The sequence below is a fragment of the Miniopterus natalensis genome, chromosome 8 (assembly GCF_054644295.1).
Source record: "Miniopterus natalensis isolate mMinNat1 chromosome 8, mMinNat1.hap1, whole genome shotgun sequence".
Classification (NCBI taxonomy): Eukaryota; Metazoa; Chordata; class Mammalia; order Chiroptera; family Miniopteridae; genus Miniopterus; species Miniopterus natalensis.
The window spans coordinates 68,167,326-68,404,592 of NC_142088.1; the positions used below are offsets into that span (position 1 = coordinate 68,167,326).

A 237,267-nucleotide genomic window follows, 5' to 3' on the forward strand; every position below is an offset into this window, starting at 1 on the left:
TCTTCCCTTATGGCTACCTGGTTATCCAATGTCAATGTCATTTAGTTAGAGGGACACAATGCTTCCCTTAGAGGAAAAAAAAATTAAGCAGGCACTTTTATAAAATAAACCAAATTCACAAGAACAATATACATCAGCTTCTCCTATGGTTATAATGACACAACCAATTGGTCAAAGGCCTCTCGAGAAGGACAAGGAAAACTGTTCATGCTTTATTTAGAAATAGTAGAAATACACATTCTCAATTAATCACTTGTCAGTTACTTAAATGAGAATACAGCACCAACATTTGAAAATGCTAAATCTCTATGTGATTTATAAACAGTTATTGTCATCCAACAAAAATTTACTGAGTAACTCGAGAGTTTAATATAGCTGCAATACAGAGCAAAAGAAAAAGAACTACCTTGACCTGAAAGAGTTTTTTGTTAAACCCCGAAGAGGAGGTTAATAATGACATTTACCAACAAGTGCACAAAATAATTTTAAGAGGATATTTAAAGAGAGGGAGAAAGACTTCCTGGTAAGTTGAAGAATGGAAGGAAATAAAATTTTAATGGAGTCCTATAAGACTATGAGACAAATAATGTTTAGGGAAAAAGTTCTATGAAAGGTAAGGTTTTATACAAATATGTTGCATTCTGAGTGGAGAAATAGGGAACATAGAACAAAGAAGCCCATTTAATAGAAATAGAATGTATGAACTGGGGGTGAAGACAAAAAAATTTGATGATACCTAGAGGTAGCAAGGGCATGGAGAATGGGAATTTTCAAACACTTGAGTTCATTTTAGTAAACAATTTATGATATTGAATGAAGTTTAAATTCCTCAAGTCCTAGGGATCTACATTTCCACTTCTGGACCTATACAGTAAAGAGACTCACGTGCATGAGGAGACATGTACAAAAATATTCACTGCATTGTCTTATTTAAAAGCAAACGGGGAGACTAAAATGTCTAACAGAGAAACTGATTTTAAGAAAATCATAATTGTGGTGTATTCATATTGCACAATATAAAACAATTAAAATACATGAACTAAAGCTATATTAAAAAGATCCCCCCAAAAATGTTAGACTGTTTAGTGAAAAAGAAGAATGACCTCTATAATACAATGCAACTTATGTAAAAAATTAAAAACCACACAAGCATAATAGATAGAAAGGATAGACTCCTATTTCATGTTAGTAATTATCTCTAGAGAGGGCAAAGGAGGATTTTAGGTGAGATAAAAAGGGATTTCGATGATGGCTTTATTATTTTATTTCTTAAAAAAAATCTGTAGCAAATTTAAGAAACGGTTAGCATCTGCTAATTTGGAGTAGTAAGTACTGAATGTTTTTTATAATGGTCCTTTTCCTGGTCTTAATATTTTCATTAATGTCCTAAAAACAAACAATAGGAAAATAGCATCAAAGGGTGGCTATATTTGAAACTGAGAAGTTTAGTCTTGATCTCATGAGGGATGTGAAAGCCCAAATAAGAGAGAACTATTTTAAGAGAAGCCATGGAGAATTATTTTAGCTACAATACAGATAAACTGTTCTAGCAGGTAAAATGTTATTAGAGCTGTGATGGAAAATGACTAGAGTTTAACAAAGGATTAGAGGTGAAGGCTGAAAAGGAAAAAAGAGATTTCGTTCATTCTAATCTTTTGATTAGAAACTATGTGCTAAGCACTGCTCTAAGTGCTGATACAGTAGTGAATCCGGCAGACAGGATCCCAGTCCTCAAGGTGCTTACGTTCTACTGCAGACAAAGAAGATAATTACTGATTATGACATGTACTTTAAAACCAATAATATTAATAGCAAACTCTTAAATAGCTACTTATTATTCACAAAGCACTATTCCCAATGCTTTAATTGTATTAATTCATTTAATCTTCATAAATGGTCTTATTATCCCCATTTTACAAATGAGGAAACTGAGGTAGAGAAAGATTAGCAGTTTGCCCAAGATTACAAGAATGGTAATTGGTAGAGTTAGGATTTGAATTTAGGTAGTCTGGCTCCAGGACCTTGCTAATATTTATGCCACTACCTATATATACTGCCACTAAAAATGAAGAGGTTAATATAACAGAAAGTAACTAATTGGGGGAAGCTAACGACACAGGAGTGGTCAGGGATAAGGCTAGGGCTGTGATAGCTGGAGTAGTTATGACAGGACACAGTAAAGCTGTAGGTGGTGCTTACTACTCATTAACATAAGAAATATCTGAGGAGGAAAAAGAGGATTTGGTGCAGAACAATGTCTGTTTTGTACACAGGAATTTAAAGTGCGTTCAGGACATTCAGTTGGAGAAATCTGACAAGGAATTAGATGACTTGGAGCTAAGGAGAGAAGGCAGGATTGGTGCTATTTCTTTGGGTAGAATCACTATATAGATGGAAACTTTGAATTATCAACATAGATGAAGTTGCCCGTGAGTCACTGAGTATAAAAAGTGTCTTGGGATAGAATTTCTAGGGAACACCAAACCCTTAACAGATGAGGAGGGAGGTGGAGGACCAAAAAGATCTACTGAATTTGGCAACAAGGGTAGCAAGAGATGCGGAGCTGGGGCAAATACACAGGCCAGAGAGGAGCCAGTAGAGAACAGGGGGACAGGCAGGCCATTCAAGAGTGAAAAAGTGTGAGTATGAGAAGGAATATCTGAAGTGGAAAGAACTGAGAAAATGGGGACAGAAGCACAAGTGGAAGGATAAGCCTTTAAAATGTTTATTGTCACCCGGTCGGGTGTGGCTCAGCGGTTGAGCGTCGACCTAGGATCCAGGTGATCAGGGTTCAATTCCCGGTCAGGGCACACGCCCGGGTTGCAGGCTCAATCAATGACTCTCTCATCATTGATGTTTCTGTCTCTCTCTCTCCCTCTCCTTTCCTCTCTCTGAAATCAATAAAGATATATTAAAAAATAAAAATAAAAAAATGTTTATTGTCCTCAGAAACTAAAGGGAATGTGGCAGGAAACAGAGGAAATTCATATCTAATGTGCTCTTTTTATATTTTATTTTACCCAGAATATTATCTGCTAGAAGTGAGGAAGATGGGGTGGCTGTGGGGCTTGGGGAGAACAGTGGGTGGGGATAAACACTGGAGTGAGTCTCTAAGGGGAGGCTCATGACAGCTGACACCAACATCTTGTTTAGGAGAAGTCCATTGGGGGAGAAGTCTGTAGACTGTAAGACTGGAGGTCTCTGCAATTCTTTAACTGAGGTAGGTGCAATGGGAGTAATTTACCTATGACAGCTCAGGTACTACTTGGCCTTAGAACAGGCTGAATGTCCTTTCACAGCTATTTCCAGATTTGACTTTACATCACTATGTGGTACAGTGCTTAAAAAGCCTAATAACACCAAATCAAAATGTAAAAAGTTGGAAATTAGGAATGATAGCGTACTAAAATAACTCCACATATATCTTCATGTAGCAGAGGGCCTAGTTTGAGCCAAAGCAGAAGCTAAAGAAAGTGTTTTCATTAGACAACCAAAACTGGAGAAGTGGAAAGCACATAGCTCACGGTGTTCAGGCAATCAAGCTCAGCATAAAAGATTCTAGTCAATATGGTACCCTGAAGACTAATGATGTTGTAGCTCTAGGAGACAAAACCTTTGACAGGGATATGGGCAAATTTATGGCAAGTGCTAGCAAAAGTGGCAGTGGGCCAGAGAACAATGAAACTGGAAGAGCATGAAAGGGCTGTTCATAAGCTCACGGGAGAGACCTTGGAGAATCCTGGGATAACTTGGTGAGATTCTAAAGGTATTTAGATAATAGCAGATGAAGGCAAGAGACAATGAAATAAAGAAAGGGCCATTAATATAACTCTATACCTGAATGCTTTATTAAGTACCTCCTAATATAGTGCTAGTGAGGGTAAAATGAATTTTGCTTTAATTCTAAACCTACCTCAACAGACTACCTAAACATAGTCTCAAATTATACTGGGAGCTTCCCTACATATGTGTTAAATGCAAGATGAAAATAAATAAGACTGTAATAAGATCTCTTGGCCCATAATAAAATAACTTTTAAAGACTACATGGAAGAAATAAGGATGGTCTTACCATCTGACCATGCTTTGGGAAATAAAGAACATTCAAAGGTTTAGATTCCTGGAGACTGGGCACAGACAATGAGGAGAATTTAACATAATGGGCATGTAAGAAGAGAGAATATAGATTTTTGTTCCATAGTGAGTTTGAATTGATTATAATTAATTCTTTAAACAGTACATTATCTACTTAGAGATACTTTTGAGCTATGAAACTTGTTAGAGGGAACTGGTTAGGAGAAACACCTGTTTATTCTGTTGACCTTAGAGTTCTCTGTTATAATAACAATCAGAAAAATAAAATATTTCCCTAATGTAGAACACCAAAGACACTACCAATAGAAATAAAGAATTTGGCTGGCCTTTGTCCCTGGTTCCTGGTAGGTAGCTTCTAAATCCTTGGAATTTGAGAAGCGATGGGAATGTCTCTGTTATTGATGGTGGGCCTGATAGTTTATGCTATTTAGGTGGCTCCTGGTGGGCCCCTACACAGTTTATACTAATGAGATGATGCAGGATGGGGACTCACCACATCAGAAAGACTAACCATGTGATTAGAAAGTCGGGGCTTTAGCCAAGTGATATCGGCATGGCCTCTGGGAAGGGAAGCTGGGCAGAAGACTGGGTTCAACTGCATGGCCAATAAATTCAATCAGTCATGCCTAATGAAACCCCAACAAAAACTCTGAATGATGAAGCTTGGATGAGCTTCCCTGGACAGCAATATTCTGCATATTGTCACATGTCACTGTACTGAGAGGGTAACACACCCCAACTACACAGGGAAAGGACAAGGGAAGTTTTGCATTTGAGATTCTCCCAGACCTTGCCTTATGTGTCTCTCCTTTTGGCTTGTCCAATTTGTACATTATATTCTTTTTTTTTTCAATTACAGTTTACATTCAATATTATTTTGTATTAGTATCAGGTGTATAGCATAGAGGTTAGACAATCATATACTTCACAAAGTTTTCACCCTGCTATTTCTAGTACTCACCTGGCACATACATAGTTATTACAATATTATTGACTATATTTCCTATGCTGTACTTTACATCCCTGAGACTATTTTGTAACTACCAATTTGCACTTCTTAATCCCTTCATCTCTTTTACCCAGCCAGCCAACCCCCCACCCCTCTGGAAACCATCAGTCCGTTCTATGAGTCTGTTTCAATTTTGTTTATTTTGTTTTTTAGATTCCACATTTAAGTGAAATCATATGGTGTTTATCGTTCTCTATCTCACTTAGTAAAATATCATACATTCCGTTCTTTACTAATGTATTTTGTGCGTGCAAGGTTCATAGCATGGTATCTGTAGTCTATAGTTCATGAATAAAAATGAACGTCCTCATGAGCATTATCTCAGTTTCTTGACTCAGTCATTCCTAATGTTGACAATGAGAAGGCATATGCTTTACAGACTGTGGCAAGTGCTAGGCCACCTGATAAGAAACCTTCAGTCTTTACTGGCTTTTTAGCTAGATTCTGATGTGGTATTATCTTTACTTCTTCAAAATTCTATTTCACTTGATTTTCCCCCTCTGTACTACTAATATAATTAAATGAATTTATCTCTGTGTACTTTTTACCCATGACTAGCATTTCATTCTTATCACAAGATCACAATGAAAACCCTTGAAAGTATTAAGCTCTGTCATCAAATACTCTTAGAAGAACTCATGCTGGACTCCTGGCACACTTATCTAACTACCCAAAGGTTCTTTGATGGCTTAATGTGTTTCATCAACATGTGAAACTTCATATTCTTTAGCATTTGAATCAGTAGGTCTAACATGACCCATTTCCTTCTTGACAAAAACGTTCCCTTTGTACCATTTTACTTTAGGTTACAATTGATAGACATTCTGTTTCAGTACTACTAATGTGCCACCCTCTTGCTTCCTGAATTGTCAACTACATTCTAACAAAGGATCACAGCCCTCTTTTAAGAAAGCACCTAGAGATTATGTTCAGGAAAAACGGCTCAAAAATGTTTTATTTCTTCTTTCAGTCAGAGAGCATTTCGTGATCAGTAAAAATAGCTTAAAAACAGCTTGAGGTAGAAGAGATGTCTTTCAGTTGCTGTCACCAACCTTCAATTCATACTCTATGAAAGGATGTGTGCAAACACTTTTATAGCCTGAAGATGCTCCTGCAAGGCATAAGTGAACACCGCTGAGAACCTTATGATCTCTAGAAATTTACACTATACACTGTATTCGTAGAGTGAACAGACATAACTTCTCTTTAGAGCACCTAAGGTTTTGTCCAATTTAATTGGTTGTCAACTCCCTATTTCCTTGCACAAAATAAATTCAGATTCAAATATATTTCAGATTTAATTTCTAATGGCTTTCATTATTTCCTAATTATGTCCATCACATCAAATTGTTTAGCAGTTATTAATACTAATTTCTTTGGTTTTCTTTACAACTGCTTCATTGGAGCTCAATGGGGACATATAGTCTTCAACTTCTGTTGTAATTAATTTTCTACCTGTTAAAAGAAGTTGTGGTTTAGTTAGCACTTTGCAAATACTGGTACTGCTATCTCTCTTTGGTGATCTCGTATTGTTTAACATCTGATGTGCTTGGTAATCAGTTATTGTACACACACACACACACACACACATGTGTTTTACACTAACTTGCTCTGGTCAAGTGAGAAGCTGGGGCTGGGTTGAGAAATAACTGGGCTTTAGGCTTTCTCTAGTTCCTAAAGTACATCTATGGAACTCTAACGGCTTAGAAGAACTTAGTTTAAAACAATAAAAATCATTGTACTAACTTTATTGATATCATATATAAATCAGAATGAGGGTCAGTCGGCTTCGGAGGTGTAACAAAAGCTTTAGAGAGACAATAACTGGTTCTATTTTGCCCCTTCCCCCTGCCTCACACAATGAGGAGTCTAATTATATAGCAGAGAAGGGAACTACACAAGCATCAAAAGAATGTAGAAACGAGAAGTGCTACACAATTTCAGAGAAGGGAACTATAGGAAAATGACATTTGACTCACCTCTAAAAAGATTTTCACCTCACTCATCTTTTTTCGCTTCTTATACACATATAATTTAACCATAAATTTAATTTTCTTTCCTGATAGCTCTATGTTAGTTATCATAAAACCACAGTGCTAATAGAATATACTATGCCTTCATAAAATTGCTGTCTTAATCTGCTTTACCAAATAAAAACAATACAAAGACAGTTGCTAGGTTTGTGATTATGTAAACAGGTAAATGTAAGGTTTTGTTCTTCATACTTAAAGAGATACAAGATACAAAATCTTGAGAAAACATTTTTAAAATGTTAAAAATCTTTAAAAACACTCATGCCACATCTCTGTACTACTTTGCTACTATCTGTGAATTTATAATTATTTTGAAATAAAAAGTTAAAAATTAACGAACACATCCAAACATACATCCACTAAAATACATTTGGAAAACACAGAATGGTGTATAAAAAAGCCACACAGGTATTAAAAAAAAAATAAAAGTTTACCCACAAACACAATTATGAAGTGGGATATTGTCTTAAGTAAAAATTTAAAAACTGCTTAAAAAAACAACTGAAAAATTGATAGAAAAATCATTGAAGAGAAAACAAATTCCCTTTAACAATCTAAAATGTGTATCCTTGGAAGACAAAATATTTTAAATGATGACTTCAATATGTGATAATCTCAATCCACTTGTAAGGCCCAAAATATATGTTTCTAAAAATTAAAGAAATTTAGCAAAGAGTAAAATCTATTCAAAATATATTTATTTACCTAATAGCTAATTTTATAAAGGGCAAAGTTTAACATAAATTAAAATGCATTCAATAACTGCTATTAGTTAACCAAAAAAAATTTAAAGTGAAGTGCAGATTTGGTTCCAATGAAAACTGAAAACCTGTATCACAACAAAAATTTGGAGAGTGTATGTGAGTAAAGCTTGGACTGGGGAAAGACATGGGGGTAAATTAAAAAGGGAGCAGAATGCCAAGAGAGGGAAGGATGGAGGCAGAAAGATGGACAGAAAGAAGGGCAGTCAGGGAAACTGAGAGAGACACAAACAGGAACAGTGAGGTAGGAAGAAAGAGAGGCACAGAAGGATAAAAGGAGAGAGAGGAAGAAGGAAGGGGTGGAGAAACAGAAAGATAGGGAGAAAGGAAACTTCGAGAACCACAGGGAGGGGAAGAGGGAAAGATGGACTAACAGAAAAGGAGAGGAAGACAGAGACAGAGAGGGGAAAGAGACAGACACAGAAAGATACAGACAGACAGCTAGACAAGAGGAGGATACCAGGAAAAGGAGAGTCAGACATGCAGAAAAGGAAAGACAGACAGATACACACATACAGACCAGAGAAAGAGAGGGAGAGGCAAACACCGGGGAAGACACACGAAGACACTCGCACACACACACACACACACACACACGCGCGCGCGCGCGCGCGCACACGCGGGGTGAGGGGCTGCAGAGAGACACTAGCAGAAACCTAATGAGAAGAAATGAAAAAGAGGAAAGGTTATAAAGAAGAAAAAAGTGAAATGTGACAAAGGATGGATAACAACAGTTGTAGGCAAGAATGGAGAATATGTGCTATTTTATTTTATTTTTCTTTTGTAGTTCTCAACATAAAACTTAAATACCTGAAGCTTAAAAAAATGATGATGAAATTCTCCTGGCATTAGGCTGAAATAATGCATCTGATAAAAGACCCTAATTTTAATAATAGCTATTAATATTTTCATGATCCTAATTACTTACACAGTTGCAAATCAGAAAGAAACAAAAGAAAAAATTATATTCACCACTGATGAAAGGCCATTTAGTGATTTTCTTGTTATCTTGTTATGTATAAAAAAGTTATTTCTCAAGCTGAAAATAATTGTTTCATATGGGGAAGGGAGAGACTGAAAATATCACAGCAATTTCAAATTCTGTTAAAATTTTGGCTAATTCCAGGTAAAAAGCAAGGAAAACTTTCAAAAACCTTTCAAACAAGTCAGTTACACACTAATGGACATATTTTACTTATTCGGTATCACCTACATGGTGAGGTTCCAGTTTGAAGAATCACAAAATATCAAAATAAATGTAAAAGTTTTCAGGCAGTATGATTAGAAATCAGATAGTTCTAGAAAAATTACAGTTGATTAGCATTTGCTTTCTTTTGCAATGTGGTATTTGATTATGCTAAATACAGTAACGACAGATCTAGGTTTTGCTTATAAGCACTTTTAAAATTATTCTCCCTCTTTCCTCCCCAAAAAGGGTAAAAAAAATTAACATCAATTTTGAAAGTTAAGGTTCTTAGTTTCTTAATTCCCAGAAGAAGGCTCTCATCCACAACTGTATTAGTTCCACAATGAAATTTTTAACACTGAACAAGCCATACAGCATGTCTATTTTAAGATGGACTTGAAAGAGAAGTCATTTTTCCAACCGACAATTTGTTCTGCTATATGCAAATACTAACGAGCACACACATAAACCATTCTATAAGTACAAGGATTATCACAAATTTGGGGGGTAGGGGAAAAAAAACTTGTATTACAGCTGAGAAGTAAATGACTCCTGCTCCTCATTCTATCAACCTAAACAAATACACCTTTGCCAAAATAAACAAAAACCTTGGACATGGCAAGGATTTTACCACACGTCTCTAGCAAAAATTATGGTATTAAGTGAACATAAATAACTCTTCATATATTTTATTACCTTTTGTACACATTTAGTAAATGAATTAAGAGTCACATACCTTCATTGTATTGGTATCTGCTTCATCATAAAGAGTGAATAAAAACGTACTTTCCATAGTATCTGTAAACTGATGCTCTGCATTGCTCCTCCAGAGCTCACTGCACACACAGCCAGCTGATTAGTCAGGCATTGGGAGAGAACTGCTAGAGCAGTCTAAAGCACTTGCCGGGGACTCAGAGACAATAGAAAGTCAACAGCTGTATGTTGTGATGTCAGTAACACTCTAGCCAGTCACCGCCCAGAATATCTGAAATGCATCAGAAGCTATATTGAGCGCTTCATTAGCAATTCAGAAGCAATGATGCAAAAGCCCATGAAACTGTGAATATGCAAAGACTGTCAGGATTTTTGAGATTTCTCACTATTAAAATTTTGGTGCACACTGATACTTGACCTCAAACTGATGAAAAAGTTGAGAAAACGATATTTTCCTCCAATTCCCTAAGGAACAAGATGTATGGAATCTAGGCATGGATAATACATCAGATATTTAATAACTCTCTTTGACACTTTAATACCACTAACAAAAAGCTTTTAAAAAAAGCAAAGACCATCTGTCTACAAAAGCTGACATACCACGATAGTTTTGCATTTTCAAACTGAATTGTCACAAAGAAAGAAAATGCATTAAGAGCATAATTCACTATTTCTTAATTTGTTTTTGCTAAAATTAAAATAAGCTTGCTTATTCTGGCAGGAGCATTACTTCTTCATACCAACAGATGGAGACAGCAATAGAACTGTGAGGAGAGTCAATTCTGCCTGTGTCAGATGCTTGTCTATTATCAGCTCAAGTGGTGAACTTACAAGAAAAGGAAATCAACTGAAATGAAATTTTAAAAAACTCAATGTTCAATAATTCTGAGCATATAGACAAAATAAAATGAAGAAGAAAACAAACTGTCTGCGGGGCAGAACACCGAATAAGTAGATGTGTTTGTGTTGTTTTTTTAAAAGTTCTAAGCATTGATTTCTGTGATAGCTGGGTAAAGCACATGCCTGTTTCCCATTTTGTGAAACAAAGATCATACTTTCCATAAGTATATAGGAATGCTGTATAAGGAGCCTATTAGACAAGGCTCATACACTACCTTTACTATAACAAGAAGAAAGAAATGCCACTAACCAGAAATACTACTTTTCCTTTGTCACTAAATGGTTAAGTCTTACAGTTTATATAACCCTACAGATCAGCAGTACCCTATATACCGGCTTAAACAGCAAAATAAGACATTGACTTTATAACTGGAAAATGCCATTGCTTTTTCAAAACAGGCTCTATTTCAGCCCTGTAAATAGGTTTAAGTTAATAATAAGATATAAATCCACAAAAAATCTTCCCTGACTACTCAAACAACAAAGGTGGTAAGACAGCTAGTATCAGTGATTCTTGTCTGAGAGGTTTCATATTGATTTTCCCAAAGGCCTATTTTTCCAGTGTACAATCCTTTACCATTTCCTATACTTTTTGGTATCCAGATACATACTTGCAAGAAGTAATAATTAGTGCCAGCCTGAGCGCCCTAAAAACAAATATCCAAAACCCTGCCTTTTTCAGAAATGGTTCAACTTTTATCAAAGGGTACAAGCGATTTTTCTCTCAGATACATGATAATCATATAATCAAGGCAGCTTTCCTTAAAACTGTAATAAGACCTCTAGTTACAAAACAGATGGACAAAATAAAATGCAGAATGAAGGAATGCACTAGCATTGTGGCAAAAATTAAAATGAGTTATTTCTACCAGTCCGAAAGATCAGGATAAATTCACTTGTATACAGGGATGACAGTATTTCAAATGATTCTATTTTTCTTTGAGTTATAAAAATTGTCAGGCCTTATAAATTCAAGTAATTCTGAATTAGTGAAAACTCATAATTAAAATATTTTAAAATATAGTTATTATTACTGTCAAGTAGAAGCATCCCCTCTAATTCTGAAGAGAAAGGACTTAGCTGTTAATCATGAACTCCAATAATGAACTCTTAATTTAGGGACAACCTACAACTAGCTAGTAAGACACGGAGACATCAATATTATTTGGATACTACACCATTAATTACATAAGTTAGCTTTAAGTGTTCAATGCAAATAGAGAAACAGATTTAGAAAGGTTTCTTACGATGTCTTGGAACTGTGCTTAAAACATGCCACCAAGATCAGATAATAAGAAAAACTTTCAGAGAATAATCATCAAACAGAGAAATATGAATTAAACATTAATTTTGTGCTTGCATCTCAAACTTCATACTGTATTTCTTCGAATGCTCGGCAACTTCTGCAAAAAGAGAAGCACACTGACTATTAACACAGTGCTTAACTATAGTTATAAGGTAAAGAGATAGTTCCCAACTGAATTATAGGAACTGGGGCAACTATGGAAGTAATAACAGAAATTTAATTGTCTAAATCTAATTACTGACACTGCTGATAAACTTTTTAAATTTTTTGGTGCCTTAGCTCTTACATGACTTTTTAAGTACTCAGCCTTGCTCAGCCGGGAGTGGCTCAGCGGTTGAGCATCGACCTAGGATCCAGGCAATCGGGGTTCGATTCCCGGTCAGGGCACATGCTGGGGTTGTGGGCTCGATCCCCAGTAGGGGGCATGCAGGAGGCTGATCAATGACTCTCTCATCATTGATGTTTCTATCTCTCTCTCCCTCTCCTTTCCTCTCTCTGAAATCAATAAAGATATATTAAAAAAAGAAGAAAAAAAGAAAAACACTGGTCAGTTACTTTGCAGAATAATCATCAATTTAGGTTTGTTCTATCCTGATTATATTAAGACTATGCTTTTTTTAAAAAAAATCCTCACCTGAGGATATTTTTTCCATTGCTTTTCAGAAAGTGGAAGAGGGGGAGGAACGGAGAGAGATATAAAGAAAGAGAAACATTGACGTGAGAGAGACACAGCAATTGGTTGCCCCCCACAGGTGCCCAACTAGGGCCAGGGATCGAACCTGCTCCTGGCCAAAATTAAACCACGGACCCTTCAGTTTACGGGCCGATGCTCTAACCACTAGAACAGCTAGGGAAGACAATGCCTTTTTGGCAAGAATACTACCAAAGTAAAATTATGCCCTTCTCAGTGTACCGTATCTGGGTATCCACAATGTTGATATGTCTTACAACTGGTGATTTTTACTTTGATAACCTGGTTAAGGTGGTGCTTGCCATGTTTTTCCTATAGTTATTCTTTTCCCCTTTTATAGTTAATAAGTATCTTGTGGGAAGATATTTTATGACTTTGAAAATATCTTGTTTCTCATAATTTCACTAATTTTAGCATCCATTGATAATTCTTGTATGCAATAATTATTACAGTGCTGTCTGCCTAGTGGTGATTTTAATTTCCCTGTTCTATACTAATTGGAATTCCATTGTAAGAAAGTGCTGTCCCTACTCCCCACTTATTTATGTATTTATTTTTATGTATGAGTGTCTGGCTATACATTTTATTCTGTGGGTCATAATCCAATACTTTCATTTTTAAAATTACATTCTGGTACCACATGATGTTCCAGGTTCATCTTGTATTTTCCCTATCTCAGCCTCAAGAGGTTCCTTTGTCTGGAGAGTATTTAGGAAGATCTGGGTACTCGATGTGCTTGCTCACTGTGAGTAGGCTCTCACTGCTCTTGGCCCCTCTCAGGACAGAAGTGGGACATATACATTCACACATCTATATTTATTTCTCTATTTCTGAATCTGCATATATAAAAAATCATGGGCTCATATGGATATCTCCAACTCCAATAAAAGAAAACAGGGTTCATTCTAGCCTACTCCTTTCTTTATCTGTAACTGCTTATCTACAATATATTCAATTGTTCAATGTCAGTATACACGGAAGATTAGTTTCACAATTCCTAACTACTACCTCTGTGAGAAACACATTTATTATACAGAGTACAATATTTGTTCTTTTTGTCTTTAGCCTTAGAGTACATAACCAGAACACTGTTTTACAAAGTTACTTAGTTCCACCTCTTTTCCACTCAAGTTAGCATGACTATGTTATTCATCTGTAATACAGTTAGATTCATTTGTAAGTGTTTTTATTCCATTTTGGAATACTCCCCTCCATCCCAGACACACATCCAATCTGATTTTTATTTATTTTTGGAGGGTATGTGATAAGTTATCAGAGTTCTAAGAGTCAGAGTTTTACAAAAAAGTATAGTTGGAGAAGTGTTGCTCCCGCCATCGCCTATTATCTCATTCCCATTGTCTCCAATCTTTCTACCCCCTTTCTACCCATTCCCTGTAGGAAACCAGTTTATTTAGTTTCTGGTTTATTTTCCCTGTATTGCTCTTGCACAAATAAGCAGACACATGTGTACACATCTCCCTTCATACATGAAGAATAGCATGCTAGATACTCTTTGTACTTTATTCTTTTCGCTTAATTATACCATAACAGCTGAGATCTTCCTCAATCTTTCTTACAGCTGTATAGTACTCTGTTGTGTGGCTGTACCATAATTTATTCAGTCATTCTCCAGTATGGGCATTTCAATATTTTGCAATCACACTCTTAAAATGAATACATTTGTGATATGGAAGGAAGTCTTTAAGAGAAGATTCCTAAAAGTGGGATTGTTGGGTAGGAAGTGCATATGTAGATTTATTAGGTATTGCCAGTTGCCCTCAAGAAGAAGGGCAATGCCAGTTTGTATACTAAAGGGTGCCTACTTCCCAACGGTCTTGCAATAGAACGTGTTGTCATTCTTTTTAATTTTTACCAACCTGATAGATAAGAAATGTTATCACAATGTTGTTTTAAATTGTATTTTTCTAATTTGGGGGAGTATTTTTGTGATATTTAAGGGTCAAATTTAATTATTTGTGAGTTGCTCATTTATATCTTTTAGTCATTCTTCTATCATGTCTAACGTCCTCTGTCTCTCAATTTTTCTGTTCTTTAATTGTTGAGAGTGCTTTATAAATTAGGGCTATCAGCCTCTTGTCTATGGTATATGTGAAAATATTTTCTCCTAGTCTGTCAGCTGTCCTTTGACTTTCTCAAGAGATGTTTCTGCCATGCAAAATTTTCTTATTTTCATGTAGTCAAATTTACCAACCTTTTATGGATTCTGGGTTTTGAGTCATAGTGATAAAGTCCTTCCATACACCACGGTTAAAGAAGAAAAACCAATGTTTTCTTCTAGTACTTGTTCATTGTTCTTGTCTCTTTAACATTTGGATTCTTAATACATTTGGAGTTTATTTTTTAAAAATTTCTTTTTGGTAACAGCTTTATTTGATATGTAATTCATATACTATACATTTCAACCATATAAAGTATCCAATTCAATCATTTTAAATATAGTTATAGAGTTGTACAACCATCACCATAACCAATTTTAGAAGATTCACTTCATCCCAAAGAAAAACACTGCGCCTCTCAGCAGCCACTCCTCTTTACCCCAAACTCTCTCAACCCCTAGCAAATCTACTATTTGTTGCTATATTTTGCCTATTATATGTATTTTTATAAGTAGAATACAATATGTAGCCTGTTGTGGCTGCCATCTTTCACTTAGCATGTTGTTAGGTTTCTTCCATGTTGTAGTATGGATCAGTACTTTTTACTGAAATATAATATCCAGTGTAGGGCCCAGCCAGGCGTGGCTCAGTGGTTGAGCGTCGACCTAGGATCCAGGCGATCAGGGTTCGATTCTCGGTCAGGGCACTTGCCTGGGTTGCGGGCTGCAGCTGATCAATGACTCTCTCATCATTGATGTTTCTATCTCCCTCTCTCCCTCTCCATTCCTCTCTCTGAAATCAATAAAGATATATTAAAAAAAAAAAAAATCCAGTGTATGGATATACAACATTTGGCATATCCATTTATCAGCTGATAGACATTTGTGTTGTTCCCACTTTTTGGCTATTATGAATAATGCTATGAGCATCTGTGTATAGGTTTTAATGTTGAGTTTATTCTTATGCAAGATGTGGATCTAATTTTCTCTCTTTCCAAATGGCCACATAGATAACCTGGCAGCATTGACTAAAAAGTCCACCTCAGTGATTTGAAATACTACCTTTATTTTCTCCACCTGTACCTCGGTTTCTTTCTGGGCTTTCTATTCCACTGCTCTATTTCTTTATTCAGGTATCACTAAGACACTGTGTTAATTGTAGAAGTTTTATAGTACAGTTGTTCACTTTCCATTACTCGTGGTCAACTGTGGCCCAAAAAATATTTAAATAAACAATTCAGAAGATTTAAATCATGTGTTGTTCTGAGTAGTATGACAAAATCTCGAACTGTATAGTTCTGTCCTGCCCAGGAGGTGAATCATCCCCCTTTGTTCAGCACATCCACACTGTATGTAAAAGTACAGTAAGATATTTTGAGAGACCACATTCACATAACTTTGATTACAGTGTATTGTTATAATTGTTCTATATTAGCTATTGTTATTAATTTTATACTGTGCCTAATTTATAAATTAAACTTTATGATAAAGTATGTATGTACAGGAAAAAACATAGTATATATAAGGTTTGGTATTATCAGTGGTTTCAGTTATCCACCAGGTGTGTGTGTCTTGGAATGTATCCCCCACAGATAAGGGAGGACTACTATACATGTTTTAATGTTCGGGAGGGGTAGTTCCACTTGGCAGTTTTCTTTTTGTAGTTTCTTCCTGGCTATACTTGTATGTTCGTTTTTCCATTTAACTTAGTATCAATATATCTAACTTCATTAAAATTTCTTGCTATTTTCACTGGGACTGCATTAAATTTAGGAATCTAGGAGAGCTGGCATCTTTATAATGTCAAATTATCTTATTCAAGTCTACCTGTGTGACTTTCAAAACTTTAAAAAAATTATCCTTGTACAGGTTTTGCACATTTCTTTTTAAGTTTATCCTTAAGTATTTAATCTTTTTTGTTGCTGTTGTAAATGGGATTTTCACTACCATTATGGCTGCTAACTGGTAATTGTTTGTGTATATGAGGCTATTAATTTTTCTAAATTAACTTTATATCCTGCTACCTTACTGAATTTTTTTATTGTTTAAATTAGTTTTACCAGTGATCCGCTAGGGTTTTCTAGCAATACTATCATATAATCTACAAATAGAGATAGTTTTACTTCTTTACTCATTCTCATGCCTCTGATTTATTAAACTGTGTTGGCTGATACCTCCATTACAATGTTTAGTGTTAGTGGAGATAGTGAGAACTTGTCTTATTTTTGTATACTGTGGAAATACTTTCAGTTTTTCCCATTACATAAGCTTTCTGGCTTTAGGACTAAGATTTAGATTTTAAAAATTATTTTTAAAGCACATCCTGCAATTTCTATTTTCCTGAGTGTGTATGTGTGTGTATATTATTTTTATCATGAGTGGGTAACATTTTTTTGAAGGTTCTTTCAGTATCTATGGAGATAAATGGTTTTTCTTTCCAAATCTATTAGTATGGAATATGATATTAATGGGTATCCTAATACTGAATCATCTCTGCATTCCTGGAATAAATCTCAATGGTCGTGGCACATTACTTAATAATATCAATGATGTTATTTTACTTAGTATTTTTCTATCAGCATTTACAAAAGATATTTGTTTATGGTTATTTTGTGCTGTTCTTATCAGGTTTATGTATCAATACTAATTTGCTTCATATAAGGAATTAGGAATCTTTCTATAATTTTCAATGCTCTGGAATAATTTACAGAACAGTGGAACTATCTGGTCTTTGAAGGTTTGGTAGAATTCCTCTGTGAAACCATCTGGCTTTTTAGCTGATGCTTTTCAGTGGGGCAATTTCTTAATAATAGTTTTTATTTCTTCTATGGAAATTAGTCTGTTTAAATTTTCTAACTCGATTTTGACAATCTGCATTTCTCTAGGAAATTATTCATCTAAATTTTCAAATTAATTGCTGTGAGGTCTGGTATATAGTCTCTTGTGAATTTTAAAATTAAAGAATTAATTTTCAATGGTTATTTTTACTCACCCTTATCACGCATATTTTTGTGCTATTCCCCATGAACAGTTAGCTAGTAATTTGTCTGATAATTTTAAAAATTCAAAATATAGCTTAATTCAGTCTGTTTTTCTAATCTCTATCTACCTCATTAATTTCTAATCTTACCTTTATTATTTGCTTCCTTGTGCTCTCTTTAGGTTTACTTTGTTGATGTTTTACTAGATTTTGTTTTGAGCTGGATGTTTAATTAATTTATTTTCATTTTAACAGATAAATGTGTAGAAGGCCATGAATTTTCGTCTGAACACTATTTTTTGGGGATGTTTTACAGATTCCTATTTTAATGGTGCCCTCTTCTGTCAATATTGCAAAGTCCAGATATTTCAGCCAATTGTTTTGTTCTGGTGGAAGTTGGTTATGAATCCTGCAATTTTGTGGTTCTCTTTGTTTTGCTGGATTCCCAATTTCCTCCCTTTGCACTTTATTCTCTTTTTAACTATCCAACTGCCTAAGAGTGCTTCTTCTCCTTTCCTTATGTGCCTTTTTGTCTCCCCTAGAAGCCACGCATTTTGAAGGCTGCTGCTTCAAATTGTATGTATTTTTGAGTCCCTTTCCTGTAGTCCTCACTCTAACTTGGATCTTTTTTATTTATTGACTTTAGAGAGAGAGAGGAAAGGAGAGAGAAACATTGATTTGTGTTCCGCTTATTTATGCATTCACTGGTTGATTGCTGTATGTGCCCTGACCTAGGATCGAACTGGCAACCCTGGCATATTGGGACAATGCTCCAACCAGATGAGCAACATGGCCAGGGCTCTTTTTTTCTCCTTTTACAATTTTCAGAGTGGACGTTGTCATTCTGGTAAGTGTTTAGATCAAGCTTAGTTTCTCTGTTTTGCCCTCTGTTTTTTTTGGCCTGTGCTTGCCACAAAGTCTTATGGCAGGCCGGAATAGAATGAGAGTGTGAAAGGCCACACACTGGATTTGGTGGTGTTTTTCTAAGTTATTTTGAAGTCTTAAATTCTCTCAAATTATGCTATGTCTTCAAATTTTGTATAGATTGATTTATTTTTCTTATTCAATATTTCTTTTAAGAAAAATTGGGAGGGAGTAGTTAGATGGCCACCATTGTCTTCAATTATTTGTAAGCTCTCCTTAACATTTATTTTTGGTAATGGCTTTGAGATATAATTCACATACCATATAACTGCCCATTCAAAGTATAACATTCAATAACTTGTAGTATATTCCAAGTTGTGTAACTACCACCACAATCAATTTTAGAACATTTTCGTCACCTCACAAAGAAACTGTACAGTTTAGCTATTACCTTCTAATCCCTACACCCCCAAACCCAGCCCTAGACAATCACTAATCTACCATCTCCATAGATTTCCCTATTTCAAAAACATATAAATTGTTTTTCATTTGTCAACTGACAGACATTTGAGTTATTTTCACTTTTTGGCCATCATGAATATGCTGCTGTGAACATTCATGTACAAGTTTTCATTTCTATCAGCTATATATACCTAGGAGTGAAACTGCTGAATCAAAATGGCAACTCTGTACTTTCCTAAGTGGCTGTACAATTTTCTATTCCAACCAGCAGTGTAGGAGGGTTCCAGTTTCTCTACATCCCTGCCAAAATTTATTACCTGTCTTGTTGATTATAGCCATCCTAGTGGGTATGAAGTGGTATCTCACTGTGGTTTTGACTGCATTTCCCTTGATGACTAATGATGCCGAGTATTCTCCATGGTTTATTGACCATATGTATATCTTCTCTGGAGAACTGTCTATTCAGATCATTTGCCCATTTTAAAATTAGGTTATGTGTCTTTATTATTATAAAGAGTTGTAAGAGTTCTTTATATGTATTTTCTGTCTATAAGGCCTCATCAGGTAAATACAGAGTGGGGCAAAAGTAGGTTTACAGTTGTGAGTATACAAAAACAATTTATTCTTGTATTATTATTAATTATTATTTTCCATATGAAAAACTATAAACCTACTTTTGCTACTCCCTGTATTTGCAAATAATTTCTCCTTTTCTATGGGTTGTATTTTCATTTTCTTTATGTATCATTTGAGATACAACATTTGAAATTTGATGAATCAATTTATCTATATCTGACACATTCAAAAAACAATAGCCAACAAACATTTTATACTTCTCATTAACAACAACAACAAATCGTACTAACTTTAGAAATTCTGGTAGTATGGACAGAGTTAAAGAACAATGTAGGCCAGCCAATGTGGCTCAGTGCTTGAGTGTTGACCCATGAACCTGGAGGTCATGGTTTGATTCCTGGTCAGGGCATATGCCTGGGTTGCGGGCTCAATCCCCAGTAGAGGGTGTGCAGGAGGCAGCCGACTGGTGATTCTCTCTCATCATTGATGTTTCTATCTCTCCCTCCCTCTCCCTTCCTCTCTCTGAAATCAATAAAAACATAAAAAAAAAAAAAAAAGGAACAATGTATAAGGTTTTTTTTGGGCTCAAGAGAAGTGCGTCAAAGAATGCTAGTAAGGTGTATGTTGATTTTTCTGAGGGATACAAAGGCAGTTTTTGATAAAGTCATTGCCTAAATGAGTCTTCCTGAAAGAAATTTGGCCAAAAGGACACATATATCAAAAATAGTTTTGAAAATGAGACAACCAAGACAAATCAAAGACCAAAGCACCTGGAATAATGAAAATGCATATATAATATAATGCAAGAGCAAAAAGGCCTCTGGCCTTACTGGTGAGAAGCTTTTCAATACATATCTCTACAACAATGTCTGAAAATTACTTAATTTCTTTCTTCTTATACTTATTTGTACAACTTTGGAAGAACCAGATTCTGAAAAGGGAAACTGATTCTTATTCTTGCACTAGATGTGGTATGCACAATGCAATCAGTAAGCTTTTTTTTTTTAACTGCCCAAAAGTTTTCTGTCCATTTGGTGTTTTTCTGGTGTTGATCGTCACCTTCTTGGCTGATAATTAAGTTATACAAAATAGATTTTTGAGTGGCTGAAGGTAACCAATTATGATGCAGCCATCTAACCACTAACCACAAACAAATAAAAGATGATACTTTGCGAAGTGTACGGACCAAGGCAGTAATTGCTTACACATTCCTAAATTATAGAGATTTCATCACACGTGCAAGGTAACACTTTAAGAAATGCTTTAAGATCATACATGACATTTAAAACCTGGATCACTTAACTTCTACAGCAAATAACAAAGTTGAGAATTAATCCAGAATCAAACGATGAAACACAAGTTTAAGTGGTGGGAAATGAGGGTAATTTAGTTGCTAAATCTTAAAACTATACATCTCAAATACCCTATTCAATAAAAGAGCTATTGATCATCAATAGTTAGATCCAAATTTATCAACTGACGAACAGATTCTAATTCTTGAACAAAAACAACAGAAGGAACAAGAGCTTTGCTTACAAAGGGTTTACTATGTGGCAGATATATTCTAAGCATCCTCTATGAGGCAAGTATAGTATAAGTATCCTTATTTTATTTTATTTTTAATTACATTTATTGGAGTGACATTGGTTAATAAATTTATATAGGTTTCAAGTGTACAATGGAAAATAGTATGGAGGCTCCTCAAAAAATTAAGAATAGAGTTACTATATGACCCAGCAAGCCCTCTTCTGGATATCTATCCGAAAAATTTGAAAACATTTGCAAAGATGTATGCACCCCTATTTCAATGCAGCATTATTCACGGTGGCCAAGACATGAAAACAACCAAAGTGTCCTCTGATAGATGACTGGATAAATAAGTATCCTTATTTTAGAATTAGGAAAACTGAGGCATAGGTGAGGTAACTTGTCCAAGGTCACACAACTAGTGAGTGGTAAAGCAAGGAAGTGAAGGCTCTAGGGTCCATGTGCTTAATCACTTTGATAAATCACCTATTTCTCTGTGATTGTGTAATCTTTAAAACATTTCTACATTCTTAACTGGTTTCATTGACAAATGCTATTAACTATTCTTATTTGTTCCCCTCTGTAGCAGTATAGAAGAGGGCAAGTTTGGCCCATATATTCCAGAATATTAAGCCAGTGGAAATTAAAACACCAGCCTCCATGGTAAAATCTGTGGGACTTGGACTGGATAGGGGAGGATGAGAGAAAATAGATGATGCCCTAGTTTCTTTCTTGAGCAGCTGGGTGTACAGAGGTGGTTTGTTAAGATCAGGATTCCCTGGGTGGGGGCAGGAGAGCAGGAAGTCTTTCCTCCCTTTGCTGTCTGTCCCCATGCATGTTCTTTGGCTTTCAGGGCAGAGAAATCCCAGGACTGAATGTGTAGATGGCTCACCAATTTGAGCGGGTCTCCTATGCGCAACTTAGTAGCCAAGTGACAACTCCTTATCTCCTTCTTTTAACAGATTATCCATATTCCCTTTGAATAGGTTTCATTTAATGAAAAAGTAAATTAAAAAAGTACTGTTAAACTTATATCAACACTGAACTCCATTTCAAAGAGAAAACAGAAAAAGACAGAAAATAAACCCTTAAAGGAGACCAGTAGATGATTCTTGGGCATGATTTAACTCTACAATGAAAAGAAGCTGTTATGAATACCATGGCAGTTTAGACATTTAATTAAAAATTAAAACAGCTACACCCGGCAGGGCATGGCTCAGCGGTTGAGCGTTGACCTAGGATCCAGGTGATCGGGGTTCGATTCCTGGTCAGGGCACATGCCTGGGTTGTGGGCTGCAGCCGATCAATGATTCTCTCATCATTGATGTTTCTATCTCTCTCTCCCCCTCTCCTTTCCTCTCTCTGAAATCAATAAAGAGATATATATATATATATATATATAAATTGAAACATCTAACCTTTACTTTTTAAAAGGGAAGATATAATGTGCATCCTGATAAACTCTGGGACACTCTGCTCTGCCAGTGTGTATCAGCTTTACTACTCTTGGCAAGCAGATAGCCCCTAACCCGCTCCTGTGCAGTGGTTAAAAAACTACACTTTGGGGGTGAAAAGTAAAGCTTATGTGTTATGTGCACACACACGCACAATGTAATTATCCAGCTCTGGGAATAAATCAAGTTACTGTCTATAAAAATGACTCCAGAGTTTAACAGCATGCAAAGTACCTGGGTGTATAATCTCAAGGAGTGAGCACTAATTAATTATATTGGGCCCTAACTGGACCAAGTTTATAAAGAGAAGCAAGATGTATAGGCTATAGCAGGGATTACCAGACTATGGGCTACAGATTGTTAGGATGCCACTGAGTTACAGCAAGGGATTCATACATCCATCTATATGCCAAACAAATACTTTGGAAATTAAAAAGAAAATTTTAAATTTCTTTCATACCTAACCTTTCATACAAAGTCAGGTTTCATAGCTGAGAACCTGACCTTGAAGACAAGTACTAAAGACAGTAGTATCAATCCCAACAAGGGAAAAACCATCTTGCTCAGGCCTACTGATTTGACTGTTTCCTTCCCTAGGACAGATATATTCCTACCAGACCATCCAACCAACCAATTCACTTTAATCTGAACTTCTGCTAACCAAACAACCTTTTAATTGTAATCTGATTAGCCCATGGAGATTAACCAGAAGAGAATGCACTGGTAATGCTGACAGGAGCAGAACTCAACTCTCACAATAAATGAATAATTTGACATCCAGATTTATTCAGTCTCTGTAACTTCATTAACATACATAATCTGAGTATCTAATTTACTTTATGTGAGTCTACAAAAACAAGATTTCTGAGTTTTTAAAGCTTAGGCCCCAAACACTAAAGTTGTATAAATCTACCAACATAAATATTATGTGAGGTCTCCTGGCAGTACCACTCTTACCCCTAACTCCTTCCCTTTCTAATAAGGGAAATATGTAAAATATCAGTAGTTATATACATATCCTAGATCAGTAAAGCAACTGCCAAGTTTACAAAAAAGAAAGAACTCTAGTGTTCTATGAACAGCATGTACCTAGCTCAGGGAGAACAGTTATTCAGGAGAGCCTGTCAGATAAAAATAAGGTGCAAAAGTAATATCTGAATCACAAATTATTTAAGAAAGTTTTTAATTTTATTAAACTGGTAACAGATACTACACTTGATATTAGCCAAAAGGACCAGAAGCAATTCAATTTTATTATATGTATATCTACATTTAAGTTTCAAATATATCTTTTTATTGCATAAGGCAATAATTTAATTTATTCTTACAGTTGAAACTGCAAAGACTCTTCAGTTAGTTCTGTGTAGTGATTTCTACTAACGGAATTTAATAATTACTATTCAAGCCAATTACTCTGCAAATAAAGAAAAATGAACATCCCTGTGAAATATAGCCAAAGAATAAAGTTATTTCACAGAAAATAAATAGAAAATATTTGATTAAAGAAATGCAATTTTTAAAAAATAGCATTTTTAAAAAAATTTTTTTTTTTTTTTTTACTGGCAAGAAGATAGAACTGTGCCAAGTAATGGTAGGGCCCAGAAGGAAAGACATTCTCATACACTTTTGGGAGTGAAAAATGGTCCAAAATCTTTGAAGGTCAATTTAGCACTATGTATCATAAGCCTTATGATGAACAATATATCCTTTAATCCAGGGAGACCATGTAGAGTAATTTTATCCTAAAGAAAAAATTACAATGTATATCATAGAAAGCATTGTGTAAAAGACTGAAAAACTGTAAACACTGTAGGACTGGCTGAGTAAATGGAAATACACTCAAGTTGCAGATACTCATTTATTGGCAGCCAAGATGATGACATTTTAAGTAAAAGAAAAAACTGGACCACAAAACAGTATGTATTATTTGATTTTTTGTTAAAATAATAAGAATAATGAAAATAATAATAAAGAAATGACTTATTTAGTGATAATTATGTGCCAGGGAATGTGAATAAGTTTTAAAAGTCTGGAAGGATACATACCAAATGTTAACATTGGTTTTCTCTGGGTGACAGTAATTTATTAGTGGCTAGTTTTTATATTTTTGTTTATATTTTCTTGTCTTTATGAACATGTATTATGTATTTATAAAAATATCAACAAAAATCTATGTGCCAGCATCTATACTTGTGGGAAATGTGACTGAGACTTATCTTACTCTGTTCTCTTTTCTTTCTAAGCACAATACTTTGTACACAGTAAGTAAGCAACTGCTCATAGCTAACTTACTGCCTAGCAGTAGAGATACAAAATACACAGGCTAACACATAATAAAGAGCCAAACAGTAAGCATTAAAAATTACTTTAAGGTCTGTATTGTATAGCTAGCTTATTTTAAGTGATTGGTCTTTTCTCTCTGTATCAGGGTTATAGAGGCATTCATTCCACTGTGCTTTCGGTATTTTCTCCACACAGCCCCAGTTCATTTCAAAAATAGTAATGGCTAACATTTATTGAGTGGCGAAAGGTACCTGTTATGATTTTATATTAAAAACCTTACGAAAAATTTAAGCTGGCTAACAAAGAGCCAGCGTATACAATAAAATCACCCTTACCCAAAGGGAAGACATATGCTAACCATCAAAACAGCTAATACAGATACTTGACTGAGGATCAGATTTGGGTCTGAGTGTCATAGCAGCAAGGGCAAAGGAACACAAGATAGGCACGAGTTCTCATTCTAAGACAATGAGAAAATGACCAAATCCTTCAGAACAGAGAGACTTTTTCTCTCTTTAAAGGGTAATTCTTGTATTTGCTTTGGCACTACATAAACAAGAATTATATTATATGGCCCCTGTATAAGGATGACACACACATTTATGAATTATTCCCCATGGTAAAGGTTTCAGGGAGTCCAAGTATCATCTCATAGACTATTTGCTGTTGTAAGAGATAAATGAGGAAACCAGGTTGTTGTCAGCCAATTAATACAAGACATTTCTGCCAATGACTGCTAAAAGTGAATGACAGAGCCCTGGCCAGTGTGGCTCAGTTGGTTGGGAGTCATCCTGTGTACCAAAAAGGTTGCTGGTTTGATTCCTGGTCAGGGCAAGTGCCTGCACTGCAGGCTCGATCCCCAGTACCCCGTGCTGGGGGCAGCCAATCAATGCTCCACTCTCACATTGATGTTTCTCTTTTTTGCTCCCGTTCTTTCCTTTCTCTCTAAAAAAATCAATAAAATTTAAAAAAAAAAAGTGATAAAGAGGACGCCCATTTTTTGTCCAAACTAGGATGAGTAAGGGGGCCATGTTACTCTTACTAGGCAAAAGGTGTAAACTGGTACGTGTGGTCACCCTTGTTATCAACCTAATAACAAATGGTAAAGGTAGAAAGTAAACGAAAGAAATAGCTCCTTTATTTCCATCACAATGAAATGAACACTGGCCACGTATTTACTGAAGATGAAATAGGAAGTTCACTTTTCCTAAAGCTGAATTTGTCCCAGCCAGACAAGATTAGTTTACCAAACATACTTAGCTTTAAAAAGATACCTGCTAAAATTACAGGGCTAAGGCAGAGATGAAAATGTGAAAGCACCTAGCCACTTAAGGTCTTCATGAACCTGAAGGTATAAACAAATCTGAAATGGCAAGTTTTATAAAACTAAGTACATAATATTTTTTAAAAGTCTAGATATTGGTATGTGATCTCCAATTTTCTTCTTTTTCTAAAATATGTCGTTATTGATTTGAGAGAGGATGGGAGGAGGGTAGAGGTAGAGAGAGAGAGAGAGAGAGAGAGAAACATCAATGATGAGTCATTGATCGGTTGCGTCCTGAACGTCCCACCACTGGGGATCAAGCCTGCAACCAGGGCATGTGCCCTGACCAGGAATCGAACAACTGTGATCTCCTGGATCATACATAGGTCGACCCTCAATCACTGAGCCATACCGGCCAGGCTGATCTCCAATTTTCAACAAATCTAAAGACTGATAAATGTGATGTCAATCCTCTGCAGAATTACAGACTGGATATTAGAAGAAAAGCAACTTAAAAAAAGATATGATAGCTAATTACTAAGAACTAGCATGGGCAGAGTATATCATATAATACTAAAATTCCTATTTTTTGATAGGGTTATTATTATATTATTAATATACTACAGATTACATGCTATATAATTTCCAAAAAGTTATTGACCAAATATCCTAAGGAAGTTTTAGGCATGATGCTCAAACACACACTGGAAAATGCTGGCTAGAAGGATCAAATGTAAAGATAATATTCCCTTTTTGGAATAATTGCTTAAAACTCACAAACCTTAAAAACCTGATATCTTGCCCTGGCTGAGTAGCTCAGTTGCTTAGAACAGCATCCCAACATGCCAAGGTGGCGGGTTGGATTCTTGGTCAGGGCACATACAAGGATCAACCAATGCCTAAATGGGGGGAACAACAAATCGATGTTTCTCTCTCTCAAATCAGTAATTAAAAAAAAGAAATTTTCATAAAATTTATTAAAAAAAGAAGAAGAGAAAATAAAAAAACCCGATGTCTCAGTCTCTCCCAAAGCCTGGATGCCCATATGCCTTATTCCTACAAACAGCCATTAACCATCCTCTGTGAAGATATAAAAAGAAAACTTATGGTTCCTAAACTTTTAGTCTGGTCATCCTGATGACCATTGCTCTAGACTAACTTTGTCAATTTTCCCTTTAAAACGTGGTAGCCTTTGCCCAGTTGGTGTGGCTCAGTGGTTGAGCATCCGCCCAGGAACCAAGAGGTCACAGTTCAATTCAGGTCAGGGCACATGCCTGGTTACTGGCTCAATCCCCAATAGGGGGCAAGCAGGAGGCAGCTGATCAATGATATTTCTCTCTCACTGATGTTTCTACCTCTCTATTCCTCTCCCTTTCCCCTCTTTAAAAGTCAAGAAAAAAAATATTTAAAAAACAAACAAGCAAACAAAAAACTTGCTTGCCTTAAATTAACAGATGTGGTTGGACTGGTTTACAGTACCGTAGAAAGATACCCACATCAAACAAAAAGCCAAGTCTATAATTGGATTAATTTTTAATTGTCAGTTGACTGTTTCATACTGAGTTGACAGTCGTTTTCTCATGAACTGAGTCAAATTGTCTTACCACTTATAAAACTCATTTTTCTATACTTAAATGCAGTTTATTATATTCTAGTTTATATAACTTATTTTGAGTCTAATTTTTAAAAAAAATTTGTTTTTACTGATTTTTAGAGAAAGAGAGAAAGGGAGAGGAATAGAAACATCAATGAGAGAGAAACAACTGGCTGCTTCCTACATGCCCCCTCCTGGGGACTGAGCCTGCAACCTGGGTATGTGCCCTGACTGGGAATCGAACTGGTGACCTCCTGGTTCACAGGTTGATGCTCAACCACTGAGCTATACCTGCTGGGTTTGAGTCTAATTTTTAAAAGTCATTTAATATTTTATTGTTTTCTCCTAAATTAACAGACCAGGGGAGACCTAAAAACTATCTTAGGACAATAAAAGCTGCCATAAAGTATATACTTTTCCCAGAGGCAGAAGAACTAACAGATAAAATGGAATCAAGACTTGCTTCACTAAAAAGAAAAAAGTTTCTTACAGATAGAGTTGCCCAACAATGGAACAGGCCATTTCAGAGAATGTGGTATGAGACAGATACCTGACATCAGAAGCATTCCTCAGGATTCTGGTGGGGTAAGGGAGTCAGATGAGATCACTGTGTGCTAGTCAAGTTATGGTGTCATCATTAACAGCTACAATTCACTGTGTTAACACAGAGACTTGTGTCTTGCTTGCACCACACATTTGATACCAGAAAGGTGACTCCCTAGTATAGATGTTAGTAAACTAGGGCTTACGGTCTGTTTCTGTATGTCCCTTGAGCTATGAATGGCTTTTTCATTTTTAAAGATTTGTGGAAACAATACAAAACAACAAAAAAGAATATGTAACAGAAATGTAAAAGATACTTGCAATGCCTAAAATATTTACTATCTGCCTGTCTTGTGGTGACTCAGAGATTCAGGTTTCTTCCATCTTGTGACTGACTCCTTACTTCTTTCTCTAACTGGCTCTGCCAAATCAACACCTATCTTCCATGATAGTCTCTTCTGCTCACACTACAGAATGAGTCATTTGGCTTCACCTAACTGCAACAGGGCTGGGATGTGTATTGTTCCTGCTCAAGGAAGCAGATTACTGGCATGGGAACACACTGCACGTCTCCACAACTTGCATATTTTATTCTAACTCAAGGATTCTATGACTCTAAATATTTCAACTATAACTTTCATTTTTAGTATAAATCTTAATAAAAATGGTTTTATGTCTGAGTTAGAACTATGACAAAGAAACCTCAATATAATCTGCAGCATGTCTATATTAAAAATTCTTCAGTTTACATAGTCTTCAATTTTTAGTAGGCCTACAATGTTACTAATGAATCACAAAAACGTGAAATTTTAAACATTAAAATGATTTGGAACAGAAGAATTGATAGGTCTTGCAGAAAAATATGTACATATACTGATTCTGTAAATAAAGATAAAGTATGTTTTATGTCATCACTGCAGGGAAAACTTGGTAATTTGGTCATTTCAAAATCTCAACATTTCTCACTGAATTGAATTAGTAAGTTATGGAGCATTTGTGAGCTGAATTATACACGATGATAGTGAAATATTTATAGATTGTTCATTCATATCTACAGGGCATATAAAAGACAAAAATTAGAGTATTTCTTTTTCCTTTAATTTAGCAAGTGAATGTTTCATTATTTGGTAAAAGGACTTCACTTATATAAACATACCAAGCTTTAAAAAATGAGTTCATAGGTCAAAATAGGTTTAAAAAAACACCACCACATGTCAACATACCCACCCTATCCCAATCTGCCAGGTACAATAGGAAAATATATAAATATGATAAAAAAAAAAATCTTAAAAACTCACACCAAAGAGTAAATGACAGGAATAAAGGGAAATATATATTTCAGAATTTTGTTAGATAAGAAAAACTAAAAAACAATTTATTTTTTCTAAAAAACAATTTTAAGAATCTATATCTAACAAGCATATCACAAAAACTAGGATTGCCTGTTCATAAGATAATATTAATAATCAATTATCAATATCCAAAATGATGAAGGAAGTATGAGAAATTAAATGCGGATGAACTAAAATATATGATAGCCCGGCCGGGCGTGGCTCAATGGTTGAGCGTCAGCCTAGGATCCAGGCAATCCAGGTTCGATTCCCGGTCAGGGCATATGCCCAGGTTGCGGGCTCAATCAATGACTCTCTCATCACTGATGTTTCTCTCTCTCTCTCTCCCTCTCCTTTCCTCTCTCTGAAATCAATAAAGATATATGTAAAAAAAAATATATATATATAATCGATAGCTAGACTTCTAAACAAAGCTCACCAATATTACTATGAGAAAGCTACAGTTAGTTCCACATTTCAAAAAGATAAAGAGCTCTGTCAGGGCATACTTCGAATATTCATGGTAAGAGACAATGAACTACGAAACAATTGCCTAAAATATTAAATTGTAGATAGCAGACAGGCAGATTGTAGCTTGAGTGTAGAGAAATGCTAAGGGCTCAGGAGCTCTGCACTACTTAAGTAACTAATAATTGATAATGTAGCAATTAAGGTACTAAATTTACTTTTAGTCAAGGATTGATGGAAAAAAATTACAAAAGTCAAAGAAATCAGAAGAAATGCAAGATGAACCCAGTGATTTTTCTAACATCTCAAAACACTTCAGGGGACAAAATATTAATGTTCATTTCTGAACACCAGTGAAATCATGAATACCAGTGATAAAGGCATCTTAGTTTTAAGGTTTCATTAAACAATTTTAAAATGGAAGTAGATGAAAAAGTAGTAATCTTCATGTTTTGTTTAACTGTATTTTGACTTTCAGAGAAGAAAATCCTTAAAGTTCTGCCAAAGATGTCAATTAGTAAGGCCATGGGTATTACTAACAAATAACTTAAAAATATTTCAAAGTATTTTTAAAAACATGATTATGATTTTAAAGGTTTAAAAATACATTTAGCCATCTTAAAAATGGAAAACACTGACCAAATCACCATGAGGTATGTTCAGAGACCTTAGTTTGATAAAAATAAAATTTTCCCCATCTCTCTTGACAGCTAGTTCCAAAAGTTGACAAATACAACAAGAGTTGAAATGTTCTTCCCTAAATCTCCCCGAACTATCCCATTTTCTGTCCTCATCAATAATAATGTACACATTATCAATAAATATCCCAAGTGCTACAGCTCCAAAGACTGTCAATAAAAAATTTTCATTGTTGTCCTGGCTGGTTTTGGTCAGTGGTTAGAGTTGGCCCAAGGACCTAAGGGTGTCGGGTTCAATTTCTGCCCTGGTCATGTGCGGGAGGCAACCAATCCATGTGTCTCTCTCACCTTGATGTTTCTCTCCCCCTCCCTCCTTCCCTTCCACTCTAAAAAATCAATGGAAAAAATATCCTCGGGTGAGGATTAAAAAAAATATTTTTTTTCATTGTTGGATTACTCATTTTCTTAGCTCCCATTCCAAGGTAGTGAAATGATGATGACAATAAAGATGATAAATGACTAATCAACACTTGAGTGCCATATGCCAGGTGCTATAGTTTGATCTGAGTGTTTGGTCCCCCTAAAATTCATATGTAGAAATACTAATGCTGAATGTGATAGTGTTAGGAGGTAGGGCATTGGGAGGTACTTAGGTCCTGAGATCAAAATTCATGGAGCCCTCATGAATGGGATTAGTGCTCTTATAAAAGAAACCCCACAGAGCTCCCTGGTCCCTTCTACCATGTGAGGACACAACCAGAAGTTGGCAGTCTGCAGCCCAGAAGAGGGCCTTCGCCAGAACCCAAACATGCTCACTCCCTGATTTTGGACTTCCAGCTTCCAGAACTGTGAGCAATAAATTTCTGCTGTTCACAATCCACCCAGTCTTTGTTATTTTGTTACAGCAGCTCAAACTGAAAGACAATGGGTGCCGAACACATTTACATAACTTAAGTCATTTAATACTTAAAATAAGCCATTGAAATAGCTATATATTTATCTCCATTTTAGGGATGGAGGAAAAAGATGAGGAAGGTTCTGTAAACTGCCCAATGCCTTAAAGCTATCAAAAAGAGGGGGCAGAATATCATTCAACTGTATTTCAAGTTTAGAGAGCTGCACTGTCTAGTAAGGTAGCTATTTAATTAATAGTAAATAAAATTAAAAATTCATTTATTTAAATTAGCCACATATCTCAGTAGTCACATGTGGCTAGTGGTTACATGTTGGACAATGCATATAAGGAACAGTTCCATTACTGTACAAAGTTCTACTGGACAGTACTGATCTGTCTGCATTCTTAGCCAGTACCTAAGACTACCTTACTTGTATGTGAAAACTGATGTGTGCTTATAGAATTGGTATTACATTGAATCAATTAATCTATAATTCATTATTTTCAGCGTTTTATTGTTATTCCACCCCCCTCACTTAACTATACCTACCATACTGGGTCTCTTCAAATATGTACTTCTTTAGTACTGTGGACTCCATGCATCAATTTAAAGAATTATAAGTGAAATGTATTCTGAGATCTGATGTCGGATCTCATTTTGGACTTACATTCCTTTGCATATGGGTCTATGTGTTTTGTTCAATGAATACTGACTATGAATATCAGCTTCTGTTATTTCTGTCTAAGAGAAATTAATTGAATGCCCTGTTTCTCTACTTCTGGTAGTAGTATCAGTCCTCCATGGCCCTGCCTGACACTTGACTCAACTTCCACTTCCAGCCCCAGAGAACATGACCAGAAGTGAGAACAAGGCTTAGGCTTGTACTAGACTCCAATCTCCGATCACACTTGTGAACTTGTGACTTAAGCTGGGTCATTCATAAGAATGTGTCATCTTCCTTGCCAGTAGCTCATTCCTATTGGGATCAAGAGCCATAAGAACCAAGTAAGCCAGGACTTATAGCAACCATTTTTTCCTGGCAAGATGAATGAAGCTGTCTACAGATTACCTGCAGAGAGGAAATAAGAGATTATAGCTTTTGAGGCCTAGCTGTTCCTTAACTTCTGGACCTAGAATTCATGAGTCAGTATATTCCCGTTTTATTGAGTTAGTATGCTTTCGATTTCTATCGCTTACAACTTAAAGAACAGGAGGAGAGAGAATAAGGCACTAATAATATACTTATGTTGAAAAAGGGTAATCACTAAAATAAATATTATTGTATGTTAACTACCAAATTAGTAAAGGAAAGCAAAAAATAACAAAAACAAAAAATCAGAAGTAAACCAACAACAAAAAATACTATGCTAAGATAAATATATTGCTAATTACACTGTAGAATAAGTGGGGCAAAACAGGCACTTGTCCTGAACTCCCAGTTCTGGGTCTCTGAACTAGAGCCAAGTGGGAGTTTAAAAGTTATGGATGAAGATGCCCAGCCGGGCCTGGCTCAGCGGTTGAACGTCGACCTAGGATCCAGGTGATCAGGGTTCGATTCCCAGTCAGGGCACATGCCCGGGTTGTGGGCCCTATCCCCAGTCCGGGGGCATACAGGAGGCAGCTGGTCAATGACTCTCTCATCATTGATGTTTCTCTCTCTCTCTCCCTCTCCTTTCCTCTCTCTCTGAAATCAATAAAGATATATTAAAAAATAATAATAAAAAAAATAAAAGTTATGAAGAAAAAACAAACCAACCACAACCCTGTATGATCTTAGATTTTAGTGTCTTATGCTCCTAAACCTTTAAACAGGGGCACCTTTCCTACACGGGAAACAAACATTTCTATGGGGCTATAGCAACAGGATGTAGGTATATAGGTAACTGAAAATTGTAAGATCTATAAAATCCAAGGAGAGGAATTATAATAGTGTTTTCCCTCTTCATCTGACTTCTAATGAGTGTTGCTCCAAAATGATTATTTTGATTTATGTTTTATCAAAGTTAGTTGTTAATGAATCTGTCTCTGCAACTAAGAAGAACCTAAGTCTCTTAGTGATCTTTTTAAACCTAGTATTTAACAAAAAACCTGAAATACAGCATGATCAATCGTGTCTCTAACCACAAATAACTGTGATTTTATCATATGTTTTGTTTTTCAAAAACTGCTTTAGTTATCATTACCATACCATAGAATTCATCCCTTTAAAGTACCCAATGGCTTTTGGTATATTCATAAGAGTATGACCCGCACTATGATCAATTGCAGAACACTTTCAGTATCCCCAAGAAGCAATCCTAAACCCCTTAGCTGTCATCCCTCTAATTCTCCCCATACCCCAGGCAATGGCAACTACTAATTCGCTTTGTGTCTCTACAAATTTGCCTATTTTGGACATTTCACATATAGACCACACAATATGAGTTTTTATGTGTGTCTTTCTTTACTCAGCACATGTTCAAGGTCCATCTGTGTTGTACTATCAATCGGTATTTCATCCCTTTTTGTTGTCATATTATATTCCACTGCATGAATATACTACCTTTGGTCTCTCCATTCATCAACTGATTGGACACTTTGGTTGTTTCTACCTTTTCATTATTATAAATAACGCTATTATGAACATTAACTTACATGTTTTGGGTAGACTTACATTTTCGTTTTCTCTTGGTTATACTCCTAATGAGTGGAATTCCTGAGTCATATGGTTTAATCGTTTAAATGTTTAACTCTGAGGAACTGCAGGAGATTTTCCAAAGTGGCTGCGCCATTTTGTTATCACAGGTGGTATATGAGGATTCCAATTTCTCTACATCCTCAACAACACCTGTTATTATCTGACATTTTGATTATAGACATCACAATGGGTTTGAAGTGGTATCTCACTGTAGTTTTGATTTGCATTTTCTTGCTGGCTGAGGATGTCTATTTACTTTATAAGTTGACTCCTGAATGTGACAGCAGAATTATGTCATCACCACAGAGGAAGATGTATGTATATTTGCTAGGATATGGTGAACATAAACTACTTCATGTTTACATTAATTTGCAAGGGCTGCCACAACAAAATACTACAATTGGGTAGCCTGAACAACAGAAACTTACTGTCTCACAGTTGTGGAAGCCAGAAGGAAAAAATGAAGGTGCTGGCAAGGTTGGCTTCTTATGAAGTATAGGTACCAGGCGTCTCTCCTTGGCTTGTAAATGGCAGTATTCATGTTTATGTGGTAATTTTCCTATATAAGTATCTGTATCCACATTTCCCTTTTTATAAGGACAGTGGTTATATTGGATTAAGGGCTCATGCTACTCTAGTACGACTTCATCTTAACTAATTACACCTGCAATGAATGAACCCTATTTCCAAATGAGGTCACATCTGAGGTACTGGACGGTTCGACTTCAACATAAGAATTTGGTGAAGGGCAATTCAACACATAACAATATCTTTTAAATTCATGGTTTAAAAAAGGCGACATAGAGGAAAGGACACAGCTCTGTCTTAGATTCCCTTTTAAAACTAGATCTTGCTTTGTCCAAATGCCTTTTGCATGGACTATGATTCCTACTGGTGCTGTTATGAACATGTTCCAGCAATAACAGAAGCCTGAGATCTTTACTGGGATCACATGGTTTGGTTCAAACTGTTCCTGTCAATGCAATCAAAGAAAGCTAATAATAAGTGGAGGTTCTCTTAAAGAAAGAAATAGTCTCAAAAAAATCCCACAACAGTACCTCTATATTTCAGAAGCTTTCGGCCGTTCATAGGCTTTCAGCTTTTCCATTAGTGCCTTACTTTTCATAGTACCTTAGTAAATGTTAAGATTTTTTAAAAATACAAAAGCCTTTTACACAGCATTGTTATAAAGTTTTGAAGACTAGAAGTGAAAATGAAAAGGTTTTTTTAAAAAACACTGAACTTATCACAGATGTGCACATTAAAGTATTTATAAAATAGCCAACAGACACAGGCATCAGAATTTTGGTATCAGCATTCCTTAGATGCTTCTACTTTTAACTTTAAAAGTGTGAAAATTCAAATTAATGCCTTTTAAAAACAATTTCACTTACTAAGACGTATTCTAATTTAAACTTTAATTACTTTACAAAGTATCCAATATTTAGGCTCCTAGTTACATGTATAGCACATCTGAACACATTTTATTCATCATCAAATAATAATGGAATCTTATTTTTTTTTAAAAAGTATTGCCAAAAAAGTGAAGCCCAACAAAGCTATGGTAAAAACAAAAAACACCTACAACTCAAAAACAAAAACAAAACAGCCCCATTAAAAAATGGGCAAAGAATCTGAAGGGAAATTTCCCCAAAGATATACAAATGGGCAAACAAGCACATAAAAAGATGCTCAATATTATAAATCATGAGGGACATGTAAATAAAAACCACAAAGAGATACTACCTCCACACATATCAGGATACCTACTATTAAAAGAGCAGAAAATAACAAGTGTTGGTGCAAATGTGGAGAAACTGGAATCTCTGTGCACTGTTGGTGGGAATGCAAAATGGTGCAGGCATCATGGGAAACAGTACGGTGATTCTGCAAAACTTGAAAATGTTACCACTATATTGACCCAGCAATTCCACTTCTGGGTATATAACCAAAAGAAGTGAAAGCAGGGTCTCAGAGATGTTTGTCCATCTATGTTCAAAGCAGCGCTCCTCACAATAGGCAAAAGTTGGAAACAACCTAAACGCCCACCAACAGGCGAATAAACAAAATGTGGTATATACAAACAACAGAGTATTATTCAGCCTTTTAAAAAAAAGGACATTGTGACACATGCTAAAACAGAATAAACCTTAAGAACATTCTGCTAAGTGAAATTATCCAGTCACAAAAAAACATAAAATACTGTATGATTCCACTTAAGGGCCTTAGAGAAATCAGATTCATACAGATAGAAAGTAGAATGCTGGATTCTAGGAACGGGGAAAGAGGGTTATGGGGAGGAGTTATTGAATGGATATAAAGTTTCAGTTTTGCAAGATGAAAATAATTCTGGAGATTGGTTGCAGAGTGGTGTGAATGTACTCAACATTACTGAACTGTACACTTATAGACAGTTAACATAATAAATTTTATGTTATGTGTATTTTACCACAATAAAAATAGTTCTTTATCTTCTTTTAACACCACCCACATATCAGAAAAAGTATAGAAAGGAGAAATGAAGTTCAGAACACTGGCCTTAGTGTCCCATTTTGTTTCACAATAGGAGAGTAATGAGTTTACTGTGAAACAAAATGGGTGAAAGGTTCTTAATGAGGTAATCCTAATGTGGCTTCATAGAACAAAAGTATACCATAAGCTTTTTTTTTCAGATTGCTATTCTTTATTCTTAGTGATTACATTACCAGTTCCTTCTATGACAAAATTTAAAACAGGGCAATGTTAACTAATGCAGAGTTTTGAAAATCAAATCTCCTAACTAGGTAGAAACACGAGTTCTCCAAGCAGCCTTGAGACGTGCCTCAGTCCAGAGGGAAAAATGAGAGTATCAGGAAGAATAAGGGCAGTCCAGCATTCATGCAAAATGGACCTAATGTCAGTGACGAGGCTGGGATATGGCATCAACTGGGATATGGACATGAGGGTAATGGGATGTGAGTTATCAGTTCATTTTAAAAAGGGTATCTATCAGCTAACAGACTGTAATCATTTCTTACGGGAGTTGCACTTAAACCAAGGGAGAAGACTTTTATTCAAGACAACAATACGGCAGCATTTTAGCCTGAAGTTGAAAATACCTGAATTTATGAAAAGGAAGTTTCTTTTTCTAAATCTGTTACTAAATAGAATATTCTAGAGGTGTAACCTTGATCTCTACTTTATTCTGAACACAAGATATCTAATTACATTTCAATTTACATTTACTAAGGACAGCAGTGTAGAAGCTATTTTTATCAAGCTGACCAAGTCCTTGACCTCAGGTAAGTTTAAATATATATATATTTTAAATTGATTTTCAGAGAGAGAGGAAGGGGAGGGATAGAGATAGAAACATTGATGAGAGGGAAACACCCTCAGTCGGCTGCCTCCTGCACACCCCCTACTGGGGTTTGAGCCTGCAACCCGGGCATGTGCCCTGACCGGGAATGGAACTGGTGATCTCTTGGTTCCTGGGTGGGCGTTCAACCACTGATCCACACTGGCTGGGCTGACGTCAGGTAAGTTTAAAATGGAGCAGTGGAGGGGGACGGCAGGTTGTAGTAGAGGTAGGGTTGTACACATGTATGATGAACGATGCATAACACAAGGTACGGAGTAATAAGTTAATGAAAACGACACACATAAATATAGACCCACAGGAGAATATATGGGAGAGAGCACTTCTGAGGTATGTTTCAAAAAGAAATCAGGATTTAAAAACAGGTTATGAAAACATGTGGCATACATAATGGGAGGAGGCAAGGACTGGTAAACGGTTATTCCAATTAGAAGAAATATGAGCAAAGACTTGGTAGTGAGAAACTTCGTGAGGATTTTAGGGAATGTTCAGTTGTTTGATTTTAGGTAGGGTTAATTCTAAGGGTTAAGAAATGTTCCGGTAAGAATTAAGGCAGGATATTGCTCCCACTGCACCCTGTATTTATCTCAACATGTTTTTTTTTTAAACCAAATATATCAAGTGGATTTGTAATAACTTACTAGATCATCTCTCCTATTAGACTGAGCTCCTGCAGGGCAAAAGTCCAAATCAGTGATTTTTGTATTCCCCAAGCATGTAGCAGATACTCAACATGAGGTATGTTTCAAGAAGAAATCAGCGGTCGTGGATCAGTGGTCAAACCAATACCCCACCCCTCCAAATGGCATGGTATTATTTTATACAGTTACATGAGAAGCCTTCTTGGATGAGGGAATATTGAACCCAGACTTCAAGGTACTGCAAAGCAAGGCATGAGGAAATGTCAGAAAAGCATCTCAGGAAGAGAAAAGAGCCAGTGTGCACTCATTAGGATGGTCTTCTTCTGTCTTCACTCACATCATGATATACTTTCTCACAATTTCTCCTACCCTCTCCAGTCCAGCCACTCCTTATTCTTTTGAACTTCTCAAGCATTTATTATTTCAAGCCCTTCTTTTGGCATGTAATTATTTGCTCTCATTCTCTCAGTTAAATATGTACAAATGAAAAGTCACTAGCTCTTGAATTTTGGAGAGAAAAGGACCTATTCCACAAATATGGACAAGTTTTAATTATCCAATGTAAACCATCTTTCTATGGCTAATTCATGACAGTTTCCTTAAGTTAAATTAATAGGCCATTTCACTTCTCCACCCATATGCATAGAAGACAAAATATAATGGTGACTTGCCATAGTATCAATCTAAAAATTAGCATCTCTTCAAAATATATATTTTGAATACATGTAATTTATTGTATGTCAATTATACTTCAAACTCCAAAGAGTTTCAAATGAAATGTTATGGTGCAGGTAATTATATTTAAGACAGGTTGCTTGGCATTATAGCCATAAAAGAATTAGCTCGAGGTACTGACTAATGGAGCTACCATGAACCAACAGCTATGCTGGGACACAGGTAAGTTCCAACCTTTCTAGCCATTTCTTACTTCTTAATTATGTGCCATTGGTGCTAAAAGGTAATCAATCAAATGAGCAACTGTGAATGGCTCAGTACAAGACCCTCTATAAATAATTAGTGTATATTACTTACTTTATCCTGAGTCAAATGTGTTCACTCTCAAATTAGAGATAAAGTTATACAATTAACAAACAAAAAAATATCTTAAAGCCAAAATGGGCACAGATATCTTACCCAGTGCCTGACTTACAAATGAGCATTTATGCAAATACCGAATCCCACTGACCCCCAAATAAAAACCATTCTATCTTCCTTTTAATTTTAACATGGCCTCAGAATCTGAAAGTACTTTTTCCACCTCCCTCCTTCCTCATTAATTCTTGCTTCTAGTTTTCAGGTATGAAGAGCATCATGAAAACAGAGGTATGTATGTCTTTAGGGACAGAAGCAATTTAATTAGTAGCCATTTCTGTGATCTTAGTGTATCTTTCACAAACAAGAACATCAATTATACCTCATCTTAGTAACAGCATTTCTGTAAACATTTTCACTAACACCATGCAAACAAAGAAAAACATGACATGAGAAAAGATGAGTAAGTCCTTCATAAAATTAAAGAATAGGTGTTAGATACCAATAAAGTGCAAGTAGATATAAGCTGCATTTAACATTTAAGTCAATCCTCTAATTTCTCACCTATTTTATCAATGGGGTTTCCTTTTCTGTAGTAAGGTAAATGTACATGAAGGTGTGTAGCAGTTATACGCAGCTGTCAAAAAAGCCACAAAGTGACTTTCATATGCCACAAATACTTGCACACTAGACTAAAAAACATTTTTTTCTGCTTTAAATTTTAAAATCAGCATTCATTAAAAAGAAAATCAGCACTCACAAAAAGCTGTGGGATGTATACATTGGACATTATACTAGGATAAAATCTTTTGTGTAATGTAAAAGGGGAACCAGAAAATTTCATTTTTAATTTATCGTATGGATTTAACAAAATTTTAGAGCTGGAAAAGCCCTCCAGATCATGAATATATTTTAAACTCCGGTCTTTAAACTGCCATTCTAAAACTGTAAGAAGTAGAAATGACAACCTTTTTTAAAAAACAAGCAAAGTGCCACATAACAGAAGTGCATTCATAACAGGAAAAGTCATGTCTCTCTGGATCAAGGGTGATTCAGACAGGGTGTCCCCCCAAAATGGGACACTTTAACAGCTGATAGCTCAACTGATGTTTCTTTTCAGACTTAACCCACTGGAATTAATAATTATTCAAAGTGTGTATACAGTTTTTTGTGACACCCTGTATATCAAGTTAATGTCAGACTAACATATTCCTTAAAAACTACCTCTAAAATTCAATGACTTTATATGGCAAAATGCTAACTTCTAGGAAAGACACACTCTTAATTACACCTAATTAATATAAAAACCTAATTACCTAAAGTCCTACGTGGACTAGGAAAAACAGGTCAATTCTAAAGTTACAACAAAAAGGTTCAAAAATTTAAAAAGGGGGATGATTGAAATAATCTTACTACTAACACTTCATATTACTGAGAATAGCAAGAAATCAAGAGAGTTACAGCAACCCTGGCTGGTCTGCTCAGTGGCTACAGCATCGGCTGCAGATTGAAGGGTTCTGGGTTCAATTCTGACCAAGGGCATGTATCTCGGTTGCAGGCTCGGCCCCAGTTGGGGCTTGTGTGGGAGGCAACCAATCAATGCTTCTCTCTCACATCGAGGTTCCCCCCCCCCCCCACTCTCTCTGAAAAGCAATGGAAAAAATATCCTCAGGTGAGGATTTAGGGGAAAAAATAAAAGCACGACAGTATTCTCAGCAGTTATAACTTAATATTGTATTAACTGAAATTTAAGAACAAGAATGAAATAAAGACATGAACAAATGGATTTTGCAGCATACTGCATGTTAGGCATTGAAAACACATTCTCAAATTCTCTTGTGAGTCACACAGCTTTATAATAACTAAAAAACAAAAACAGCACACAGGTGGCCATCATCAAAACATAAAAAAAAAGAACTGCATATTTGCACAAAACATTATTCTGTAATAAAAATGAACTATTGATACATGCATAAATCTGAAATACATGTTGAGTTAAAAGAAGCCTTAATACATACAAGGTGGGGCAAAAGTAGGTTTACAGTTTTGAGTACGTGAAACACAGTCTATTCTTATATTACTTATTAATTATTGTATTACTTTCCATATGAACAACTGTAAGCCTACTTTTGCTCCACCCTATACTGCATGATTCTATTTACAGAAGTCCTAGCACAGGAAAATATAATATATGGTGAAAAAGAATCAGACTTTTTGATTGTTGTTTCTTAGGGTGATGGTAATGTCCTATATTTTGATAGACACATGGATTCTGGGGATGTATACAATTTGTCAAAAACTCACTGGTACATTTGTGATTTGTGCATTTTCTGTATGCCTATCTACTTATAAAAAAGTAATCAAATACTGAACCCTAGTCAATTATATGTATGCCAGAGTGTTTAAGAATGAAGTATAATAATCCTTGAAATTTATTTTGAAATGCATCAAAAATGGATTGATACGTAGATATAAGGATAAAGCAAACAGCACAAAATGTTAATCACAGAATTCAGTAATAGATCAAATTTTGTGTATGATTGGAAAATTTCAGTAGCAAATCTCACAAAAGCAGCCCAGATGCTAGAAGACACCAGTGATAGGTCTAAGTACAAGGGGAAAATGATTTTGAACTTAGCATTCTATTCCAGAGATTTTCAACTGGTATGCCGCAAAAAATTTTAAAACATGCAATACCTAACTATTTAGTCAGGAGCACTGACCTCTTTTCCCTTAGGCTGTAAAATAAAAAGACAACAGCCAACAGAACAGCTGTAAGGTGTGAATGCCCTGTCTCTAACCATAAACATATAGGTCATATAATAGAGTTGCACCTTATTGGTTATGTCGCATAGCGAGGTCGAGTCTGATTGGTTAATTCTTGGTACCAGAAATTCTTATATACAAGTAGAGGCACCTGATTTTTTAAAAAGTGACTTTGGAGCAAAAAGGGTAGGTAATTACTATTATTATTAGTTTTTTGTAAATCAATCAAAATTATACTTATTTTGTCAGAGAGGTAAAAAATGTATTTTTGGTGTGCCGCAGAATTTTAGCAATTAGTTTATGTGTACCATGAGACTGAAAAAAGCTGAAAATTGCTGTTGTATACTATGTCAGGTATGATGGCAGAATAGACTTCAGGCATATAAGGTTTCAAAAGGTTTACTTCCTAAGCAACCTTTCTTGGGAAAATACCTCAGGCTATTATCTACTGACAAGAGTATAAAAAGCAAGGAGGAAGTATCCACAGTATTCAGCAAACAGGTGATTCAACCTAGGAAAGCAATGAAGGGAAGTCCCAGAATGAGAGCAGGACACAAGAATCCAAATGAAAATCTTTGAGGGAAAGAGACCTCCATGAAACAGAGACTGAACAACTCTCAGGATATGTCAATGGTACATTATTGTTTGTCAATCAGAATAAAAGAAAATGAAAATCTCCAGGAAAAGTGAAAAAATTACAGGATATCCATGCTCTAACATGTAACAAAACAATGTGACATGATTTTGATAAATTGGTGAAAGCATAAAAAAGGCTCCATTTGACTTCTGGTGCTAAGAACATTCTAACTGTCTTCAAGAGAGTCATGAATCCTGGTAATAATACAGTAGATAAGGGAATGATAATCATCACAGATCCACTGTACTGTTTGATTTTTGTGTGTACGCACTGATTTTTTAAAAAAAGCTTTTCATAAATGCAGACTTTCCAAAAAGTTAATTTTAGAAATGTAGTAAGTGCCTCACTGGCTCAGTTTTCTATCCCAGTCCAAAAAATAAAAAAGGAAAAAAGTTTACAATCTTTTGAGTGTACTGAATAGTAAAGAATGTTTTTTCCTTCAAAAGACACAGAAGTTGGCAAAATTACTATAGTAAAATCACTGAAGTCTGAGCATCATGTCTCTCAAATCAACTTGTTATCCAAATGATCTAAAAATAGGTTTTTAAATTGTCCTTCAGAATATTTCTTTCCTGTGGGTCGTACCACCCTGAGTAAGAGAAAATCTAAAATCACAAAGATACCACTATGGCCTAGTTGTCTGGTTCTGTGACAAGATCTGATGTGCTTTGAGGAATAGATCTTGTTTCTCAGCCAGCAACAATATGGAATACAATTTGGCAAGCCCAAGGAAGGTGCTAAACACCCAGGAGGATATAAAGGGGGACAAGTACCTACTGAGGATATCTATAGGGTTACCCTTTCCTGCCTTTTAGGGCAACTGGCCAAATAGGAGCATCTTGGTCCTGAGCAGGTAAAGTCTCCCATCCCTACCCACACTTTGGCTTCAACTCTCTGGGGCACGAAGGTAGGAAAGATAGGTGTCACTGATGCACCTTTATAATATTTTAATTGTGTCTGGGACCAGTTGGATCTCCTCTTCTCTATGCCCTCCCTCCCCACATCAACTGTGTGTGTGTGTGTGTGTGTGTATGGTAAATGAAGACCCCAAAATAAGGCAATGTATCATAGAGACATCAAGTCCCTTAGGAATCCACCTCTGTCACTAGAATAGTTCAGGCAAAGGCAAAGGCAAAGGCTAAATTATCTGCCTGATTTCTCTCCCAAAAAGAGCTTGCTCAAAAAGCACAAGCAACTGAAAAATGAAGAATATAGATGATGGGCATCAGATTCTTTTTAGTTTATATGACAAGGGGTTGGAAAGTGAAAGGGCAGCAAGACCTAATAAAAGAAGAATGAAAATGCATTGGCATTTAGGGAAAAGGAGGCATATAAAATAAAAATGGAAACTGCATCTTGTACATGTTTGATGTAGGGGTATTTCCATTGTGCTCAGATACATGTGAACATGACTTAGTAAAAATAACACAAACGACAATATGAAATGTATGAATGGTATTTTGCAGAGGATATCTGTTTAAACAGACACTTCTTTTTTTTCAAAACCGTACAAGAACATATATATGTGTGTGTGCATATATATTTATACTTATATATTTTTATATATATAAAATGGGCATTTTTTTGTACTTGACTTTCTAATTTTTAAATAATTATATTCATAGAAAGTTGGGAAAAAAAATAGTACAGCAAGTCCTATGCACTCTTCATCCATTTTCCTACAATAACATTATATAAGTATAGTTTAATATCAAAACCAGGACTGACACTGATATCCACACAACCTTATTCAGATTTTATCAGTTTTAAACATACCCACTTGTGTGTTTCTATGCGATTTTATCACTTGTATAGATTTATGTAATCACCACCACAATTAAGATACAGAGCTGGTCCATTACCACAAAGATCTCTCATGCTACTGCTTTATAGTCATAACCATCCTGCTCCCCCCATGCCATCCTAATGCCCAGCAACCACTAATCTGTTCTCTAGTGCTATAATTTTGTCATTTGGAGAATGTTACATAAATGGAACCACATAGTTGTTAAAGATCCAGCCAAGATGCTGCATGGGGCAATGGCTTGTTCCTTTTTATTGCTGCATAGTATTCCAGGTTATGAATATAGCAGTTTGTTTAACCATTCACTCACTGAAGGGCATTCGGGTTGTTTCCAATAAAAATATACTTATTTTAAACATAGCAATTCTGGCCCGGCCGGGCGTGGCTCAGCGGTTGAGCGTTGACCTAGGATCCAGGCGATCGGGGTTCGATTCCCGGTCAGGGCACATGCCCGGGTTGTGGGCTCGATCAATGACTCTCTCATCATTAATGTTTCTATCTCTGTATCTCCCTCTCCTTTCCTCTCTCTGAAATCAATAAAGATATATTTAAAAAAACAAAACAAAAAACAAAAACAAAAAAAACATAGCAATTCTGTAATAAGCAAGCTTCTTTCACAAGAGGAATTTTAAAATGAGGTCCTTATGTTCAATTAAGCCATAGCTTCGCATACATATACAGAGATTTTTTTTCTTTCCACATTAAAATTAAATCCCACAGCTTCCCTCCCCAGTGCAACAAGGTAAATCTTCACTTAGTTAAACTTCAACCTCATACTAAAAGGTGATATTTTGTACCACTTATAAAATTTCTTTCATGTAGAAGAAAGGTTAGTAAAGTTAACTGTAAACTAACCCACAAAAATAATTTATATCTATAACTGATCAAACTAAAGTTGTGAGAAATCAAATTATAGTACTCGAAACTCTTAGACAAGACAGTATCAAATTACTGTCTTTCAAAAAGAAAGGTCAAGAATAAAAACAAATGTAGTTTATTTCCCATACTTAATTTCTTTTGGAGAGGAAGTAGTATCAGGGAGTTGTACATGAAAACATTAGTCAAGCAAGCTATAAAAACAATCATTTAAACATGCCTACGTGGTCTATTATTTTGAAATAAGGCTCAAAACCTTACAACCTGCCTACCAGTGAGCTTACAAGTAGAAAAATTTTAAAAAGTTACAAATCTATATTTCAGAAGGCACAGAAAGAACAACACTAATCATAAAGCATAGGCTTTCAAGTGGAAAAACAAGTTAATAGGCATGTGTGGAGAGTACGAAAGTAAGAAAAGGCAAAATACTAAAGGATAAAATCTGGGAATAAAAAAACAAATTGCTGGAAAATTAGGTGGAGAACTAGTTTTGAGCCCAGATTAAATAACTCATTTCTTATTTCAACCATCAGCCAATGACTAATTGGATTAAGTTCTGGAAAAGATACATATGCTCACACCCTATCAGGTACAAGCAAATTTAATCATAAAACAGTATCTTCATTGAGGAAGCAAAGTTAACATAAAATTTTGTTTATTGCATATATCTGTACTATAAGTAAACATCAGAATTCACAGAGATCAATTGGGAGATTATTTTACTTAAAAAAATTTATATTGAGTAGAAACTGACACACTCGTTTATCTTTAAGAGAACCATCTTAATTTAGTTATCTTAAGTTATAAAAAATAAGTTATCATCACTGTATGCAGGTGTCACTACAAACACAGAGTATTGATTCTGTGGTATGAGTTATAAGACCTATTTGAAAAGTTAACTGCCATTTGTAACCACACCTCTATGACACAGACTGCCTGATATTTATCATGAAAGTGTTAAGTGAAATTTTCTAATTCAAATAGCAACAATGTTTATTATTGTAACACTTTTAATAATGGAAAAAATAAAACTGTTACCAACTTTCAGTGCTTCTTTATTTTGAGGAATTAAACTTAACATTAACTCAAACGGGTACAATCAGCTATTCGAAAGGGCCAGTACAAGAAAATCTTTTATTACTTGGCAAGGAATGACAATGCATATCTTCTGCATAATATCTGAAAAAGCTTATTTCAATTTTATAAAAATTTTCTACTGCTGCTGTCATGTAAAGCTCTTGAAGAAGCATCCAATTGTACTGGGTTCAATAAGTTGGGAAGCCTGCCATAACATTATGTACCTCAGCTCACTATTCAGCATAAGGTGCAGCTGCCTTGAACCCTGGCCAGACATTACTGTCAGAAGACTTTGTAATAAAACTGTTTTCATGCTAACTTTAAATTTTGTCTATCTGTACAAACTCCAAGGACACTGTATGGGATAATCAATTTCCCACATATCTTTTTTTTTTTTTTAAATATATCTTTACTGATTTCAGTGAGAGAGATAGAAACATCAATGATGAGAGTCGTCACTGATCGGCTGCCTCACGCACGGCGCCGACTGGGGATCGAGCCTGCAACCTGGGCACTTGCCCTGACTGGGAATCGAACCGCGATCTCCTGGATCCTAGATCGATGCCCGGCAGCTGAGCCACGCCTGGCTGGGCCCCACATATCTTTAACTTTGAAAATGGCTAGCTGCAAATTGCACTTCATTTAAGTCACTGTATAAAATTCAGGTGGGGAACCTCCCGTGAGTGGGACGAAAATCATCTGGTCTGGCTCTGCCAAGACAACCACAGGCGGGACTAGAAATTCAATAAATCTAGCTTTTTTCATAGCTAATTTTTAAGTTGATAATTTTGTATGACCCTGGAATGATGTTATAAATATCCAAATGGCCCTTGGCAGAAAAAGGTCTCCCACCCCTAGAAATGAAAACCCCATAGTACTCCTCACTAACAGAACATGTTCTGAGGCTGCAACACCTGGTGTGTGCGAAGAAAAAACTTATTCTCTTAATATACAGTAAATAGCAATAGTTAATATTTAATCATACATACTATGTATTAGGCACAACGCTAGGGGCTTTACCTGCTTCATCTCTAAGCTTCACAACTCCATGAGTTAATAAGCATTATCATCCCCACTTCACAGATGAGGAAACTGAACTGAGGCTCACAGAAGGGTCCCACAGCTAACAGAATGCAAAAGCCTCCTATATTTTTATCAGTCCTTTCTGTACATAAAGTACATGAAATCTGAAAGCATCAATTGTATAATTTATCAATTAACCAACAAGATTTAGAAAATGCTAGGCCAGGCAATGTATGCTTTGGGTACTTTGTTGGGAACCGAGGGGACTTCCCTTTCAGGAACATCTAAATTACTTCCAGTTCCTAAATCTACGGATCTATGCCAAACGCTGTATCTAGGTGTATTAATTACAGAATATGGAAGATTAAGCCAGTATAATCTTCTTAGACCCTGAAGAAATTGTCTAACATTTGGTCAAAACTCAGGTCTTTCTTGAAAACCCGTTTATTTTGGTAACAAGCCTGAGAAGTGGGCCTAGAATTTTATCACTGATTCCATACATGTCTACAACAAGTTACAGAATCCATTATTTAAGGACATATTTTACCCAGGCAAAAAAGCAAGGAGTAAAAAGATGAGCACTCAATATGTAAGGAAGAAGCTATTTGGTCTCAGAGCCAAATACGCCAAATTTTGTTCAGTTGCTCTAATCATGCCAGTATCCTACTATATGAAACATTACAGAGATCTTACTGTTCCAAATATTATACACAGGCGGGCTTCCGGTTTGACTTGAACCATCTTTTCATTACTGATAAGTTCCTGTAGTCAATGACATTTAAGCTAAAAGCAAAGGGTTTTTTCAGGATTCCAACGAGGCAAACTATAACCTTGGAGAAAGACAGGTACACTTTTTTTTTTTTCCTTCTTTTCTTTTTCTGGACAATCTTATTAGAAAAAAATCACCTGCCATTTACTAAGCCTTTATCATTTTACAAAACACCTTCACCTTTTACTCAGTGGACTTGCTATCCCGGGACAATTATACGCGGGGCGTGATGGCCTCGACAATCTTAAGTTTTTTACATAAAAAAGCGAGCTCGGAGAGCAGAGGCACTCCCCTCTGCACCTAGGAAGCAAAGAGAGAGAACGACAAAAAACTTCCAACGCCCCGGGATTCCCGGGGCAGCCTAAGGCTCAACCATAACGTTAGTGTGTAACCCTGAACCCTGGAGTCCGCGGCACTGACAGTCATTCAACTTTCTTTCTAATTCTCCCATTGTGCTTTTCCTGGCACCACCGACAAGACGGACCTACGTTGCACCAACCGGCCGAAATGCCTTATTTTCTTTCTAAAAATCCTCGCGGTGCCAGGCCGGGGACCGCGGCCGCGGGGTGGGCCGAGGAGCCCGGGCAGCGGCGCCAGGCAGCGGCGAGCGGAACCACGCGCGGCACCCGCTCCCGGCAGGCCTGCTGCGGCGGGCGCCCGAGTCCCCGGGGCTGCAAGGGCAGCGGCAGCAGCCATGGCAGGGACGAGGGAACCTTTCCCCTGCCTCCTCCGCTAGGCCTCGAGGGGTTTGCTTTTCACATGGCCCCCGGGTGGGGGCGGTGGGCACCAGGTAGTGGCTGCAGCTGCACCCGCAGCAGCGGGCCGGGAGAGCCGGGCTCCCTCGGAAGCCGACCTCCCGGTGGGCTGGCAGCAAGCCCCTCAGCGGGCCCCGGCCGCGGCGCCGACGGCTCGGCGGGGAAGGCCACCTTCTCACACACCACATCTCTCCCCTGCCTCCCTTCTCCGTTAGCGCTACCGGTTGGCCGGCGGGGGAGGGGAGCGAGGCGCGTTATTCCCGGGGAGCCGGAGGGGGGAGGGGAGGGCATCTCTTACCCGCGTTACTGAGGAGGAGGAGGCGGTTGGAGCGCGGCGCGGCGGGGCGACGGCGGGCCTGGGTGGGTGCAAGTGAGAGTCTTACGAAAGGGAATTAACCCCATCACCAGCCCGGACACCGGCTCCAGCAGCAGCCGCGGCTGGCAGAATCCCGCCCCTTCCCACCACGCACTAGCCCCGCCTATTCGTTCTCTTTGAGGGGCAGTCGGCAAATCATAGGCTGTACATCCTCGGAGTGATATGAGGATCATCCAATCACGCCTAGACAAACGGCCTTCTCTCCACCCCTTTATCTCCTCCCGGGCCGCGGGAGAACCGTGCCAAATCTTCCTCCACCCTCAAGGGAAAAAGAACCAATCGGTGATTAGTAACCGCCCTTGAAGGACGCAAAGGGTAACCAATGGTAAAACTAAGAAGACAGCCATTTTGCCCACTTGAAAAAGAGCCACCTTTTCCCACGAGTTGGAGCCTGAAGTGGGGGAGTTCTGGGTGTTTTCACTGACCTGGAGATATTGGAAAGACAACCATTGTTTTCAAGGAGTATTTATTACGCTTAACAGGAGTAAAGGAAAATTTTCCTCCTCCATGTGGGGAGAAGAGAGAACTACAGCTTAAAGGTTTGGCTCCTCCTCTTAGCGGTAATGGGTTCTAAGCCGAACACCTGGTTTCTCCAGCCCAATTGGGGGAAGGCGGGGTGATTGCCCTTTCCGTCTGTAGTGGACTACATTTCCCAACATGCTTTGCTCCCGTTCAGGTCCCCTTTCTCCGTTTACTTCCCCAAGCAGCCTGACGGGAATTGTAGTTTTGGGGAGGGACCCATGCCGCCTCGTTGTCCAACGAAAAGGGATCAACTTTTGAATAATTTGGAGTTTTTGAGGAGGAGTTAGTTGTCTCGAGGCTGTGATGAATCCTTTTCGCCGCCGTAACAGAAGAGATGAGGGAGAGAAGAACAAGGTAGTCAGAGCAGAGCTTTCTCAGAACACGGTTGGTGTAGATTCCTGGTGTTTGAACTGTTACTTTCAGTTCGTCCCTTTGAAGTCACTTCCGCTTTTGGGCGGACACAAGCCAGACCTGTGGCGGGAGTTGGAAGATTCTTCAGCGAGTGCACCAGGTGTGGCCGTCTGGGAGTGGGGTGGCGGGCAAGTCGGTAGTTTCTTGCATGAGAGATAGGCAACTGAATGGAATTTAATTGCATTTTAAGAAAGAGTGGGTGAAATAGGATAGGGGTAGTTCCTAAATCCATAATGCTATTCTCCTCCCAGCCTTCAATCCCAGAGTCCCATTTTTTCTTGTTTTTTGACTTGCTCACTATTGGGTTGCACCTACATATTTGTCGTGGGTGCCTCCAGTGCCGTTAGCCGTCGTCGGTGAGCTTGTCTTCACGCCATCAGTTTGTCCAAACCGGCTCTGGAGTTCTAAGCTAGCTCCTCCCACTTTTACAAGTTCTGGAGGCTGGTTCCAAGGGAAAAAGCTAGGGAAGGGCTCTGGATTGATACTCAAAAACGGTGACTATGGAGTCAAGCATACAGCAAACAAGTGGCGACAGGTGCCAACTGTAACACAACGATGAATAAAGAAATTTAAGGACTTCAGAGCCCATAGCCGAAGTTTAGCACATTAGGCTCTGGTGTATGCCCCTCTCCAGATGCAAAATTGAGTATTTTTCGCTGTTTGACGTTCCCTTTGAGTTACCTTGGGAAACTCATTTAATGAAAGAAGATGCAGGAGTTATCAGAGCAGGCCTTTCCTCCGCTAGACTAATGGCTTTCATTCTTAAACCAACCTCTCTATCATTTTGAGTGAGACTTTCTTAGATAAATTCTAACTCAGTTGTCGCAGTTGTCTCACTGAGACTTACTTATATAATGTAAATATTTATTTAGTGCTTACACTTTCGTACTTTGGGGATAAAAGCAGTGCCAAAAAGACAGGCTCCTTCCTTGTCCTAAAGTAGTGAGGAAGACAGGCCAAAGAAAATTAGAGGTAATGTGACTCATTCTTTTTAAATCTCTTTCGAAATTAGGTCTTCATTACTCATGTTTTGTGCATTTATTCTGTCACCTCTTTTCATTCTACCTGTGGATTAAAGTAAGCATATTTTCTGTTGTTGTTTTTCTGACGCATTAAGAAGTCTTTGTCTAATACTCATGAGTGGTGCTTATGCACCAACTAGATTATAAATTTTATAGCTAATGCTTCTAGATACAGGGACATAACCATACCTTTCAGCCAAACAGTGTTGTTGGGTCCACCAGATAAAGCCTTGTCTCTTGTTTGTTTTTTATGTTTTAATTTATCTTTATTAAATTAAGTGGAAAGTATTACAAATCCCCCTCCCCACCAATTGATTTCCTCTCCCCACACCCTCTCCCCCTCCTTCTAGGCCTTTATCACACTTATTATCTCTGTCCATGGGTTATGCATATATGCATATAAGTTCTTAGGTTAATCTCTCCCCTCCCACCCACCACTGCCTTCCCTCTGAGATTCATCAGTCCCTTCCATGCTTCTGTCTCTGAATCTATTTTGTTCATTGCTTTATTTTGTTCATTAGATTCCACATATGAGTAAAGATTATGTGATACTTGTCTTTCTCTGACTGGCTTATTTCGCTTAGCATAATACTCTCTAGGTCCCACCATGCTGTCTCAAAGGGTAAGGGATCCCTCATTTTTACAGCTTCATAGTATTCCATGGTGTAAATGTCTGAGAAGATGCTTGATATGATTTTAATCTTGAACTTGTAGAGGCTTGTTTTGTGTCCTAACATGTGCTCTGTCTTTGAGAATGTCCCTTGTGCACCTGAAAAGAATGTATGCTGTGCAGGTTTGGGGTGAAATGCTCTGTAAATGTCAATTAAATCAACCTGATTTAGTGTATCATTTAGAGTCACTGTTTCCTTGCTGATTTTTTTGTCTGGAAGATCTATCCAGTAAAGTCAGTGGGTGTTAAAGTCCCCTACTATGATTGTATTACTGTCAATCTCTCCCTTGAAGTCCTGCAGAAGAATTTTTTTTCACCTGTATGAATCTTTTGTTCTGAGGTGGGTCTCTTGTAGACAGCATATATTTAGGTCATGTTTTCTTATCCATTCAGCTACCCTATGTCCTTTGATTGGAGAACTTAATCCATTTATATTTAAGGTTATTATTGATAGGTACTTACCTACTGCCATTTTATTTATTTATGCCTATGTTTCTCATTCTCTCTATTTCTGCTTCTAATTACAGCAGTCCCTTTATTTCTTGCAATGCTGGCTTGGTGGTGATAAACCCCTTTAGCCTTGTTTTGCCTGGGAAGCTCTTTATTTCACCATCTATTTTGAATGATTGCCTTGCTGGATTGAGTAATCTTGGTTTCACATCCTTGCCTTTCATTACCTTGAATACTTCATGCCATCCTCTCTTGCCTGTAGAGTTTCTGATGGGAAATCAGCTGGTAGCCTTATGGGAGCTCCTTTGTAGGCAACAGCTTGCTTTTTTTTTTTTTTTAAATATATCTTTATTGATTTCAGAGAAAGGAAGGGAGAGGGAGAGAGAGAGAGAGAGAAACATCAGTGATGAGAGAGCCATCATTGATCGGCTGCCTCCTGCATGCCCCCAATGGCGAATCAAGCCCCCAACCTGGGCATGTGCCCTGACTGGGAATTGAACCGCTATTGCCTAGATCCTAGGTCAATGCTCAACTGCTGAGCCATGCCTCGCTGGGCAACAGCTTGCTTTTCTCTTGCTGCCTTTAAGATTCTCTCTTTGTCTTGAATTTTTGGCATTTTAATTATGATGTGCCTGGGCGTGGGGCACTTTGGGTTCTTCTTTCTTGGGACTCTGTGCTGCCTGAACTTGTGTGACTTTTTCCTTGACCAGGTTAGGGAAGTTTTCTGCCATTATTTCTTCAAACGGGTTCTCTAACCCTAGCTTACTTTCTACATTTTCTGGCATCCCTATGATGTGAACATTGTTACATTTTATGTAGTTCCACAGCTCCCTTTAACTGTCCTGTTTTTTTAATTATTTTTTCTTTTTGGTTCCCTGCTTGAGGGTTTTTTTTCCTACCCTGTCTTCTAAGTTACTGATCCGATCCGCAGGTTTCCCTAACCTGCTGTTTGTTCCTTCCAATGTATTTTTTATTTCTACTATGTTCTTAATTTCCTTCATAGTTTCCATATCCCTCCTCATGCTGTTGAGCATCCTTATGGTCAGCATTCTCAACTCTATATCTGATAGATTGCTTATCTCCATTCCATGCATCTCTTCTTTTGGAGAATTCTCTTGTTCTTTCATTTGGGGCTTGTTGTTTTGTGTCCTCATTTTGGCTGCCTTTTGGGGCTTGTTTCTATGTATTAGGTAGATCTTCTAGGACTCCCAGTCTTTTGGATGGTGTCTGGTGTAGGCCAATGTAAGATGCTGTTTGTGACTGGCCTGGAGTAGCCTGTTTGAAGTTTTCCTCATGTCACAGCTTGTGGTTTCCTCTGCTGGGGCTGGGTGTGTTTGGACAGGACCAAGATGAGTGCCAAGGTCCGCTTTTCCAAGCCCTGGTTCCAGAAGCAAATCAGGCAAAGGCTCAAAGCACCCAGAGGCTGTTATTCAGTCTCTTAATGAGCCTCAGGCTGTAGAAACTGTACAGGGTGGGGCAAGCTGTTTTCAACTCGTGGGGCAGTCCCCCCTCCCCCTCCCCACAAGAGCTGCTTGGAAGGTAAATGTCTGTCTGAGAAACATATTTTCTGCTTTTTGGGGGAATGACTCAGCATAGGAATCCAGATGGCTGCCCTATGAGCTCTATCCTCAGAGCGAACAGTCCTGGATTCTCCTCACACAGCTCTAGTCCACTTTGCCCTCCCTCTGCTGGGTCCCAAGGTGAGTGGCTGCACATGAAACTGTGCATTGGCCCTTTAAGGTGGTCCCTGTATTTCCAGCCATCTCTCCCTGGCAGACAGAAACCCCGCTGCCTTTTACAGCCAGATGTTACGTGGGCACCTTTTTCAGTTCATGTGCTTTGGGCTGGGAAGCCCAGCTTGGGGTTTAAGCCCTGGAGTTTTCAGTGGGAATGCCCCATAGCTGAGATGTCCCTCCAGACCCTCAGCTGCTGCCTGTGGGAGCCCAGCCAGCCCTCTCACACTCTGCACTTTCTACCAGTCTCTATGTGGTCTCTCCTTTTCCTCCTTGGTTATGAGGGTGCTCCCCAGCTAGTCTTCAGTTGCGGTTGATTATGCAGGATGGTTTTTCTGTATTTTAGTTGTAATTCCAATTTGGTCCTAGGAGAGTGTCAGTGTAGCTTCCACTTAATGCACCACCATTTTGGAATCTCCTTTCTCTTGTTTTTTAATGCAGTTGGAATTTTTGGTATAATTTAGCAGTATAGACTTCTACAGATGCTTAGTTCTTGTTTTGTGAGCTCTTCCAGTGTAAATCAAGTTAATAAATGATAATGACAGCTATCGTTTCATTGAGAGCTTCCTCTGAGCCAGGAATGATGTTAAAGTGCTTTAAATACATTTCCCCTGCAATTCTGCAAGTATTGTTACTTTATGTTTTATAGTTGAAGAAATTGGGGCTCAGTGAGGTTCAGTAAGACCTTAAATCGTTGGTCAGTAAATTTTGGAGCCGAGATTCAAATCCAGATCTTTCTCATTCCTGAGCTCTTGACCACTGCTTATCCTGTCTCTCAAATATTTATTCATCTCCCAATATATGCCAGACACATAATGAGAGAAAGGTAAAATTCTACCCCAGGATTCTGGAACCAATAGTGGCAGTCACTTCCTCTTTTGAACTATCTTTTGCCCCTCATAAAATACATATTCATTGTATTTAAAAACACAGGAAAATATAAAAAAGAAAATAAAGGTAATCTGTAATCCTTTTACCCCGAGAGATCACTATTATATTTTAGCAAATATCCTTGCAGATATTTCCCTCTTATAGGTGCAGACATATAAATTTTGTAAATTTTTAAAAAACTTTATGTAAGAGTTTATTTGAGCCAAACTGACAACATATGGTAGGGAGCAAGAGATTTCAAATGCTCCCCTGGAAAATTTTTTGTTAACTGAGCAATAGGCTGTGGATATGACTGAATAAATATCTATATTATTATTTTTGGTAGCTATTTGGTATTTCAATGTATGTCTCTAACGTAATCAGTTCCTAAGTGGTGGATATTTACATTATTTTTTATAAACTTTTTTTTTATTGTGGTAAAAAACAAAGTTTACCAACTTAACCGTTTTTTAAATGTTGACACTATTACAGATGTCCCTCATTTTGTGTCTCCCTCCCCCACCCCATAATATATAGTACAATTGTGTTAAGTATATGCACCTGTAATACAACTGTTTTCTGGAACTTTTTCACCTTACGGAACTGAAAGGCTGTATTCATTGAACAACAGCTCCGCCTTTACCCTCCTACAGCTCCTGGCAATCTCTATTCTACTTTGTTTCTAAGAGTTTGACTACTTTAGATACCCCATATAAGTGGAATCATGCAGTATTTGTCCTTCTGTGACTGCCTATTTTACTTAGCATCATGTCCTCAAGGTTCATCCATGCTGTAGCGTATGACAGAATTTTTTTTTTAAGGCTGAATATTAGTCAAGTGTGTGTGTGTATATATGTGTATTACATTTTATTTATCTATTCATCTCCCAATGGATATTCAGAGTGCTTCCACCACTTGGCTATTATAAATAATGCTGCAGAGAACATGGGTGTGCAAATATCTCTTCAAGATTTTTAATTCTTTTGGATATACGCAAAAGTTGAATTGTTGGATCAGTTACTAAATTTTAAAAGCAGTACTGTTGTGAGCTCCACCTTTATGTGCCCGTCTGATTATCCCTTAAATCTAACTTTTTAGAAATAGGATTATTTAGCCACAAATACTCTGTAATTCCTAAATTACTCTTTTAAAAGGTTGTGCCCATTTTCTTTCCTACTTACAGTGTTTGAGAGCACCCATTTCCCATCTTTTATTCTATCCAGTCACATTGTAAAAAGTGATCCCTCATTAATTTAATTGAATTCTGTTGATGTTAAGATCTTTTATATCTATGTTGTCCATTGTTATTTGAACTCTTTTGAGTAGCCTGTTGTTACTGATCATAGTCTCTTAATACTTTTAGGTTTTTAAATCTTTGTTACATATTTTACAAGTTTTTACTCCCATTTTGAAATATGTCTTTTTACTTTTTGATGCTGTTTTTCCAAGATATAGTTTCAGTTATTTAATGTTGAAATCTGTCTTTTCCTGTATAATTCTAGTTTATTTTTGATGCTTAGAAATTAGAGAATAAGAAATAATATGTAAATATAAATTTTCATTTGTTTTTACATTTAATTTTATAATGTATGTATACTTGGTTTTGTTTGGACTTTGTTCTCTTTTGTTGTTCTTTTTTTTTTTTACTTTGCCATACCCATTATCTCACTTTCTGTAGCTTTGTATTGATATCTACTAAGTAAAGCGTGCTTTCCCTCTTCTTTTTTAGATATCTTCTTGTCATTCACATGTTTTATTAGGTGGATTTTTCATTTCATTTTTCAAATTAAAAATAAATCTCTGTACTTTCCTGTTTTGACAAATTACATTTATATAGATACTGAATACTACATAAAGCAAGGAAAGTATTTCAATTACTGTTAGCAATCAGAATTTTTCATAGGTAAAATCAAGGCTCAATGGGGCATTCTTTGTGCTGTTAAAACGTTTCTGTTACAGAATTGGACCAAGATGGTTGCAGTTTACGAGCATATCTAACTTTTTAAATTTTATAATCACTTTTTAGACAGTGGCTTGCATTTGATAGGTGGCTTCTGGTAGAACCTGATAACTTCTGAGTGCTTATCTCTAATTTATAACTATTTATCACACTGTACCCTATAGCCTTCTCCAAGTACTTCAAATTCAACCTGTCCCCTAAATCTGTTCCTCTTTTATCTCACTTGTTTTTTTGGTCAAGAAGTATTTATCGAGCTTCTACCAAGAGAGGTACTGAGGTTACGAAGAAGGACTCTAGGGGGCCTAGGTTTGATTCTTCTTTCTGCCATGTACTCCTTGGGTGACCTGAGGCAGATTAGTTAACTATGTGTGCCTTAGTTTTTTTCTGTAAAATCGAGATAATAGAATACCTATGTATTGCGTGAGGATTAGATGACCTAATATATATAAAACATTTAAAGTAATGCCTGGTACCTAGTGGATGTGTGTTGGTTTTTGTTAATATAATTTTTATTGACCTGGCTGATGCTAGAGTGCTGAAGTAAAACAACAATAAAGCTAGTTGATGGTCCTTGACTTTATAAAAGCATTCTAATAGGAGGGTGAGACAAATTTCAAGCAAACAGATTTTTTAAATTGCCAATTACAGTAAGTGCTTTAAGGAAATAAACTGATATTGAGGAAAATGTCGGGGTGTCAGGTTGGGAGCTTTTGCAGTATTCCAGTTGAGCAGTGATGCCTCAGGATAGGTGATGGCAGTGGAACTGGAAAGAAATTGATTCATTTGAGATATATTTTGGGAATTATTAATAATAACTCAAATTAATGTGGTGGTTAAGGGAGAGGGAGAAATCAAAAATGAACCCAGTTTGCTGGTCTGCTAACTTGCGTGATTGTACTATTACTGAGAGATAGAGCAGGGAGCACACAAATTTGGTGGAGAATTCAAGGTACTGGTTTTAGACATTTAGGCTAGAATGCCTATGAGATACCGAAAATGTCAGGTATGTATTAAATGTAGGAGTCTGAAGCTAAGAGATTATAAATTGTATTAGCTAGACTATTTATGGTAGCCTTCTGAAAGATTGTCCCTGCCTCCATATCCATTTTTGCAAATTTGACAAGGTATTCTTAGTAAAACAGCAGCCTGATTAAATTCTAAGAAAAGTTCCCAATTTCTTGCAGAATAAAGACCAAACTCTTTTAGCATGGCATATGAGAACCTCCCTGACATGACTTGTTTTTGTTTCTTTACCACTTGTCACAAGCATCTTATTTTTTAGCTATGCTAAACTGCTAAGGATTTTCTGGAACTCTGTGCTTTTGCAAATGTGACTTCTTTCTCCGTAGAATATTTTTATCTTGATTCTCCATTGGCAAATTCCATTCTTCCTGTAGTTTCAATTTAAGAGTTACATCAAATATTTAAACTAGCTTTACTATATACTAAGCAATTTTTTTTTTTTCTAAATGAAGCCTTCTTTGATTGTTCGCTATGTTACACAGAGTCAACACTCCCACTTCTGTATGGGATTTTTATATATACTCCTTTCATAATACTTACTACATTGTGTTGCAGTTATTTGTTTGTAACTTTATTTCTGTCCTCGATTGGGCTGGGAAGTGAGAATACAATGACATAAATTTATCTTTGTATACCTGGTACTTTCTGCAATGCTTGGTACATAATAGGCACTCCATAATTTTTTGTTGAATGAGTAATTTTAAGAGGCAGTGTTGCATAATGGAAAAGAATTCAGACTTTTAAATTAGACCAATCTGAGTTCTAGGCTTAATATCACCAATATTTTTTGTCCCTAACATGAGAATAATAATGCTTATCTTTGTGGGTTATTTAGAGAATTACAAGAGATTTTCTAAAATTTCCTAGCATAGTACCTCACAGAAAGACGCCACTTAGTAAGTGGGAGTTATTTTATCATTATTCTGAAAACAGTTGCCTATACAATGAAAGATTCTAGTGTCCTTGCTTTTAAAGTAGTTAGATATTAGATATGACAGTTTTAAAGCCCCATAAGTGACATTGAAACTATTATATAATTCTATAATTTACTGAAATTGATCCTGTATCATTTTAGAATATCCCATTTCACTGACAAAAATGTGATTTCAATTTGTTACATTTAGGTTGTAACTTACAATCTATAAATATAGCTATATCAGATACAAACATGTAAATTGAATGTACAGTGCGGTATAAGCATGGAGTATGTTAAAATATAGAATAAATCTGAAGAATTTCTATGATGAGTATATGACTTTGTGCATAATCATTTTGAAAATATTTGACTAGATAAGTAGACATCCACATTGACTACCTTTTTAAACCCATAATCACAAACTTGTGTGTGTGGTGGTTTCTGGAATCCACGTAATTTAAAGGAGAGGTGTCTAATAGACCTCCATATTCACTACTTACAGGAACTGGCAGTTTACTCAAGCCAAATTTGTATTTCCAATAAGGATTTGGAATTACTTATGTTATTACACTGTTACTTCTGTACTTACTTAATTGAGGAAAGGTACTTCCTAAGGTTTCAGGCTCCTAGTCCTCCCACTCCCCGCTGCCCACTTGCCTCCGTGGTCAGCTAGATGGGAGGAGAGGAGCAGTGAGTAATGGGATCCCAAGATTTGCTTAAGATAGTTCATTCAACAGCATTTACTGGTTGTGTCTATGTGGCCAAAGTACCGTAGTAATTAAGACCATTTCCACTGATAATTTTTGTTGACTAGGATAAATTTATAAAATTTAGTTGTCTCAATTAACCGAATTTGTTTTTAAATTGAACAGATTTGCCTGATACTATGTATTAAGAAAAAGTTCCCATATGCAGGCCTTCTTTCTATCTTAGAACTTTCTAATAATAAACTCTAATCTGTGTTCAATAAACTATTCCCCCCTAATCTTAATCACTCTGCAAATTGTGTCCCCAATTTCCCTGCTATAACTTGAACTTGGCTTACTCTCTTTCTGTAAGGGTGACTTCTACATTGGAACATACAGCCCAGCTGACACAACATGCTAGTTTCCTAGTTCCTAGACTGCCTGTCTCCTGTGAACTTGATTTCCACACTAGCTCAGCCATGTACTCCTATGGTCCCACCTTATACTTTCTCATCTCTAGGAACTATTCCACCTCTAGACTCTCTAATCATGCCCTCCTGTCCTTGAAGATTTAATAACAACTAATATTGAGTGCTTGGCGCCAGGTACATGAAATATACTAGGAAACAAAACAGACAAAGGTCTCCGCCTTATGGAACTTAAATCCTAGTGGTGAGAAAGACAATAAACAAAAATTATAATAAGTAAGTCAGTTAAAGCATTTTACAAGGTGGTAAGTACTATCAAGAAAGAAAAATTAGTGCAGGGAAGAGATACTATAGGAAGTTTCAATTTTTTGTTTTTAAAATTTTTAACTTTATTCTGAAATAATTTAAGACTTACAGAAAGTCATAAGAATAGTGCAGTATGTACTTGATCCATATGTTCTTGACCCAGAATCACCTATTGTTAACATTTTGTCATAGTTACTTTAGACTTCTTTCTTTCAGAAATACATAATGCTTCATGAATTTGCATGCCATCCTTGTGTAGCGATCATGCTAATTTCTTCTGTATCATTCCAATTTCAGTATATGTGCTGCTGAAGCAACCACGAAAGTTGCAATTTTAAGCAAGGTGGTCAAGTAAAGTTTTCATTGAGAAATTGACATTTCAGAATAGACTCTTTTTAAAAATATTTTTTTATTGAGTTTTAGAGAGAGAAGAAGGAAGAGAGAAGAAGAGAGAGAGAAAAACATCCATGCAAGAGCAGAACATGGATTGGCTGCTTCCTGCATGCCCCCTACCAGGGATCGAGCCTGCAACCCAGGCATTTGCCCTGCCCTGGAATTGAATAGGCAACCTTTTGGTGCACAGGAGGACGCCCAATCTACTGAGCCACACCAGCCATGGTCAGAAGAGACTTCTTAAAAGAAGTCTTAAAAGAAGTAGGGGACGTAGGGGAGGTAGACATGCAGATATCTGGGGGAAGAGTGGTATAGGCAGATGGACCACCTAGTGTAGAATCCAAAGCAGGAACATGTAAGGACGTCAGTGTGACAGGAAAAAAGTAAGGTGGAGAGGCAACAGGAGTGGAAGGGGACAGATTGTGGAAGGACTTATAAACCATTAATTAATTAAGTTTTTATCGGAGTCAAATTGGGAGCCACTGAAGTGTTTTGAGAAGTGATATGATCAGCCTTTCTTTTTATCTCACTGACTGCTGTATTGGGAGAATGGGGGGAATGAAGAGGAAGCTGGGATATCAGATTTTTGAAGGAATTCAGATCAGGTGAGGAGATTTGGAGGTGGTAGGAAATGGTGGGATTCTGGGTATATTCTGAATGTAGATCCAACATGAGTTGTTGATGGATTGGATATGCAGTCAGAGACAAAGAAAGGAGCCAAAGGAGTGCCTGGAAGAGTGAGATGGGGAAGACCATGGATGGAATAGGGTTTGAGAGAAAGATCTAAAGTTCACTTTTGGCCATGTTAACTGTGTGATGCCCATTAGATTGCTGGGTAGAGATATTTGGTTAGCTATATGAATCTGAAATTCAAGAGAGGTCTTATCTCCATATATAAATATAAGATTCATTGCCATAGAGGTAATATTTGAAGCGATGAGACTGATCTCTAAAGGATAGAGCAAAGGACACTAAGAACTGATTCCTGGTATACTGTAACTTAAGAGGGCAAGGAGATGAGGAAGAACCAGGAAAAGTTTAGTCTAAGAAGGAACACTGTGTAGGATAAACACCGTGAGGATGTTGTGTTCTAGAATGCAAGTGATTAGTGAGGAGGGAATGATTTACTGATAGGTTCAGTAAGATGAAGATTGAGAATTCTTTCCTATACTCCTTTTACTTCCAATTCAGGACTTTCACATATACTCTCGTCTGGTTATGGTCTATATATTCTTCAGGTTTCAGCTTTGATATATGTGTATCTCTTAGGAAGCTTTCCAAGCCCCCAAATTAGAAAACAGTACCTCTTCTATACTTCCTTAACCCACTGCTACTTCCCCTATAGTATTTCTTCAAAACCACATCTAGTTATATATCCAGAGCTTCGTACAATGTCTGCTCTGTGTAAATACCTAAATATATTTTTGTTGAATGCATGAAAGAATGAAATTCAGGGATGAAATTTATTAGATGATTATTTTTTAACTAATTCTTTGTAGGGCAAATATTTTGGCAATTTAAAATAGACATTTTTACTGGGATTTAGCCCTGAAGCAGAGCTGGAACATTCTTATGTTGAAATGGGAGCAAAGATCCAGATGTGTGTGTTACCTCTGCACTAGCTACATGATCTTGGAGTTTTATCTTTTGGTCCTCATTACAGTGGTACCTGGGTTTTTGAATGTAATCCATTCCCAAAGACCGTTGGAGTTCTGAAAAGTTCAAAAACCGAGGGATCCACAGCCGACAGCTAGGCTTCAGGATCTTGCACTCAGCGGAAGCCACGTGGCATGTTCGACTTCGGAGGCGTGTTTGAAAACCAAAGCATTTACTTCTGGGTTTACAGGGTTCATAAAACAAAATGTTCATCAGCGGAGACGTTCGAAAACCTAGGTACCACTGTAGTACAATATCACAACCCAGATATCAACATGATCAATACAGAGAACATTTCCATCTTACAGGGATCCCTCATGTTACATTTTTATAGCCACAACCACTTCTTTAACCCCTGGCAACTACTAATCTGTTCTCCATTTCTATAATTTTGTCATTTCAAGAATGTTATATGAATGGAATCAAATAATATGTAACCTTTTGTGACTGGCTTTTTTCACGCACCATAATGCTTTGGAGATTCGCCCACATTGTTGTGTGTATTAATTGCACTTATTTATTGCTGGGTAGTATTGCATGATAGGGATGTACTTACACTTCGTTTAACCATTCACTCATTGGGGGATTTCTGGGTTGTTTCCAGTTTTGGGTTATTATGAATAAAACTACTGTACTATAAACATTCCTGTATATGTTTTTGTGTAGATATAAGTTTTCATTTCTTTAGGATAAATGTCCTGGAGAATAATTGCTGGACCATATGGTAATTGCATGGGTAGTTATTTAAGAAGTTGTCAGTTTTTCCAGCTGACTGTATGTCTATTTCATCTTACTGGAAGCATACATCAAGCCAGGATTTATTTGTTTGGTTTTTGTGTTTTAAATCTTTGGGTGAAGCTTTACTTCTTTTTAGGCTCTGTAGTCATACAAATTTGCATTTGAATGTGGTTTTCTCACGCACTGTATCATAGTTTCCTCCTGAGTGATCAATAATACAGTACTTGTTTCGTAGGGTTCTTTGGAGGATTAAATGAGATAGTATACGTTGAACTTGTTGGCACATAATAGACACTATTATATGTTAGGCACTCCAGAAATACCAGTTCTTTTCCTACCTTCAGAACTAATAACTGGGCTTCCTTTTGCTGGTGTTCATGTTGTTTCAGTGGCATGTAACTTCATCTCAGAAGTTTGTTTATGTTATAATCAGTTCCAGTCTTCAATCATCAACCTTACTAAATTGGCTTATAAATCTACTAGTTTTCTGTAGATTGTTGTTATTCTGTGTATATAATCCTGTTATGTCATCTGTTAATTGAAATATTTTTTTCTTTCTCCTTTTCCTTTTGGCTTATTCAACTGATCTGAGTCCACTTTTAAATAAAACATGAGGTAATAGACATATTTGTGTCCTGTCTGATCTTGCAGGGAAAGCTTTCAACATTTTACCTTAAGTATGATGATTGCTGGGGGAGTTTTGGTAAAAAATTTTCATCATATGAAGGAAGTTCTTTCCTATTTTTCCTATGTCAGGGAGCTTTTGCTCTGAATAGATTTTGAATTTTATCATATGCTAACACTCCCCCCATTGCAATGACCATACACATTTTTTTCTTTACTTTGTTATTGTTGAGAATTACACCTATTGAGTTTTTTCACACTATATTTCTTAACAGCTTAATTAAGATCTAATTCACATACCATAGAATTCACTTGTTTTACAATTCTGTGGGGTTGATACATTCAGAGAGTTGTGAGACCATTGTCATGATAGAATTTTAGAACATTTTCCATCACTCTACAAAGAAACCCAGTACTCATTAGCAGTTGCTCTCTATTCTCCGCTGCCCCGCTCTCTTCCATCCCTCCATTCCAACCCCAGCCCCAGACATCCACTCATTTATTTTCAGTCTACAGATTTGTCTAGTCTGGACCTTTCATATAAATGAAATCACTCATTATGTGATTCTTTGTGACTGGCTTCAGTCACTAAGCATAATATTTTCAAGGTTCATTTATGTTGTAGCATGTATCAGTATTTCATTCTTTTTTATTGTCAGTAACTCTGTTGTATGGATATACTATATTGTCTTTATCAGTTGATGGACATCTGGATTGTTTTCACTTTTTAACTGTTATGAATAGTGCTGCTATCAAAATTCACATGCAAGTTTTTGTATGGATGTATGTTTTTATTTCTCTTGGGTGTATGCCTAGGAGTAGAATTTCCAGATCTTATGGTAATTATATTTAACATTTTGATGAACTGCCAGACTATTTTCCACAGTGACTACACTTTTCTAAATTTCCACAAGCAGTGTTTGAAAGTTCTAATTTTTCAACGCTTTTGTCAACACTTGTTATTAGGTTTTTTATTTTAGCCAACCTAATGGGTATGCAGTAGTATCTGTGCTTTTGATTTGCATGTCCTAATCACTAGTGATATTGAGCATCTTACCATGTGCTTATTGGCTATATCTTATTTGGAGAAATGTCTATTCAGATCTTTTGCCCATTTAAAAACTGGGTTGTCTTTTTATTATTAAGTTGTAATTGCTCTTTATATATTATTGATGCCCTTGTCAGATATCATTTGCAAATATTTTCTTCCCTTCTATAGGTTGCCTTCACTTTCTTATTGCAGTACTAAAGTTTTTAATTTTATTGAAGTCCAATTTATAGATTTTCTTTTATTGTTTTAATTTTTGGCATTATATTTGAGAAACTGTTGCATAACCAAGGGTCACGAAGATATACTCTATGCTTTCTTTTCAAAGTTTTATAGTTTTAGCATTTATATTTTAGTTTTTGATCCATTTTGAGTTAATTTTTATATATGGTGTGTTAGGGGTCAAACTTTGTTCTTTTAGAGGTAGATATCTAGTTGTGCCAGCACTACTTCTTGAAAAGATTATTCTTTTCCTATTGAATTGTATTGGCACCCTGGTCATAGATCAACTGACTGTAAATGTAAGGGTTTATTTCTGGACTCTCAAGTCCATTAATCTATGTATCCATCATTATGCTAGTACTACACTGTCTTTATTATGTAGCTTTGTAGTAAGTTTTATAACCAGGGAGTATAAGTTCTACAACTTTGTTCTGTTTTTTTTCTATTTCAAGATTGTTTTTGCTACTTTGGGTCCCTTGCTTTTTCACATGAATTTTAGGATCAACTTGAGCTTTTTTTTTTTTTTTAATTTTTATAAGAGTTTACTTGAGCCAAACTGGCAGCATATCCTGGGGAGCAAGATCTCAGATCCTCTTGATTGAGCTTTGAAAGTTGAATCAGCCTAGCATTCCTAAAATAAGCCCATTTAGTCTTGATATCTGAGTCTTTTAATTTATTGCTGTATTTGATTTGCTAATATTTTGCTTACCTATGAATATAAGAAAATGGCTTATCTATTTTTTTCTTGTATTGTGCTTGTCAGATTGAAACTAGACAGTGAGTGGGTCTGGGCTCTCTGTCACTATTTGAGCCAATTAAGCAGAGACGGGGTTGAATGCTATATGAGCGTTTATTCCAATAATGCTGGCAGTATGGGAGAGCAGCAGATCATCCACAAAACTCTGCTCTATCCCCACACTCCTGACCCCATAAGTCAGCTGCTTATATTGGGTAGAAGGACAAAGATTACATGGGAAAGTAGGAATTACAGGCATGGGGAAGTCAGCAAGGTATAATGGTTACAGGCTACAAGCAATGCCGGCTGGGAATCACAAAGGGTGGGTGCCTCCCAGACTCCATTGTTTCAGCAACAAGGTTGCCAATCTTTCCATGATGATAGGCAGTTCTTAGAAAAGGAGAATGGACCACATTTCAAGGTTAACTCCCATGTTCCAGGGTGTACAATTCTCAGCCAGGTTAGAATGTGCTTTCTCCAATCAGAACAGAATAATCATGGCTAATAAAGCATTATTAATATTTCTTATAACTATAGCTAGTTCCCACTATTCTATTTCTGCCCATAACAAGTTCAAGTTTAACCTGGCTTCATAGAATGAGCTTGAAAAAAACATTTCTATCCTTGTACCAAATGGCTCAAGTTTGTTTGTTGTGTTCTTCAAATCTTCCACATCCTCATAGATTTTTAATCTGCTTGTATAATCAATTACTGAGAAGAATCTATTAAAATATACCACTATAGTTATAGATTTGGCTATTTCCTTTTTTTTCTGTTTCGTTTTCCTTATAGTTTTATTTACTTTGAGGCTGTTTATCTTTCTAATAAGTTAAACCTTTTATCATTATAATATACCCTTCTTTACTTATTTTTTATTGATTTTAGAGAGAGAGGAAGTGGGGGAGAAAGAAGAAGGGGGCCAGAGAGAGAGAGAGAGAGAGAGAGAGAGACATTGATTTGTTGTTCCACTTATTTATGCATTCATTGGTTTATTCTTGGATGTGCCCTGACCAGGGACTGAATCCTCAATCTTGGTGTATTGGGACGAAGCTCTAACCAGCTGAGCTATCCAGCCAGGGACTTTATTTCTTATCATGTTTTTAGCCTTCAATGTATGTTATATGATGTTAATAAAGCTCTATTGAGCTATATTTTGGTATGCATAGTATGTCATTTTCTATTCTTTTACATTCATTGTTTACAAATCTTATTTAAAAATCTATGTATTTTAAAGCAACATATAGATAATTTTTAAATTCAGTATGATAATCTTTTTCTCTTAATTGGCATTTTTAGTCCATTTATATTTACTGTCTCTTCTAGTTCACTAATTCTCTTTTAGTCTATATCTATTCTGTTGTAAATCCCATCCAAAAAATTCTTTTTTTTTTTTTTTAATATATCTTTATTGATTTCAGAGAGAGGAAAGGAGAGGGAGAGAGAGATAGAAACATCAATGATAAGAAAGTCATTGATTGGCTGCCTCCTGCACACCCCTGACTGGGGGATAGAGCCCGCAACCCCGGCATGTGCTCTGACTGGGAATCGAACCCCAATCACCTGGACCCTAGGTCAATGCTCAACCGCTGAGCCATGCCCGGCCGGGCCAAAAAATTCTTAATTAAAAAAAATAAAATTAACAACATTATCTCCTTAAAGTATATAATTTCCTTGACCAGCCATTTGCTTATTATTCCCAAAATAAATCTCTTGGTAGTATATTTTAACAATATCTGATTCTTTTCAACACAGTTCTATTATTTACTTAAGAATGTATCAGTAAAATCCAATTGAATTTACGTTATTCCCAATTGCTTACAGAAATACCATCTTGATCTTAAAGATTGATTGAAAATTAAAACTTTCCTTCATTGTATTCTTAAGTGTTGCTTATTAAGAGAATTGCTTAGAAAATGAGTTCTGCTTGATTCTGCTTTCACTAAATTTTTCTAGCCATAGTTATGTTGGTAATTTTAATAATATGGTATTAAAAGTTACATATTACTGGTTTCATCTTTTGGGGGGTGTGTGTGTAAAGGCACCAACCAAGAAGATGGGAGAACTAATTCTCAAAACAATTTCAAGAGTGTATAAAAATCAGGTGTCTTTTATTTTCAAGGGAAGAGAGGAGGGGCTAGGCAAGGAGTGGGTACTGCCTTGCACAGGTTGGCATGAAAGGGATGGAGCAAGAGCTCAAAATTTCTAAATGCTTTTTTGTTCCTGGTTGAACCAAACCGATCCTAGACCAGTTCTGGTAATTTCTTTGTGCCTATTTTCCCACCTTTTCACTGACAAAGGGGCAACTCAAGCCTCACTTAGAATACCTTCAGTTAATTAGCATGTCTATAGCATGAGCTATTAGCCTGAAGGCCACCAGAGAGAGGCTACATTTCACTGTTACAATCTCTCCCTTTTCTGTTGATCCCTCCATTTTGAGGGATATAGGACAACTGGGTTCAGGTTCAATCAAGAGGGAGGACTCCCTTGTTAGATGGAGTCAGGTTTGTCTGCCCATTGTGACCCTCTTATGTGGCTCATATAACCTCACACATCTACCTCTTCCACGATAGTCCCTGAGCCTTAGAGGAGGCATTCTGAGTGTTCAGTTTACAAGCAGAGACCACAGCATTGGTAGAAGAAGCAGTAGGCCAGGATACCTGAACCCTAAGTAATGATTAGAGCAAACCATAAACCAGTCTGAGTCTGTGAGCTGGTTCCATCTTAGTATCCCACCACCCTACTGAAAGTAAACTATTATGTATACATTGAATGAAATCTTTTTGCTAAATCTCTGAATTAAATCCGCTACAGTTTTCATGATTAGAGAGACATGGACATTTATTATAACTGTTAGTTTCTTGATAATTTAGAGTCTTCTGTTGTTAATGTAATAACAGTTGGTTACAACTGACCTGTTACATCCAATGAACCTATATGACTGAACTAACTACATGAGATATTTTTTATTATAACATACTTTTTAGACTTTAGAAAGATAGCATAAATGGTAAAAGGCTTTTAAAAATTACTTTATTTTATTTTGAGTATTAACTAAAACATTCTATTAATTAGATTGTACCGCTACATATTTGTCAGTACCTATATGAATCATCAGTGAACCAGCCACACCATAATTTTAGTTCAGTTAAAAATTTTCTTTTTTTAAAAAATATATCTTTATTGATTTCAGAGAGAGGAAGGGAGAGGGAGAGAGAGAGACAGAAACATCAATGATGAGAGTCACTGATCGAGCCCACAACCCCAATCGCCTGGATCCTAGGTTGATGCTCAACCGCTGAGCCACGCCCGGCCGGGCAGAATTTTCTAAACATTTTCATACAATTTTAGACTTCTTTAATCTTCATATTTCAATTCTTATTTTTCTTTGATTTGTGACTCTATTAAAACTTTTTTTTATTAAAGTGGCTTTAGTTTCATTGTTTGTTTTTATAAATATAGTCCCTGCTTCAGTCCTCATACAATAAATCACGTAAATTGTAATGTGACCTCAGTTTAGCAGATTTCTTGGAGTGTTTGTTAAAATTTTTTACATTGTAAAAAAAAAGCAAAGATAATAGACAATAAAATGTTTGTTTGTTTTTTATATTTCTCTTAGCTTCTTGCCAGTTTTTCATGCTAAAGCCTGATACCTCTTATATCTTTGACCCTGAGAAGTGCTTCTTAACCCCTGTTACTTCTGGAAAGTAGACATGGCTCTTTCTGCTGTTGCTACTCTTGCCAGACTAGGTTTCACTCAATCCCTACTCCTTACAGTTTTGACTTTCTAGATTAAACTCAAGAATGGATATATCTAATTAGCAAACCCAACAGCTGTAAAGCAGGCTGGGAATGCAAGAATCTGATATTTCCAGCTTCTTTATTGAGAGGTGATGTCTGATTCCCATTCAGACTTCTAATATGAGGAAATTCCTGAATATAGCAGGGTTCCCAGATGTTGAGTGGCCTCATTATTATCCCATGGCTACTCCCAAATAACACATATCTAGTCTTGTTCACTCCCTAGAGTTCCAGACATATATATTTCCAAGCCTGTTAGACATTTCCATTTCATATTTTATAGCCTTCTCTAACTTTATATATTTCTAAAACATCTAGTAATTTTTGTTCTCCCGAATCCATTTCTTCCGTAGTCTTTAATATCTCAGTAACTTGCATTATCTCCATTGCTCTAAATGTGCATCTTGATTTCACATTTCCCTCATTCTGCACATGTACTCCATCAGCAAGTCCCATTTGCTTTACCTCTGATATGTTTCTCCAGCCTCACCAGTTCCACTGCCAAAGATGATTCTTGCCTTTTCTGTTGCAGCCTGATAAGGTTTCTTGCTTTTATGCTTTCTCCCTTTTTGAACTATTCTCTATTTTTTACTCAGAGTTTTGTTTTTGTTGTTGAGATGGTACTAGAGATACCTGCTCATTGGTGTTTATGAGGACCTTATCACACAGTTTTAAGTCAGAAATCATTTGTGAATCCGGTTGTCTACTTGAAGCAGGGGTGCTTTGTGGACTTGGTGTGTCCTATGTTTATCTCCTGCCTTTCTATTGATAGCTTTGCCCTCCGCTGGTAGTTTTTAAAATTAAGTCAGATTTTGCCACTCTACTGCTTAAAATTCACCAATAAGTGCTGTCCAATATAACTTTCAATGTAGATAGAAATGTTTTATATCTGCCTTGTTCAATATGATAGCCACTAGCCATATGTGGACATTGAGCACTTGAAACATGGTTGATGCAACCAAAGAGCTAAATTTTTAATTTTAAATAAATTTAAAAAGTTACATCTAGCCAATAGTGTATTGAACAGCACAACTCCATTGTTATTCCTTCATTCTTAAAATAGAATCCAAAGTCCTTCTCAAGGCCTTCTATGATTTGACTCTTATCTCAATAGCTTCATCTCATACCATTCTTTCTCTTGGTTCAGCCACATTGGCTTCCTTTCTGTTGCTAGAAAACACCAAGCCCTTTCTCAACTCAGGGCCTTTTCTGATGCTGTCTGCCTGAAGCGCTCTTCTTAATTTTGAACCTGGTTGTCTCTTTCTCATCTTTCAGACTGTAGACCAAGCATGATCTAAGAGAGGCTTTTCCTGGGCAGCCAACCTAAAGTGGCCATTACTCTCTTAAGTTTCTTCATGACTTTTGTACTATCCTGTAATTAATCATCTTGTTTATTTATTTTTTATTTTTATTCTCCCCTTAAGAATGCAAGCTCTGTGAGGGCGTAGCCCTTGCTTCTCTAGATTGTGACATGTAGTACCTATTCTTAATTAATAAATGTTGAATTCTGAAAATTCTTAGACATCAGACACGGGGGTTGATTACTTTTTTGAGGGGGAGGGGAACTAAAGTTTATAAGTCTACAAGTAATTGAGAAAAAAGCAAATTTATTTTAAAGATGGAATGAGATTATATATAAACAGATAAATATGTCCAATCTAAATACAAAGTATTATCATTAGAGGAGCTTTATAGTTTATAGTGACTTTTTCTTGCAGAGGTCTAAGAATTTATAAATATGAAATTTTTATGTGGTAGGAAATTAAAGTTATATCTGTGGGAACCCAGTGGTGAAGAAGGTGCTTATCAGGCAGAGTTTACACTGTGGATTCAACAGATTTAAAACAATTAATTTTAATATTTAAAACTCAGTCTTATTTAATAATAATGTTGACTTAATTTAATTATTATAAATTTTGAGTTAATGTCTTTGTATTTTATAATTTTTTCAATGCCATTTTATCTCATTCTTAGAAAATATGGTATGATATAAAAATATACATCTATAAATTATGAAAGAATTCATCTTTCTATAGCAAATTTATCCTTTATTTTAAAAATTATTCAGTTGGTAAAAATGTAGTTGATTTATAACTTTTCAGTAATATATTTATTGCTTAAAAAGGGCTATGGCTATATTATGGCTCAATTAGAAATAATGAAATAGAGGATGCTGTGTTTTTAGAGAGTGAATTAAGTAATTGCTTTTGAACTTAGTGCTTTGAATTTCTTAAAAGCTTATTCTGGGAACATGATTTAGTTATCTATGTAGATAGTTTATCAAGTATGTTAATATTATTATTTATGTTTAACTCTGATACATTTAGTAATATCTATTTCCCCAACCCCTTCCCTTTTGTGATTTCTTTGATTTTAGGATCATCATGTCCAAAGTTCATAACATAAAAAAGCCTCTTACATCTCAGATTTCTCGTCTGACAAGTGAATCTTACGTACAAATGGATTTTTTGCCTGACAAACTAAGAGCAAAGCTGCTTCCTTTTCAGAAAGAGGGCATCACTTTTGCCCTTAGAAGAAATGGCAGGTAAGGTACATTTTTTGAGACATGCTAAAAATGTAAAATTCTTGGCCAGTGTATAAAAAACAAAGCTCTGCGCAAAGCTCTGTGTGTGTGTGTACATAATCTTCTGTTAATTTTTTTTTACTGGATCATGAAATAATAATTTCAAGATATATCTTATTTTGCCTTCATTCGTGAATGATATTTTGGTTGGCATACAGCTCTACTTTGATAACTATTTTTTTTCTTAACACTGAAAGTTGTAGTTTGCTGTCTTTTGGTTTCCACAGTTGCCATTAAAATTGTGCTCTCCAGTCTCAAAATATTCTCCAGGCGACTTATTAATTACAAAGAGAAAAATGACAAAATGGGCAGTGTTAGTATCACCAGTAGTCGGACACCTACAGGCATAATGTGGTGCGCGGGAGGTGTACAGCATTCCTTAGTGGTGTTCTTCCAGGAAATACTTGACCTGAGAATCATAAGGAAGCAGTCAGACCAGTTCAGAATGTGGGACATTTTTCCAGGACAACTAATCTGAACTCTTCAAATGATTCAGTGTCATGAAAAACCTATGGAAGTGGTGAGAATGTTCTAAATGGAGAGAAAACTAAGAGCTAGAATATGTGAAAGTAATGTGTGAACTTTGGTTGGGTCCTGGATAAGTACAAAGATAAGCTTTAGAGGACATTTTTGGGATAACTGGGAAAATTTCATATGGACTCTATTAAATAGAGTGATGTTATTGAATTAATATTCATTATCTTAGATGAGGTAATGGTGTTGTAGTTGAATAGAAGAATCTTCTTATTCCTGGGATGATAAAGATTTATGGGGTGAAGAATCCTGTTATCTGCAGTCTACTTTCTACATTTTCCCAAAAAGAAAGGATATGTGTTTATTTTGAAAAACTTTGAGTGGGTTAGCCAAAATGTTAACACAGTGAATCTGGTGCATGGTGTAAGTGTGTTCACTGTATTATTCTTTGTGGCTTTTCTGAGAGTTTGAAAAATTTCCCAAACAAAACAAAAAACCCCCATAAAGGAATCAGTCTAATTTTCATTCCTTTGTAGATCATTTGTCTTTTATCTTTATATGATTTAAAGATTTTCTGTTTGTCTAAAGGAATCAGTCAATTTTCATTCCTTTGTAGATATCTTTCATCTGTATATGATTTTAAGATTTTCTCGTGGTCTAACTGAATCAGTCTAATTTTCATTCCTTTGTAGATCATCTGTCTTTTATCTGTATCTGATTTTAATATTTTCTCTTTGTCTTTGGAGTTCTGCAGTTTCACTGTAATTTACTCAGTTGTTGTTTTTTAATCTTGCCTGGGATTATTGTGCATTTTTTTAATATGGGATTTGTATCATGTTAATTCCGGAAAATTCTTAGCTATTACCTCTTCAGATATTGATTCTTTCCCATTCTCTTTGTTATGATCTTCAATTTCTCTTAGACTTATACTTGATTATATTTTCTATAGTTTTATTAATATTTTTAATAGTTTCTGTGTCTGTGCTACATTGTGTCTGTTTTTAAAGATCTCCCTTATAGTTCATGATTCAGTTGTTCTAATCTGCTGTTTAACTCACCTACTCAGCTTGTAAAAAACTGAGAAAAGTATGCAGATTATAAGTGTACAGCTTGAAGAATTTTCACAGTGTAGCCATCACTAAGATAAAGAAAGAGAATTACATTACCAGCATCCCAGAAATTTTCTTCTTGCCCCCTCCCAATTACTGCTACCTCCCTCCTCTCCAGAGGTCACCACTATCCTGACCTCTAACACTACAAATTACTATTATATAGTTATATCATTGTAATCATCCATATATATACTTTTTTGTGTTTGACTTCTTTCACTCAACATCATTTTGAGATTCTTTCATATTGTTGCATGTATTTGTACTTGGTTTATCCTCACTGCCATATAAAATTCCATTGTGTAAATGTACCATGATTTGTTTATTGATTCTACTGTTGATGAGCATTTGGGTTGTTTCTAGTTTGGAGCCTGTAGAAAATCAATGCTATGAACATTCTTGTACAAATCTTTTGGTAAATATAGATAATTTCTCTTATGTATATACCAAGAAGAGAAATTGTTGGGTCATAAAGTGTGCATATATTGCACTAAGTAGCTACTGCCTATATTAGTTTGCCAGGTCTTTCTTAATATAGTACCACAAGTAGGTGGCTTAAACAACAGAAATTTATTGTCTCACAGTTCTAGGGGCCAGAAGTTGGCTCTTTGCATTGTCTGTAAATTATAGAAATCATTTATCAATTTTCACCAAAAAAGGTTGCTGGGATTGTGCCTAGAATTGTTTTGCACCTACCTATAGATCAGTTTGGGGAGAAATTATATATTTATAATATAGAGTATTTTAATCCATGAATGTGAATTCTTCCATTTATTTAATTGCTCTCCATTTATTTTTATCGCAGTCATCCTTTTATTTCACTTAAATGAGGTTTTATAGTTTTTAGTGTATAGGTCTAGGTATTTGATATTTTTGATGCTCTTACAATTTGTCTTCCTCCCTCTGGCTTTTTTTATTTTTTTTTTTAGCTTTTCTCAGTTTGGCCACCCAAAAGTCTTATTATAATATGCCTAGGTGTAATTTTTGCATTTATAACTTAATCTGTGGGTAGATATCATTAATTAGTTTTGGAAAATTCTTAGTTGCTGTCTCTTCAAATATTATTTTGCCCCATTTTTTCTGCTCCTTAATCTCCAGCTATAACTGTATTAGACCTTTTCTTGGTATATCAATATTTATCTTCTTTTTCATATTTTCTTAATTTTAAAAATTTCTGTAGTTCAGTTGGATATTTTTTGTTTACCTGTATACTCATTTACCAATCCTATCATTTGCTGTTAAATACATCTATTGAATTTTCTTAAGGAAGAGACCACCACTCAAAATACCTAAAACCAAAATCCGATCAATATGTTTGAAACAAAGAAGCTGAATTTATTACTTGCTAAGCAAGAGAGAACTGGATTTGTTAGACACAGACTCCTTAAACAAAGCAGAGTTGGTATTGTATCAAGCATTGGGGAAGTCTGGAGACTTATAAAGCTTGAGTGTTTAAAGATTTGCTGAATGTCACAGTATAGTTTAGGGATTAGCTGACTAATGTCAAAGAACAGTCAGTCCTTCCCTTTCTTGTAATTGGAGAATAGGAACATTTTATTTTCTGTTCTTGATGTCAGATAGTGTATTTTTACGTCCTAGAATATCCAGTTCCTATTTGCCTGGTTATGCTGATAGTATCTTGTTTCTCGCCATGTTTTAGTTCTATCTCTTATCTGTGTAAATATTTACAACATACTTATTTTACATGTCTTAAATCCTTTGGAAGCTAATTTTGCTTTTTGTTGTTGATGATGATGGTTCATTTCCCAATGTATTTTCTAATTTTTAAAAATTTTGTTTTAACAATTAGGCAATCTTAATCTCTGGGAATCTTGAGGAGACGTAAAGAGTGGGTAAATTCTTTTAGGGAGGATTTGCAAAATTAAGGTCCTAGTTTAGGGTTTCCCAGGTCACATAGGCAGTTTAAAATCAAAACCTCAAATTCATTTTCAGGTAGGCTTATGATTATGAATTGTGATTATTAATTTTCACCTCATGCTAAACTTCAAATTTCCTTATTGGCTTTAAAAAAAATTAGGTATAATTAAATTTAATGAAATGCAAAGATTTTAGGTGTCCAGTTCAGTGGATTCTGATATACGTATACATCTGTATTTTCAAACACCACAGTCAAGATGTTGTACACTTTCATTACCCAGAATAGGCCTCTTTCTAATCAACCCTATCCCCTGAATTAGGCAACCATTGATCTGACGTCTTTCACCGGAATGTAGTTTTTTATAGTTACTTCATGCTCTCTTTATTCTTTTAAGTTTTTATTTAGAAATAATTTAGAAAAAGTTATTTTTTAAAAGTATGGCAGTAACTATCAAATTCAGGAAATTTAACTTCTATACAGTAATTTACATATATGTTGTCAGTTGTACCAATAATCTTTTTCCATTGTCACTCCTTTCCATTTTCACTTTTTTGTAGCATTCTTAGGCTCAAATTTTCTCTAGGAGTCTCATTTCTGCTGTATACTTTGTGTAGATCTAGGACCTATTCCTATTGCTCTGGTTGGCTAAGTCTTAAGTTTCCATGTTGATGGTGTCTACAGACACCTTCATTGTGTCCTGTGCCTTTGTTACTCGCCTATCACTCTGGATTTGACTTTCTCTTTTGTTTCTGCCCATTGTAAATTTTTTCTTCAGACCTCTCTGCATTTTAAAAGATAGTATTTTATCTCATTGAGCAGTTCTAGGTATTTGCAAAGGGAAGGGTCTTTAGAATATTTTAAAAGCTACTGTACTGAGAGCAGAAATCTTACTATTGAATTTTCATTCATTTGGGATTATACTCTTTATCATTATAAAATGTCCTTATAAAATTACTTAATTCTTTCCTTTTGTACTCTGAATTTAATCGTGTGTAATTACTATTCCAACAACTATTTCTTTCTGACCATATTTTCCTTGGATGCCTTTTCTATTTTCAACATTTTTGAGACACTTCCTTTAGGTGAGTTAAGTTCCAAAGTTAGAATTCACTTTGTGATTCAGTTTGTCTTTTCTCTTAAGTAGTATTACTCTCTTTCATTCATTGACATTAGAGCTATAGTTGGTTTTAATTCTGTCATCATAGTATTTGTTATGGTTTCTCTTCCTAAAACTATGTTACTGTATAATCACTAGATGATACACTAAGTACAAGGTGGGGCAAAGGTAGGTTTACAGCTGTCAGTACACAGAACAGTTTATTCTTGTATTATTATTTATTAATTGTTGTATTATTTTCCATACAAACACTGTGAACCTACTTTTCCCCCGCCTTGTATATGAGTATGCAATTTATGTGCTCTTCATGTTTAATATGCACTTTTAGTAATTTGAAAGGTTAGAGTTTGAGTCTGTTGACAACCTTTGTAACTTGTAGCTTTGTATAATATATTTGGTTCTCTGTTTTATTAGGCAGTGTTTTCTTATTCCCAACTCTATGCAGTGACATTTGGTATATTGCCTTTTCTCCCTTTCTACCTCTCTCAGCATATCATGTTAATTGGTTAAATTATTATTTTTTTTGATGTTCACCTTTGTATCTTTAAAAATACTTATAATTTGTTCCTATAAAATATTTATATTATTTTCTTTATCAATTTTAAATTATCTTTGCTTTTTGCCTCTTTACTCTTGTTAGGTATGTAATTTCTGTGCCATAGTCTGTAACTGTTACATTCTTTTCTGTACACAGATTATTTAAATAGCTAAATCATTTCACTGCTTCCCTCCAGGTCACTTTGTTTCTGCAGTGTTCTTTGGTTGAAGTTACCTTCTCAAAGTTTTTTTAGACAGGCTAATGAGAAGTCGGTTACCCAGTTTCTTGTATTTTATGTATGTCTTTTCACTGAGTTTATATTAAATGACAAATTGGCTGGGTAAGAAATTTCTCAGTCCCGCTTTCTGTTCTGGTTGGTGTAGGCATTGCTCAGACCCCACTGCCGTAGACAAGTCTGAGGGCTCCCTCGTTTTTCTCTCCTTAGAGGGTATTCTTTTTGTCCCTTTATCCATTTTGGCATTCCAGTACTAGAGTGTGTCTTGATGTTGATGCTTATATGTCTCTTTCCCGGATGTGCTATATTATTTTAATCTGGAGTTTACATTTTTCTTTATTTCTGGAAACTTTTCTTGAATTACATTGAGAACAATTTTTCAGTTCCTTTATTTTGGTTTTCTTCTTTGAAGACACCAAGTATGCTTATGTTTGTTGATTTGTCTTGGCCTGTCATCTATATTATTTGTACTTCCTGTCTTTTTCTGTCTTAATTAATTTTTTGCCTAAAACTCTTTTTGCCTTTCTTCATTCCCTTTCCTTTCGATCCTGTCCTATGTGTACTTTTCTGTTTTTAGCAGTGCCTGTTCTCGCTTCTGCTTCCATTTGATCTTCCTTTCAGTGATGTTTATTTTTCTTTTACTTCTCTGACTTGTCAGTTCACATTTAATTTCTTCATTTTTCTTGCCATAGCTTCCTGTATTTGTAGCATTGATTTTTTAAAAATTACTATTCATCATTCAATGAGGAACTTTTTTTCCTGAGCCTATTTGCAAAAGATCATCTCATGGAGGGCTAGAGTAATGTTTGAGACGAGTACCTATTCTCTTTATGACACTATTTGTGTGTGTAATATATTTCTTTTGAAATAAACGTAGCAGGATAGCTAAGGACGTGGCCTCTCGCTCCTGCCTGGGCCTCCCTCTGCTTGCCAGCCACTTGGGGTTTGTCACCGAGCCTTGCGTCTTTTTCCTCTCCTTGTAGCCAGACTGGACCCTGCGGTGCTTTGACTATCAGTCTCCCTATCCTCCTGTTGATACAAAGGAGGAATTTTTAATTTTGCAGTGTACATGCCCCCCTCACTTTGGAGCTGTGTCCTGCTGTTTTGTTTTGTGTCCTGGAGATGTGTAGCCAAAGTGTTCTTTGTGGTTATACTCCTTCAGTTGTTATTGTCGCTACTTTTACTATTTAACATTTTTGTAAGCCATCCTCTTGTTTTGTCTAGTTTTCAAAGATGATAACCATGTGTTAAATTTTTGAATCTGTGTTCTACTAATTTCAGTGTTAGATACATTTTTTAGGTATTTATTAAATTATGTTTATATCCCTGTATTTATGTCTGAATATACATGGTTAAAAATAATCAGCAAACTTATTAATATATGAAATTTTTAGTATTCAGTTGAAGGAGAAGGTTTGCTATGTGTTGTTTACTTACTCACATCTGATGAGATGTAAGATGTCTGTCTCCGAATGAATTATTAGGCTCAGCATCGCACACTGTCATTGTTATATTCATCATTAGTTAACACTAATGATGGTGTTCTATAAAATAAGCTGTATGTCATTTCTTCTGAAAATTATCGTGGAACAATTTGTTTTAATTTTCCGTTTGTATGAAGGAGGAGAAGACTTTGTGGTAGTTATGGATTTTACAGAAAGTATGAGATTATTTTGTAGTAATTTGTCTTCTTTAAAGGTACCACTTGACGAAACGGAAAATCTTTCATTGTTTTCTTTTCTCTCCTAAAGTTGAAAAATTTCTGTTATATTACCCATTTAGATATACTGCTTTTGCAGTGAACAAAAATACTAAAACATCTGGTGTTTTGCTACAAGAAGATTCTTTGTTAAATCATTTTCATACTAAGGTATAAAACACTATGCTTATTTATCTCAATTTAATAATATAAGGATAATTAGGTAAAAGTATGAACAAACCTTGAAGCACGGGTATAAAAAAGCTAGAAGAAATAAGTTACAAAAATTTACATATTAATTTCTATAGCCTGAGTCATCTAATTAATGAGCAACCAAATCTTGACATTTTAAATAGTATTAATTTGTGTTGTAGGATAACATCGTTCATTGTTTTGCCTCCTCCCCAAGCAGTGAGGACCCTATCAGAGTCTAGAGAGAGACCTGACTGTATCAAAAGTGTTTTTGATGTGTAATCAATAGGTATACATTTTGCACAAGCAAAAAAAAAAGGCAAAAATAAACATGTGGAACTATATCAAAGTAAAAAGCTTCTGTATAGCAAAGGAAACAATCAACGGAATGAAAAGGTAACCTTACCAAATGGTAGAAAATATTTGTAAACCATATATCTAGTAAGTGGTTAATATCTAAAATTCATACAGCTCAATAACAAAAGACAAATAATCTAATTAAAAATGAGCAAAGGACCTCAATAGACATTTGTCCAAAGAAGACATACAAGGCCAACAGGTACATAAAAAGGTATTTAATATCACTAATCATCAGGGTAATAAAAATCACAATGAGATATCACCTCACACCTGTTGGAAAAACTATTGTCAAAAAGACAAGAGATAACAAATGCTGGTGAGGATGTGGGGATAAGGGAACCCACTGTTCATGGGAATATGTATTGGTACAGCCATTATGGAAAGTAGTATGGGGTTTCCTCAGAAAAGGAAGAAACGAGCTACTAAATGACCCATCAGTCCCAGTTCTGGGTATACTGTATATCCGAAGGAAACGTTATCACCATCTTGAAGCGAGGTCTGCACCTCCTGTTCATTTCACCAGTATTCACAGTAACCAAGACATGGAAACCACCTAAGTGCCCACTGATGGATGAATGGATAAAGAAAATGTGATATATATATATATATATATAAGATTAGTGGTGGCTAGGGGTTTGGAGGAAAGGGAGAGATGTTGGTCAGAGGGTACAGACTTTTCGTTGTAAGATGAATATGTTCTGGGGATCTAATGTTCAACATGGTGACTATAGTTATACTGTACAGCATATTTGAAAGTTGCTAAAAGAGTAAATCTTAAATGTTTTCATCACATATACAGAACTGGTGACTGTATGGTGATAGATGTGTTAACTACCATTATTGTGGTAATCATTTCAAAATATATACTTAGATCAGCACATTGTATACACTTTCAACTCACACGAGTTTATGCGTCAATCATATCTTAATAAAGCTGGAAAATATAGGTGTATATTTTAATAGATGAACTTAACTGCTTCTTTCAATTTAGATAAAACTATTTAATCAGAATTTTTTTCTGGAAGTATCCTGTGGATTTGATGAATAAAACTGTGCTTTGATTAACATATATACTAATTTCTGATGGAGATATACATAAGAGTGAAATTGCAATACCAATATACATCTACCAGAATAGCCTAATTTAAAAAACAAAAATCAACCCCCAAAGAAATGTCAGCAGGGATGTGAAACAATTGTAACTATCTTATGCTACCATTAGAAAAGAAAATTGGCACAACTGCTTTGGAAAACTGTTTGACAATATCTACCATAGATGAACATATGTGTATTCTTTTTTTAAAACAATATCTTTATTGATTTCAGAGAGAGGAAGGGGGGAGAGAGAGAGAGAGAGAGAGAGAGAGGGAGAGAGAGAGAGAGAAACATCAATGATGAGAGAGTCGTCATTGATCGGCTGCCTCCTGCACGCCCCCTACTGGGGATCAAGCCCACAACCTGACTGGGAATCGAACTGTCATCTTCTGGATCACAGGTCAATATTCAACTGCTGAGCCACACGGGCCAGGCCATGTGCATATTCTGAGACCTAGTAGTCCTACCCCTGGTTATATAGATACATATATACACAGTGGGGCAAAAGTTGGTTTATATTGTTCATATGGAAATTAATACAATAATTAATAAATAATACAGGAATAAACTGTAGTTTGTGTACTCACAACTGTAAAACTACTTTTGTCCCACCCTGTATATCCACTAAAACAATACTCATACAGCACTATTAGAATAGCTAAAACCCAGCAGTAGAATGGGAAATAATTGTGGTATATTCACACAATGGAAAACTTTTAACAGTGAGAATGAAGGAATTACAGCTACTATAATAGCTGTATGAATTTTACATAGTGATGAGGAAAAGAAACCAGACATAAAAGAGTACATGCATTAATTGTATGTCTATATAAAAAACATATATTAGTTTATAACCATTTATGTAAAATATATAGAACATACTAATGTACGGTGTTAGAACTCAGGCAGTAGCCCACCCTTCAGTGGGCGAGTGTTATGAAAGGAAGGGGACCACAAGGGAGGCTTCTTGGGTCTTGATAATATTCTGTTTCTTTGTCTTGGTACTGTTACATGGGTATGTTCATTTTATGAAAATTCATTGAGCTATATACTTAAGAATTGTGCAATTTTCTGTATTTTTATACTTCAATAACAAGTTCACCTAAAATATTAAATGTACTTTGCTTTTAAACATATACATATGTATGTATGCATATACACATATGTATGTACACATATGTATATTATATGTGTGTGTGTATATACATATACATATATATTTAAGGATAGACCCCTGTTAAGGTAGTTATAGTTCTCTACTTTATTAATAAGCAAAAGATGGAAAAATTCGATGTCTATTAACTACTGAGTGGAAAAATTATGGCATACTCCTGGTCAATAGAAGATTATGAACTGTTGACATGCATCAACATGGAAGAATCTCAGAATGATTATACTGAGGGAAGCCAGCCTGCAAATTAATCTCTGGAGACAAAAGCAGTTAAGTTATTGCTTTGTGGTCTGGTACATTTTTGTAAGTATTCCATAAGTGCTTTAAGAGAATATATATCCTGTACTTGTTGGATATATAATTTATTCATTTCTGTTATATAAAATATGTTAATTTTATTATTCTATGTATTTTTCAGTTCTTTTTAAATATGTTTTTATTCATTTCAGAGAGAGGAAGGGGGAGGGAGAGAGAGAAACATCAATGATGAGAGAGAGTCATTGATTGGCTGCCTCCTGCACACACCCTACTGGGGATCAAGCCTGAAACACGGGCATGTGCCCTGACTGGGAAATGAACCCTGACCTCTTGGCTTCTGGGTCTATGCTCAGTCACTGAGCCATGCCGGCCAGGCTATCCTTTTGAATTTTTGGTTCTCTTAATTCACCAATTACAGAGACATTTGTTAAAATGCTCTTCTGTGCTTATCAATTTGTTAACTTTTCCCTGTAATTCCGTTGAGTTTGCTTTACATATTTTGAGCTGGTGGTGTTAATTGCAAGCAAGTTTATAATTGCTATATCTTTCTAGAGAATTTTTCCTCTTTTCACATGACCCCTAATAATGTTTTGGGACCTAAATTCTATTTTGTTTGATGTTAATATAGTTACACCAGCATCCTTTCTGTTATAATTTCCCACTATACCTTTTCGCATTCTTTTACTTTCAAACTCTCTATAAGCTTACGTGGAGTCTTAATAATAATTGTTAATAGTTTTTAACAAATCTTAATAAAATTTATGTAAATATGTAATATATGTTTTATATATATGGTTTTATATATATAACCTGCTTTTGTTTTCTTATACTACTTTATTAGTTGATTCTGGCATAAAATAGCATTTTACTCAGATGATTCAATTTAGGAGATCTTAATGGGGGGCTATTAGGAGGAGTGGGTAAAGCTAAGAGAGCCAGTAATTAGCTTAAGCCACCAATAAACCAGCAATAAATATTAGCCAGTTATGACTACTCCCAGGTCTGAGAGGCAGGAGGGTAAAATAGTGTTATATGAGCCCAGTGAGCACTGGAGCTAAGGAGGAGGGGCCACAGGCAGCACTTGTGGCTCTGGAGGAACCCAGCCACTACCAGACCTTCCTCCTCCCAAAACATAATCTCCTCCCACTCCACACTTTCAGGGTGGTACCTCCATGGATCAAACCGTTTGAAACCACCTGGCAAGGGAGTAATCTGCAGGAAGGAGCAAATGGAGTGTAACCAGTGCAAATACTTGCACTTAGGAAAACTTCCAGGGAATTCATATAGAATGTGATGTTTGGCCCTCTTATTGCCTTTTGCCTCTGAAGTTCCATTTTGTGTAATTTTCATGTTACATAAACATATTTAGCCATCTATCCATATCCCCCTGTCTGCCTGTCTCTGTTTATACACAGACACATGCTCCATAGCAAGCAGAATGAAAATTAACACTAAATTTAAAATCACCACTAATTAAAAAGTGATGCTTTATAAACAAATATTATGGCAAGAGTTTAAATAGAAAAAGAAATTTAAGTCATTAGAAATATTGAGAGCTAAATATTTGTTGGATTTTTGGGTTATCTTTTTTTTTTTTAATCTTTATCTGATGATATTTTTTCCATTGCTTTTCAGAGAGACTAGAAGGGAGGGGGAGAGAGAAAGAGAGAAAGAGAAAAACATCAGTGTGAGAGAGACACATCGATTGGTTGCCTCCTGCTCACACACCCTGGCTGGGGCGAAGCCTACAACTGAGGTTCGTGCCCTTGGCCAGAATTGAATTCCAGACCCTTCAGTCCACCAGTTGTTGCTTTAACCACTGAGTCAAATCTGCCAGGGCTGAGGTTATTTTTTAAATGAGTTTTGCCACATGGTTACCCAAAGTTTTACTAGAAAGAAAGTTTACAAAGTGCAGTACTGCCCTTTATTTACTTTAATTAATTAATTTTATTTTTTATTGTTGAGAGTATTACAGATGTCCTCCTTCTTCTCTTAACCGCCCCCCACCTAGACCCCGCCCCACCCCAGCCCCTCACTAAACTATTGTCTGTGTCAATGACTGCCCCGTATTTTATCCAAATGTTTTTATTATGGAAACTTTCAAATGTATTCAAAAATAGAATACTATAAGTAACTTCCATGTAGTTATCACCTAGCTTTAATTATCATCAACATTTTGCCAGTTATTGGTTGTACTGTTCTGTGCTCCGTACCTAGAAACATGCTTTTCTTTCCTTGGAGTATTTAAAAATAAATTCAAGAAATTATATTTTACCCATAACACTTTAATTTTAATCTCTTAACAGTAGGACTTTAAAAAAATTATCACAGTGTCATTATCACAGCTAATAAATTAAAGGTAATTAATTCCTTATTATATCTATTATTTGGCCCATATTAAAATTTCCTCATTTACGTCAAACTGTCTTTGTGCTGCTGGGTTTTTTAAATCAGATCCAAACAAGGTTCACACATTGCATTTGGTTGACTCTTTAGCTTATAGATCACCAAGTTTATAGGAATATTTTATATTTATTTGCAACTTTGCCTCATTTTAAAAATTTTGTCTTAATTTAGCTGCAGTTTCTTTTAAATATAAGGAACATTCTTTGATGAATTTAAGTATCTACCAGCACTTAGTATTTTTCACAAATCTTCAAAATGACATAGTGGCATGAAGCAATACTTTAATGCCTGGCCTTTCCAGAAAGTATCTGTGTGGTGCCTATGGTGCCACACACTTAACACTGGTGTGGAGCAAAAGGAGCATGCGTTGGCCACAGCTGGCCATATTGTCTGTCTGCTTTGCCCCTTCTACCATTATGATCCTGGGAATATTTTTAAAACTCTGAAATTTGGGATGATAACATGATGCCTAGTTCAAAAGAGATACTCAAAAAGTGTTAGATTTAATTATTGTGAATTAGTTATTTAAATACTTATGAATAGATGAATGATCTCTAGAGACCTCAGGCTTTCATAATGATGACAGAGATGAAGGGCAGGAAGAGCGTTCTCTTTAGCAGTGAAGACGAAATAATAGAGACCAGAATGTAAATGAACGTTTCATATTCATGTGTAGACTCAGAGGTTAAACCTGAGTATTCTATTGTATATAAAGGAAGAGCAGGGTTTTGTTTTGTTTTGTTTTTATCAGTAATGAATTTTTTTAACTGAGAAACTGGACTTTGGGAATAATGACAAAAATTAGAAGAATGTTACTATTTCTGGAAGCAGTTAAAACTGGTCGCTTGGGATAGTGAATGATGGATCCCATCATTAGAAAGGGAGGAAACCAGCAAATGGAGCACAAACTAAAACAGCCCTTTGGTTTGCAGAAGTAAAATGCCACTGTTCCTCTCTGCTCATGAAGAGAGAGGCAGGTGGCCAGTATTCTGCTGTTAGTCTCTGTGAGTGGAGTGTGGGGGTGGCGTGTGGTGGGACTAGAGTCGCACCCTTTTGAGTTGCATCTCTGTTCTGGGTATATGATACCTCACTAGTATAGATATCGCTCCTCCTGCTTTTAGCTTTTGATACTAAAATATTTAACCTTTAGCTTATCATGGTAACTGAACTGTATAGAAACCAAACCACAGGGATTGTTGAGAATATTCAGTATCCATTCTTTTGTAAGATGAAATTCAAGGCTAGAGTTGGGTTGAGTAGAGTATGTGACAGAATCCAATCAATAGATATTTTTTACTCAAAATAGACTGAAACTAATTGCTTAATATTAGTGTCATAGATTAATGTCTATGAGTATATTTGTCTATCAGGCAAGGTAACATTCCTTTATAAAAGGGGTTGTTTTGCCAGGAAGAGGTGCCCATATAACATCTGGCTGTGAAAATCAGCAGGAATTCTGATTGCCAGGGAGAGACACAGGTATCTTCTTAAAGGGCCAATGCATAAAATCTCACAGCCACTCACCCTGGGCTCTGGTGGAGGGAGGGCAGAGTGTTCTAGAGTCATGCGAGGAGAGACTGGGGTTTTGTAGCTCTTGGGGGAGAGTTCTAAAGAGACAGCCGCCAGGATCCCTGTGCTGAGTTCCTCTTCCACACCGCAAACGCTGTCCTTCTTGGGTGGAGCGCTCCTTTTCTTACAGCATCAGCCTGGGGAATGCAATAGCCCCTCCCTCTGGCCTCCCTGTTACCCCACCCTGCAGAGCTTATGCCCTACAGAGTTGTCAGATGCCTAGGCTGGAGCTGTAGAGGTCCTGGCAGACTTGGAGTGTCAGTGACTGAGTTGTGCGACTCTGGGGCGGGTGCCATTTCTGCCATCTTACCCCAGCCTGACCTGCATGTCTCCCTGATGGGAGATCCACTAGCCCCACCCTTCTGATTCCTAGCAGCTCTGCACTGCTTACCTCAAGCTCTCCAGGAGGTCCTGGCAGAATCTGGGATAGACTGAGTTGTGTGGCTGTAGGACGGGTAATTTTTCTCTTGCATGCCTGACCAGTGCAGAGTGCCCCCTTTACATGGCCAATCTTGGTCTGTTTGGGCCTGATAAAACTCTGCTGGACTCACCCTGATGACTTCCTGACAACCCGCTATACCACAAAGGTCTGTGGGCCCCGGTGAGTGGCAGCTAGCCTTGTTGTACCCTAGGACTTTTGCTGAGTGGCCTCAGACCCAGCACTGACACCAGTTTGAACCTGTATCAATCTTGTGAACACCACTTGCCCCTACCTGGTGACTCAAAGAGAACCTACCTTGTTATGCAACTCAAATACCATCAGAGGCTATTTCAGTGACTGAGCCTAGCATACAGGCGGCAGGCCAAGGCAGGTGGAGGCAAGCAGAGGTGGATCACTGGGAGCCTTGTGCCTTTTGCTGACCTGCCCTCAGGCTCAGTGCTGGTGGAAGCCAGACTTGGTGCACGGCTTGGCCCTTCCCATGCACACCCAGGCCAAGCAAACTGGATTGCTTTGTAGCTCCAAACAGTTTAACCAGGGCCAGTCATAGGCAGTATCAGACATTGGCCTGCACCAGAGCCTTTCCCAAGATACCCCAGAACTAATACACCCAGTGGCCAGTTTTAGACAGTGTCAGAGCAGGATCCATTTAGCTTCATAAGCGGCATAGCCAGAGCGAGAGCAGTGGAACCAGATAGATAGCCCAGAAATAAACCCATGCCTTTCTAGTCAATATTTGACAAAGGAAGAAAGAACATACAACGGGGTAAAGATAGTATATTCAGTTAATGTTGGGAAAATTGGACAGATACATGTAAAAAACTGAAACTAGACCACCTTCTTAATACACAATAATAAACTCAAAATGTATTGAAGACTTAAATTTAAGACTTGAAACCATAAAAATCCTAGAAGAAAACATAGGCAGTAAAATTTAGGATATTTCTCATAGCAATATTTTTTTCTGATATATCTTAGGGAAGGGAAACAAAAGAAAAAATAAACAAGTGGGACTATATCAAACTTTAAAAAGTTTTTGCACAGAAAAGGAAACCACCAACAAAATGAAGAGATACCCCACTGAATGGGAGAACTTCTCACCAATGATACATCTGATAAAGGGTTATTCAAAATATATAAAGAACTTATACAACTCAACACCAAAAAAACCAAACATTCCAATTTAAAAAATGGCAAAGGACCTGAATAGTCGCTTCTCTAAAGAGGACATACAGATGGCCAATAGGCATATGAAAAGATTCTCAATGTCACTAATCATCCAAGAAATGCACATTAAAACCACAATGAGGTATCACCTCACAGCTGTCAGAATGGCTATGAACAAACAACAGATGTTGGTGAGGATGTGAAGGAAAGGGAACCCTCATGAACTGTTAGTGGGAATGCAGACTGGTGCAGCCCCTGTGGAAAACAATATGGAGTTTCCTCAAAAAATTAAAAATGGAACTGCCTTATGACTCAGCAATTCCACTTCGGGGACTATATCCAAAGAATCCTGAAACAGTAATTGGAAAGAATATATGCGGCCCTATGTTCATTGCAGCACTATTTACAATAGCCCGGATTTGGTAGCAGCCCAAGTGCCCATCAGTAGGTGAATGGATAAGATAGCTGGGGACATTTACACAGTGGAGAGCTACTTGGCCATAAAAAAGAAGGAAATCTTACCATTTTCAACAGCATGGAGGACCTGGAGAGTATTATGCTAATTGAAATAAACCCATCAGAGTACCACAAATACCATAGGATTTCACTTATATGTAGAATCTACTGAACAAAATAAACAAAATAGAAACAGGCTCATAGATACAGAGAACAGACTGACAGCTGTCAGAGGGGAGAGGGGCTGGGGGTTAAGTGAACTAGATGAAGGGATTATGCCAAAAAAACCCTGCAACTCATAGACAACAGTATGGTGATTACTAGAGAGAATGGTGGGTGGAGGCAGGTAGAAGAGGGTAAAGGGGATAAATATTGACAGAAGGAGACTTGACTTTGGGTAGTCAACACAATACAATATATAGGTGATGTGTTATAGAACTGTGCATAGAAACTTACGTAATTTTATTAACCAATATCACCCAAATAAATAAAATTGTTTTACATTTAAAAAAATTATTATGATATTATTGTGATACTTCATATTCTTTTTCTATCTTTCACTTTTCCTTTATGTTTTAGAATATTACCAGTTATCTTTAGACAAATTGAATGTACATTCTCTGTGTTCTTTTATATGTTGACTGCAGCTTAGTACCTATAAAAGGTATTATGGCCCTGGCCGGGTTGCTCGGTTGGTTGGAGCATTGTCCCGTGCACCAAAACGTTGATTCCTGGTCAGGGCACATACCTAGTTTGCATTTTCATCCTCGGTCTGTGCAAGTACTGGAGGCAACCAGTTGATGTTTCTCATGTGATGCTTCTCTTTCTCTCTCCCTCCACCCCCATCTCTAAAAATCAATTAAAAAACATATCCTCAGGTGAGGATTTTTTAAAAAAGGCATTAGGTACTTACTGGTAATAGTTTCCCGTTTATACCATAGTATTGATTAGTAAATGCATGTTTTTTTACTAGCCCAAGTACTTTGAACATATATAAACATTTTTATACTGTTTATATGTTTGCATTTACTTATTTGAGTTTGTGTTACTAAGTATAATGCCATTGGATTATTTGACACTTTATATATTTTTAAATTTTTTGTAAGAATTTATTTGAGCCAAATTGATGACTTATACTGGGGAGCATGATCTTAAATACTCCCAATTATTTGACTCTTTAAAATATATTACTGGAGAACAATAATTGAATCATTCCACTTATATAAAGTACCTAGGATAAGTCAAATTCATAGGTATACTCAAGTAGAATAGTAATTGCCAGGGGCTGGAGATAGGAGAGAGGTAATGTGGAGTTATTGTTTAGTTCATACAGAGTTTCAATTTGCGATGTTGAGGAAGATCAGAAGGTGGATAGTGGTGATGGTTACACAACAATGGGAAGGCTCTAAATGCCACTGAAATTGTACACTTTAAAATGATTTAAGTGGTATACTTTATGTTACATATAACCACAATAATAATGTACTACTATACTAGTAGTTTTGCCCTACACTTTCCTAGGGCAGAAGAATGAACAGGCATGTGAATTAATTTTAAAAAGAACGTATAATGTGCTAGAAGCTTTACATGTATAAGGTTACAAGCCTATGAGGTATGTACTTATTACTAGCTTTCTTTTCCCCATTAAGAAACTAAAGGTCTTATAGAGGTTCATTTATAACTAAGTCACACATAGCTTACTGTTTGCTTTACTCTCAGGATAATTTGTTTGATGTAGAAGACCTATTAGCTAATTAAAGATGTTGAGATTTGGACCTATTTCTGCTTGACTAAGGCAGGTGCTATTTCTAGTTCCATGAGAATATTGCAGCTTCATGTTACAATGAGATGTTGACGTGGCATTCTGTTATACTATAGATTCTGACAAGTCATGACTCAACACCAGAAAAAAGAAGTCACATAGCAGCAATGTGAGCACCCTGAGATAACCCCAAGCTGTGTGTAACATCTGTGGGCTTTAAACAGGTCATGTCTAATTTGAGTAGACTGTGTAAGGTGGAAATGACTCATGTTCCATGAGGTCATCTACTACAATATTTTTTATTTTAAATTAGTTTCCCATCAGATATACAGTCAGTGCTTCTCTTCATAATACCATGAGTCTCTAAGGGAAGATATTCATTTTTGTGATCTATTTGCTATTTTAAATTGCATCCTTCATTCCTATCTGCTTTTCTTGCTTCCTTTGGAGACTCCTCCTTTCCAGTGAAAGAACACTAAAGTTATCTCATCATGATAAATAATTTAATAGAAAATATCTCAGTTTAGTAATGATTTTCAAACTACTCATGGAACCACTGTTTTCTAGTAATGCTATAAGGGAAAGAATTTTAGCATAAACATCAAAAAGATCTGGACATTCCCTTTATATTTGTGTTTATTTGATTTTACACATGACCCTTCAGAAATGGAAAATTTGATACACTACAGAAAAAACAAAATTGATCCTACTTTTTTTGAACTCTGGTATTTAACTATCTTTAGTAGCCATGGAAATAATTCCTTAGTAAGAATGTAATTATTAAATCACTACCTAATTACTTGATATTCTTTCTGTACAAAAATGAGTAATACTTGGTAAAACATCTAGATTTTTAAGTTAAGTTTTGATATTTGGGTACAGTGAAACAATTTACATATTTTCTTAACATGTTCCCCAAAACGTACTGAAACACACTGGAAATCTTCTTTTGAAGCCAAGGTGCTTGTTGCTGACATAGTAATAACTCGGTTGTTTGCAAATTTTATAAAATATTCAAATGTTCCAAGTTAGCATATTCCTTAAATAACTAATGGTGAGATGTTATCTCTGAAGTGCTGGCTTGTGAGTAGGAGGGAAATTATATGTTACAGTGTTATATAAAACTGACTCGTGTGAGTGGGTGAGAAATCCCAGGAATAGCAGGACAGCCGCACTTCAGAAAGCCAGTATGTGCCGATTCTCTTCACGCTGTGTTCGCCGCCCTGCTTAATGGAGCGGTATTCATTAAAGAAATCTTTATCATTCCTTTCATTGCCTTGGTGAAAATCTTCTTGTTTAAAAAAAAAGTGAGGTAACATTGTTTACCATTAGAAAAAAACCATTGTTCAAAGGATAAAAGGTTTGATTCAGAAGATAAAAGGTTTGATTCAGAATTTGAAGTAATTCACTCCCCTGTGCTTTAGTTTTTTAATTAGTTAAAATCAAGAGACTAAAACACACCTCCTTTTGGAGTATTGTAGAATTTTGTTAAATCCTGTATAAATACAACCGAATGATCTTTTAACAAGTATTCTGGTCTTGATAAACAGCTCATGCTCTTTTACTGATAAAAACAGTGTTTGCATAGGAATGTTATCTAAGATTCAGCCCATTTGGTGTTAAATTTTAATCACGGTATTTTTCATGGTAACATTATGTATTTTCTTAAATATGTTTGTTATACTATCCGAAATGTTGTTTTCGTTGTATTGCACAAATTAGATTTTGTTTGTATGGAGATTTTTAAAAAATTATTTTTAAAGACTACTTCCTATGTTCTTTTACCACATGCTGACTAAACCTTATTGTTTTATTGGAATTCTCATTCCTCTTTTAACTAACATTCTTTGTCCAAACTGAGAATCTCAACCAATACTTTTTAAAATGTTCCTATTTTGTTGAAATATTTTATTTGAAAATAGCCAAAGGGCAGCTCTTGCTGTGAAACAGGCCCTCTAAACACTTGCATTTAAGTTATTTAATTATTACAAGATCTCTCTGATGGTAGTGGTGTTATCCCAAATTTTTGGAAGAGAAAGCTATAGCTTTGAGGGGTAAACTGGCTTGCTTACCTAATGGCAGAGTTGGGATTTAAAGCTAAACAAAAACTACGTCCTTCAATTTTTGTGTGCTATAAGCATAATATATCTGTATTTGTATATAAATCATTTTTGAGGGATGTTTTGTTGCTGTTACAAATAGTAGTGTATATAGTATATATGTGATTTCTATTGCTTGGCATGCTTGTCTCAGATTTTGTTAAAAAAAAAACCAAAAAAACATAACAAAAAAATGTGTCCCTTTTGTCTTCTCAAAATGAAATTCTCTTCAAACTGGTATCTGTTATGATTAGTATGGTTATATTTTTAAGAATAAATTTAAATTATTGTTTTTAATATGTTAATGATTAAAATACCTCTCCTTATCATCAGAGAATTTTTATCTTAGAATTTTTATGCCATATCATGTAATTAAAGCTGTGATCAAATAACCAATATTATTTTTATGAGTTGCTTATTTGCCTTAGTAAGGAGGAAGCATGAAAGCACTTTAAGTAAATCTTAATTTCTGTAAGGCAGATATATGTATATATACAGGGTGTCCCCAAAAAAATGTATACACACTTTAACAGCTGATAGCTCAATTGCTGTTTCTTTCTTTTCAGATTTTAATAAACACTACCTTTATAATTATTCAAAGTGTATATACATTTTTGGGGGGCACTCTGTATACATATACATATATATATATGTATATATGTGTGTGTATATCATATATGTATATTTGTATGTATATCAGATTAAATTTTAACTAGACTATGTTGCATATGTAGAAAGCTATTGATTTGCCATTCTTCCTGAGTCTTTTCTTAGTCATTGAAGAGTTGATTTGATCAGCAGAGACCCAGAGGTTTAATTTTATTTTTTTATTTTTATTTTTATTTATTTATTTATTTATTTTATTTTATTTTATTATTGTTTAAAATATTACAGATGTCCCTTTTCCTCCCCATGACCCGTTCCACCCCATTCCTTCCTCCTTCCCAGTCCCTCTCCCCACCATTGTCCGTGTCCTTGGGTTGTGCATAGATGCATATAAATTCTTTGGTTACTCTCTCCCCCTCCACCCACCCACCCTCCTCCATCCCTCTGACAATCATCAGTCTCATCTATGCTTCCATGTCATTGAATCTATTCTGTTCATCAGTTTATTATGTTCTTTAGATTCCACATATAAGCGAGATCATGTGATATTTGTCTTTCGCTGCCTGGCTTATTTCACTTAGCATAATATTCTCCAGGTCCATCCATACTGTCCCAAAGGGTACGAGATTCTTCTTTACAGCTGCGTAGTATTCCATGGTGTGAATGCCCCACAGATTTTTTATCCACTCATCTACTGATGGGCACTTGGGCTATTTCCAGATCTTAGCTATTGTAAACTGTGCTGCTATGAACATCGGGGTGCATATATTCCTTCTGATGAATGTTTCAGGATTCTTAGGATACATTCCTAGGAGTGGAATCACTGGGTCAAACGGCAGCTCCATTTTCAGAGGTTTAATTTTAAATTGTAATCATACTTGTATCTATGGTAATCATTGCTTGGATTCGGTAGCATCTTTATTTTTCATTTACACTTTAATCTCTATGATCTCATCTTAGATGTTACTTCTACTGTATGGAGAAAGATATGTTGAGGTGGGTAATTGTTGATGATTTTCTCAGTGTTGCATAGTATCAGAAGTAGAAGTCAAACTGTTTGTAACAACTGATCCTTAGTTCTTTCTGCTAAATCATTGTTTGCAAATATGTCTGTCAGGGAGGGAGGGAGGGAAACATCAGTGTGAGAAAGACACATCAATTGGTTCCCTCCCACACGCACCCAGACCCCCAAACGGGGGCTGGAGATTGAACCTGCAACCCAGGTGCATGTCCTTCACTGGGAATAGAACCCATGACCCTTTGGTACATGGGCTAACACTCTTAACAACTGAGTCACACCTGCCAGGGCTAGACTTTGTTTCTTAAGCTGGTATTCCTCAAATCAGGTTCCAAATACCTTGTATTTTTCCTGAGGTCATTTCAAATAAATATTCACTGAATAGCTAGTTTTGGGCACAGAGAGGCCCTTGGCATACAGAATGAATAAGACATTGTCTTATCGTCAAGAAATACACTGCCTAGTAGCAGAACATACATAAAGAATTTCATTACCGTGTGGTGGATGTCACAGTGGAAAGTTGTTCAGGGTACAGAGGGCGTACAGATAGAAGATGGAAGCATGGAACAAAGGTGACCTGAGAGTGCTGCTCAGGAAACTAATGTCTAAGGTGGGTTTTAAAGGACAAATGTGCATTCACTAATGGTGGAATATAGGTGGGAGTTTTCCTGGGATCGTTTCAGGGAAAGCAAACACTGTGTTTAGGTAACTTCCATATTGAAGAAGAATCCACATATTATTCCAGAAGGTTATTTTAAACACGATTCTTCTTTCTAAGTAAAACATTACAGTAATTAGAGCATGTATCAAACAGTATTTGCATTGATCTAAGTTTCCAGCCATCTCTGATCATTGCTAAGCATTAATGGTGGTACAAATGAATGATAAAATAATTAAACAGAAGGTAATAAGAGGGAACTTGAAGGACAAGATGCCTGGATTATCTGCCAACTTTTTTTTTTTTTTTTAAATAAGTTTTTATTGACTTTTAGAGAGAGAGGAAGGGAGAGGGAAAGAGATAGAAACATCCATGAAAGAGAAACACTGATCGACTGCCTCCTGCACATCTCCTACTGGGAATGGAGCCTGCAACCCCAGCCATGTGCTGGGGAATCGAGCCAGTAACCTCTTGGTGCAGGAGACAACAATCAGTCCACTGAGCCACACTGACTGGGCTCTGCCAACTTTTAATATGTAACTTTACTATAGCTAACTGAAAATTTAGCTATATGTTGTTTAAATTATAAATTCTGTGCAGAATTTATTTATCCAACACATTTATGTTAAGCCAGTATCCTCACTTTACAAGCCGGAAAACTAAGGTACAGAGGTGAAGTGATTTTCCTACCCTTACTAGTGTAAGTGGAGGAGCCAGCGTGCATTGTGATTTCAGGGCCGGTGCAGAAAGAAATTGTAAAAGGTCGGTGGGTACGGGGTGGAGGAGGTGAGAGAGAGGAGGCACGGAAGGAGACTGGAAGCTTGGCTGAAGAGGTGGGAGAGAGTGGAGCCAGAGAGGCAGGGTAAGGACCAGGAAGGCATTCTTGTTTGTTTTTAAGATGGGTAATGCTTGACATGTGTACATACTAATATAAGAATTGAGCAAAGGCAGAGAGTTAGAAGATACAGGTGACAGGCGGGTTAATCAATACTGAAGGTTCTGAGAATGTAAGATAAGGTGGGATACCTTCCAAGGGGGGGGATGTGCCTGGTAGAGATGCAGGTGGGTTTAGGTTGGTGCTGGGAAGTTAGAGGGGGCTTAATATATCACGTGTAGCAGCCTATTGGGCTGCTTCGCTTGGGCATGTTATCTTTCACTGCTCTCTCTGATGTATGCCTGAAAAAACAGCCACATACGGTTTAGGAAGTGCTCATGCAATTCATCCCAGCTGAGGAGCATGGGAGAGGCTTGGTATTTGGGAGTCTTAAGGGAGAAAGTTGTGATGCATAGTACAAGAGGGAAGACTGGATAACACTGTTCAGTTGTTTAAATGGAAGCAGAGAATGGAAGCCACTTAGCACAGTCTCAAGCCTGGTCTAGGGAAAGGTGTAGCAAGAAACACAAACTAAGCCATTGGAAGAGGAACTGAACCAAGAGAGATACCTCCTGCAACTCAACTACCTTAAAGGAAATTAAAACGTGATATCTACAGTAATAGTGATAGCATCACACTTAAAAGATCTAAACTTTTTCTAAGAGCTTTTATATACAAGAACTTTTCAGATTACTGAATCGTATAGAATTCTAAAGCTGGAAGATCTTTATATACTGTTATTGTCCATTTAGTAGAGAGGTTAAGTGGCTCATCCAAGATCTGAAACAGCTTTTAGTGGCAAGGTCCAAACTTGAACCACAGGTTCTTAACTCACAGTTTTTTTCTGCCATACCATGCTGCCTCCCATTTCAGCAACTCATTAAAACTGTTTTTGCAAGGTCCTTATATGTATTTGAAGATTGCCATCAAGCCTGATCCTCGCCTCTCCAAATGTTTTTCCTTTTTATTTATCTAGTCTTCCTATTTGTGTTTTTTAGATTCTTCATTGTCCTAGTGACTGTCTTCTGAGTTGTCAGCATTTAATTGACATTTCAATTCCCAAATCTAGATTGTCAGCTACTTGGTCTACAAAATATATGTTAGATAAAACCATCAACTTAAGTTTGCTACTCAGTAAATATTTATTACATGATGGAATAAATATTCTCAGTGAATATGCTATTTCCTTAGTAATTTAGATTTTAATTTCCTTTAAAATTATATCAGGGCATCCTTCTTAAATTTCAATTTTAACTTTAATTTTTTTCCTTCATTTAGGAATCTTTTCATGAAAACCTTTTAAAAATCTAAAAATTTAGGTCAAGTAACAGTTCTTCATTATTCTCAGAGTGTACACAGACTGGCTGTTCCAGAGGGGATTTGTTGAACAAATGCATCAATGACATTTCATATTTTTCTGAATTTCTATTTTTTCTTTTGATGGATTGAATCAATTTGCAGAACATGAAACTGAGTATATATACAAAGTTGAAAATAAATGTTTAATAACTCAGACTTGTACTCCTGGATATAGGTTTTATCTAGCTTTCATAGGAACAGATGGGTAGGATGCTAACAAAATTAGGTAGGTAACTGCCAGTTAAGGGGGAAATGTTTACATGAACTTTAAAACACAGTGAGAACTAAGGATTCCTGAGCCTGAGATATTTTGCATGGGTGTCCTTTGATCAGTCTGTTTAGGGTTCATTTTCTTCCTCAGTAGAATGAGGAGGTTTATCCATGCATGTGCAGGAATCATTACAGCAGCCCTGCTCCCCACCAGGAACTGGGGCGTTCCATTCCAGTTCTGACCTTCCATTCCATTCTCCTTCTGCTCTCCTGTTAAATGTTAGCAACTAACGTAAATTTCCAAAAGGCATCCTTGATTCAAAGCAGATCCTTTGATAAGCCAGGCAGCCAGTTTGGAATCTCTGCTCTAGGAGAACAGTGTGCCATGGATCCCTGGACCTCCACACTGCCCCACCTGCAACCACTGCCCGGGTTGCGGGCTCGATCCCCAGTTGGGGGCGTGTAGGAGGCAATCGATCAATGACTCTCTCATCATTGATGTTTCTATCTCTTTCCCTCTCCCTTGCTCTCTCTGAAATCAATAAAGATATATTTTAAATAAAAAAAAATGCAATGCATTTAATGGAAAGACAAGAATATTATATAAGTCATCCAATAAAAATTTCTATTATGTCATCTTCCTGTAACATTGTTTTAAATGTTTAATGTAAGACCTTTTCACATATGTATGTACATACACACACAGAATAATAATAATATAATGAACTGTAATGTACCCATCAGCTGTGATAGTTTCCAACTCCGGTAGATCCCCAAGTCCTATCCCCTCCACTGGACTTTTTTTTAATTTTATTTTAAAGCAAATCACAGGCTTTTAAATACTGTGTGTGCTTGTATGTGTGTACTCATTTTAGTTATATGGAATTGTAGCCATTGATTATTTCTATAACTGGATGCAGACTTTGGGAACTAGTTTTTAAAGTGACTTGGGGTCTCATTTATAGGAAAGTAGGAGCTCTGTAGTACTTGTGATTAACCAAAGTAAAGAAGACTCCTATGCTAGTAGATGTGCTGGGGGAAGTGTCTGTTGGTTCCTTTGTTTATATGCAGTCCTTAAAGTGCTTATTTGTGGCACAGCGGTTTATTCACATATATGCACAAGTGTGCCTGAAGACTGAATAAATAAGGTCATTAATATTTTTATGCTACTTTCAATTCCATCTGAACTTGCATCCAGTTCAGTCTTTTGCTTGCTAGAATTTTTATTGAATTCTTACTTTGCCTAGAGACTCTGCTAAATGATTTACATGCTTTAAATGATTTAATCCTTCTACAGTCTTTTGAGACATGTACTGTTGTCTAGGTTTTGTAAGGAACAAACTGGGTTCAACAAATTCAGTGTTTCTCAGCCAGAAAATGGCAGAACCCTTCTTTGAATAGTTTAAGTTAAGAACTAATGTCTTTCCTTGCACCACAATGCCAAAGAGCCTATTGAGAGTTGCCTGGTCAGTGCGAATACAGTATTTTCAATTTATAAGCTCATAGTTTTAGACCCATACTTGCTTGTAGTGCTGAACTGTAACACCACAGTCTACTATAATATTAATATTGATTAAATTTATCATTATATCTTGTCATCAAACTTAATTTATAGGCATTTTGCTTACCACTTAACTTAGTTGTGAATTATAAGCAAGAACTATTCCTTGTCTGGAGATTGTCCCCTCTGATCTTTCAAGTGATTCTTTCCCTAGATTCAGGTAGTTTGCTCACAGGCATGCCCTGATTAGTACTTGGCCAACGAGGGGACCCTCTGTAAATCTCTGGAGCTCTCTGTAGTCAGCTCTTTCCTCCTAGGTACTCTGCCCCATGGACTGTAATATTCTTGATCTCCCCAGACTTCCAGCACCATCTCTCCAATTCAGGGAGACTGTGGAGACTACCAGGCTCTGCCTGGGGTCCTCTTGGAGGCTCTCTCCAGGTAGTAAGCTTTGGAATTTTGAGAGCTCACATTCTTTGATTTCTATTTTTCAAGGATCACTGCCCTTTGTTGCCTCATGTCCAATGTCTTAAAAGCCATTGTTTAATTTATTTTGTACCTTTTGGGTTGTTTTAGGTAGAAGGATAAATCTAGTCTCTATCTTTGCTGGAACTCTTTCTGTAATTTTAAGAACAATATACAGGTAATAAGAGAAGGCTCTAAAGATTTATTGCTTCATTTTAAATGCTGGCTCTTCCACTTACTAGCTTTTTGACTTGGAGCAAATTACTAAAGCTCTCTGTGCCTCAACTTCTTAATCTATAAAAGGAAAATAATATTATAGCATAGGGTATTTCTGAGGATTAAAAGACTTAGGATATGTGAAATACTTCAAAAAGTAACTGGCATATAAGCTCTCAAGTGAGTTGTTATTATTATAGAAAATTTCTAATACAAAAAAAACCCCAACTTTGGAGTGAGGGAGATCTTTGTTTCAGTATCAGCTCTACCACCATTGTGGCTTTATTTAGCCCCTATTAACCTCATTTTGCTCCATACAAAAAGTGGATAATAACACCTACTCATTAAATAGTTGTGTGGTTGAAATAAAATGAAACTTGTAAAGCACTTGTCACAGTGCCTGGCACAGATTAGGTGCTCACTGATCGTTGTTATTTTGATTATCTACTACTGCAGAATAAATTGCCACAAAGCTTAGTGGCTTAAATTAGCAGTTATTGTTTTATTATCTTGAGTGGTTCAGAGGTCTGGGTGGACTCAGCTAAGCAGTTCTCATGCAGAGTCTCTCAGTCAGTTGCATTCAGACAGTGGCAGGGCTGCGGTCATCTTGAAGGCATTTGTAGTCACATGTCTGGCAGTTGATTTAGGCTCTTGGCTGGGATCTCTCCACTTCCTCACGGCATGGTGACTGAATTCCAAGAACAAGCATCTCAAAAGGATTAGGCAGAATCTCAGAAGTCACCTAGCGTTACTTTGGCTGTAGTTATAGACCCACCTAATTTTTAGGGGAATGTCAACATCACCTTACAAGAACCCTGTGTAATGGGAGATATTGATGCAGTCATTTTTAGACAATACAATCTGCCATAGTTATTTTTCATGTGCATGTTTACATACATGCAAACATTTTACATAAAGTTTTGGTCCCCCCAATACACACACTTTATAGTTTTCCATGTACTTTTTGCAAGCTCTTTTGTCCATATCTAAAGTACCTTGTGGCCAGCAGGTGGTGTTGGCATTCTTTTTGCTCCCAGTTGAGACCTATAAATCATTAGTCTTTCATCAGAGTGCAAACTCCATCTTTTGAGGATAATGCCATCAATTCCTTCTCATTGCTGTCTTTTATGAACCCTTTCATCAGTCTTCTGTGTTTATGCAGGGTGTGTACATGAAGGTGAGGTGGAGGTCTTGGGGGGGACCATCTTAGAATTCTGCCTGACATAAGCCCCTTGAATTTTTTTTAAATTGATCTTTATTGTTGAAAGTATTACAGATGTCCCCATTTTTTACCCCATTGATCCTCTCCACCCCACATCAGCCCTCCCCGCCACCCTGCCCCAGGCCTTCACCACACTATTGTCTTTGTCCTTGTGTTACAAATATATGCATATAAATTCTTTGATTAATCTCTCCCCACCCACTCCCCCACCCCCACCTTCCCTCTGAGATTTGTCAGTCTGTCCCTCAAGGAATTTTTTACTTTCACTATTGTACTTTTCAGTTCTAGAATTTTCAATTGGTTATTTTTTATAATTTCTATATTTTTACTAAGATACCCAAATTAGATAATAGTCATCATATTTTCCTTTAATCTTTCGACATATTTATAATAACTACTTTGACCTCTTTATCTGCTAAATTCACGATCTGGGCTCACTCACTTTTTATTAACTGATGTTCTCCTTGTTTATTTGTATGTCTAGTAATTTTTGTTTGAAAATTGTACATTTTACATAATACAGCAGATCCGGATTCTGTTTTATATTATTTGTTCCATATATAGTGTGCGGACAATGACTTCTCTGCTCAGTGTTTTTATTCTTATTTTTATTTTTTTAGCCTAGATTCCTAGGTGTTGTTCCTCTGACTATACAGTGTAATCATCAGCCAATGATTTAGGTGGAGCTTGTGCTTAAAAACCTTGAACCCTTTAAGACTTCCACCTTCTGCCTAACAATTTGTATGTGGGTTGAGGTTCTCATTCAAAATTGCAGTCATTTCTCGAGCCTTTCTTAGTTTCACTTTTCACCAGGCTCTCTGAAGTCTCTCCTGTGCGTGCATCTGTAGTTTCCAAGTCAGCCAGGAACCGTGTGGAGAACTTAGCCCTTGCATGACTCTCTTATTTCTAGGATATCCCATTTAATTTCTGGTTTGTCCACTGCTTATCCCACCTGGGATCGCAACCTTGAATGTAGTAGAGCTGCAGATTTTCTCTGTTCATTTTCATTTAAGCCCACCACTTGTATTTTTCACTTGTATTTTTATTAATAGGGTAATACACTTGCAAGGCAGAAAGCCAACATGTTCTTACATAAGTATTACTGACACCTAATGCCAATTCCAATATATTTGTTATACAACGAAAACTTTAAAAGTGTTATTCTGGTATATTATGTTGTATAGTCCACCCTGTTACTTGACAAACTGAAGTACTAAGTCCACTGCTTTTAAAGGGCAAAGCCATGATTTTTTTCCTCCACCTCTGGGCCCAGCCCCTTTGGCAGTAAAGCTGCTGGCTTTCGCTGCCCGCCCCATGGTGATAAAACTACTATTCTGAGAGTAGCAAATTCATAGAGACAAAAAATAGAATGGTGGTTGCCAGGGGCTGGTGCGGAGGGGAAATGGACAGTTGCTGTTTAATGGGCACAGAGCTCCAGTTTTGCAAGATGAAGAGTTTTAGAAGTTGGTTGCACAGCAACGAGAATACACTTAACACTACTGAACTGTACAGTTAAACTGGTACACTTAAATTGGTAAACTTTATGTTATGTGTATTTTATCACAATTTAAAAACAAAGAAACTACTGTTCTTGCCAACAGAACTGAGGTGTATGGAGGGTAATGCAGATGGGATCAGGCTCAGGCAAAACGGCCACAGTCTTCTGCTGTTCTTATCTGAAGCCTTAGTATGATTTCAAGAATAATGTTTTTAATTTGTTTTCTGCATCAGTCTACAGCCCTGAAATGATTGTTTTTAAAATTATGTACAGTTTAATAATTTTTTTTTTGTGGCAAGGAATTAGTGACCTCTTCACACCACTGTAACTGAATGTCACTTTCTTGGATACTTCTTAGTGGCTTCTGCAGCTTGTTACACATGTTTCCTTCTAAATGACAGACTGTCCTAGAGCATAGACCTTGAACCTTCCCTCTTTTCTTTCTCTCTGCCTTCCCTGGAAGAGTTCATCAAGTCTCAACATTTAAAATGTATAGATGCTGATAGCTGCTAAATGGGGAGCTCCAGACTAGACTTCCCTGCTCTTCAGATCTGTGCATCTACCGGCCTATTTGACATCCCACGCGATGGTTAATAGACATCTCCAACTTAGTAGGGCTGAAACCAAACGCCTCCTAATATGTGCTGCCAGAAACTGTCTACCTCGTCTCAGTTATCAATGTCTTCATTCTTTTATTTCTTCAGCCAGTAACTTGGGTTGCTTTTTGAGCCCTTCCTTTCAAGCTGTAGGTCCACTGTATCAGAATATCTTGTTAATTTTACTTTCAAAATATACATAAAATTTGATCCTCTTTGTACCATCCTTACTGCTACCACTGCTTCCAAGCCACCGTCATCTCTACCTGATATTATTAAGTAGTCTTCTAACTATTTTCTTCTAACTGTCCTTTCTTTCTATATATGTTCTCAGTAGAACAGTCAAAATGATCCTGTTTATCATTAATGGGATATTGTCACTCCTCTGCTCAGATTCTCCTAATGGATGATATCTTATCACACTCAGATTAAAAGCCCATTCCTTACCAAGTTTTACTAGATCCTACAGAGTCTTGCTCCCGTTACCTTCCTAATTTCGTAACCTCCTACTCTCCCTCACTCAGTTCACTTTCCTTCAGACCTTGTACTAATGTTCGCTTTGCCTGGAATGGCCTCCCCCCAACCTCCTACTTGTCCTTGTCCCTTAGCTGCCTTAGTTGCTTTAGGTCTTTATCCAAAATTCACTCTGTGTGAGGCCTTCCTTGGCCACTCCATCCAAATTTCCATGCCTTCTTACCCAATATTCTATATTCCATTTTCTTGCTTTAATTTTTAACCTTTGCACTAATCACTATATAATATATTATTTTTCTTATTTGTTTATTCTTTATTTTTATCACTAAAATTTTAGCCCCACAAGTGCAGAATTTTGTTCTTTTTGTACTTTACTAGATCCTAAAACACTTCCTAGCATTTATGCTTGCAATAAATTTGGGGTATTTCTAGTGAAAGGTGAAGAAAGGCATGCATTTCCAGATTTAAAGGTCTCCCTAAATGTCACATAGAATGAGGGAAACACATTCTTGTGAAATTTCAAAATATTAACATTATAAACAACATCCCAAAAAGCTTCTAGAGAAAAGAAACAAGTCTACAAATGAGCAAATATGTCTTCTATACGGCAGTAGAACATGGTTAGTGGGACAATTTTATCATAGTTTTGGAGAAAAATGAATTTTAATCTAGAATTCAATATCTAAGCAAACTATAGAAAAATGTGAGGTCAAAATAAAGGTTATTCTGGAGACACAGAACAGGCTGGTTTTATACCCACATGTGGTGAATAAAAGTCAGTAGGTATAGCCCTAGCCGGTTTGGTTCAGTGATTAAGAGTGTCAGCCTACAGACTGAAGGGTCCCAGGTTTGATTCCGGCCAAGAGCACATACCTCGGTTGCAGGCTAGTCTCTGGCCCTATTTGGTGCTCTCTCTGAAAAGCAATGGAAAAAATATCCTTGGGTGAGGATTTAAAAAAAAAAAGTCAATAGGTATATCTTGGCTATGGAGGTCCCCCCTGAAGAGCAAGGGTTCTCAGCCCCACACCACCATACCTAGCCCAGGTTTCCAGTGCCAGGAAGAGAAGTCCCCATAACTTGTGGCTATAAAAACCAGTGGGGGTTGAGGCTGAATGAAACAGAGGGCTGCTGGAGTCCCAGGCATTTCTATTAAAAGACCTCAGCACGACTTAATCAGACTCACTCCCTCTGAGCCCCAGTGCTGGGGCAGCAGCTTGAAAGGCACCAGGGACATATAGGGAAGAATGGAAGTATTTGGCATCAGGGTGAGAACTGGAGGAGAAGCTTTCTCTCAGGCAGAAGTGCTGGCAGACCATTGTTCCTTTTCTGAGTCCTTCCCAAACAGAGCTAATAAGCAGGTGTCATATCTGAGTCTCCATCAACCTGGCTATCATTGATCACCTACCTGCCCAGGACCTCATCCCACCAAATTTGGTCCCACCCAAGCCGTTCCCAGTGGCTTTTCCGTAGGAATGGCCTGTCTTGGATCATGCTTCACACATTCCTGAAATCTCTCAAACAAGCAGCAGCTGGCCTCAGCATGCCCTGTACCTCTTGTTAAGTGGCCCCAGGCCCAGCACTAGCAGCAGCCGGCCTTGGTTCACAAGTTGGCCTCCCCTGGGCACCTCTAAGCCCAGCACCAATAGCAGCCATCTGCAGGTTGCTTTGTAGCTCATTTGGTGGCTCGGGGCAGAATACAGGCAGTGGCTGACGTTGGCTTGCACCCTCCAGGAGGCCCCAGAGCCAGCACACCCAGTGGACACCTTCACACCACTTCAAAGCACCACCAAACCACCTCTACAAGCGGACTCAACAGACACCAGAGCCCTGCTGAAGTAAGTCCTGCTCTATGGGGCGGGCCTCTGCACAGCTGATCCTCCACTCTGATTGCAGCCAGTCTTTGTAGCTGATTGGCCAGAGGGTAAGTCCCTCCCATTGATGTGCCAACAACAATCAAGGCTCAACTACAACAGGAGGATATAAACAGCCCACACAAGGGGTACACCTGGAGTGCCCAGCTCTGGTGCATGGGGAGGCTGTTCCTCTGGACCCTACAGACACCTACTACATTAGCCCACTCTACCAAGCCCAGGATATGTAACAGCTCTACCTAATACATAGAAACAAACACAGGGAGGATGCCAAAAATGAGGAGACAAGAAACACGTCCCAAGTGAAAGAACAGAACAAAACTCCAGAAAAAGAACTAAACAAAATGGAGACAAGCAACCTACTAGATGCACAGTTCAAAACACTCATTAAAAGGATGCTCAATGAACTTAGGGAAAGAGTAGATGAACTTAGAACTTCAACACCATGAAAAATGACATGGAAACCATAAAAAAGAACCAGTCAGAAATGAAGGATACACTAACAGAAATAAAGAATAATTTACAGGGAATCAACAGTAAAGTAGATGAAGCTGAGAATCAAAACAGTGATTTGGAATATAAAGAAGCACTAAGCACCCAATCAGAACAGCAAAAAGAACCCCCCAAATAAGGGTAGTATAAGGAGCCTCTGGGACAACTTCAAGCATACCAACATTTGCATCATGGGGGTGCCAGAAAAAGAGAGAGCAAGAAATTGTAAACCTATTTTAAAAAATAATGATGGAAAACTTCCCTAACCTGGTGAAGGAAATAGACATACAAGTCCAGGAAGCATAGAGCGTCCCAAATAAGATGAACCCAAAGAGGCCCACACATCATAATTAAAGACACGTCATAATTAAAATGCAAAAGGTTAAAGACAGAGAGAATCTTTAGAGCAGCAAGAGAAAAGCAGTTAGTTGCCTACAAGGGAGCTCCCATAAGACTGTCAGCTGATTTCTCAGTAGAAACTTTGCAGGCCAGAAGGGACTGGCAAGAGATATTCAAAGTGAAGAAAATCAGGGACCTACAACCAAGATTACTCAGCAAAGCTGTCATTTAGAATTGGAGGATATACAGCTTCCCAGACAAGAAAAAGCTAAAGGCCCTGATGGGTGTGGCATTGTCCCATGCATGGAGAGGTAGATGGTTCAATTCCTGGTCAGGGCACGTGCCCGGCTTGTGGGCTCAATCCCCAGTAGGATGCATGCAGAAGGCAGCTGATCGATGTTTCTCTCCCTCTCTGTTCCTCTCAAATCAATAAAAACATGTTAAAAAAAAGAAAAAAGCTAAAGAAGTTCATCAGTACCAAACCAGATGTGAAGCATTAATAGATCTTCTTTAAGAAGAAGGAGAAAAGAAAAAAAAAAAGATAAAAAATATGAACAATAAAATGACAATAAACACATATCTATGAACAATTGAATTAAAAAAAAAAAATGTCCAGCTGGGCGTGGCTCGACAGTTGGGCATCGACCTAGGATCCAGGAGATTGCAATTCAGTTCTGAGTCAGGGCACATGCCCGGGTTGCAGGCTCGATCCCCAGTCAGGGGCAGGCAGGAGACAGCTGATTGATGACTGTCTCATCATTGATGTTTCTATCTCTCCTTCTACCTTCCTCTTTCTGAAATCAATAAAGATATATTTAAAAAAATAAATAAAAATAAATGAACAAGGAGAAAAACAACAAAAAGAAAACCAGGGGTAGATACAACCACCATCGAAACTGGCTCAAAAGTTCAATGAGTACAAACTCCAGATGACATTTGTGCATCAGGCAAAAGAAGCAATCAGACCTTATTAAAGTAGGAATTCAGTTGTGTCTAAGAAGACTGGAATAAAAATTGATAAATTAGCTTAAATAACAGGCAGGATAAAACTGGGAATGGTTAAATAGGCATGTTTCTTATCAATAAAAATGAGAAAGATAGGAAGTTAAGGAAAAACGAAATAGGTAAGAAAGTTAATGTATAGATATTAGGCAGACCCAAAGTAATACTGTTTTGAGAAATTAATGGAGTAGAAGTACTTCTGACTTTGAGGTAGCATAGAGAAGGGAATATAACCTGAGTGCACTTCTTGTTTCTGCTGTGAACAGTATTCATATAAATTCTGATACTGTACATGCTCTGTTTATGTTGATTTTCATTTTTTTTAAAAAGAATTAACTTTCTATCCAAAGTATGACAGTCTTAATTATAATTATAGAATATAACCTTTATCTTATCATCCTAAAAATATGTAAAAAAATAACTGTGACAGAAATTGGGAAGGACGGGCATGACTGCTACTACTTAAACTTTCATGCTATATATCCATTCTCAAACTTCGTTGCTTATTAAAGTCACCTGAGAAGCTTTCAAAATCTTGAAGCCCAAACTGCATCTTACCAATTAAATGAAAATCACTTTGTTGTTTTAAGTTTGTCAGTTGATTTCAGTGTGTCACCAAGTTTGGGAACCAGTTGTCTAAAATTTATGGAACTAAAACTAAAAGATGAATTATATTCTGTAAAGTTACAAAAGTGGTGAGTCGTACAATCGTTCTTATAACTATCTCATTGGGGAAAAAGGAGGAGGAGGTGAGGTAGGAGGGTGCTGATAGTGAGCCAAGTTTTCCTCAGTTGGAAGCCAGATCTATTTTAGTAGTGGGGCGTGACAAATCAAGTTCTACATTTTGTTTCAAAGTTAGTCTGTTAGTCATTTTATTTTCCTTCAAAGAGGAAATGCCTCGTTAGTTTATGAGACTCTGTACTGTATTTTTATGTAGATTGAGTTAATTAGAACTAGGTCAATGAAGTTATTTTTAATAAATTATCTGGATGTTAAAACCAACTTCCTGTGGCAAACATAGTTTACATTTTTTAGTGAATAGGCAGTTTTCTATAAAAGACATTTTAGTAAATGTAGCTTCCTCTTATAAATATTTTAGATACAAGGTTAAGTGTTAATAGTCCTTAGGACTATCAAAAGAAAACTTTCAGTATTTTAATATAGTCATTTCTCTTTCTTAGCAAATAACTTAGGCAGAACCTGAACTTTTTGAATGCAAGGTACAAAATAATTATGGCTTTATTTTAAATTTTATAATAACAGAAATGTAAATGTATCCCAACCTTTTCCTTCTCTAATCACTTCAGCCTTTATCAACCTTGGGTATGCATTAGAATCTCCTGGAATACTTTCAAAAATTAGTATTCTGTTTTTAAAAACACTTCATTAACAACTGTTAACTGGAGCCTAATGCTTAGACCTGAGATATTATGTAGTTAGGCTAGAATTAAAGAGTATGAGTTTATGATTTTCTGTTTCCACAGAAGTCAGTAGATAACATCTGGAGTTGATGAGTAATGAGATGGCAAAATGAACATATTACTTAAGATTATCAAGGTTGCCTTTCGTGGGTAGTATTGGGGCTAGGGGGTGAGAATGGATGAAGGTGAGGACAACTTCTCTTCATTATATGCTCTTCTGTACTATGTGCTTTTTAAAAGTAAAAACCATGTTCCTGAACTGCATTGATTAAGAAATTAATGGATAGAAAAGTATCATTCCCTTACATTTTGAAATAATAAAATGTTCTTTATAAGAATCAAAATTTATAAGATCAGTTAATTAGGATATCGTTTTGTAAAGTTAAAAAAGATCTTTTTAGGAAGTTTCTTACTGAATTTTTAGCGTAAACTTTATACTAAAGTATATCACACATACAGTACATGCCCTCATTATAAGTGAACAGTTCTGTGAATTTTTCACAAAGCAAACACTTGAGTATAACTAACATCCAGGTCAAGAATTACATATTGTCCAAGCTCAAAAAAGGTTCAGGGTGTGCTGCCTCCAGTCACTGTCCTCCTCCAACCACAGTTCTGACTTTGAAAACCACTGGATAGTTTGGTTTGGTTTGGTTTCTGGATGTCATATAAGTGGAATCATAGATCATGTACTTGTTTGTCTTTGGCTTCCTTCACTGAACATTATGTTTGTGAAGTTTATCCTCTTGTATAGTTGTAGTTTGTTCATTCTCGTTGCTGTGTAGAATTCTGTTTTACGGATATGCCACAGTTTATCCATTCTACTAGTGATGGACATTTATGTTGTTTCCAATTATTAGTCTATTATGAAGTGTACTGCTGTGAACATTCTTGTGCATAGCTTTTTTGTTAGTAGAATTGCCTAAAATAAATTTAGTATTGCCAAGGAAATTGCAATCACATAATAACTGATTTTGAAAATAAGCATAAAATTAGCTTTCATTTGCAGAAGTCTTGCGTGTGGTTTTAAGAATGCATAGTAGCATACCCCTCTATCATTGACTTCTTTATGGGCAGTGCGGCCTGGACTAATTTGTATTCTGCAAATACATAATTGGGCCTATGTAGTACACTTGCTATTAAATGGCAAAACAGGATTGGTGATAGTAAAGCTCTGGGTATGTAAAAGTTAACCTATGTCCCCTCGGGTTTCCTAGCAGGTGGGGGATAATAATTAAGGGTAAACAGTTGCAGGCTTGATTTTGATATCTGAACTGTAAGGCAAACACCATCCCTTTAAATCTTCACTCCTGGCCCTGTTTGAGGTGTGCTGTTGCACCATTTTAGTTGGTGCACTGTGCTCCTGTAGGTAGCTCCTAAACTATCCTTCCACTTGCTTACAAGCCAATGTTTCAGGACATGCCCTCTAATTTTGGCTTCATTCTCTAATCCTAGTCCTATTCTAATTCACCTCTTCGGCCTTTGCACCATTCAGCCTTCTTTTTGTTTACTCATAGCCTTCCTATTTTATTTTGGGGGCAACTATTGTTCCCTTGTCAGAATATCTCCACCGATTAATAAACAGACAAGGGATTTACTTTCACTTGTCAGTGTTTGGGCATTAACATATGTTTTGTCGTGGCCAATCCTGATCAGCTTTCCACCCAAAATTTTCTTTTCTTGCCAAATTCATCTAGTGTTTTAAAAAATTTTTTATTTATTGATTTGAGAGAGAAGGGGGGAGAGAGAGAGAGAGAGGGGAAGAGAGACAGAGAAATATCAGTTTGTTGTTCCACTTACTTATTCATTCATTGGTTGATTCTTTGTATGTGCTCTGACCAGGGATTGAACCCGCAACCTTGGGGTGTCAGGACAATTCTCTAACCAACTGAGCTACTTCGACAGAACTTATCTCATGTTTTTAGTTTGAGCCTGAGAATTTTAAACTTCCAATACATGGTGCTCCCCGAAAGGAGAAAATCTGTGTGTCCCATCTTTGATCAGCTGCTCATTAAACTCTGATTCATGTCTGAATCTATTGCAAAAGATTCATTTCTTCTTTATCCACATAGAATATCCTGTGATCTGCCTCAGTTTACCTAGACCTGCCAGAATTTCAGTCAGGTTACATGGGTTAGACCCCCAACTCTGGCACTTGGTATGGTCTCCCCAACTGTAAAATATTCAAAGTCTACTGTTTCACCCAAGGATTTCTCCTTGGAGGAGGGGAGAAATAAGCACTTCAGCCTAGCTTGGCCTGATTTTCCTGAGGCACAAAGTCCTAACACCAAACAGCTCTGGCTATTTGTAGTCAGGATGCATTTCCTCCCAGCACACTTGAGACAATGACGTAGAACATTGTTGCCAGCTTCTGGAGCAGGAGCCCTCTTATTGAAGGCACAGCCCTTCAGCTCCGCTCCCCACTTTTTCATTTGCTCCTTTCTGGCCTTGGTGAAGATATTTCACCAAGGTGTTCCCTGTTTTTCAGGTGTTCCTCTTTGGGCTAACTGAAGCTGGGACAGGGGAAAGGATGGAAGGATAGCTGCTCTAAAGGCTAAGGTCGAGCTCAGTGCCCGCCTGTGAAAATACCTGCCACCCATCCATGTTATCCATTCAGCTTGTCAGCTACTCTAAGTTTTACCTCTTAAAACTGCAGTTTACCAAACGTTAGAGCCATGCTTTCTTAGTATTGTCTGAAAATCATTCTTATACATCCTTCTCTTACTCTCAGTTTTAGATTTTGTTTTATGTTGATTGCTTAACAATTCTCTAGAAACACTTGAATTCTTATTTTTTATTATGGTCTATTTGGGATTTTTTAACAGCTAAAAAAAATCCAAATTTTGTAATCAGGAGATGCTCAGAGGTGTTTTGGTTCCCTTGACTTCCTGATCGCTTCTTTTTTGTCCTTTTAATTGAATTTATTGGGGTGACACTGGTTAACAAAATTATACAGATTTCAGGTGCATGGTTTCACAGCACACTATCTGTACACTGTATTGTGTGTTCACCACCCCAAGTCAAAGCTCCTTCCATCACCATTTTCCCCCCACGCCCTCTTCCACCTCCCTCCCCACTTTTACCCCCCTAGCAGTCACCATACTGTTGCTGCTGTCCATGAATTTTTTCTTTTGTTTTTCTCAATCCCTCCACCCCCACCCACCCAGCCTCCCAAGCCTCCCACACACAGCTATCAGCCTGCTGTCTATCTGAGTCTGTCTCTGTTTTGCTTATTAGTTCATTTTGATTGCTTAATTACTCATTTTAACATCCTGCTGCTACTTTTAAAATCTTAAGGCAAGAGGACTACGTCATCTTAAAATTTACTTGAGTACATAGAACATGTTGACTTTTATTAGCTTTATACATGAGCTCAATAATTTGAATCTCACTGACATTTTTATTGCTAGTACAATAATGGTTATTAAAATAGTTTTTAAAGACAGGGTTATGGAAGTATAATTTACATATAGTAAAATTCACCCTTTTAAAGTATACAGATTGATGTGTTTGGACAGTTTTATACAGTTGTGTAACCACCATCAAAAGCAAGATGGAGAAGACTTCCATCACACTAGGAAGTTCCTTTGTGCCCCTCGGTAATCACTCCCTCCCTTAGCTTCTCACTCTTGGCAACAACTGATCTGATTTCTGTCCCTATAGAGACTACCATATTGAAGTCATATAATATGTAGCATTTTGTGTCTGAGTTCTTTCTCTAACATAATACTTTTAAGATTGACCCATTTGTTGAATGTGTCATTCCTTTTTATTGATGAGGAATATTCCATTGTATGGAAGTGCCAAAATTTATCTAGCTGTTTGCCTGCTGAAGGACATTTTGGATTGTTTATAGTTTTTCATGATTATGAACATTCACATGCAGGTCTTTGTGTGGCCATGTTTTTATTTCTCGTGTAAATACTTAGGAGTGGGATTGCTGGGACATATGTAAATGTACATTTAACCGTGTAAGAGACTTCTGTGCTGTTTTTTAAACTGGGTATATATTTTTCATTCCCACCAGCAAATATATGAAGGTTCCAGTCACTGTACACTTGCCAACATTTGGCATTATAAATTATTTTCAACTTTAGCCGTTCTAGTAGGTTGTATAATGCTATTTTATTGTGATTTTAATGTGCAGTTCTCAGATGACTAACTAATGATGTTGAGCACTTTTTTTGTGCTTACTGGCCATCTGTAAATTTTTGTTGAAGTGTCTATTCAAACCTTTTGCTCATTAAAAAATTGGATTATTGCCCTAGCCAGTGTAGTTAATTGGTTGGAGCATTGGCCCTCACACCAAAGGATTAGATTCCTGGTCAAGGGCGTGTAGCTGGGTTGCAGGTTCTATCCTTGGCCCCCGTCAGGGCACATTCAGTAGGTAACCAATTGATGTGTCTCTCTCACATTGATGTTTCTCTCTTCCTCTCTCTCTCTTTCTCTCTGTCCCTTCCAGTCTCTCTGAAAATCATTGGAAAAAATATCCTCTGGTGAGGATTAACAAAAATTGGGTTATCTTATTATTGAAATATGGTATTTATATATTTTGGATACAAGTCTGTGTCATTTTTTACAAGTTCTCATATCCTGTGGCTTACCTTAGCAGTGTCTTTGGAAGAGCAGGTGTTAATTTTAATGGAGTCCAGTTTATCATTTTTTTCTGTGATATGTGCTTTTGCTGTCTTGTCTAAGAAAAAGCCTAATCCAAGGTCACATATTTCCCCCCCCATCTTTCATTTCACAGATTTAATAGTTTTATCTTTTACATGTAGTATTATCCATTTGAACTTAATTTTTGTATGTGATGTGAGATATAGGTTGAGGGTTTTGTTTTGTTTTGTTTTGCATATGCCTGTCCAATTATTCTAGCACCATTTGTTGGAAAGACTGCCCTTTCCCCATCAAATTACCTGGCTACCTTTGTCTAAAATCAGTTGACTTTGCGTATGTGGGTTTATTTCTCGATTCTTCTGTTCTGTTGATCCATAAATTTATCCTTATGCAAATGCCACATTGATTAGATTATTGTAGCTCAATAGTAAATCTTGAAATTTGGTTTATTCTTATTATGGGAAAATAGTACTGAGCTGGGATTTCTCTATCTATAGCTTCTTCCTATTGGTCATAAGTATGCCCTTTAGAATAAGATTGCCTATAAGATTAATTATTAATAAGATTACCTCATTTTATATCTGTTTGAATAAATGTTCACACATTTTAATTTGGACTAAAGTTCTAGACCTTTTCATTTTAAGATGTTTTTGTCTTTTTAACTGCAGAGCTTATCATATACTAGGAGCTCAGTAAATATTTGTTGAGCTGAGTTGAACTCTGTAGAATAATTGTTCATTAATGTTCTTAAAGAAGGTTGCTTGAATTCAATAGAGAAAAAGCATAGTTCCTTTGATATTCAAGTCATTCAGAAACCACTGTTCTCTTAATTAAGAAATGATTACTTCTGGACCCGTCGGTGTGGTTCAGTGGTTGAGCATCAACCCACCAACCTGGAGGACACAGTTCAATTCCGGGTAAGGGCACTTTCCTGGCTTTAGGGCTCAATCCCCAGTAGGGGGTGTGCAGGAGGCAGCCGATTGATGGCTCTCTCTCATCTCTCCCTTCCTCTCTCTGAAATCAATAAACACATATTTTTTAAAAAGAAAAGAAGAAAGAATACTTCTAGACAATTGCATTGTAACTGGTTTGTTTTAACCACTGGAAAAGTCTTGATTTTATTTTTAATTTTTTATCAAAGTATTATATTTATAGTTTAAGAAGTCAATAACTCTTAAGGCTCCTATAAAAAACAGCCACCTCCTGGTATCCCCCAACCTTCTCTCCAGTTTCTAATTCCTCAGAGCTGTCACTTCCAACTCTTTAAATCTTTAGCTATTCACACCCTATCTCTAAGTAATGTGCTTATGGTGCAACTTCTTTCCCCTCAGTTTTAGACGTTACCTATTGGGTTATTTTCATACTTTGTACTAGGTACTGGTTGGCCCAATTCAGTATGGAAGCTCGTTTCCTTTAGTTGGGGACTAAAAATATTTATTAATATTAATATTATTTGTATATCCTCCCTGTTTTCTCTTTTCTTTCCACATTATTCAGATATTTGATGCCTTGAATTGGTCATCTAATGTTCTTATCTCTTTGCCTGTTTTTCAGTCCATTTTCTTCTTTGCTTCCTTTGTGAGAATTTTCCTCAACTCTATCTTCTAGTTCTTCTGTTGAGCTGTTTTGGTTTTTTAAAAATATGGCTTTATTGATTTCAGAGAGAGGAAGGGAGAGGGAGAGAGAGAGAAACATCAGTGATGAGAGAGTCGTCATTGATCGGCTGCCTCCTGCACATTCCACACCCGGGGATTGAGCCTGCAGCCCGGGCATGTGCCCTGACTGGGAATCGAACCTCAATCCCCTGGATCATAGGTCGATGCCCAACTGCTGAGCCACGCCGCCTGGGCTTTCTATTGAGCTTTTAATCTGTGCTATCATATTTTTCCAAGAGCTCCTTTTTGTTGTAGTTATCTGTTCTAGCTTCATGTTGAGTTCTCTTTGAGGATATTAATGACAACTTTTCTTGAGTTATTTTCTCTTTAAATTATCATAATTTCCTTCAGCTTTCATTCTTTGAGTGTCGTTTATAAAGAATGCTGATAATGTGCTTTTGAAAGAGGATTTCAGTATTTGAGCAGTGGGATTGAAACATAAGATTCTATCAGTTTGAGAGATTTTCCTCTAACTGGCTATCTCTGTGACATTGTAGCTCTTTCTATATGTGGGATCTGATTTCTCTTAACTATTATTATAATATATAAGTAATAGCTTTGTATTTCCTCAGTTCTGAGTGTATAACAATTCTGTTTTATACTCAAGCATAGTACTCTGAACTTATTCTTATAAAATCACATCTGTTGGGAGGGGCTCTGTGTGTTCACGCTTCTTTCAATCCACATTCTGTTTACTCATCCAGTCTTAATAGAAAGGTTTTATTTATCAAACCAAACTTATAACCCTTTGGCCCTGTATCAGAAACTTCCTTCAGGTCACTAATTTTTAAAAGGTGGTTCATGGATATATGCTAACACAGAGATTGGCAAACATTTTCTATAAAGGGCCAGAGAGTAAATATTTTAGACTTTGCATGCTGCACAGTCTCTGTCACTGCTGCTCAACTCTGTTATTGTCACACAAAAACAGCCATTAAGCAGTATGTAAATGAATGAGCAGCACTGTATTCCAATAAAACATTACTGTAGTTCCCCCCTTATCTGTGGAGGATGTGCTCCAAACCCCCAGCAGATGCTTGAAATGGTGGGTAGTACCAAATCCTGTATATACTATGGTTTTTCCTATACATACCTGTGATAGCACTTCATTTATAAATTAGGCACAATAAAAGATTAACAACAAATAATAAAAGAATAATTATAACAACATACTATCATAATTATAATAATTCACAAAGTTATGTAAATTTGGTCTCTTTCTCAAAATACCTTACTGTAACCAACCTTACTTGCAGTAAATGGCTTATTGTCACTTGTTTCAGGGGATCCCTTGCTGAAGTCTTCCTATAGGCCAGTGATTTTCAGTCTTTTTCATCTCATAGTACACAAACTAAATACTAAAATTCTGTGGCACACCAAAAAATATATTATTTTTTGCCAATTTGACAAATTGGTGTAGTTTTTATTCATTGACACCGGATGGCTATTGTTGTGTTGGCTGCTGTCTTTTTTTTATTTATTTGACAATCTAAAGGAAAAGAAGTCAGTACCCCTGACTAAACAGTCAGGTATTGTGTGTTTTAAAAACCTTGTGGCACACCAGTGTGCCTCCCGTGGCAAACCAGATGAAAAACGCTGCTATAGGCTAATGCTTTCTGGTGCAATATGTTGTTATGTCAGTTGGAACATGTCTTCTGTTCATATTTTCCACCCACAACTTTAATGACTTTTCCATCTTGAGAAAACACTGTTCACAAACTGTGGCTATAACTTTTTCAGCTTGAGATTGGACAGCAAAACTAACAATATTAGCATGACTTTCTTTTTCCTTCACAATTTCTAAGATAGATTTGTTCTTACTGTAGATCCTCACAACCTCAGCATATGATTTTTTTCTTTCCTTATTAAGTCAAGAAGTTTTCCCTTTTCCCTAAAGGAAACACCTAACAAAGGCTTTTCTTTCGCTTATCTGCATTACCAGCATCACTACTCTTGTGCTTTGGGGCCATTATTAAGTAAAATAAGGGTGACTTGGACATTGCAATACTGCGATAGTTGGTCTGCTAACCATGTGGGCTAAGTGACTAACAGGCGGGGAGCATATACAGCGTGGATGTGCTGGAGTCATGTGCCAGGCTGGTCGGGGTGGCACGGTGTGAGATTTCATCATGCTACTCAGAATGGCACACAATTTAAAACTTAAAAATTGTTCATTTCTGGAATTTTCAACTAAATATTTTCATACTGCAGGTAACTGAAACCTCTGAAAGTGAAAATGCAGATAAAAGGGACTACTGTATTCTAAAGTAGAATACCAAATAGATGATCCTTAAATTAGGAGACTGGACGAGATCGCCTGGGGAGTAAGAATATTGGGAGAAGAGAAGAGAGCTGTCTGTTCACTGAGCCCTGAGCACAAGAACAATTAGAGGTCACAAAGAGGAGAGGGATCCAGCAAAGCAGACTGAGAAGGAGCACCCAGTAATGCCAAAGGATGCAAGAGTGTGGGCCCTGGAGCCAAGTAGGGAAATTGTTTTGAGAAAGGGAATGAACAGCTATAGCAATTGCTGCTAAGTCTAGTAAAATGAGGTCTGAGAGTTGACCTTTTGATTTGGCAAGAGATTGCTTATGTCTCTGACAAGAGCAACTTTAATTAGAATGGTAGGGGACAAAGGCCTCACTTGAGTGGGTTCAGGAGAGAGTGGGAAGAGAGGATGGGGAGAGAGGAAGTAAGTATGACTGTCTCACGGAATTATCCTGTAGATAGATGGGAGCAAGGAAACATGGTGGTAGCTAGTGGGAAAACCAGGGTCCAAAGAATATTTTTAAAAAGATAGAATAGTGTAATAACCCAATAAATATCTTATTAACTCTATGAGTATAACATCTAGCAGGTATATGCAAATATGGATCAGAAGCTTGGGAATCAAATCAAGACTAAATAAAAATGAGAAAATAGCCCTGTCCGGTTGGGCTCAGTGGTTAGAGCTTCAGCCTGGGGACCAACGGGTCATGGGTTGGATTCCCTATCAAGGGGCACATACCTGGACTACAGGTCCTCCCCGTCCCGGTCGGGCGTGTGTGGGAGGCAACCAATCGGTGTGTCTCTCACTTTGCTGTCTCTCTCTCTCCCTCCCTCTCTTCCACTGTCTCTGAAAAGCAATGGAAAAAATATCCTCGGGGGAAGATTAAAAAAAAGAAAGAAAAGAGAAAGAAGCTTTGCAGCAGACGTAGAATGAGTGGTGTTCTCATGGTAAACTGTAAGAAGAGGGCAGAAACCTTTCATGGCGAGAACCCAGGGGACACTCTCAGTCTGAAAGCAAAGGGAAGGAACTAGACATGTTCAGAGAGGAAGAGAACAGGGATCAGGGTCCGAGGAGCCCAGGGAAACCCAAGCATAGCGGAGTCCGTGGGTCAAGTGTCAAATGCAAAGGATGAGGGCTACGTAAGGCCACCGTACTAAGTTATGAGGAGCTCATGTGCAAGCATTATGCAAAAATAATTACGAAGATGGTTAGTAAAAGTGGAGGCAGCAGAGCCATCAGAAAGGAATTGGGAACAAAAAAGGAAACAGACTGAAAGTGTGCAGTAGCTGTGGGACATGTTGGAAGTCTGAATAGTGGGCAAGGAGTGAGCCATGAGAAAGGAAACCAGGAAGGGTGACTAATGTAGACGTTACTGCGCTACCACAATTTACAAAGGGAACATAGCCCTGGCCGGTTTAATTCAGTGGTTAGAGCCTTGGCCTGCGGACTGAAGGGTCCCGGGTTCGATCCAGTCACGGGCACGCACCTCGGTTGCAGGCTCCATTCCCGGCCCCCATTGGGGCGCCCGTGGGAGGCAACTAATCGATGACTCACTCACATCGATGTTTAATTCTCCCTTCCGCGCTCTCTGAAAAGCAATGGAAAAACTATCCTCGGTGAAGATTAAAAAGAAAAAAAAAGGGAACATATGGCTAGTACAATTTCTCACTTCATAGAAATTTTACACTACATTTGAATGAAACTAAAGTTTACTTTGTAGACGAAGGACTGTCCATAATCACAACTATCCACGGAAATAAAAGTCTTTTTCCCCCAATGAGAAATGGCAAATGCAGTCTGAGTTGTAGAGACTTTACCCTACAGCTAAAAAGAAAACTTCCTTCATGAAAGAGTATCCATTTTATTTGCCAAACCTGGTCTGGTGTGCCAACAGCTATGCAATTCCATCTGAATTGTACAACCAGTTCAGTTTTCCATTGTTTCAAAAAATAAATAATATCCTTTGTTCCAAATTCATTAATTGCTTGAATTATAATTTATCCAGTATGGCTGCAGACATCAAAAAGCAGCTTTTCATTTCACTGAGTTGTTTCCAAAACCTTGAAGCTCCTTACATTAATCACCCACTTAGAATATCAAGACATACATACTTGTGTGTGCAGCAGCCATATCTTTGGATGCGCATGCTCAGTGTTGGCTGTTTTTCACCCAAATTGTCATACAGATAGAAAGGAGAAAACTGAACAGCATTATCCATTTCTGAGAATCATTTTACGCACCAGCTAAATTTTAAACCCAAGACTCTCAGAACTGAACAATTTGTTTAACCTAAAGCTTTTCAATTTCTTTATATTAAATAAACTACCTTTTCTATAATTAACACCCATCTCTCTCTTTTTTTCTTATCTTCACTGAGGATACTTTTCCATTGCTTTTCAGAGAGAGTGGAAGGGGGAGAGAAATAGAGAAACATTGGTGTGAGAGAGACACTTCAATTGGCTGCCTCCTGCACACGCCCTGGGCTAGGGCCGGGGCGGGGCTGGGGTCGAGCCCTTGGCTGGAATCAGACCTGGGACTCTTTGGTCCACAGGAGAACACACTAACCACTGAGCAAACCGGCCAGGGCCCATGTCTCCTTTGGATAAATCATGTCTGTACAAAGAAAACGGCAAAACTCTCCAAGAGAATTTTGATTACATTGAGAAATGAATGAGGTGAACATATATAATATGAACACTCTACTTATGTTTTGAATCATAAATACAGGATTCAGGACTTTGTACCTCAAAACAGTATCTGCTTAACCTATTACACGAATGTTTCAACTTCAGAGGAGGGCTAAGTGCCGCAGGAATAATACCTTTAGGATGTTCATATGTAATCTGCCCATTAGCACTAATCAACCAGTTAGCATGTAAATGGTTCATGACATGCTATATCATATTATATACCACACCACTCTTCAGTGTGGTATATTTGGCTAATGCTAAGTTAATATTATTTTAATGAACTCCACCCACTCTCCTCCACAGACCAAGCCACAGAGTCCATGGTTTCAGAGGACCAAGTTATAACAGTTTTTTCCAGCCACAGCAGTGTCTTAAAATATTTCCCCCGTAACTGTAAAAATTCAGCATGATAAAATGGCCTTTATTTGTTTAGGTTTAATGTTTATTTTTGGAATTGGGGATACATTCCTATGTATATGATTCAAGAGGTACAGAAGTGGAAAGTCTCCAATCTCTCTTCCTCAAGTGTGTCCCAGACATTGACTATTCTGGAGGCAACAGAATTACCAATTTCTTGTTTAGCCTTCCAGAAATATTCTCTGTAAGTACAAGTTAATATATATGTTACAAATAATATGAGAATTATGCTTTTTGTGATCTTGTATAAAATCCCCAAAATGCACAATATAGTATTGTAACATGGTACTAAGGTATAACATGAAAAACAAAAGGAAAAACATTGTAGTGTATGTAGTCAGGAAACCTTCAGCTTCAGCTCTCATCTAGCTTGGCCTCTTTGTAGTGCCTGGGCTACTTCTGATTCTCCTCCTAGCTCTAATCTCTGCCCCTTCTCCTGATGCATAGTCCTCTGTCCATCCTTTACAGTCTTCAGTCTCCAGTCCTTTTCTCTTCATTCTCTACCTAAATTTCTAAAGCTCTCATCCATTCTCATAGTTTTTAAGTACCACTCATATACAAGCCCTAAATCTGTACCCTAAGGCTTTTAGCATATTCTCTAGGTCCACATTTAAAATCTCTTTTGGACATTTTTTTTTTTATATCCTGAAGTTATTATGATGTACAATGTATGTTGATATTTGAAACTAAAGCTAATTAAGAACTAGATTAAAAAAAAAAAATCTCTAAAGGGGTTATTTAAACAATTGATTTGAGTGATTCTTACCCTTGGGTGAGAAATTTATGTTAAAATAAAAACTACAAAATAACATTATTTATTTTGGTTGTATATCATACAGTCTGCACATTTCTCTACAAGCTTAACATGCTGCTCTTATTTGAAAGCATATAATTTAAAAGATCTTAGACCTCTATATCCAGCTTCTTAGTCCCTTCTGTTTAATGAGGTGACTAAGCTGAGCTGTGATCGAGGTAAGGTAATACTTTGTAAATGCAAATATATCATAAAAACTTTATTGTTATGATGGTGAAGATACGTTCTGTTCAATAAAAGCAAATAACTATGTTCATTGTTAGTAAGTAAATACTGGCAGTGGGTGTAGGGGAATTACAGACTACAGTAGCTTCAAATTTAGCTGTAAACAGAAGGAAATGTGATTGACTTTAAAAACTGGTTTTATAAATACTGTTTCCGTTAGGATGCAGTGCAAGAATAGAAACTCAACTCAAAATGGCTTAATTACTAAAGAGAAACATCACATAATACATGACAAGAAATCCAGGAGCGGATGGTTCTAGGGTGGTTCATTTAGTAGCTGACTTATGTCATCTTTCTACTCTGTCATCATAAGTAGTTCCAGAGAACACATCCTTACCCAGCAATGTTCAGAAGCACATGGAAAGTATACGCAAAGAATTCTAGTCTATAATAGGGAAATAAGAGGAGAAAGACTTTAGGTGAAGCAACCCACATTTGCTGCATTTATTATGACTTTGAAAAACAAGTTACAGTAACATTTAGTGTTCTGTTTTAGTTCTTCTACCCATTGTGAAGCACCAGTCACATACAGGAAGGACATAAAAGCATGTGATAATTTCAAAGTATGTAAGAGACATGGGTTTTATAAACAAATCCTGTGTATACCAAAATCCAGATGAAGTTTTAAAAAGAATCAGTTTTTCTGCTCATGAGCTTAAAAAAAATTAAACTAGTCTCTAATGCTTGAGTATATCTTGAAAATATTATGCTTCATTAGTCTGACTTCATTAGCACAAAATTACCCTATAACTTTTACTAATAAAGAGCAAAATGGATGTTTTTTTTAAAAAAAGGTGTATTTCAGCTGTTTTGAGAGAATTATTGTTTTCAGGATGTATAATAATTCCCACTGGGCCATTATTTCACATTTGCTTTTATACAATTATTTGTTCTTGTTTATTAAGCTGCAGGTCAAAAACATTAATTATTCCTGTAAGCAATTAGTAGAGAATTTTTAGGGCTTAATTAGACAGTAGCATTCATTATAATATTTTGGAGTTACAAACAAAAATATAGTTTATATAAAAGCAACTAAGAGGTAAAGTCTGCTTGATTTAGTCTTAAAGGGATTTTATAAGTAGTAAAAATGAATAGCAGTATTAAATTTGCTCTCTTAATAAAGACACGTGCATCATTGATACTTAAATGTTGATAGGGAGATGGAGAAATAAGTTAAATAGTTTTATTATAAACTGAGAACCTCTCTCAGAATATAGTACGGCACTATTCTTTATGAATTCCTTTTTGCCTGGTTTTTGGATTTATTGAATTATATGTTAATAAAACTTGGGCACTTCTAATATAATCTCTACTCCATCTTGTGGAGATGTGGAAGTGAATCAGGGGATACACACACACACACACACACACACACACACACACACATAATTGTTTTTTAATTTCAGTAACCACCAGATACACTTCATTTAATCATTCACCAAATATAACTTCAGCACCAGGCATAGTGCTAGGCCCTTAGTCTGAGCAAGAGACAGACATATAAGCAAGTAAGTGTACTAAATGTTCCTGATATTATGGTAGAAGTCCTTTCAGGGTAAACACTGTAAGAAGAGGGGAGTAGTCACTTCTGTCCAAATATGCAATAAAGGTTACAGGGAGAAAGACATGGTGAAACATTAAAATATTGCCAGGATTCAAAATGAATGCCTCTGCCTCGCCCTCAAGCAGGTCCTCATGCCTGAGTAATCTCCAAATTCATTTCAAAGGAAAAAATTCCCTCAAAGCCCCGCTGTTTATTAAGTCCAAATCCCTTATACATATAGATTTTAGGAAATATTTTTTAAATGAAAACATATTTGTAAAATTAAGAGTAAACCACAAAATAAAGACAATTCAATTTAACGATATTAATTTAATATGATGGATGATGTTATTTTGTGGAAACTAAATTGATGCCTTTGGGTTTTATGGTGAAAAGAAATAGCCTTATGTCTATTTAGCATTTAAATTGTATCCATATCCTGAATTTACTTTTTCAGGCTAGGGAATTGAGTCCAGCTACACAGAATAAAGACGACAACAAATAGCAAGGGCTGAAACAGATAGGGCTATTCTGCCCCCCATTTCCCCCAACAGGAAATTTGGAGTTAGATAGTCCATGCGAGAGCAGCAGACTACCTCTGCTGTCCCAGCCACACCTCTGCAATCTTCTTGCCCTTTCTTTCCTGATAGGTCAAAAGATAGCTGTTACAGTTCAAGTTTGGCATCATTGTTTCCTGCAGGAAAAGAGGAGAAGTCAAAAGGGCACTTGCCAACTGAGTTGACCCTATTTTAACAAGTTTTTTTCAGAATCTCCACCCAGTGACCTCTCCTGTCTCATTGGCCTCACACTGTGTCACATCCACTCCCAGTTGAAATGGTGCTTGGAAAAGGAGGGTTTTAGCTGGTCACATAGACCCCACCCTCAGGGTTGTATTAGTGAGGGGAAAGGGAAGAAAAGATTTGGGGAAAGCAACACAGGCTCTGCCACAAATTCCAAGGCCAATTTTAAGGAGTGATTTGAAAACACGGTAGTCATCTCTACCACATAAAGTCAATTCAGCCCTGAGGTGTTATTGAGTCTGCATCAAACAGGTCTGTAACTATGGTTGTAATCAAGAAGAGTAAAATCCTTGCCCTAGCAGGTCTAGCTCAGTGGTTAGAGTGTCAGCCCTCGGACTCAAGGGTCTCGGGTCAAGGGCACAGACCTCGGTTGCAGGCTCGATTCCCGGCCCTGGTTGGGGCATGTGCATGAGGCAACCAATTGATGTGTCTCTCTCGCATCGATGTTTCTCCCCACTGTCCCCTCTCTCTCCTCTATTCTCTGAAAAAGCAGTGGAAAAAATATCCTCAGTTGAGGATTAAACAAAACCCGATAATGAAGTTTAAAGTTTGGAGCTAAGAAAAAAGTCAGTTCCCTCATGACTGTTCCACATTTCTCTCTTCTAACTATTTTAAAAAATATTTATTCATTCAGCATTCCACAGTAAGAAGTATTTGGTGTGGGTGTGTAGAGGAGAATATATGCCTCATACAATCCTAAATGCAAGAGAGAATGCCAAATACACACACACCTGATTTTAAAGTAGTTATTCAGATAATCCAGAATATTCACAGTGCATTATTTTTTATTATGATCGAAAGGAAAACTCAGCATTTAAAAAGAGAATTCTGACTCCCTTAAAACAAGGGTTTGCAAATTACTCCCCATGGGCCAAGTCAAGCCTATCATTTACTTTTGTAAATACATTAGTCCCTACCCCTTATCCCAGGTTTTGCTTTTCATGGTTCCTGACAGTCAACTGCAGTTCAAAATTATTAAATAGAAAATTCCAGTAATAAACAATTCATAAGTTTTAAATTGTGCACCATTCTGAGTTGTATGATGAAACCTCCTGCCATCCTACTCCATCCCACCTGGGACCTGAATCATCCCTTTGTCCCACCAATCCACTGTGTACACGCCACCTGGCAGTTAGTAACCCTCTAGGTTTTCAGATCGACTTTTGCAGTATTGCAGTGCTTGTGTTGAAGTCACCCTTATTTTACCTAAAAATAAGCACAAGAGTAGTGATGCTGGTAACTGAGATATGCCAAAGAGAAGCCTTTGTTAAGTGCTTAGGGAAAAGGGAAAAGGTTTTGACTTAATAAGGAAATAAAATCATATTCTGAGGTTGCTAAGATTTAAGATGAATCTTCTACCCATGAAATTGTGAAGGAAAAAGAAATTTGTGCTAGTTTTGCTGTAGCACCTCAAACTGCAAAAGTTATGGCTAGAGTGCATAAGTGCTTAGTTAGGGTGGAAAAGGCATCAAATTAGTGGGTGGAAAACATGAACAGAAAATGTGTTCTGACTGACTGCTACATGTTGTTCCAGAAAGCATTGACCCTATAGGAAGACTTCAGCAAGGGGTCCCCTGAAACAAGTGACACTAAGCCATTTCCTACAGGAGTGGTTATGCAGATTTCAGGAATAGGTTTGGAGTGAAAAATCTACTGGAAAGAGAGAGAGGGAAGGAGGCACCACATTCACATAATTATTATTACAGTATATTGTTAGAATTGTCTTATTTTATTGGTTATTGTTGTTAACCTCTTACTATGCCTAATTTATAAATTGAACTTTATCATAGGTATGTATAGGTAAAAACCTATATAGGGTCAGTACTATCTGAGGTTTCAGGCATCCCCGGGGGTCTTGGAACGTATCCCGCACAGATAAAGGGGGACTACTGTACTTTTAGCATCCCTCTTTTTTGTTACCGTCCTTCAATTTTGCACATTCAGGCTTTCGGAATATGCCCCTTCTACTTCTAGGGTCCTCATTTATAGTACACATTATCCCCTGAATTCATGCATGTGAATCCAACCTGAAACTTGGTTACTCTTTCCAGTTATCTACCAGAGGTGTTTCTTCAGCGCAGAGAAATTTTCTTTTATTTACTTAATTGTTGCCTCTACTTCATATGATGTCTTTTCTCCTTTTGAACACCAATTTTTCACATGTTAGTTTTCTAAATCTGTCTTTCAAGTCTTTTGTTTTTTTCTTCAGTATTTTATTTATTTAACCTGCTCTGTGCTTTGAGAGATATCCTTATGCTTCATCTTCCAGTCTGCTTATTAGATGTCATTAATGATTGTCCTTTTCTTAAAAAAAAATTCATCTTCTTTTGTTTGATAATCGTGGCTTTGAGCTTTAGGATGTGCGTGTGCATGTGTGTGTGCGCGTGTTGCATTAAATTTATTTAAGCACTCAGTTTTTGTGCAGATGTTTATCTTTCTTTACTAGCACTTTTCATTTGCGAGGTAAGTGTTCTGATTATTTACTCTTAATTTGCTCTTTCAAATGTTGGGGCCTCTCACATGGTCACTTCTTTTTCTATGATGGCTCATTGAAACTCAGATCTGGTTGCTGAACTATCCTTAACAGCAGGGATCCCATAGGTTGGAATAGGAATAGTGCCTGAAGTTTAAGGAGAGCCAACCCACTAGAGCTACCTGAAGGAAGCCTAATGCTCTCTAATCTATTTTAACTCTCCTAGTTTCCAAAGTAGGAAGACCCACCTGTCTCAATTAGGAAAATCCAGCATATTCAGAGGGATGGAAGGCTATCTTCACTGGGGTCTTCAGACACCTGAAAGCCAGTCTATTCCAGTGATCCACAGCCCTAAGTTTGCCCAGGGCTCTGGTGCTGCTTTCCAGCTGGTTAGCCACTCACAGGGCGGTTTAGCTGTGTTCCATCTGGCTCTGATGCTACCCTCCTGTAAGCACAATCCGGCAGTCTGCAGGTCTCTGCAGCTGCTTAATTTTAAGAAGTTAAGGAACATGGAGTTGGACATAAATGGGAACAGGCCACAGTCAAATTTCAAAGTACTCCGTATCCTCACTCATTCTAATGCAATTTATATTCTGATGACTATCAAATTTATATCTGCAGTCCCCATCATTCCCCTGACTCACATATCCTACTTAACAGTTCAACTTGGATATCTGATGGATACCACAAAATTTAATGTCCAAACTGAACATTTATTTAAATATATAATTTTTAATCCCCACCGGAGGATATGTGTTTTTTAAATTCATTTTAGAGAGACGAGGAAGGGAGAGAGAGAGAAACTTCGATGTGAGAAGAACATCTACCGGCTGCCTCCCGCACACACGCCGACCGGGATCCAACTCGCAACCTAGGTGCGTGCCCTGCCCGAGTGCGCAGCCTTTTGGGGTACGGGGCGACCCTCCAACTGAGCCGACACTCCAACAGGGCCCAGCCGAGCGTTTGATTGTTGTCCCCAGACCTACCCCGCTTCCAGCCTTTCCTTCTCGGGGAATGGCATCACCACCGTTTTCACAGTTATTTGCTCAAGTCAGTATCTTCAGATTCATTCCTGGCTCCCCTTTCTTATTTTCACATTCACATCCCCGCTGATCATCAAACCCTATTGGCCGCACTTTCTGAAAGCACCTAAACTGACCACTTCACACCACTTGCAGCTCTGCCGCTCATCCAAACATAGTTGTTTCTCTCCTGGTCCACTGCAGGTGCCTCCTCACTGCTCTCGGTGCTTCTGCCCTTGCCTTCCACAGTTTATTCTTTATAAACCAGAGTAATCTTTTTAAAAGGAAATATGCTGCTTCCTTCCAAAGGATTCAAAGAAAAATCAAACCCTATGCCATTGCTTGTAAGGTTCTCCATGGTCAGAGCCTAGCTGCCTTCCAACCTTATCATCATCATCATCATCATCATCATTGTTACCATTTTCCATGTTCTCGCTGCACTTCAGTCATATTAGCTTCCTTGTCCATTTTATATTACATCGTAACGATTTATCTCAGCGTCCTTGGACTTGCTGATCACTGTTGAGAATATTTTTCCTCCCGATTTTCTTATAATTCCCTTCCTCATTAAATTTATGTCTTGTTCAAATCCGTCCAAATTGCCTAATCATAAAGATTCTTCCTGACCACTCCATAAAATAAATTCTCCCCTACATTCCCTGTTTTACCTTACCCTGTTTTAGATTTTTTAATAGGACTTAATCACCGCTGGAGTCATGTGCTGGTTTACTGTCTTCTTCCAGTCTCCCTCTATGAGGGAAAGACTGTTTAGTTCACTGCCACATCCCCACACTTAGAACAGAGCTGGGTACATAGTAGACATTCAATAAATAATATATACTTCAAGTGACATCTTTACCAAATTTGAATTGAATTTTAAAATGAAAAAGTAGCCAGACACATGAGTTTTCCTAGAAATAAATCACAATTCTCAAAGTATTGCTTTCCCATTTCTACTTTTTAGGCTTGTTTGCAAAAGTGTTATAAATTCTTTACTCTTGCATATGCCTTAAATTTCAGTTAAAGTATTTGTACTTTATTTTCCCATAAAAAATACTTATTAAGTAAACTGACATGTTTTTTCTTTTTAAGAACAAAATTCTATTTTACCTATAACTTATTCCTTAATAACATATTTATTGTCAAATTCTTAATTTTGTGTTTTATGTTAAAAGAAACCTTATAAAATTATATAATGTCAAGACCATTGGGAATAAAAGGAAGAAAATAACAGAAATAGGGACTTTAGTCTTTTCAATCTTTTGTAACATTTCAGTTTTTTTAGTTTGCCTGGAAAACTTTTTTAAGAGATTGTTTTTATCAATAGTGTACTCACTGTCTCTAAGGGACCTCTCGTGATCCTGACCATACCTGTTATTTTTTCTTTTTTGTTCTTTGCTTTTTCTTTTGCTCAGTTTATGCTCCTAACCTCAATTTCTAGTGAATAGAATTTGCTCCTATAGGATAATAAGAAAGGATAGAAAATTTAGCAAAATAATAGTGGAAATCAAAATTCATCTTGAAAATAGATTTAGTGTATATAATGTAGCACATATAATTATACGTCTAACATACTGATATATGGTTGGCATTTATTTTCTTGCACTTTAATACAGTGTTTTTCTAATCTCTAGGGAAGACCAATTTTAAGGTTTGATGGTAAGGAGGGAACTCATTGGTACAGTCTGTTCCCATTTTGCTCACATTTTTGAAGGCTAACTGTAGCTGTCCCCATGGGTGGACAGTGGGGAACGGCTCATCTGAAGCTCTGACATGCCCACATAGCCATATGTCATTGGCAGCTGGAGAGTCTCAGCACTGGCCCCTGTTCTCATGCTCACTTATAAACACTTCTCTCTGCCTTAGTACTTTAACATTTGTAAACTATTTTGTGGCAAGCTACTTAATCAGTACTTTTAAAATGGTTGACGGATAATCAAGAAATTAATTTGGTTTTATTTTTTATTTTTCCAGGTGCATGGTAGCTGATGAAGTAAGTGTTTTTATGATTTTTATGTATTTTATTAAATTCCACAACCAATTTTTAGTGTCTTTTGTTTACTATGTACTGTCTCTCTACGTGGCTATATTTCTATATATGGAAAGAATGAGACAGGGAGAGAGGAAGGTGGGGAGGGGTATAGTGGGAATAAGAATGGGCTTAGTGCTGGCTGGTGTGGCTCAGTTGGTGGAAACGTTGTCCTGTATCCTGAAAAGCTGCAGGTTTGATTCGGGTGAGTGCACGTACCTAGGTTGCAGGTTCAATCCTTGGTTGCGGCTTGTATGGAAGGCGACCAATCAATTCTCTCTCTCCACCCAACCCAAATCAGTAAGCATATTGGGTGAGGGTTAAAAAGAATGAGAATAAGTGTGTGTGTGTGTGTGTGTGTGTGTGCGCGCGCGCGCAGTAGATGTGCACTTGGAAAATGTTGTTAATACTAGTGATTCAAAATTCTGTATTGTTGCCCTAAAAAGCATGAATGTGCTTTGAAATGCAGCCCCAAATGAAACTGAACTCTTTTTGACTTGTCATAATACTGCTTGCTTAGAAGCTAAACTTGTAAGATTTTACTTTAAAGGTTGTTTTATATAAAACTTAATGTTAAAAAGGTATTTTATTATCGCTAAACAATATGATACATATAAGTGGCATGTACTTGTATATATTGATATTCATGTTTTCTCACTGAAACAGAAATTCTTGTTATATAAACTATGGTACTCTTTACATATATTCTCAGAGTAATATAAATCAGTGAACTTCTAATTTTACCATCAGTTTGAGAAATGTGCTGCTGTTTTCATTACACCTTTAAAGCATATAACAGCAAAACATGTACACTTAAAATTTATTAGAAAAAAAAATGAATACTGAATTTTTAAAAAATATAAGTGGTACCATAAAAGAGGAATTTCTGTTTTGGAACAGGATGAACTCCAAAAGGCTCTTGATAAAATAATAAATTTGAGCGCCCAAAATGACTGAAAGAAGCATATGTTTTACTCCCTGAATATGTTTGCACCAAACAGGAATGTAAATTTACTGCTTAAAAATCCCCAAATTAGGCATAACTATTTTATATAACATCTATAAAATATATAAATGTGATACTTTATGGATGTGTATATTAATAATTTTTGTAAACAGACCAGTTTTATATTTACAGAAAACGAATTATAAAAGGTAACACCATCTTAAAAATCTCCACAAGCAGTTCTTGGGGCAAGTGGGCAGCTATGGTATATCATTGCTGCCTTGTCTTCATTTTGATCTCTTAGAGATTTGAATAGGCGTGAAATCTATGGAATCATTCATGAATTGAAATAAATACTTAATCAGCACCTTAACTCTTCTGTTTTCCAACGAGCTTTTATCTTCTCAGTTAGCAGTAGACTAAGGATTATGGAGAGTTCATGATGAACCGTTAGGCAGCAAGTTTTTTCATTATACCAATTGCTTTTCCTCAGCTCCCACTATTTAAAATTACATAGCATTTGTCACATGTTGAGTGATTTGTGAGTGCCTTTCAAAGCCATTCTTATTTTTTAATTTAATAAATTTGATATTTTCTCAATACTTAAAAAACAATCCTCCACTTTTGCGTCCATCATAATTCTCTCTTTTCACCAGCATTTTAAAGACTCTCATTCTTTTACACCTATTTGACTTCACAGGGCTTATTATATCAAATACTGTTAATAAAGTGAATTAAGAAAAAAATCCACAACTTTACAAATGAGTACAAAAACAGGCTACAGAAATAAACAGTATGATGTACAAAGTCTAAGATCCCAGCTCACAATCACTGATATCCTCTACTAGTGGTGGAGTTAAAATGCCATTTTTATGGAATCTTTACTGAGCTAGTGTGGATAAAAGTTAGTTAGTAAATTAAAAGTATTGAAGTGGAAAGAATTTATATATATGTAAATTATATGAACTCGGGTTTGACCTTCATTCTATTTCCTGATACTGTTCTCTTTCTCTTGCTCTTATCACAAAATTGTGAAGTCAGAGAAGGAAATGCAGTTTATAATTTGGAGGTCATCCGCCTTTTGATTTTCAAATTAAAAAATACAGTTTGATATGAATATTTGACTCATCAAATAGCTAAAAGCCATAGGAGAGCAATTTTACATCTCTGTTATTGAACTTCCTTTTTTTAGAGGCTTGAATACCCACTTGGAGTATTGTGTAATTTAGCTGTCTACTGTGATGCTCCCTCCTGGCTTTAGACACAAATGGCTTCCTTCACTGGTATTATTCTTCTAGTATTTTTCCACTATTACCTTTTTCTAATGTATTCAGTCTTTGTGGAATTATATAGTCTGCTATATATAAGGTAATCATTAACTTTAAATTGGAATGATGATTTAAGTTCTGTTCAATTGTGTGATTATTGTGTATTTTGGTTATAAACTGATACTTCAGGTAACCAACAAAGCTATAACTTTTAATAAAATTAACTTTGCAGACATAGTTTAGATTGTGGTTTCTTTTTATCCTCACTCAAGGATATGTTTACTGATTTTTGAGAGAGAGGGAGGGAGAGAGAAAGAGAAAAACACTGATGAGAGAGAGAAACATTGGTTGGTTGCCTCCCGCTTGCTCCCCTACTGGGGATGGAACCCGAAACCTAGGTATGAGCCCTCACCAGGAATTGAACCCACAACCTTTTTGGTGTACAGGAGGACACTGCAACCAGCCGAGCCACTGCACCCCTTCTTGGTTTAATGCAAATAAATATTGTTTGAAGAGCTATGTAGTAAATATGTCAAAACTGTTTGTGAATTCATATTCCATAAAGAATGGAATTCAGACCATAGTCTGTAGTCAAGCTGTTGCACTATTATCTTAATTGCTTTTTAATAATTACTTTTGAACCACTGTGTACTTGTTCTGTTGCTCTCCAGTTGGAAATTATTGAAAATGTATATTCATAAAAGATTTTAAATGTGAAGAATAATTTCACATTAACACAAACCAGGTAATTTAGTTGGATTTACTTGGGGGAAAATATTAACCTACATACTTCCTACCTTATTTATCAAGTAAGTATTTAAAGACTATTATTCTTTGTAGAAACTCAGTATTTAGAAAATTTTGTAATGTTAGTTTTTACTTAAGGAAATGGGATTAATATTTTGGATTTACACGAATAGCCTAATAGTGTGTCCTAATGGAAAAAATCTTCTCAGGACATGGATTCTGTCCTCTTGTCTATAGTGTCTGTTATCAAATTCAGAAAATTCCTACTTTCTTTTATGTAACATTTTTTTGTTAGTGCTGTACTTTAGCACCCCCTCCCAAAACATACACACACACACACACACACACACACACAGGTTTTTAAAATTTCTGTTACTTGAGAAAACATTTGGGGAGTGTGCAGAACGTGATGCCAAATAAAGTGCTGTTCTTCCTTTTTCAAAAGGAAAGGAAACCTTCTGTCAAGGCCAAGCTATTTGGCTTGGCTTCTTTTGTGGCTACTTTGTGACATATTAATGAGAGGCCCTATAGTCATCATTATGGATGCGTTTCTTTGGTCAGAGTGCTTCTCTGGAAGAGTTTGGCTGGGAGAGGTGGTGGGACCTGTTCAGTGCTGGTAGAAGTACTTTTGCAGGCCAAGTCAAGTTTGAAAAACCTTGTCAGCTTCTCTGCAGGCAAAAATGTGGAGGTGTCTGGGAACACTGAGGAACCCCTTGGAAGGTTATTTCTACACAGAAGACCTTAGAATTGATGTTGTGATGCAGCCATTTCCAACATTAATGTATAGGTTTGAGGATGAAGAAATTGAACTAGATGTGAAGAATTTTAGTCTTCATTTTATATAAGCCTAGTCTGATTTGATGAAGTAAGCTGAGATGGAGATTTTTGTTCTACTTGCGTTTACAAACCCTAGTTTTCCTTTACCGGCCAAGGTGAATTTAATGTACCCTCCTTTGAGTTCTTACTCTTTAGAATTCATAACTTTTCTTGGTTGTTGGCACATTTTTGTTGAATGAAAGAATTGATTAAATTGTTAACAATTAACACAAACGTGCCAGGTTCTATTCTAGTTCTTTACATGTATTAATTTATTTCATGCTCACAACAATTCTATGGGATATTGTTATTATTCTCATGTTACATATGAGAAAGCTGAGGCACAGAGAGGTTAAGTGAATTGCCTAAGAATATACAGCTAGAATATGCTAGGAGCTGATATTTGGCCTAAAGTAATCCAGCTCCCAAGTCTCTCTATCTATTACTATTCTATACACAGTCTCCAGGTACCAGACTTTCTATAGTATTTTGAAACAGGATTCTTGAGGACAGAAGAATCTGCAAGACAGAGAGCTCAGAAGAATGAAGCTGAATGTTAGAATGAAGGTGATAGCATTAAAATTCTGTTGGTGAGACTATCTGTTCTCCTTTAAATCAGTATCATTTGCCTGCTTCCTTTCTTTCCTTATTTCTAAGGCCAACTTTATTAGTTTTTGGATGTCATTTTAATAAAATAAAGATTTTAGTTTTACAGATTAATTGTGAAGCTCATACAGAGTTCTCGTATACACTATATCCAGTCCCCTATTGTTAATATTTTGTATGTATGTATTTATTTATTTATTTATTTATTTATTTATTTATTTATTTATTTATTTATTAATATATCTTTATTGATTTCAGAGAGAGGAAGGGAGAGGGAGAGATAGAAACATCAATGATGAGTCATTCATCAGCTGCCTCCTTAACGCCCCCCCACTGGGGATCGAGCCCGCAACCTGGGCATGTGCCCTGACCAGGAATGAGCCTCTATTTCCTGGATCCTAGGTCGACGCTCAGTCACTGAGCCATGCCGGCTGGGCAGTATTTTGGGTTAGTATTGTCTGTATGTCTCAATTAAAGAACCAATACTCATATATTATTGTTATCGAAAGACCATACTTTATTTAGAGTTTCTCACCTTTTTTCTCATGTCCTTTTTCTGTTCTGGGATTCCACCAGGATACGCATTAATTTAGTGGTCATATCTACTTAGGCTTCTGTTGGATATGATAGTTTCTCAGACTTCCCTTGTTTCTGAAGATCTTTACAGTTTTGAGAATTAATGGTTCAGTATTTTATAGAATACCCCTTAATTGAGGTTTGCCTGATGTTTTCCACAGATTGGGGTGAATAATAATACTTTTATCATGAGATTCCTTATGTAAGGAACAGGACAAATATATCTCAGCTTTTCGTTTCCCCTTTTCTCCCATTCCCAAGCACCATGACTTTTTATGCTTTGGTATCTCTATGGGCTGGAGTTTTTTCCTGATTGATTCCTTTCTGTTTGTATTCAGTCCTTTCTCAAGTCCATCTAATAAAATCATCATTCAAACCCTCTTTAATGATCACTTTCTGTGTGTCACTATCCTTGGTGCCTTTTGGTTCCTCTGTGCTCTCAATTCTGCTGTAGTTTGAATGATGTTCTACTGTGCTTATCTGGTTCTGGCCCATAGATTGGAACTCCTAGGACTCAAGCCATGTCTGCCCAGCAGTGCCTGGGGAATAGTATTTCCAATTAATGCCTTCTGAATAAATGAATAAGAGAGGGAAAGAGAAATAAGGTCTGCTGTTTTATTAATTTTGTTGTTGTTGATTTGAGACCACTTGAGCTCATCAAGATATAGTTCTTCATCTGAACAAGAGGGACATCTTGTCTACTAGTCACCAGTACTTTAAATCAGGTCCACAACCCACTGCTGCCCACTAGGATAACCTCTAGTTATCCTAGGTCATGAAGGTAATGGAGAAAAGATTCTTTTCTTTTCTTGAGTTTTCAGACATGGGGATTTAAAAACACACACAAGAAAACTTTATTAAAATGTCTAGCATAGTCTTCTTGCTGTCATATAAGTGATTCTTCAGGCTGAAATTTTTTATCTTGAACAACAGCAATGTACAAATGCAACTGATTACATTTTCAATTTTAAAGAAGTTTACCCTGATTTCTTTGGAGGCTGCTGTAATTTTGTTTAGGGCTCCTGCTGCTTTGCACAGCTGGGTTATTACAATGTTCTCTCAATAGTCTTGGACAAAATTCAAAATGAAAAGCAGAGGTGACAGCAATGGTGAGTTAAACTCTACCCAGATAGAGCCAGACACAAAGCATCTTCCTGGAATATAATGTTTACTATTCACATAAGCATTTGAAAGGCACAAAGCACTACTGCCATTATCTCACTTTAAATCACTGTTATTATACATTAACACTTCCAAGTATATTGTAAGGAGGATGCTGAAAACATTCCTGCCTCACCAGTTTTTATTAAGTGGATTGTTCTTAGTGAATAGAAATGATTTAAAATCAGGAGGGGCGGTTAAAATTAAATATCAGCCTATAATCTTTTCCTTTTTTAGTAATGGGCTTATGTTTCCACAAAACTTAAAATCCCAAAGAGGCCACAGCTGCAGTGTGAATTGGAGAACAATTATGAATATATATACAGCCTCCAGACTTTTCAGAGAGCTGCTAGGGATTGCTATCAGCCCAGGTCTTACTTCTTTACATTAAAACATTTTAAAGTCATTTTTTCCTTTAGCCATTGATTAATCTACCTTTTTCTCCTATATTCAATAAATAAATATTATCGAGGGTCTTCTATTTGATAACTTCTTGGGCATATAGGCGAAAACACATGCCCACCTTCTGAGAAGCTTCTAGTAGGAATGGAAGGTGGTGGTGGTGGTGGTGGTGGAGGGTTATATATCTCCGTGTGGTCAGTGTGAAAGGCAGAATACCGGAAATGTTGGAAATGAAGTTTACAATATAAATTCTACGGGACTTGTGTCGAAGGAACCATTAATTCCAGCTTAAGTCAGAGGCTTTGTGAAGAAGGTAAATTTGAGGCGGGCCTTCAGGAAGAAGTCAATAGAAAACCAGCCCTGAAAAAACACACAGTTTATTGACTGGGGACCCTTTCGCGGTTGGCGGGCTGAGTGTCACAGACTGAGGTGAGACGGGGGTTTGGGGCTCTGAGGTCCCTGCTTTGCTTCAGCCCGAGCTGCTGGCTCACTTTTCCCGCTTTGTAAACGTTAGATTTCTGTGTAATGTTTCTTTTGAAAAAGGGTTACACTGCTTTTCAAAAGTTTAAGAATGCTTTTCTAGATGCTTAGTGTCTTCTTTTTGTATATTACAGTGACGTGAAGTATGTATCTTTCTTAACCTTTACCTAATTTACTCATAAATGATCCAAACGTTTTTAGTAGGATAATTCAATCTTTTTCATTTTCTTTCAAGCTCTAGAATTAGACAGTTTAATTTAGAAAACTATTTCTTTAATGTTGATAATATTTCCCTGTTTGAACTATTATGTATTTAAGCCTGTAGGAAATGAGATATTTCTAGAGTCAAAGTTTTTAAGACAACTAGCCGTCCAAATTTTTTTAACATAACAATTTTGAAGGGAAGATTTCCCACATGCTCTCTATAAATTCCTGCTTCCTTAAACATTGCACCCTACCCATAACACAACCTTTTTCAGTTAATCAAGGTTATCAGCTATTGAGGCAAGTTAGGCCCTTCCCTGAAGTCTCCCAGGCCGTTTTAAATTGCTTCTTAGCCTTCATTTTTGCTACTCCAAGGCCTTTTCCTTCCCTGTACTGAGTTTCCAAAAATGACTGTTTTTCTTAATATTAGTACTGAGGCTATTAATGGTAAATGATATCAGAAAGTATAAACAAATAAATGCTATTGACTGAATGTTCTTGTCACTTTTCAATACATTTTTATTAAAATCCATATTTTAGGTTATTTCATAATATGCCATTAATTCATCAATTGAGTTGGTTATCTTACTTTATAAATTCTAACATTAATTCCTAACAATTACTTTTTTTATTCTAGCATTTTCACAATATTTTTTGTTATTTTCTTTACCTTATTAGTTTAGGACGTAGTGTTAACTATGAATTTAAAGAATATTTTCTCTGCTTTTAATGTCACCAGTCCTTCAGTAAAATAAAATGAAGCCCAGGTTTAATCTTAACATTGCATCTTCCTCCTAAAAATTTCCTTTTGTTATTTATTTATTGTTATAGTCATTAATACTTTGCAAGTAACATTTATTTTGATTCTAAACCCAATTTGAAACTATTTCTTAGGAAGATATTCTTAATGACATTTTCATTAAATTTTCTGAAGTTGAGATACATTTTCTCTAGTCAACTGGTTCCACAAAACCAGTCATTTTAAAATTTTGATGTGCGTAATATTTAATAAATGAGGAATGTAACTAGCACATGATGCCATTATTGTAATTTTGACATACCTTATTTCTTTTTATAGATTAAAATTGAATTCCTTAAGTAATAATTGATAGGCTATACATTTTTGAGCCTTTTCTGTACATAGATTTTTTTAAGAAATTTGGAGCCAGTATTAGTGTTAGTAGAAGACAAATGAAGAGAAATAACAGAAAAATTATCCAATAACATATTTAGTTATATTGAGAAAACAAGGGGCATCCCTATCCAATAAAAATGTCAGAAACCAAATGTATTTCACCTTGCTAACTAATTCCCTGGGATTCATGTAACATTGTATTGCAGGAGAAAACACCTGTAACTTTGTCTAATATAGAAGCAGCCTATACGGCTTCTACTCCTGAGAAGTAAACTATATAGTTTGGACCCTGGAAAATCTACCATGTGGTTGTGTTTTAGACCCCCCCCCCAAAAAAAAAAACGCCTAAATATAAAAGTTAATATTTAAGTAATAAGTACTTTTTAAAAATATCGATGGTTTTCTCTTTTTTATTCCTTAGTAGTCCTGGTTTTTTTCTTTATACCTGTTAAAAAACAAAATTCAACCAAATAAATTTGAAGATCTAGTTGGCTTTATTAAGCCACTCATGAACCTGGCAGCATTCCATCTAGCAACTAGAAGGGCGCTCTGAAAGGTTGTACCAAATGGAAGGTTTTTATAGGAAGAAGGGTAGGGCAAGGGAAATATTAACAAAAGGAAGGATTATTTTTGGCTCTGGATGTCTTTTGGTTGGGGGAAAAGAATTGAAAGGGTTTTTATCATGCAGATTGCCTCTTCTTTCTATGGAGCATGGAGAGGGTCCACTGGGACAGATTACCTTACTGGTGCCTGGCCAAAATTTCTAAACTGGTGATTAAGATTATGTTTCTGGGAGAGGTTGAAACTGCAGTTAGATCAGGTCTTATGTCTAGGTTTTTTATCATGGGCTTTTACCATGAGTGATGCCATCTTGAGCCTGTGGTTTTCTTGATCAGACCTAAGCAAATTTAAACAGCAATTTTAACTTTTGGTTAACATTCCATATCTTTTTCTTAGAATGATAAATTGATTTTTCAGCCTTTTATGATCATGTTCTTGCTTTCGTTTCAGCGATAAGACTCCAGCGTAATCTTAGCTTTGGTGGCCATCCTTTATTTTTTAACTTTGAAGCTTATTAGGGCTCCATTTTTACTCAATAGTCGCATTTTGGCAACTGGTAGAAGTTGTGATTAGCATTTTATTTCTTCTTGCTTGTTTCCTTTTCATTTTATGTAACTATTTAAGTAAGTTCTTGTTTTTTTAATAAACTTTTCTTATGAGAAGTACTATTTACTTTCTTTGTAATATATATGAGACTTGTCTTAAAAGGGTCTCAGTTCTGAATCTGATTAGTGAATCTCTGACATTGCTTAATTAACATTTTCAAAAATTACTGGATTGAGATTTTAAGTTTTTTCTAATGATTCCAAGTTGATTGCTATGTATCAACACATGAATTGACAGATTAATACAAGTACTTGTTCAACTGAAAACATTCTAATAACCTTGCAAAAATTTTGTCTCTGAAACTATTGATTTGCTTTTAATTGATTTGCATTTGATCTTTTATTTTAAAAGCAGAAGTAATTTTCCTCTTGTCACAAATAAGTGGTGGCCTTATTTATTTACTTCCCTTCCAGCAAATTTTTTTTGTATCATATAATTGAAGAAAGTATTATTTATATGTACTGATCTGGGTTTTAGCGCAAGATTTTTTATTCTCAATTCTGATGTCTTCAAATCAATTATAGTGTTGCCACATAAAGCACCACACTCTATTTACAATGCTGAGCGAGGAATTTACTCATCTCATCTTTTTAAAACTCTCTATCTGAATTGATCTATGATTGTTAATGCCAATAATCAGTTCAACAAGTGCAAATGTTCACTGTCTGCTCGTCATTTCTGAGTCCCTGTTTTCATGTACTTCTAAAAGACTCCTTTGTTTACATTTGTGATCAGTGTATTTACAGTATTATTATACAACATGAAATATTTTGTATTTTTCATACATTTTTCTTTCCTTTAAAAATGCATCGTATTTTATTTTTCTGTGCTTGTTATTAGAAATTTTAGTGGTGTAAGTTATTCTTCCAACTGTTAAACCATTGAGTTTTGATCATAGCTGCTTAAATAATACTTTAATTGATAACCTAAAATAACAGGTAATCAAAGCATGTACAAAGTAGATTCCCTTTAAGAGGTTTCATTAAACTTTTAAAATTAGCCTTTTTCTGCCTGGCCAGGCATGGCTCAGCAGTTGAGGGTCGACCTGGGATCCAGGAGATCGGGGTTCGATTCCCGGTCAGGGCACATGCCCTGGTTGTGGGCTCGATCAATGACTCTCTCATCATTGATGTCTCTGTCTCTCTCCCTCTCCCTCTCCTTCCCTCTCTCTGAAATCAATAAAGATATATTTAAAAAAATAAAAAAATAAAATAAAATTAGCCTTTTTCTATTAAATTGTTAGTTCATCTAATAAGATAAAGCCAAACTGGTGGGTGTTTTTTTTCCCAGCTTCGTACAGGTGATGCATATTTATTGAAAATTTTCTTTACCAACAGTGGTGAAATCAAGACTCCAAATTACAAAACATGATGGCAGTTGAGACTGAAAGGTTATTCTGAATACTATATAGCAAAGTAGAAAGCACTGTGTTTCTCCGGCTTTAGAACTGTATTTGAAGATCAGTCCAGGAACAAGATCCCCCTGAAATTAATAAGTTCAACAATAAAACCCTGAAAGTGTTAACTCTGTTTTCATCTTTTTTTTTCCTCCTGAGGAGAAAATGGCCAAAAATTAGGCAAAGCACTCTGAGATTTCCCCCCGCCAAGGTTTAATCTTCAGCGTAGTTATTCTCAAAGGCAGCCCGAGAGCTATCCACATAAGAATCACTTTAGAGGTTCTTATTTTAAAAGTCCAGTTCTATTGAATCAAAATTTAGGGACTTGGTGTCCTGAAGTCTGAATTTTTAGCTCGTACTCCAATGGTTCAGAACCTAGAGCATGTAACTAAAAGGCTGGGTTACTTTTTCCTCACCTTTCCTTTCCTTTCTTTTTTCCTTCAGCACCTATAATTGCGTTCTTTATGTTGTGTTGGGCTCTCATTTTCAAGAAATCCCCAAGGCAGTAATCCCATAATACATACGGAGAAAATGATTGGAATCTTATGTTCACCTGATTTTTATTTTATAAAACAGATTTTAAAAGATACAAAAAAAATAAGGAAAATCTACTTCTGAACTATTGAGCATTACTAATCCACACTATTCTGTCATTATCTTTTCTTTATTCACATTTCATCTTAGGAGTGGTGCTGTTTGATGAATAATACATATTCGCCTGAGCATTTCACATTATAGTTAAGTATCTCATTTTTACTATGCCTTGTGACTCCTTAAGATTAAATATGAATGTAGAGGAGGAAAAGTAATTTTCTCTTTACCCTTCTGAGTTCTTGGCTGAGACTCCCTGTAATAAAAGACAGATGAATAAGAGAAAAAGAAACAGAAGTGTATTGACATGTATACTGCGTGTACACAGGGAGAGACCCAGGAAAAGTGAGTAAACTCCCTGGATTTGGCCCAAGCCACCACCGTAAATAGCACCTTCAGCTAAACAGAAGAGAAAGATCCGTGTAGGGGACAGTTATGGGAATTCACCAGGTAAAGCCTAGTACACAAGAATAACGATTGTTGTCCGGATTTAAGGCAGAGCCTTCTCCATGCTAAGAGTTTCTGGTTTTGAGCCATCCCTCCCTTCCAGGTACAGAGAGGTACTCTTATGCCTAGAGCTTTCTTCATAAATGTAAGTTTTCCTTACAAAAGGGAACTTCTACCCCATCTTCAGAGTTTTTCCTGTATCTGCTGTTTCTCAGAGATAATCAGCTCAAAGTAATCCTTACCTCTAAGGAGGCATATTTTGAGGTGGCAAGTTAAACTACCCTTTAGTAAACATCACTAAAGATTTTCAGTTTGGTAAGAACAGATTGCTGTCCACATTAGAAATATAACTTAAAATTTTTCTAAAACATTATAGTCTGTTCGTTGTTCTTTTTTCAGTGTTTTGAAACTCAAAATAATGGGATTGTTCTTTCTTTTATTGAGTGAAACTGTTTTTCCCCGGGAAACACATAAATTATTTCTTACACATCTTCCCACTTATTCCCTTGAAATGAGTGATAAATTACAAAGTCTACACATCGTTACAGGTTGAAAATCCAAGCATATTAAAGAAAAGTGCCTTACACTGAGTCTTGGCCTTGTAATCAGCAGCAGAAACGAGACCTGGCCTGCAGTCCAAGGCTGCTCCAGTTGTCTGCTGCTTCTCTCATCTTCCAGTGTTGGTTTGACCAGATTTTTTTTGAAAAGTTATTTTTTCATTCTACACATATATTGTGTTTAATTTGTCTCCCCCCCTCCCGCTCTTCATTGCTCTCTCCCCGCCTTCTCTCCCTCTCCCTCCCCCAAACACTCCACCCCCATGTCAGAATACTTCCGTAGACTGTCCCTTTATCATAAGGTCACAGCTGATGTCCAAATTTTGGCAGAAATTTGCTTTATCTCAGAGTCTCTTGGATATTTTTAAAAGATTCTCTCTTTGTTCTTTACTACCTACCCCCTACAAATAATATTTGTTCAGAGGGAACCACGCACACGTGGAAGACTTAACACAAGCTCAAAGTCTGCATTTTCCTTCCCTCTCTATCCCTGCAGTCCAACCCTCCAGTGGTAACACTAGTAACAGTTCCTTCCCTTCTCCTCCTCCCCTTCTTCCTTCCCCCCCCTCTGTCTTCTTTTCTCTCTCTTTCTTCCTTTTCTGTTCTCCCTCTAAATACTCACCATATTTATATTCACCATACTGCTTTTCAATATACTATTTTGTAGTTATTGACTTATCAATCTTCCCATATCAGCATATAGATATATGCTCACTTTTTAAAAGATGATTACATACTATTTCATGGTATGGATGTTGTTGACCTTAAACAAAAAGTCAGCTAGATGTTTCTCCAGCAAATGGGTTTATTGGGGAACAGCGAAGAATTGCGATCTGGAAGAAGCAGCCATGGCAGTCCGTGAGCAAGTCTGCTAAAACAAAGGAGAGGAAATTCTTGTAGAGGGGAAGTGGAAGTTGGGCGGGCTGTTACCAACAAAGAGGTCTTCCTGCTTGTTTCAAGATCAGTGGAGGGTGTGAGAGCTCTCCCTTCTGGCCTCCTTACAGCGTTTTAAAAAAGAATTCTGTTTACTCATTTTTTTACAGCGTACCATAATTTCTCTAACTGGGGTCTTCTTTATTGATTTAGTCCCTGAATGAATACAAAGTCTTGGATTTGATAGATAGTCAAATCAGTATTTATTCCTACAACAGTGTACAAGTGCCTTTTTTTCCAAACCTTCTCCAGCACTATTACCACATCTTTAATTTTTGTTAATCTTATTCTGTAACTGAAAAAAAAGTTTCTTACAGTTTTTATTTGTTCATCTATAATTATGAGCCAGATTGAGCATCTTTTTATGCCTGTTGAATGTATTTATTTCTTTGTGAGTTGGTTGTATTTCTTTCCCATCTTTCTCTTGGATTGTCTGTCCTCCTTTTGGTAGTAGCATTTTATAAATGGAAGTAATTAGCCTTTTGCCATTTGCGTTACAATTGTTTTGGTTTCCATTTGTTTTATTCTCTTTGTGGTAAATTTAAAATTTTCATTTAGTTCTATTTGTATTTTCCTTTATGTTTTCTGGATTTGATATAATAGAAATGTCTACTCTCGCCCTAGTCAGTTTGGCTCAGTGGTTAGAGCGTCGGCCCTCGGACTGAAGGTGTTATGCGCAGAAATATTAATCATGCTCTGTTACTGTGATTGTTAGCCATAGTTATAATAACATTAATCATGCTCTGTTAGCTGTGATTGTTCTGTTCTGATTAGAGAAAGCATATTCTAACCTTGCTGAGAGTTGTATGCTGGGTTCATGGGAGTTAACCTTGGAATGATCATCATGAAAAGATTAACAATCTTGCTCCTGAAACAATGGATTCCTGGAGGCACCAGCCCTTTACCACCCCCCCTCCCCACTCACATCCCCTCCACCCAGAGGTGGAGGCACCCCACCCTTTTGCAAACCCCCAGCTCCACTGAACCTTATACCCATTCTTATTCATTCTGCCCACTTCCCCATGCCTGTAATTCCTTTGTTTACTTCCCCATGTAATCTTGTCCTTCTACTCAATATAAGCAGCTGGCTTATGGGGGGCGGGGGTTAGAGCAGATTTTATGTGGATGACCCTCCAGCTCTCCCATACTGCCAGCGTTTTTGGAATCAACACTCATATATGATTCAACCTTGCCTGTGCTTAATTGGCTAAAGTAGTGACAGGCAGCCCAGACCCATTGTGTCCCATTTCAAAGGGTCTTGGGTTTGATGGTGGTAAAAGGCACCTACCTTATACCTTGGTTGCAGGCTGGATCCCTGGCCCCAGGTAGGGTGCTTCCCCGAAGCATGTCTCTCTCACATGGATGTTTCTCTCTCTCTGTCTCTCCCCCTCCCTTCCACTTCCTCTAAACAAATCAATAGAAAAAATATCCTTGGGTGGGGATTAACAAAAAAGAAAGAAAGGAAAGAAAAGAAAAGAAATGTCTACTCTGAGTTTTTGTTTTTACACATTTTTTTCCTATCACTTTTATGTGTTCCTTTTTAATATGTAAATATTTGGTCTATCTGGAAATGGTCTTATAGTGAGGCAAAGACTCAGTTTTATTATTTTTGTAATGGTTAATGTAGGGAAGTAAACAACTTTCCTTAATCTTCTTAGAGTCCATGGCTGGGTCTGAAAATTAAACTGACAAAGAGATAAACAGGAGAAAAGCACACAGATGTTATTGTTTTTTGTGGATTTTTTACATGTACATGGTGTTACTGGGGAGACAGTGGGACCTCAGTTCTTGTCTTGAGGGAAGGATTTCAATCAAGAGACAAAGTGTAGAGCCCAGCAGGTGTGGCTTTGCTGTTGAGCATCAACCTAGGATCCAGGAGATCGCAGTTTGATTCCTGGTCAGGGCACATGCCTGGGTTGCGGGCTGATCCCCAGTCAGGGGCATGCAGGAGGCAGCCGATCAATGACGACTCTCTCATCATTGATGTTTCTGTCTCTTTCTCTCCTTCTCCTTTCCTCTCTCTGAGATCAATAAAGATATATGTATTTTTAAAAAGGAGATACAGTGTAGAAAAGAAAGCAAGAATTTATTGACCGCAGCAAAAATATACTTAGGACAATGAAACAAGGAAGGGCATAGAAGTAACAGGAGAGCCCAGGCTGGGCTCCTTGGAGACAGGTTCAGGGGGTTAGCCCCGGACTAGCTGCCACTGCCCATTGACAGCTCCCCCGGTTGCACTGATAGCTCCTCATGGGGTCCCTTAGAGGTTAGAGGATACATGCCTGTGGGGGAAGGGAATGGCAAGGGTGTGCTCCCTGGAGGGAGAGCATATTGGGACCTTCCTTTTCAGGGGGTTTAAAGGCTGGGCATTTAGGGGGAGGTATTAGGGGCAGATCAATAGATTCATCAGCTTTATGCAGAGGTACCAAAAGGAGGTTTATTCTCTTCGTTTGTCTGTCCTTGGATGATGCATTAGGCAAATGGCACTAATTGGATTTTTGTTATGTCTCCACGAATAGGGTGATTTAAGCTATTTACCCTCTGGCTGGGGAGGAGAAATGCAAACCATTTACTCTCACGTGTCCTTGGTTTAGGGAAGATACTGGGTGGTTGCCAACTGGTGTTTAACTGTCTGTCTTAGTTTCCCTCTTCCACTTGTCCTGGAATTTTCCTAGCTTCATACCACACTGTTAACAATGGGATCTTTCACAAGAGAATGAAGACCCAAAGAAGTGACCTTTGAAAAAGAAACAATAAATTTTTGAAAAATTGACAAGACAAAGGGGTTGGGGTTAGGGGTGATAAATGGTGAAGAAGTAACTAGAAAGATAAGCATTAGCTCAACAAGGGTTATTTGCAGATTTCTCTGGTGCCTCCCTGGACTGGTAAGAGTTTGCCTCCAGTAAAAGGAGAATTTATATTCTGCTTTTAGGTAGAAAAGGGGGAGCTTTTTCTGCATTTATGGTTTCTTAAGTGCCTTCAACTCAAAATATTTTTATGTCAAGCAGGAATATTTGGGGATAACATATTCTGGTTTCCATCATAGACCACTTTTCCTAACATCATTAATTGAATAAACCATTTTTTCCCATTGGCTTGAAATGCCACCTTTGTCATGTCTCAGTTCCCATGAGTGTTTGGCCTGCTCTGTGTTCTCTTGTTTAATTGCTCTGTTCTCTTTATTCTTTCTATGTATTAAGCTTTTTTCATCATAATCTGAACTAGCCACTTACCTAAATTCTTTAGGTGATATTAGGTATTACTGCCAATAGTAGTAATCATTTTTCTATTGATTCTTTTGGTTTTTAAGTATTTGGTCACCTTATCTGCAGCTAATACACTTATTGCCTCTCTGTTCTAGTATTTCTATCTCGCATTTCTTTCTCCTGTTTCTGATACTAATGGGATTGTTTTTTTCTCCATTAAGCATGATGTAGCATTTTTGGCTGAGATACATAGTTTTTCTCATGTGGGAACTTATCCTTTCAGTAATAGTTAATAATAAAGGGCTTTTATCAGGAATGAAAATTGAATATTTTTAGTTGCCTTTTTGACATCTAAAGATTATCATGACACTTTCCTTTTTGATAGTATTAATATTGTGAATTATAGTATCAGACTTTCTTATGTTGAGCAGTCTTTTTACTCCTGGACTTGAACTTCTCATGGTCATGTTACCCTTTTAATGGTCTAGTGAGTTCTGTATTCTCATAGTCTACTTAAAATGTTTGCACCAGTACTCACGTGTGGGATTGATCTTTCATTATCTTTTGTGCTGCCTTTCATGTTTTAGTATCAGTGTTATGTTGACTTTTTAAAATAATTTTCAAATAATTTGGAAGTTTTTCTTCTACCCCACTGTCCGGGGTAGTTTAGTGTCATTTTCTTTTGGCCACTCCTTTTGAAATAGGACAGCCCTTTGGTACTTCCCAGAAAAACTGATACTGGATATTAGACCTGTAACTTTCTTCTTCCAGCCCTTTATTTGAAAGTTATTTTATCCTTCCAGAAGAGTTGTAAAAATATGAATAGTAGAAAAAACATCGAGATACCCTTACTCAGGTTTATCTGTTGATAACATTTTTCTCCCATTTGTAAAGATGTGACTTTTAATAAAACTTTCCTGGAGACTTGGGAAGAATAAAGCTATGATATTAAAAGTACAGCATTTAACTGCTAATACTAGAAATGGCTGTTCTTTAAGTACATTTGTTCAGATCCAGCCTCTCTGTCCGTTACAGAACCTTTTCACTCCTCTACTATCTGCGCTCCCCGGCAGGGCAGGGGTATCAATAAGCCATGCTTGGAGCACAGTCCTGTTTAAGTTAATATCCTCAGCTCAGTATCTTGTCCTTAGAGAGATTTTTCATTCCATCCTGCTGCCCTCTAAGGCTCACCTCCTTTCTACCTTACCTGATCCAGTGTTTTCCCTTCAGGAGAAAGCTTGCTCCCTCCCATGAAAAGAGCCAGACCATCAGGGAAGTGTGGCTGCACATTTCCCAGATTGTGGCTTAGTCTTTTAAAAAAAATTTATTTATTGAATTTATTGGGGTAACATTGGTTAATAAAATTATATAGCTTTCAGGTGCACAATGATATAATACATCATCTGATATTGTACTGTGTGTTCACCACCCAAAGTGAAGTCTCCTTCCATCACCATTTATCCCTCATTTACCCTCTTCTCCCTCCCACCACCCCAATTTCCCTCTGATAATCACCATACTATTGTCTATGTGTATGAGGTGTGTGTGTGTGTTTTGCTTAATCCCTTTACTTTTTTCATTCAGCCCCCCTACGTCCCTCCCCTCTGACAGCTGTCAGATTGTTCTCTATATCTATGAGTCTGTTTCTATTTTATTAGTTTATTTTGTTCATTAGATTCTAAATATAAGTGAAATCATATAGCACTTGTCTTTCTCTGACTGGTTTATTTCACTTAGCATAACACTCTCTAGGTCCATCCATGCTGTTGCTCTACTAATTTGCATTCCCACCAGTAGTTCAAGAGGGCTCCCATTTTTCCACCTCCTCACCAACACTTGTTGTTTGTTGATTGATTGGTGATAGCCATTGGACAGGTGTGAGGTGATATGTCATTGTGGGTTTTTTTTGTTCTTGTTTTTTTAAATTTATCTTTATTGTTCAAAGTATTATAGGGGTCCCATTTTTCTCCCCTTGACCCCCTTGACCCCACTTCCGCCCGCTCCCCAGGTCTCCACCCCGTTATTGTCCATGTCCATGGGTTATGTATATATGCATACATGTTCTTTGGTCATTCCCTTCCCACCACCCATCACCCTCTATCTTTCCCTCTTCCCTCTGAGATAGACAGTCTGTTGCATGCTTCAGGGTCTAATTTGTTTCAGTTCCTTTTGTTCATTAGCTGTTTCTTAAAGAAGACCCGTCAACATTTTATGTAATATTGGTTTGGTGGTGATGAACTCCCTTAGCTTTTTCTTATCTGGGAAGCTCTTTATCTGGCCTTCAGTTCTAAATGACAGCTTTGCTGGGTAGAGTAATCTTGGTTGTAGGTCCTTGCTTTTCATCACTTTGAGTATTGCTTGCCACTTCCTTCTGGCCTGCAAGTTTTCTGTTGAGAAATCAGCTGACAGTCGTATGGGTGCTCCCTTGTAGGTAACTAATTGCTTTTCTCTTGCTGCTTTTAAGATTCTCTTTTTGTCTTTAACCTTTGGCATTTTCATTATGGTGTGTCTTGCTGTGGTCTCTTTTGAGTTCCTCTTGTTTTGGACTCTGTATACTTCCTGGACTTGTGTGTCTTTTTCCTTCACCAGATTAGTGAAGTTTTCCGTCATTATTTCTTCAAATAGGTTCTCAATTTCTTGCTCTCTCACTCTTCCTTCTGGTACCCCTATAGTGTGATGTTGCTATGCTTACTGTTGTCCCCATAGGTACCTTAAACTATCTTCATTCTTTTTAATTCTTTTATTCTTTTTGCTGCTCTGATTGGTTTTTGTGTGTTTTTTTTGCCTTGTCTTCCATATTGCTGGTTTGGCTGTCTTCATCCAGCCTCCTGTTTATTCCTTCCAGCGTGTTCTTCATGTCCTGCTGGTTCTGTTGTTGTTTCCATGTCCTTTTCCATGCTGCTATAGTTCCACTGAGTTTATTTTTAGTTCTCGCAAAGTTCCTTGAGCATCCTTATAACCATCTCTTTTTTTAAATGAAAAAAAATTTTTAATTGAATTTTTTTGGGTGACATTGGTTTGCAAAACCGTACAGTTTTCCAGTGTACAGCTCAAGAAAACATCATCTGCACATTGCATCCTGCACCCATTGCCCCAGGCAGTGTCTCTTTCCATTCCCATTTCCCCTTCTTTTCCCACATCCACTTACACCCCACCCCATGTCCCCTCTGCCTGTCACCACACTGTTTCTTGTGTCTGTGTATTATGCCTATAACCATTTTTCTGAACACTATATCTGATAAGTTGCTTGCTTCCATTTCATTTAGCTATTTTTCAGATTTCTCCCATTCTTTCATTTGGGCCTGATTCTTTGTCTCCCCATTTTGACTGCCTTTTTATGTGTGGTTTTTATTTATTTATTTATTTATTTATGTATTAGGTAGATGAGCTATGGTTGTCAGGGTGAGACTAGCAGAGTTTATCAGGCCCAAACAGACCTGGATTTGGCTGTGTGAAGGGAGGGCTCTGCACTGGTCAGGCATCAGGCAAAAATGGCCTGTCCTAGAGCCACACAATTCATGTTGTTCCAGATTCTTCCCAGAACCCAATCTCAGCAGGGCGGAGCCGCTGAGAGTTGGGAGAGTGGGGCTAGTGGATCTCCCATTAGGAGGAGGTACTGGTCAGGCTTGGGGGAAAGTGGAGGAAGTGACCCCACCCCAGGTCACACAATTCAGTTTGTCCTCGATTCTGCTCATCCCTCCGTACGGTGGAGCCACCAGGAGTCAGGAGGGTTGGGCTGCCTGGAGCCCTGAGAGTTGGGCTAGTGGCTCTCCCATGAGATTGGGGCTATTGCATTTCCCAAGGCTGATGCTGTGTGGAAGGGAGTGCTCCACCCAGGAAAGTTGGCATATGCGGTGTGGGAGCAGAACTAAGCTTAGGGATCCTGGCGCTGTTCCCTCAGCTCTTTTCCCACAGCTACAAATCCCAGTCTCTCCTCACTCGACTCTTGTCTGCTCTGCCCTCCCTATACCAGAGCCCAGGGTGAGTGGCTGCAAATGAGATTTTGTGCATTAGCTCTTCAGGAGGGTGCCTGTGTCTCTAGCAGACTCCCACCTTTCCCTGGCAGACAGAATCCCTGCTGATTTTCACAGCTATGTGTGGGCACTTCTCCATGGCTCTGGTGCTCTAAGCTGGGGAGCCTGGCTTGGGGTTGAGAACCCACACTTCTCAGGGGGAACCCCTGCAGCTGAGATATCCCTCCTTAATGTCAGCTCCAGTCCATGGGAGCAGAGCCAGCCTTTTACGTCTCTGACATTTCTACCAGTCTTGATGTGGCTTCTTCTGTAAATCCTTGGTTATAAGACTTTTCTTCAACTAGTCTTCCACTGGTTATTCTGGTTGATTGTTCTGCAATTCCAATTTGTTCCTGGGAAAAGGTGAGTGTACTTTCCACCTACTCCACTGCCATATTGGATCTTAAATTCTCTACCCTGGCCTTTTTAGTCTTGAATAATGAAAAGACTGGGCCTATGTATCCATATCCCTATTGTTTGTCCCCTTCTCCTTGTCTCTTATGAACCAATAACACATAAATGAACACACACACACACAGTCATTTTCAGACATACCATATAAACTTCTCTATAGGAAAGAAAATTATAACTTAATCTTCAAGAACAAGGAAATAGTTCTAAAACATATACCTCCTTAACAATAATAAATAATAGAACATAGGATTTCAGTCTGGCATTTCCCTATGTGATTTACTTAATTAACTTAATTCTTCATTAAGAGTTTAAATCTGCATAACTAAAAGGGTCTTCCAAAGGAGTCTCTTCTAGAACAAAGAGGCCACCTATTCTAAAGACAGCCCTATCTCTCTGCCCTAAAAGGTACAAGCTGCTTATAGCTTTAAAACTGGAACATTTTACAGTTTTAAAAAATTCTTAACCAGCAGGCATCTTCTGTATACAGTTACTGTTTAAAGCAATCATATAAAAAGTAAAAACAAATTATATGTCATTTAGTATCATTATTATTTACCTTCTCTTAATATTTATAGAATAAGACATTAAGAAAATCTAAAATTATTCTCCTAAGTAAAAGCAATTTATTATTTTGAAAACATTGATAAAATGTACTCTTGAAGTTAATGTATTCTATTTATTTCTTCTTGTGTAGTTACCTATATAATTGTACCCAAATTACTTCACATGTGTTATTGCCTTTATATTTGAATGTTATGCTATTTAAAATTCTTTGCAAAATACTGAAATTTAAGTACATGTTTTAAAAGTTGGTTTCTAGTGGGAAAAAGACTTTCAGACAATTATTTTCCTATTTATAAATTTTATGTAGAACTCAGTTATTCTATGCTATGTATAATTTCTTTCCTTAATGGGGACTTGAGATTGCACTAATATGTTTTTATTTTCTAATTTGGAATCATGCTTTGTTTGAGTTTATTCCATCAAACTTTACCATTTAGTGGTAATGCCCCCCAAAGGAACAATCATCAGCAAATACTTAAGAAAATTAGCAACTGACTACTTTTGTGTTGATAAATATCTTACAATTTCCATAAATCACTTTTTGTCATTTAACTACATGACCTTTTAACTGAAGAGATGCTGAATAGAAGGTTTGGGGTTACCAGGAAAGGTAACTGGATAAAAACTTGTTAGAATCTCATTTGTTAGGTGAATTCCCTAACCAATATAGAGTATTATCTTCAGGTGTGCATATTCAGAAAAACATTCTTTTCAGTGATTTCCAAATTGATCAGATTCTGAGATTTTTTGCTCAAGGAAACAAAAAGCTCAAGGAAAACTTTTCATATAAATCATGATGCCTGCTTATTAACATATATTGAGAAATGGCTTTTCCTTTGTTGTGATATTCTTAGAAGAGGTGGGTGGACTCTTCCACCAAAATTTGATTCAGATGTCAAAATGATGATGCCACACAGATGACCATAGGATATGAAAAAGTTTATTGCTCACATAATAAAACTTTCTGGGGAGAGCAGGGGAGGATCCTAAGCAGATGAAAATAGCTTGAGAAAACAGGAAAAGTAGACTAGCTTGGTTTATTGTTGGATTCACCGGGTGGGTCTAGGATGAAGATTCTCCATTTGTGGGCTGGGCTTATATGGTTGAATTTCTCTCAGGTGACAAAGAAAGTAGCACCCATGTTTTCTTATCACCTTCCCGAAATTTGAGGCAGAAGGGTAAAGAGAACTGATGGTGCTTAAAAGCTGTCAACATTCAAACATTCAGAATGGAGTCAGACTCTGTATTATATCCTATTCTCTGCTTCCATAGTTGTTCTTGGATTCAGCACATTATCTCCTGAGCCCGCTGATCCTTCCATTAGTTAAACTCAAGACTTCCTGGCTTGGGAACTATTCTTTCTAAGATGTCTCATTTTTTAATTGATACTTAACATTTTAAGTTTAATAGTTGTTAAAAGGCAATCATAACTTTTATGTTATTAGGAAAGAGTGTGATAAAATAGCTGGGAATAGTAAGAAAGTGTTTAGAATTTTCCAAACCTAATAAAGTAGTACATTCATAGCTTACAAAATTGGCTTTCCATTCTTCCTTGGCGGCCTAGATGCATCACTTCACTTCTTAAAGCCATAAGGCACATAGTTGAAATAGACTGATTATACCTGTTTCTATCAGAGACTGCTGCTCTGTCTAGCTCTCAAACTATATATTGTGCCATTGGTACATGAAGAGAAAAATATCAGGAAGGAAGAAACTTGAGTGAAAGACGCACAAAACCTGCATACATATTACCCTCAAGTCCTTGGCCATCTCCTAAACTGCACATGCACAGGATGTGGCCTTTATCAACATTCATTTAGTAACTAATTGTTAGGTGGGTTCAGCTTGGAGATGGGGCATTGCGGTATAAGTGTGAAACTATCAAGTGGGAGGACGCCAGGCACCTGGGCCCCAGACATCATGCTAGTTTTGCAATCAGTTAAGTGTTAAGTTGAACAAATGATTTAACCACTCTGTGCTTACTTCTCCTATAAAAGGTACATGATTTAGAGCTTATTCTAGCTTTAAAATAACATGATTTTGTAGTGTAAAGGTAAGGCATTTGCTCTTGAGTTCTCTAAAAGGAGAAATTATAAATGGTAACCTAAATCTTTATAAAATGAAGTTATATGAAACCAGTATAACTAATATTTTAAAGTAGGGGTCATTTTGTCTCTAAGTCCAATCACTAATGATTTGCAAAAAATATAATTTTTTCTAATGACTTTTAAGGGTCATCATAATCGTGAACATTTAATTAGCTGTGTAATCCAATTGACTTTACATTGGAAAATTATTTTGATAATAATACTCTTAAATAAAATATTTTATGTTTTCTTTCAAAATATTTTAGCCTTAATATTGATCTATCTTTTTTTTTTTTTTTTTTTAATTTAGATGGGTCTAGGAAAGACAATTCAAGCAATTGCCATCGCTTACTTCTATAAGGAGGAATGGCCACTTTTAATAGTGGTCCCTTCATCTCTGAGGTACCCTTGGACAGAAGAAATAGAGAAATGGATCCCAGAACTAGATCCAGAAGAAATCAGCGTTATTCAGAATAAAACTGATGTTGGGTAAGAACAACTTTCTAATATTTATGGGGGGAAAGTGCCAAGCACTATTATTATCAAGTAAATCTCAATAGTCGATTTCTCCACAGCTGAAAATGCAGTTGTCATTATGAAAAAACGTGATTGCAGTGTTGGTGCTGGCTGTTTAGGAGCCCATCCTTTTCTATTAGAGGGTAGGAAATTACAGAAGACTAACTCTGTCCTGTGTTTTCACTGGTGATATAGAAAATGCAGAGTGACATGTTTTATTTTTAATGCATTTATTGTCTAATTACAATATTTAATTCTACAAACTCATTGGGATCATAGCACCGTACATACAAAAATGATTAAGACACATCCCTTGCCCTCATCTGTCTTATAGTATAGTAAGGGAGATAAATATGTAAATGAATCATTTCATTAGAGTATGATAAGTAATATTATAGACATATGAATTACAGAGATAGTTCAAAAGATCAGGGATCACTTTAGCCCAGTGTTTTCTCCACGTGATGTGGTACCCCCTCTTTTCCCACACTTTATCGTCCCAGGGCCGGTGGCATTTTTGTTGTCATTGTGACAGGGACCCTACTGGCTTTTAAGGGCAGGTCCAGGAATGTGAGATGCCCTGCAGGGTACTAGACAGCCCTGCAATACTAAGTATTGTCCTGCTCAAAATCCTGGTGACACCTGTCTTAAAACACACTGTGATCCTCTTTGTAGGAAGGCTGCATGGAGTCACCAACCAAACATTCTCAGAAAGTAACGTTCTTACCCTGGTAAAACGTGGCTTGCTGGGATGCCAAAATCTTCCAGAGCCCATGTAACAAAAAAACTCAGATTTGATTAACCAGGTTTTAAGTTTTGGATTCTGGTTTATTATATTCGAAGACTATAAAGTCTTAAGAGAAGTTGGGCTTCAGTGGTGGTATCATCTGCTCTTGTTTTTTCCTCTTCTTCGCATTTCTTCTCAAAGAGTTGTACTATTTATGATAAATTGGTTACTTAAATAGTATTTTTAAAGTACATGGATTTCTTTTCTAGGAGAATATCGACCAGCAAAGTGACGATTCTGGGTTACGGCCTCCTGACGACAGATGCGCAGGCTTTGATAGAGGCGCTGAATAGGCAGAACTTCGGCGTCGTGATAGTGGACGAATCCCACTACATGAAGTCCAGAAACGCGAGCCGCAGCAGAATCCTACTGCCCGTGGTGCAGAAGGCCAGGCGAGCCGTGCTCCTCACAGGAACTCCGGCTTTGGGAAGGCCTGAAGAGGTATCCAGATCCTTCCACTTTGGGCTTACAAACAACCCCACAAAACTCAATCAGTCGCCTGGTGTGAAATTTTAAATTAGATGCCTCAAATGCCAGAAGAACACTGTGGTAATTTCTAGATAGCTCTTAATGATTAAATATACTTTTTATCTTGACTTTTATCTATTTACATGTGTACCTTAGCCATGCTTGTGAGTACCTGCTATTTAAAAAATAATTTTTACCTTTATTATAAGGTTTTCATATTTAGTACAAATTTGTAAATAACATTTGTGTTCTTTTGGTTGTTCTGTGGCCTTAATCTTCATTTTGTCCAGTTTATTTTACATTATTAGCATCTTAGGATTGGAGTTGAATCAACTTTGTATCTTATATAAGGATATATCTTTATATATTTTATGCTGTATTACATAACCTATTTCTGTTTCTTTCACTGTAAGATCCATGTTTGGGAAGATAGAGCACTTAGGTGCAGACTAAATAGAGTATCTACTTAGGATGGAGGAATCAGGCATTGGTGTGATGCCCCATTTAGCTTTTACCACTCTGAGAGGCAGGTGGGGTATGGAGTGATTAAAGGGTTGGGGAGAAGAAATAATGGATGAAACTCTTATGAGTCTATAAGGGTCATTGTAACCCCGGGGAGCCCTATTAAAGCATTTGCCTTAAACCCATCTGTTTCAGTTTTTAAAATATACCCTACAAATCTATCTAATAGAAATGCAGATGGATGGATGGATGATTGATAAAGGTAGATGTAGTACATATACCTACATCTACATATATTTTATATATGCGTACATATACCTGCAGACCTCCATTGTTATTCATTTTTGTAGTTACATAAAAGTTAGAAACAGCCTAGATATCCATTAATAGGAGACTATTTAAACCTTTTACAGTAATCTACACCACGGGTGTAGATTTTAAACAGTGCTTTATTATTGTAACACATTGCTTATATAATTTTAAAAATTAAGTAAAAATAAATATATATGTGCTTTGATGGTGTCTAAGACATGTTTTGGTGGAGAAATTCTAGTTTCCTGTGTATAATATGGCCCTATTCATGAATATGTACATATGCTTATATAGGCATAGAAAATATACAAATGTATATTTAAGAAAAGGACAGCAGTTATCCCTGAAAGTAGGATGACAGCAATGGGAGGAGAGAGGGGAAGAAGGGACCTCGAGGAGGGAGAGGTAGCTTTCCCTTTTTACTATTTTATTAACTGGATTTATCATTATAATAAAATTTTACCTGAAAATATTATAACATATTGAGAACACTTATATGTTACAGCTTTTTATGCAGATTGAAGCTCTTTTTCCACAAAAATTTGGAACATGGACTGAATATGCCAAAAGATACTGTGACGCACATGTCAGGTATGACAAACTATTTTCTATCAACTTTAATCCTCATTTATTTACTGTGAACATTAAGCTTAATTAGTCATTCCTTGTTCCAGTGTTTTTCAAACTTGTGGTAGCTCACATCACAAGAATTTAGCATCCACCCTTGATTACATACAGTCTTTAATAAATTTAAGGTGTACAAATGTGTGTGAGTATAATTATAACTATATACACAAATGTGCAATATATATGTTTATGAATGTGTGTATGTGTGTGTGTGTCTGTTTTAAGCCCAAAGCCACCATCACATGAAACACTAAAATGAAGGCAAGGATGTTTCACTGTGGCCACAGTTTACCTTTATTCTAGAGGCACTAACTAGTTCAGTTACTCAAAAGAAAAATAAGAGGTAAATATTGGAAAGAAAAAGGCAAAATTTTTTTATCACTGTTTGCCAGTGATATTACTCATTTGGAAGATCTGAGAGGAACAGCTGAAAAATGTTCAAAACAAAAAAGAATCCACTAAGGTGTCTTAGCGCAAAGTTGCTATTAAAAATTCAGTCTTTTTCTACATAAGTAATAATAAATAGTTTTAAGATACACCACCAAATAGGCACAATACCAGATGTTGTTGGCAAGCCCTTCATCACAATCCTGCAGACCATCAACACCAGTTTGCCTACATAAAGCAAACATTAACTGGATTAGGACTTGTCATACAACAGCAGAAGTGTATGCCTGTTGCTTTCTTACTTATTAACACAAATGTTGTTTCAAAGAAAAATTTATCTTTATGAAGTGCTTTATGACTGGGAAGATTGTGTCCTATTTCCTGTTTACTAGAGACAGCCATTTCAAGATTATGATTGTGCCTCTCAAATGGCGTTTTCTTCCAGATTCCATTTCAGAAGTTTTATGTTATTCCTTTACTTCTTTACTTTGAAAACGCTATGATTTCGTAGACTCTGCTTTAGACCAAGGCACTTCCTGGCGTTCTAAGTTAGTCTGTGGAATGTTAATTTTCCCCGTAATGTTTTGATTCTGTGAAGGTGTCATTTTCACACTATAATTTTGCAGAAAGCAAATTATGGTTAGTTATTCATTTCTAGACTCATATTTTATATTTGAAATGTCATGACTGTATTCATAATAAAGTGGAGTGAAACTTAGGCAAAATGTAACTTTACCATTTAAAGTTTTTTAAATTAAATAAGCAATGACAAACAGAAGTATACTAATGTGAATGTGGTTTGGAGATGAGAAGTCTAGGTATAGGTGACCACCTTTGATTAGAGAGGCACGATACCAGATACAGAGAGAGTGTTACTCAACCGGAACATCTCATATCCAAAAATCCCTTACATCATTCCCTCTACTAGGTTATATTTAGAGGGAGATATAAATACAAATATGACTTGGAAAAGGCAGCACATTCAGTTGTCAACCATTAGCACTTGTGAGCTAGAAAAGCCTTTCCCCAGTCCCCTCGGTCATTTTATAGACCCCTGCTGAGCTTAAATGGCTTGCCCCGCATCTGACTTCCTCTTACTGCTTTTTCAGTAAGAAAGTAAGAAAGACTTAGGGAATGGCAACTTTAATAAATGTCCTTTTACATAGAAAAAGAGGTCACATAGATAATCCAGCCAAGCACCCCGTTATCAGCAGTCACCTTCAAAAGCCACTCTATGGGAAGATGTATTTGTCCTCGCTAATGTTATCCTTAAAGGGTAAGAATATCCCAGAATGTCTATAGTAATTTATCAAGTTTCCTAAACTTTCTTTGTCATTGTTATTTTGTGCTGGTTTCACCTCGTAGGAAAAATAGTTGTTTAAATTTTTATGAGGGAAAATTCTGAGTAGTAATACATATTAAATATATTTATAGCTTTCCCCCAAAAGTGTTAATTAATAGGTCATTGTCAGCTTCAAGAACTGTCTCTTATGAAACTGCACAGTTCTTTGTCCTCAGCACCGTCACATTCAATTCTCATCTGTGACTAAATAGAGGTCAGGTCTATTCCATTTGCAAATGGCTCAAATCTGAGAGACATAGTTAATATACTACATGGCAGAGATAAGTTTGAAAAATAATTAGATAAAAATTAATAGGATAAATTCTGCACTTATGCTCAGAAAGTCTGTTTTGTGTGGAAGGGATTTGAGAAATTCCCACCTATGGTTAGTAGTTCAGTTAAAAAAGATTTCTGGTTTTGAATAACCCTTCGCTAAATGGAAGTCAACTGTCTGTCACAACTGATAAAAATAAATTAAAGTAATATTAAGACACATTAATCAAAGAAATATCAGAGTAAGGGCTGGTTCTGTTCCACTCATTGATCAGAGTACATCTGGAATATGCTTTAATTTTGAATTAATCCTTTCATTTAAAAATAAAATAAAATAAATAAATAAATAAATATAAATATAAGTATATATATATATGCTACCTGTTATATGTCTTGCCATGTGCTAGGCATCAAGTATGCATTAGGTAACAAGACTCACATGGTTGCAGCCTTCACTGAGTTTTTAATCCAGCTAACTAGGTAGTTACAGTTGTGATTAGTCATAAAAGGCAAGTGAAGGGTGCTATGGCCTAGTCTAGCAGAATGCACAGAGCACAGAGGACAGAAGAAAGCATCCTGTGAATGACAGATCCTTGTTTGCATTCCAGGAAGAGAAATCTGTACGCTAAAGCCTAAGGTAAGAGGCTGCTGTGCCTGTGAGGAGCTAAAAGAAGTCTGGTTCAGCTGAATATTCTTGAGCTAATGAAGACTTGGTCAGAGTCTTGCTCTTTATCATAATAGCAGGAAGAAGCATTGGAGAGTGTTTTGTTTTATATTTTAGTTATCAGTATTTTAGTTTTTTTTTTTATTGTAATAAAATATTCATTAAAAAATATACCATTTTAGCTGTTTTTGTTTTGCTTTGTTAATGCTCACCCAAGGATATTTTTCCCCCCATTGATTTTTTAAAGAGAGTGAAAGGGAGTAGGAGAGACAGAAAGAGAGAAACATCTATTGGTTGCCTCTCGCACGTGCCCTGACCTGCCCTGGCTGGGGATCCAGCCTGCAACTGAGGTACTAGTGCCCTAGACTGGAATCGAACCCACAACCCTTCAGTCCTTGGGCCGATGCTCTAATCACTGAGCCAAACTAGCTAGGGCCAACATTCCCGTTGTGCAGTGATCACCACCATCTCCAGAACTCTTCCATCATCCCAAACCGAAACTGTGCCCGTTAAATAATAACTCCCTAGTTACCCCCACCTAGGTAGTGCATTGTAGGATTTTAAAGCATGACATACATGATTATATTTACTAGTTTTGTCTGTTATCTTTTTGGACTATATTTTCACATTGTTCAAAATTCTAAACCAGTAATACTGAATACATACTTTGAAAAATCTCCCTTTCACCTCAGATTCCCTCCTTTTAGGCAACTATATGTAGTTTTTTCATTTCTATATGTAGTTTTTAATCTTTCCACAGAAATTATATGCATTTTCAAGCAAATTTATGTTTTTTACATGAATGATAGTATGTTATAAACAAAAATGTTGTTTTGTACTTTCCTTATTTGTTCTTTTTTGTATACATAAATAGCCTCATCCTTTTTATGGCTGCATGGTATTATTGAGAACAGATCGTTTCTGAGGTGCTGGGAAGTGGAGGGGGTTTGCATGTGGTGATTTTTACTTTCTCTGTGAAATGGGAAGGACAATCGTGTTCAGAGAAATAGAAAAGTGGAGGGTTAAAAAAGTTTGATGAATATTGATGTGGTTTGACATTTTGCCTAATGGGAGAATGAAATACTGAGACTAGTGTTTTAGAATTGGTAGTAGCACTGAGTAACCATTTGAGATCAGTAATTCTGGATTTGTAGAAGAACCAGTCTTTTCTAAGGTACAATTTCCCCACAACACCCAGCAGCCGAGGTACAGGCTTGGAAAAAACTTACTAATTGGAGCCATTGAAGATTTTTTCTTCATGAGCTTGTGATTCATGGACTGTGGGACAAAGGAAATGATGTTATATTGAAAATTACAAAGCTAATTAATGTATGGGCTCAGAGATCAGAACAAGGTGAGGATGGATGTGAAGACAGGAAGAATATTGTGGCTATAGTGAAAGTGGAGCAGTCCGTTGACTGAAAGGTCCTGATGAGATAGTGAAGACCTAGTGGGCATAAATGAACAAGTGGGCTAGTTTGAATCTATTAGGTAGAGCTGTTTTTTCAGGACTTTTTATAACCATGAGTATGGAATGAATGGTTGGAGTAGATTTTAGAAGGTCATTGGAGACAAGGAGTACAAGGAATTGAGAGGGAACTAGAAATCCTATTTTAAGAAGCATGTTGACAAATGAAAACATATCTGGGAAAGGGTGGCCAGAACAACGAGGGGTTTCATATTCAGCTGTACAATGCCTCATATTATTGATTGCCTACTATATTTCAGACATTATTTCAGAGCTGCCGGCGATAGAAAGATGAGTAAGACATAGTGCCTGGTCTTAGGAAGCCTATAGGAATTTGAAAAAGAGAAGACCTAGAGGGAACAAGTTGTTAAATATTTAAAGATCTGTCATTTTGAAGGAATTAGGCTTTTGTCTTTGTGGCCTCAGAGGACAAAAGTATTATCAAGTAGTGAAACTTAATAGGGGAGTAGATTTTAGCTTAATATGTGTAAGAATTTATAAAATATACATCCTTATATATGTATTTTTGACAATGAAACAATAAAAATATGTAACACTATAACAATAGAAGTGGAAAGGAAAAATGCCATAATCTGGCTGTACTAACAAGTAAATAGTTTTCTTTTTTTTCTTTATTTCTATCTTGTCTACAGATCTAATAATTTTTACATAGTTTTAATAGAGCCTGATTATAATGCTATCATCTGCTAATTTCACTTAGCATCACCTTGTCCCATGCTTTAAAATTGTTACTATAAGTTTTGTTTATTTCCTTTATTTTTACTAATTTATAGTTCATTGATTTGGAGGAAATGATTTATATTTATTTTCATAAATCAAAGAGAAAAAATTTTAATTAGTAAAAAAATCAACTGAAATTGCACTGTCTAGAGATAATCATTACTAATGTGTTTTGGTAACCTTCCCTCTAGGTAGCTTCTCTGCTTAGGTGCATAAGGATAGATGATGATTGATGATAGATAGATAGATAGAGAGAGAGATAGATGATAGATGATAGATAGATAGATAGATAGATAGATAGATAGATAGATAGATAGATAGATAGATGATAGATAGATAGATAGATAGATAGATAGATAGATAGATAGACAATTTTATCTAAATAGAGCCTTATTATACGTACTCTTCTGTAATGTGCTTTTTCATGTAACACTACATTTAGTATATCTCTGTATCAATAACAAAAATATATCATATTCATTGGCTACATGATATTACCTTTTATATATAAGATACTGTGCCATTTATTTTAGATGTATTATCTTTAATAAACTGAGATTTGGAAAGGTTAACTAATTTGTCCAGATCACAAAACTAAAAGGTAGTTTAAATCCCCCTTGCCACCACCTTCCAATCTCTTTCCAGTATTTGAATTATTTGGTAATTCAGTATCTGTGTTTATTTTGACTGAATAAATAGAATAATGGACTAAATAAGTCATTATTCTTTTAATGAATCAAGTAGTTGACTGTTTCTTTCTTGGTCAACTTTTACTCTTAAAATTATTTCCCCTTCTCCCCCATCTCTTCGTTTTATATGTAGCCATCACTTTTTTTTACTCAAAAACACCAACAGTTTTGTCGACTTCCAAAAGGTCTTACGAGCACATAAGTAACCTTTTTTCTTTTTCCTGGAGGCCTCCCATCCCACAGTCTTCTGTTCTACTCCAGTCTGGATGGTTTTTCTTGAGGCATGGTGCAGAGCTGTCAGCTTGCATTTTCTGTTGCCATTCTACTTTATTAGGTTCCCAGATTCCTGAATTTCTTGATTTTTGTTTTTTAGTTATATTCTGGTCTCATTTTTAATACTTTATTGTGGAAAATTTTCAATATGTGAAAAAGTAGACAGAATAGTAAAATGACCTCCTATGTACCCTTTTTCATCAGCTTCAGCATTTATCAACAAATGACCACTCTTGGTTTACCTATACTCCCATTTACCCTCACTACTCTATATTGTTTGGAAACAAAGCCTGATATCACATTTTATACACAAAATATTTCAATACATACCTCTAAATAGTAAGGATTGGTTAAAAAAAACAATTATAATACCTTTATCATGCCTAAACAATTAAAATTAATAATATCAATATAATTTAAAAACTCTAGTAAATGTTCTAATTTCCAGTTATCTTGTGAATATCATAATGTTACAGTTTCCCCCTCCCATAGTTTGTTTAAATCAGTACCTAAAGTAAGGCTTACACATTATAAATGATAAATATCTCCTATGTCTCTCTTAATCTCTGGATTGCAACTTGCGTGGTGCTGTTTAGCATGCTTCTTTTTTTGGTTCTCTCTATTCCCACTTTGCTGAGCGTTTTTATCATAAATGGGTACTGGATTTTACCAAATACTTTCTCTGCATCCATTGATATGATCATGTGACTTTATCCTTCATTTTATTTATGTGATGTATCACATTTATTGATTTTTGAATATTGTACCAGCCTGCATCCCCGGCATAAATCCCACTTGATCCATTCAAAGGAAAAAATATGTCAACAGAAACTCTTGAAAAAGACCTGATGACAGATCCTATAGGCAAAGACTAAAACAATTGTCTTAAAGATGTTCAAAGAACTAAAGGAAGATCTGAAGAAAGTAAAAAAAAGTAAACAAGATGGAAATATTATTAATAAAGAGATAGAAAACAAATCGAGAAATGTAATTCTAGAGCTGAAAAGTACAATAATTGAAATGAAAAATTCACTAGAAAGAGTAAAAGCCAGATTTGAGCAGACAGAAGTAAGAATCAGAGAACTCAAAGATAGGACAATGCAAATTTTCCAGTTAGTGGGACAGAAAGAAAACAGCATGAAGAAAAGTGACAACCTAAAGGACCCATGCAAACCATCAAACCAATCAACACAAGCACACTGGGAGCCCTAGGAGAAGAGGTATGAGGGAATATTTGAAGAAATAAGTTCTGAAAGCTTCCCAAATTTGGTCAAAGACATATTTATAACATCCAAGAAGCTCAATAAGATGAACTCTAAATCAGATGAACTCAAAGTGACCCACATTGAGACACATTATAATCAAATCTTCAAAAGACGAAGAGAATCTTGAAAGCAGCAAGAGAGAAGCAACTCATCACACATAAGGGATACTCAAAAAGATTGGTGGCAGATCTCTCATCAGAAACTTTGGAGGCCAGAAGGCAGTGGGCTGATATGATTCAGCAATTTCAATTCTGGGTATATACCTGAAAGAATTGAAAGCAGGGACTTGAAGAAATATTTGTGCACCCCTGTTCATAACAGCATTATTCACAATAGCTAAAATGTGGAAGCAACCTAAGTGTCCCAAAAAAACAGATGAATAGATAAGCAAATTGTGGTTAATGCACACAATGGAACATTAGCCTCAAAAAGGAAGGAAATTCTGATATATGCTGAAACATGTATGAACCTTGAGGACATTATGCTAAATTCAGTAAGCCAGTCTCCACAAGAGAAATACTATATGGTTCCATTTATATGAAGTACTTAGAGTATTGAAAATCATAGAGACAGAAAGTAGAATGGTAGTTGCCAGGATTAGGGGTAGGGAGCAATGAGAAATTATAGTTTAATGGATATGGTGTTTCAGTTTAAATACATTCTGAATGTATTTAATACTGCTGAAACAAAGATATACTTAAAATGGTTAAGATGGTAAATTTTATGTTATGTCTATTTAACACAATTTAAAAATTGAAAAAATCAATTAAATATGGCTCATAAATACAAGACATAAAACTATAAAAATTCTTAAAGCACATAAAGAAGAAAATCTTTTTGATCTTGGGTTAGGCAAACGTTTTTATATAGGACATAAAAAAGATAAACTATAAAATACAAAAGTGATTTTATGTCATCAAATTGAAAAGATCTCTTCCAAAGACACTAAGAGAATAAATGGACAAGCCACAGACTAGGAGAAAATTTTGTAAAGCACATATTTGATAAAGGAATATACAAAATCATATATATATATAAATTTTAAAATATACAAAAGGAATTTATAAAAATAAATCTTTCAAAAATAAAACAAAAAATTGTCTAATGGTTGAAAGAGTTAGAGACATCATCTAAGAAGATATGTGGAGGTCAAATAAGCACTTGAAAAGATGCTCAATATTATTAGTCATTAGAGAAATGCTAGTTAAAACCACAATGAAATACTATTACATATGCATTAGAATAGGTGACGTTTTTACAAACATAATACCACATTATGGCAACAGTGCTGAACAATTGGAACTCACATGCATTGCTGGTGGAATGCAGAATGGTGTAGGAACTTTGGAAAACAGTATGCCAGTTTCTTATAAAGTTAAACATACGCCTACCATACAAACTAGCAATCCCACATTGGGTATTTAGTTAAGATAAATGGAAACGTGTTCACTCAGAAATCTGTATGGAAATATTGATAGCCGCTTTATTTGTAGTTACCTGTACCTTGATGCAATCCAGATGTCCTTCACGCTGTAAATGCACAAACAACTGTGATATATCCATAGAAGATATTAGCAATAAAAAGGGTGAACTACTTATACACCCAACAACATAGATGAATTTCAAATGCTAAATGAAAGAAATCAGATTTAAAAGGCTGCATACAATATGATTCTATCTATATACCATTCTGGAATGTGCAAAACTATAGGGACAGAAAACAGATTAGTGTTTCCCAGGAGCTAGGGATAGGAGAAAGGGATTGCTAGAGGAACACAGGAGAAGTAACTTTTTAAAAAGCCACAGGGTAGCCCTTGCCAGATCGCTCAGTTGGTTGGAATATCATCCTGTGCACCAAAAGGTTCTGGGTTTAATTCCCAGTCGGCCCATACCTAGGTTGCAGGTTCAAGCCCGGGTCAGGTCGCTTACAGGAGGCAACCTATCAATGTTTCTTGCTCACATCGATGTTTCTCTTTATATATATATATCTATCTCCCTTTCCCTCTTTCTAAAATCAGTAAACATATCCTCAGGTGAGGGTTTAAAGAAAAGTCACAGGGTAATTTCCAAAGTTAACTCGTGTGTGTGTGTTCATGAACACAGATAAGTATGCATGTTCTAGCTAATTTTAAGTGCCTATTGGGAAATACCTCTTTTTAAAATTTTTTGTTATATATTATAAAAAAGAAAGATAAAAGAAGTGTGTGTTTATTGTTATTTAGAAAAGAAGAAATTAATTTTTACTTTGTAAATCTGAATGAGAAAGCCTATATTAATTTCAAAGGTTCATGTTCCATAACTTCTTTGGAGACATTTGAACTTTTATTACTGTTAATTTTAGGTTGTTAGAAATTGTTTCCTTTGTGATTAATTCCACCCTAAACCATATTGATGCTACTTTGTCCAATTTGGGGGGCTTCAGTTTGCCCTGTGACCTCACTTCTCTGAAAAATCTAAGAAGAGTTGTTGATTTTTTGGTTTGTTTAGAGTTTTACTTGTTAGGATGGAGTAGCAACTTCTAAGCTCCTTACTTGACATTTCTGCAACAAAGATACACAAATGGTGAACAAGCAAACGAAAAAACGGTTGCCATCCTTAGTCATCAGGGAAATGCAAATCAAAGCCTCTGTGAGATACCACTTAACACCTACCCAGATGGGTAGGACCAAGAAGCTGGATAACAAGTGTGGGCAAAGCCATGGAGAAGTCAGAACCCCTTGAACACTACTGATGGGAATGTAAGCAGATCCAACTGCTTTGAAAAGCAATCTGGCACTTCTTCAAATGATCATAGAATCACCATGTGGCTTAGGCATCCAGCTCTTAGGTTTATACCTGAGAGGAACGAAAATATATGTCCACACAAGAACTTGTACAGTATCTGAATGTTCTTAGCAGCATTATTCATAAAAGCCAAAAGTTAGAAACAATCAAAATATATGTTAACAGATAAATGGATAAACAAAATGTTGCATATTCACATAATGAAATATTTTTGAGCCTTAAAGAGGGATAAAGTACTGCCCTTGCCAGTGTTGCGCAGTGGTTAGAGTGTCGGCAGGCGCACTGAAGGGGCTTGAGTTCAATTCCAGGTCAAGTGCATGTACCTGGGTTGCAGGTTTGATCCCCAGCCCCGGTCAGGGCACATGTGGGAGGCAACCCATCGATATGTCTCTCTCACATCGATGTTTCTCTCTCTCTCTCTACCCCTTCTCTTCCTCCCTTCCACTCTACAAATCAGTGGAAAAAATATCTTCTGCTGAGGATTAACAACAACAACAAAGGGATAAAGTACTGATACATGTTACAACATGGATGAACCTTGAAAACATTATGCTAAGTGAAAGAAGCCAGTCATTATATACTAGTGTATACTATATACTATGTGATTCCATGTATATGGGAGTTCAGAATAGGGAAATCTTTAGAAAGAAAATAGATTAGTGGTTACTTAGGGCTGGGAAGGCAGGGCAGCGGTTAAGAGAGTGATAGCTGCCCTGGCCAGTTTATCTCAGCAGTTAGAGCATCAGCCCGTGGACTGAAGGGTCCCAGGTTTGATTCCACCCAAAGGCACGTATCCCCGGCCCTGGTCTGGGCACTTGTGGGAGGCAACCACTCAATGTGTCTCTCCCACATCCGTTTCTCTCTTTCTCTCTCCTACTCTCTGAAAAAGCAATGGTAAAAACATCCTCAGGTGAGGATTAAAAAACAGAGAGTGATAGCTAAAGGATACAGGAGTTCCTCCTTGAAATGCTGAAAACACTCTGATACTTACCTCGGTGATGGTTGTGCTATCTGTGAATCTATTAGAAACCACTGAACTGTGTATACCTTAATTGAGTGAATTGTATGGCCTTATGAATTATATCTTTATAAAGCTGTTAAATAAAAAGAGATTAGGAAATTCCATAAAATATATATAGTAACCATCAGACTGAAGAGCAAGAGACCAAGTGTTTACAGGGGCCACTCTTCCAGCCCTCCCTGCCCCTCTCATTTCCCTTTTGCGCTCCCAACCTGGTGGGGGTTCAGCGGCATGTCATGCTGCGGACACTATTTAGAGTCCTTGCCACCTCTAGTGGCCTGACTCAAGCTGGATGAGAAGGGGGGGTGGGAGAAAGGGTTTCTCCAAACCATGGCTCATAGGGGCATGGGGCTTGCAATCAACCAGTGGTAAATCACCCAGGAGGCAACAGAAGCTTCTCTCAGTAGTACACTCTCTCGTGGAGGGGTGAAGAGACTTCATCGTTACAGGCCTGGGGCTGGCATGTGAGATTAGGTTGCTCTGATTTCAGAACATGCCTGTGTTTCTGGAGCAGGGCTATCGGTGCCCTGCAGAAGGCAAGCGAGGCCTATGGGGGCCTGTTTAAAGATACCCGTGTGCTGTCTGTGCCAGTGGAACAATTGTGCTGTAAGACCGTCGCCAAGCATGTTGTCCACCTGCTGAATGTGTCACATAGATAGAGAGTGTGCTTAGAACCCATTCTAATGGAAAACATTTCATTCTCAACCACCCTCTCCCGCCAAACCCAGTCTCTTTTCCCATCATTGGTAATTCTGAACATTAGATTTTTTTTAACCATGATGTCAAAATGTACCTAAGTATATGATTGTAAATGGTAAAATAGGTGACAGAATTGGGTATTGGCAAATATTTTTTCATTTTCGTTAGTGTGTGTATTTTTAATATAAATATGGGCCTATAAAACATTAAAGTAAAAATATTTCAGTGAACAAGTTTCAGTAATTTATAACAATTATAAACCTATTGAATTTTCTTATAATGCTAACAGTTTCTTTTTAAACAAGTAAATTTATTGATGACAACTGAATGGTGTCTATCATTTTATAATACTGTAGCTCCATTCAGGCACTGTAAATTCTACATGCAAGTACATGTTTTAAATGTTGTCTGTACTACTCAGTATTTTGCTATCAAAATACATGTAATTTTTAAACTTGCTAACATGAAAATTCATGTTAACAACTTTCAACTTTCTCAAGTTGACACCTGTTGTGCTAAAATACCACCAAAATCCCATTACAATTATAGTTATTTAATTGTTAATATTAGTAATGATAATACAGCCTAACAAGAATTTTCCCCTTGTTAATTATTCTCTAGCAGCTAAGGTTTAATATGGGCCCTTTGAAGATGATTGGGATTTTGTGGAGAAGTGTTTGGGTTGTCACAATGATAGGGGCATATTTTCAGACCAGCTGTCCTAATACTTAAGTTTAGTAGATCCACAAGCTCTAAATATTTATACTTCGGTCTTAACACCTGCCCACAGTGCTTGACGCTTCCAACTCCTGATCTCAGAGGTCTAGAGAAGTTATCCTTTGCAAGCATTTTAAGTTGTAGCCCCCTTTTGTTTTGTTGTTTTGACATTTCCTTTGTTGTCCATGTGCATAGTATCCCCGTCTAGAGGGTGTGGAGATGGGTTAGGTGTTTGGCTGTTGACCGGCTGGCGTACTGGCGGCTCGTGCCTCGAACACACTGCTCGGCCCGGGTGAGCCCACCCAAGATGCCAGGGGCCATCGGGTTCCAGTTCGCCCCAGCCTTGCATGAACTCAGTGTAAACAGTACGTTTAGACACTAATATTTTCTATCGCTGAGAGTTATGTGATCTTATTCGTGACTATTTCTCAAGCTGAACTTTTTGAAACTAATTTGCATTCAATAGCAACAGTATAAGCAGTGCCATGTCGGATAAATTGTTTTCTCACTCTAGCATTCAGCTTTGCTACCAGTTTTCTTCTTCATATTAACAGGTATTTTGGTAAAAGGCCTCAGTGGGATTGTAGAGGGGCGTCAAATCTTAATGAACTTCATCAGTTATTAAGTGACATAATGATTAGAAGGCTAAAGACTGAAGTTTTAACCCAGCTGCCCCCTAAAATCAGACAGCGTATTCCTTTTGACCTTCCACCAGCAGCAGCCAAGGTGAGAACCCTTGTTTGATTGAAATTCTTATTTTAAATCATTTTAAATTATACTAGGAAAGATTGTACATATTTCATATTTTACAGAAGGAAAAGTCTGCCTTCTTAAAATAGGTTTAATTAATAGAGCATATGAATCGGCTTTGTATTATTTCAAGAAGCGAGCAGGAAGAATTTAACTTTAGTCATATAATGTGAAAAGATTCAGTATCCTTGTGATTAAAAAATATATTTCTGCTGAATATAGAAAAAAAGTACTTTAAGTACAACAAAGATTTAGTACTAAGAATTCTAAGTATCTGTAGGGTATGAAGCAAGGGAAGTCATGTTTCTTTCTCTAGGATTTTTTTTAAAGTATGAATAGCTGTCCTCTAAAATAACTTAGATACAGCCCTGCTCTTGAAATCTTAAAACTCTGTGATCATGTGAGATATGAAGTTAAACATATCAGAAAGCCAAATTGCATTTTAGCAAACCTTTATGTACATTTCGAGTAGTGCAGTGTTGATATATTCTCTGAAATTTCTTCAAATCTGGACACAATTTTGTTGACAAACACTATTTATTGCATTATTTTATTTTTAAATCTTAGAGTAAGCATTTTGTAAATATTGAGCAATATGTTATTGAAAAAATAAGAATGATCTAATTTCCTTTACCCACTATTTTAGCATTAGAAAGAAAAATAAAAGAATATATGATTATATTGTATTTTTATTTAATTAATATCCCCCATGTCTTTATGCTTTGTTTTATTTAAGTAAGATCATATCTTTTTATAAAAATGCTTTGCTACCATATACATTTTCATTATCCTGCTTTCTTATGTATTTAAATTTTTATGTTTACTGTATAAAATGTTTCCCCTTAAGAGGAAGCTACAGTTGTTTGATTTATGATGTTAGCAAAGGGCTTGGTGTTCACCCACAGCTTGTCATTAGTTTCTGTCATTGGTGTGAACATGTGACTGGCCTGCCTCCATGTTGATGTTTTTAAGTGAACACATTGGCATCTTTGGGAATTTTCTTTTTATATCTTTATATATAAAAAAGAAGGTAGGACATGATTCATTGCTGCATTAATTGTTCTGTCCTTTATGCTGCATGTCTAAATGTTGTTATTTTCTCCCACATAGGAATTGAATACCAGCTTTGAGGAATGGGAAAAATTAATGAGAGCTCCAAATTCCATTGCCACTGAGACTATTATGGGATTGATTACTCGCTTGTTTAAACAAACTGCTATTGCCAAGGTACTCTTTGCTGGGCCATCATGTGTGTGTCTTGATACAAATTATTTAATGTTTTTTAATGTTTTGACTTAAACAGCTTATTTACATATTGTACCATGTCTGCCATTTTATTTTTTAACTCTCTCTTTTAATTTAGGTCTTCTTTAATTTCTCCCAGCAATGTTTTCAGTTGTCTTGAATATATTTTTTTTAGATTTATTTCTTTGTATTTCATGTCCTTTTATGCTCTTGTAAGTAGCATTTTTTTAATTTAAATTTCTATAGAATTATTGATTTTTGTATATTGACCTTTCATCCTGTGACCTTGCTAAACTCACTTATTAGTTTTTATGCTTTTTTGTAAATTCTGTGGGATTTTCTACATAGAGCATCATTTTGTCTGCACATAAAGACATTTTTGTTTCTTCCCAGTAATAATATGTCTTTTATTTGCCTTGCCTGTCACACTGAAGGAACACGGTGCAATTTTGACTAGAAGTGACAGGACTGAACAGCCTTGTCTTGTTGCCAGTCTCAGGTGAAAAGCATTCAGTTTTTCACTGTTAATTACGATGTTGTCCTTAAGTTTTTCATAGGTGCCCTTTCGTAGATTGAGAAAATTTCCTTCTTTTCCTCGTTTGTTGAAAGATGAGACATATAAAAAAAGGTTTTTTTTAAGATCTGAGCTAGGAAGGAGGTGGCTTCCATAAAAATGGATAAGAAGAACACAGCCGAAATTTAACAAAATTAGTTAATATATGGTGACAGGAGAAGATATGACTTTGGGTGGTGGACACACGGAACAATATACAGAACTTGTAACATAGAAACCCACACCTGAAACCTATATGTTCATAGTAACCATTGCCACTCCAATAAATTTAATAAAGTGTTTTGAAAAAAAGAAATTTAACAAAATTATAAAGGCTGAACATGGATTGTCATGACAGTTCAAAATGTTGGGGGTTCTGACACAGGCATTTCACCCTCACACACAGCTTTATTTCCATTGGCTTCTACCTGGTGCTGACTAGGAGATCAGAGGGCACCTGCATTGGTGGAGTATAAGCATAATTCCCTGCTTATTTCCAGAACTCTTTTCACATATTAAGCAAAAGCCTTAAGCCATTGTGGGAGAGACAAAAACCCCTCTCCAGCAGCCAAAGCCCAGTTCAGGATCAGCTGCTTCTGGGGGCTGAGTTGAAACAACAGCTGTCTACAGCTGGGGATTGGGCAGGAAAGCCTGTTGAAATCAAGACCTTGCACTTGACAGAGATCTGTTACCGCAGGAGGAGGGTCAAGAACACTCTCCTGCCCAGGAGCACTCACAGCTATAAGACATAGTTTAGTTGCCATGGGGGAAAGGGGCAGAGACATCAGGAAAGTCCCATCCCCAAGACTCAGCTGGAGCAAAGGGCCTGCCTTATACTGAGTCAGTACCAGGAGACCCAAGAGGTCCCTTTCCCCCTACCATGAACTTAACACTGAGAAATCATCAAGGTCAATCTACTGGTGGAGAGAGACACCTATTTATAGTGCAGGCATGCAGGGACTGATGAAAGCTAAGGATACAGCTGAAACACGTAGGAAAACCCTTGGTACACACTATCACAAGGTAGGAAAATTCAAAATTCAATTTTGTGGTGCACTGAAGGTAAATGTCATAAGAGAACCTAAATATTACTTAATACTAACTAGATTGTCTTAGCCTCTCCCATACAGTTACCCTGACAGAAAAAGAAGCATGCCCATTTCTGGATGTAAGCATCATTTATCTCAGTCAGTCCTGTTCTTCTAGACATAATTTCTAGCATTAAATAGAAATTATGAAATAAAAAATAAATTTTAAAAAATCCAGTTAAAAGATAAAGCAATCAATAATGCCAATTGGAAAAATGACCCAGATTGTAGAACCATTACACAAGGAATTTTTTAAAAGCTGTGAATAATAAAGGATGTAGTAGAGAAAATAAACAACAGACATGTGTATATCTGATAACTAAAACTAATTACTAAAACTTTTTATTTAGAAAACAGGAAGGGAACAAATACTTCCCAAATAATTTTGTGAATCCAGGATTACCCTGATACCAAGAACAGACAGACACATCATGAGAAAACTACAGGTCAATCTTTCATGAATGTGGAAATCCTTAACAACATAGTAGCATATCAAATTCACCAATATGTAAAAAAGTACACCAACAATACAAGATTTGTTTACCATTGGATTAATTAATCACTAATTCACCACATTAATGATGTAAAATGGAAAACCATATGATTATCCCAATCATATGACGTAATTTTACATCCATTCATAATAAAACCTCTTGGCAAAGTAGGACTAGAAAGGGACTTCCTGATTCCAGTAAAAAGCATTCATGAAAAGCGTACAATTAATAACATACTTAATGTTCAAAGACTAAGTGCTATTCCCCTGAGATCAGAAACATGACAAGAGACTGCTCTCCCCACTTTTGTTCAGCATTGTTTGATTCAACATTCTCTTATAACTGTGCAATAAGGCTAGAAAAAGAAATAAAAGGAATGCAGATTGAAAAGGAATAAAATTGTCTATATTCACAGACAACCTGATGGTCTACATAGAAAGTCCAAGAATAGTCAAGCTACTAGAACTAATGAGTGAATTATCAAGGTTGCAGGATTCATGTTCAATGTATAAAAATCATTTGTAGTTCTGTATACTAACAATGAAAAATTAGAAATTGAAATTTTAAAAATACAATTTACAATATCATTAATAAACATGAACTACTTTAGGATAAATTCAACAAAATATATGCACTGAAAACTACAAAACATTTTTTAGCGAATGTAAAGCAAACTTAAATAAATAACAAGATAGGTCATGTTCACAAATCAGAAGATTCAGTACTGCTAAGAGGCCAGTTCTCTATAAATTAATCTATATATTCAGTGCAGTGCTAATCAAAATCCCTGTAGTCTTTTTTTGTAGAAATTGACAAGCTGAATGTAAAATTTATGAGGCAACACAAAGGACTTGCTGTAGCCAAAATAATTCTGAACAAAGTTGGAAGACTCACAGCACATGATATAAATAAATACTTACAATAAAGTTACAGTAATCAAGACTTCGTGGTATTGGCATAAGGAGAGACATTTATATTAATGAACCAGAAAGTGAGTCTAGAAATAGACCTTTACATAGATTATCAATTGCTGTTAGGAAAGGGGATAACTGTCAATAGGAAAGGATCGTTTTCAACAGCATTAGAACAGTTGGTTATCCCTGCGGAAAACAATGAGCCTTAACTATTATTTCACACTATATATAAAAATTAACTTGCAGTAGGTCAAAGACATAAATACAAGCTAATTTATAAAACAAATTTTAGATAGGATACAAACTTTTTTATTATTTAATACATACTTTTTATTATTTAACTTAATGAGGTAACATTAGTTAATAACATTATATAAATTTCATGTGTACAACATTATAATTCAACATCTGTAAAAGCACGTGCTTTAAAAGGAAAAAATGAGAGTCAAAACTAAAACTTTTGGTGGTTACAAAAGTATGATGTATGAAAGGCACTGTTATAAAAATAAAAATGCAAAATACAGATAAGAAAGTATTTGTGACACATTCAGAATCCCTGCTTCATTTTCCCATATCATAATTTTTATCATAATTTTTGTTTTGATCAGTGTTCATTGTTTACAGTATAATTACTCAGTTAAACATTTCACAGTTGACTATAATTACATTTCTTTTTTTACAGTTGTTTTTCATAGAGTTAATAGCTATCTTGTTTTTTGTTTGCTTGCTTGCTTAACTTTCTTTGCACTTAATACTGAGTACAGAATGCTTGTTTAAGGGGAAATAATGTATATGAGAACCTTGTATATAATTTCCTGTCTGTGATAGGAAACCCTTGTTGGAAGTAAGTGTTGATAGTCAGTAGGAAGTTGATAGCTAATTCCTAGGATTCTCGAAGGACTAGAAAAGATGAAAAATCAGTTAATCTAGATTGGAACATGTTCCCAAAGTTTAATGGCAGCAGAAGACCAGTCCTTGCCATCCCAGTTCCCTAATTTTTAGTCATTTTTCATTCCCTCCCTATCAGAACCTGTCCTGAACCACTTACATCAACTGGAACAATATACTGTGCTTCTATTCCTGGGCTGCAGCTAGAAGGAATTAGTTCATGGCATTACGAAGCTGGAATTCTTCATACATTTCCCCCAGAAACATTTTTGATATCCAGCTGTTAGAGTCTATGGTAACTGTAAACAATACAGTTTAGCTACTTTATAGATGAAATAGAGTTGGGGGAAGGTAGCTAATTATCAGCTATGTTTAATATTGTTTTTGTGAGAAAATGTGTTCAGAGTTCTCCCAAGCCAGTTTGTAAATGAACTTTTGCAATACTACAGATTATAAATTGTTATATGCAAATTAGTATTGAAGATTACTTTATTTAGCTGTTTTCCTGACTAATTCAACAGATACTTATTGAGTGCCTACTATGTGGCAAGGGTACAGCTTGGTGCCAGGGAGGCATAGTGAACAAGATATAGTGTCTACCTCTCAAAGAATCTTAGTGTGTTGGGGAAGATAGCAAAATAAATGTGCAACTACAGAAATTTAGTGCTTCAAGCTGTGGAAGCACATGGGAGAAGACACCTGGCCTCCTCTTGGGGGTGGGGGGGCGTTCAGGAAAGACGTCCCAAGGAACGGGACATAAGATTTAGGAACCAAAATTGAGGGGAGTGAAATAGGAAGGGGGTGGTGCTGATGGAGTATATTTCAGATTAATAGTTTTTACAAACTCACAAAAATTAACCAGCAACTGCATATTTAGAGAACCAAAAGTAGGTAATCATGGCTAAAACATAGAATGTCAGGGAGGAATTTTGAGAGAGACTAGGCTGGAGGTTATAGAGAGCAGCTCATAGGCTCATAGTTGTAACTTTTCCTCAGGGTTTTGAGTGATCTGATAGAGTGGAGTAGAGTAGAATGATCAGATCTGTGCTTCAGAAAAAGGACTGTAGCTGTATGGAGAGTGCGCTGGAAGAAACAAGCCTGCGGGCAGGGACCCAGCTGGGATGCGCACTGGTGATCCAGGCTCACAGCGGGGGGACCTGAGCCAGGGCAGGGACCCAGCTGGGATGCGCACTGGTGATCCAGGCTCACAGCGGGGGGACCTGAGCCGTGGGCAGGGACCCAGCTGGGATGCGCACTGGTGATCCAGGCTCACAGCGGGGGGGACCTGAGCCGTGGGCAGGGACCCAGCTGGGATGCGCACTGGTGATCCAGGCTCACAGCGGGGGGACCTGAGCCAGGGCAGGGACCCAGCTGGGATGCGCACTGGTGATCCAGGCTCACAGCGGGGGGACCTGAGCCGTGGGCAGGGACCCAGCTGGGATGCGCACTGGTGATCCAGGCTCACAGCGGGGGGGACCTGAGCCGTGGGCAGGGACCCAGCTGGGATGCGCACTGGTGATCCAGGCTCACAGCGGGGGGACCTGAGCCAGGGCAGGGACCCAGCTGGGATGCGCACTGGTGATCCAGGCTCACAGCGGGGGGACCTGAGCCAGGGCAGGGACCCAGCTGGGATGCGCACTGGTGATCCAGGCTCACAGCGGGGGGGACCTGAGCCAGGGCAGGGACCCAGCTGGGATGCGCACTGGTGATCCAGGCTCACAGCGGGGGGACCTGAGCCAGGGCAGGGACCCAGCTGGGATGCGCACTGGTGATCCAGGCTCACAGCCGGGGGACCTGAGCCAGGGCAGGGACCCAGCTGGGATGCGCACTGGTGATCCAGGCTCACAGCGGGGGGACCTGAGCCAGGGCAGTGGCTGCACCACATCTGAACTGGAAAGAAAGGAGGAATTGAAGACTTCTTAAGAGGCGAGCCAGTGGTGATTTACTGAAGGTGGAGGGGCGGGAGAAGCAGAGCCTAGGCTTCCCGCTTGGTCAGCTGGGTTGATGTGTGTGCCACCCATTGAAAATGGGAAAACAGGAGATACAGTCTAAGCCCAGGCCCCCATTAAGTATGATCTGTGCCAAACTCAGCAAGGCACAGGCTGTTAGATAATAGATTTCTTTGTACTGTGCAGTGTTGTGTTAGAAGTACTTCTCTCTTTATTGAGTCATTTGAACAATACTAAAGAGATTTTTAAAGAAAATAATGAGTTTTCAAGTAAATGCACTTGTGTGAGTTTATAGTTACTTATAGGATATGGGGGCACATACCTTTACTATTTGTGGTATTTAATTTTTTTATCCTTGCCCAAGGATATGTTTATTGATTTTAGAGGGGGGAGAGAGAAACATTGATTGGTTGCCTCCATACGTGCCCCAACCAGGGATCAAACTCACAACCTAGGTGTGTGGCCTCACCGGGAATCAAACCTTCGACCTTTTTGTGTGCGGGATGACACTCCAACCAACTGAGCCACCTCACCAGGGTTTGTGGTATTTAATTTTTAAAAGACTATAACTATATAATAAATAATGTATAAAGTGTAAAATCTTTTTCTAGTCAGCTCTTCTGAGGAAGTGAATACTTCCCACATCCATTTACATGACTATTTTAACACTGTTCATTAATTGTGGTTAAAGAACAGTGATCTGGAAAGGACCTCTGAGGGTCATCTTTCCTTTTCCTTTGCTCCAGGCAGAGTTATGTCTGAAGCCTTCCAGACAAATGTGTCTCCATCTATTTTAGTTTTATACAGCTCCAGGATAGGTTTCCTGCTCTGCTCTGATCTTCTCTCTTCTTTTTCTCATATATCCTGCAGTGTCTCCTAGGCAGACAGGAATACAGTACCAGTGCTGCAAATTAGGTCATGTCAGCAAATTAGGTCATATTGATGTGATCATTTTTAATACATCTGGCGTTAAAGTGCCGCGCAGTTATGGTAGACCTGCGTCATCCGTTTGCTGTGCAAGCCTATATGCTGGTCTGCCTTTCGAGGTTTAGTTCTTATACTTCTTAGGAGGACAGGGGCTGTGTAAGTTTTAAGTTTGCTTGTTAATATCTCCTTAGTTTTGTTACTACACTATTGAGATCTCTCAGGCATTTCTTAATGATAAGAAGTTTAATAATGATAAGAAGCAGTAAATAATTATGAAAAACACTGAACAGAGGAAATGAATGAACATAAAATCATAAAATAATCAATGTTACTGGTAAAAAGTCAATTAGTGAAGGATCTCAGATTATTAGAATTACTTTTCTTCTATATTAGTATTCTTATTGCTTTTAACATTTATTAAGAGTACAGTGGGTACAATTGAACAGATTTTTTTAGATTTACGATCAGTATAATATTCTCCTAGGAAAAAAACAAATATAAGCAGTATGTATGGCTTAGCCAACTTTTAGCTATTTTCCAGTACATCACAGCAACATCTCATTTTTAGAGAAAACCATTTTAAGAGAAATGCCAGTTATTTTTCTATCACTAAACCAACCCATAATTTAAATTTCTCTGTTATTTTGGGAATGGCAGCATTCCTTAGTGCCTTAAAAATTTTCCAGAAGGCAGACTGCTTTAAACACAGTTCCATAGTGCACAAAGTGCGTTTCCTCTTTGCTCTTTTGCCTCAGCAGCTTAACACAGGTAGAAGCCTATTTATAATACGCAGTGAGATGTAATGAGGCCACTGTGATCGTCTCTGCTGCACAGGGCCTGGGATACTGTGAGACTGGAGAGGGCCTCTTCCTCGGCCAGTTCTTCAGTTTAGGAAAGAGCCTCTGGCTCCAAACCAGGTACAGTCTGCCTCCTGTCCATTGGTAAGGAGATGGTCAGTAACAAAGTGCAAATAAAACAATAATGTTATCATTTTCAAGGAGGAAGAAAGATAGTGTTTAGCTCTGTGGCCATGTGGAATGGAGGAAGACTCTGTTAAAGCTGAAATGTCCGCTGGAGAAGGGAGAGAGGTGTAAGGATCCTGAGGGGTAGGAATTGTTACATTTGGAATCACATGTGGAGGGATTTGCCTTAGAGAAGAGAAGACATTTCTCTCATTACAAAAGGGAAGGGAGTTCTGATGAGTAAAAGTAAGGAAAGGTAATAGAATTCTCAGATGATAAATTCTGTTTCCTCTGGGCAGTGGGCAGTATGAGAACCAAGAGGCAGAGGCTTTGATTTCGAAGAATGCAGTAAAAGGTTGAAGTTGTTTCTGCAATTTACTGGGGAAATGTAGTAATTGTAATAGCTACCACTTCTACAGCGTTTGCCCTCTGCTAGGTACTGTTCCAAGCTTATATATGCACTAACTCATTTACTTCTCCCCACCACTCTTGGGGTGCAGGTACTTTTATAGATGGGGAAAGGAAAACACGGTGTAAGCCTCTTGCTCAAGGACCCTCAGATTGTAAATGATGGAGGTAAGGTTTGAACCCAGTCAGTGTGGCTCCAGAGGACACGCCACTTAGCTATCACTCCCACAGGATTGCTGAGTAAGTTTAATAGTTGTTAGTGACCGGGGGTTAAAGTGGTGCCAGTTTCTCTATTAGTGATTCTTCACCATCCTTGCACAGGCATGAGGAAGATACAGAATTTTAAAGTCTGCATATTCTATGTTTTAGGATTTTTAACACCAAATAAGGTTTATTCATGCCTATACCTTAGGAGTACAAAGCTGATTATTGACACAACCAGTCGATGAAGTTTGGAAAGAAATCGAGAATGTTGTAAAATTGAATTCAGTTTTAAAAGACTTAGATTCACTGTTTTGATTAATGATTTTTATGACCAAACTTCCATGAAGTCAACTTATATGAAAACAATTTTTTAGAAATCCATAATACTATTGGCTTTACTGCCTAACTTTCTCTAAATGTGAGTCAACCCAGTGGAGCATGTCATTAATGGGAATGTTCTCTCTTATCCATTCTGTGTTAGGCAGAATGATTAGATAGAATGATTGCTTTAGTATATCTTGTTCCAGAAAGTTTTTTGGGAAGGTTTAGAATCCCAGGTTCTTTTTTAAAATTGTGTTGGTTAAGGTATTGAATTGGAGTTGCTCTCTTTGCACTGTACTGTAGCCCTCTGGTTCTCAGTGCAAAATGGGCTGCTGGGAAACCTGGTTAATGTCAAAAGATTAGATGTATTAGAAGTATTAGATTTTTGTTTACAGATATAGTCATGAACATGCCTAAAGATAAGAAAATAACATTTACGGTAGTTCACCCAAACCACCATTGAAAGGGAAACTGTTGTTTTCTATGGGAAATTTTGGCATGATCCTCTGGGAAAATTTCCAAAACACTAGCATTATAGTATGGAACTACCAGTCTTTACCCGAAGGCTGTCTTCTGCCAGATTTGAAAATATTTTTTCAGGTTGATGAAATGTTTCTAAATTAAGAACCATGAGCACTCCAGCCAGGTGGCTCAGTTGGAGCATCGTCCCGCACGCCAAAAGGTTTCGGGTTCAATTCCCAGTCAGGGCACATATGGAAGGCAATTGACCAATGTTTCTCTCTCACATCTCTCTCTCTCTGTCTCTCTCTCCCTTCCTCTCTCTCTAAAATCAATAAAAACTTATCCTTGAGTGAGGATTAAAAAAAAACAAACAGAACCACGAGCAAGGGGGAAGGCACAGCAGCGTCTCTTTTGTAATGGCCTGCAGGGCAAGGTGCGTCGGGGTGGACAAGCAATGCATATTCTCTTTGACTTTGGTGCTTTCCTTGCCGTATTTAAGGTCATTTTAAAGGATAAAAGGTAAGCTGACTATAACAAATAATTAATAAGAAACAGTATAAGGTGAACTAGATACATGAATAAAATCATGAAGGGCAGAAAGGATATCTACTGATTAATGGGCAAATAAAATGTGTTATATCTATACAGTGATATGTCACTGGGCAATAGAAAAGAAATTAAATACCGATACATGCTACAACATGGATTGAAAACACTATGCTAATAAAGAAACCAGTCACAAAAGGCCACACATTGTGTGATTCCATTTATATGAAATGTCCAAAAGAGTCCATGTCATAGAGACAAAGTAGGTTAGCGTTTGCTTAGAGCTAGGGGTGATGCAGGGACCTAGGGTCGGGAGGCAATGGCTAAGAGGTGAAGGATTTATTTTAGGGTAATGAAAATATTCTGAAATTGATTGTGGTGATGGATGCACAATCTGGTGAATATACTAAAAGCCAAATTGAATCATACACTTTAAAAGGGTGAATTTTATGCCTTCTGAATTATACCTCAAAGCTGTTTTGTTTTTGTTTTTTAGAACCCAGGTCCTTCTGTCTTTCTACTTTGGCTGACCTAGTTCACCACTTGTCCTCATTGGCTTCCATAGTAACCCCAAGGAGACTGTCGCAGTTCCTGTATCATGTGCAGGGCATAATGTCTGAAGCAATGAAAAGCTTTCCTAATAGTCCCTTTGTGAGTGAGGATGTTTTGAAGCCCGCAGCAGACTTTCCACATTTCTTATTAGTCAGAATCACTTGCAGGGGGGGTGAAAGCGCTAGGCCTGCTTAGAGCAGTCATAGTTCCCCCTCTTACTGATTGAGAAGGGCTTGAAGAGCTTTTCTGAAAGCATGTGGCCACCAGATATCTAAACAAAACTGCCACTTGGTCCAGGGCCTGAGGACTTCAGGACTTAGAGAAGCTTCTTTGGGGCTCACATTTCCTTAGCTAGAATTTATAGCAGCTAAAGAAAAAATTATTCTGACGCTTGTTAAAATGGTACAAAAGACTTTATTCAAGGTCATTGCAATAGGAGTGAATGCTACTGCAATTGAGGAAAGAGCTCGCTCATCTCTGAATACAACAAGGACGGGTGGGGATTTACAGCCAACCAGCAGGATAAGGGGGTTGGCGGATGGAAAGGTAGTAAGAAGGGACATCAAGCATAGGAGGATTCTTGCTAAACTCACCTAATAGGATTCTTGCTAAAGGAAGGCCAAGGACTTAGATATCAAAAGTGGGCAATGAGCCCAGCCGGGAGTGGCTCAGCGGTTGAGCATCGACCTGGGATCCAGGAGATCTCGGTTGGATTTGGTCAGGGCACATGCCCGGGGTGCGGGCTCCATCCCCAGTCGGGGTCGTGCAGGAGGCAGCTGATCAATGACTCTCTCATCATTGATGTTTCTATCTCTCTCCCCCGTCTCTTCCTGTCTCTGAAATCAATGGAGATATATTTTTTTTTAAAAAAAGAGTGGACTATGAAAGACTTGATCAGATATCAAGGGTTGATCAGGTGTCAAAAATGGGGAATTCTCTTCTCCATAACTGACTTAGCAAGATTCTTGCTAAGAATGGACCACACAGGCCTGGCAAGGACAGGCCAGACTCAGAAGGCCAAGGTTAAGGCCTAGTCAAGAAAAGGGCTCAGAGAAGCCTAACTAAAGTTTGGTCAACGAGAGTCTTTGTCATAACTTCAGTTTGATGTCTCTTTTATTTTTTCTTTCTCCCTCTTATTATTTGATTAAAAGATAACAATTTAAAAAATTAAGTAACTTTCAACAGGTCTTTAATGCAGTGTAGGTTTTTCTTTAATTACTTTTGCTTCAAAAGTATGATGTGCACCTATTCACTGAAAAAGAAATTTAAGAAACAAATTTTACAACATATTCTCTTCATTTCTGCATTTTTAAAAATGAGATTTAGTGAGTAGCCTTCATTAATTATTTAAATGAGATATTTGACTAACAAGCACATTGCTAACAGACCAATTTCAATAAAATAAAATAGAATGGTGAATACATGCATTTTCTGCTATGTTTATAAAACCTGAACCAGCATAACCTGATCATTAATAGAACCTGCCGTTCCACGTAATATGCACTTAAGATAGTTTGAAAGCAAGTTTCTGCTCAGATAACTTAAAATAGGACAATGCAGTGACCATTTTAATCAGAGTAAAATTAGAATAGTTAAAATGCATGTATAATATGTTTTAGACTGCAAACCTATGCAATCCCAACCTAAGACCCTGAGATAATCCTAAAGTGTGTTGGTTACATAGTTATTTTGGTTCTCCAAATGCATGTACTCCTAAAAAGCAATATCACAATGATGATGGAGTTATTAGTTTAGTCCCTAGAGACCGGTTAGCCCATAAGGTGATTGAACTTTATAATATTAATAATATTGTGAACCAGTGATTGGAAGGAGTCAGGAGCAGGGGCCTGGGGCTTTGGCATCAGCAGTTTGGCATCAGCAGTTGTAATGAGGAGGGGTGACATCAGTGGAGGGTTCTGGTAGAAATGACTTTCTTATGAAGAGGCACGGAATGCATCTCAGACTGGGTACAGTGATTAGTCTGCAATGGATGGTAAATGAGTATGCCTTAAAAATGCTCCAACTTGACATGTACTTTTTGAAAGACTTATCACAGTAAATATAGCTCTTTAGGCAAACATGAAGTTTATTAAAGTGGTTTGGTTACCATGGCAACATATCCAGAATTTAGAGCTCCTTATTTTGAGAGGGCTTCATTTCCACTTTCTGAGGCACTGAAATCCAAGGCTAAAGTTCTTAACAGCCTCCAGCCTCATTGTATGATGAATATCTATTGTTTAGAAAATTTAGACACAAAATGTAGCTGTCAAAATCAGTCTTGTGACTTTATGGTCATATGCACAAATTTTCAATAGATATTTTTCAATTTTGAAATGCCCCTGCTTTAAAATGTTTTTATTATTACCAAAGCCACATATGGTCATAGTTTAATAAGGAAAAATAGCCATTTCGAAAACTAACTGTCCCCTAAACTTGCTCCCCAAAGGCAACCACTTTCTATTCTTATAGCTGATTTTTTAGTATTTACTTCAAATTCCTCAGCTACACGTTTATCTTGCTTCTTGGTTTGTATTACTGTTTGCTTTGTGATTGTAGCAGTTAACAATTGGCTTTCCAATGTGGAAGATAGAATTTTAGCTTTTTCACTCCTCTGCCCCACCCTCACACCCTAATCTCTCCCGTATTCCCATTCTCCCAATGAAGTGATAGGTAGGTAGGTAGGTGGGTAGGCACATGAATGGATGGGCGGATACAGTTAGACTTTTACTAGTTTTTTGGCTTGATCAGTATTCACCATGTTTATTAGAACCATGTTTAAAATATTTACAGGTGAACCGTGCAGTATACTATGGATATATTTTCTTTCTTCTACAACTCATTATCAGTAATTTATCTTCAGACTTTTCCCTAGTGGTTTAATTTATTCTCAGCATCTTTAAATATTAACATTGTATTAATTTTATCTATATAAAGAAATTTCCCCTGTAGCTTTTGATCAGCTCAGTCAGGATTCTTGCTCACCCAGCTCTCATCTGGGGATTTTCTTTCTTTATTCCTTCTTTATTTATACCTCTTTATTTGATTATTTATTTGTTTATTCCCATGTTTTGCTGGACCACATTCTTCAGTATCCTCCTAAGAAAGTATACATTAGAAGTAAACTATTGGAATCCCTGCATATTTGAAAATGCTTTTATTCTATTTTTATATCTGATTATTAATTTGGCTGGATATAAATTCTAAGTTGGAAATCATTTTCTCTCAGAATTTTTAGTATTGATATTGAGATATCCAATGCAGTTCAAAATTTTTATTTTATTTTGATTTTGTGAAATCTTTTCCTCCCCTTTCGGGAAGCTCACAGGCGTGTTTCTTTATCTCCAGTATTGTGAAATTTCATGATGGACCTTGTTCTGGGTCCATTTTCATCCAATGTGAAGAATCTTCTTGGGCCTTTTCCATATTCCATTTTGGAAACTTATGTCCTTTAAGTTCTGTAAAACATTCTTTATTTCTTTGATTATTTCCTTTCCTCTGTGTTCTCTGCATTTTTTTCTAGAACTTTTTATTCATATGTTGTCATCATGGCCTGGTGCTCTAATTTCCTTGTATTTTATACATTTTTAATGATTTTTCGTCTACTTTCTGGACAATTTTCTCATCTTAATAACCAGTGAATTTTTTATTTCTGTTATTATATTTTTACCAAGAGTATTTCCTTTCCTCCCCAACTATTCTTTTTTTGTAGCATACTATTCCTGTTTTATAAATGTTATTCCTTCTGGTTTTCTTCTCTGTATAGTTGATCTGTTCATATAGGTTGCTTTCTACAAATGCCTGGTGATCCTTGGTTGTTTGCTTTTATTTACAAGTAAGACACTGAGTGCTAACTGGAATCTGTTTGTGGATATGGCTTGAGGACTGTGGGCTTCAATAAAGGGTGATCTGACTGGGATGTCTTGCTGAGGAACCCCTAATATCAATATCTTTACTCTTTTCTCGGGTGGTCAGATCGTCAGAAAAGAATAGTTTTATGTGATTCTGTTCTTCTGCCTAGAGATTGTAAGACTGTTTTTCTGTTTTGGACTTGGGGGTGGGGCGGTGGTAAGAAGGTTGAGAGAGAAGAGCAGATCTTAGTATTTATGATGTAACTTCCATTTAATCCCCATGATTTTTATAGGATGGCCTACCATCGACGTGGGATTCTCCATCCAGATACCCTCTGTTTTACCGTCTCTAGAAAATAAACATCTAGTGTTCTGCCAGGATGAGTTGGGAAGTCACTTATTGTTTGGAATGGGTAGAGGCAGGATATGGATGAGTGTTGCACATAATCAACTACTTAAATATTCTTTCACCAGTCTCCCCGTGTTAGCCACTCCCCATGCTCCTTCCGGAGGTGCCATTTCCTGAACTTTTTAAGATTGCTGCGTTGTAAGCAGTGCTTCTCCGTTTTAGCACTGATAGCTTAGGAACTGTTAGGTTGGCTGATCAGTTACCAGGCATCTGTCTACTTTTTAGCTTCTAAAGTTTTATTGCTATCGATCCCCCTCCAATTCCCTTTCTCCCTAGACTCATTCTCATTTAAATATAGCACTAAGAGGGAGTGGAGGTTAAATGTGTTTGCCTACTATCTTTTCCAAAAATTTCAAAGTTGCTAGTTTTAACAGTTAAGGGACTATATTCAAGCTTTGGATTTATTTCATGCTCTCCACTATAAATTTAAGTCTTGTTTCATCTCATATTGATGTCTTACTCTTAATAGGTAACTTGGCCTCAAGTTAACTAAGAAAAGCCTATTCAATCTGCAATTTTTTTGCTTTTTTCCTTTTCTACCCAACCATTTCTTTGTATCTCCCCATTTTCTCAGACCTCCCTTCTGTGCTCGTAATCTTACCACTCCAGCCTCTTCCTGTGACCTTCTCTATCTACCCAGGAGACAAACTAAGCCCCTCATTTTCTGTTTCTCCTGAAAGTGCCCTATTTGTAAATCTGCTTAATTTTTTTAGCTTAAAAAATGAATAAGCCAGACCTTCTTAATTGTCTAGCTTCAGTCCCAGTTTTCTTATTCTTCCCTTTTAAAAAACCCTTTTGTCTAATTTTTTGCCATTCATTTCCTCCTTAACTCTATTCCACTTAGCCTTCTGTATGAACTTTTTGAAAATTACCTAAACAAAACCACCAACCTCTTCTAGGCCATCGTCTGCTCGAGTACCCACTTTCCATCAAAACTCATTTCTTGTCTTTTCTTCCCTTCTAATTCTTGTGTATTGTTCCTGTTGATGCAGTTTTTTCCTCTTGTGGCCCTTTTCTCCCACTCACTACATTATGTGAGCTTCTGCTTCCTTAGGCTACTTAGAAAAAGCAGTTAAAAGTTCATAGAAACTTACTGATGTTTGAATTTTTCTTGATTTACTATAAGAAAGGAAAATGGATTTTTAATAAACATGTTTATGACATTAATAAGGTTTAACTTCTAATATTCAGGCCGGTGCTGTAAAGGATTACATTAAGATGATGCTTCAGAACGATTCACTTAAATTTCTGGTTTTCGCTCACCATTTGATCATGCTCCAAGCTTGCACAGAAGCAGTCATAGAAAACAAGGTATGTTACCATCTGTCTATAAAATACTTTTAGGATGCAGATTTTTAATGTGCTAAACATCAGTTGTCTTATAATTGAGTTTTTTGCCTGCTTTACATGGTGGTATATAAATTATTATTAGATATTTGTCTTGAAAATTATACTGATGTTATATTACTATTGCATTGATGTTATCTTATTAAAGTTTGCCTTTTATACCAGTCTAATCATTTTCTACTAATCAAATGATCTGAATTGATTAAAATATGCTGCCTTAATAGCATATAATGTGAATTTTGGTTTTGTTAATGGATATGCCATTTGAAATTGGTATAGGCAGCTAAAAGTTAAATTTTTTGTTTACCCAAATAGCACCTCTGGAATGTGGGTAATGACGAGGGGAAAGGAAGAATGAATTGTGCTGATTTTTGTGCCCGGCTATAGTCATACCTTTTAAAATCCTGGTACCATATTCTGTAGAATATGATTATTAAGATTTAGTGTGAATGGCCCTGCCTGTGTGGCTCAGTTGGCTGGGTGTCGTCCTGTGCACCGAAAGGTTGCTGGTTCCATTCCCAGTCAGGGCACATGCCCGGGTTGTAGGCTTGATCCCCAGTAGGGGGTGTGCAGGAGGCAGCTGATTGTTGTTTCTCACATCGATGCTTCTATCTCTCCCTCTCCCTTCCTCTCTGTCTAAAAATCAATTAAAAAAATGTTAAAAAAAAAAAAAAGATTTAGTGTAAGTGAATTTATAACATATGGCCCAGGTGATCTATCAGGTTAGCTCCAACAAGCCTGCTGGCCTTACTGCATGAATTTCTTAGGTTCACCTTGTTTCCCAACAGTACTGTCAGTGACAACATCTTCCATTTTTTCTTTCAAAGTTTAAACCTGTCGTCCCTCTTTATGTGCAAGGGCTTCTAGAGAAGCGCAGAAGCAGCCAGATAAATGTCCTGACAAACTGTGTGAACTTGATATATGTGTAACAGCAGAACCTCTTGCCTGTGTAGGTAGATTTTTTTTTTTTTTTTAATGGAGGAGTAAAGCCATATTTTTGATTACTTTGTACAGTGTAGATTTTTCAAGCACTAGCTAATAGGTATATTAACATTACCAAAAAAGTAATACCAGTGTTTCCTTTGTTGAAAGATTTATGATAATATAACAGAGTGCTGTACATTGAAAGGTATTTTCTCATTGATTACCTTATAGTGTGTGTAAAACACCTTCTGAGGAAGAGTTAACCATAGAAATCATTTTTTAAATAATTGAGCAATAATATTAGATTCATAATATTTTCTTATTCTAATTCCATTGTACCTTAAAATACTGGAATCTATTCCAAGAATAGCAGTCTACCTCCTTTTTTCACATTTGCTGTACTGATGAATTTAGAATCCCATTTACATCACTGAGAGTTAAAGATGTAGGGAGTCATGGTGTTGGGGGCGAATTTCTCTAACACCCCTGAGTCTAACAATGTGTTTTCTTTAGAAAGACCCTCAGAAGATTTTATAATCTCCTTAATGGATAGTAAATGGATCACTGGTCAATTTATATCTGTTTTGTGAAAATGGAGAAAGTTAATAAGGGACTTTCTATTTACTGATTAACTTGACTGTCCTCTTACATAAGTGACTATTTCTGTCTCAACTCTGTAAAACTGTGCTTTCTATAAAAGTGCACGTATAAATGAGATTATTTGAAATTCAGGGCTTATACTTATTTTACAAAGTTGAGTAATAAGTTCTTTTCAGCTGTTCTAACACATACCGATTGCTCCTTTTTCTCAGCTCAAATCATCCTTAAAAGACAGCACTGTTCAGTTAGGCACTTATTGTTTCCCTGCTTTTTAAGTATGGATGGATGTCTTGGTCTCTACCCCAATGGAGATGACCATAACACATTTTTTTTAAGTTTAATACTGTGGAAAAAAGAAAACTCAAATGGTACATTTAAAAAGATATTTTCCCAGTTAATGAGATATTTCAGAAGTAGACGCACTATTCTCTATGAATTTCTAACACATGTACAGAATCCTCTTTTCCTTTCTTGCATGCCTGATCTTACTTTTACTTTGGAGTTAGTGCTCCTATAACTTGGAAGTTATTCTGATACATCGTTCAATTACAAATGATCAATTTACATAGAACTTTACTGAGGCAATATTAGCTTAATTCACAGTCATGATTTATGGAACTCCTATTATGTATGAGGCATTGCGCTTGGTAATGATGGTATGAAGATGAATTGGACATAACTCCTACCCTCAAGTAGCTTAAAAGATCAAAAAATATAAAGTTGTTAGGCCCTGACTGGTGTGGCTCAGTTGGTTAGAGGATTGTCCCATACACCAAAAGGTGGCTGGTTCAATTCCTGGTCAGGGCACAAACCTAGGTGGCGGGTTCAGTCCCTGTGTGGGAGACAACCAATTGATGTTTCTCTCTCACATCAGTGTTTCTCTGTCTCTCTCTCTCTCTCTTCCTTCTTCTCTCTAAAAATGAATAAAATTTTTTAAAAAAAACCTTGCAAACATCTTAAATAAAACTCAAAAAATAAAAAATTGTTATCTGAAGCTATAAAGAAATTTGGTTAAGATTTTTCTTGTATAACATTTACTAACCTGTCAACCAGTTTCTATTTTATTATGTGAACATAAGAATAAGCTGGAAAGTATATAAAATAAGATGGGTACATAGGGCTTGTCCTAATTTTGCCGTTTCCTTTGTTAATGCTAGACTCGTTACGTTAAGATAGATGGAAGTGTTCCATCTTCAGAAAGAATACATCTGGTAAACCAGTTTCAGAAGGACCCTGAGACTCGCGTGGCTATCCTGAGCATTCAGGCTGCTGGTCAGGTAAGAAATTCAGGTCTCCACTTGATAATAAAATGCCTTTGAAATAATAAAAAGGCCATTAATCATAATGATAACTTTATATCTGATATCTGGTATAATCAATATTCATTCTATTTTGGAGAATGCTAGAAAGTATAATAGGAGACCTCAACACCTCTGGCTGAAATCTTCCTAAATTTTTAAGGAAAGAATTTTCTAGAAGAAGATAGTTCATTTGATTGTAATACTTTTTCGGGACCGTTTTTCCTTTGAACGTGCCTGGGCTTTCCCCATCCCTCTCTTACAGCACTTCTCTTATGTGGTCCTTTTCCTCGGTCTGTGAGCAAGGTGGCCTGAGGAGTAAGAGCCCTTCTGCCTGAGGGCTTCTCGTAGAGTGCCCCTCGCCTGTCCCTCACAGTTACATTTGGCTGCGAGGAAATGAAAACCCAAGTTAAGAAAGACTTAAATACATAAAGCTCTATTCTCTCACGTAGGCAGTTCGAGGCTAGCACGGTGGTTCCACAAAGCCCTTAGACTTCGGCTCCCCTGGCCTTCTGCCGCACTGCCCCCAGGGGGCCTCTCTTTTCTGGGGCAGCTGCTGCCGAGGGGCTGCTCCCTCTCGCTGCCCGCAGGTAGTCCTGTGGCCACAGCTCCTGCAGGGCAAGCTGGGAAATGGAGCCTTTATTCCAAGCAGTTATGCTAACCCAGGTTTCTCATTACAAAGGAATAAGAGTAGGAAATGGGGAAGGCAGTAACAGTCCCTGCCACGCTATGGAATGGGATCCTTCCGGACTGTTTTTCCTACTAATATTCTTAAATATTTTGATGTAAATGACTAAGCCAGGATATTTAGCATAGGGAAAAGTAATTGAGCATATTGCTGTGTGTCCAACCTGGTATACGCTATGCCATATCTGACGTCTTCCGTGGACTTGAATCTGAACCAGAGCGAAGATCTGCTTTTACCCAGCGAATTGATGTATGCATATAAAATTGTATATACGGAGAAGCTCCATGAGGATTTACACATACACACATACAATTTTGCATGGTTCTAGAACTCACTAGGAATTCTAACCAGAAGGAGGGTTGTCTCAAACTTCTAGTAATCTGAGTTTTATATCTGCTAGAATATTCCAGACATATAAAATATCATCAAAAAGAGCTTAAAATTAGAAATGGAGTATTCACAGTCTGGGAGGAGAAATGTAGGAGGAAGCCAGGCAGGAGAGTTCAGGAGTGGCCTGATGAAAGACTGAAATTAAGATTGCGCAGGGCACTCACATTTTATTCAGGGCTGTGTTCCTAAAGACCTGTGTAATTCAGAGCTCATATACTTGAACACTAGGATCTTCACAGGAATAAAGGAAAGTAGAAAGAGCTTTGTTCTTGGGGTGTGTGGATCTCCCATTGTAGTTTAGTAGTGTCTTAGAGAGATGTTGGTCTTGCCAGCGTATTTCCTGTCCTAAATAGCAGCACAGTTTAGCCTGGTGGTGGTTTGGCTCTCTCCATGTTTTTATTACTTCTAACTTCTCTTCCACAGTGATTGATGTTCAGTGAATTTTTCAGCTTGAGAACTAGTGCCACCACTTAATGAATGCTAGCATGAGGTGGTTATGTGATATAAAAATAGTTTAAGTTAACATATCAGAATTACAGCACTGCAGTCACCAAAGTTACTCACCCCAAGTTCCAGTGCGTGTGAGCAGCGTGGAACGGACAACACTCTCAAGGCTGGCGGGTGTTTCTGTCGACCCCCGGTGCGTGCCGACAGCGCAAGCGTGGTTCACCTTTCACTCCGCATACCTGCCAGCTTTAACATCAGGCATTTTCTTTTACTCTTTTTTAGTTTGAGGAGATTGCTTATTTCCTATTTTGTTTATAAAACAAGACAGTGAATAGTTTTAATGTTGCACTATTTCAAACAGCATGATTGGAGACGTGATTTTCTTGCTTTATAGAACAGCAGTGTGAATTAAGTGAACAGAGGATGTCATTGCTCTCTGCCTAGTTGCTGTGGATACCATGTGTTAGAAATGACATTCTCATTTATAATGTGCCTTCTTAGAGTTTCCAGTGGCACTGTGAGTCCAGCCTTCATCAGAGGGTAAAGCGGTTCTGTGTATGGATCCGTCACACCAACTTGAAATACTGAAATACACTTTGCATGTTTTGTGGTTCACCGGCTGTCTTGCAGTAAGCAGTCTTCATCTGCCTTTCATGAATTAAGTTTTCTTAATTTGGCTTAGTGTGAAAGACTGATCTGTCTTTAAGGCCCTCGGTGTTCTCTTGTCCACTTACCGTGTTCAGAAAGACTGTTACGCGTGGCTCTATGTTATATTCTCAGTTTATTTGCATCTCAGGTTCTTCGCTTTATTTTGCTAAGGGCTTGACATTTACTGCTGCAACTCATGTGGTATTTGCTGAGTTGTACTGGGACCCTGGGCATATAAAGCAAGCCGAAGACCGTGCTCACCGAATCGGACAGTGCAGTTCTGTGAACATTCACTACCTCGTTGCAAATGGGACGCTCGACACCCTCATGTGGGGAATGTTGAATCGCAAGGTAAGGCGTGAATCTGAGCCAGGTTAGCAACTTCCTCATTATTAACCGTAGCCTTCATGAGTTGAGAGGCTGAGTTTTAGTGTTTTCGGGCAGAGGATACTTGAGTACACCAAGATGCTGATGATGGAAAAGGCTTCAGTTGGTGGTGCCGCACCTGCTGTCCTCCGTGATGAGAGACAGGCGTGAATTTACCCGTGTTCCTGCTGTCTCTCAGGCCCTCTTCTACCACTTTGGGGGGGGGGGTATTAGCCAGCAAGGAGCCACAGTGCTTTCAAGCACCAAGTCTTCTCCGTAAGTAAAGAATGAATTCTTTTCAGAAGGATTCTTGGATTCACAGCTAATATTGGATAGAGGACACCCTGCACCCAGACTCTAGAAAAGGTGGGAGGGACGTTGCTTGCTCTGTCCCCTGAGCTGCCTCTTCTCCCAGCCTTGAGGGATGTTTACAGACAGGATTTGACTAAGGATTAGAAGACAGTTTTCAAGCACTGGGTATAGATATTCAAAATGGCCAGTCATTTGTAGGTTCAATTTCAAAGTTTATAAATATTAGAATAAAAGTTTTTATGAGAAAAGCACATGGGATCATTTGTCTAGTTAGACCTTTTCCTCATATCATTGAGTTGGCAATTTGGTTTTAATTTTGAATAATTATATAACTGCAGCCCATGATATGTTGAAACAATAGAACTTTCTTGAATGGACTGCTTATTACTCAAATGCGAAATCCAGCTATTGCTTAGCAAATACCAGCGGTGCGGTGAACATTATAGAGTTCATGTGCTTTTCCGCCCCACAGGCTCAGGTCACTGGGAGCACCCTGAACGGGAGGAAGGAGCGGCTTCAGGCTGAGGAAGCAGATAGGGAGAAGTGGGACTTCCTGCAGTTCGCCAAGGCCTGGGCTCCAAATGAGAGCTCGGAGGAGCTCAGGAATGACATCTTGTTCACTCACGTAAGAAAATTATGACTTATTCTTTTCTGTTGTTTTAATATCCTGAAACTATAACTTTATTGTATGTTGTTTTAAATAGCAATCTTCAATTATTCATGCTATTGAAAGCAGCCTCCACATAAAGCTGAAAAACCTCTTAGAACCAAAAGATAACGGATGGGAGGAGGCTACGGCCCTGGCTTACATTTTCCAACAGTTCATATCAGTGCCTTACTGCTCAGCTCCTTAGAAAAATAAGCCAAGTAGAATCCAACTTCAGAAGAAAATATAGGAGGCTATCTTTATGACCCTGAGGGTAGGGAGAGATGTACTAAATTTGCCACAAAGTGTAACATAAACAAGTTACAGACCCAGTAAAGATATTTTCATTACAGTGTCTAAAGTATATAAAGAATTTATACAATTTAATTAGTAAAGCGCAAAGAAGCCAACAGAAAAACAGGCACAAAATGTGAGCATCAGGGAAGATCTAAATAGTCAATAAATATGAAAAGAAGTTCGGCCTCACTAAAATAGTGATTTTTCTAATTCCATCATTGCTTCTATATTTATTACTTGGCATTTTTCTGTAAAGAGGAACTTCTCAGTAAAAAAAATTTTGCTAAACTTGGAAATTCTATTACTGTTATTTAATGTGTTATAATCCTTCACTTTTTAAAAAATATTTGACTAGTGAAAGCTTCTTTAAAAAAAAAAGTTTCTATAATTCTCTGAATGCTTTATGCTTTCTGACAAACAATATATTCCAGAGTCACCATGTATTTTCCTTGCCCCAGATCTGGAACTGGACATTTCTTTAAGGAGCCCTGACTCCCTTTACTGGCAAATGATATTTAGAAATTAGGATTTTTTACTGCTCTGAGAAGTTGTTGCTTCTGGAATATTTTCAACATACAGAGCTATTTATACACAAATACACAGTTTTGCATGGATGGGTAAACATGCATGTATGTATGTGTATGTCTATATATATGTCTGCATTATTAAGTCATAAGTTCATACAAATGCCTTCAGTTCAAATCCAGCGCCACCAAGTTCTTCTTCGCCTTCTCCATATATCTGTAGAAATAGAAATATCTGTATTTACCTTCCAACAGCGGGAACTCTGGTTCCTGATATCATCAACATATTTACTCATTTGTTCTATCCTTCCACACATGTAAATACTTTTGAAATGACTACTCTAATACCACTACCAACAGCTAAGCAAAAGTCAAGATTTCTTAGAAGTTTTAAATATGCTCTACTAAAGGCATATAGTTATGGTATTCTGTCCAAAAGTTACTTAAATTGTTTTTTTTCTATGTGGGTATCTTATCAATTTGATAGGCATTTAGGTTCATTTGTTTCTGTGTGTATTTCATTGTAGGATTTACATTTTTTTGAATATTTAAAACTCAAAAGTCAAAACTATATAAAGTACATTCAGAGAAGTCTGACTTTCATTCCTATTTTTGTTTCTATTTGTACTCTATAAGTAGCCATTTTTACTAGTTTCTGGCTTAATTTTTCTTAGATTTTCTTTTCTGCAAAAATGAACAACTGTGTGTGTGTGTGTGTGTGTGTGTGTGTGTGTGTGTGTTTCAGTAAAATAAATTAAAACAAAATGAGGTGCTACTTCATACCCCTGGATTGGCAACAATGAAAACATTTGACATATTAAAATTTCAGGAACATTTCATATACTAAACTCTCATACACTGCTTGGTGGGAGTATAATTTATTGTAACTACTTGGAAGAGCAATTTGGTAATACCTGGTAAAGCTGGATATGCCCTTCAACCAAACAATTCCATTGGTAGAAATATATTCTCACACATGTGTATAAGGATACCCGTACAAGGATGTTTATTGAATCATTTTTTGTAATGCAAAAACTTGAAAAAAACCAAAATGCTCATCAGTAGGATAATGGCTATATGCATTTTCATAAGATATTACTTAGAAATGATTTAGATACTAAATGAATGATTTAGATTTATATGTATCAAATGACCAGATTTTGAATGGTGGGTATATGGATGTTTATGATATTCTCTATACAGTAGTAAGTGCTGTTTGGAGGCCATGAATAAACCAGATAAAAAATAATATATTAGGGAAGCTCAGAGTCATTCGGTCTGTCTTTTTTTCGCCCTTTTAGGGGAGTTATGGGGAGCTTAATTTTAATTTTTGAAAGGATTGATCAGAAATTGTAGGAATAAAATTAAAGTCTATACCTGTTTCTTCAAAATGTAAAATTAAAATTTTAATATAAAGTTTAGTTGCATAAAAACATAATACTTTTTGTGGAATCTTACTACATTTTTTTATGTATCTTATTTGCAGGGCTAGTACTTTTTTTCTAGGATACTAGACTGCCATTCTGTCAAATATTGCTAAAAAATAGGATTATTTCTAAGAATTTTTTAACTTAAAAAACTCCTTTTAATAATGTTTATTACATTATACTTTGGTCAATTAAAAATTAGGAATTCTGCCCGGCCAGGCGTGGCTCAGTGGTAGAGCATCGACCTAGGATCCAGGCGATCAGGGTTCGATTCCCAGTCAGGGCACATGCCCGGGTTGCGGGCTGGGCAGCCGATCAATGGCTCTCTCATCATTGATGTTTCTATCTCTCTCTCTCCCCCTCCTTTCCTCTCTCTGAAATCAATAAAGATATATTCAAAAAAAAAAAAAATTAGGAATTCTAAGTATTTAAAAAATATATAACTCAAACTATAAAAATATAACTATGATTTGTAGTAGTTCTTTTTCAAAAATTTCCAAACTATTGCACTGCGTTTCAAAGTGCATTTCTATGACAAATATTAAGAATTTGAAATTTGCCCTGTCCAGTTTGGCTCAGTGGCTAGAGTGTCAGCCTGCAGACTGAAGGGTCCTGGGTTCAGTTTTGGCCAAGGGCATGCACCTCCGTTGCAGGCTCCATCCCTAGCCTGGTCAGGGTGTGAGTGGGAGGCAACCAATTGATGTGTCTCTCACATCGGTGTTTCTCTCTCTCTCTCCCCCTTCCACTCTCCCTGAAAAGCAATGGAAAAAATATCCTCTGGTGAGGATTAAAAAAAGAATATTTTGAAATTTGAAATACATTTTCCCACATGTTTATTGTTTTCATGTGTATCTGAAGAAGAATATCTATCTTCGTATGAAGTTGAAGATGTCACCCAGTCACCCTGACCAAAGCTTGCTTTCCTGAGTCGGGTACTTGTCTTTCGTAGTTTACTGTTACCTTGCACAGGTTTTCCAGCGCATGGCTTTATGCACACATGGTTTTATAGAGAGTTCTTCCCTCTTATCCGCAGTTTTGCTTTCCACTGCTTCAGTTACCCGTGGTCAAGAGTGATCCAAAAACATTAAATGGAAAATTCTAAACATAAACAATTCATAAGTGTTAAATTGTGCCACCATTCTACATTGTGCCACCATTTCCTCATTGCATGAGGAAACCTCCCGACATCCAGCTCCATTCCACCCATGACCATATTCATCCCTTTGTCCAGCATCTCTGCTCTGTATATGCTCCCCGCCCCTTCGTCACTTAGCAGCCACCTGGATTGTCACAGCAGCTGTTCTAGTGTCATAGTGCTTGTGTTCAAGTCACCCTTATTTACTTAATAATGGCCCCAAGCACAAGAGTAGTGATCCTGGCGATTCAGATATGCCAAAGAGGAGCCAGAATGGGCTTCCTTTGAGTGAAATGTTTGTATAGGAAAAACATATTGTAGTTAGGGTTTGGTGTTACCCTTGGTCTCAGGCATCCGCTGGAGGTCTTGGAACATATCCTCATGGATAAGGGAGGGCGAGTGAAAATCGGAATCTTATAACACGAATTCCATTTGTTCTGCTTTGTATTTGTTTTTTGGCCAGCATGTGAAATGTATTTTGAATGACTTTAGATGGGAATGGCACACACCACTTTCTCTCTTTATATGTTTTTATTGATTTCAGAGAGAGGAAAGGAGAGGGAAGGAGGGATAGAAACATCAATGATGAGACTCATTGATCGGCTGCCCCCTACTGGGCATCGAGCCCACAACCCAGGCATGTGCCCTGACCAGGGATTGGACAGTGACCGCCTGGTTCATGGGTCGATGCTCAACTGCTGAGCCACACGGGCCAGGCCCACTTTCACTTTGCATCCTCCAGTTTCATGCATTTTTAAGAAATGTTCAATTTGTTGAAAGGTCCTAAAAAATTTTAGCCTACTGACAAACATTTTTTTTCTGAATGTTGCCAAAATCAGCATTTCCTATGGGAATTTTTCTATTTATACTGATTTCTCTCTGATCCCTTTTTATATCCTTTAAAAATTTTTCCCTATATTTGGCATTTTAGGCTATTTCTAATTTTGTTAATTAAACTTTGCCAAATTAACTAAATTTGCCAATTGTCATAAAGACTTGTTTAACTGAAAAGTTTATAACAGTTCTCACTGGATGGCTTTGAACAGCTTGTGACTGTTGCTGTAGTGTCAGCATTTTAGGGAGTGTTCATTTTATCTCTGTGCCAGTGCTCCGCGGCTGCAGCTGGAGGGTAGAGCCGGGGCAGAGAACAGGCACCTTCCACTGGGGAAGAACAGGCTGCACATGTCAGTCAGCGTGACAGCTCAGGCCTCAGCCCTGCGGAGGGGAGAGTGAGCCTGAAGGGCAAAGAGCAGATAAACTGGGGCAGGAGGAGAGTCAGGAGGCTCAAGTGCCCTGGACCCCATAGTCTTAACCCTGCCAACCCATCACATTCAAAATACTGCGACGACTATGAATGATTTTTAGGAAACCAGTACATTTGGTCAGTTTGATAAATTGGCCTTCAGTGAATTGGTCTAGAGCCTAATTTTAGTATGATTATGGACCCGGAGGGCAGGGAGACATGGTTAGGAAGAAGAGGAGGAAAAGGAGAGAAAGCTTTTGTGGATAAAATCTTTCACTAGTTTTGGTATTTCCTACCTCCTCTCTCCAAGACCTGGTGCTCACTGCCCTTCAGAAAGGCGTTATCTGTATCGCCCTCCTCTCCTACTCAGAACCCTCACTCTGTCGTATAATCCAGCTGCTGGGATAAAAATAGCATGTGGAACCAGGACTGGTATTCTACCAGTACATACCAGTATAAGGGTACTGGCTGCTCAAATACTAAATATTTTGGTGATGGTTGGTAAACAGCCACTTTCTTACTCCCCTCCTTGTACCCTCACCTCGCTGCTAGGGTCTCATGGGCCTCCCGTGACCTGCACAGCACAGGGCCTCTCGGGCTCTGCTCCAGCCCAATACTGCTTAACGCCAGGGCTGTAGCTATTGCTAAATATTCGAGTAATCACCTGTGTGGCATTAAACCACACAAATGTATGAGTCACAATTCTCTACCCATCCTAGATATGTTTACATTTTTTAAAGACATTCTTTATTAACCCTAAGGAAACTCAAATTGAGGTCCAACTCGAATGAAGAGCAAACATCCCACCACCACGAGGAAAGGTGCCCTCGCACAGCCCAGTTGGCTGGAGTCCGCCACCAGGGTCCCTGCCTCAGGTGTGGTCCCCTTTCTCAAGCTGCTTCATTTCTCCTGCATCTGAATGTGCATGACTTCTAAGGACTCTTTTGGTTTTGAGGTGCTTTGATTTTCCTACATTGGCTTCCACTGAATGATAAAGTAGGTTGACTCCAGATGGAGGGAGAGAGATATGAACTATATTAGTCTATGTTGTCATTTCCAAATAATTAAAGGCTGTTTCTGAATAAAACAGAAACTGAGTGGAGTATTCAAATAGCCTCTCTCTCTCTCTCATATTCATTTTTGTCGCTATATTTTAGGGATATTCCTTCCTTTAGCTATAGCTACGGGAAACTTGGTCCTTCCACTAACCTCTTTGGGAACTTTTTCCATCCTTTTTTTGGCCCTTAATCGGTAAATCAGCATCATCATTTATTCAGCCATTGAGTTCCTAGATCATTAGATGGCTTCTGAGGTCCTTTCCAAGTATATAATTTATACTTTATAATGTTATAAAGTATCCGAAGAGCAAGTTGGTGCATAAGTGATTCATAGGTGAGCAAAAGAAAGGACTCTTAATTGAGCATGGGTAACAGGTCCAAATCCTGCTTAGGACAAGTCTTCTTTCTATATATATATATATGATATATATAAATACATATATATAAAATAACTTTGTTTCCCATGTAGTGTCTAGTTGAAAAAATGGTAACAGCAAAAAGAAAGTTGACCCCAGAGGCCGTGGCATACATGAAGTCTAAATTTTTTTATCCAAAATCCCTCGTTTCTGAATATGCGAAAACACTGGTTTCTTGAAGCTAACACACCTTAAATTAGCTCTTTATTTAATATATATTTTAGAATTCAAACCACTCTGTAAACATTATGTAATTAGTATTCTTAATAGCCTAATGATAAGGTCAAGAGGGTGCTGCATTGTTATGGAGACATACAAACATCTCTGTCATTGCTTACATCACATAGTGCTATTATTAGCCTCTGTCTTGTTTACCTCTATGACTCCAATTCACTTAGTAATAATAATTAACATGTACTGAGTGGTTATTTTGTGCAGTCACTGTGCTAAGCCTTTAACACTCAAGATCTTTTTTAACCTTCACAGCTACACCGTGAAGCAGATAGTGTTACCGAGTCCCACTAAAGCTCAAAAGGTTAAGTAAGCTGCCCACAGTCAGTAAATGGCAGAGCTGAGATTGAACCCATGCCTTCCAGCTCTAAAGTCTACCTTCATAACCTTGCCAAACTATACTAGTGCATTAGAATTAGTGCATTGTTGGTCCTCAGTTATTTGTGGAATGAATAGGACATTGAAACATTTCAGTTTGACTTAGCCAGTGTATATGGGATGTGTACTACGTGCAATGCATTCAAAGATAATTATATATATGATGCTTATATATGTAGATACTTATTAAGATTATTTGAAATGCAAATCAAAACCACAGTGAGATACCACTTCACACCCAGTAGGATGACTAAAATTAAAAAGACAGGCAACAAGTACTGGCAAAAATGTAGAGAAATTGGAGCACTCATCCATTGCTGGTGGGGATGTGAAATGGTGCTGCCGTTTTGAATAACAGTCTAGCAGGTCCTTAAAATAGCAAACCCAGCAATTCCACTTTCAGTGAAATTAAAAACATGTCCACACAAAAACATGTACTTGAATATCAAAGTATCCAAAAAGTTAGAACAGTTCACATGTTCATCAACTGATGAATTGGTAAATAGTGTATATCCATGTGGTAGAGTATTACTCTGCCATAAAAAGGATCGAGGCCCTGATACATGGTTCAAAAGAGAGGAGCCCCTGAAAACACGCTAAGTGAAAGAAGCCAGACACAAAAGGCTGCATCTTGTCTGGTTCCATTTATATGAATTGGCCAGATATGCAAATCCATAGAGATATAGAGTAGACTAGGGGCATCGCTTGACACTTTAAAAGAGTAGATTTCATAGACTATCTCAATGAAGCTGTTATTTATAAAAGACTATATGCTGGTGCAACAGTAAGGAAAACCACTAGCTTTCCTTCAGAACTTCCTCTAATTGAGAGAGGCTATTATAAGCAAATCATTTTAATGTAATATGATAACTGTGAAAATAGAGATATGTAAACCAGGCTCAGGAAACACAGGACAGAATAAACAACTACCTGGGTCATGTGGGGAGTTTTTCTTTGGAAATGGATTCTGAAGACATGTTCAGAGAGGGGGGTTTTGGTTGAGGCAGAGGGCACTCCAGAAGCACAGTGATGGGAACAGACATCCGTTATTCTGGGGATAGGATTCCGTATGAAAGTGAGAGCAGAGGGCACAGGAGGAGTGAATCACAGGAGAGGAAGCCCAAAACTGCAGTCAGATGGGGAGGGGCCACACATGCCATGCCAAGAAGTTGGACATTGTCCCCGAAACAGTGTGGTGTTATTAGAGGCTTTTATTTATTTTTTTCAACTGATTCTTTTTTTTTTAAGAGTAGTTTATTGATTTTTAGAGAGAGAAGAAGGGAGAAGAGAGAAACATTGATGGGTTGCCTCCTGCATGCCCCCTACTGGCCACCCAGCCAGGGTTCATCAGAGGCTTTTAAGCAGATGAGTGTCATGATCAGATTTCTGTTTTCAAAAGAATTCTATTGGCAGTGTGGGAGATGAATCCTAAGAAGAGACAGAAGTTCTTGGATGCAGTGGTATTTGGGGAATGGATTATTTTTCTGCCCCCCCTCCCATCTAGTCCAGCCCATGATGAAGGGATTTTCTCTCTCTCTGCTCCCTCACAGGGCTTCTCCCAGCCCCAGGAGGAGGAGTTGTTAGTCTGATTTTTCAGAGCCTGAGAACTAGGTTGGGCCACACTTCAAGGCTAACGGGTCACTGTCCCCCACAGAGGCAGCCCCTCCTACACTGGTGTCTCCACCGTAAGCAGAGAAAAGGCACCTGCCCTGTCAGCCCTATAGCCTTTTCTACAGCTAGATTTGGGGTGAACAGCGGGAAGTCTCACCGTGGCCTTCAGCTGCTTTCTTTAATACACCTTTCACTAAACTTTTACTTTGGTGCTATCAGGCACTTACAGGTCTGTTGATAAAGCCAGTTCCTTTTTATTAGTAAGGATATTACTATACAGAAGTCTCCTTTGTCAGGGACTCCCAAATGGGATTTGGGGCACTAAACATCCTGAACTGCTACAGTGGTAGTGGTAATAGAGTGGAAGAGAAGATTTCAGACATTTCAGAGGCAGAATCAATACAGTGAGGCCTGTGTGGAACCCTGATTAATACTATTATGTGCAGTAAGAGTAGAGGGGATTGAAACAGGCATGTAAAGGAGATGCCATAAGCAGAGGCATGTAGATAGGTAAGGAGAGGACAAGCTAAAGTAGGAAGCGATCTAGTTCTGTCTGTAACTGGAGGACCCATAGCAGGGGATTTTGCAGTTTATTTGGTAATTAGTAGAGAACCAAGAGACTGATGGTAGGAGAGGAACTGATTTACAGGTAGAGTGAAGAGTCCATTTGGGACCTCGAGTTTGAAGAGCCTCTGAACCAGTCGGCTGATGTCCAGGAGGCATTTGGTGTCAGACCTAGAGCCAAAGGGAGAGATTGGGGCCCTTGGGCTCTGAATAATTTACCCCCTGATTCCCATTCCAGCAATCTGTACATAACTTTTGCTGTAAATTCTAATTGTCCTTATTGTCCTTGTTGGAAGAGAATCATCCCCAAAGAGATTTGCCTGCACTGCTCTTGATGTCATTTTTAAAAATAAGTAATAACATTTTCATTTTTACCATTTTTTAAATCAGAGTGTTTTATTTTATTTGTTTTGTTTTCTCTATGCCCATGGAGAAAAACTGGTGCCTAAGAGTGGATCACTGTCAAAACTGTATTTAACTACATGAGCATGGGCATTTTGCAAAATCTGAAAAATTCAGTAATTTAGTAGAATTTAAATTCTTTTTTTTTTCTTTTCAGTTTGATGATTAAAACATGACTTTTGTCACTCTATATCCTCTGACTTGTTTACAAATGGTAGAGAAAGCTTCTTAGTTCCAGTCCTAATCACCAATCATCGGCTATTCAGGAGACCAGTGAAATCTCCCAACCCCCCATTTTTAACACAGCAATTCTGTTAATTCTTTTAGGAACAGGAGATGAATTAACATGAGTTAGTGATGGTTTCTACCAGACCTGCCCTTTGATCAAAGTCTATTAAACCCTATGCCACTGTTTCTGTCGGTGGTATGTGCTGAGCTGGAATAGCACCAGGCTTTGAAGTGCTTTATCAGTTTTTTTATGAGTCTTACTAGATTTCCTTTTCCTCTCCTTCAGTTCTAGTAACTGACTTTTTAAAATCCTATCATCATGGCCAGGGGATTTGTCTCTAAAGAGCCATGGGTTTGCCATGCTGCAAAACAGAGCAAATATATCAGGTCCCTGAACCTTTCAGATAAAAACACTCGCTTTGCCACGTTAAGCATTTTTGCAGTTTTTATGCCCAGCACTTCTCACCAAAAGCAATATTTTTCTTTTGTTTTTCAAAAACAGTATTGGACAAAAGACAGGGACACAGTAACTGAGTGTCAGCAATATAACCAAAGAGAGGAATATGTTCTCCCATTTTCCACACTGCTTATGACATGGGCCTGTTGACTTAATTATATTTTCCCCAAAGCCTTTTGCTAAAAATTACTGTAAGCTCAGATTGCTCCTCCTATTTAGAAACACCTACATGTAAGTTTCTTAATGATCACATTAAAAGGGTCACTTAAGATAGATAGTTATTTCTTTGCAAGGACAGTCATGATAAGCTAGGACATTTGTCAATAATTTGTTACTATTATGTCTCTTCTAAAGGCAAGAATGTAGTTACAAAAGACAAAAGGCTTTTTAGCTTAATCTTACTATTAAGTAACAAAGCTTTCCTAGACCATAAAATATTTTGTCTTTCTGTGTTCCTGCTTATCTTTACTACGGAGAAATGCTGGTAACATTAATAAGTCGGTAATTTTTCAAATTGTGGACCTGCCACAGCAGTGTGGGTGCTGAATATTTAACTCTCAGTATGGCTGTTGTAATTTGAGGATTCTGGTCTGTTTCGTGAGACTGATAAAGCTTGCTCCTCCAGGGAGTCATATTATTGTTAAATCTAATATTTTTCAAAAACTTGTTTATTTGGGGAGCATCTTGTTTACAATTACATTTTTATGACTTTTCTCAGTTGCTGTAATCAGTGGATCCACATTCACTTTTTAAAAATTAATTTAATTTTAAAAAGAACAAAAGAAGAGTAATTAGAAGCACCTTAACAGATACAGGAATTTTGCATTCACGTTAGTATCTGTGTCTACAGATCTTGTTCAAGGTCACTTCCTTCTTTTATTAACCACACATGTCCCAAGTGGAATCTCCAGGAGGAGCTGTTGAGGATATGTCCCTGTCTCAAGTCATCAAGGAGAGTTGTGTTTTGTTTTAGGCTGACCTACATGACATCACACCTCAGTCCTGCCAACACAGTAATGTCTCCCAGAGTCCCTAGCCATTGCAGTCCATGCGCTTTCTTCTACTTGCCTCATCAACAGATTCCGTTTCTGACCCTGTGGCACTCCATGTCATTTGCTCTTATGAGAAGCTGTTCAGAGCCAGTTACAGTGACACACCAGTGAGCTAAGCAAGCATGTTTCATGCCTGCACAGAAGTTTCTGTGTTTTGGTATTATTCTGCTTTTTAAAATTATTATTTGAAATCACCTAGAGGGATCATCATTATTTAAGAGAATTTATGCATTTGTTTCCTCTTTAAAAGAGTTAGTTCACCATCCATGTGTACATTCACATATGAACCCTCAATCTCTCTTTACCTCTAGAAAATTAAGGAAAGAAACGGAGCTACTCGAACCATATGTGCATCTTCAGATATTTTATTCTAATCCAGTGGCTTTTAACCTCTGTTGGGTCCTGAATCCCTTTGAGACTATGGAGAGATTAAAAAACTACTCCCCGAAAATGCACATACAATACATTTTCTAGACAATCTCAGGAGTTTCTCAGGCTCGCTGAAGGCCACCCGAAGTCTAGTGAGAGGCCCATGAATCTCAGGTTAAGAACTTGTATTCAGCAAACCTGAGACTGTTCTCTGTTCCCATCCAACAGACAGTTATTGTTAGGATGTGTCAGAGAGATTTTCTGTTTTTTCTATCAGTCATAGCTAAGTATCAAAGAAACCTCATCAACCAACTTCCTGCCCGATTGCTCAGAGGCTACAGTCAGGAAATGTAACTGATGGTATGGGTCAGGTTTCTAATTGATCTCAGAAGAAGTTTTCATTCCTGTTACGCCTCACAGCTTCTGGCAGCCCCGTGGCCAGGGCTGTAACTGGTAACATTCACTCCCTGGAACCAAGTCCTCAATGCCCAGTTTAGCCATCATGACATTAGCTGAAGTCATTGCTACTTTTTAATCTCACCTTCTCCGTTTTCTAAAATTATTCTCTATGTATCCTTTGTTTCCTGAAGTGATATCAAATGATTCCCTTTCCACCTATCTACTCCTTTTCCAAAATTTTCATGCTAAAGTCTCAGTTTATTCTTACCCACGCAGCCGTAGTTTCAAAATAGCACCCATACTGATTACTCCCAGGCCCTGTGAGTAAACCTCGCAGTGGCAGGGGGCTACATCAGTTTCTGATTACTGCCGATCACTGCTCACCCAGACTTGCAACCTGCCTCTGGCACAGACTGAGAATTTCTCAAATGCTAATTTTCAAAATTAGTCATTACTTAAATAGTAAAGGAAGTTATTTTTTAGAATAGCTTAATTGAAGAGATCAACTGTAAAAGCTGATATTTTAAGGCTCTGAGGATTTTTTGAAAGATTTCTTAGGTTTTTGTTTTGTATTATTTCGGGGAAAGTTGCTTTTTTATAAATATCTTAAACAATTTTGCTTTATATTTTGGTGGAGAGATGGAGAAATTAAAATGCTTTATAAAGAGGAGATCCAAGATGGTGGCGGACTGACTGGAAGCTACACTGACACTTTCCCAGGGTAAAACTGGAATTACAACTAAAATATAGAAAAACCATCCTGCATAATCAACCGCAACTGAAGACTAGCTGGGGAGCACCCTCATAACCAAGGAGGAAAAGGGGAGACCACATGGAGACTGGTAGGAAGTACAGAGGCGCGTGAGGGCTGGCTGGGCTCCCACAGGCAGCAGCTGAAGGTCCAGAGGGACATCTCAGCTGTTTGAGGGGTTCCCACCGAGAGCTCTGGGGTCTAATCTCCAAGCTGGGCTTTGCAGCCCAGAGCACCAGAACTGAGAAAGGTGCCCGCATATTGTCTGGCTGTGAAAAGTAGCAGGGTTTCTGTCTGCCAGGGAGAGACAGCTGGAAATTCAAGCACCCTCTTAAAGGGCCAATGTGCAAAGTTCTATGTGCAGCCACTCACTTGGGCTGCAGCGGAGGCAGAGTGGACTAGGGCAGTGTGAGGAGAATCTAGGGGAGCTGGCTGGGGGAATAGATCTCAGAGGGTACCTGTCTGGACCCCGGTGCTGAGTCATTCCCCCATACAGCAGAGAACATCTTTCTCAGGCAGACACTTCCTTTCCAAACAGCTTTTGCCTAGGGGGGAGAAGGGAAGCGATTGCTGGAAAACCTCTGGTCCCACCCCATGGAGTTTCTACAACCTGAGGCTCCTTAGACTGAATAACAGCCTCTGAGTTCTTTGAGTCTTTGCCTGATTTGCTTCTGGACCCAAGGCTTGGAAAAGAAGACCTTGGTGCACATCTTGCTCCTGTCCAAACACACCCAGCACGAACAGAGGAAACCAGAAGCTGTGAAAGTGGAAAACTTCAAACAGGATACTCAAGGTCAGTCACAAACAGCATCTGACATTGGCCTGCAGCAGAGACCATCCAAAATACTGGGAGCCCTAGCCAGAAGGGAATGTCATGAAGTGTTCAAGGTAATGCAAAACAAGGATCTGAAACCAGGACTACTCTATTCAACAAGACTATCATTCAAGATAGATGGTGAAATAAAGAGCTTCCCAGACAAAAAAAGGCTAAAGGAGTTTATCACCACCAAACCAGCATTGCAGGAAATGTTAAAGGGACTGCTGTAATAATAAGAAGAAATAGAGGAACATAGGCATACAGAATTCAAAGGGCAATAAATAAGGACCTATCAATAATAACCCTAAGGACTTTAAGGGAGAGATCAACAGCAATACAGTCATAGTCAGGGTAACACCCACTGACTTCACTGGATTGATCTTCCAGACAAAAAGTCAACACAGAAACAGTGACTCTAAATGGCACACTAGATCAGATGGATTTAACTGATGTTTACAGAACATTTCACCCCAAAGCTGCAGAACATACATTCCTCTCAAGTGCACATGGGTCGTGCTCAAAGATAGACCACATGTTAGGACACAAAAGAAGTCTCTACAAGTTCAAGAAGATTGAAATCATATCAAGTATCTCGGATCACAATGGCATGAAATTAGAAATTAACTACAGTACAAACACTCAAAAACATTCAAACTCATGGAGGCTAAATAGCATGTTATTAAACAATGATGGGTTACCAATAAGATAAAGAAAGACATTAAAAAATTCCTGGAAACAAATGAAAATGAACACACAACAACCCAAAATCTATGGACACAGCAAAAGCAGTCCTAAGAGGAAACACTTCAGGCCTACCTCAGAAAGCAAGAAAAATGTTTAATAAACTACTTAACCCTACAACTTAAAGAATTAGAAAGCTCCCCTGTGAAGCTGCCTGGGCACTGGTAACCACCATAGCGTCCTCCAGGCAGGAGACTGGAGGACCCCTTTCTGGAGAAACTGACTGGACTAAGAAAGACAAGGGAGACTGGAAGGGTTGCCCAGAGACAGTCACAGATGACCCTCAGTGACGTTTCCCACATGGAACTTCCAACAGTAGCATTTTAGTGTCTTATCCTTAAATATGAGGAGATAGCAAGGCCACCAGGCATGGAAGGAAGCCTCTCCCATGAAACAGAAGTGGACAACACAGTGGGACTCGATCAGGTCTGCCAATTTCTCTGCTTTCCTCCACCCTTTTCTTAGAATTTCCTTTGTGCATCGCTTTAAAAATCTTGTCTCGTTAATTACTTCATTAGATTAGATTTTTAAATATCTCTTTACAGTTTATTATATTATGCTGTCATTATCTGTAGTGCCTGCCCTTTTTATTTATTGCTGCATAGCTAATTACCCCAAAACTTAGTTTCTCCAAACAATAGTTAGTTTCTTTAACAAATTACCCCAAAACTTAGTTTCTTCAGATAATAACAATCGTGTTATTTCTGATGTTTTTGTGGGTGGGGGTATAATGGAGAATACCTGCCCCTGCTCCACAACGACTGGGCCTTTGCTGGAAGACCCCAAGGCCGGGATCTGCACACATCTGAAGGCTCCTTCACTCACGAGCTGGCTGTAACCTGGGGGCCTGCCTGGGGTCGTCAGCTTGAACATCCACACGTGATTTCTCCACGTGCTCCAGGCTTCCCCACAACGTGGTGGCTGGGCTTCAAAGGCAAGCATCCTGAGACTTAGAGAGAGAGAGAGAGCCATCAGCCAAATGGAGGCCACGTTACCTTCAATGACCCGGCCTCGGAAGTCACCCAGCCTCCCTTTCGCTGCCTTCTATTGATTGAGACAGTTAGAAAAGTCAGCCCAGGTTCCAGTGAGAGGAACACAGACCCCACCTCTGAATGTAGGTGTGTCAAGGTCACCTGTGAGAAGAGCATGTGAAATGGGATAAATATTGGTGTGACCATATTTGGAGTGCAGACTGCTGCAGTGTGTGTGTGCACCGAGGTACCCGATGCAGCCCTAGCAGGACTTCTCTGAAGTCAGTTCCTTTAATTTACCTTAACTGCTAGCTCATCAGCTGAGAAGACAGGCATCCTGCTTTCTCTAATTAGGAGGTTGAGGTTTACACATTGAAAAGAAGATAAAAAACATGAGATGATTATGTAGCTGCTCTTAGAAAAGAAAAATATATTTCTTGAAAACAGAATAATTATTAAAATGTGCCATTAAAGCAGCTGTTCTAACTTAATGCTATTTTAAAAATTCTCCCTGATCAAGAAAAAATATTTTAATGTGAAAAACATATTGTTATGAACATTGTGTTTATAGTTTGGGTGTGAAAACATTCTTCTAGGTTCTTGATTGACTTGCAGTACTTAAACACACACAGTCACCTTCTTTCCCTGATGCATCCCTTCTCTGGAAGAGAGTGTTTATGAAGTACATTTTAATTACATAACTTCTGTGGCCAATTTACCTAACCTCTCTAAAGCTGCCCTGTCCTCATCTGAAATATAGGAAGAATGGTACCTGCCTCACAGAGCAGGCATGAGGATTAAATGAGTTAATATATGTAAAGTGCTTGACACATTATAAATGGTAAAAAAAAAAATCACACAGGAATATATGGATGTGTGAATGGTATTCTGCATCTATGTATATATGAAGAGTCACAGCAAAATGTAATTCATTTCCAGCAAGGTATTCAGAAGATAAAAGATAAGGTTAATGAAAAAGCATTTTGTTAACCTGTTTCATTTAGGAAGCAGATATTAGATTGCTTGTTAATTTAATAACTATTTGTTTTTTCTAGTTTGAAAAAGAAAAACAGCATGATATTCGATCATTCTTTTTACCAAAATCTAAAAAAAGTCAGTTGATAACCTGTGATGAATCAAAGATATGCCACGAGAAAAATACTGTAGTCCCAACAGACCTTGGAAAAATATCTACAAGAGATAGTACTGATTTTGAAAACAATTTTGAGCCTGAAGCTAAAAGACTGAAGTCAGCCACCACGGATGACCGCAGCAGCCCCCCACAGGAGCAGCCATCCGGGCCCGGGCAAACCACAGCTCTAGCCCAGGCAACCTCCCGAGCCCTTCCTGGAAAGGACTGGCAGTGTGGTTTCTGCACCTATATTAATAACTCATTGCTACCTTACTGTGAAATGTGTAGGAATCCTCATGGCAGTGCTGGTGAGTATGCGCGGGAGGGGGAGGGGCTGGCAGCCGTGTCTTCAGATAGCCTGTGGGTTTAGAGATGACTGCTGCTATCAGAGGTTAATGGGACTCGCACTGCCTTTAGCTTTTAAGCTAGAGTAACAACTTCACATAGCGAAGTGAATTTATCCCCTGGTGGAATGTGAAAAGTTCCTGGTTCTGTCAAGAATGTGTATCCCTCAGCATTTGTGACATGGCATTAATTTGGCACAAATGGACATTTCTGATTAATGCCAGCAGGATGTGAATTCAGTGGGCAGGAATAGAAGCTCTGTTGCTATGGCAGCAAATATGCCTTATAGTCGTAGACCTGCTGTTTCCTTTGCTCTGTAGATACTACTTGTTTTTAAAGAAATTATAGATTATTTTTGTTCAAATGGCAAAATAACCCAGTGTAGCTTCTTTGTTTAGTAAAATATACACTGGGTCATGTTTCTTGCATGACAGCCATAAAAATTCCTCTGTAGATCTTTTTTTTCTTTTAAATTTTTTTTTAATCCTCACACGATATTTTTTCCATTGCTTTTCAGAGAGAGTGTAAGGGAGAGAGAAACATTAATGTGAGAGACATTGATTGGTTGCCTCCTGCACGTGCCCCGCCACCAGGCCTGGGGATCAAGCCTGCAAACAAGGTACGCGCCCTTGGCCGGAATCGAACCCGGATCCTTCAGTCCCTGGGCTGACACTCTAACCACAGAGCCAAACCAGCTAGGGCTATAGATCTTTTTTAAGAATCAATTTTATATCTGTTTTATGAGCTTATTTTTTAAAACATGCTATTTTAAAAGTATAAATCATATGTGAGAGTATGGTTTTATAACATAAGATGCCATTTTCTGATGTTTTGTTTTTGAAATGATTATTAATGCCTGTGGTTGTCTTAAGAAAAAGATCTTATTCCTTTTGTTCCCAATTCTCCAATGTTGGAGATCCTTTTTATGGTAACTCAAAATGCCAAGTCCATAATTTTGGAAACCAGAGGAAGTGATTTTGGTTTATCAAGTGTAATAATTGGTCACATCTACTTTTCCACCAAAAGTGAATTCTCCAGAGTATTAACAGTAACAAAGACTCAGCTAAGATGGAAGCTGAAACTGCAGTCCTTCTTGCCTGCCTCACTTCCCTCTGTCTTAGCTTTGATTTGAGAGAAAAATGTAATCAGTAGCTGAGTCTTTCCTCTTTCAGTTCCGGGTGTTCCTACCAAAACTGGCAAGGCTGCCATCTGGGTGGTTATGTTAGTAACGTGGACACCTGTTGTCTCTGAGCTAAATTGGAACCACGGGCTTATCCCATATCACCTCTCTCACAATTTACGTTATCTCCTTCAATTTCCAAGTGCTGCATGCAATAAAAATAAAGTATCTTGTGAGTACAAAATAATGTCAGTTCACATTAAATATATAAGTTGAACGATTTAGCAACAAAAATTGTAGTTTAATAGGGTTTTATAGCTCTGATTTTTCTTTGTGATAATATCAAGAGCAACAATGAAAGTTTCTAGACCCATGATTTAATAAGTAAACTCTCAAGCAATCTAAACAAAAACACCTTTTGTGAACATGGAACTGTCTGATCAAAGAGAAATATGTATTCTAAGTAACAGTGATGTTACTATATATAAAAGTTATTATTAGATCAATATTACTGTAATTTAGCATAGTGATTTCAAATATTGATTTGGATATACTCCAAAAGTATTGAAACACAGAATTAATTCTAATCCATCTAAATTTTTAAGTCCTTAGCTGCCATGTAACACTTTGAGGAAACAGTGGAATCCAAGAAAAATAAAGGAGAAGTATTAGGATATTACAGTCCTATAAAGGTTGCTAATGCAGGCTGTAGTACATTAGATAAAATTTGGTGCAGTATACTAATGAACACTAATATGTGTCAATAAGTAACACTTCTCTTGTGCTTTGTTCTTAAAAATCTATAGTTTACACTTGACATCTTACAGTTCATACGCCCAGATTTCTCTCTCTCACTTGAACTCAGACTGACTATACCCAGTGGTCTCTCTAGCATCTCCACCTGCATGTCTAATGGGTACCTCAAGGTTAACATGTCCAGAATGGAATTCTTGATTCACCACCAACACCCAAATTTTCGCTTCCCATCTTCCCCACATCATGCGAAAAACCTAGGCAGCATTCTTGATTCCTTCCTCTCCTCCCACACTTGACCCATCGAGTTCTGCTGGTGTAGCCTCTGAAATACATCCCAGTTCTAGCCACTTTATCTTTTTGCTACCATCCGCCTGTAAGCCACTGTTTTCTCTCTCCCAGACCTCAGTAGCCTCTATTCTATTCCCCCTTGGGGCTCTTCTCTATACAGCAGCCAGAGTGATCCTTCAAAAACTTAAATCAATGTATTCCTTTGCCTAAAACCGTCTAATGGCTTCTAGCTATACTTAGAATCTAATCCAAGAATATAGGCCCAGGGCCAGGCTTCCTAGATTCATGAATATCTCTCAGCATAAATGGGGCTGCTCCAAGAGTTTGGTCCTGCTGACTTTTGCCCTACCATCTCCTTACTTACAAAACCCCATTTATCTGAAAAAATCCTATTTACTTGTTTGTTTACCTGTTTATTGTCAATCTGCCACTTAGGATGGAATCTCCAGGGAGCAGGGACGAATCTATCTTGTGCTTTGCTTCCCCTCCAGCACCTGGAGTAGAACTTGGTATTTACTGACTTTCAGTAAATGTTTCCAAAGAACAGGCAAACATTGTTGACTTTGTTTCTTTTTATAGGAACTACTATGACTTTTTTTAACTTTCCTTTTAAACTGAGCTTAGGGTAAATAATGACTTTATCTAAATTTATGTATAAATTCTGTTTGATTTTTAAATTTATGTGTAAATTATTTGTTTAATTCTGCAAATAGATAACCTCAACGCTACCCAGGATGAAAACAAAAATGAGAAAGATGATTCTCAGAAAGACACATGCAAGAATGTTGGGATGAATTCTGACTGTGAAAAACAAGTGCTTGCTCGGTCAGAAAATGAGCTGTTGGCTGAGAGCAAGGAAGAAATATCAAAAATCGAGAGAGACGGCAGACTCACAGCCCAGCCGGATGATGGTAAGTTTTGCTCCCATTTCCATTGCCCAAATAATAGGCATGTGCTTAGATGCATAATACTGTTAGTTGATTTGTGCTTATGACCTGGTTCTGGTTCCTTGTATTCTCACGTATATTAAAAATATAAACCATATACTTAAACACCAGGTGGCTGGGAGAGCAGAACTCTTGGCATTCAGGCATCACATAGAGAGAGCAAAACCGATACCTGGCTGCATATGCTGCCCAGGCCTGAGCCCATCCTCAGCCAAGCATGGCCCATTCACACAGTGAGGGGGCAGTTTGATATTTGGGACGTTCTTTTGGCCAAATAGTAAGATTGACAGATTATTAACAACCACTTAGCAGATAATTAATACCTTACACATGAATTTCTTTTAAATGTATACAACTAATTGGCATATTTTAAATTTAGGGTTTGGGGTTTGTGTTCTTCTTTTAAGAAAATGTTTCTAAGGACATAATTTCAAGACTATATGAATCACATGATCACTTTGATAAGTATAAATATTGAATAACTATGTTGCACACGAGACTAATATAATATTGTATGTTAACTATATTTTAACTTTTAAAAAAGACTATGAATCATGACTGCACTTGGAGCTAACCATGTAGTGTTTCAGATTTATTTACTTTTCAGTTGGTTCCATTTATTATTTATAGCTGTGGTGGTTGGCCAATACCAGCCTATATGTCATGCATCACTGTCGTTATGGGTCAGCTGACAAGAGATTGTGAGTGCTTTGGGGTTGTTTTCTTTGTTGTTCAGTTAGTGACCATAGTAACTCACTGATTCATGTCTCGTTTAACAACCAAAAATTGTGGGGATGGACTGTTGAAGTTTTCCTTCTAAACTAGTTACTTTAAAACAGATAGAATTTGGAGTTGGATATGTAGCTTTAAAATAAAACTGTTTATTTCAGACCTTCCTAGTTCAGGACATCTTCCTCTCTTCTTCCCTCAGCCTTCCATCCTCTAACTCCTCTGGGTCTTCCCAAAGGGTATCTTGGGGTGGGTCCTGTTTAGGTTTGTTACCTCTAACGGCCTTTCTGTAGACAGTTGTGACAAAGGTGGGGCATACCTTTTATGTTTCTGGTCTCCTTGTCCCCACTGCGAGTCCCTCAGTGCTGATGAAGCTTGTAGGACAGCATGCGCTCAGCAGACGTGGGGTCGGCAGCGGGCAGTTGTTACCAGCCGGGCCCTGAGTCTACACCAGTGGCAGGGAAATACTGGCTTGTCGGCTGTAAATTTGTCTCTTGATCAGGACATGGATTAGCTTTACATACACACACTTTTCAAAGATCACTGGACTTTTAGAAATTGTATTCTGCTGGTGAAATTTGCATAGGCTTCATCCATTCCAGGCAGTGCTAGCATTTCCCCATATACCTGTATATCCTTTCTTCCTTTTTTTCTTATTTATTTATTTATTTTAATTTATCTTTTTTGTTGAAAGTATTACAGATATCCCCTTTTTTTCCCCTCAATTGATCCCCTCCCCACCGCATTCCCCCTTCCCCCCAGTCCTTCGCCACACTATTGTCTGTGTCCCTGGGTTATGCATATATGCTGTGTGTTCTTTGATTAATCTCTCCCCCTCCACCCACCCGCCCCTGCCTTCCCACTGAGATTCATCAGTCTGTTCCATGCTTCTGTGTCTCTGGATCTATTTTGTTCCTCAGTCTATTTTGTTTAATAGATTCCACATATGAGTGAGATCATGTAAAACTGAATCAGGAAGAACCAGCAAACCTGAATAGGCCAGTAACAACTGATGAAATCAAAGCATTAATAAAAAAAACTCCCAGCAAACAAAAGCCCTGGTCCAGGTGGCTTCACAGGGGAGCTAATTCTTTAAGTTGTAGGTTTAGTTTAGGAAGAAATGTTCTTGCTTTTTGAGGTAGGCCTGCAGTGCCATGAACTTCCCTCTCAGGACTGCTTTTGCTGTGTCCATAGATTTTGGGTTGTTGTGTGCTCATTTTCACTTGTTTCCAGGAAGTTTTTTATTTCTTTCTTGATCTTATTGGTAACCCATTCACTGTTTAATAACATGCTATTTAGCCTCCATGTGTTTGAATGTTTTTGAGTGTTTGTACTGTAGTTAATTTCTAATTTCATGCCATTGTGATCCGAGATACTTGATATGATTTCAGTCTTCTTGAACTTGTAGAGACTTCTTTTGTGTCCTAACATGTGGTCTATCTTTGAGCACGACCCATGTGCACTTGAGAGGAATGTATGTTCTGCAGCTTTGGGGTGAAATGTTCTGTAAATGTCAGTTAAATCCATCTGATCTAGTGTGCCATTTAGAGTCACTGTTTCTGTGTTGACTTTTTATCTGGAAGATCAATCCAGTGAAGTCAGTGGGGTGTTACCCTGACTATGACTGTATTGCTGTTGATCTCTCCCTTAAAGTCCTTAGGGCTATTATTGATAGGTCCTTATTTATTGCCCTTTGAATTCTGTATGCCTATGTTCCTCTCTCTATTTCTTCTTATTATTACAGCAGTCCCTTTAACATTTCCTGCAATGCTGGTTTGGTGTTGATAAACTGCCTTTTTTTGTCTTGGAAGCTCTTTATTTCACCATCTATCTTGAATGATAGTCTTGCTGGCTAGAGTAGTCTTGGTTTCAGATCCTTGTTTTGCATTACCTTGAACACTTCATGCCATTCCCTTCTGGCCTGTAGAGTTTCTGATGAGAAGTCAGCTGACAACATTATGGGAGCCCCTTTGTAGGTAACAGCTTGCTTTTCTCTTGCTGTCTTTAAGATTCTCTCTTTGTCTTGAATTTTTGACATCCTAATAATGATGTGTCTGGGCGTGGGCCTCTTTGGTTTCTTCTTGCTTAGGACTCTCTGTGCCTCCTGAACTTGTGCCACTTTTTCCTTGACCAGGTTAGGGAAGTTTTCTGCCATTATTTCTTCAAACAAATTCTGTATCTCTTGCTTATTCTCTTCCCCTTCTGGCACTCCTATAATGCAAATAGTGTTACATTTCATGTTGTCCTACAGCTCCCTTAGACTGTCCTGTTTTTTAATTGTTTTTTCTTTTTGGATCGCTGAATGATTTTTTTCTACCCTGTCTTCTAATTTGCTGATCCAGTCCTCAGCTTCCTCTAATCTGCTGTTTATTCTTTCCAATGTACTCTTTATTTCTGCTATGTCATTCTTCATTTCTGACTTGTCATTTTTCATAGTTTCTATATCTTTTCTCATGCTCTTGAGCATCCTTACAATCAGCATCTCTTGTTCTTTCACTGGGGGCTTGTTTTTTGTCTCCCCATTTTGGCTCCCTGTTTGGGTTGTTTCTGTGTATTAGATGGATCTGCTAGGACTCTCAGTCTTTTTGGAGGGTATCTAGGGCAGGCCAATTTCAGACGCTCTGTGGCTGGCCTTGAGTACCCTGTTTGGAGCTATTAACAACCCACTCTTGTGGTTCCCTTTGCTGGGGCTGGATGCATTTGAACAGGATGAAGATGCACACCAAAGTCTGCTTTTCCAAGGCCCAGGTCCAGAAGCAGATCAGGCAGAGACTCAAAGCTCCCAGAGGTCCTCCTCTGCCTGCAGGCTGATTGATCTTAGTCTCTTAATGAACCTCAGTCTGTAGACCACAGGAAGGCATAAACTCCACAGGGTGGGTGGGGTGAGAGATTTTCCAGTGGGTGGGGCGTTTGCTCCGCCTCCAGGCAAAAACTGCCTGACTAGCAAAGGTCTGCCTGGAAAAGATGTCCTCTGCAGTATAGGGGAATGACTCAACACAGGAATCTAGATGGCCTCCCTCTGAGCTCTGTCTCCAGATCCCGAAACCTCAGATTCTTCTCACACCACTCTAGTCCACTCTGCCCTACCTCTGCTGGAGCCCAAGGTGAGTGGCTGCACATGAAACTTTGTGCAATGGCACTTTAGGAGGGTGCCTGCATTTTCAGCTGTCTCTCCCTGGTAGACAGATACCCAGCTGCTTTTCGCAACCAGATGTTATATGGGTACCTTTCTCAGTTCTGGTGCTCTGGGCTGGGAAGCCCAGCTTGGTGTTTAGGCCCAGAGTTCTCAGTGGGTACCCCCCACAGCTGAGGTATACTTCTGGACCTTCAGCTACTGCCTGTGGGAGCCCAGCCAGCCCTCTCACACTCCGCACTTCCTTCCAGTCTCTATGTGGTCTCCATTTTTCGTCCTTGGTTATGAGGGTAGTCTGCAGCTCGTCTTCAGTTGCAATTGATTATTCAGGATGGTTTTTCTATATTTTAGTTGTAATTCCAGTTAAGTCCTGGGGGAGTGTCCATGTAGCTTCCACTCAATCCACCAACATCTTGGGATCTCTCACTCTTCTTTCTTCTTCGACTTCTCAGATCATGGGGCTGAGAACTCCATACACGCCATGTGCTTCACATCTCCCCACTAACATGGATTTCCATGAAAACAGAGGAAACACACTATGTTAAAATGTTTTTCTACTAACATATGCTTTTAGAATTGCAGTGGTATGTACTATACTGGAACTGTAGTTTGGGAATTCTGGGGTTCTGGAAGGGTGGCTGTATCTTCACAAAACGTCATCCATAATCTCGAACCATTAAACTATACTTCATGGAAATTGAACAAAGAGAAATGCGTTCTCCAGGATGGCTGCTAGCTACCAAGCACATCAACTGATTTAGAATCGTTCCTATAATGCTTTTTATCAAAGAAAAACATATGATCTTTGCACATTAGTGCTTCATTCTTTAAATCTAAAAACATAGTGCTTATGAGAGGCACTTATTTTATGTACACTAAGAAAGAAAAAAAACTCTGCCAATTAAAATATGACACAATATCTTAATGACAGCCCAGACCCAGTCATACCACCCTCTGTTGCTTTGACATTTCTTTCATTTTTTCTGAGGGATGTGGCAGTTTCTCCTGTCTTCAGTTGCTTTGCTTTGCATGTAATAGGCAACCCTTTTTTCACATCTCAGTATCCAAATGTCAGACCGCTTCCTCTATCTGTAAGGATCTCCTTTTCTTAGGTCTCATGAGCCACTTGGTTATTGGTTTGCAAGAATATAAAAAGAATTGGTTATTCCTCCAATGATATATATTTGCTTCTTTAATATCAAGTTTATGCTATCCTGCTCCATATCTAAGGTTTGTTGTTGTTTTTTTTATACATGATAACTTTTCATTTTAATACCGCATCATAGAGAAACATTTTGAAGACATTTTAAAGGTAATTAAACTCAACACGTGTAGTAACAGTAACGCACATACCTCGAGTGTAGTGTTGATGTAACAAGGATCTTCTAGTCTGACTGAGCTCATGCATGGTCAGGCAGTGACAACTGCTTCACAACTGCCCCCTGGCTGGCAGTGATTGTAAAATGCCAGTCGTTGACTAACTGACATGCCAGTTTCAGAGATGTTGAAGTCTGGGGGGAAATGTACATTTTTGAGTCTGTGAAATATGGGAATAATGCACAAACCAAGTTTGTGAAGGGACCAGTGCCTTGATTAGAAAAATAAAAATATGATGATATTGTCAAGTAGTATGGCAAATAAATCATATACTTCTAGATTTGGGAAATCCTTTCAGAGATCACTGAGGAACTGTGGGGGTGTGAAAAGCATGGGCCCTGGAGCCAGATTACTGGGCTAAGTACCGTGACCAATAGTGTGGCCTTGGGCAAATGAACGTGTCTCAGTGTCCTCCTCTGTATAATGCGCTGCTTCTTTCTGGGGGGGTGTTAACATATGTGCTTAGACCAGGCCTAGAACATTGTGAGTACTTGGTAAATGTTAACTACAGTTTTATTTAGATCAGCATTGATAACCATATCTTTCCTACAGAACATATTGGTCAGTGGAACTAAGAGAGGAATAAATAAAAAGATTATGAGGAAGGAAGCTTCTCCACTCGTTTCCTTTTGTGAATGTGAGGCCCGAAGCCATAGGGAGTCAGGCACTTACAGGGCCCTCGACGGAGCGGCACTGCTGCTAATACTCAAAACAGTGCCCATTCAGCCCCCACTTAAATCGGCTCTAGCACAAATCTAGATGCGAGACCCCTTCACTCTTGGTGGCAGGAAATTCTCCCTTAGACCTGACTTGTAACTTCTCAACTAATTCTAAATTTGGTTCTTTCTTTTTGGGTCACTAGCAAAAATGCAGAGCAGCTGCTGCCTGCGTGGGCCAGTATGCTTTGAGCTGGCCTCCCATGAGTTCCATTTCAGGCCCAGACACGTGCTCTTTGCCACAGATGTTGATATATTTGATAAAACTCTCATCATCCTAACCCTCAGAAGACTGAAGTAAACTAATTTGGATAGACGGTGGATGAGCCTTCAGCTTCTCTTTTACCTTTTCTGTTAGAGCAATCGAAGAGCTCAGCCCCCCTGCCGGTGTACGGCGCCCTGATGTTCCGTGCAAGTAGGAATACTGACCGGATTCACCTCTACACCCAGGTAAGCGCCCTGTGGATTCCGTGCCTTGAATCATACAGAAGGCTTCCTTTTTTTCATGTTTCAATGAAATATTTATTTTTATTAACAAAGGGATAGGCATCTAGTTCCTTTTCTTCTTAAAGAGAAAATCATCAAATTCTGATGTTAAGTCAAAGAGGCAAATGGCCTAGTAGTGAAGAGACCGGACTTCAGCGCTGGACCCTCAGCCCAGATCTGTCACTAGCTGTGGACTCTGGAACACCTTACTTCGTTGCTCTGTGCCTCAGCTTCTTCAACTATAAAGTGTGGAGAGGAGCTATTGCAAGGAAAAATGAGCTAATCCCTGGAAAGCAGTCAGCACAGTGCCCAGCCATAGTGAACTTATGAAATACCAGCTCCTGCCCTGTCCATTTGGAGCAGCAGTGATAGTACTATCTTTACAGAAGCCACCGCCTGCCCGTCATGTTCACTAAACTCTATGGTGATTTAATGACAAGATCTCTCAGATTCCTGCCAGAGCCTAGGCTAGTGGAGCTCAAACCTTATAGTCTCAGGACCTCTTTGCCCTCCTAAAATTTGTTGAGGACCCCAAGGAGCAGTTGTTTTTATGGGTTTTATTTATTGGTATTAACTATATCTAAAATTAAAATGGAAACTATTAAAAATATTCACTTATTTTATTTAAGAGTAGCCATAATATAAATATACATATTTATATCAGCAGCATATTTTCATGAAAAATAATATTTTCCAAAACAAAAATAATATTTAACGAACATTTGCATTTTTAACAATTTTCTCAATAGGAAACAGTAGGATTCTCAGATCTGCCTGTTCCTGGAAAACCTCACTGTACAGTCCTGGCATAATGAGAACTAGAAAGGGAAATCACGTTTTTACTGTTATTGCAGAAACACTTCGACTCGTGGATCCCCAGGAAAGCTCTCAGGGGCCATGTGAGGATCTTTGGCCTAGGTTAACTGGTATGAATATTTGAGGAAAAATTGCTGAGATTATGAATACTCTTGTTTGGATTGCAGTTTCAAATTTCTAATTTTTATAAGTATAGGAAAATGATATTTGTAACTTTTTTAACTCACTGGCCATTCTACTGAAAGAATGCCTTTTTAAAGATAACTTATGTTGGAGCTGCCCAAACTGAGTTACATGTTATCTCCTACACCAAATATAAATATAGACGGATGGTGTACCATGTAGTAATTTTCAGTTCTAACTGAAGATTAGATGAGATGGGTAGACGATCAGGAGGTGGCCAGGATCATGAATACAGAATCCCCAAACAGCCTCCATTATAGGTCCACCGCCTCAGTGATGAGACCACAGCCAGGAGAGGAATACCAGGAATGAAGCCAGACAGTCAGCAATGCTCCTCTTACAGGCTTGGACCCCAGGCCACCATGTGTGAAATGTCTAGACCTGGGAGGAGCACCAAGGGCTCCTCTGCTCCCCTAGAGGCAGATCTAAGCACCTGACCCACCTCCATCCCCTTGGGGAGAGAGCTCCAGGCCACGCTTCTCAGACCATCACATGAGATCAACAGAGAACTGATCCCCAGGTGGGCTTGAAAGTCAGGAGGCCAAAAGTCGGACACCAGGCAGAGCACATATGGCAATTCAGAAGCCCTTAAACTCTCTAAACTTTTTACTCTGCACAATGAAATTTCCGTATCCTAAATCATCTGATGAGTGTTCCTCACCCTTTTGGTGGAGATGGGAGAGAAACTGCAAGCTCCTGGTAGAGGGTATAGGGTGCCAGCTCCCGGGCCACATGGTGACCACCTCACCGATCCATCTCCTGGCTCTGCCACCAGCCTGTGTAGCACGGGCCACCTCACATTCTCAACGCCCCTCTTAGTAGTTCCAAGTGCATTAATATGACTACGCCCTTTACCATAAAACATCATTCAGTTAATTTCCTAAACACGAGACACGAGGCAGATGAAAGGTTAGCAGGTCTCTTCACAGCTACAGTAGAGTTGAGATGAAATCTTTCCTTTTTTACCTTCGAAGAGCCGAAGTAGAAATCTGGATAAATGCCCAGTTCCCTGCCTAAAAGAACACCCCTTAAAAGGGAGAGCAGTAACAGATATTTAGCCATTTATGTCATATTAACAGTGTAACTCTAAAGAACTGTTCATTTCAGCCAGAATTCCAAGTCTGATTGAGTTTAGAATAACAATTATGTATCTAAACTTTCAATCTACATATAATTACTTTTGTGTGTCTTTTCCTAAGTGACTGTGGGAGCTGGAGCGTTTCCATTTCCACCAGAGTTATAATATGATTCAACTCCTGTTGCTATATGTTCATATGCAGAGATTCTTTCCCCCTTTATAAAAGAAATGCTTCATGTTTCAACCTTGTGTTTAACTGACTACCCCCTCTGCAGGGTACTTTTACCCTGAGCAGTGAATGCACTGCAGGCTTTCGGAGGGCGGTGGGGAGCCTCCTTCCTCCTCTCAGAGTCCTTCCTGGGGAGCTGTGTGGGTGGGATCTTGTCTAGAATGTGCCACCTCAGTTTATCTTTTAGGAGACTGGGCTATTATGTCATAATATAATTCTTTACTTTTAAAATAATTACTAGTGCCTGGCCGGGCATGGCTCAGTGGTTGAACATTAACCTAGGATCCAGGCGATCGTGGTTCGATTCCCAGTCAGGGCACATGCCCAGGTTGCAGGCTCGATCCCCAGTCGGGGGCGTGCAGGAGGCAGCCGGTCGGTCAATGACTCTCTCATCATTGATGTTTCTATTTCTCTCTCTCCCTCTCCTTTCTCCTCTCTGAAATCAATAAAGATATATTTTAAAAATAAAATAAAATAAAATAAAATAATTACTAGTGCCTATAGACAAAATGGATTGATAATCTTTCTTAATCTATAATCAGGATGGAAACCAGCTGAACTGTAATTTCATTCCTTTGGATATAAAATTGGACCTTTGGGAAGATTTACCAGCAAGCTTTCAGCTAAAACAAAACCGCTCCCTGGTAAGAATAGTTCTGTGAATTTGTTTTAAATTAAAATTTGAGGCATTTTAATGACCATTTTGAGTTTAATAAAAGCAGCGTACTCTGTGGCCTATTGCAGAATCCCATCACTGGTTGCATTTTAATCAGTCCAGGCCGAGCCTATGAATTACCCCGGTGCTAAGAATATATGTGAAATCCGTTTCCTTGGTGAGCGATCACACCTAGGCTTGCTGCTTCTGTGGACTGAATCATCTCACATCTAATTTTTCATTCACAGGAGTAGCAGCTGTGATAGTTGTATCTCACAGAATCACATTTTACCTTTGAAGGTTAAGTTCTAACCAGGATAGGTTCTGGGGGCCGAGATGAAACCATGCTGGGTGACTGCAGCTGCGGGCCAAGCACCTGCCAGGAGGCCTCAGTGCTCTCTGTGGCCTGGGTACCTTCACTGCCAAGAAAGTCAGTGTGTGCAGGGCTGACCCAGCAGGCCGAGTACCACGCTCTACAAGAAAACGTGATTGTGTTTTGCCCTTTGAGTGGAAATCAAACATTGCCCACGCATTGGCTGCACCTGTCTTAAATCTTAGAAAAAGGTAGCAGAGTTACTTTCTTCAGTGTCCTCTAATCCTGATTCTCAGATCTGAGAAAATAGCCAGTGTGTATACTTGACCAATAAGTAAGATTAATGGTACTCTGATAGAAATGTCCCAGGTTTATTGATGGCTGTCTTCCTGTGATAACTTAAGTTGGGGTACAAAGTGGTTCTCATATGTTGCTGTGTCCATTGGTCACAACTGCCACACTGTTGTCCCCAAGACTACAAGCTTTGCCTCAGCCACTGCTTCTGCCAGCCAGGCCTCTGTCGGTCTCACTGGGCACGTCACTGCAGTTGGTCCCTATGTGTTAGGGACATGCTGGGTGCCCTGAAACGTGCCTACAGAGTCTCTGGACTGAAAGAGACGCCTGCAGAACTGGCTGCAGATGGTTCACGAGAAACAGGTGAGAGCTGCATCAAATTGGGGAAAGCCTTAAATTGTGACACTCAAAAGCCTATTTGGGGCATATAACAAAACCTCAGTTCTCCGATGTTATCAGTAACCTCGCTTTCAAAGGAAGATGACTGCTGAGCTGTGTGCGCTCTTCTCCTTGTCTCATCTCCCGCCAGGTTTTGAAGTTTGTTCGCGAGTGGAGCAGCCTAACGGCCATGAAGCAGAGGGTGATCAGGAAAAGCGGGCAGCTCTTCTGCAGCCCGGCTCTGGCTTTCGAAGAGATCACAAAGCAGCAAGCCAAACAGGGTAGCACAAAAAGGTAAGGGCTGTCTTTCTCTCTTTATTTTGTATTTTATTACTTGTCATGGTTATTTCTTAGGGGGTCTGGGGCATTTATGTAACCACTAATGAAATCCTGATGAGTGAAAAGTATACATAAAGTGACAGCTTATTTTATAGCAACATAATTGCATACTTTGTGAATTTGATCAAATCTGTTGGAAAAGATTGAGTGTCAGGACCTTGCTCGCCTTGAGTCTCACTTGCCAGGTGAGAGGCCAGAGTCACAGGTTGGTGCGACCTGTGACCTGCCAAGCCTGGGACACTTATTAACAATAGGAAGACATTTCCCTGTTAGAGCAGCAGAACACACCTCTGGGCCCGTCTGCCCCGCGCTCCTGAGCATGGACCTCGGGTGCCATGCAGCGGGGGGCTGGTTCTATTGGACGCACCACCACTGAAGTGGTGGGAGGTAAGTATTATGCCTGTGGTTGGAAACGAAATGAAAGGAGAGGTTAAGTGTCTCTTGTTTATAGCTGTTTTGCCTTTATCATGGCAGGTCCCTTTGTAATCTCTGAACACTCACTTTTCTTTCTTGTCTTCATAATCATCTTTGCCTTACTTAAGTATCGTATCCCCTTGCCTGATCCCCACTCTCTGTGGATTCTTTCCTCAGCACGAAGCAGGTTCCCAGGATGGCAGGCAGCTGAGTGTTGCCCCACTCTTGCTTTGGAAGAGATCGTAAAATACCAACAGCCACATGGCAGGAAAATCCCCTGTGGCCCTTGCTGTTTCCCTACACTTGTAATCTCTCTTCACACCCACATCCCAGCGTTTTGTGATCTCTAGCCTTTCCCATGCACACAGGTGAAAAAAATTCACCAGTGGTATAGGAGAGGCTGTGGATGATTAAACAAATTATATCTCTACGCAGTGAAAAATCTTCAGCCGTTTCAAAATATGGCATGTGGTATATTCATATGGGAGAACGGGGAATGATACTTGCAACAAGTCATTAAAGGTAAAAATAAGTATAAAAAGGTTGGGGACACAAATATATGTGATTGCTGTTACTGACATAGAATGTATCTGGTAGGATACCTGAGAAAATCTTACCAGAGGTTTCTCTAGGACAGTGGGTCACAACTGGGGGCAGTTTTACCTCCAGGGTAGCAATGTTAGGAGACACTTTAGTTTGTCAAAATTAGGGGATACAACAAGGGAACATCTGGCTAAAAACCCTGCAGTGAACAGGACTGCACTCCCCAGCAAAGAATTTTCTGTTTCAAAGTGTCAGTAGTGCCACTATTGAGAAGTCTTGCTGTAGACCATAAGATTAGGGGATTTGTGGAGATCATAGGGAGGGACTTTATGCTTTATGCCAGGATCACAAACTAATAAGGAAAACAAAGCAGGTACCATAAATGAATGGATGAGGTCATGTATAAAACTAGAGAAAGATGGGTAGGAGGTGTATGGCAAATTGTAAAGGGCATAACCCATCTAACATCATTTAAATTCAGATTTAAAAATAAAATATGGCATCAGTCAAATAAAACGAGTTGGATTTATTTATGAGCTGCCAGTTTTGGACTCTTGCCTAACCTCTTCTGTACTGGTGGAATTTTTTTCACGAGCATATATTACTGTATATTAAAAAATACATTTAAAATATATGTGTGTAAGAAAATAAAATAAAACATATGTGTGTATTTATATATACACACACACATACATATATGCACACACGTAGCAAAAGGCATGATGCCTACTTTATTTTTCTCAATACTTTTTCCAGGCCTCTCCATTTTCTCATGTTTATAGCCACAGTCGTAGCTGACGTGTTGGTCTTTTCCTTGCATGATCATAATTTCCTTCCTAACTGGATTTATTGCCCACTCCAGACATTTCTAGTTTCTTTTCCATCGGACATGGCTGGCCACTTAAAGAAAGATGGCTGATCAGGCTAAAAGCAAGTCATAAAATTTATATAAACTAAAGTTACTTATAAAATTATATGTAGATGATATCTTACAGATAACACTTGTGTTAACAAGCAGCAGAGTAAATCACTGGACTTGTATTTTTAAGAGCTCACTCTGGCAGCAGTTGGAAGGTAAGATTGAAAGGGTGAGGCTCAAATTGGGGAGACAAGTTGAGTTGGTTTTCTATTGCTACCATAACAATTTATCACAGATTTAGTGGCTTAAAACAACAGCAGTTTTTATCTCACACTTTTATAAGTCAGAAGCCCGGGTTGGCTCTGCTGGTTTCTCTGCTATGAATTTTATATGGCTGAAATCAAGATATTGGCCAGCTGGGCTTTACTGATTGACCAGGAAGAACCCATTGCCAAGTTCATTCAGGTTGTTGACAGAATTCAGTTACTTGTGGTTGTAGGACTTTGGTTTCTTTGCTGGCTCTCAGCTGGGGTTCACTCTTAGCTCCTAGAGGCTTCTTCCTAGTTCTAGGAGAAGGACCCCTACATCTCAGGGCCAGCAAAGTTGTGTGAACTCCTTGTGCTTGGAATTGTTACCTATCTTAAGGTCAGCTGATTAGTAAACTTAATTATATCTGCAAAGTCCCTGTACAGTGATACCTACATGAGTGGTTGTTTGGATACTGGGGACAGGAATCCTAGGGAGATGTCTTTAAAATTCTGCCTACCACACAAGTTAAAGGACATTGTAGTAGACCTGGAAAAAAAGGAAAGATGAGGACTTATATGAAGGCATTAGCAATGGGAATGGAGAAAAATGAAGAGCGGTGTTGAGGTAGATCTAGAGACCTTGGCCATTGATTAGAAGAGGGCGGGCTCCAGGGAGACCTACTTAGCAGAGCCATGACCCTGAAGCTCGTGTCCCTATAGAGGGGCGATGCTGACTCTCACCATGGAACCCCACTGAGTCTCAGTGAATTGGAGTAACCCCATCTCTCTGAAAGCAGGAGTGAAGGGCAGGGTTGCACAACACGGATTGGAAGTCTGTGTGAGGGGGTCACACACAATGCCTTTCCCCCCACTGTCCTACCAGTTTACTTTCTAGAGAAACTGAACCACAGAGGCATCGGGCTTGGAAACATCAGGCTCAGCATGTTTCCACATTCTTCACTCAGCTTCCAGAACACCAGCAGCCACGTTTTATTTCCTGGGCAGGAGAGTAGAAGGTTCATCTCTGAAAAAAAATGGAATGGCCTCAGAATAAAGACACATAGGTACTGATCTAAGGAATTCCCCCAAAAGCAATGGCTAAATCTCCACCCAGATTATCCTCCAGTGTCATCCACCAGTGTTCAGGCCCATCCAAGCTCAGGGCTTACAGTCAGCTTTTGAGTAACTTTCTCTTAAATGTGGGTGGAAGCGAGATCACCAGCCGTTGTTTCGGTTCCTAAGCAAGTTCCCATTCGCCAGAGGCAGGCCCGATTCAGTGGGAGCTCTGTTAGGTTTAGGATGCCATCTGGTTGTCCTCTAGCCAAAGCTGACCTCCTGAGCCGGCAGCAACCTAGAGCCAGCAGTGTTTTCATGGGTGTGGACCACTTTCCAACACACGCCCTCTCCTCTGTCTTACAAAACTTGCCGTCCTCTACTCGCAGCCCCACCCAGGGAGTAGGTTGTAGACAACAACCTCCCTTCCATATTTGTCAGAATTGGGATTTGCCATAATCCTTTTCAGAGTTGACATACTTAGATGAACTTCCTAGCAAACCTCAGTGGAAAATTAAATATTGGTGACTCACAGCTATGTTTGAAAAGTTGTCACCCATCCCCCTCTCCCCCAATTTGGAGTTGATTGATCTGTTCCTTACGGTTTCCAAAAATCTGTGCTCAAAACTATTGTAGGAAAGGTTATTTTTAGTTCTTAAATCTCTGAATAGATTTCCCAGCATCTTTTCAAGTTACTGAATTAGGTTTCTAAGCCTTTAAACATTGAGTAATACCTAAGGCAAGGCTTAATATCCCCTTGCCCCTCAAGGCTAGGAAGCTTTCAAGTTCATTTAGAATCCACTGAAATACTTTAGTGAAGTGTTTTTGTCAAGGGAGTAAAATGGTTGAAGAAATGGGGATGGGGAGTTTAAGAACTAAAGTTAGAGAATTTTAAAAGAATTCACTGTGATTTTTCATTGCTTTAAGAAAGACACACAGTAGAAATGCAAATGCATGAAAAGATAATCATCCTTACTCTTAACAGAAGAAATGCAAATTTAAAGCTATACTGAGATACCTATCACCATTAACAGAGAAATTTTGTTTTTTATTTTTTAATATTTTTATTGACTTTTAGAGAGAGGAAGGAAAGGGGAGAGAGAAACATTGATGTGAGATGGAAACATCAATCAGCTGCATCCTGCACGACCCCTACTGGGGATCAGCTCGCAACCTAGGTGGGTGCACAGGACAACGCGCAGCCAACTGAGCCACACTGGCCAGGGCAAGAAGTTTTTAACCGACACACTTTGTGCCAGTGGAACTGTGAGGAAACGTACTCTCATTCATTGCTGGTGGATCTGGATGTTGGCACAAATCCAAAAGAGAGCACTGTGTCAGAAGCTATCCAAATTTAAAGCACCCAAGACTTTTGACCCAGCAATTCTACTTCTGGGAATTTATTTTACATATATTTCATGTGTAGAAAATATCATGTGTAGGGATATTTATGACAGCATTGTTTGTGATAGCAGAGGCTGGAACAGCCAAAATGCCCATTAATCAGAGGCTGGTTAGATATATGGTTTATCCAAATACCAGAATATTGTAACCATTTAAATAATAGGGCAACTCTGTGTGTACTGCTTTGGAGAGACCTCTGAGATGTATGTTTAGGTAAAAAGAACAAGGTGAAGATTAGTGTGTATCTGATGCTCCCGCCTGTTTTTAAAGGTGAAGAGTGTATGGGGAGTGTCTGCTGATGAGTGCAGGCTTCCTCTTGAGGAGACAGAATGTTCTGGAATTAGGTGGCGGTGATGGTGGGACAACCTGGGGAACACACTAAGATGCACTGAAATTGTAAAGTTTTAAATGTTAAATTTAGTGGTATGAGTTATATGTCAATAAAAATATAGAGGTAAATAAGTGAAATGTATAACTATATACAGAAAAGACTATTTCTAAAAGGATACATGGAAAACCAGCAGCAGGCCGCTTCAGGGAGGTGGAAGGCATGGAAGCGGAGGGGAGGCTTCCCCGTCGTGTACACTTTGGGTGCCGTCGGAGTTTTCAAATATATGCGCCATGTATCACCTAACTGAAAAGTCAATAAGAGCATTTATAAGAAGGAAATCTGTTCATTACTAAATCTACTTTAACAACATAAAAGCAAATTTCTAAAATTTTACCTACAATTGCAGGACGATTCCATTGTGATTTAACTTTGATTTTGTCAAGCTCCCGAGTGACGTATTCAAAAATATGAGGAAATTTATGTTTAAAGTGATTTAAAAAAAAAAAAAATACAGTAGGTGTTAACTCCCAGAGAAACTGGGCCACGCTAATTAGAAGGACTTAATTGGGTAATTGCATTTTACCTACTTAAATTCCCCCGTCACGCTGAATTGGAATGACTCTCCTCACTTCCAGTCCCTGAACCACTGTGCGGCATCGACAGTGCTGTGCTACAAGGGCTTGAGTCCCGCATCAAGAGTGGCTTCGCTCTGGTGGAAGATTCCGTAAGCCCCACATGGGCTGCTAATAATGGAAACAACCTTGAGAGTATAGAAGGTGTGATTGAAGCTGCTTAACTAAAAAGAGAATCACTACCTGAAACGCTGAGACACTGTTATAACGGATCAAGGTGACTTGAGGAACCTTAAAGAGAAGGCCAAGGGGAGGAGAAATGCAATTAGAGATTTTCTGCATGGCGCTGCAAGCTGTGTACTTAGCTGCCATTGATCATTTCTTATTCCCACACCCGCTCCTTTTTTCCTCTAAGTGAAAATTGAGGATGATCTTGAATTTTGGATGACTCTTGAATTTCTTAGAAAAATAAATTGTGAGAAAACTAATGTGGGAAGAAAGAGGCGTGTTTCCCACACATGGAGACCAGGATAAAGGGAGAAAATTTCATTCCCGAACAAGCATCAGCACAGCGTACCTCACTTTCCCTCCTGTTGCTTTTGCAAGGAGCAGTGTGAGTGTGAGATAGACAGTCTTACAGGAGAGAGGCGATCTACTTAACATGTCACTGTTTTAGATACATAACCAAAGAAGATGTTGCTGCGGCCTCGATGGACAAGGTCAGGAATGACGGCGGCCACGTCCGTCTGATCACCCAGGAGGCCGGGCCCCGGGACACGGCCGCAGGGTAAGGTTCCTTCACCAGTCGGGCACCACAGTACCAAGACTGCTCCTTTCCATTTTCATAATAGTACTTTACGGTTACAAGGAGCTTTTACAATTTAGTAGCTCTTCAGTCCTAGCAGCCCTGTGAGGCACATGATGTCCTCACCCTAGAAATTGGAGTCGGGAAAGTTATTTTTAGGACCCTGAGGCCAGGTGGACAAAGTGACCTGCCTCAGGCCACTAACATGCTGGGGGACCTGAGGTCAAATATGGGCTCTGTCCCCCAACCCTGAGCTCATTCTTTCGTAAGTTTTTCTTCTAACACTGCTAATAAGCAGCCAGAGAAAATAAGCAAAGCCATGGTTGTAATTACCCATGTAGGACTTTTCCTTTTATTCTAACAAATTGAGCACAAGTCCTATCATGTTTCATTTCTTATTTTAATTCAGTCAAACTCTGAGTTTACCTGCAGGAGGCACATGTTTAGCAAGTCTTTGGTTCTAACCCTATCGACACTGTCAGCTACTTGGCTCTGTCATTTCATGGATGTGACTACTTCCTGTGGGCCAGCAGAGCCCGGAGGACAGGGTCATGAAAGCCTTGGGAATAGGCTTTCTGCCCTGGTGAGGAGTGTGACAGTGGAGAGCATGGTGGCCATTAACCTTAGCTGGGATTTCACATTAACCTGCCCTTCTGAACCTGAAGAAGCATTTCTAACTTCTCCACATGTTTCAAAGTCTGATTACCTGTTTAACTTGACAATATTTAAATTCCCAAGAGAGGCTGCATATTTGTATTCAAATTAACCTTTTTAAACACACCATTCTTTCCTTTATTTGGCATGGAGTAGGATGCTGACGGTAGCTGTTTCATTTCCACCCTGAATCACAGAATCTTGCGTCCTATGTTTACTGTTTATCCACATAGAAATCTTGAAGACCTTTATATGAAGTTAGGCCTAATTGGACTAGGGTAAGTATTTATTAGCTATGTTCTGTTCAATTCTAGAAAGTGTCTTGAAAATGGAGCCTCTGTCCCACCTCTGAATCCCTGCCTCGCCCAAACCAATCTCAGTGTGAAGCCTCCTGCATCCAAAGGCTATTTGCAAGCTGTGGATGAAGAAGGAAATCCACTCTGCCTCCGCTGTCAGCAACCCACTTGCCAAACTAAGCAAGAGTGTAAAGCGAGTGCTTGGGATTCACGGTTTTGCTCTCTGAAGTGTCAGGAGGAGTTTTGGATTCGTTCTAATAACAGTTACCTGCGAGCCAAAGTATTTGAAATTGAACATGGTGTGTGTCAGCTGTGCAAGCTCAACGCTCAAGAACTCTTCTTACGTCTGAGAGATGCTCCTAAAAGTCAGCGCAAGAGTCTTCTGGATGTTACCTGGACCTCGAAGCTCCCTTTAGAGCAGGTAATGATAATTGTGTAACTCAGTTTCCTTTTAACGTTTTAATATGGGAATTTTTGAATATATATACAAAAGTAGATAGAATAATGAACCCAAATACCCATCACCCAACTTTAATAGTTATTGACATTTTGCCTTCATTTTCATCTGTCCCTTACCTCAATTCTTTTTTTCTCTTGGAACTATTATTATTATTTTTTAAATATGTCTTTATTGATTTCAGAGAGAGGAAGGGAGAGAGAGAGAAACATCAATGATGAGAGCCATTGATCGACTGCCTCCTGCACGCCCCCCACTGGGGATGGAGCCCGCAACCCGGGCATGTGCCCTGACCGGAAAACCTCGATCTCCTGGATCCTAGGTCGATGCTCAACTGCTGAGCCACACCAGCCGGGCTCTCTTGGAATTATTTTAAAGCAAATTTCAGACATTTTATTTCATCTTTAAATATTTTCATTATGTATCTCTCACAGATAAAGACTTCTTTCCTCTTTCTATCTTTGAAATATAATCCCATACCCCAAATACCCTTTATCAGACCCAACACAATTATAATTTCTTGATTATAGTAAATCCATGTTTGGTTTTCTAGATTGTGTCAAATTATCTTTTTGCAGTTGCCTTGTTCAAATTAGGATCAAAATATTAAGCCTGTTGTGGCCTCTTTAATCTTTTTTTACACCATTGATTGTTGAGGATGCTGGATAATTTGCGTGCAGGATTTCCCATATTCTGGATTTATCTCCCTGTATTCTCATGGTATTATCTGACATGTTTCCCTATCCCCCTGATTTCCAGAACAACGGTTATAAAATATAGAGGCTTAATTGGATTAAATTATTTGGGGAAGAGATCTTAACAGATGATACATTACATCAAGAGACACCTATGAGGAAGCCCTGTACTGTTTTCCATGTGGCTGTACCAATTTATATTCCCACCAGCAGTGTACAAGGACCCCTTTATCTCCACATCCCCCAATAAATTTAATTTAAGAAAACACACCTATAGTCCAGTTTTTACACTTTTCATGATGTTAATATTGAATGATAAAGGGCAAACAGATGACCCTAAAAATGTAGTTCATTGCAATAAGAAGGAAACATATCTGTTCATCTGTTGTAAAATACAATTTTAGCAGAGCAGTTTATGACACAATATTATTCTTAGACTCATCAATATTCACTTTGATTCCCAAAACTCAGTTGGATTTATAATGTTGTGATCTAATCAGCCCTAAACTTCTAACTAAAACAAAATGTGTAATTTTATAGTGAGCTTAATTTTTAAAAAATCACTCCTGAGCCATTCCCTGCCTACTAAAATACTGGATACATTTCTGCCAGTTAGTTAATCATATATTTTTATTTACCTAGTATTGCTGAATTATGACAGAATTCATTAATAAGCATTTCTGCATAGATGAATTCACATGACTTTGAGAACTAGGGAAATACACTATTTTTTAAATGGTATCCTGAGTTCCTGAAATATCCTTTGGTCTAATTGGTGAGGGACATATTGCACCTGTCCCAGGAGTGTCTCCCAGAGTCCAGTTACTATCTGCTGCCTCAGTGTGGGCACTTCCCAGAGACACACATGAAAGGACTCGAGGACACCCTGAGAGCAGCCTGCCCGGGAATGCAGAGTAACTAGTATACACCTAAAACAAAAGCGCTCAGAGGCTAAGGAGCAGCACAGGCTCAGGCGGGGGAGGACCAGTCAGAGAGCTTAACTTAGGATGTTGAAGACTGGCCGCCAGTGATTTGCCAGTTACTAGGAAGAATAAAGAATCATCTCTGGATCATAGTCTGTCACTGTGGAGACTTGGTTACAAAAGGCAGAACCAAAATGGATTTTCTTCCTACGAATGTGCCATTTGCTCTGTGCATAAGACTTCCATTTATAACTGCTTCTTCCAGTGCCAACCACAGCTGGACAAAGTTGACTGCTCCACTTGGGGCTCCTCTCAGGCTGGGCACTGTTGATCAGGTCCCTGTGCCTGCCGGGGTCTGACAAGGCTCCTTAAAAGTGCTTTAGACCTATATGCTGGCAGCCATGAACTTGATCACCATTTCTTCCTTGTTTAAGACTGAGAAAATAAAAACCTCCACACTCATCTCTGTGATATTTAAACAGCTGCACGGCTGTGCTGTGAGCTGGTTTACTACCTTAGGTAAAATGTTAAAATACATCCCATTTGAATGTAGGTCATCAGTGGTTAAATATAAAGTGTGTGCATGTGGACTGGCCTAAATCGTGCCTACTTTAAATGGACATCTTTGTTTATTCAGAATATGCAACTTATAGAGGTTTGTTCAAGAAATATTGTACCAGTCCATGCAGCTTGGGAGATTCCCAGGTGACTAGCATAAAAGTTCCAGGTGATAGCTATTAATATTAAACTGTCATTGGTATAGTAATGAATGCATTTAGGTCAACAATTAAAGATTGTTCAAGTCAGAAATATTCAGACGCTTTAAGTTTCTAATCTTTTCTTATTCGTCTCTCAGTTTATTTTAGTGACTATATAAACGAGCTCAAAAGTGCAGAAGCAACTGATTTTTCCCAATCTGTCAAGAGTCTTGGTATTTTATACTTGCTTGTAATTTTTTCAAAATGGGTTAAGTAAGGGAAAAAGAACTTTTTCAGAAATACATTTTATTGCTTTCAAATTGCTAACCTAGAGGCTTTTTCCTATTCACAAAAAAAGCAATAAAAAGCCATCCTAATGTATTTTTCCCTGTGATTTTGCTGTATAAACATGATTACACAATGCAAAACCAACAGTTCCCACCGTGTATGTAAAAAAGTGCTGATCTTGTGTTCTCGTTGCAGCTCAATGAAATGATAAGAGCCCCAGGGGAGGGACATTTCTGGCAGGTGGACCACATCAAGCCTGTGTTCAGTGGAGGAGGGCAGTGCTCCCTGGACAACCTGCAGACGCTCTGCACAGTCTGTCACAGAGAGGTCAGTGCAGCTCTCAGACGCCCTGGCTCTATCCTGGGACACCAAAGTGCACATTGTGCACACAGGTGTGAGCCTATATCCCTGGTCCAGGATCCAAGATTCGTTTCATTTCTTTCATCACCTAACACTTGTGTTTCCTCTTGAGGCCTATTCTCAGTCACAGATGGAAGAGAAGCTGTTTGCCTTCTAACTCATCCTAGGTCCAGGAAATTTCACCACCACTGAGAAGAAAATGAATGCCATGTATTATCTGCATAGTCTTAAAGAGCCCCAGACCATCAAACTAGAAGTTTAGTGAATTGGGGCAGTGACCTATGTTTGCATTTGCAGCTAAGAATGTCCTGAGATGTCTGAGAACGTTAATAAATTATCTCTGGGACCAATTCAGTTCAACATGCAAACATTGCACTCCTGGTCAAAGTAGGAAACCTGTGAACCTTGGCACATCTTTGAGCACTTAATTACCTGTTGCTTAAAATGAGAGGGAAACATGACGTAGTACTGTTTATCGGCTAGGATGAATTTTTAACAGGCAGTCCTGCAAAAGGAAGTCAGACCTACCTGTTGGGATAGTCCTAGAAAGAAGCATATGTTCAATATGCAACTTTGTTTCTAACTTTTTTCACCACTTATGGCAGATTTGAGCATTTTCCCGCATTCCCATAAGCGTTCATAATGTCTATTGTCTGAAATGGCTGCGTGCTATTCTGTTGCGTGGACCTCTACCATAGTTTATTCGGCCCTCCCCATACTGACGAGCACTGACGTTATTTACACCCGTTTTTGTTCTTACACATAATGTTGCCAAGCACATTTTTTTTTTCGTAGACAAACGGGTTTTTTGTGTGTTTGAGGTCATTCCTTTAAGATAGATTCTCAGATCTAAAATATCACTGAGTCAAGTGTTTGGATATTTTTGAGGCTGATATTTTTATCTCCAAGCTGTTGTCCAAAAGGTGGTACCGTTGGGTCCCTCCCTCCCGTCAGCGACGGAGGGTGCCCGTCTCACTGCATCCGCCAGCGCCGGCGTGGTGGCCGAGGAGCCTGCCCTCATTTGTGCGCTGAAGACCCTGATGTTGTTCAAAACGCTAATCAATTGTATTTACAGTTTTGAGATCTGTTCTGACCCTTTGCCAGTGTTCGTACTGTATGAGCATTTTCTTAGCCTTCTTTTGCTATTTTAGTTTCCTCTCTTCACAAACAGTTTTTACATAAATGGGATTATGTCGTATGTGCGAGGGGTTTTTGTTTGTTTTCACTTTGAACCGTCTTTGCTTTCCTCACCCTGCCACCTGGATCAAATGTACTCCAACTGGGGGAAGAGTCATCTGATTTCTCAGCTGTGCAAATTATTAACACATTTAGGACTTTAATAGGAGAATTAAGATGCTGCCCCTTCTGTAATTACTTTTTCAGATGCTCATGAAAAATTTTGTTTGTGGGACTGGCAGAAGAATCCAGTCCTTGCCTATCTCATTTTGTCTTTCTGCATTGGTTGGGCCGGTGGACTGGGAGTTCCCATGAAGAGGAAAGGGGTGGGCTTTGTGCGCACTGCACTTGGGGGAACCCCAAATGAGGGATGCACAGATCTCACTGGGTAGCATCCCCCAAAGTTATGTGTTTTCTCCTTAGCATCTGGCCCTAAGTGAACCTGGGACCTCAGGACACTTAGCAGAGCTACTTGAGCCTGCTGCTTGAGGTTTGGTGACCTCCCCTCCAATGGCAAAACACTGGTAGATGGGTGTAGTGATCATGTAGATTTTTCCAGACTAACAGAATACAGAGTTTTTTACTTTCTGTAGCCAGTACTTTCTCCCAACATGTGAACACATTCATGTTTTTTAACTTTCAGAGAACTGCCAGACAAGCCAAGGAAAGAAGCCAGGTGAGGAGACAGTCTCTGGCGTCAAAGCATGGATCTGACATCACACGGTTTTTGGTGAAGAAATGAAGTTAAAAAACTTTAAACGGATGACAGATGGTTTACATGTGGAGGAATTTAACTCAATTTTTTTTTATGTTTGTCTAATATCTTAAGAGTGAAAAATTTCTGAAAAATCAAGAATTCAACTTCCCTTTTCATATTAAATGCTTTAGTGTTCAATACCTATTTATAGAAATCCCGGGACACAGTACTATTTCTGTGAAGTCATGCAGTCTCAATTATGTTTCAGTAAGGTTTGGTTAAGCTTTCATTTCCCCCCTACTATACCTTAATCATGGTGGTGTTTTGCATAGATTGTATTTGAAAAATATATTCACAATTACTTGCAAAATGCTGCTCAGTTGGACTTGGTTCTAGATTGCTGTGTGTATAAAATGGGACACTGCAAAACCTTAAGGGAAATTTTGGAAGCAAATCATCATTATTCAGGAATCCTGGGCGATGTGTGACCAGCCTACTTAGTATGCAAGAGGGACTTGTGTTCACTGAATGCCTCCAAGTGAGATTGGGGTACACATTTTGAGTGGGGTTTTTGTGTTGTTTTATTTCTTAGCCAGTTGTCTTTGTTGAAATTATGCTTTTGAAAATAAGCTAATTGGACCTATGGTGTTTGTGGACAAATGAGGGGTTCTGGGTAAAGTAATTGTTAAAAATATTCAAAAACTGAAAACAAAGTATAAGATGCCACTTAAACTACAGTTTTTAGTTAGTTGGTTTGTTTTCATGCTTAAAACTAGGCTTCCTGTCAAAGCACCCTTGTCTCCCTGTTATCACTGTTTATTCATAAAAGCCTGTCTTATTAAAAGTGTATTCCCGGTACCTCTTTTAAAAGGAGTAAAGAGAATAAAGCACTTTACATTAAAGCATGATCAGATTGAGATGTATGTTAAAAAATAAAGTGTAACTGAAATAAAAAGGTAAAAGGGTGATGGTGAAACAAAAGCGGAGCGTAACCTGTGATACGCCCGAGTCTGAAGCCCAGAATCGGACCCGCACGCAGCCCAGGCTCAAGGAAGTGCGCTCACAAAGACCTGTCTGCAAATGTGTGCTGGAACTCCATTAGTTTGAGACTTTCCCACTTTAATTAGTAGCTGATGTTTTACAGTGTAGAGGACTTGTTTTTAGAAAGATTATACAATCGTGAATTTTCTTTTTAGAGTTTTTATTAAGTTTATGACTATTTTACTGTATAAGATCAAATAGTGTTGTTATACAAATTAGGTTGGGCTTTCTTTGGCCTTTTTTCTGCTTTGCTGGCCAGGCTCTTTGCAGTTTTCTGCCTCATTGCCAGGGTAACCCAGGATTCCTCACGGTTGAGAGCTAAGAAGTCTTCACACTGCTTTTCTTCCAGCATAGGGTGTTTGCAAGTGAGACTTCAGCCTAAGTAGGTCAGGATTGAGTGGAGCTTGCTGTTTAGATCAAACGAAGGTGGTAATTCTAGAGAGAACATTCTCAGATGTAAGAACTGTATGATGGTTTCAGGTGAAATGACCCATGAAGGTGGTCTCTTTGACAGATTTCAAAAATTCAAATTAAAAACACTAGAAGAGCATCAAAAAGAATAAAATATGAATAAATTTAACCAAGGAGGTGAAAGACCTGTACACTTGGCCCTGGCTCGTATGGCTCAGTGGTTAGAGCATCGGCCCACACACCAGAGGGTCACGGGTTCAATTCCTGGTGAAGGGCACTTCCCTGGGTTGCAAGTTCAATCCCCGGCCCAGTCAGAGCAAATTCGGGAGGCAGCCAATCGATGTGTCTCTTTCACTTCCCCCTCCACCTCCCTCTGTTCCACTCTGTCTAAAAATCAATGGAAAGAATATCCTCAAGTGAGGATTAACAACAACAAAAAAAGATTTAAAAAAAGCTGTACACTGAAATTATAAGACTTTAATGAAAGAAATTGAAGACAAATGAGTGGAGAGATATTTTGTGTTCATGGATCTGAGTAATTAATATTGTTAAAATATCCATACTACCCAAAGCAATCTACAGATTTAATGCAATCCATATCAAAGTTCCAATGGCATTTTTCATAGAAATAGAAAAAAATCCTAAAATTGGTATGGAACTACAAAAGACCCCTGAGTAGCCAAAGTAATCTTGAGAAAGAACAAAGCTGGAAAAATCATGCTCCATGCTTTCAAACTATGTTACAGAGCTGTAGTAACCAAAACATGGCATTGGCATTAAAACATACATAGGTCCATGGAACAGAACAGAGAGCCCAGAATAAACCCAGGCCTATATATTCAACTAATTTTCTACCGAGGAGCTAAGAATGTACAATGGGAAAA

General features: G+C 37.7%; 1 protein-coding gene and 1 non-coding gene across 6 annotated transcripts; one reads left to right on the top strand and one right to left on the bottom strand.

Moving 5' to 3' along the window:
• Positions 1-49,865: 49,865 nt before the first annotated feature.
• On the top strand, positions 49,866-236,535 carry ZRANB3 (zinc finger RANBP2-type containing 3). Of its 5 annotated transcripts, none has more exons than XM_087819883.1 (21): positions 49,866-50,020; positions 72,071-72,238; positions 128,622-128,640; positions 152,703-152,881; positions 153,905-154,136; positions 155,443-155,528; positions 168,442-168,613; positions 169,748-169,864; positions 185,599-185,718; positions 188,436-188,555; positions 190,921-191,100; positions 191,900-192,052; positions 208,200-208,584; positions 211,499-211,696; positions 218,046-218,137; positions 221,022-221,123; positions 222,271-222,413; positions 228,559-228,669; positions 229,656-230,058; positions 232,894-233,025; positions 234,878-236,535. In XM_087819883.1, the coding sequence occupies exons 2-21, from the start codon at positions 72,078-72,080 to the stop codon at positions 234,974-234,976; spliced, it is 3,204 nt and encodes a 1,067-aa protein (XP_087676009.1). In that variant the 5' UTR covers positions 49,866-50,020; positions 72,071-72,077; the 3' UTR covers positions 234,977-236,535. The 5 variants fall into 5 exon arrangements, with proteins under 5 accessions (XP_087676009.1, XP_087676008.1, XP_087676011.1 ...); XM_087819882.1 differs by lacking the exon at positions 49,866-50,020 and adding an exon at positions 50,263-50,357; XM_087819885.1 differs by lacking the exon at positions 49,866-50,020 and adding an exon at positions 50,308-50,387.
• On the bottom strand, positions 60,693-60,799 carry LOC148092636 (U6 spliceosomal RNA). Its single transcript, XR_015714967.1, has one exon. It is a non-coding gene; the product is annotated as a U6 spliceosomal RNA (small nuclear RNA).
• Positions 236,536-237,267: the final 732 nt, after the last annotated feature.

Bases quoted from the DNA above. Each gene is read 5' to 3' on its own strand.
- ZRANB3 (XM_016206256.2), top strand. From the start codon at position 61,421: ATGGGGGGAATGAAGAGGAAGCTGGGATATCAGATTTTTGAAGGAATT. The intron at 152,882-153,904 runs GTAAGAACAACT...TTTCTTTTCTAG, and splicing joins CAGAATAAAACTGATGTTGG to GAGAATATCGACCAGCAAAG. The intron at 211,697-218,045 runs GTAAGTTTTGCT...CTTTTCTGTTAG, and splicing joins CACAGCCCAGCCGGATGATG to AGCAATCGAAGAGCTCAGCC.